This window comes from Equus caballus, chromosome 8 (genome assembly GCF_041296265.1).
Source record: "Equus caballus isolate H_3958 breed thoroughbred chromosome 8, TB-T2T, whole genome shotgun sequence".
Lineage (NCBI taxonomy): Eukaryota > Metazoa > Chordata > Mammalia > Perissodactyla > Equidae > Equus > Equus caballus.
The window spans coordinates 31,901,896-32,165,424 of NC_091691.1; the positions used below are offsets into that span (position 1 = coordinate 31,901,896).

At 47.5% G+C, this 263,529-nt stretch overlaps 8 protein-coding genes and 1 long non-coding RNA gene across 37 annotated transcripts; 4 read left to right on the forward strand and 5 right to left on the reverse strand.

Annotated features, from left to right (window-relative positions):
- Positions 1-2,694: 2,694 nt before the first annotated feature.
- On the reverse strand, positions 2,695-13,145 carry LRCOL1 (leucine rich colipase like 1). Of its 3 annotated transcripts, none has more exons than XM_014727602.3 (7): positions 12,969-13,140; positions 11,476-11,622; positions 6,903-7,010; positions 4,957-5,082; positions 4,699-4,824; positions 4,491-4,613; positions 2,695-2,966 (listed from the first exon to the last, which is right to left on the reverse strand). In XM_014727602.3, the coding sequence occupies exons 3-7, from the start codon at positions 6,996-6,998 to the stop codon at positions 2,964-2,966; spliced, it is 474 nt and encodes a 157-aa protein (XP_014583088.1). In that variant the 5' UTR covers positions 6,999-7,010; positions 11,476-11,622; positions 12,969-13,140; the 3' UTR covers positions 2,695-2,963. The 3 variants fall into 3 exon arrangements, with proteins under 3 accessions (XP_014583088.1, XP_070131651.1, XP_005612760.1); XM_070275550.1 differs by lacking the exon at positions 12,969-13,140 and adding an exon at positions 12,237-12,529; XM_005612703.4 differs by lacking the exon at positions 11,476-11,622 and having other exon boundaries at positions 12,969-13,145.
- Positions 13,146-22,626: 9,481 nt separating this feature from the next.
- On the forward strand, positions 22,627-26,163 carry P2RX2 (purinergic receptor P2X 2). Of its 5 annotated transcripts, none has more exons than XM_070220492.1 (12): positions 22,638-22,883; positions 23,130-23,265; positions 23,353-23,424; positions 23,541-23,616; positions 23,696-23,792; positions 23,974-24,054; positions 24,181-24,319; positions 24,702-24,832; positions 25,027-25,117; positions 25,218-25,316; positions 25,397-25,474; positions 25,667-26,163. In XM_070220492.1, exons 1-12 carry the CDS (start codon positions 22,714-22,716, stop codon positions 25,769-25,771), a joined length of 1,275 nt encoding a protein of 424 aa, XP_070076593.1. In that variant the 5' UTR covers positions 22,638-22,713; the 3' UTR covers positions 25,772-26,163. The 5 variants fall into 5 exon arrangements, with proteins under 5 accessions (XP_023503150.2, XP_070076592.1, XP_023503148.2 ...); XM_023647381.2 differs by having other exon boundaries at positions 22,639-22,883; positions 25,251-25,316; XM_070220491.1 differs by having other exon boundaries at positions 22,634-22,883; positions 25,397-26,163.
- Positions 26,164-27,696: 1,533 nt separating this feature from the next.
- POLE (DNA polymerase epsilon, catalytic subunit) lies at positions 27,697-89,078 on the reverse strand. 2 transcript variants are annotated; one of them, XM_023647376.2, is made up of 49 exons: positions 88,970-89,078; positions 82,819-82,960; positions 82,305-82,385; positions 81,836-81,880; positions 81,596-81,688; positions 81,163-81,317; positions 79,268-79,409; positions 79,058-79,138; positions 77,939-78,046; positions 77,487-77,597; positions 77,120-77,205; positions 76,701-76,820; positions 75,071-75,203; positions 74,867-74,980; positions 74,526-74,738; positions 74,139-74,246; positions 68,195-68,323; positions 68,016-68,118; positions 67,781-67,927; positions 67,205-67,350; positions 63,399-63,547; positions 62,177-62,269; positions 61,800-61,944; positions 59,256-59,413; positions 58,684-58,879; positions 56,840-57,054; positions 53,914-54,016; positions 53,381-53,461; positions 53,165-53,287; positions 47,836-48,048; positions 47,344-47,553; positions 46,943-47,086; positions 45,429-45,569; positions 45,050-45,203; positions 44,866-44,972; positions 44,451-44,627; positions 44,148-44,371; positions 43,768-43,988; positions 43,217-43,421; positions 41,540-41,713; positions 40,416-40,541; positions 39,201-39,333; positions 37,285-37,477; positions 35,880-36,011; positions 35,522-35,715; positions 30,816-31,016; positions 30,301-30,426; positions 29,551-29,640; positions 27,697-29,390 (listed from the first exon to the last, which is right to left on the reverse strand). In XM_023647376.2, the coding sequence occupies exons 1-49, from the start codon at positions 89,029-89,031 to the stop codon at positions 29,277-29,279; spliced, it is 6,861 nt and encodes a 2,286-aa protein (XP_023503144.2). In that variant the 5' UTR covers positions 89,032-89,078; the 3' UTR covers positions 27,697-29,276. The 2 variants fall into 2 exon arrangements, with proteins under 2 accessions (XP_023503144.2, XP_001915746.3); XM_001915711.5 differs by lacking the exon at positions 88,970-89,078 and adding an exon at positions 88,355-88,871.
- A 162-nt stretch (positions 89,079-89,240) lies between these two features.
- PXMP2 (peroxisomal membrane protein 2) lies at positions 89,241-99,317 on the forward strand. 4 transcript variants are annotated; one of them, XM_070220497.1, is made up of 6 exons: positions 89,298-89,556; positions 91,316-91,432; positions 92,108-92,363; positions 92,949-93,111; positions 96,155-96,274; positions 98,954-99,317. In XM_070220497.1, exons 1-5 carry the CDS (start codon positions 89,435-89,437, stop codon positions 96,250-96,252), a joined length of 756 nt encoding a protein of 251 aa, XP_070076598.1. In that variant the 5' UTR covers positions 89,298-89,434; the 3' UTR covers positions 96,253-96,274; positions 98,954-99,317. The 4 variants fall into 4 exon arrangements, with proteins under 4 accessions (XP_023503154.1, XP_070076599.1, XP_070076598.1 ...); XM_023647386.2 differs by lacking the exon at positions 92,108-92,363 and having other exon boundaries at positions 89,241-89,556; XM_070220498.1 differs by lacking the exons at positions 96,155-96,274; positions 98,954-99,317 and adding an exon at positions 94,368-95,094 and having other exon boundaries at positions 89,296-89,556.
- A 52-nt stretch (positions 99,318-99,369) lies between these two features.
- PGAM5 (PGAM family member 5, mitochondrial serine/threonine protein phosphatase) lies at positions 99,370-109,762 on the forward strand. 4 transcript variants are annotated; one of them, XM_070220495.1, is made up of 6 exons: positions 99,370-101,517; positions 104,373-104,551; positions 105,659-105,784; positions 105,858-105,946; positions 106,132-106,265; positions 108,652-109,762. In XM_070220495.1, exons 1-6 carry the CDS (start codon positions 101,171-101,173, stop codon positions 108,800-108,802), a joined length of 1,026 nt encoding a protein of 341 aa, XP_070076596.1. In that variant the 5' UTR covers positions 99,370-101,170; the 3' UTR covers positions 108,803-109,762. The 4 variants fall into 4 exon arrangements, with proteins under 4 accessions (XP_070076596.1, XP_070076597.1, XP_023503153.1 ...); XM_070220496.1 differs by having other exon boundaries at positions 106,135-106,265; XM_023647385.2 differs by having other exon boundaries at positions 101,482-101,745; positions 106,135-106,265.
- Positions 109,763-111,417: 1,655 nt separating this feature from the next.
- Positions 111,418-142,287, reverse strand: ANKLE2 (ankyrin repeat and LEM domain containing 2). Of its 4 annotated transcripts, none has more exons than XM_023647379.2 (13): positions 141,490-142,287; positions 129,076-129,549; positions 126,335-126,529; positions 124,723-124,916; positions 124,455-124,643; positions 121,109-121,231; positions 119,570-119,636; positions 117,776-117,948; positions 116,757-116,863; positions 115,692-115,879; positions 114,641-115,271; positions 113,594-113,725; positions 111,418-113,191 (listed from the first exon to the last, which is right to left on the reverse strand). In XM_023647379.2, exons 1-13 carry the CDS (start codon positions 141,674-141,676, stop codon positions 112,999-113,001), a joined length of 2,853 nt encoding a protein of 950 aa, XP_023503147.2. In that variant the 5' UTR covers positions 141,677-142,287; the 3' UTR covers positions 111,418-112,998. The 4 variants fall into 4 exon arrangements, with proteins under 4 accessions (XP_023503147.2, XP_023503146.2, XP_070076594.1 ...); XM_023647378.2 differs by having other exon boundaries at positions 126,323-126,529; positions 141,490-142,285; XM_070220493.1 differs by lacking the exon at positions 141,490-142,287 and adding an exon at positions 140,686-140,970 and having other exon boundaries at positions 126,323-126,529.
- A 6,387-nt stretch (positions 142,288-148,674) lies between these two features.
- On the reverse strand, positions 148,675-195,402 carry GOLGA3 (golgin A3). 7 transcript variants are annotated; one of them, XM_070220500.1, is made up of 25 exons: positions 195,017-195,340; positions 190,204-190,330; positions 189,541-189,856; positions 187,029-187,307; positions 184,298-184,410; positions 178,874-179,532; positions 178,303-178,414; positions 175,871-176,177; positions 172,780-172,982; positions 170,307-170,444; positions 168,513-168,674; positions 167,802-168,170; positions 166,575-166,652; positions 165,219-165,482; positions 164,380-164,474; positions 163,420-163,636; positions 160,915-161,058; positions 159,965-160,162; positions 158,942-159,058; positions 156,251-156,390; positions 155,450-155,582; positions 155,104-155,226; positions 154,160-154,324; positions 153,117-153,280; positions 148,675-152,232 (listed from the first exon to the last, which is right to left on the reverse strand). In XM_070220500.1, exons 3-25 carry the CDS (start codon positions 189,671-189,673, stop codon positions 152,013-152,015), a joined length of 4,533 nt encoding a protein of 1,510 aa, XP_070076601.1. In that variant the 5' UTR covers positions 189,674-189,856; positions 190,204-190,330; positions 195,017-195,340; the 3' UTR covers positions 148,675-152,012. The 7 variants fall into 7 exon arrangements, 6 of the variants coding, with proteins under 6 accessions (XP_070076601.1, XP_070076602.1, XP_001493460.2 ...); XM_070220501.1 differs by having other exon boundaries at positions 187,149-187,307; positions 195,017-195,335; XR_011420896.1 differs by lacking the exon at positions 190,204-190,330 and having other exon boundaries at positions 154,114-154,324; positions 195,017-195,402.
- An 8,921-nt stretch (positions 195,403-204,323) lies between these two features.
- CHFR (checkpoint with forkhead and ring finger domains) lies at positions 204,324-233,778 on the reverse strand. Of its 7 annotated transcripts, none has more exons than XR_011420898.1 (18): positions 233,319-233,778; positions 232,995-233,138; positions 229,272-229,371; positions 226,714-226,823; positions 225,814-225,873; positions 225,455-225,664; positions 220,390-220,557; positions 218,611-218,770; positions 217,553-217,707; positions 217,300-217,462; positions 214,911-215,053; positions 213,280-213,391; positions 212,438-212,521; positions 211,835-211,905; positions 210,666-210,753; positions 208,239-208,346; positions 207,632-207,704; positions 204,324-205,520 (listed from the first exon to the last, which is right to left on the reverse strand). XR_011420898.1 is itself a non-coding variant. In XM_023648160.2 (18 exons), exons 2-18 carry the CDS (start codon positions 233,125-233,127, stop codon positions 205,478-205,480), a joined length of 2,088 nt encoding a protein of 695 aa, XP_023503928.2. In that variant the 5' UTR covers positions 233,128-233,138; positions 233,319-233,778; the 3' UTR covers positions 204,324-205,477. The 7 variants fall into 7 exon arrangements, 5 of the variants coding, with proteins under 5 accessions (XP_023503928.2, XP_023503930.2, XP_070076605.1 ...); XR_011420897.1 differs by having other exon boundaries at positions 217,553-217,809; XM_023648160.2 differs by having other exon boundaries at positions 213,280-213,396; positions 217,553-217,809.
- On the forward strand, positions 233,479-234,320 carry LOC138915237 (uncharacterized). The gene is made up of 2 exons (XR_011420903.1): positions 233,479-233,611; positions 233,773-234,320. It is a non-coding gene; the product is annotated as an uncharacterized lncRNA (long non-coding RNA).
- The last annotated feature ends 29,209 nt before the right edge of the window (positions 234,321-263,529 follow it).

The following is a 263,529-nucleotide window of genomic DNA, read 5'->3' on the forward strand; positions in this document are numbered from 1 at the left end:
ACTGCCACTTGAATGGGACTCTGGTGTTGCATACTTTTCCACGTAGTGTGGCCTTTAAATGCAAGCCTGTGACTTCATCTGGCACTCAACTAAAGATAGAGGAGTCTGTTCCAAACCTTAAAGAAGGGGGAAACTGTGTTTTGGGTGATATGTTAGGAACTATGCTTAGCTGCTAGACATACAGACGTGAATAGTAGTGACTGAGGTCAGGGATTTAGGTTTTTCTCAGTATTTGGAGTCTGGTGTAAGCAGTCAGGGATTGTCGTTGTCACCTCACGTGTCATTGAGCAGGTGGGTTCATTCCATTTTTCTGCTCTTCCATCCTTAGCTCATGGCTCCCGTGTACCCAATGTTTCCTCAGGGTCATAAGATGACTGCTGTCGCTTCAGCCATCACCTCTGAGTTCCAGGCTGGAAGAAGGAGGAGGGGAGGACCCCCATCTTCCACAAAAGTCCCCCCAATACTCTTTACAGAAATCTTATCAGAAATGTGTCACAAGCCCACCTCTATCCGTAAAGGAGAGAAAAATTAGTTTTATAGTAGGTGCATTATAACCACAAATAAAATGGGTGTCCTGTTGATTAAGCAGAAGAGAAGAACGGATGCAGGGGAGGAGCCTGGAGTCTTGCCCAGACTCATTCAGGGCCGGCGTGCCGTGAGTCATGAGCCTTGCACACCCCTTCACTCGCCCAACCACCTCCAGAGGGTTGCCACCCCCTGCCCCCCACCCTGCTCAGGGAACCTTGACCCACAGGAGACAGGAGTCCAGAGGGGACACAGGGTGAAGCCTCACTCCCTGCCCCCAGGGACTGTCCGACGGCTTCTCCTTGCACATCTTCCTGAGGCCTCGCACGCCAAGGGAGCAGTGCCACTGAGGGCCCCGCTTGTGGCAACAGTAACGTGTCACCTGACTCCTCACGCCATCTTCACCTCAGCTCCTGCACACAGCACCAGAAATACCAACTTTCCCACAGTCAGACCTCATGAGGGACATTACAGCGGACGGACTTCCAACAGCAGGTCAGAGGTGAGGAAGGCCACAGCTGATGCAGCCCCCCACAGCGAGGGCACCAAAGACCCTCCTCACCCCACCTCCTGTGTGCTCACGTCCGTCCCCACCCAGCCCCTGGCAGCCCCTCATCAGCGCTTCCTTGCACAGTTGTGTCTTTCAAAAACATCATGTAAAAGGAATCCCACAGGCGTGACCTTTGAGGCTGGCTCCTTCACGCCGCATTGTGCCTTCGAGAGCCACTCAGGCTGCTGTGAGGATCAACGGCTCGCTCCTTTTTGTCGTTTGGTAGCTCCTGTCACGTGGACACGCCACATTTGTCGATCCATTCACTCCCCAAGGGACATCTGGGTTATTTCCAGTCATTAGTGATTGTGAATACATCTCCAGCAAATATCTGTGTACAGATTTCTGTGTGAACGTAAATTTCAATTCACTTGGGAGATGGGGGTGGCACTTCTGGGTCATGGGGTGACCGTGCACCTGTGAGAACTGGGCCACTGCTCCAGCGTGGAGTCCCTGCTTGTCCCCGCCCTCGGCGCCCTCGGGCCTCAGCGGGGTGTCGCCGTAGGTCTGACCAGCGCGGGGGCAGCCGCTCCGGTTTAATCAACGGCTACACTGCAAAGGTTCCCATGTGCCTGCCCACCGTAAGCGCCTCATCTTTGGTGAGGCGTCTGTTCAAGTGTTCCCTCTACTTTTTAACTGGGTTGTTTTCTGTTTGAGAGTTTTTTATATATTCTGGATTCAAGTCCCTTGTCAGATAAGCGATTTGCAAATACGTCTTCCAGTCTGTAGCCTGTCTTTCATTCTCTTAGTGTCTATCATAGAAAACAGTACTTAATTTTCATGAAATGCAATTTATCTAATTTTTTTTATGGGTGGCATGTGGTCATAGCTAAGAACTCTTTGTTTAGTCCAAGGTCATGAAAATATTCTACTTTTCTTCTAAGTGCTTTATAGTTTTACATTTTACATTTAGATCTATTCTGTTTTGTTTTTTTTAAACTATGCCTTGTGACTTACTTGTCCTGTTCTCATTATTAGGATGGGAGCGATGGTTTCTTGTGACTTTCTCTACAGGAATTGTCTGAGTCAACTCAGGCTAAGGAAGGCTGGGGGGAGGGGGGAGGAGCAGCCCGGGGTTGGAGGGTTGGGAACGCAGTAGCAGAGACAGCTCTCCTGGCGGGTGGCACTGGGCCCCCGCACCCCGGGAGCGCGGAGCAGCTGCAGCTGTGGTGTTTGCCCCCCGGAAGCCGCTGGCGGGAAGAGTTTCTAAGGAGCCAGGGAATCTCTTTAGGGGAACTCAGCACAGCCTGGGGGCACAAGGGGAAGGAGTGACCCAGCGGCAGCGGCCCCTGCGGGGTCTTCAGCCGGGGTCTGCTCGGACGGCCTGAATGGGGCCCTGTGTGTCGTGTCCTGTCAGCAATGTTCGCGGAGACTCTTCAGGGGAGTGACCACTGGTCCCTTTGACTGCAATGACAAGAGGCACAGATGCCTGCGGGGCCGGGCCACGTCTCTGCACCCCTCGGCCCCTTCTTCTCCACGGAAGACTGGGTCCCATCGGACACGGTTTCTTAGGGAAGCGCTGCTCAGCCTGAGCAGACTCCACTTTCCATGGCCCCCATGTTTTCTACAGATTGGTTTGCCTTTTTGTCTGAAGAAAATAGAAGTGACAAAACACACTCTCTTTCAATCAGTAGTGTTTATTGATACTAAGTCACTAAGTTTCAGGGTCCAGTAGCTGCGATTTGTTCTCATGGACGCCTTCAATGGTGGCCTCAAGGAGCTACCGTTAAGAGACAGAGACGGATGTGTCTGACACCTGGAGATTCTGCCAGCCCGGAAGGAGCAGTGTGAGCCTGAGTGGAGCTCCCGCCGACACCGAGGCACAACGGGATCCAGAGTGAGCATCTCTGAGGTCCGGGTCGGCTCCTCAGTGCAGAGTCGTGTCACGTCACTAAAGGACACATCAAAACTTAGCAAGTGCGCAGGGAGAGACAGCACCTCCAGGGCAGGAGCAGAAGGAAGTGGACTTTCGAAAGATCAGATATATCCCCACAGACACTAAGGGAACCAGGTCTTGTGGGGCGAGGGCGCCATTGGGAATCCTCTCACTCATTCATCACACATTTGACACATTTGTGAGCACCGGGTACGTCCAGGGCCACTCAGGTGCTGATGGTACCACAGCAAGCAAGATGAGGCCTGTGCTCCCCACATGTGCTGCTTAACCAGATGGAAGTTATGCCTCCTGGCATCAAATTTGTGCTGAATCACCGCCATGCATTTACACAGAGTGGCTTCTCACATCCAAGCCTGGCTCTAGGCGCCACGCCCCCTCAATCCATCCGCCCCTCCTCCCTCTGCCCCTCGTCCCATCTGCCCCTCCTCCCCTCCGCCCCTCCTCCCCTCCGCCCCTCCTCCCCTCCGCCCCTCCTCCCCATCCGCCCCTCCTCCCATCCGCCCCTCCTCCCCATCCGCCCCTCCTCCCATCCGCCCCTCCTCCCCATCCGCCCCTCCTCCCATCCGCCCCTCGTCCCATCCGCCCCTCCTCCCATCCGCCCCTCCTCCCCATCCGCCCCTCCTCCCCTCCCCCCCCTCCCCTCTGCCCCTCCTCCCATCCGTCCCTCCTCCCCTCTGCCCCTCCTCCCCTCCGCCCCTCCTCCCATCTGTCCCTCCTCCCCTCCGCCCCTCCTCCCATCCGCCCCTCCTCCCCTCCGCCCCTCGTCCCCATCCGCCCCTCGTCCCCATCCGCCCCTCGTCCCCATCTGCCCCTCGTCCCCATCTGCCCCTCGTCCCCTCTGACCCTCATTTCCGTCTGTCCCCTCATTTCCGTCTGTCCCCTCATTTCCCTCTGACCCTCATTTCCGTCTGTCCCCTCATTTCCATCTGTCCCCTGCCTCTCCTCCATGGCTCTCTGCATGTTCTGCCCCAGGAGGCAGACCCCTGGGCCACATCACTTGAGCTCTCTTTCTTTCTGGATTTCCCCTTTGGCTCAGCCAATGGAAGGCTCCGGAGGAGATGGGAGGGTGGGAGGAGAGAGAAGTCCTGAAGAGGGGTGTTCGCCAGCTCCCTCCCTCCCCCAGCCGTGGGGTGGCAGCAGCCCCACAGCTGCTAGTGCCCGGAGACTCCTGGTCCTGGGGGTCTGCCGCCCACTCTGCCTCTGCTGGCCCTCCAGGTGTGGCAGCACCTGTTTCCTGCTGGGCCCTGAGGGACTGCAAAGCCCACTCTGCCCAGGACCTGTGTCCCCCGGGGATGCCTCATCCCCATTTTCCCACTTTAGGAAATGGACACTGAGTCAGTCTGCAGAAGGCACATGGTGGCCTGTCCTGAAAGTTGACCCCCCAGGCTTCAGAGACACTGCCCCCTTTACTAGCTGCAGCGCCTCAGGCAGTTCATGGATTTTGTGAGACTCGCTCCTCCCTCGCGGCTGCGGAAGCGCCTCCAGCACAGCTGCGCCGGGACCCAGGGCCAGACTCACCAGGGGCAGGCACTGGACCAGGAGTCCGCTCTTGGGGATGCAGCGATGGGGGCTGACCTCGTTCAGCCTGATGCAGCACTGACTCTGGCACTCGCTGTGGTCGCTGCAGTACTCCCAGTTAGGCTGGGGAGACACGGAGGTCAGAGGTCGCCCCCAGCAGCCCGGAAGTCCTCCAGCAGAGCAGGCCCACCGCGCCCTCTGCCCTCACCTTGCGCAGCGGCAGGCACTGCAGGAAGACGGTCTTGGGCCTGCAGATCCTCTGCTTGTCCAGGCCGCCCATGAGGCAGCAGCTGCTCCGACACTCGTGGTAGTCCTTGCAGGTGTACCCGTTCGGCTGCCGGGAAAGGAGACCCCTGTCCTTTCTGCCCAGTCCCCCAGGGACCCGCCTGCCCAGAGGAGGTGGGAGCTCTGGCCAACAAGGCTGCCCTCCCTCCTCCTCACCCCTCACCCGCCCGTCACGGTGCACCTTTCTCCACGACAGGCACTGGAGGAAGATGGTCTGAGGGGTGCAGAAGCGCTGCGGGTTCAGGCTGTTCGTGGCGCAGCAGTGGCTCCGGCATTCCGAGTGCTGTTTGCAGGGCTCTCCGATCACCTGCAAAGTCAGGGCCTCGTCTGTGCCTCCGGGGTGGGGGCACTAAACCGAGCAGGTGCGGCTGCAGAACCAGCTTCCCTCGAGGGCTTCTCCCCTTCTCTGCTTCCCTGGGTCCTGCAAACTTCCCTTGCCTGGCAGGTTTTCTGCAACGTTCACAGACCACGGCGGGTCTGGAAGGCCAGGGGAGCCAGCAGAAAGGGAGCTAACAGTTGTCTGCGTCTGTTGTGAGACATGTCGACAGAAGGGTAAACTGAGGCACAGAGGATGAAGGAAGGTAGCAAGTGGCCAAGCAGAAGGACAGGAAGGAGAAGGCTGCATATGAAGCTTACAGACTCTCGCACGACATTTACACGTGAGAAACAGGCTCAGAGAGGGTGAGTAGCTTGCCTGGGGTCACAGATCCAACAAGGAGTCGGAACTGAGACTGAAGCTCTTCCACCGCCACCAGCCTCCCAGAGGCCACCAGAGTCACGTGACCTTTGAGCACGGTCCTCACACCTCTGGTCTCAGACTCCTTTACAAACTCACAAACCACCAAGGGCCTGGAAGAGCTGTTGCTGGTGTGGGTTATGGCTGACAACTTTCACCACAGTGGACACTAACGATGAGAGAGTTTTAAATATTTATGCGTTGATTTACTTAAAAATAATGAACCCATTCCATGTCAACATAAATAACAACTTTTCATGAAAAATAAGTACATTTTCCAAAACAAAAACGTGCTGAGCAGAGTAGCGCCATTTTGCATTTCTGGTGGCTCCTCCCACCTGGCCAGTTCACAGAGGCCGCCAGGTGTCCCTGCTCCCTGTGGAGGTGTCACATACCCTGTGGAGGTGTCCCTGCTCCCTGTGGAGGTGTCACAAACCCTGTGGGGGTGTCACATACCCTGTGGGGGTGTCACATACCCTACGGGCTCTGGGGAGAATGAGGGTGACCGGGCAAAACATGTCCCCTTGTTATTATGAAGACGTGTTGGTCTCAGGGACCCTCCAGAAGGGCTTGGGGACCCCGGTCCCAAGCATCCTGGGGGCTGCTGTTCAACAACAGAGACACACTGAAGGGTTTTCATCCAGGGAGACTTTTCATTCTGTTTGCTTTTTTTAAAGGTCTTGCTGGTAGACAGTGAAAGCTGAGACTGACGCTCGGAGGCTGGCGGCGGGAGCCTGGCTGGGCAGCTTGCAGGTGAGAGACAGGAGGACAGAGGAGGAGCTAACTTCTAGGGTGGGGCGCCGTCGGTCGTGGGAGCTTCGGGAGTGTCCCCTGGGTTCTGGGGGGACAGTTATGGAGAAAGGAAACAGGAGGGCCCTTGGGGGGCATAGGCCCAGGCAGCGCGTCTCCTGCGTCCTGGCTGTGTGCGCGCCACCGCCCCGGGGAGGAGTGGACGCGGTGGGACGTGCAGATTAGGGGTGCTGTGGGGACAGAAGGACAGACGCTCTCACGTTTTCACCGTCGCACTAGATCCGCTTGCGCACACCACTCCCTGTTGGACCCCTCGTGAGCCCTGCCCTGTCGCTCACCTCTGCCCTCTGTGCCCCGCCCCGGGGACCCTTGGCTCGCTGTGCCCCGTGCCGCAGGCCGGAGCCTGCTGCTGCCTGGCAACGTGGCCCACTGAGGCCTCGCTGGCCCGGCCTGTCTGGACCTGGACGTCAGTGTTTGGGTTCCAGGCGCGGGGACCCGCGTGTTTGGGGGAAACATGTGCTGCTCGCGGGCACCTCCTTTGTGGGGAGCCCGGGAGGAGCTGGGCACATGTAGGGGCAGCCAAGACAAGGGAGCCCAACTGAGGCTGAGGCAGGCCGAGCGCGGGGTGGCTGGGCACTTACCTTGTGCAACAGCAGCACGTTCTTCCTCTTGAACACCAAGAACTCGGCCAGCCCCAAGAGCAGCAGCAGCAGCAGCAGATGCTGGGAGCACGCCATCGGGTGGCAGGCCTGTCAATGCCCAGATGGCTGTGGAGCACCCTTTGCCCAGGGCGTCCCTGCCCCACGGCACCCATGTGGGTACCGCTCCCTTTCCCAATCTCTTTCTTCCAAAATGGATATTTTTAAAATTAATAATTATTTTAGAGAGCAGTTTTAGGTTTACAGAAAAGTTGTGCAGAAAGTACAGAGAGTTCCATATATCCCTTCTTCACCCACCTGCCTCAGTTTCCCCAGTTATTAACATCTTAGTTGGTGTGGGGCATTTGTTACAATTGATCAACTGATATTGATACATTGTCATAAACCAGAGTCCATGTTGATGCCAGGGCTCACTGTCGGTGTCGGACACTCTGTGGGTGTGGACAGTGGCCAGTGGCGTGTGTCCACCATGACAGCATTGTCCAGAGTGGCGTCACTGCGCTGGAAGCCCTCTCTGCTCCCCCTGCTCATCCCCACAAGCCCCGGCAACCACGGATCCCTTTCCTGCCCCCATAGCTGTGCTTTTCCGGAATGTCACAGAGCTGGAATGACACAGTCGGGGCCTCCCCAGCCTGGCTCTGTCACTGAGTCATCTGCACTTGAGGTTCCTCCGCGTCTCCTTGTGGCTTCGTAGCTCATTGCTTTCTAGTGCTGAGTGGAAAATGGATTTTCAACAACCCTGTCTCCAGGGAGCGATTGCCCTTTATTAGTTTAAAGAGGAGCGTGTCTGCCATGCGAGAGCGCCCACAGGGCAGAGATGACCACCCTTCCTGCGGCCTGCTTCTCCCACATCTGCCTCAGTACCCCTGCAGAGAGGCCTCCCTGACCAGCCTGGCTCCTGTCTCCACCTCCCCACAGGCTCGGCAGGGCCAGCTGGCCCCCGACCTCGGCCTGGTGGAGCTGGTGGGGGGCCCTGCCCCAAGGCTTGGGCGGTGGGTGTGGAAGCGCCCTACAGCCACGGCCCCAGGTGCGTGGGACTCCCTCATTGCACATCCGGATGGGACGCCAGGAGGCCCAGAGTTGCCCTCAGATCTAAGCCTGGCTGTTCATAAAGCTGACGATTTGGCCTCCAATTTAGACCCTAAGTCTTTTATTTTTTAAATGGAGGTGATAGTCACATAACATAAAATTAACCATTTGAAAGTGAACAATTCAGAGACATTTAGTGCATTCTTAATGTTGTGCAACCACCCCGCAGTTCTGATACCCACCCTGGTATCAGTTTCCCCACATTAAACCCAGCATATATGGGGTTAAAACCAAAACACTCATTCTCTGCTTACTCTCTGGCTTCCTGGCTCCAGAATCCACTATCCTCCATGGAGACAGACACCGTCAAGGACAAGCACCTGGACTATCTCCTCCCGCAAAGAGATACGGGCTGGTGGGAAAGCTGCTGACCAGCAAGGTCATGGGCTCCCTCCTCTCTGCAGTGTCTCAAGGCAAAACACAAGCTGGTGGGAAAGCTCCGACCAGCAAGGCCATATGCTCCCCCTCCCCTACATAAAACCCCAAATAAAAACCCTTCCTTTTAGCTTTTCGGGGAGTTTGGGATTTGAGCGTTAGCTGCCCTCTCTCCTTGCTCAGCACTGTGCAATAATAAAATTCCTACTTTCTTCCACCACCCCCGGTGTCAGAGATTGGCTTGCTGTGCAATGGGTGAGCGAACTCACTTCAGGTTCGGTAACAGTTCTGTCTAGTTCCAGAACATTCCGTCACCCCACAGTACAACCAGGTGCCCATCAGCAGTCGCTCCCCATTCTTTCTGATGTCTTCCATTGGCCAGACCTGCAGGGGGCAGGTGGGATCCCCACATGCTCTGCGGGGCAGCATGTGGGGGCCCCTGGGCCAGGAGAGGGCGAGGGGGTGTGAGCGGGTGCACCCTGCTGGGGTGGCCACACTCTGCGTCTCCAGCCCTGAGCCGTGAGCCCCGGCACCCTGCATTTCTTGCCCTGCTCCTTGGGGGTCCCCTGGCCACTCTCACTTGTCTCCCTCCCATGTTCCAGAATCTCTTCTCGCATTTGTCCCTCTGCCCGCCTTGGCAGTGTGCCCCCCGGGGCCCACCAGCTCTAGACCCCACAGTGTGAGGACGAGCGCTCAGGGCCCCCGGTCCTCGGGGCAAGCCCTTGCTGGGCTGGGCTGGGCTGCTCTGTTTGCTTGGCTGGGACGGGACAAGGCGGGGAGGCGGGGGAGATTTTCTGGGGACTGTTTCCCTGCCCGTGAGGTAGGGGGCTCCTGCCATTCCCCATCGACGTCCCCTTGGACCCTGGTTTTCAGACCATTCCAGTGAAGCCCTACTGGTCTTGTCCCCTTTGTTCTTTGTCGCGGTCATTTGTGTTGCGAAGCACAGTGGAGTCCTGTTTTTAAGCTCCCCAGACTGTTGAGGTCAGGGGCCCAGGAACAGGCTGACTCCCAAGACGAGTCCTCCCCGCCTTCTTGCTTCACCTTCCCCGCCTCTGGCTGCCTTCTCTGGGCTGGCCCATGCTGGGCCCAGAAACCCGAGTCTTCCCGAGGGAGGGAGACAGAAACACAGCGACCTGCGACCTGCGAGCTGGGAGGACGGGTCCCTCCTGGGAGCTAGGGGGGTTGGGGGGGGGGAAAGACCGAGGGGGCAGCACCGGCCAAGCTCTGGGGCAGAGCAGGCGCCTCTGCAGCTCAGACGCCGGGCCGTCTGAGAGACGGTGCCCTCTGCCCCAGGCCCACCTAGATGGGGGCAGATTTAGTCGTGGGGAGGCCCCTGAGCCAAAGTAGGGTCTGGGGAGAGGGAGGCACCGGCAGGGGGGCAGGAGGCAGGAGGACTCAGTTTATTTCCTGCACTTCTCTCCTCGCACAGGTGCACTTGCCTCTACATGACCAAGCCTGGCCTTTTCTCCAGAGCACCTACGGCATTTGTCAGCGTGGATTCATTTGGCTCCTGCACAAATATCCAGAAATTACCCCCTGCCAACATGAAATGCCTCCCATAAGGACAGAATTCAGCAACACAAAACATCTCAGAAAGGCAAAAGGAGGTCAGCATCGCTTATAGTTTTCTAAACAAAAACAGCAAGTTGCAGGACACCTTGCCCTTCCGAGCTTTGGGTTTTCTGTAATTTTAGACTTCTACTTTTCGACAACAAATTGCAGCTCATAAGCAACAAAAGCATTGCTAGAGCATTTCACTCTAAAGTTTTGCTAACTGATTTCAAAAGAGACACAATAACGGGAACTCAGAGCCCTGTTTTGATCTGCTGTCACCAAAAATGATACAGACATGGAGAAAAGAGAGTGATGGAAGCCTGCTGGACTCAGCAAAACAATGCCACGCCTCTTTAAAATTTTACCTTTGATAAAGCACTCCAAAGTCTACTTCAGTGTGTGTATAACAGTGTTTTAAGAGGCACCTTGCAAAGTTGGGACTCCCATTTAATGTGTGTGCGTGTCCCACGCTAGCAGACATCCACGCGTGAGTCTGTGGGTTTTTCTACACGCTGAGAGCAAAGCAGACGGTGACTGTGAACCAGGCCTTCTGGGGCAGCCTGGGGTCGGCCACTGGTCAGCGGTGCTGTTCCAGGGGCCTCACAGCAGGTGCCCACCTGGTGGTCCCTGGCCCGCACTTGGCAGGCCCCCGGCCTCGTGGCCAGGCTGCTGTCCGCAGCAGCCAGAAAGGCTCCTCGGAGGTCACCAAGTATCTCCATGGTGGAACCCAAGACACGCCTTTTAGTCTTGGGAGATGGAATATACAGACAACGGCCAGACCATCTGTAAAAGTGGAGCCCTGACCCACAGCTGGGAGCAGCCAACCCGGGAGGCCAAATGTGCCCCCTAAGAATCACATGGGACACCTGTGTCAGCCTGCCAGGGCTGTGTAACAAACACCACAGGCTGGGCAGCTTAAACAACAGACAACTATTCCTCACAGTCTGGAGGCCAGAAGTCTGAGACCCAGGTCTGGGGAGCTGGCTCCTCCTGAGGCCTCTCCCTTTGGTGTGTAGACGGCCGTCTCCTCCCTCTGTCTTCACATGGCCATCCCTTTGTGCATGTCTGTGTCCTCATCTCTTCTTTTTTTCTTTTTGCTTGAAGAAGATTCGGCCTGAGCTATCACCTGTGCCAGTCTTCCTCTATTTTGTATGTGGGTCACCACCACAGCATGGCCACTGATGGTGGCGTAGGTCCATGCCCTGGAACTGACCCTGGGCCAGCGAAACAGAGCATGCTGAACTCAACCACCAGGCCGTGGGGCCGGCCCCTCATGTCCTCTTCTTATAAGGCCACCAGTCAGATTAGATTAGTGAGCCTGTCTTACCCTAATTCCTTCTGCAAAGGCCTATCTCCAAATACAGTCACCTCCTGAGGCCCTGGGGGTAAGGACTTCCACGTAAGGATTTGAGGGGGACACAACTCAGCCCATAACAACACCCCATGTCTAGTTAGACGCCCCGCCTTGCCCGCCAAAACCTTTCCCTCGGGCCACTTGAGCCGACCTTTTCCACTGTTGGTATCCCCACCTGCCCACCTGTGGGTCTGAGTGCAGTGACGGGCCAACTCCTGAGCTGTGGAAAGTTCTGGAGAAGCCACTGCTTGTTGCGGGCTGGGCTTCCTCCTTCACGTTGTGCTGACCACTGCCCTTTCTAGTTTCCTGCTGATCTGCAAGCTCCACGAGCTAAGGAGGGAGGGAAGGAGGGCACAGGGTCTCAATTTTACTTCCTCACAGCAGGTCAAGGTCTCTGAGGCCCCAATCACATGATTTTAGAGAAATGACACCAGACAATCGAGTCACATAAACATTTTCCAAGACAAATGCACAAACCAATAGCCACTGTATGAACTTTGTAAGAACTGTTTCCATATCATATCAGGCCTGTCAAATATAATTATTATATTATAACTACGTAAAAGCTGAATTTGAATCACAAACTTCAAACTTGCAGTGTTCTTTTTGGACTTTAAACCAGGAAAAAATGTTTTCTGGTCTCAAACCTTTTCTTAGGCCCTTGAAAAGTTCACTGGCCCAGTTTACAAACTCGGACATGATGTGTCTGATCAGTCAGACAGCCCACACCACACAGGAACACACTGCACCCACACACAGAAAGTCCGGTTTATGAAAGGTCACAGCAACTGCTCACAGCGGCAGCATTCACAATAGCCAGGAGGTGGAAGCAACCCAAGTGTCTAACTGACGAGTGGATAAGCAAAATGTGGTCCATCTACACAATGGAATATGATTCACCTTAAAAAGGAAGGACATTTGACACATGCTACCACAGGACGGACCTTGAGGACATTATGCTGAGTGGAATAAGCCGGAAACGAAAGGACAAGTACTGTGTGATTCCACTTCTGTGAGGTCCAATGGGGACAGAGTGTCAGTTTGGGAAGATGAAGAGTTCTGGAGATGGATGGTGGTGATGGCTGCATGACAACGTGAATGTACCTAATGCCACTGAACTGGACGCATAAACACGTTTCGGGTGGTAAATTTCACGCTGGGTGCGTTTTACGCAGGCGCTTCTTGCAGGCCCTGGAGGCGGGGTTGTTTCTGAACCTGAAGAACAGCACGTCTCAGGCTAGTGATGTTGAAATAGTCCTCTGTACTTGAGCCTCTTTTCTTCCATATTTGTTTATAAATCTCTCAGATCAGACATCTTTCCAGAGTTTTTCCTTCTAAACATCAAGGTCAGGTATGATTCCACAGTATCTCAATCTGCCAAAAAGCTTGATGCCAAATCTTGCAAAAACATGACAAATTATTGTTATTCCCTACACCATAGCTACCACACTTTCAGCACAAACCCCTCATGTTGGTGCCACCCCCATCCTGCCTCCTTCATTGCCTACAGCACTGCCCCCTCAAGGGCGCACCCCTGTGGAGGGTGCTCCGTCCCGCAGGCAGCCTCTGCCTGACTCACAGAAAAACAAAACCTGTGAGTAAACGGGAGCCTGGACATTCCTTGCAGAAAAACTCCCCCAGTAGTTGATAATTGCTTAAGTGCTCAGAGGTCCTACCTTTTTATCCTGGGTCCCACCTGCTCCTCTGTAGACGTGAGACCAGCCAGGCTGTAATTCCAGAAGAGACTCCAACCCCCAAAGTGGAGGATCACACAGGAGCCAGGTTCCAGGGAGCCAGGTGAAGCTGCAGACTCACTGGAGCGTCTCCTGACTGCTCCTCCTCCTTCCTGCCCCAGCCTTCTGCCCTTGAGGAAGTCTGTCATCCTTCCGCGTGAGAGACTGAATGTACTGTGGGCAATGGCTGAGCCACATATGACAGTGGGACTCCCTCCAGCCCACATAAGAGCCCCGGGAGCCAGCCACAGCACTCGGCCCAGTGGTCAGTGACCACAGCCTCCCTGGATTGCCCCATTACAACCCAGGACCAGCCCGAGAGGCCACATATGCCCCCTGATCAATCACATGGGATCCCTCCACCTGGTTAGCAGACCCCGCTTCCCCCTCAACACCCCCCTCAGGCACCTGGAGCAGCCGCTTTCCACTATCCACGTCCGCTCCTGGCTGCCTGTGGGTCTGATCAAGTTTGGAGGCTGACTCCCTGGCTCTGGATAAATAGCCTATGTGTCCTCACTGCAGTGATCTGTTCTCCTTGAGGGGGTCTGTTCTCATTGAGGTGGTCTGTCCTCATTGAGGCAGCGTGTTCTCGTTGGGGGGATGTGTTCTCAATGGGGCAGCATGCTTTAATTGGAGTGATGTATTCTCATTAGGGTGGTCTTCGTTTACTTCTGCACAGCTTGTTCATTCAATAAACATTCACTGATTTATTTATCGTTGACTTTGTCCCAGGCATTGAGCTGGGCTCTGTGGAGGAAAAGATGGTGTGTCGCTTGTCACCTAGGAGTTCTTGGTCTAGGCTGGGAGATGGACCCATCAACAAGTAGATGGCGTAGAGTGTGGTAGACACCATGAGGACCGGGGTGGAGACCCTGGGAGGGAGGACCTGGATCAGCGAGGAGAGGACGTGCTGCACCGTGAAGAGGAGTCCGGGTTCTGCAGGTGAGGTGAGGGAGGAGAGATCTCCGGGCAGAGGGAGAGGGTGAAGTTGGGAGGAGGGCACCGACCGGGTGTTGGGGAGCTGGTGGGAGGGGTCAGAGCCTGGAGAGCTGGGAGCCAAATCCAAGCTCTCAGGGGCAGGAAGGGTTTTAGGCATGGGTAAGCCAAGCCCCGTGAGTGTTTGAGAATGCTCCGGGCACGAGGTGCGATGGGATGAGAGGCTGGAGCTGCTGAGTCAAGGTGTTGCAGGCGGGGATGGGAGCAGAGAAGCAGATGCCTGGGAGGAGAATGAGGTTCAGTGTTGACTGGATGTGGGAGGCCAGGGAGTGAAGACTCCAGAACGACTGCCAGGCTCTGGTGACTGGGGAGAGAGTGGTTTGGTTTAGCACAGCCTTTCAGTTGTCGGCCCCAAAACTCAGCAGCCTGAAAGGACATTTAGTTATGATCTCTCAGGTCCTGTGGTTTGACTGGGCTCAGAGGGGCAGTTTTCACTCAGAGTCACTCAGCAAGGGCTGTCAGATGGTGGTTGGGCTGCCGAAAGTTGCCATTAGGTGGGCTGTCAACTGGGCTGAGGGTCCAAGACAGCTCCTTCACCACGCATCCTCCGCCAGGGATGGCTGGGACGGCTGGAGCGCAGCCTCTCTCCCCACACGGCTTCCTCACAGCACAGCAGCCTTGGGGTGGCTGACGCCCCTCCTCAGGTCTGGCTGCCCCCACAGGTGTTCCAGAGTCCTGGGGGGTCTGAGAGGCTCTGTGGCCTAGCCCAGGAGTGGGGCAGCACCATTCCACTGCATCACCAGGGAGGAGTCTCTGAGGCAGCTGGGGTCAGTGTGCGGGGGGAGGAGGCGGAAGACCAAGAGTCATCTGAGCTGTGGCGTTGGGTTTGAGAGCCATCCACTGAAACCAGAGGAGCAGGACAGACGGATGCTTGTGCTCAGGGAGAGCAGGCAGGGGGAGGAGCGCCGGGGAGGCTGGGAGCACGTGTGGGGTTTCTTCTAGGGGTGATGAAAATGTTCTAAAATTAGACCGAGGTGATGTTTGCACAACCCTGTGAATATGCTAAAAACAATTAATTGCATGCTCTAAATGAGTGATTTGTATGGCATGTGAATTTTATCTCAATAAAGCTGTTTCAAACAGGAAACCTATTTGAACTTTTACTTGTAACTTGGTTGTTTTACATTGTTATTTATAGATACATTTTTTATTCTATTCTCAGCAGAGAGTAATATTTCCTTTGAACCAAAGGTTTTAGAATTCAGTTGAATAACTTAATTTTTTCACTTGTAAAATACCTTAAGTAAAAAACCATTATGAGATTCAGTCCTGCTAAGACTAATTTCCTTAACCTATTTAAATGTATTTACACAAATTTTACACAGATTTTAATTGACACTTTAGCTGTCAGCACAAATTCTGTGGCTGGGCACTCCCCTTCTCCCAGCCTAGAGAGTTCGCATCAGGAGCTTTCCCTTGATTCCTTCATTTTCCTTCCAGCAGGCTTCGAGACACCTTCTCTGACCTTCACAATAAGCGTTTGGGGTCTCCCAAACCAGTCAGACACACACTCCACACTGAATTTGAGAGATCCGGAGTCCCAGGATGGACCCCCATAATGCACGCTGCCTCCCCAGACACTCAAGATCCCCTTGGCATCCAACGTATACTCCCATGGACACAGGGCAGAAGACTCACCCCAAACAATAAAAGAAATAAAAGAGAAATAAATATAAAAATAATATGTATAAAAATACATAAAATATATATAATATTTTATATAAAATATAAAATATTCCATATAAATACATAAATATATATTATTTGTGTATAAAATATAAAACATATAAAAATAAAATAAAATAAAATAAATCATTAAATTCTTGGACAAACCTGAGACTACACGGCATACCTTTTCTTCTGAGAAAAGATAATGAAAACACTCCAAGTCTGCACAGACAACAGCCCTGCTCACAGGGCAGGGCTTCCCCACAGGAGGAAAGTAACCTGCAGTGTGGACAAATGCTCCCGGTTGGTGTGGGTTTCTCTTCACTGGAATTCAGATATTTCACCCAGACTTTTAGGTGTGTACCTTTCCTTTTCTTTTTTTTTTTTTTTTAAAGATTGGCACCTGAGCTAACAACTGTTGCCAATCTTCTTCTTCTTTTTTTTTCTTGTTTTTTCTCCCCAAATCCCACCAGCACACAGTTGTATATTTTTAGTTGTGGGTCCTTCTAGTTGTGGCATGTGGGACGCCACCTCAACATGGCTTGATGAGCAGTGCCACGTCGGCACCCAGGATCCAAACCAGCAAAACCCTGGGCCGCTGAAGTGGAGCGCGTGAACTTAACCACCCGGCCACGGGGCCAGCCCCCCGTGTGTACCTTTTCTTAAAGTCATCCTGCCAGGACCCCAACAAGTCACACCAACCTACAGATGCAAGTCTTGTTCAAATCAGACAATTTCTTCCAATTATTCCTCCCAGCTCCCCTGCTCACCTTCTTTGTTGACCCTGTGACTCAGGCCAGGGTCTGCCCTCTGCATCACTGCTTCTCCCTCACGCCCCCAGCTCTGTGTTCTGCTCTGAGTCGCACAGTGTTCCCTCCATTTGGTCTTACGGATGAGCACATTCCCTTCCAGTTTATCTAACAGAATCACAATTTGGGCCCCAGAAGATTTTTTAATGCTCTAACCACAACCCCTGCAAGTCCTCATTGCCTTTTTGCAAAACTGATCCTTTTGTTAATGTTGAGTATATTTCATGTACTTACTGGCCATTTGTATATCTTCTTTGAAAAAAATTCTATTCAGATCCTTTGCCCGTTTTTTAAATTGTTTTTTGGTCATTTTATTGTTGAGTTGTAAGAGTTTTTTAAATACAAGTCCCTTATCATATATACGATTTGCCAGTATTTTCTCCCATTCTGTGGGCTGTCTTTTCACTTCCTTGATGGTGACCTTTGACATGCAGAAGCTTTAAATTTTGGTGAAGTCCAATTTATCTATGTTTTCTTTTTTTGCTTATACTTTTGTTGTCATCTAAAAAAATCCATTGCCAGGGGCTGGCCCCGTGGCCGAGTGGTTAAGTTCGCGCGCTCCGCTGCAGGCGGCCCAGTGTTTCGTTAGTTCGAATCCTGGGCGCGGACATGGCACTGCTCATCAAACCACGCTGAGGCAGCGTCCCACCTGCCACAACTGGAAGGACCCACAACGAAGAATACACAACTATGTACCGGAGGGCTTTGGGGAGAAAAAGGAAAAAATAAAATCTTTAAAAAAAAAAAAAAAATCCATTGCCAAATCTAAGGCCACAAATATTTACTTCTATGTTTTATTCTACGAGTTTATGGTTTTAGCCGTTAGATTTAGGTCTTTGGTGCATTTCGAATTAATTTTTGTGTGTGGCGTGAAGTAGGGTCCAACTTCATCCTCTTGCATGTGGATGCACAGTCGTCCCAGCACCATTTGTTGAAATACTACTCTTTCCCCATTGAATCATTTTAGTACCATTCTCAAAAATCAATTACTTTTATTGTATTTTACATATTTATATTTTATTTCTATCCTTATGCCAGTAAATGGGAGCAGAATTACTGGGTCCTGCGGTAACTGTGTAGCTTTGTGGCAGGGCTCGAATTTGGGAAGTGTGAGTCCTCCAGATTTGCTTTTCTTTTTCAAGATTGTTTTGGCTACTCAGAGTCCCTTGCATTTCCGTATGAATTTTAGGATCAGCTTATCTATTTCTGCAAAGAAGCCACCTAAGATTTTGATAAGAGTTGTCCCGAGGCTGTAGATAAATTTGGAAAGGATTGCTATTTTAACAACGTTAAGCCTTCCAATCTATAAACACGGAATGTCTTCCCATTTACTAATATCTTCTTTAATTAAAAACATGCTTTATATATTTCAGAGTACAAGATGCACACTACTTTTGTTAAATTTATTCGTAAGTATTTTACTCTTTTGGATACTATTGTAAATGGAATTGTTTTCTTAATTTTTCAGATTGTTCATTGCAAGCCTTGTAAATATAACTGATTTTTGCATATTGATCTTGTATCCTACAAACTTGCTGAACTTGTTTACTAGTTCTAATAGTTTTTAATGGATTCCTTAGGATTTTCTATCTACAATATCCTTTTATCTGCAGACAGAGATAGTTTTATTTCTTTCTTTCCAATTTTTTCCAGTTTCCTGCTATTTTCCTTGGCTAGAACCTCCAGAACAATGTTGAAAAGAAGCGACAAGAGGCCATCCTTGTCTTATTCCTGATCTTAGGGAGAAAGCACTCATGTTTGTCACCATTAGGAATGATGTAAGCTGTGGGTGTTTCGTAGATGCTCTTTCCCAGGTTAAGAAAGTTCCTTTCTATTCCCAGTTTGTTGAGTGTTTTTATCATGAAAGGGTGTTGGATTTTGTCAAATTCTTTTTCTGAATCTACTGAGATGATCACGCAGTTTTTATCCTTTATTTTGTTAATATGGTATTTGACACTATTAATTTTGGGATATTAAATTAAGCTTTTGGTCTGCTAATATTTTGTTGAGAATTTTGGCATCTATGTTTATAGGGAATATTGGTCTGTTCTTGTGATGTCTTTGTTTTCTGTTTTCTCCCAGGGTAATACTAACTTCATAGAATGAGTTGGGATGTGTTCCCTCCTCTTCTAACTTTTAAAAGTTAACATTTAAAGAAGAATTAACACCAATCCTTCTCAAATTCTTCCAAAGAAATTGAGGAGGAAGGAACTCATTCTAACTCATTCTCTGAGGCCAGGATTCTCCTGATAGCAAAGCCAAACAAAGACCCCACAAGAAAAGAAAACTGCAGTCCAATATCCCTTATGAATATAGATGCAAAAATGCTCAATATTAGAAACTAAATCCAATAGCATATTAAAAACATCATACATCATGACCAAGTTGGAATTATTCCAAGAATGAAAGGGTGGTTCAATAATGAAAATCAAACAATGCAAGACACCACATTAATAGAATGAAGGTTAAAAAAATGCATGATTATCTCAACTGATGCAGACATTTTTTTTGACAAAATGCAAGACCCTTTCATGATAACACTTAGAAAAGTAGGAAAAGATAGGAACTTCTTCAACAAGATAAAGGAAATTTATAAAAAAGTCACAGCTAACATCATACTCAATGATGAAAGATTGAAAGCTTTCCCCTCAGATCAGAAATACGACAAAGATGACTGCTTTCCCCACTGCCATCCAACATCGTACTGAAATTTCTAGCCAGGACAATCAGGCAGAAAAAGAAGTAAAAGGCATCCAAATCAGAAAGTAAAAAATAAAATTGTTTCTGTTTGCAGATGACAGGATCTTAAATATAGAAAACCCCAAGGAATCCACAAGAAAACTACTAGCTAATAAATGAATTCAGCAAAGCAGTAGGGTGGAAGATCAATCCACAAAAATCAGTTGCAATTCTATACCCCTCAATGAACAATCAGAAAATGAAATTAAGAAAATAATTCTCTTGTGCCGGCCTGGTGGCGCAGTGCTTAAGTGCGCACGTTCCACTTCAGCGGCCTGGGGTTCATGGGTTCAGATCCCGGGTGCGGACGTGGCACCACTTGGCAATCCATGCTGTGGTAGGTGTCTCAAATATAAAGTGGAGGAAGATGGGCACGGATGTTAGCTCAGGGTCAGTCTTCCTTAGCAAAAAGAGGAGGATTGGCAGCAGATGTTAGCTCAGGGCTAATCTTCCTCAAAAAGAAAAAAAAATTAATTAATTAATTATTATTTTTAAAAAGGAAAAAAAAATAAAATAATTCTCTGTACGACAGTATCCAAAAGAATAAAATACCTAGGAACAGATTTAACTAAGGAGGAGAAAGAGTTGTATACTAAAAGTGACAAAACATTGCTGAAAGAAATTAAAGAAGATGTAAATAAACTGAATGGCATCCCATGTCCGTGGATTGGAAGCCTTAATATTGCTAAGATGGCAATTCCACCAAAGGAGACTACAGATTCAGTGCACTCTCCACCAAAATTCCAATGGCCTTTTCTGCAGAAATGATAATGCTGACCTTTAAATCCACTTGGAATTGCAGGGAGCACTGATTAACCAAAACAGTACTGAAAAAGAAGAACAAAGTTGGAAGACTCACATGTCCCAATTTCAAAGCTTTCTACAAATCTACAGTTACCAAAACAGTCATGCCGGCATAAGGGTATACACATAGAACAGTGGAATAGAACAGAAAGTCCAGAAATAAACTCTATGTCTATGGCCAATTAATTTTCAACATGGGTGACAGACGCTTCAATGGGTAAAGAATAGTTTCTTCAACAAATGGTGCTGGGACAACTGGATATTCTCATGCAAAAGAATAAAGTTGGACCCCTACCTCATACCACATGCAAAATTAACTCAAAATGGATCAACAATCTAAATATAACAGCTATGGGGCCGGCCCCATGGCTGAGTGGTTAAGTTCGTGCGCTCTGCGGCGGCGGCCCAGGGTTTCGCTGGTTTGGATCCTGGGCGCGGACATGGCACCACTCACCAGGCCACGCTGAGGTGGTGTCCTACATGCCACAACTAGAAGGACCCACCGCTTTGGGGAGAAAAAGGAAAAATAGAATCTTTAAATATAACAGCTAAAACCATTACTCTTAGAAGAACACAGGGGTAAATCTTCATGACCTTGAATTTGTCAATGGATTCTTAGAAATGACACCAAAAGCACAAACAACAAAAGAAAAAAATAAACTGAACTTCATCAAAATTAAAAACTTTTGTGCATCAAAAGATATTATTAAGAAAGTGAAAAGACAACCTACAATGGGAAAAATGTTTGCAAATCATATATCTGATAAGGGTCTAATATTCAAAATATATACAGAATTCTTACAACTGAACCACAAAAAGACAAATAACCTAATTTAAAAATGAGTGAATAGACATTTACCCAAAGAAATTATTTATTCTCTTACATCCACTAAGATGGCAATAACCAAATGAGTGGAAAATAACATGTGTTGCCAAGGATATATAGAAACTGGAACCCTTGTACGTTGCTGATTGGGATGTAAAATGGTTCAGCTGCTTGGAAAACAGTTGGGCAGTTCCTCAAACAGTTAAACAGAATTACCATACGACCCAGAAACTCCACTCCTAGGCATATACCCCAAAGGATTGAAACAGGTGTTCAAACAAATACTTGTACACAAATGTTTATAGCAGCACTAGTCAAATAGCCAATAGGCGGAAATAATCCAAATGTCTATCAACAATGAATAAATTGTGGAATATCTATACAATGGAATATTATTCTGCCATAAAAAGGAATAAAGTACTGACACATGCTACAACTGGGATGGACCTTGAAAACATTATGCAACTGAAAGAAGCCAGACACAAAATGACAAATATTGTATGATTCCATTATATGAAATATCCAAAATAGATACATCCATAGAGACAGAAAGTAGATTGGTGGTTGCCAGTGTATGAAAGGAAGGGGGATGGGGGAATGATGCTTATTGGGTATAGAGTTTTATTTGGGGATGATGAAAATGTTTTGGAAGTAGATAATGGTGGTTGCGCTACATTGTCAATGTACCAAATTTCACTGAATTGTTCACTCAACAATTGTTCGTTAAAATGGTTATTAGATGCTATGTGAATTTCACCTAAAAAAAGTCTAAAAAATTTATCGTTTTGTGAAATACTATGACGTCTGGGATTTGCTGCAAAATAATGAGGTGGGGCTGGAGATATAAAAAGTTTTTTTTTTAAAAAGCAATCTTCATGGGGCCGGTCCCATGGCCGAGAGGTTAAGTTTGCACGCTCTGCCTCGGTGGCCCAGGGTTTCGCTGGTTCGAATTCTGGGCGCGGACATGGCACCGCTCATCAAGCCACGCTGAGGCCACGTCCCACATGCCACAGCTGGAAGGACCCACAACTAAAAGTACATAACTATGTACTGGGGGCTTTGGGGAGAAAAAGGAAAAAATAAAATCTTTTAAAAAACAAAAAACAATCTTCAGGTGGCAAAGAAAAATGAAACAGGTGGAAGTGGATAAAAGCATAGAGCTGGGAGCCACTGCCGAAGTCCTGGGAGAGGAAGGCGCAGAGCCGAGCGGCTCCGACGTGTCTGGATGAAAACAGGAGGCCCGTCTGGGCAAAGAAAGGGTCCTGGGTTTTGTCGGAACCCGGGGCAGGGGTGCCTTTGCTGAGCTTTGGCGAACGGCGGGCAGGAGTCAAGGACGGCCCCTCGGAAGTCATCCCATACACTTTAAACTCACACAGTTACAAGTCGATTGTATCTCAACAAAGCTGGAAAAAACATCCAAATAGAATCGCCCTTCGGGTTAGCGCGCGCCGCCCATCAGACACCCGTAGCGACGCCGAGGTGGCCGGCGCTGGGCCGCGTCTTCCTCCCGCATTTTAAGGAAGCGCGCCCTCGCCGCACCTCGCCCGGACTCACGGTGTCCTCCCCCGGGGACGCGCGGGCCTCGGTCCCTCCTCACGCCCCCCGGAGCAGCATCCCGGCGCTCGGGGCCCCACCTGACGACACCTGCCAGGTGCGCTGGGTGTCCTCGCCTTGCACCCCCGCGCGCCGGGGACCCGACCTGGGGGGGACGCACTCGAGGCGGGGCGGGGCGGGGCGGGGCGCGCGAGGCCACGCCCGTGGAGGCGGCGCCCCGGAGCCCCCCGCCAGCCCCCAGGCCGTGGGTCCTGCCGCGGCCCGGCCCTCCCGAGTTCCGCGCGGCGGGGCCATGGCGGCCGCGCAGCCCAAGCCCACCGCGGGGACGGCCCGGCGCCTGGCCCGGGGCTGCTGGTCCGCGTTCTGGGACTACGAGACGCCCAAGGTGATCGTGGTGAAGAACCGGCGCCTCGGCGTCGTGTACCGCGCCGTGCAGCTGCTCATCCTGCTCTACTTCGTGTGGTGGGCGCGCGGGCCGGGGGTGCCGGGGGCCCCGCCGGAGGGGCGCGGGAGGGGCGCGCACGGTGCCCGCGGGGAGGGGGCGGCTCTGGGCTGGGGCCGAAAAGAATCTAGCGGCCGCCGGGGCTCAGGGGGCCGAGAACGCGGGGTCGCCCAGAGCCGCCCGGGCCGCCGAGAGGCGGTGACGCAGCCCCGGCCCCGCCGAGCCGTCCCGGGGTCTCCCCAGAGCCGGCGCTGCCCGCCCCACAGGTACGTGTTCATCGTGCAGAAGGGCTACCAGGACAGCGAGACGGGCCCCGAAAGCTCCGTCATCACCAAGGTGAAGGGCATCACCTCGTCCGAGCACAAAGTGTGGGACGTGGAGGAGTACGTGAAGCCCCCCGAGGTGCGCCCACGCCCCGCTCTCCCAGGGTGGGACGGAGGGGGGCCGAGCTGTCCCCGCCGGCCGACCGTCCCCTCTTTCTGGGCCCAGGGGGGCAGCGTGTTCAGCATCATCACCAGGATCGAGGTCACCCGCTTGCAGACGCTCGGAACCTGCCCGGAGGTGAGGCGGGTCCGAGGCAGAGCTGGGCTGGAGGGAGGGTCCTGCCTGGTGGGCTGCGCGGCCCGAGCTGTGCTTGGAGCAAAGTGTGGGCCCTGACCGAGCTCTCTCCTCCCTAGAGTATGAGAGTCAACAACGCCACCTGCGACTCGGATGAAGACTGCGTGGCTGGACAGCTGGACATGCTAGGAAATGGTCAGTGTATGCCAGCGGCGGGGGGTGGGGGGCCGAGCGAGCCCGGGGGTGCCTCACACCTGAGCGGTGTCCACTGCAGGCGTGCGGACTGGGCGCTGCGTCCCCTACTACCACGGGGCCTCCCAGACCTGTGAGGTGTCCGCCTGGTGCCCGGTGGAAGATGGGGCCTCTGTCAGGTGTGCGCGCCCAGTGCCCCCGACCCCACCTGGGACCCAGCTTCCACCCCAGCGCGAGTCTGCCTTGTTCCTTTCTGCTTATTGACCACAGCCGGCCGGGGCTGCTGGGAGTGGGGGTGGAGTGGGGATGGGAGCAGTGCAGGGCGAGGGGAGACTAAACACCCGGTCTGTGCCTCCTCAGCCAATTCCTCGGTAAGATGGCCCCAAATTTCACCATCCTCATCAAGAACAGCATCCACTACCCCAAATTCCAGTTCTCTAAGTAAGAGCCAGCAGGAGGTGGTGATGGGTCAGGCTGGGAATGGGAGCTCCTCCTGGGAATGCACTGTTGAGAGGGGATGCAGCTTCTGCCCCCTCCCCACCTGATGCTGCTGGGCCCTATCCTTAGGGGCAACATTGAGAACCGGAAGGATGGCTACCTGAAACGCTGCACATTCCATGAGGTCTCGGATCTCTACTGCCCCATTTTCAAGCTGGGCTTCATAGTGGAGCAGGCAGGGGAAAACTTCACGGAGCTGGCACACACGGTGAGGGGGCGGTGAGGGAGAGGGAGGGAGAGCTCTCCTTCCAGTCCTGGCTCCTACCTTCACACCCTACTTGCACAGCCGAGTCCCTTTGCAGTCTTGGCCAGCCCTGGACCTGCTTGGGCACAGGAAGAGAAACATGACCGGCCAACCCATGTGGGTGTGCATGGCTCCTACTAAATTATTGACTCCTGGTCACATGGCTGGCCACTAGCATCCCCTTATACTTTGGAAGGGGGACATTCACCAAGTCCCGCTGGCTCTCGGCCCTGAGCTGCCCCGGGTATCCTAACCACACCCCACGCACAGCCTCAGGGTGGCCCCAAAGGCTATTAAGGGTCTTCTGTGTGCCCTCCCTGACCAGTCTGTGTCCACTTCTGGGCAGGGTGGCGTCATTGGGGTCATTATCAACTGGGACTGTGACCTGGACCTTTCGCCACTGAAGTGCAACCCCAAGTACTCCTTTCGGAGGCTCGACCCCAAGCATATCCCAGCCTCATCTGGCTACAACTTCAGGTACCTTGGCCTTGGGACGCCTGAGTCCTTGTCTGCCGGGGTTGTGGCAGCTCCAGGAGCTCACAGGGCAGAAGGCCAAAGGCAAAGGTGCCAGCCGTCAGTGGAGTCTTGGAGCTGCCCCCCTTGGGCGACGGGTGGCCATACTCCTCAGGGTCGGGCAGCCAGGGCTCCGGCATCGGGTCATTCCGCCCCAGGTTTGCCAAGTATTACAAGGTAAACGGCAGCACTGCCCGCACACTCATCAAAGCCTATGGGATCCGCATCGACGTCATTGTGCACGGACAGGTAAGCCCGCCTGCCCTGCCCACCTGGGATTCAGCTGGCCAGGACTGAGCTGGCATGGCCTCCATCTCCCCACCCCTCCCTTGGGCCCCATTTCTCCCAGACCCAGCCGCCTAAGGCAGCGTCTTCTTCCCAGGCAGGGAAGTTCAGCCTGATTCCCACCATCATTAATCTGGCCACAGCACTGACCTCCATCGGGGTGGTAAGGAATGCTCAATGGGGTTTGGGGGTAGGAGCATGGGAGCCTGCCTGGCCCTTACGCATCGGTCTTGCTGGCCTCAGGGCTCTTTCCTGTGCGACTGGATCTTGCTAACATTCATGAACAAAAACAAGATCTACAGCCATAAGAAATTCGACAAGGTGTGTACACCAAGGCACTCCTCAGGTAGCCGGCCGGTGACCTTGGCCTTTGTTTTGGGCCAGGCCCCTCCTCCACCCTGTCCTGGCTCTGCAGAACCAGGCCGGGTGGGCAGACCGCAGGACAAGGGGCCAAGCCAGGCCCTGGCCGCCCTGCCCCCACAGCCTCGCCCCACATTTACCCCCTCCGAGCAGATGGTGGATGCTCCCGAGCAGAGTGCAGGACCAGAGCTTTGTGCCTCCAAGCATTCCCAACAGGACCCTGCACTCATGGACCCTCGAGGTTTGGCCCAGCTCTGAGCCAGACCTCCACCTTCCATCATGCTGCACTGAACACCTGGGCCTGGCAGGCCCCTGAAGTCTGCAGCTCCAAGACACAGCCCCCAGCTCAGACTCACACAGCAGACCTGGGGCCCTGCCTATGCACCCCATGTCTCCAGGAAACCGGGAACCAAGGATGCCCATGCAACCAGGCAGTGGGCTAACAGGAAGGGGGCAGTCAGGGGCCCCCAGCATTCCCAGCCTGCAGAGAGGGGCAAGTTCCTGCCTCCTCCTCCTGGCTGACCTTCCCGCAGGCTCCTGGCCCTTCCCCATCCACTCAGCCTGGGAACACTGGGAAGGGGCCCACCCACCCCTGCTCAGACCCTTTGCTAAAAAATCACGTCCAGAACCAAATAAACCTGTGACCAGAACCTTTGGCCTCATTTTTGGGGAAGAGCATCTTGAGGCCCTGAAGACAAATGTGCAGTTGTGGGTCCCCATCCTTGCTATCTCCCCTCTAACCAGCCTGGGTGCAAAAGGGGCAGGCATGCCTGCTGCCCCCCACACCTGGCCAGGTTACAGTCATGTCTGACAAGGGGGCCACTGGAAGTGGGGGACAGAGGCCAAGTACACGAGGAAGACCCCAGGACTCATCCCAGCATCCACCTGTTAGTGCATTTACCAGCTTCCTGCAGGGGTCATCCCAGACCCCAAAGCTCAAAACATGGGAAAAGGATAGTTGTGACTCTCGAGGAGGAAAACCAGGAGGGAGATGAGAGCTGTATTCAAAGAAAGCTTAGGTTTCACTGGCTCTTAAACCCGAACACCCATCCAGGTTCTGAGACCTAAAACGAGGGCACAGGCGGGAGCAGGAATCTGGTGCTGGGCAAAGGGTATGGACAGGGCAGGACAAGGTCAGAGGAGTGTGGGGTGCTGGCACCAGCCATGTCAGGCCTGCGGGTAATCTGGTTACTGCATCCTTGGATGCTACAATGGTGATTACATTTAGTGGCTCCACCTGGTGCCTGTCTGGCCAGGCCCTGCTCTGATGTGCACCAGAACTTGGCTGGACAGTGGTTTATCCCACAGCTATGGCAAGTGTGCAGGTCTGAGGCGGCACGCTCCCAGTACCTCACAAAGATCATCCACCCTGTGATCTCATCACTCCCAAGGTCAGGGGTAAGGAGGGTTCAGACCCCACACCAGCCCCGGGATCCCATCTGAATGTTGGCAGGTAGCCAGAGCTGGCCACCCCACTTGCTCACCCCCGCCAAGTGGGCTGGCACTACTGGCTGGAGCCAGCAAACACAAGGAAGCCCCCACCCAGCCACCCCTGCAGACCCTTCAGTCCTTGCGACACCGGCTGCATCTGTCACCTTCCTCAGGCTCTGGCTCAGAGACCCAGCTCTAGTTTTGAAGAAACTGGCTTTTCCAGTTGGGGCTGCACTGCAGCTCAAGAATCAGAGCCAGGGGCTCAGGTTTCCCATTCCTAAACATGAAAGTGACCCTGGGGCCCTCCACTGGCCCCAAATGCCCCCAGTCCCTAAACTGGCCTCTGAGGGAACAGCTGGGAGCTGCAGAGATGGCTGGGCGCCCGGCACCCCCCGGTCCTGCTGCAGGGACTGCAGTGCAGTGTTCAGGGGAGGTACACACCCGGCCCCATCTCTGTGCCCCTCCATACTCCCCTGGGACGTCAGCTTCACTTCCAGGAAGCCTCGTTTAAGTCCTCCTCCCCACCGGCCCTAATTTGATTTGACCTCCATCTGGGGGCTGAGGGCTCCGTCCACCTTCCAGGCAGCATCAGGTTTCTTGTGGCCACTGGGCCTGGATGCACCCGGCGAGCGGTGCCCAGGGACCAACGCACCCGGATGGGCAGACGTTAGCTATTTAGTCTTCCTTCCTTCCAGAGACCGAGGCGCCTTGCACAAACATGCACACAGTAAAAACCTCAAGAAACATAAAACTCGAAGTGTAACTGAGTGATGCTCAGAAAAATTAAACAGCAAGGATGAATTTAAACCAGGCTCAGAGCCAACAGTGTGGCTCCCCAGCATACCAGGGGCTTCCCGTGAGGTACCTGTTTGGGGTTTGAGTTTATGGTTCACATTTAACATTTGTTGCCTTGCCAATTTGGCCATTTTTCTTTTTCTGCTTCTAGTCGCAGTTAGTTAAAAGTGAGGTACACAGAGTTGGTCTTATGTCTTGGGGCTGACGACAGGATGGACGCTGAAGCGAGTGCTCAGCAAAGGCTTCCGAAGGTCTCGGGAAAGCAGACTCCCCAGCCTGCCCATTCCCCTCTCCCAGCCCCCACCAAAGGGAGAGCCAGGTGAGCATGTGGTCCCACGTTTCTGTGCAGCGACAGGGCTCTCTGAATAAGCTGCTGTATGTGTCCCATTTTAAAGGGGCCACAGCCCTAACAGACCCTCTTTGCCTCGGACTGCAAACCCTGAGCCTGGGTGCCCTGCTCAGCCGTTGGAGGTCGGGCAGGCTCATGGGGTCAGAGGTCTTGGACAGATCCCTGAGGCTGAGAAGCAAGAACAGAACTGCCTCAAACCTGACAAAGTTGCTGTTGCTGTTTTCCCCCTCCCACCCCAACCCCTCAGAGCTGAAGGAACGAACTTAAAATCTCGTTGGTAAAGAAATATTTTCCTAAAATCCAGGTGCTAACATATGATGTTAAAGTTCGTGATAACTGGTGTGCGTCTGCCTCCCCCTGGGCCCACAGGCTCCCTGCTGCAGTCAGAGAGCGGAGTGGGCCAGGGTGGGCCTTCCTCACAGCACACACAGGTTCCGAGGGCAGGGGTGCCACACCTGGGCCGGCCCACGGCTGTGGCCAAGCCCTGGTGTGAGAAGCCCAGGTCTGAGACCCTCCTCCTCCTGGGCCCCCCCAACCCATACCCAGATTCTGGGCCTCACTGCTGCAGACAAGGTAATTGCGCTGTGATGCAGACACCCTCACAGACTCTGCTCTGATTGGGAAGTCTCCACAAAGAAGCCCAAGTCCCAGAAACTTATAGGAAAGACACCCAGGTCCCCACAGGATCAGGTGTGGATTCCCTGGAACTGGCCCACATCCTGCTGGCGTGAGGCTGCAGGACAGCATTTCTCTGTGGTAAGAAGTGACTAGAGAGCAGGGGCTGCAGACTCCCACGTGGGTGTCACCTCACCCTGGTCTGGCCTCCAGCCACCCTCAGAGATTCGTCTCTAACAGACGACCCCCAAGGGCACCTTGGGGTCGCAGAGAAGAGGGTGGGAAGGGCAGGGGCTGCGGGGAGGGCTGTGCAGCAGCAGCAGAGGCCACACAGTTTACTTAGTGGGAAATAATCCCTCGCTGGAGACGTTTCTTGGGCCCACGGTGGCCTGCCCTGACCAAGCCTGGGGGACCCATGGAACTTGGAGGCAAAGCCACTTCCTGCTCTGGCTGGTCCGTGCTTCTTCTGGCCTGCATGACCCACTCCCCAAAAGCTCTCTGAGGATTGTTTTCCTTGGTGCCGGGTCCTAGATGTGGTGATGAGTTTGGGAAGTCAGGACACTGCTCGGCTTGCTAATGGCCCAGCTGGGGGTTCTTCTGCAGCAGCCACTCCAGAGACTCCATGAGATACGACATGCCATAGTGCTGGGCAATGTTCCGGAAGATTCCAATCTGCTCCATGAAGACCTGCAGACATGACCAGTTGCAGTGAGACCCAGTCCCAGAGGAGGTGCAAGGACGCAAGGCTGAGGCCTGGGCGTGTAGGGAGAGAAGCAGATATGGGCAAGGGTCAGACAGGGCAAATGGGAAAAGGGGCAGCAGGGTCACTGCCCATGGGAGCCCTCACCTTAGTGTGGATGGTGAGGGTGAAGCCCCCGGCACAGTCACAGTACACAGGCATGTTGGTCTCCTTCACACCCCGGCACTTCAGGCAGATCTGAAACAAGGAGCAGCCCTGGTCAGGAGCCTCCCCTACCCAGGCCAGTGCCAGCTAGTCACTCAGTGAACGCACCCGACGGGCCCTCCCTGGTCCCCATGGCCTTTACCTCAACTATGAATAAAATTCAAGACTTTGTAACAGGCTTCATCCAAACAAGCCGGCTGCTTCCCAGCACCCTCAGAGTGGGCACCTCACCCTTGACTCTGAGTCCCAGGGGCTCCCTCACCCCTACACACTCCCTGGGGCTCCCCGGTCCCACCGGGCACCGCTGTTCTCTGCCCAGACCCCAACACCTCCCTCAGGTCTTTGCTGAGATGTCCCCTCTCAGTGAGACTGCCCCTCCACCTAATGGTGAATACCTCCCTCTTTCTCACATACACACACACTCCCTGTTTGTTCTCTTTACACTTACCACCACTTACACACTATCCTCTTTACTGTCTATCTCCCTCCACTAGAATGAAAGGTCCATGAAGCCAGCACTTGGCCTCTGTAGGTGCCCAATAAATGCTGTAAGAATGAGTCAACTGGGCTTGTGGATGAGGCCTGACCCCTAACTGCCCATGGGTGCAAATCGCTTATCAAGAAACCCTCCGTCAAATGGAGGGGTAGGCTGGGGTGGAGCAAAGCCCCCCAGTACTGGGCCCTACTGCCCACCAGGTCCTGCAGAGTGAAGGCCATCAGCTTCTTCTGCAGGGCTTCTACCAGGGCCATCTCGATGACTGACGAGTCATAGGCGATCTGACAGTTGGAGCAGAGCCACTGAGGCAACACGGCCCCATCCTAGGCAAAGAAAAGAGATCAGGTCACCCCTCTGCTCAGCCTTCCTCAGCCACGTTTCCACACCAGCTGAGAAGACCCCAGCATTGAGAAGGGACTGGAGAGAGGAGGGGTCTCGGGTGAGAGGTGCGTTACCGCGTGTGGCTGCAGGCCCACAGCTCCACAGCACACTCACACCACCATTATCACCACTCACATGCCTTCAGGATAGTGTTCTGGTGTATGGCAGTTGAGTGGCTTAAAAAAAGGGTGCCTGTTTCTAATTCACATCAAAGCTGGCAGGGGCTCTCGAGGTGGGTCACTTGAGAGGAGGCGCTGCAGGACCTCTCTTTATCACCTGAGGCCTGGATGTTCAGAACCTACCAGTGAGGGGCCTGTGGGAAGTGGCCCACCTGAGAGAAAGAAGGGTCTTTGCACAAGTCCAAGTCTCGGCAGAAGTTACAGCTGTGGCAGATGACCTCAGGGAGCACGTAGGAGCGGCAGGGGTCTTGGAATTGGGCCTCCTCTGAGAACTCGCCGACGTCCACCAGGCGGAGCAGGTCCCGGTTCAGCTTGTTCACCTGGTTTGTGATGTTTGTGTCCAGAGACAGGACCTGCAGAGAACAGAGCCCACGTCAGGGCCAGCTCCTGGGCTGGCTCTGCTGTTCTGTCTGGACCGGAAAACCCTGCAGCTGACTCTTTAAGCTCCAGTTTCTCAGCATCATCTCATCACTTCCTTATCCCGTCAGAAGTGTCAGAGGGGAGAGCCGCCTCTTCTACATCAGCAGTCCCCCAACACTGGGCCACATGGGTGGAGGCCCTGCTCTGCGCCCTGGTCTCGGGTGGTCGTCTGCTCCAGGGGACTGAGACACACTTCAGTTTGCTCCACCTGTCATCCTAACTGTCTCCTTTGTCCTCACTAACAGGCAGCCCTAAGTCTCCTGGAGCTTTACAATCTCATTTGTAACGTGGATGATTTCCACCTTCCACAGAGGAGGGATTCCCAGACCAGCCTAGAAAAGTCTCAACGACACAAGTGTGTTAGAGCCTGCGGTGCCGGCACTGGAAGTCTGGCTCTCACGGTGGGGCCTAGAGAACCACAGGTGAGTCACCTAACCCTGCTGTCTGTTAAAGAGGAAAGAACAGGACTGACATCTTTTAGAGGGGCCTCTTCCACCCCTAAAGCTGCTGTCCTCACGCAATGCAAGAGCAGCACAGAACCACACACCACTTGGAAGGCTTCTGTGGGAGGGGTGTTGATGGTTGAATCTGAAGCCCACCCTAGCCAGTGAGACAAGTAAATTTGAGCAAGTAGGTGAATTTGCAAATACATATAATGAAGATTGACAGCCTGTTGGGCAGTATAATATGGTTTGTTTAAAAATATATACATCTCCTATGCAAATAGGAAAAAGATGGATTGAGTTAAAAGAGAGAGAAAAAAATGAAGAGAGGTTTCACTGGTAAATTTATCAAACATTGAGGCAGAAATAATACTGATTCTACACAGTATCTTCTAGAAAACACAAGAGGAACAACACTCCTAACTCATTTTATGAGGCTACCATCATCCTGATAACAACACCAGACAAAGACAGTACAAGAAAACAGACCAACAGCCATCATGCACGCAGACTAAAAAATTCTCAACAAAATACCGGCAAATTGAACCCATCAATACATAAAAAGGATAATACATCAAGACCAAGTGGGATTTACCTTAGGAATGCAAAGCTGGATCAACATTCAAAAACCAGTGTAAAACAGGGGCCAGCCCTGAGACGTAGTGGTTAAGTTAGGCACACTCTACTTTGGCGGCTCAGGTTTGCAGGTTCAGATCCCAGGCATGGACCTACACCACTCGTCAGCCACGCTGTGGCGGCGACCCACATATAAATAAAAAGTAGAGCAAGACTGGCACAGATGTTAGCTCAGGGCTAACCTTCCTCAGCAAAAAGAGAGGAAAGTTAGCAACAGATGTTAGCTTGGGCTAGTCTTCCTCAGCAAAAAACAAAAAGACCCAAAACAATGTAAAACAATATGATCATCTCAGTTGACACAGAAAAAGCATTTGACAAAATTTAACATCTATTCATGACTAAAACTCTCAGGAAACAAGAATTAGGAAGGAACTTCCTCAATGGGTTGGAGGCGTCCCCTCAACATCTACAGCTACTATCATACTTAATGCTTTCCCCCAAAGATCAGGAACAAGGCAAGGATGCCCACTCCGACCACTTATGTTTAACACTATATTGGAATTCCTATCCAGTGCTCTAAGGCAAGGAAAACAAATAAAAGGCATACAGATTGAAAAGGAGGAAAAAAACCATCTCTATTCACAGATACCTGTTTACATGGAAAATCCCAAACAATCTACAAAAAAGCTACTAGAACTAATAAGATTTGCAAGGTTGCAAGATACAAGGTCAGTATATGAAACCCATGTATTTTCTATACACTAGCAATGAACAATTGGAAATTGAAGTTTAAAAAAATCAATGCCATTACAATAGCACCAAAAAACATGAAAACCTTAGGTGCAAATATGCCTGACATTCAGATGCTGAAATCCTCAAAACACTGATGAAGGAAATTAAAGACCTAAATAAATGGCAAGAGATAGCAGTTCATGGGTTGGGAGCCCCAGCGTTGAGAGGTCCATTCTCCCTAAATTAATCTATAGATTCAAAACTATTCCAATCAGTACTCTGGAAGGATTTTTTTTTTCCGGAAACTGATATGCTGACTCAAAAGTTTATATGGAAAGGCAAAGGAACTAGAATAGCCAAAACAATTCTGAAAAAGAATAAAGTTGAAGCATTCACACTAGCTGGTTTCAAAACTCACTGATAGTTACAGAAATCAAGACTGTGTGGTTTTGGAGAACAGACACAGATCGATGGAGATGCAGAAACAGACCCACACACATCTACGGCCGGTTAAGTTTTGAAAAAGGTGCAAACATGATTCAATAGAGAAAAGATAATCTTTTCAACAAATAGTGCTGGAATAATTGGATATGCTGATGCAGAAATATGAACCTCAATCTATAACATGCACATTATACAAAAATTAACTCAATGGATCATAGACTAAATGTAAAACCTAAAACTATAAACTTGTAGAATAAAACATAAGAGAAAATCTTTGTGACCTTGGTTAAAGCAAAGATTTCTTTGCTATGACACCAAAAGCTCAACCCATAAAAAACTGATAAATCAGATCAAAGTTAAGATTTTCTGCTCAGTGAAGAATACTGGCAAGAGAATTTTGAAGACAAGCCAAAATTTGGGAGGAAATATTTGGAAATCACAAATCTTACAAAGGACTTGTATCCAGAATATATGAGGAACCTCCAACTCAAGAAAAATAACCCAATTTTTAAAAATGGGCAAAAGATTTGGACATTTCACCAAAGACGTATGGGCAGCAAACAAGCACATGGAAAAACGCTCAGCATCAACAGCATTAGGGGAATACAAGTTAAAAGATAATGAAACACCACAACACACCTATCTGAACAGCTAAAATCCTGAAAATATCAAGTGCTGGCGGGGATGGGGAGCGGCTGAACTCCAGTTACACCGTACACTACTGATGAGAATGCAAAACAGAGCAGCCACTTTAGAAACAGGCACTTGCCATATGACTTGGCAATTTCCCTCCTGGGTTTTTACCTAAGAGAAATGAAACCTAGGCTCACACAAACACCTACATGAGAATGTTTATAGCAGCTTTATTAGTAATCATCAAAAAGTGAAAACAGCCCAAATGTCCTTCAATCAGTGCACGAATAGAAAGCTGTGGTTCCTCCACACAATGGAGCACACTGCGCATTGGAAAGGAATGAAGCACTGAAACATGCAACAACACAGAGGAACCGCAGACGCATTCTGCCAAGGGAAAGAAGCCAGACCTAAAATGCTACACAATCCACGATTCCACACACATGATATTCTGTGACAGGTCGCAACGCAGGGACAGAGGACAAATCGGTGGCTCCAGGGCTGTGGGTGACACGAGGGGTAGAGCCACAAGGGGCAGCACAGGGAAATTCTCCTGGGTCGTGACTGCCTGTACCTTGCTGTTGGCGGCACAGCTCTACCCGTCTGTGAAAACTCGAACAACTGCACTCCAGAGAGTGACTCTTACTGCATGTAAATTTTAAAAAGTAAACAAACATAGGACAGGGACAGACAGGTCAGCATGTGCCAGGAGTGGGGGCGTTGGAGGGTGACAGAATGTTCCCTATCCTGACTCTGGTGGTGGATACACACCTGTGTGCCTTTGCTAAAGTCACGGAATGCATACTAAAAATGGTGAATTTTACTGTGTGTAAATTATACCTTAATAAAAGTAAATTAAAAAAATTCTGAAGTCCACTGAGCAATTAATATGGTAGAGCAAACCGCTTTTTCATCACAGTCAGAAGTCACTGGAGCCTGGAGCATCCCATCGCTGTGAGATGCAGTCTGCCGGGAGGTAACGTAATGGACAGTAAAGTGCTCTGGGAGGGATGACGCCTGCTAGGTCCTTATCTGGTAACATTATCCCACGGTTGATTCAGCCTGCCTTTCCCAGAAAGGCATTTAGCATCCGAGCAAGCTCTCCTCTTAGGTTCCACAGCAGCCTGGATGTTTGGGAGCTCTGTCTGGTTTCCACTAGCCCAAGATCCAGGAGCACCTGTCATTTCACTGCTCACCTGCTCAGCCTTTCACCAGCACCCCTAGATCATCCCATTCCAGGGCCTTTGCACCCCCTCTGCCTAGACGTCGTTCTTTCCTGGGATCCACACACGGTTAGACCCTCTCAGCCACTGGGGTCTCAGACTCAAGCCCCATCAGAGGGCCTTCCTCACCTGCCCTGCCCCTCCAAGCCCACCTCACAGTTCCCCTGTCCCTCACTGATTTGTTGTCTCCCTCACTGGAGTGCAGGCTCCACAAGGACAGGGGTCCTGCCTGTCTTGTCCACTCTGAGCCCCAGATGCCTCACACATTGGCTGTGTGGAACGGGGTGCAGCAAGGGCTCCTGGAAAATCGAGGGACTTACTCCTGGCACCCTTGCCACCACACATTAGTGTGAGTCTTCACCTCACACACGCGTGTAGCATCCTCACCTTGCACACATATTTGATGAACTCCAGAGCAGGGTTATTGAGCAGCAAGTGAGAACCAGGAAGGACAGGAAACATTTCTGAGAGTTCGGTCGAGTTCCGAGAGCCCATGACTTTCTTCTGAATCTTCTGAGTGATGGTGAAGAAGTTCTGAGTGAGTTCATTTGCCACATAATCTTGAGAGAAGGTGATCATTCCTGGGAACAGAAGGGATATGGTGCCTGCTCCCCATTTCACAGTGATAAGGATGCCAGGAGAAGTACTCGGGACCCTGCCCTGGAGTTGGGGATCCCCCGAGGACCACAGAAGGGTCAGGTCACAGGCACACAGCAGTGGCCTCATGCAACAAAGGAGTGCTCACCAGGAAGGGCTCCAGCTGCCCCCTGGGCCTCCTGGGAGAGCTGGCTGGGCCCCCTCCTCCTCACAGGGGTGCTCCCTGGGGCACTGCGCCTCAGCTCCTCCTTCATGCTGTGGTACACGGCCACAATATATGCTGCAGAGAGAAGACAGGCACAGGCCTTGAGAGTCAGCAATGCCTAGAACACCCCAGAATCTGGGGGGACCCTGTGGCTAGTCAGATTGCCGGCCAGAATGGGCTGAAATGTCATATTAGTGCTGATTCTATCTGCTGCATTTAGATGAGCCAAAGTCAATTAGAGAAATGGGAGTACGCAGGGCGCTTGCTGATGCCAAGTTCATACTTGGAGAGAGTGCCATACAATAAAGCAACATGAACCTCTACACTAGACAGTAACAAAAAATGGCTCAAAACCAAAACAACCCTAGACTCCCAGGGTCAGCACATCTCTTGAAAAACTCCACCAGGCCCACACATATCCAAAGAGAGCTTAAGGAAGCGAAAGACTCAAGGACAAGTAAACAAAAATATAAAATAATCATAAATGAAACCACCTGTCACTATACACGTGGGTGTAAGTATGTCTATCTACTGACGGTTTAATTTACATGCTCATCATTAACTGTTCTGTTCCAATGATTGGCTCTGAATTACAAGGGGTGTTTAATTTATAGGCTTCATTTGTGTATTACCCTAGACAACTTGGTTTGTAAAAACTAAACCTTCAGACCCAAATCAAATACAGTTTTCTTTTTTTCTTGCTGGGAAGATTAGCCCTGAGCTAACATCTGTTGCCAATTTCCCTCTTTGTTTTTTTTGCTGAGGAAGATTAGCACTGAGCTAACATCTGTGCCAGTCTTCCTCCACTTTTTATCTATACACGGGTTGCAGCCACAGCATGGATAACAAGTGGTGTAGGTCCGTGACTAGGATCTGAACCTGTGAACCCAGGCTGCTGAAGTGGAGCGTGCCAAACTTAATCACATGCCACAGGGCCGGCCCCAAATATAGCAGTTTCTTACACCGGAAGTTGGGCCTCAAAGACTAGCCAGTGGGCAGTTGATTCAGGACATGTCTAATCTTTTCTATTCGGGGTTTATCTTTAGTCCCTATATGTGCGCATGCACGAATCTTGGGGGCAAAACTATGAACCCTTTGGTGACACACCCAGGGAGAGCCATCCTCACTGGCTTCTGTGAGAGGTTGAGGGTCTAGGCAGAGGACAAGGCTCTCCTCTCTACCTTGCAGGGTGGTGTGCAGCCAGGTGTCTCTCAGGAACCCCAACGCTGGGCACATTCCCACTAGGCCTGATTTCCCAACTATTTACCTTCTTGCAATGCAAACGCACCAGGACCACATCATTCCCTCTGCATGACTCAGACACGATGGCTAGGCAGGGACAGCTCACCTGAAACGATCATGAGGAAGTAGCTCTGGCAGGAAGCTGCCTGCGGCAGAAACTGCAAGATGTTCCAGTTGTTTTCCAGCAAGTCCTCCACGTCTGGCTCTTGTGCACCTTCCTCCTCAGGTTCCTCCTCCTCAGGTTCTTCTTCCTCCTCCTCCTCCTCCCCCTCCACTCTGCCCACTTTTTGAGAGTCTGGCTATAATACAAAGACAATCTCAGCTCTGTTTTCACCCTAGCAGCATCACACCATGGGAAGTGCACCTGGGGAGTCATTTAAAACTGGGGTCTATCTGATTCCATTTGTCTAGTGAGACGCTCATCAGTCATTTCATTCCCAAGCCTGATTGAGATTCCTGAAGGACGGCTCTAAGAACGAGGTCCTTTATGCAGGATGCCTGGTGCACAGAAGCACTCAGTATATGGCAGACCGTCGTTCTCATCTTGCTTTTTCAGAGGACCTACTTTAAAAGCATTCGACTCCTGCCTCCCAGGAAGGTAGAATCAAGAGTGATTCCCAGGTGACGTTCGCCTGTCGGAGTCCTTGGATGTGACAGTTCTACTGCGGATCTGGCTCCACGGTGGACACCCCCTGCTTGACCAAGTTCCCCACTCTATGTCATCTTTTATTTCAACACGTGAACCCTGACGTCCGCCATCCTTAGAGCAGCAACCATCACTGCCTTCCCTGGATCCATCGACACTGCCTGCACTCCCTTCCTCCCACTGAGGTCTCTACAGACCTCCGAACCCCGGCACCCAAGGGCAGCCTTCGTCTCTGTCTCAGCAGCATGGCTCCTTCCTTCTGGAGGTGCTCTCCCTTTGATTCCTTAGGCCCCATCCCACAGCTCCCCCACTTGCTGGCAGCTTCCTCCATGGGGACCTGCCCCAGGGTGGGCTTAGTCCTCTCAACCCACACTCACCCTGAGGTGGTCTCACCAGCCCTAGCTGCCAGGCTCACAGACGACTCCAAGTGCCCACTCTCGCCCCTCCTCAGATGCCCCTGCCACCACCTGACCTTCCGAGTCTCCACCCTACACACCTTGAGCAAACGTCACGCGTGGCAAACGTCACACGGCCTGGCCGAGTATGGGTCCCTCACCCCAACACTTGCTCTCGTGTTCCACCCATCTTACAACAGACACCTGGGTTCACAAACCCGGGCATGGCCCATACACACAGCCTGCATGCCCAGGCATCACGCCCACGCTCCCGGGCATCACTCCACATTCATCCCACTGGCATGTCCACTCCACCTTTAATACCTACTTGCGTCCTCCTCCCTGACTCTGCCCTGTCCTGCATCCTCCCCTGGGCTGACACTAACTGGGCTCCTACTCAGGCCTTGACCTCCTATAGTTTTGTCCACATAGAGCCCAAGTGGAAGTCAGGCCCTGACATGGCCCTGCTCAGAATCTCTCCATCACTAAAAGCCAAGTCTCCATCATTGCCCTCAGCCCAAGTGGCCTGGCCCAGGCCAGCTCTCTGCCCCAGCTGTGACCACTGCCCCGCCCTGCCCTATAACTTACAGTTGCCTCACACTGCAACAGCTGGCACAGCCTGCTCGCTTGTTCCTTTCAGTCTCTACTTTCCCATCACCCGGTCAGAGGCCTCCTCAACCTCCCCAACTAGACCAGCTCCTGCCCCCATGGCTCACTCTCCGCCCTTACCCTGCTTTGTGTTTATTCTGAGCCCTTGTCATTGCTGACACTGTGTTGTACATCCGCTTGTTTGTTTGCTCACGACCTCCTCCCTCATAGACCCCATGAGAGCAGGGACTCTCTCGTTTGCTGCTGCATGGCCGGGGCCTAGAACTGCACTGGGCACTTGGTCTGTTCACCAGCATGTGCTCACGGGACGAATGCAGACCCTAAAGTCGTTCAGAGTCTAGGCTTAGCTCTCCAAGACTAGTTACCTCTTACCTGTCCACAGTGAATGCTAGATGGAACGTTTCCTTTGATTCCACCATAGTTACAGGGATCCATCCAGAGAAGAAATTCCCAGCATCGAGAGAAAGAAATCGTCAAGGAATGGAAAATCTCTTTAGAATGGATGCTAAAAAGAAGCAAAACAGAAACTGCTTAAATGAAATCAACAGTTTTTCCCTTTTTCTCCATTTTCCTTCTTTTACTTTTATGCCTATCTGCTTACCCTCCACTTATTTAAAAATGAATTTAAAGTAGATTCAGAGTATATCACCCCTCAAAGTTTCTAGGGAAAATGATAAACATTACACCAAGGAGACTTCTGCATTTGCTGGGAGCGGGTAACAGGGACTGGTGTTGAGCGAAGGAGAGGCGAGAGCTACAGAGGTAGAGAACCTGTAGACCTTCTGAGGCTCACCCTTAAACATCCAGCAGAGCATGGATCATGCGCGTGTGGGAAACCCACACAAGGCTGGGCAAAGGACCCCCAGAGTGCCTGCTCTCACCCTGTCAGACAGCCTCAAACTCTCGGGGCACTGGGGCTGTGCTCACAAAAGTCCTGCCTCAATGATGGGGATAGTGAGTTCCAGAGAAAATACTGCTCTGGCCCTGCCTGCAGATCTCAAAAAAGTGCCCAAAAGGTCAAACTGTTTCTACGTAACATAACATAAAGCGCAAACATCTACAGGAATGCAAAAGTATCCAACAGACAAGGCAAGATTCACAACATCTGGCATCCAATCCGCTATCACCAGGTTTGCAAAGAAGCAGAGAAACACAGCACACAAGGAGAAAAACCTATCAACTGAAAACAATTCAGGGCTGATACAGACATTAGAATGAGAAGAGGACATTAAAACAGTTATCATAACTGTATCCTATGTGTTCAAAAAGCTAGAGGAAAGATTCAACTTGTTAAGTAGACTCTAGAAATATATAAAAAGACCCAAACCACACTTCTAGAGATGAAAACTACCATCTTTGAAATGAAAAAAAGACACCGGAAAAAAAAGACTTTCAAAAAAAGATCCACCTACAATTCTATACCTAGCAAAAGTATCTTTCAAAGATTAAGGTGAAATAAAGGCTTTTTCCCAAATCCAAAGGCAGAAACAATTCGTTATGGGTAGAGCCACGCTATGAGAAATGTTACAGAAAGCAGAGGGGAAATGGCATCAGATAAGAACATAAAGGCATGATGAACGCTAACACCTGTTGGTGATGTAGTCCACGTAAGCAATGGCGTCGTCAATCCGCCGCTTCTTCGTGCAGAGGATGATGCGGTTGAAGTTGGCATAGACAACTGACGACCCCAGGCGCTTAAACTCAGCGATGAGCCTGTGGACCAAGTTCAGAATCAACGGTCAAGATGCTACAGAGAATACTAGAAAACACCATGAGAAAAAAGCTGATGGTCCTGAAGGGGAAAAGCCATTCTAAATATACTTAGAACCCAGACGCAACAAAAAAACGGTGAAGACTTCTGCATGGCAAAACCCACCATAAACAAAGCCAATGATAATCAAAGACTGAGGAAAAAATGTGCAACTCATAGTATACAGAAAAATGGATAATTTTTATATAGAAAGAATACATACAAAGTGATGAGAAAAAAACCAACAAAACTACAGAAAAATGGGCAAAGGATATGAAGAGAAAGTCAAACTTCCTTCATAAGGATTGCAAGTTAAGAGTACAATGAGGTAACAATTTATCTCATCAGATTGGCAATAATACTCGCCATGTTGGTGGGGCTGCAGGTGGGGACACACATTCCCAATACTGCTGGTAGTACCACCTCTAGGAAGAGCTCTTTGGCGATATCGATCCCATCAGCATTGACCTACCCAGTTATGGGATCTATCAGACCTGCAGCAGTGCTACTTCCTGGAGATTATTCTACAGATATAGTCACATGATCTTATGCACAAGGCTATTCCTTGGTTGGTTATTTGTAACAGCGTAAGTTCTGGAAGCAGCCTAAATGTCCTAAAAATTAACCTAAAAAATCAGCCCAAAAATCAGTATGGTACATCCACACGTAGATCTCCAAGATTTATTATTAACTAAGACAAGTGAGGTGCAAAACAATAAACACAGGGTACAACGACTTGTGCAAAAAGGGAACAGAAAGACTATACATCGCACAGCCTATCTCTGGGAGGACGCCGCCCAAAGCTGGAAGGGCAGCTAAGCTTTCCCTGGGACCGTTTTGATTGCTATGGACCATTGGCCCAGAAGTGGGTTCTGGATTTCAGAGGTGCTGACTAGCCATCTCTCTGTTTTTGGGGATGAGGAACCAGCCTAGCCCGGAGAAAGCCATCAGTGGCACTCACTGCAGGAAAAGTTTCTTCATCATGTTGTGGAGTGTGCGGTGCAGAGCAGGGTCATGGAGCAGTGAGGATGGGGACCGGAGCCAGCGGTAAAAGTGCACCACTTGGTTGTCAGCATAGATGTTGCGGTACTGGGTGATCTCCCTCACCCAGCCCACCACCATGCTCTTCAGGATCCTGGAAGAGAGCACAGAGGGCACCCCCACTGTTGCTGGCACCATCTTTTCTTCATTCTGCTCTCACCTTTTATTTTTTTTGTACTTTAGAGTTTTATCTTTTTTTTTTTAAGGAAGATTGGCCCTGAGCTAACATCTGTTGCCAATCTTCCTCTTTTTTTTCTTCCTCCCAAAGCCCCCCCGCACACAGTTGTACATCCTAGTCATAGGTCCTTCTAGTTCTTCTATGTGGGACGCCACCTTGGCTTGGCTTGATGAACAGTGCTAGGTCTATGCCCAGGATGTGAACCAGCGAACCCCAGGCCACCAAAGCGGAGCATGCGAACTTAACCACTATGCATGACACTGGGCCAGCCTCCTCTGCTGTCGCCTTTGCCCCTTCTCTCCTCCCCATCTGAATTCCATCACTCGGCCCTCTGCCACTCATCTGCATCCCTCAAGGTAGGTCAGGCCTCACCACCTCACTCAACACAACTTCTCAAACTCTCCCTACATGCTCAGTGCCCAGAGACAAGACGGCAGGTGCCCTTCAAGAGAAGCATGATGCACAGCAGCAGGTGTGCAACCTCACCCTGCTTGGAGAACCAGAAACAGACTCGAGATCTACAAGGCCTCCTCTCCTGCACACCAGCTACATCCTAACCATTTGCTTCACCACCACTGTCCCTGTTAAACTGCCCTGGATGACTCCACAAATGGCACCATGAAGCCGTTCCCTCAGGGGTCTCCATCTGCAGTCTAACTGAACTTTCAGGAGTGAACTGTCTGCTTCTCTGTCCAGACAGCCCCTGGCCCCGACCACACCATGCTACTTTGGCCCTCAGCCTCTCTTCAGCAGTCCCCGGCCTACAGCTCCTCTCTGCTGTTTCCCAGGTCCTCTCCTTTTGCGAGAAGGCAACAGGAGTGATGGTTGGAGAACACGGTTCTGGGATCACAAGACTCACTCTTGAATATCAACCCTTCCACTCAGAAGCCTGGTATCACCCTCTCTGCCTCAATTTCCCCCTCTCTGCAAAGGGGGTCAGCTGTACCACCTCGTGGGTTGTTGTGAGGCTGTGAAGAGTGCATATGTTCCCTAACAGTGTCACCTCATCCACAGCAATTCTCCTGATACCCAAACCCTGCAACTTGTACCACTTTCTGCCTGGCTTAACCCACGTTCATGTCCTGCTATCCGTTCCAAAGTAGATACTTGATAAACATCCACACCCCATGTTTACTGGAGATCTCCTACGGCCACGCCTCTGGCCACAGGAAAGGGGTCAGAACTGCCGCCCATTTCCAAGGAAGGAGCCTAGCGCCACACTGGTTCCTGCTCTGCCGACCAGGTGGAGGAAGCCCCGGTGACACTGTCCTCGCTCTCAGTTTCCCAAAACAAGGGCATAGGGTAAAGGATTGCCAATGCTCCTTGCAGATCCCAAACTCAGTTATTCTGCCTTTGGAGAAGGGAGGGCACAAGAACAAAAGGTCAGGGTGACAGTCTGAGAAATGAAGGCCCTGGCACCTGAAGGTGCTGGAGCAGAGGGCTGTCTCATCATAGCTGGCCGGGGTGATGGCGGCCTGATTGCCAGTGATCATGTCCTCCAGCGAGGCTTGCTGGATCACATCAAAGCTGACGCCCATGCTGTCGGCCCCTTCCATGTCGTTGACATGATGAGACTGCAGGATGGTGTTGACTGCCAGGTTCTGAATGTCCAGCTCCACGCACACTGCACACAAAGACACCACTACTTGTGACTCACTCTTCCTAGTTCTAGAGCCTGACCCAGCAAGCACCATCTCAGAAAAGTTACTACTTTCCAGGGTGGCCAGAGGCAGCCGATGAGCATCTCTGACTTGGGCTGATGGCAGAGCCCACTTCACTCTTGTCCCACCCTCACAGAGCCCGCCCCGCTCTCGTCCCACACCTGCAGAGGTCCCCCTGCTGCAGGCTGAGCTCCCACATTAGCACAGCCAAGCTCTGGGCATCAGCAGTGGGGCATTCTCACCACCAAAGAATGGCAACAAATGCAGAAACACCAGCTGCTGAGGTCTGCATGTGCCTCAGCCACCCACCTGTGGAGTAACAGCCTGAACTGTTGATCTCCACAGTGGCCTGGTCCTCAAACTCCATGATGAGGCGGTTGTCATCAGCCTCCTTCCCGCCCAGGTCAGGGCGTGATGTAGGAGACAGCCAGAGCAAGTGGTTGTGGCGCTGGAGATGGCGGGCAAAGAAGAGGTCGGAGCCAAAGGTGGAGATGTCCTCAGGCAGATTCCCAATGGGGATGTGGAAGTACCTGCACAAGGACACAGGGTCAGCTCCAAGGGGCACAGGGTCAGCCCCAGGAGGGGCAACTGGGGAAGGCTGACTTGCCACCAGAGACTAACAAGGCTGGCAACAACCAAGATGGCCAGAGCTGTAGAAATCCCAAGAAACACCCCTCTGCTCTGCTCACCTGCTCATCTCAAAGGCCTGTGATAGACAAGTGTCCAGGTTGAGGTAGTGGCGGATCATACGCTGGGCCCCATGGCGCTGCCAGTCCAGGACTCCATAGCTGACCTTATCGACCATGCGGACAGGCACCAGAGGGAATTCCTCCAAGATGGGAACCTCACTGGCCAGCCTCTTCAGCTCCCAGTTGGACTGAACAGCGATGAGCGTGGGCCCGCGGCGTTCCTCCTAGGTGCAGGGAAGAGAGTGGCTAGGTGGATCCAGCCTGGGGGAGGTGCTCACGTGGCAGGACCCCGACCACACTCACTTTGTAGGCCAGTAGGAAGCGCTGGATGGCTCTGCAGATGGTCTTCAAGTCGGTTTCCGCCCGAACTTCAAAAGTGTGTTTGGCGGGGGGCAGGAGCTCGGGGCCCACTTTCTCTAGCAGGAGACTGTGCTCAGCTGAGTACAGGGCGCTGAGGCTTGGCATCTGGTTGCTTCGCACCTGGACAAACAAGGAACACCTCAGTCCTCTCCCTGCCGGAAGGTGGCTGGGTGGCCCTGAGAGCGGGTAGCAGGGCCCGTCTTGCAATTCCACTACTAATGCAATCATCAGAGGGACTCATGAGCAAAGGCTTTTGGAAACAAGGCAGGGGCTTGCCATCCTCCCACCCAGCAATCTGCTCCTCCCCAGATCCTATCCCAGCAAGGCACCTTCCTCAGTCCCTTGCCCAGGAACTCACAGTGTCCAACACAAACACAGACGCCCTGCGCTGCGAGGGCACGAAGATGCCGAAGAGTGCTTTGTGGCCCTGCGCGTGATGATACAGGTAGATGTGGCGGATACTCCCTGCAGGAGGACATGGTCTGTCATCCCAAGATGTGCAAGAGGCAGGGCGAAGCAAGGGCAGTTGGCATGCACCATACCTGGTTCCAGGTAACTGAACTGGGCCAGAGAGCGCATCTCCAGGTGCTCAAGAGTGAAGGTTTCTGCTTCCCTGCCTGAAAGTTGCCTCACCAGCTGTTTATTGACCACACAGACACAACCCAGCTGCACCAGGGCCCGGAACAATAATGGAACCTGGAAAGGAGGCAGACAGGGCAGGGTGAGGGCTGTCTGGGGAGGGCCCACCGTTGGGGCACAGCCCACCACTCTCAGCCTTCTTTGCCAGACGTGTCGCTGAAATTCACTGTCTGTGGAATGGAGCCCACAGTCACTGCTCCTGGCCTGTGCATGCCCTGTGTGGGTTTTCTTTCTTCCATTCTGTCCAGTTGGATCCTGCACAGTTCAGCTGGGAAGAGTTACCTGAGTCTCGTACACACCCTCGATGTCTGGGGCCGACAGCTCAGTATTGATCTCGTTGATGTGTTCTTGGTACATGTCCTCCGACACCGAGTACTCATAGAGATTGTAGACCATGTTGGAGCGAGGAAGGACTCGATTCACCTGGGGACGATACAGCAATGACCTTGTCACACGGCTAAGTGATAACGTTTGTTGGATGCAGACATGCACACATACCTTCTTACACATGTCCACACACCACCTAAACAGTCCTGGGACTTCTGGAGCCCACACCATGGGATACCTCATATAGCCCACCTCTCCCAGTGAGTAAAACTAAAAGCTCTAACACAACCTCGAGAAGCCACCTGAGGCCCCTGAAAAGCAGACAAACTCTCAGACTAGTGGCGCAGGTGTTCCCAGCTTACTTTCCTCTGTTGTCTCCTGGGTTTAACCTGAGGGTATAGGCTGCAAAAACCCCAAGAAGCCACGTTTTCCTGGTCACAGGACTGGGAAAGGAGCACCCGAAGGAGCCAGAGTGGTGGGGCTCCTGGCTAGGGGCAGGCGGTTACCCAAAAGGACAAATACCCTACAAAGTTACACCACCATCTCACATCCAACAAAAACACAGCAACTCCAGAGCTTCTGTTCTCTGCCATCCTACACCCTCCCCGTCCTCCTTCTAGATCCACTTTCTGTTGAATCTTCTGGTCAGAATCTTCTCCAGAAAGCCTCCTCAGTCTAGCTCCCACTTACAAACAAGCAAATCTCATCTTCTCAACCAGATATTACCTTGTTATGAAATTCCTAGCACCCAACCAAGAGATGTGCACCAGACAGCCGCAATAAATGGGCTTAGGGAGGAGCAACTGGGAGCTCAGATGAGACACCAGGTGAGAGCCTACGAGGACACTACAACCAAGGCACAGAAGACCACCCACTGTAGGATTCCATTTATAGGAAATGTTTACAACAGGCTAATTTAGGGGCAGAACGTGGACCGGTAGTTACAGAGAGCTGGGGGAGGGGAGAGACTGCTAAGGGGTCTGGGGTTTCTTTCTGGGCAATGAAAATGTTCTAAGATTGACTGTGGTGAAGGTTGTATGACTGTGAATATACTAAAAGCCAATGAATTATACACTTTAAATGAGTGAACTGTGTACGGCACGTGAATTATATGCCAACAAAGCAGTTAACATCAGAAGGGTCTATGGAGACAGAACCTGCAGTCTCTGACAAAAGTCCAACCCAGTCCCTTCCCTGCTATGTGGACATCAGACACAAGAGGACAGCACACCCAGGGCAATGACAGCAGTAGCTCCCGTCAGTGAGCAGAGACATTGTTTCAATGAATTCTTGTAGCACCCCAAGAAGGTTCTCAGGAGATGGAGGCTCCAGAACACCTTGTTCAAGGTCACTAGGTCTTTGTATCTGCAAAGCCCGGTTCTTTTGGTGGCCTCCATCATTACAGACAACCTCAGAGGGTGAGCAGGCAGCTGACCACAGTGACCAGCAACAGCAGCTGCCTCCTGTACCTTGCGATATGAAGGTCCCTCCTCCGCTTTAGCCACTCGCTGGTTCACGTAGAACACGCGGGGGATGTTCAGCTTGATGCAGTACAAGTCACTGCTGATGACAGCCCACAGCCTGAACAGGCCAGGTTGGCTGGTCTCACTGATCTGAAAGGGAAACAGACTGTACAGCAGTGTGTGTCTCACCTTGTCACAGAAAGTGCTCCAAACCCGTGGACAAGCCACCTCCCAGGAGGCCTCCAGTACCAGCCATGAGCACAGTCACAAAGGTAAAGGCCTGCCCTTTCTCTTCCATCCCAGACTGTGGCATCACAGACCAGGATCATGAGCTGGCTAGACAGCCTTCCCATTGGCCATGCTGCTGCCGTTGGGTGTCCTGCCCTCCCATGGATAGCTGTCTGCACCTGCACAATCTGCCACGGAAGGTCCAGAATGCTGCGAGCGGTTCTTCGCAAGAAGCCCCCGAGTCCTGTGGTGGGCCTGTCTCGGATGGCCCCGGGCCGCGGTGCACCCTCTGCCACCTCCAGACGCCGCCTCTTCTTGCGAGCCAGGCGCTGTCGGGACTGCAGCTGCCACTTCTTCTTGTGGAACCGAAGCCAGACCAGCCACTCTTCCTGGGACAGATGGTGCAGCAGATCAAGAAGAGATGGTAAACACAATCAAGGAGCATGCAGTAAAGCAGAAATATCCTTCCACAGCAACTAAACCATGTAGGTCCCAAGCACTCTGTAAGGACTGGGCATCTCTCACCAACCATCTCAGGGGTCAAGACCCATCTTGGGGCCTTTGTGCTACTCAGCAGACCCTGAAGAGAGACAGCATGCCACTGCTCAGGCCCAACCGGCATCCTGCTCCCTCCTCCCACTGGCCACTCCAGATTGCCTGAGGCTTCTTACCTGGGTGGTTCCGAGGGCTGGAGGCTGCCCCAAGATCTCCTGCCAGGGCACCGTCAGCTCCAGGTCCTGCGATTCCTCCTGGCTCTCCCAGAGGACACGCTTCCTCTTAGTAGCGATGGGAACTGCTGAGGGGAGAGGCTTTGCAAGGCCAAAGTCTTCCATGTCAGGAGCGCCAAGGCTCTGGGTCCCTTCAGGAACCTGGGCCATGCCTATCTGCAAAGACCCAAAGGAGACTTAAAACACCAGATCTCTCCCAGCAAATTCCACTTTCAGAGATCTATCATAAGTACATCATTTGAAATGGATAAAATACTTGCACACAAAGACGTTCACTTACAGACTAATCTATTTTTAACTTTTAGTAGTGAAGAGGTCAAACAGAAAATGTCACTCAAGTACAGCCATGTGCCGCAAAAAGATGTCTGTCAACAGACTGCACATAAGACGGTGGTCCCATAAGATTAACACCATAGACCCTAGGTGTGCAGTAGGCTATGCCATCTAGATTTGTGTAAGTGTACTCTATGACACTCACACAACAATGAAATAGCCTAATAATGCATTTCTCAGAACATATCCCTGTTATTAAGCAATGCGTGACTGTACCACCATTATGAAGCAAATGTTTATTTTTCCATGTTTGCTCCAGAACTCTCTCCTTTTCATAATAAAATATTGCAGAGAATAGGTAAAACCCCCCTCTTCCTCCCTCCCAGCCCCCGAGTACAGTGTCTATGCCTCCCCATACATTCTCTACTTTTATCCATGTCCATAAACAACACACACCACTGCTTTAGGCTGCAGTTTTATGTAAATAGTTGCATAGTACACATCCTATTGCAACTTGTTTTTTCACTCAATGATCTATTTTTGAGACTGACTCCTACTGATACATCAAGACATGGTCCAGTCATTCTAACTGCAGGACATTCTATTATACAAATAAACCAGCTTGCCAATCCATGACATTCTAAATGAAGAACAGCTAGTTTCTACTCTTTCTGAACTACAAACTGGGATTCAGTGACCACCCTTCCACCTGCTGCCTGAAGAACTTGTGTTTGCTCTCCCACCAGAAATATGAACAGGTTCCTATTTCCCCACAAGTGTCAACACTTGATGTCACCATACTAACTCGTTTTTTGGTATGACATGGTATCCAAATATTTTGCATTTACCTGATAGTGAGGTTGACACTGTGGTAGGCAGCGTCTAAAATGGCCCCAATGACCCCACTTCCAGGTGTTCATGACCCTGTGTGACTCCCTCCTGAGTGTGGGCTGGACCCAGTGACTTGCCTCTAATGAACAGATTACAACAAAAGTAATGGGATGTCATTTCTGAGATCAGGTCATAAAATACTGTGACCTCTGCACTGCCGGCACTCTTCCTGGCTCTTATCCAGTGCTCACTCTGAAGAAGTCAGCTGCCATGCTGTGAGCTGTCCTATGGAGAGGTCCATGGAGCAAGGAACTGAGGACGGCATCCACAAATGGATGCTCCTGCCAGCCACCAGAGAGCTTGGAAGCAGATCCTTCCCCAGTTGCTGGGGGAAGCCTTCAGATGAGACCACAGTCCTGGCTGACACCTGACGGCGGCCTACGGGGAATCCTGAGCCAGTGGACCAGCTAAGCTGAGCCCAGATTCCCAATCTACAGACCACAGAAAGAGTGAGATAATAATACATGTGTGTTGTTTAAGTTGCTAAGTTCTGGGGTCATGTGCTACATAGCAATAGATAACTAATATACATGCTTATGGACCATTTCTAACTTTTGTACATTCCAAGTATCTTCTTCAAATTGTGACTTGTCTCTTCATTTTATGGGACTTCTGTGCTATAAAAAAGTTTCTGTGTTTTTTGTTTATTTTCTATTATAAAAATCATAAAAGTACAGTAATGAACTCCCATGTTCTTATTACCCAGATTCAATAATTATCAACATTCATTCTGCCATTCTTGTTTCAGACTATGGAAGACAAATTTTAATTAATTTATCAATCTTTCCCTTTATGATCTGTGTTTTTTATGTGCACCTTAAGATGCCCTTTCTATTCCAGCATCATCAGGACAGTCTCCTCTGTTTTTTCCTAAGGATTTTCATTTTATTTTTTCAATTTAGATCTTTATTCTAAATTTTTCAATTTAGATCTTTATTTGGAATTTGTTTTTATACTTAGTGTGAGATAGCAACTTACTTCTGAAGTATGAAAAACCGTTTCATATGAAATATGAAAAACGATTTCCCCTAGCGTCATTTATTGACTAAGAAGCCCTTTCTCTCCCTAATAATTTGTGATGCTACTTCTGCGATATACCAAGCTGCCATATATATTTGGATCTGCTTCTAGGCTCCCTATTAGTTCCATGCTCTACTGTCTTACCTTATTAAGATTTACAGTGAGTCTTGTCACATACTAAGATAAATTTCCCCTTTATTCTTTTTTTTTTAAAGATTGTATTTTTCCTCTTTCTCCCAAAGTCCATAATTGTGTATTTTTTTAGTTTGGGTCCTTCTAGTTGTGGCATGTAGGATGCCGCCTCAGCATGGCTTGATGAGCAGTGCCATGTCTGCACCCAGGATTCGAACTGGTGAAACCCTGGGCTGCTGAAGTGGAGCGCATGAACTCAACTGCTCGGCCACGGTGCCGGACCCCCCCTTTATTCTTCAAAATTGTTTTGGTTATTATTAACCTTGCTCTTCATATGAACTTTAGGATTCACTTGGCAAGTTTTATCAAAAAATTTTTTGCACATATTTTAATTGAATTTTACAGATTAACTTGGGGCAAATTGTTGTATTCTAACATTGAGTGCTTCCATCCATGAAGATGGTGTATCTCCCTACTTATTTAGGTGAATTCTTATATGCTTCAATAAAGTTGTATAATTTTTTTCCATACAAGTCTTGCACACATTTTGTTACCATGGCTTTATTCACTGGTATGTTATTTGCTGCTATTATAAATTGTATCTTTCAAAAAATATTTTCTGGTTTTAGTATAAAAGGAAGCTATAGATTTTTATACATTAGCCTTGCATCTAAGTCTTGATAAAATGTCTTATTAGTTAAAACAATTTCTGGATTTCCTTACAGTTTCCGTTAACAATTATATTGTCTGCAAATGATGAGTTTTACATCTCTCTTTCAATCCTTAAAATTTATTTTTCTTGTTTAATTATTCTGGCTAGGACCTCCAAACAATTCTGAATAGAAGTGGTGGTAACAGATATCCATTTCTTGTTTCTTATTTTAATGCTTCTAATGTTTTGCCATTAAGTATGATGTTTGCTATTGGGTTTTGATATAGAGAAACATCTCATCTTTTCTGATTTTAACTGCTCAAAGTTTTATCATAAACAGACATTAAAGTTTATCAAATGTTCTTTCCGTATGTATATGAGATAATCCTGTAAGTCTTCTCCTTTAATAAAGAATAAGTTAACAGATTTCTCCTAAGATTAAGTAAATTAGCACATTTCTAAAGTTACACACCTGCCATTCTTTGTATAAATCCTACTTGGACACAATGTTACTGTTTCTATACTCTGCAGAATTTAGTTTGTTGCTATTTTTGTATCTATTGTTCATAACTGACAATGGCCTGACTTCCCTTTCTTATCCTGCCCTATCAGTTTGTTACCAAGGTTACCAAATGAGCAAGGAGCCTTTTCCTCTTTTATTCTTCTCTGAAATAATTTGTTTATAATGTTTGGTAAAATTCCTCTGAAACATCATTTGGGTCCAGTGTTTGTTTCTTTTTAACTATGATCCAATTTTTTAATGGATAAAGTTCTACTCAGGTTTTGTATTTCTTCTTAGGTCAATTTGAATAATTCTTCTAGGATACTGTCCATTCCATCTAAGTTTTCCAATTGTTTAGCAGAGAAAGGTAATTGTTTTCATTTTTCAGGCTTTACTATATCCCCAATTATGTCTGTTTTCATTAAAATAAAACCCAAAAGATATATATCTTGACAAAGATTTGTCTATTTCCTAAGTCTTTTCAAAGGTCAAGGTTTGGTTTACTGTTGGTTTCATTCATTGCTTTCTTTCTACTTCCTGGGTTTATTGCGTTGTTCTCGAATTCTTCTGTTGGAAGTTTATTTAATTTTGTATTTGTTTTTCTTTTCTAATATACGCATTTAGATAGATAATGTGCATATAAGTACTCTTTAGCTGCACACTACAAATTTTGATAGTATTATTATTTTCATTCAGTAAGTATTTCTAATTTCCATTTTGACTTCTTTGACCCATGAGTTATTTATAAATGTGTTTTCTTTTTAAAATTCCAAAATAACATAGTCTATATATAAATTATTTGGAATCTGTTGCAACTTACTTTGTAGTATACGTATGGTCATTATTTTATGTGTTCCTGAAAAGAATGTGTATTCTCTAAATACTACTTGCAGGTTATCCTTCTTCACTAAATATAGTTAGTTAATTGTGACATTCCAACCTTACATATTTTCACTAGTTTTTGATCTGCTCAACCTATCAATTGAGAGATATGTTAAAATTTCCCACTGATTAGATGTCAATTTCTTCTAACTAGGTAAATTTTTACATTATTAATTGAAAGCTAAACTACTAGAATTATTATATATTTCTACTGAATTGTGACTTTATCATTTAATAACCATCCTTATCCCTACTAATATTTTCTGGCCTAAAGATTATTTTGTCTGGCATTAATTTAGCCATGTCAGCTTTGCTTTGTTTAACATTTACCTGGTATATATGTTTTTTCATCCTTTTAATCTTTCTGTGCCCTTATCTTTTAGGTATAGCTCTTATAAATAAGATCGAGTTAGATTTTAAAAATCCAATGTGAGAATCTTGTTTTTAGCAAGCACATTTGTATTCTGCTCTGGTCTAAGGCTCACTTTTCATTTTTAGCACCTGATAATTTTCTTTTTGCTCTTCTGATTTTAGCTATGCCTTTCATTATACTGTCTTTAGTATTTTTTTTACTGTTTCTAATAGATTTTATTTTATAGTTTAGAAAACCCAAGTCTCAAGGTACAGTGATTCACTCCAAGTATAATTAGTAAACCCTATATTTACATATAAGAAGATAGCTCTTCACCCTTAACTGATGATTCACAATGTGTTTCTATCACAAAAGAATGCCACTGGGAAGAATTAAAGGGTAAAAGTACCAAGGTATACATTTTTAGAAAGAAAAATTCTAGATGGTTGAATAAAAGCATCCAAAACCAGGACAGCAGCATGGGGACCCTGGTTCCCTGTGTGCGCCTACAGGAACCTGCCTAGCCCCGACCGTCACGGCCTCTGTTGTCCTGGCCTGGCCCCATTACCTGTCTCTTGCCTTCAAGGATGAAGAGCTCGCTGATTTTCTTCTGCTTGTAGATGTCATTCTTCTCCAACAGTTTTTTGTGCAGCCAGTCGGGGTGTTTGACACGCGGCACTGGGTTCTTCACCTACACGAAGGCGACACTGATCACTCGTCCGACTCTGCTAGTCTGGGGCTCTGAAGCCACCCTGGCCCTGTTTCCACTGGCTCTCAACCTCACCTGCTGTAGAGCCGCAGGAATCGTGATGATCTTCTGTATGGCACTCCCTAGCCGCTCGATGTAGTAGTCCCAATCCAGAATCTGAGCGTATAGGAAACGGACGACAGGGGCGCATAAGAGAACAATAGCAGCACTACACTCCACTCAGTGCTGAGCACTGTACTGAATGCTTCATGTGTCTTATTTAATCCACTAAGAAATTCTATGATGAAAGGTGCCCATTTCACAGAGGAAACTGAGGCGGAGAGCTTAAATGACTTTCCCAGGACCAGAGCAAGTAGGTGGCCGAGCCAGCACTAGAATCCTGAGCCAGAACCCTTGACCTTAGTCTAGCCAAGAGAACAAAGAGATTCCCTGCATCTGGCTTTTCCAATTTTTCCCTAAAGTGTAACTATTTTCTTACCCATCACATATCAGAAAGGAGGACGTCAAAACTGAAGACTTCAGACAAAAAAGTGACCTGAGTCAGGGACACCCTGCTCTGTCCAGCTCCTCTCCTAAACTTCTTAGAGCAGAAAAACATCAGCACTCACTGTCCGAATATCAAACTCTTGAAGAGAAGAACTCTTAAGCCACTTCCGGAGAAAGTGCTTCCTTACTGTGGGCTCTGCTTGGAAAATGGCGAGTGGGATGGCCCTGGGTGAGAAGAGATACAAAATGCACAAATGTGAAAATCTTCCTAAATCTGATCATGATGCTCATCAAGTGTACACGTATTTTACATGGAAATAGGACTTACAGTCTAGCTTGTAACCTATGTTTTCACTTAATGTTGTTATTTTCTATAAACTATGCCTTATATCTAATGCTTACTGTATTTAATAACTAAATACTACTTCATTTTATTAAAATACCATAGTTTAACACATAATCCCCCCACCGTTGGCCATTTGGTCTGTTCTGTTTGGTCACTGTTAACAGAGCTGTTTAACAAATGTCCTTACGTAAGTTATATATTATATATGTGCGTGCGTATAAACACTCCTAAAATGTTGTTTGTTGGGTAAAATATAGGAAGAGTCCATCTGCTTTTCTGACTGAATATGTCATTCACAAAGCAGCAAGGCAACTGTCAATGCCCCTCTTCCTTTCATTGGAGGAAATATTTGTTATTATCAAATCTTATAAACATAAAGAAACCTGGAAAGGACACACCTGTGTGTGCACCCACCTGGATAGCCACACCTAGCCCTAGCAAACTTCGAGCCCTGCCACTTTTCCTTCACATGCGAAAAGATAAGGATGAGGATGAAGCTCCCTGTGCAGCTCTCCTGAGCCTCCTCGTACGGAAGTAAACACAATCCTTATTGTGGTGTTCATCAATCCCAGGCAAGCTTCTATACTACTCCTATTTGTAGGTACCCGTGAAAAAAGAAAACTATTTCCCACATTCGTAAACTCTACATAGATGGAAGTATACTGTACGTATCATCCTGCAACTTGCTGTTTTTCATATCAGAGTTGTAACATGTAGCTGTGATTCAATCATTCCAAATCCTGTATTGCACTTCACTGCATAAAAAATACATTTACTCATTTTCTTCTGGTTGATGGACACTCACGGTGTTCCCAATTTTGCTATTAGACACAATGTAATCACACAGGGGCAGTTATGCAGGGCATGTCCCCAGAAGTGCTCAATTTTAGGGTGAATCAGCCATCTCCTACTTCATGCACTGCTCTTTTCTCTCCAAAGTGACTCATCCACTCTCCTGTCTCCACTATGACCGCTGGTCTACACGGTCCTTAACAAGTGGTTTCATCAGACTATTTCTAACCGATGGGTGCTTTTACATTCTGCATTTCCCGATTAGTGATCTTTGCATGTACTGTCCATCATTTTTCTTCATTTGTGAACTGCCTATTCATATCTGTTGCCTACTTCTTCTTTGGGTTGTTTGTCTTTTTCTTATTTATACATAAAAGTTCTTTACTTTATCCTATATATAATCTATTTTAGCCTTATATCAAATTCCTTTTCCTTTTGTTATGACTGTGGGGATTTCTTTTTAAGGAGATATTTGCTGTGTTTCGTTCATTTTCTTTTCCCTCCAGGCCTTTCTGGCATTGGTGAGAACACTGATTATTGAAGTTTCTATCTTTATCAGTTATCTGCTGCAGTATTACAGACCACCTCAAAACTCAGTGGATTGAAACAATAATCATTTTTTGCTTGTAAGTCTGTAATTTGCCTGGGGTTTGAAGTTTGTAGTCTTGCCTGGGGGAACTTGTGTATCTGCAGTGGCCTCCCTTGCAGGTGTGGCAGTTGGTGCTGTCAGCTGGGCCTCTCTCTGTACATGACCTCTCAGGTTCCACAGTCTGGGCCTCCCTCTGCACACAACCTCTTGGCCACACCAGGCAGCAAGAGGGTGAGAGGAACATAAGGCCTCTTACAACCAGAGTTCAGCAGTCACATGTCACTCCTGCCATATGCCATTAGTCATAGCATGTCATAGGGCTGCCTAGACTCTGGGCAAGGGGAGAAGACACACCCTGTTGGGGGAGGAGCAGCCAGCTCCATTATAAAGGGTCACGGAGGCACCGCTGTGGCGGTCTTTAAAACAGTTTCTCTTGACGGTGCTTAGCACTCTCCTGGGTCTGCCCACCTGTTCTCAAGGCTTGCCCATGGAGCCACGTCTAGTCCCTGAGCTCTTGGTAGGAAGCTCTGCCAAGGTCATGGGATGACAGGCAGGATGAGTTCTTTCTTTCATCTTATGCACTATCAACAGGAAAAACCAGGCCTTCAACATTCTGTATTTTCCTGTTTCATTCATGCAGTGCTTGCACAACTCAAACGGCCCAATGGCACTGGGTGACAGATCTGCCCTGTTGACCCTGAACCTTCCACAGTTGGGACTGGACACTGCTTGCTATCTGATAGAATCCTCTGCTGTTGCCCTTGACGTGTTCCAGAAGCTGGAGGACATTTCCTTCTGTCAGCAAAGAGGGTTAGGAGACACGGCCCTGGCAGTGCAATGGAGCCTTAGGTGCTGGAGCATTCTGTGAGGCAAGCCACTACAACCTCTCCAGCCAGGGCAGCATCAGTCTCCCTGAAGGTGTGAGTGACGCAGGGCCCTGTCCTAAACCTGAACTGGACCTTGTGACGGGGTCCATCATAGCTGACTCTCCAAGTCGCCCCCACACCTCTATGCCTGACTGAGAGGGTGCCCTTGGTCTGGCCTCCCAAGAAACTAAGCCCCAGCTTCTCAGGGGCTCCAGGTGGACGGGCTCACCACACCCTCTCAGGGGTCCTGCCAGGGACCCAGCAAGCCTTCCTGTCATCTGATTTGCAGGGAGTCGGAGGCCCAGTCCCTCCCTCTTCCAACACCTCACTGTCCCTGCTCTTCTTAAGGAGCTCACCTCTCTATCGAGGGACAGAGGTTCCACAAAAAACACAGGTTTTCAACGTGAGCATCCAAATCCTTAAAGAATCACTTCCTTAACCTTGGAAACCCCTACCTCTCTGTGACTGGAGACCCCTCAGGCTTCCGGGAGATGATGTAGCGGCAGCTCAGCCCTGCATCTTTCACCATCTGATCTCCCAGGAACTCAGCCAGGCGCTTAGCCGTGCTGATGGATGTAGACTTCTGCTCCCCATAATCTTCCAGCTTCCGAGACATGGAACGATTCTCAGAGATCAGCTCAAACAGCTCAGAATCAGGCATGTTGGCTGCCTGGAGAAAGAGGCAATGGGAAAAACATCATGCAGAGGTAGAGGAGCCTCACCCCAAGCTCAGCCTGGACTTTCCTCTCACGGAGTTGTGTGTTTCTCTAGCCTGATGAGCTGAAGGCAACAGTATAATGGGGTTGTCTCACCAGTGTACAGCAATACTTTAAAAAAACACACACAAAACTTTAACTTTTATTTTATTAAACTGTGCAGAAAATGTCAAGAAACATTTATTGAGCCATAAGCACTGAGACTGCAAAGAAAGGAGAAAGACAGGGCAAAAACTGGTGATTTTTCTCCTAAAAGGAAGAGAAAGACAGGGAAAAGCAGTCAGGAGGGAGGAAATAGAGAGACCCTGGCCAGGTGGAGAGCCGCTGGAGCAACTGAGGAGCCAGTGGCATTCTTGGTTGATGAAGAGTCTGAGGGGCCTGAGGACAGACAGCTACATCTGTTCCCATGCACACGCTCCTTTGCACACACATCCCTGACCTCCCACCCCTTCTCCTCTGCACACCCATCCCTGACCTCCCACCCCTGACCTTGTACACACCCATCCCTGACCTCCCACCCCTGACCTTGTACATAATCCCTGACCTCCCACTCCTGCCCTTGTGCACATGCATCCCTGACCTCCCATCCCTGCCCTTGTGCACATGCATCCATGACCTCCTGCCCCTGCTCCTGTGCACACCCATCCCTGACCTCCCACCCCTGACCTTTTGCACACCCATCCCTGACCTCTCGCCCTTGCCCTTGTATACATCCATCCCTGACCACCCATCCCTGCCCCTGTGCATACCCATCCCTGACTTCCCACCCCTACCCTTGTACACACACATCCCTCTCGCCCCAGCTCCTGTGCACACACATCCCTGAACTCCCACCCCTGCCCTTGTGCACACCCATCCCTGACCTCCCACCCCCAACATCCCATAAGATTTGCTCAGGTCACGAGAGTTTCAGGTGATCTTCCCCCTTGGTGCTTACTCTCATGTATGGGTCAACTCTATAAAGAATGAAACGACATGCCACAAAACACAGGAAGCCAGAAAAATGTTTCAGAATATTCTAGTATTCCTTTTACCCAGAAAGCCTCCTCCTAGCAAACAACGCAGGAGAGGAGGGACTGGCATCTACACAAAGATGTTCAATGCGACATTATTTACAACAGTGGAAACCTGAAGCCCATCTGACGCCCAACAGTAGCAGAGTGGTCCATAAATTAAGCCACGCAAACTTGATGAAATACAAAGACTACAGAGCAACATGCGGTAATGGTAAATTCTATGAGAAGGTGTATCTAAAGATAAGGCAACACAGTCGTTGAAGTTGTAGGAATTATGTGTGTGTTCATAGAGCCTACAAAGATTTAAACAATCAAAGAAGCTGATATGATCATTGGTAAATTTCTCTCTTACAATTCCTTTTACCATCACACTATTTGCTTCCTTCACAGAATCCTGTAACTGGATGCAGAAGCTGAGGGGGGATTCTGAGAGACACTGGAAGTCTTGAGATTTTGTCAGAATTAGCCTGAGTTCATCTGTCACTTGGCCCTCCAGGAGCCCAGGGAACACCAGGTCTCTCTGCCCACAGATGCCTCAGAGCCAGGTGAGGAGGAAGGCGGCCTTACCTTGCTATACAGCACGTCCAACCAGTAATCGGCCACCTTGGCAACAGAGCCATACACTTCTTCTAGGGTGCTGCCCTTGAGGAAGGCCTCGAACACTGAGGACTGGAAGATTTTAATCAGCTGCAGCTCCCCGCGACGTTTGACCTCGAAGCCCTTTAGCTCGGCCAGGGAACCATCCTCATTGAACACAGCATATCTAGAAACACAGGCAAGCACAGGAGTGAAACACAGCCTGGGATGCTGGCTGCTCTTCATTGCCTCTCTGCCTTTCTCCTTTTCTTTCTGAGCCTCCCCTCTAGCATCCATCAGGTAGCAAACATCTCTCCACCCTGAGGTTTATGCTTCTCCAACATAAAACTGACTTAGGGGCTTGCAGCCTGTAGAACCAGAATCTAACAGGTGAAGAAACAGCTGGTGGCATCATTGTCGACAACAGCTTTCCAAATTGAATCAAAAAGGCCAAAACCAGAACTGAGGTCTGTTCCCATCCTGGCTCCTGGTCCATTTCCTGGACGAGTTGCTAAGTCTCATCCTTCTTCCCTTCCCAACCACAAAGGCTGTGGGACTCCTACCTCTTCTTCAGTTTCTTGCCTTCTTCCTTGGAGGCTGGAAGAATCATGGCAAGGTACGGTCCATCGACCTCAAAAAAGATGCTATTCTCTGAGCGGGTGACATAGGTGAGCGAGGAAGGCTCAGCCAGTTCCTGGTACTGATCATTGGTGAAACCTTCCTACAAAACAAGAACACGAAGAGCAGGCAGCCTCACTCATAACTGTCCAGACCTGGAAACAACCGGCTACCCTCCAAAGAGTGGATGGATCAGCAAACCGGGGCTCTTCTCTATACTGGACACCACTTGGCAAGAGAAAAGGATCAAGTTCTGACACAAGTCCAATGTGGATGAACCAAAGTGCATTCTGCTCAGCCCACGAGGTTACACACCATGTTTCCATGCATAGGACATTCTGGAAAAGGCAAAATTATCACCCAAAGATCAATGGGGCAGCCAGGGTTTGGGGTTGTGGAGATGGGCTGACAACAAAGGGGCAGCACTCAGGAATCTATGGGGTGATGGAGCTGTCCTGTGTTGCTCTGTGGTGGTGATCACATGACTCTACATGTGGGTCAAAACCCACAGAACTGCACTCTATCAAGAGAGAATTTTACTGTATGCAAATTAAAAAACATTCAGCCAGGATATCAAGCGACCCCAAAAGGGACTGCAGACTGGGACAAATGACTCAACTGCATTATTGACCTATGACAGAACCCCGCCAAAGGGCTGGAGAAGAAAGGCTGACTTAAGTGACTTTGGCAAACCGTGTTTTGACTAGAGAGCATAAGACTAAGGATAAAAACACCTGTATGAAAACACTGCACTGCAGCTGTAGATTTACTGCTCACAGTGGCACATTCTGAACTATTTTACACACACTAGGGTTGAACAAATAAGTACATATACTGAGAAAATTAGAGATAGGTTTCTCACTGCAGGAGAAAGAAGATACTAATAAAGAAAGGAACAGTATATATCAATACAGACCCATGTCATATACTTAAAATATAGGTACAGATAGAGAAATAAACATAGATGTGGGGGGGGCAGTATACATACACATATTTCCTGTCTCATCCACTGTGAGCAGCTGGAAGCAGTGACACCCCAGCAGCAATGAGCACACCAGCACCTGATTTTGGTTTCTAACACCATTCTCCAATATAAAAGGAGTGTGGGCTCCTTGGAGAAAAGGTTGATTCCAGGGTTGGAATAGGGAAAATATAAGATGCAGCACCTTGTAGTACCAGGAAGTAAGAAACTGCTCCCAAAAAACCCAAACCCAAACCACAAAATGGGGGCATGTCTCAAGAACATGTGGGCAAATGTGAAGCACTCAGTGTCCAAAGGAGAACAAGCTGAGCAACAAAACACACTGCAACAGCACTGGGTTACAACCCAATATCACAGACATCCATGAACCCATTCTGATGTCACAAACAACTAAGCACATGGGTAAGTGAAGGAATAAATGGGAGAGCAGCAGACAATCCTTCCTTACAGAAGGAGTCCAGTTAATAAATGTACAAGGAATGAGAGAAATAGGGAATCCCCATAGAGGGAAACCACCCAGAAAACACCAGTGATGACTGCTGCAGTGAGAGCTGCTGATGGTGCTGAGGGCAGCGGGCCAGAGCTTAGGGAGAAACGGGACACTTGCATAGTCTCAGAATATCTCCTCCACAGTATTTACTAATTACTGTGGTGGCTTTAATAAACGGCCAGACTCTGACACTCCTCCTTCTGGGATGGGAAGCTTAATTCCTCTCCTGGGATGTGGACTCACTGACTCACCCCATAACACGACAGTGGGGAAGCCGGCAGGCAGCAAGTGCATCCAGTGACCAGAAGTGCAGATCCTGACACCAGGCACTGACAGAATGCCAACACACGGCACGTCACCTCTGCGGCCCTCCTCCAAAAAACCCAAATAACCTCAGTATAATAACAAGAAATAACAGACGAATCCAAATCGAGGGGCAGTCAACAAAACACCTGACCAGCACTCACTGAAGTGTCCTGGTCACGAGAGACAGGAAAGACCGAGGGGCTGGCAGACTGAAGGGGACTAAGAAGACAGGACGACTACAGGCAGCGTGGGGTCCTAGAAACACTCAGAAATCCAAATAAAGACTGTAGTTTAGTTAGTGTTGTGCCAACAGGAATTTCTTAGTTCTGGTAAGTGTAGCATGGTTGATAGAAGATGTTAACATTAGGGGAAGTGGGCTGAAGGGTATATAGGAATTCTCTGTTCTATCTTTGTAATTTTTCTGTAAGTCTAAAACCATTTCAAAATAAAAAGTTAAAAGCAAGACAGTCTGGGTGCTATGCTGAAGGAGAATGCAGACTCACTCAAGTAACTTTTAAGCACAGCATTTTCTGTACAGATCCTCAGGCTAAAGAAAAACAATCTGAATGGTGGAGGAAAGGTGGTCTGAAATTAGGAAGTGGAGTGTGCCAGTCAGAGAGCCCGCAGTCCCCTTTCCCAAAGCCCCATCAGAGTGGTGGCACTAGGAAACCAGGCCCAGATGGTAGTCCCTCCCTGGAGACCCAGGCTCACCTTGACCATGATGTTTAACATGGCCCCAGGGTAGGAGATGGTCACCTTGGGCTTTTTCACACTGGTTGTCTTGACGACAAAGTTTTCAGGAAAACTGTTGGGCAGGACGCACCATATTCCATCTGTGTCCAGCTCTAAGGGCCTCCTTCAGAGAAACAGAGAAATAAGGCCACATGGATGCTGGACCATGGCCCCCATAGTGAGAATTCAGTGTCAAGTCCTGACAGCAGACAAGGCCCTTCCTGGCCATGAACCCATGAAACGAAACGCCCACCCATTTCCAACTCCATCTGTGCTAACCTGCTGCTTCCTACTCCCAGCGCCCCTGGCCTTCCCTACTAGGCCACGTCGCCCCAGTGGCTGACCAAAGCGCTCACCCGATCTGCTCGATCAGCTCCCGTGCCTGGGTGATGATGTTGGCCCCCGTGAAGCAGACAATGCCGGCCATCTCCATGGAGTACCAGCGGGCCCTGTGAAGGACAGTTACAGCCTGGGGGTGAGCGGGGCTCTTTCCAGAGGGTCATGAGGTAGAGAGAGAGAAGGACGCCAAGAAGTGGACATCTGAAGCAGGGCAGGAGAACTAAGGTGGAATCTAGCACTGTGCTGAGGACACTTCTCTGTCCTTTCTTCAGGGTGCGAGGCTCAACTCAGGAAAGTTCTGGAAAGATGCAGCATGCTGCCACTGCAACAGCTTACGACCTCAGCCTTGGTAGGACTCAATATTAGCCCAGATGGTCACGTGTCCCCTGCGAGCCTTCTCCCACTCTGCCCAGCATCATCTCACACCTTCTCCATTCTCCCAAACCTGAGGCTCATCCTTCAACTTCTGGGGGAAAATATAACCCTGCAGACACCTTCAGCTTCCCACCAGGGCACCTGGCTCACTGTTCTCAAGCTAGAGGTGTCAGGTGACCCGAGGCCAGCCCTCCTGCCCCTGGATCTCTGCTCAGGTTCTATCTCTGCTCTCTGCCCCTCCTTCCCTGTCATTAAAAAGCAACAACAAATACACAAAGGACCCTCCCTCAAACCCAATCTCTGGCATCATCACCATGTTTCTCCTCCAAAGCCGCTCATGCTGACCCTCCTCATGTCCCCCACCCACAGTGGCCAGGCCTCACCTTCACTGACCTGCTCTCCCCGAGGCCCCCATCCACCATTGCATCCAATGGACAAACTCAGGTCCCACTTTGCCTCATCTCCCTGCATCACCCAACACCAGAAACACTCTCCACCTTGGCTTTAAGACCTCCTACTCCTGGCTTTCTTGACTTCTCAGGCAGCTTTACATCCCTCATTAGTCACACGATGTTGCTTAGCAACTGCCTAGACCCTCTCCACATCCCCAAATGATGACATTCATTAAGTCATAAACAAGCCAGAAACTACCAAATCGCTGCCTTTGTGTTCAAACACATCCAGCAATACCGATCCCCTCGGCACCCCAGACCCTCTGAGTTAGCGTGGCCCTACTCTTCAACCTCCCACTCCAGCCCTGCTTGCTCCTATATTCCCTGGAGAAAGCCTGCAGTCCTGACTCTCCCTCTTGTCTATCCATTCACTCGACCCGCAGGCGTCCAGAGCCCCCAGGCAGCAGCGCACCCTTTGCGCATAACGTAGCCGTAGAAGGAGTTGAGGATGCACTTGTGCGCCAGCTGCAGGGAGTCGTACAGCACCTCCATGTTCCTGCAGCGCTTCACTTCGGCCGCGTCACCCACCTCCACGGCTGCTGAGAGCTTCTTTTTCCACACCTGAGAACCATACAAAGACTGATCACCTCCTAGATTCTCCCAGCTCACATTCTCCAGTCAACGGCCCAAGGTTTCAATCATTTGAAAATTTCAAATCCATAGAAAACTAGAAAACACAATACTGTGAAGACCGTACATGCTTTTCCCGGAGGAACCACTGTCGATGTTTTGCTACATTTCCTTTATTCCATTCTCTCTATTGGCACAACCCATTGAAAGTTGTAGATATCGTGACCCAACCCCCCTAAATACTTCAGCACACAATTTCCAGGAACAAGGACATTCTCCTTCATAACCACAATACCATCACTACACCCAAGAAACTTAATGTGGATACAATACCGACTTGTCCCTTATAGGGTCTACACAATCCCCAACCCAGGCGCCAGGCCAGAACGACAGCCTTCTCATGTGTAGGAGTCACCTTTAATCTAGAAGTGTCCCATGTGAGGCAGATGTCCTGAAAAGAGTTCTGAACACAGAGGAACATGTCCATGTCACATTTTTGTTTCTCGTAAGACCAAGGACTAGGAGAAAATACTGTTACAGCAACAACCCACTTGGACACCTCAGACTTGGGGCAACTTTACTCTCCTGGGCCAGAACCCAGGACCTGACAGCTGGCTGGAGAAGCAAATGAAATCCATGTCTGAAGACCAGCAACACAGGCTTTGCTCCACCAGGTCCAGGGGCTCCCAATCCGAGTCCCGTTATTCAGTTTACTCTCTTACTCACTGCACTCGACAAGATGAGTTACAGGGTTTCTCAAACAAGAGAACTCAGAAACCGCTGACAGGCAGAGGGCAAAGCTAACATCATTAGAGATGACATCTTAGGATAACAGGTTACTCATTAGCCATCATACGGACCAACTGCTTATCAGATTCCATTTCAAGCACTGGAAGACGGACACAGCAAAGTTAACAAAGGACCGTGTGCTATTCTGAATGGTTGCAATGGAACCTTCTCTTCACTGTGGTGGTGGTTACACTGCTGTGTGTGTTTGTCAAAACCCACAGAACTGCCCACCTGAGAGGGAGAGATTCACCCCATGTCAATTTTACCTCAATAAAGTGGACACAACCACTAGGGAGGGTGATGGATACTGGTGCTTGGGGGCATCTGAACTCACTCCTGCCTGAGCTGCATTTCTTTCCCCATTTGCCGAGTTAGATGCTGTCACAGTGGTTGAACATTTACATTCTCCTCCCATCTCAGAACATTTCACCTTCACTCCCCAGCTGATGTATTCTCAGTACCTACAAGAGTGTCTGGCACGTAACAGGCACTCAACAAATGTCTCATATGAATGAAAGGCTCCAAAGAATTTTTTTATCAGACTGGAAGCCATCAGATCATGAACACCGGCCCTGGGGGGGTGCAGGACCCCAGTAACATCCGGTCCCAGCCATGGGGCACATGGTGACACTCAGCTCTCACATCCACAGACAGGCTGCACGCCCGGGATGCTGAGCCTCAGAGAAGAGGCCGAGGGACAGCTCTCCCATTGTGTTGGTGAGGGTCACTTTGGCAGATCAGCTCCCCCTGCTTCCCTGTGAGGAAGCGAGTCTTAAGCCAACAAGCACTGTGGGGTGGGCTTGGGACAATGCGTTGCCAGCTTCCGTGATGCAGCTGGCCATCCTGAGGCCACGGCATCCTAGGATGAGGAATCAGGCCTGCCTGTGTCTGCTTTAGGCAAATAAGAGCTACCCAGGAGGTCCCTGGCAAAAGCAACTGATAAAGAAATGCCAGAGAAGGCCATAAATATTTCAGCAAACTCCCCACCCAACATGAGAAGAAAATTTTTTTAAAGGTTTGGTATTTTAAAGAAAAACAAATTAAGATGTTTACTGATTGCCTACTATGTGCCAGGTACTGCATTAGACTCTGAAGGAGACAGTCACTACACTTTCAGTGCTTGTCTGATGAGGGAGATGGATGAACAAATAAGTTATTAAATTAAAATAAAGTGAGATGGTGTGGTAGTTCCTCAAAAGATTAAAAATACAGTTATTATATGATCCAACAATTTCACTTTTGGGTACATACCCAGAAGAATTGAAAGAAGGGACTTGAAGAGGTATTTGTTTAACCATGTTCACAGCAGCATTATGCACAAAAGCCAAAATGTGGAAGTAAGCCAAGTGTCCACGGATGAATGAACGGATAAACAAAATGTGGTATGTACATATGACAGGAATATCATTCAGCCTTAAAAAGGAAGGAAGTTCTGACACATACTACCACATGGATGAACCTTGAGGACATTATGCTAAGTGAAATAAGCCAATCCCAAAAAGACAAATACCATATGATTCCATCTATTCCAGATTCCTAGAGGAGTCAAACTCATAGAGACAGAAAGTAGAATGAGGGATTATTGTTAAATGGGTGCAGACTTTCAGTTTTGCAAAATGAAGAGTTCTGGAGATGCATGGTGGTGATGGTTGCACAACAATGTGAATGTACTTAATGCCACTGAACCGTACACTTAAAAATATGAAGTGTTGTAAGGACCAGCTCTGTGGCCAAGTGGTTAAGTTCGCACGCTCCAGCTTTGGCAGCCCAGGGTTTCACCGGTTCGTATCCTGGGCGCGGACATGGCTCCGCTCATTGGGCCATGCTGAGGCGGCATCCCACATGCCACAACTAGAAGGACCCACAACTAAAAAAATATATATATATATATATACAACTATGTACTGGGGGACTTTGGGGAGAAAAAGGGAAAATAAAATCTTTAAAAAAAAATTAAGTGTTGTATTATGTATATTTTACAATAAAAAAACAACAGGGCCAGCCCCGTGGCCAACTGGTTAAGTTCACGCACTCCAGTTTCGGCAGCCCAGGGTTTTGCCGGTTTGGATCCTGGGTGCAAACATGGCACCGCTCACCAGGCCATGCTGAGGCAGTGTCCCACACGCCACAACTAGAAGGACCCACAACTAAAATAGACAACTATGTACTTGGGGGATTTGGGGAGAAAAAGCAAAAAAAGCCATAACCAAAAAAACCCAAATAATAATAATAGTAGTAATGATAACAAAGCATGATGATGATCAGGACACGGCAGAAAGCGAGGGGATCGAGCAGCAGGGACCTTACCAAGTCTAGCAGTGAAGGAAGGTCTCTCAGAAGAAATAACTCATTTGCTTAAATATAAAACTATTACCTGTAATATTACAACTGAGGTGTTGCAATGTATTTTCCCTGATCCAACTGGATGAAACATGTCAGTAAAAACATTCCCCCAACTCTCCCCAGTCAGAGGTCAGCAAACTAAAGGGCCACACGGTGAATACCACAGATGTGTGGGCCTCAGTTTCTGTCGCAGCTGCTTACCTCCCCGCTGCAGGAGAGCATAGCTCAGTTCCAACAAAACTTTATAAAAATGGCCAGCCCACCATAGTTTGCTGATCACTGCTCTAAAAATAATTACTCCAAAAGCAGTAATTCAGAATAGTCGCGAGGCCTCAGGCCCTTAATTCTTCAACGTTAAAAACAGCTGGAATTTATTGTCTGAATGCCTGTGCCAGCCCAGAGGTCAGGGAGCAATCCATCCCAGTTGTGGGAGCCACAACTATCCAGACAGCACCAGGCAACGATTCTCATCTCAGAAACTAGACTGTGTTCCAACCTCACAAAGGTCAGACTTACCTTGTGGAGACCTTTGAACTCATAGCGCCTGTCCCGGAAGGCACGCACTGTGTCCACATAGAAAGAATTCTCTCGCTGGCAGATGGTGGTCAGGCGCTCCTCCACCTTGGTCACATGGATCTTCTTGTATGCCTTCCGGCAGTAATCTGAGGCACAATGGAGAGTGGGAAGCACATGAGACTCCACACAGGAGACAACTGGGCCTCCCAGACAGGCCCAAGAAAGCTGGGATGCAATGAACGCCAACGAACGTGGCTTTCTAGGTTAACACAAAGGAGCAGAAAAGTCAGAAAGACATGCCGCTAGTTTATTAGATCGGAGAGAGGGCAGCCTCAGCATGAACGGGCCAAATATGCCAAGACCACAGCAGGAAGAGGTCAGTATCTGAACACTCACCAAAAGAGAGATGAAGAAAGGAAGTCTAACAGGAAGAACTAGTTTATAGTGATCTGATCTAGTTCAACAACTAGTTTAAAAGACCTCAGGCAGTGACGTACCAACACAGCCCAACAAAGGCCCAAAAGTAGGAGGAGATGCACTTTTTGGAAAGCTAAAACTAAGCCCTGGGCTGCTCACCTGCCAGCCTTCTCTTCTCATATTTAGCCTGCTCCTCGCGGGACAGCTCATGGAAGGCCCGGGCTGGGCCCTCTGGGGTCAAAGGAGGGAACTTCTCTGACTCCAGCTGGTGCTGGATCCGATGGTACTCGCTGCGACTGGCTGGCACTAGGAGGGGTAACAGGAGAAGAGTCTGTGATAGAGAACCACCCACCTGCTTCCCACTGAGCAGCCCTCACCCAGGGCCGACACTCACTGAACTCGCCCCTCCACTGCCAAGCCATCTTCCTCTGGCAGTTTGCTCCAGGCTTATTGAAGTCACAGGCAGCACACGTAGCCTCGTCCACCATGGCAGAGGGCTGTGGAGAGGATAGGGAAGAAGCAATTAGGGTTCAGACAGAAAGAGCTTGATTCTGATGTAGGAATGTGTCTCACCTGCAGGCGGTTCGTCAGGATGATGTTGGGGTACATGGCCCCCACATCCAAGTGGTAGATAAGGGGACATTCAATTCGGTTAGGAACATCTTTCAGTGAGGTGAGCTTGGTCTTAATCTGATCACACACCTACAGAAAAAGGGGAAAGAAGTGGAGGCTAGCAACCAAGATAAAAACTGGAGACTGCACGGAGTGACAAAGAAAACACTGAGGGTTCCAGATGGATGACAGTGGCCCCCAACATCAGGTGCTGGAGGTGGAGGAGGCTTGCAAGAAGGGGCAGAAGAAGGACAACATTGTGGGAAACTGCAGCCTCTACCCCAGCACTTTTGGGGCTGGGAGGAAATTGCCTAAGATTGTCTGTGGCCTCGCACAGCAAGGCCCATCTGCCAGAGAGTACGGGACCCAGCTGGAGTATCCACAGCCACCCTTCTCGGGTGCCCCTGTGGTACAGGCACACGACACATCATCTCTGTCCCAGCAAGCCCTGACCTGACAGATGAGAAGGCTCTAGAGGTTAGTGTGAGCTCAAGTATAGGCCCTCTTGGACCAAACACCACACTCTGAATAGCATGATTCTAGACTGTCTCTGGCACTACTTTATAAACCAACGAATCAGATTTCTTCTTTTTTCTAAAAATTTTTTTTAAAGATTGGCACCTGAGCTAAAAACTGTTGCCAATCTTTTTTTTTCCTGCTTTTTCTCCCCAAACCTCCCCAGTACATAGTTGCATATTTTAGTTGTGGGTCCTTCTAGTTGTGGCATGTGGGATGCCGCCTCAGCATGGCCTAATAAGTGGTGCCATGTCCGCACCTAGGATCTGAACCGGTGAAACCCTGTGCCAGAGAAGCAGAGCATGCGAACTTAACCACTCAGCCACAGGGCCAGCCCCTCAGATTTCTGTTTCCAGTCAAGGGTTGAGCTATTAGCCTAAAAACTCTCCTGATACCAAACACTAGAAATCCTGCATGAAATATGAAAACTATCCCTGTAAATGCAGAACTGAGCTTCTAAGTTATCCCCAGAGTGCAAACATGAAGAACGAACTCAAAACCAGAGCAGTGAGCTGACTCAGTGGGTGTCTGGCAGAGGCTGGGCCCTGTGTTAGGGTCCCCAGGAATTGATGACTCACAGTGAAAGGACACAGAGCTAAATCAGCAAAGGGAAAAGGTGCATCAGGTGAAGTCAGGATGAGCCTGGGATGAGCATGATTCTTCCAGCACCAGACTGTGACAACATCTGTCGCCCAGGGAAGCTCCTAGAGACCCCACACTCAGGGTTTTTACTGGGGGCTGGTCACGTAGGCACCTCAGCCTGCACCTACCAAAACTATGGACTCCCAGCAGGAGAGCAGGTGCTCAGCATAAAACACAATGTTTGCACAAGCACCACAGGTATGTGAGGCGTTCCTATCAGAGAAGGGTGAGAAACCTCCTGAAATCCAAGCTCCCAGACACCAGCCAAGGGCCAGCCCAGCACGCAGGCCTTTCTAAGGATGGCCGTCTCAGGCCTGCAGGAGCTCCTCTGCATATTTCTCATGACTCCTCAGGGAGAGGCAAACTATGCACAACAGGGAGATGAAATGCAGAGCCCCAAATAAAAGCAGGACTCTCAAAGGCTACCTCTGTAAAAGGATAAACTAGAACAAATCTACTCACCAAAATCACCACTCTTCTGAGCCCTGGGTGAAGAAAGTATCTTCCCTGAGCACTTGTGACCACAGGCCGGTCCCTCTAACAGGTCTGTAGTTTACATACTCTCCACTTGGCCTGGGAACCCTCGAGCCAAGGAACCACATAAGAAGTAACTCCAGGCCAGCATCACTTCTGTGAAACTAGGCAGAAACAACCCTAAAACTACCTGATGGCCCTGGACAGGCTGCACAGGACTTTCTGCTGAAGTAATCCAAAATTGCAGAGCATGGGAAGAAATACCCAACAAGACTGAGAGCACACACAGTAGGAAGAGACCCCTGAAAATTTCAGAGAATAAATCTCCTGGAGTAAACGCTAAAATGAGCGTAATTAAAAATACTAAAGACCAAACATCTAAAACACAGGAAGAGAAAGAATCCACTTAAAAAAAAATACATAAGTAAAGCACATTTGAAAACGAACCGACAGAGCTTTCAGAGACAAAAACATTGTCCTAAAAAACAAAAATAGTCACTGAAACCATATAAGGCTAAAGCTTAACAGGCTTCTGATGGTCATATATTTTTGTTCACTTCCCACAACACCCAGTTAAATCAAAACATTAGGTATGTATTTATTTGATAAGTTCATTTCATACAAAATGTAAACAACACCAAAATTTGAGAACTAATATATTTAGGAGTTATTCTAATAATATTTATTAGATAATTTAATACATTGGCATTCTTAGACAAATTGGCTAAAAAAATCCTTTAGATGTAGAGTTGGCAAACCTCTGTACAGGACCAAATAATAAATACTTTAGGTTTTGTGGCCATACACAGTCTGTCATATATTCTTTTCTACAACATTTAAAAAATGTAAAAGCCATTCTTCGCTTGCTGGCTCTACAAAAACAGGCTTCATGGGCTGTGATTTGCCAACTTCTGCTTTAGACATTTGAGAGTAGAGAAGACTGAAAAACACCTAAATAGATGCAAAAATTAGCCAGAACAAAAAAATTAACCAGGAAGGTAGCCACCTTTTTTTATGAAATACATTAAGTTTGGTAAAGTCATATTAGAAAATCACTTTAATGCAAAATTGCCCTTAGTATTAAAAAAATTCCATAAAACTCTCCAAAGTAGTCAAAATAAAACACATACCCAAAATTATAAGGAAAAAATGATTAAAAGAAATACTGTCTATCATATAGAATAGGAAATACCAGAAACATAGTATTTATTGTTTCTAACTGAATTTTAGGGAAATGAAGCATTAAGAGAACAATCACTCCATCCTTCTCTGCTTTAAGGCATGTTCTGACATGCTACTTGGGGAAGGAAGTTCAGAAGGTCCAAATAAGAAAGGAGGAAGGCTACGGTCAGCTAATCATTGACAAAGGAGCCAAGAACATACAATGGAGAAAGGAAAGCCTCTTCAATAAATGGTGCTGGGAAAACTGGACAGCCACATGCAAAAGAATGAAAGTAGACCATTATCTTTCGCCATACACAAAAATAGGCTCAAAACGGATCAAAGACTTGAAGTAAGACCTGAAACCATAAAAATTCTAGAAGAGGGAGCCAGCCCGGTGGTGCAGTGGTTAAGTTTGCACATTCTGCTTGGATGGCCCAGGATTCTCAGTCCGGATCCCTGGTGCAGACCTACGCACTGCTTGTCAAGTCATGCTGGAGCAGGCATCCCACATATAAGGTGGAGGAAGATGGGCAGGGACGTTAGCTCAGGGCTGGTCTTCCTCAGCAAAAAGAGGAGGATTGGTAGCAGATATTAGCTTAGGGCTAATCTTTCCCAAAAAAACTCACCAAACTTCTAGAAGAAAATATAGGCAGTACAGTCTTTGACATGGATCTTTCCAAATACCATGTCCACTCGGTCAAGGGAAGCAAAAGAAAAGATAAACAAGTGGGACTTCATCAGACTAAAGAGCTTCTGCAAGGCAAAGGAAACCAGGATCAAAACAAAAAGACAATCCACCAACTTGGAGAAAATATTTGCAAATTATATGTCTGACAAGGGATTAATCTCCAAAATATATAAAGAACTCACAGAACTGAACAACAAGAAAACAAACAACCCAATCAAAAAATGGGCAGAAGATATGAATAGACATTTCTCCAAAGAAGATATACAGATGGCCAATAGTCACATGAAAAGATGCTCAACATCACTAATCATCAGGGAAATGCAAATCAAAACTACACTAAGACACCACCTTATACCTGTTAGAATGGCTATAATCACCAAGACAAAAAGTAACATATGTTGGAGAGGTTGTAGAGAAAAGGGAACTCCGATACACTGCTGGTGGGAATGCAAATCAGTGCAGCCACTATAGGAAACAGCACGGAGATTTCTCAAAAAACTGAAAATAGAACTACCATATGACCCAGCTATCCCACTACTGGGTATTTATCCAAAGAACTTGAAATCAACAATACAAAGAGACCTATGCACCCCTCTGTTCACTGCAGCATTATTCACAATAGCCAAGACATGGAAGCAACCCAAGTGCCCATGAACTAATGATTGGATAAAGAAGATGTGTATATATACAATGAAATACCACTCAGCCATAAAAAAAGACAAAATAGTCCCATTTGCAACAACATGGATGGACCTTGAGCGAAATAAGTCAGATAGAGAAAGACAAACTCTGTATGATATCATTCATATGTGGAAGATAAACAGATGGACAAAGAGAACAGTTCAGTGGTTACCAGGGGGACAGGGGTTGGGAGGCAGGCACAGGGGGTAAAGGGGCATATTTATATGGTAACTGACAAATAAGAGCGTACAAGTGAAATTTCACAATGTTACAAACTATTAGGACCTCACAAAAAAAAAAAAAAAAGAAGAGAGGAAGGCTGGGATGACTGAAAAGCTAAGTTCTGACGGGGGAACAACACCTGGACATGTCAGATGTTGCTGTGAGCCCCTAGCTGACACCTCCCACCAGCCATGCTCCACACCACTAACAGAATGATCACTCAGAACAGAAAGGTGAACCTGTGGCCCTTTTCCTAAAGATTCTGGGCTGCCCTTTAGAGAATACTTTCAGGGACTTTGGAAATAGCTAATAAGACATACTACCTGTCATCTGGAAAGAGTTCACTTCTGGATTCACTAAGTTGTCTGTAGCCCCCTGATTAGTATCAGTCTCACCCTCCTCACTCATTTCATTGTTTCTTAGACTTGAAAGTAGTATCTTTGTTCTTTTTAGGGAATTTGTTAACTCATATTTGCTCTTTAGCCTAGACTCTCTTCTCCCCAGGTTGGTTCATTAAGAGTATATGACAGCTGTAGCTGGCAACAGCTGCACAGCACTCCACAGTTTGCAGAGAATGTGCACATATTCTTGTTCGGATTTTGCCTCGTGAATCTGCTACAAGGTGTTTCTCTTTTTTCTTTTTTAAAGATTGGCACCTGAGCTAACAACTGTTGCCAATCTTCTTTTTTTTCTTCTTCTGCTCCCCAAAGCCCCCCGAGTACATAGCTGTACATTCTTGTTGTGAGTGCCTCTGGTTGTGCTATGTGGGACGCTGCCTCAGCATGGCCTGATAAGCAGTGCCATGTCTGCACCCAGGATCTGAACCAGAGAAACCTCGGGCCGCTGAAGAGGACTGCGTGAACTTAACCACTCGGCCACGGGGCTAGCCCCGATGTTTCTTGAAATCCATCCTAAAATTGGTAAAAACTCCAAACCACTAGAATCACTGAAAATGCTGTAGTATTGAGCAGTGCAAGACCTGAGGTGTGCCATGTTCAAAGGAACAGAACCAGCAAAGTGGGAGGTGCCTGGGGTCTCCAGTCATGGGACACACTTTGTAAATGGTGCTTTCTAACCATTACTTGATGGATTTTACAGTCACTAGATTCTACTCTGTAATTTGTAGAAATTTACTGTCACCATTTTTAAAGTCTCCTTAACAACAAAAAATAAATAAGAAGTCTCCAATGGCTCCTCACTGCCTACAAAATAAAGTCCAAGTGAACTGGGCATGAGATCCGTCGCCTGCCCTCTCCATCCCCATCAGCCTACCACGTTCCAAGAGCCAGCTCAGGAGCCCATTGCCTCCTCTGCGAAACTCTCTACTCACCAAGTTGGGTCATTCACCATGACCACGACACTGTCCTGTCCTGCCAGACCAGACGAGACCCTGTGTCTTCTGTCCCCATGCTCAAGCACCAGCACATAGTAAGCACATAATACACACTACTACAAGAAGCAGTCTATAAGGCAGGAAATGTGAACAGACCATTTCTCCCGCCTCCCCTTGACCGTTACCTCTTGAAAGTTGGTGACCTGCTCCACAGGCACCTTCTCCTCTTCCTCAATGGCGTGACGCAAGGTCTTCTCCACCCGCTGCAGCAGGAAGTCAAAGGCAGCCGGATTCTAGCACAAATGTTAGAGAGGACACAGGTGAGACAGGAAAATGCCCTTGTACCAACCAACCAACCGCAGGTGGGAGGCTGCAGAGAATGCTCCAGGAGGAGCCACGCACTCGCCCTGCAGTGCCCTCGACATGGGCAGGCCAGACAAAGGACGTCCAATGAGGGGCCCTTGAGGCGAGAAGGGAACAAAGGATCTACTTCAGCCCTTGTGGCTTTTGGGTCCCATCACAGCACTCAATGGGAAGAGGCCCAAGCCTTGGGAGAACTGGGAGGGGCGCACCATCCTGAACCGGCAGGGGATGTCACTGCGGAACACGCCCGACTCAAGGGCCTCCACGTGGCCGCCCACGTAGGTCTCGGCGTCCAACACGTGGCCGTCGTCTGTCAGCTTGTTGAACTCCTGCTCCTGCTTGTTGGGGAAGATGATGTTGGCGTGGAAGGCCTGCACCATCAGCAAGGCCTCGCATAGCGTCCCAGAGCCCTTCCGCAGCACCTACAGGGAAAAGCCAGGCTTTGAACCAAACACCAAAATCCCACAGCCACGTCTGCCTCAGCTGTGCAGGACCAGCCCCATCAGGTAGTGTGTTGAGAAACGTTTGAGGGACCAGGAGAGGCACTGACCTCATCAGGTTCCATGGGGATAATGGTGCACAGGGCGAATATAAAGGGGTGGACATACTTCATGTACAGGTAGTACGTGGCTACTGCGTCCGACACTGAGTATGTGGCCAGAGTCTGAGGAGAGAACACTTGAGTCAGGTCAACAACGCGCCCCGTTTTACCGCATCGGCACAGAAGATGAACGCAGCAAGGTAGTGCACATGCCTGGGGCTGCTCAGTGGCCATCCGGCACATGTCCTCAGGGTCCAGCTCCACAGGGTCGTAGCCCAGCTTGGCTTTGGCAGCTGCTTTGAGGTTATGGCTGCCCACGGGAAGGTAACTGTCCCTCTTCACCCACCTGGAAATGAGAATGAGAGCAAAGGCCAGAGGTGATTCCAAGATGAAGCCCAGGAACCCGTGGGAAAAGCAAAGCTGAACAAAACACAGGAAGATGCAGAGTCCTAACAGGTACCTCAAGGATCCCCACTGAGACCCTGCATGGTGCAGGCACCCCATGAAAACCTTTCACCCAGATCTAGTTAATTCCACAGATGTACCCTCAAAGACAAGGAGACACCAGAGCCAGCCCCGTGGCCTTCCCTCTCACCCTCAGAGAAATATAAACGCAAGCGTGCAGGAACCCACACCCTCCGGCCTCCCCCAGACTGCTCCACCACTTGTTCCATTGGTGTTGCTGGCCTCACCCTGCTCTCCCCTCAGGCCCAATATCAAACTCCCCTACTCTCCTTACACGGTCCTTTCAGCATGGAAACACTCAAGGTCACCCCATGACCCTCAACTCTATGCCCCTCTCCACTTCCTCCCTACCACTCACACCACTGTCTCCCTGAGACCTGTAGCTTCCTACTGGCCACGTCCAATTTCACCCTCCTCAACCTCCCTGCGCTATTGGCCATCCTCTCCCCCAGAAATGCCCCACTATGGCTTCCCTGGCCTCGCTGCCTCCCCTGAGGGGCCCCACCTCTCTCCTTTTACTCCTCTTCTTGAGTCCATCAGCTACCACAGTTCTTACAGCATCACTGTGCCTCATGGTCTCTGGACCATCCATGTGGATGGGGCTGCCAAGCCTGCTCCTACCTTGAACCTCAGCTCTGCCCTATCCCCCAGGAGCTCACCCCAAACCCTTAGAACAAGCATTCCCTGTGCCTCAGGCACCCCTCCCCATAAATCCTCAGATCCCCATTTCCAGCTCTCTCTTTACCCATTCACATTATGACTCAGCTTGCACCCTCCAACTCATGTGCCATAACACCAAGGCTAAAGAGAAAATGGATCAAGCTTTAAATGTGTCCATGGCTCTCCATGATGGCCAAGATAAAACCCCCCTCTTCACAGGACGAAGAAGGCCCATGAGACCTCCTTCCTCTGTAGTTTTCCCTTTGGGCACTCTGGGCTACCTCATATGGTTATCTTCAGCCTAGACACCTCAGCCTGTCTGTACAGCCTGCTTGTCCTTTGAGAGAGAGCCTGCCTGCTGCCTCCTAACCTCATGTGGAGAAGCTGAGTCCCCTCCAGGAGCTCCCAAAGCACCAGGACCTCACTCTACTGGGCCTTTCTTTCTGGCCTGGCTTACGCACCCCAAGGGCCGATGCTCAACATGTGTTTGTTGACTGAATGAATGATAAGCAAACGATGAAAGATAGCATGTCCCTAGATCTGGGCAGAGCTGGCAGCTGCTGTCCTCTCAAGGGACGGGAGCTGCTTCTCAGAGGCCATTTTCCTCCCTCGAGAGGGTGTGAAAGGACCAGCATGTGTGAGAGGGGAGCCTTGGATCTCCCTCACAGGAAGCCCTCAAGACACTATGACGAGCTGCTGGGTGAACCACAGGACCTACCTGAGACAGTCCATGTGGATGCACTGGGGTGCCTTATACTCCCCCTGGTTGTCCTTCTGGAATCCTATCTCCTGGTACATGCTCAGTCCATGGACCGCTGCTCTGGCCTCCACAAACGGCCTAGGGACAAGCACACAGGGGCAGCTGGTCTCTAATTCCTTCAAAGACAAGGAAGACTGCCGCTAGGGGACACTTGAGTAAACCCGGGAACTCCTCACATGGGTCTCTGCTCAAACAGACTGAGGACCCCACTTGTGCCACAAGCAGTGCTTCTCCCCCTCCCTCCCCATAAACACTTTTTCTTTCCATCTAAACTGCTTTAAGTGTACAGTTCAGTAGCGTTAAGTATATGCACACTATCGTGCAACATTCACTCTCAAACACTTTTTAGTTACTCACAAATTAGACAGTAGACTCACCAGTCAAAAAAGTCCCCATTGTAGGTGACCATAATGGTGGGTTTGGTCTCCTGAACATGTTCAAACCATCTTTGGATGAGATGAACCTGAATTCAACAAATCATAACAGTCAGATGGTTGCTTTTTCTCTTCCTCAAGCTATTTCCAAGTACCTCTCCCGAAGTCCAGGAAAAGCAACCTCACATCAGCCCTTTATTTCCACTCTCGACCCATGCCTCCACATGAACAAGGCTCACACGACTGACAACTGAGCCCAGTGAGCTACTGTTCTGATTAGATGAATGCCGAGGCCTTAAAAGGGTCAACATGCCTGTTCTTCCCATTTCATCCCAAATATCAGGCAATTTCCCAAGTGACACCTCTTTACCTCATCAGGTTCATTGAAGACACAAAAAGGCCCCTCATATTCCGGCTTGGGGGTGAACTCGAAATCTTCAATATCTTCTGAAACAATCTCCCTGTTGGTGATGAGGTAGCCCTGAGAAGTTCATTAGCAGTCAGTGTGAGTTAGACACAATGCTGAAGACACACCTCTCAACACTCAGCCCAGAAACCCTTACTACAAAAATCTCTGCAGCAACTTGAAGGTGCCCTAGGTTCCCAAGCAGACACACCACTTAAATCCCAAATGTCTCAGATTTCTATTGGAAGGCAGGAGCATTGCTGGATGACAAAATGGCTGCTTGTTTACTTTCTTGGCTTGCACTCACTCGTTACTTACCCAAAAAATACTAATTGTGGGGTGGACTCTGTTCTGGTTTGGGGATAAGACAAGGTCCCTGTTCCTAGGGAGCTTATATGCCAGAAGGCACTGCTCACCTGACCATCAATCATATAGGAAATCATCATAATCTGGTCAGTCTCAGCATCAGGAAACTTGAGGGGCAGTTTGGTTGTCTCAATGTCAAATGCCAAAACCACAGGGTCCTAGAGGGAGAAAATGTAGTGTTAAGTTGGCCACAAACCAAGCTAAGATCTGGAGACCTCAGTGGCCCTCTTGACACCCACTACCTCCACCTCTAATTGCCAAAAGCAAGAGTCAAGGTACCACGGGAAAAGGCTCCAAAAGAAGTGGGACAAGCATCCTGGGGTTGACAAACCTACATTAATACCATGATTCGCTGATGGTATGAAAATTAAAACAGATACGAGAAAAGGCTAGAGCAGTTGATCCTAGGACAAGCCTAGAATTACAAAACACCTGAGTCTCAAAGCTCTTTAAAATGCATTACCTCATTTTGACCTTTATGACAACCCTGACAGGAGACTGCTATAGAGCCGACATCATCATTTTAGGAATGAGAAAACGGAGTACAGACTTTCCCAAGATCACAAAGCTGTACCTGAACCAAGACCTTCCAGTCATGAACCCATTTTTCACCCTATCCCTTTGCTATCAACCACCCAAAATGGATGTCAGAGCTTTCCCTCAAACGTTCAGATCCTAGGGGATGGCCCAGTGGCGCACCAGTTAAGTTCGAATGTTCTGCTTCGGCAGCCTGGGGCTCGCCAGTTCAGATCCCAGGTGTGAACCTACACACCGCTTGTCAAGCCATGCTGTGGCAGGCATCCCACACATAAAGTAGAGGAAGAACGGCACAGATCTTAGCTCAGGGCCAGTCTTCCTCAGCAAAAAGAGGAGGATTGGTGGCAGATGTTAGCTCAGGGCTAATCTTCCTCAAAAAAAAAAAAAAACAGTTCAGATTCAGCCTAGCTCAAATACCGATGTCATGTGGTGATGCACAGATGCAAATTGAAATCATACTCTCAGATCAGAAACTGATGAAAAAACTGATTACTCCATAATTCTTTTAAGGAAGTATTTGAGGAAAGAGAAGCAAACAGATGTTTGAATCAAATTCACCTTTCAGCAGTGAATTACATCACTCCAGAAACAAGTGGAAAATTCAGGATGGAGGAAACGCAAGCAGTACTTACAGGTCGTTCAACAAGGTCATCTCGGCGGGCAATTTCCACTGGAAAGGCATTTCCTCGGTATCTGACGTTGTACCAATGAGCCTGCAGGACACACAGTACAATAACTAAAGAGCTCAACTTCTGTCCAAGGCAGTCTGTTTTTCTACTGATTTATCCTTCAGTATCACCTCCTGGCTGTTAGAAATCGCCCATAAACAAGGGTCCACTTACCACATGGATCTTCAAGTCAATGGAGAGGCGGATGTGGTACGGCACATCGTACTCTCGCATGTCCACAATATTGTCCAACTGGTCAGCCATCTTCTTCGAGGTTTCTTCCTCATCAATAATCACACTGCCCCCTTGCAGAACACTGCAAAATAAAGAGAGAAAGCAGCTTCTCAAGTACACTCTGCTCAGGCTGGAGGAGAGGAAGACTCGAGTTCACACAGAGTAAACACATAAAGGTAAATCAAGGTGGCCAAGATGACCAGGACAGGCCCTTCTTAAGGAATGACCTTGGATGACCCCCTGCTAGCCAAGCAGCTGACACAAGGAAATTCAGCATACACTTAGGACATGTGCATTTTCTAGGACGCAAGTTACACTCCAATTAAAAGAAGAAAGGAAACACTCTCTGTGACTTGGGAGGCACATCTACAAATGTGATCCATCATTGCTGAGCTTGTTTCTTCATCAAGAAGACGAAGATGATGGGGTTGGCCCCGTGGCCGAGTGGTTAAGTTCGCGCGCTCCACAGCAGGCGGCCCAGTGTTTCGTTGGTTCGAATCCTGGGCACGGACGTGGCACTGCTCATCAAACCATGCTGAGGCAGCGTCCCACATACCACAACTAGAAGGACCCACAACGAAAAATATACAACTATGTACCGGGGGGCTTTGGGGAGAAAAAGGAAAAAAAAATAAGAAAAAAAAAAAAGAAGACGAAGATGAGGGGCTGGCCCAGTGGCAGAGTGTTAAGTTCACGCGCTCCGCTTTGGCAGCCCAGGGTTCGCCAGTTTGGATCCCAGGTGTGGACCTACACACTGCTTATTGAGCCATGCTGTGGCAGGCGTCCCACATATAAAGTAGAGGAAGATGGGCACAAATGTTAGCTCAGGGCCAATCTTCCTCAGCAAAAAGAGGAGGATTGGGGGTGGATGTTAGCTCAGGGCTAATCTTCCTCAAAAAAAAAAGAAAGAAAGAAAGAAAACAAGGATGGTATCAACAGGCCTACCAGCAGGAGTGTCATGAAGTACCAGGCACAAAACTCTCGGCACAGTGAAGTGACTGGTAAACTATTTCTGTATCATAGTTATTCTTATCATACCCAAGTGGGAAATCACCGTCACTAGAATATTCACTCAAAATTAGCCCAATAAGCTTCCAAATACTGAATGGACTGTTAAAGGGAAAAAAGGACAATGAGGTTTAGGGAATGCTCAGGACCCTGGAGACTCAATCTCTGGTTATACCTTGCAATATATTCTGAAAAGTAATTTATGGGCCATGGATGGGAGGGAGGTGTGTGTGCAGAAATGTTAAGGATCACAAATTGATCTTTTGTCAGAGAATATGATAGTTCTTCTGAAGTCATCATAACTTTTAATTAGCCAAGACTCTCTCTTCTTAATCTCTTACTGTTTCCTACTAGTGTTGATGTCTAAATGTTTGATGAACAGTGTTTGGTGTCCTATATTTAAATTCCTCTGTATAAAACCCAAAGTTCTCTGGAGAAGATGTGCTATGTAAATCTAGGCATTTAATAAAATTAGTAGACAGTTTAATGCTTGCCGTAAAGCATGAAAACAGACTGTGTTAAGGTAGTGGGATCAGGAATCTAAAATGTCTTTACTGTGCCAGAAACTCAATTTGGAGCCACAAACCTATCCCCTCCATAAGAGAAGAGGGACAGCGAAAATATAAAACACAGACTGGGAAGCCACCATTTATTTAACACAAATGGAGCATATGAGAAATTCTACCTAATTGCTCAAAAGTATTTCCACGTCTAACAGAGCCGATCATTAAGGCGACTTTATTGATGAGTTTCCTGCCTCCTATCGATCTTGTCAACTTAGGAAAGGTGTGCGGCAGCCCTGCTCTGCTTATAAGAACGAAGCTGACCTGGAGAGCATGGCTGTATAAGCGTCGCTGGCACGGCCCTGCTCCCGGTTCTTCTTCACGGCCGGGGAGATCTCCTTCCTCACTCTGACAAGGTCCTCCACGGTGTTGAAGGACAGCTTAATGTAATTTCGCTTCAAACCCACCAAGTGATTTGGCTACAGTGAAGACATTGTGCTCATGAGTTCAAGAGAAAAAGCACTTTATTGGGAAATAAAGGGAGAGTGACTCAAAGGTAAATACGCAAGTCAGTCAGAACTCCAAAAGCACCTTGCCCATCACTGTGTGTTCTCTAAGAGCACATACAGACAGTCCCAAAGCCCCAGCATCTGTACCACCCAATACCCACAGTGCTGAACTTGGCCTCTTCTCAGCTTACCCCATGGGCAGGGTGGACTCAGCCTCAATCACCCTGGAAGGTCCAGGTGATACTCACCAAGTCCAGATCCTCTTTGGGGACAGTCTCTACTTTAGCAATTTTACCCTGAAACTTCTTGGAGAGAAAAGATGAAACTTCTCGCTCACAACCCTAGATCAGAATCAGAATGAAAGGACTTTACATCAGTAAAATCCATTTCCTTCCTTGCCTGTTTCTCTAGAAGTCTCTTGATCTCCAGTTCTGGAGCCCCCACAGGACGAGGCACAGGTCATCTGATTCCATGAACCACAGACTTACCTTTCTGGTTGCAATGTAGAAATACGGCTTGTAGGGCAAGGCCACCTGCAAGAGTCATCAACCCATTCAGGGGCAACAAGAAAGAAAAAGGGAAAAGAGTGAAGACAGGCTGTTTGCTGTTCTACCCGTAAGTGGCCTAGATCCAATACATCCTTGACCTTGACATCTCTTAAGGGAGATGGTGCAACAGGAAATTAGAACCAGCACATATTACAGCGGCAAGAGTCTAAGAAACACAACACTGCTCATCTTTCAGTCTTTCTGAGCTAGCTTCTCTTAGGACATCTTAAGTGGGGACTAATGGGACTTCAAGGGGTCCATGTTCCCGATGGTCTTTGGGCAGCTGCACACTAGAAGCCTCCCAGCTGCTCTCCTCACAGTGGGAGAGGTAAAGGAACAAGGATGATCTTGGGCCCAGCTGAGCCTCATCACTGGGTGGATTTTAGCTTCTTGGAGTTCAAGGGCTTACCTTAAATCTGCTCCCATCGTCTTGAATAAAGTAGTAATCCACTGCACTGACCAAGCGTTTATCTTCATCTAGAACCTCAGTCTATGAGAGAATTAGCCAACACAGCACAAAGTTATCCTCTACACAGTACAAGAGCCCTTTCCTCCGACTCTTTAGGAAATGGAACACTCTAAAAACAAAACCTTTCTCCATCCCTGCATAAACACTACCAGCTGCATTCACAAGAACCGTATCATAACAGCCTCCAAACAGGGCTTTCTCTCAATTTCTCCCCCATCCTTGAAAGGGTTATTCTTATGGGTAACAGGGACGCCCTTCAGCTTAGTCTTCCCAGTGGCCTCTTTATGGCCCAATGATGTTAAAGACAAAAGCTAGAGGGCTACAAACAATCCCATCTCCAACTGTATCGCCCAGACAACAGGTGTCCCCCACTCTCAGACAAAGGCTATGCCCAACAAGGGGTGCAGCCACCATCCTGAATGGGAGGAGGATGGAGGAAAAGCCAGGTGCTCACAGGGTGCATGTTGATGAGCCAGCCGGTCTTCTCACCAGGCTCCCTGAGTCTCTCAAAACCAAACCGCAAATCCATCTTATCCGTCCACTGACTGCGTTCCAGGCGCTTGAGTGCCGAGACAGAGGAAGAGGGGCCATCGTCCCTGAGTGAAGGAGGAAGGAAGTCCAGTCCTCACTGATCATGACGCCACCCATTCCCACAACCCTCAGTCCACCCAGTGTAAGCATTTCAGAGGTGACATGGTAGATGTATCTCTGAAAAGCCTCACATCTGGCAAAACAGCTCATTAAAATAAAAGGACTCATGGGAAAAATATAACTGGGGCAGGACCCTCAAAATCTGTTCAACTCTGTAACCAGAACACTAATAAAAACAACAATCATGCCTGGACACTGCTGCCTCATGGGATATTAAAAATGCACAAAAGTGGGGCCAGCCCTGTGGTGCAGCGGTTAAGTCTGGTGCACTCTACTTTGGCAGCCCAGGTTCATGGGTTCAGATCCCGGTGCAGACCTACACCACTCATCAAGCCATACTGTGGCGGTGACCCACATACAAAACAGAGGAAGACTGGCACAGATGTTAGCTCAGGGCTAATTTTCCTCATGTAAACAACAGAGGAAGACTGGCAACAGAAGTTAGCTTAAAGCAAATCTTCCTCACCAAAAAAAAAAAAAAAAGTACAAAGCACAGTATTTTACTCTTGGGCATTTATCCCAGAGAAATGAAAACTCACATTCACACACAAGCTTGTTTGTGAATGTTCATAGCAGCTTTATTCATTATAGACAAAAAGTGGAAATAGCCCAGATCTTCCTCAGCAGGTGAATAGTTAACCTGTGTTATATCCATCCCATAGAATACTATTTGCAAATAAAAAGCAACAAACTTACTAAATACATGCAATAACTTAGATGGATCTCAAGGGAATTATGCTGAGTGAAAAAAAACCCCTAAAATCACACACTTTATGATTCCACTTATATAGCATTCTTGAAATAAAATTAGAGATGAAGAACAGATTAGTGGCTGCCACGGATGAGGGGAAGGGAGGAATGGAGGTGGTTCTGGCTAGAAAAGAGCAGCATGAGGGGTCCTTGGGATGGAAGTGTTCTGCGTCTAGACTGTGGTACTGCTCACAAATATACAATCCGCACAGGACTAAATACACATACGTACGTGAGTGTCCGTGCATTGTATGCATCTCACTTTCCTGGTGGTGACACTGTTCTCTAGTTATGTAAGATATTACCACTGGGAGAAAGTGGGTTAAGGCTATATGGGGTTTCTTTGTATAATTTCTCACAACTGCACAAGAAGCTACAATTATCTCAAAACAAAAAGTTGTTTCTTTATTTTTTTTTAAATGTTAGTTTCCAAATTTATTAGTTTGTTTCTTGGTAAAATGGAATTAACACTGTCTACAAGATTTTGAAGCATATTATAATAGACAATGAATGTAAAAGCACTTTGAAAACTGCAAAGTTGGCAGCACAGTATAATGTATAAAAAAGCAAGAATACTGATGACCAAGTTGCACTGGATTCTAATTCTGCCAAAAACGAGCAGTCGTGATTAAATCACATGATGCATATGATATGCAGATAGGGTTCTTTGTATACAGTGAGTGCTCAGCAAATAGTATTTATGATATTTATTGAAGATCAATATAAAGGAATATCCACTTTTTGTTGTCTACATTACATTCTGTAATGACAGCTATTTGAAAGAAATGACTTGAACTATTCTACTCATCTGTGTTTTCAGTCATGTAATTTTAGTCAGAAAAATATTTACTGAACACTTCAGGTACGACTCTGTGCCAGGCCCACATAAACAATCCACAGTAGTGGCACAACCTCTAAGGTGCCACAGCACATTTGGGAAGGTGCATCTCACATGAGTCAGTAGGAAAGTGAAACAAGAATGTCTGCAATGCACTGGGCTGCATGGTTTGGCCTCAGTGTATGAGTGTTTAGAGATGGCAGCGATCCAAGCTAAGCCATTTTCTCCTTTACTGGTTGATAAACATTGAAAAGTGGCTTTAATTTCTATAGAGCAGAGTCATTAACCACATTTTTTACAGAGATGTTTTAAACACACAAAAACAAGAGAGTAGAGAGGCAGGTTTATGACTGCTGAGCACAGGTGAAAACTGCAGCCCGCCACCTGAGATTTGTGCAAGGCTGAGGTACACCTCACTTGGGAGGGAGGCCCTGGTGCAGGCACTCATAGGAAGTTCTTCATAGGAAATTTTCTTAAAATAGAGCTGACAGGGCACATATCTGTGCAACACTCCAGCTGAGAGCTTTTTCCTTTCTGACTGAAGATTGTAATTCTACTCCTCTATTCCAATCCCCTTACCTAGGGAAAACTAGAAATGAACCAATATAACCTCCACATTTTAGTGACATCATTCTCCTGTTTACCAATTGCATATGAGCTCACTGGGGTTAGGGAAACACCTGCTGCAGCAGAATAAACTATACCTTAAAAATGTGATATATCTTTCAGGATGCCTGGGTCTACATGTCCATACAACCACATATGGATAAAAATGGGGATATAATATTGTTCTGTGTGAGAGGAATTATCTCAAGTGACAAGGAAACTCACTTCTCAGCTCTATAGTACCAGTACATCTGCCTCAAACTTCCCAAGCCTCTCTCCGGAGAGGATCTTGTAAAAACTCTTCAAACAAATTTTATCATAAACCTTAAGACTTTCCACCACCAGAACTATCCAAACCTGTTCTGATTCCAGAGCTTAGGTTCATCCCAAATGGTTCAGGTTTTAACTCCACAGGTATGACTGAGACCAGCCCTGATATGGGCTTCCCTACATTAAACCCAGCATATATGGGGTTAAAACCAAAGCACTCTTTCCCTGCTTACTCCCTGGCTCTAGAATCCACTATCCTCCATGGAGACAGACACAGCCAAGGACAGCCACCTGGATTCCTCATCTCCTCCCCACAAGGAGCTACAGGCTGGTGGGAAAGCTGCTGACCAGCAAGGTCACGGGCTCCCTCCTCTCTGCAGTGTCTCAAGGCGAAACACAGGCTGGTGGGAAAGCTCCGACCAGCAAGGCCATATGCTCCCCCTCCCCTACCTAAAACCCCAAATAAAAACCCTTCCTTTTAGCTTTTCGGGGAGTTTGGGATTTCAGCGTTAGCTGCCCTTTCTCCTTGCTCAGCACTGTGCAATAATAAAACTCCTACTTTCTTCCACTACATCCGGTGTCAGAGATTGGCTTGTTGTGCAATGGGTGAGCAAACTCACTTCAGGTTCGATATCATGATCTCATCTAGATAGATCAGAATAATTATGGTTTACCTATCTTCAAAACAAAACAATCCTTTCATTTATTAGCAATCCAACTTAAAAAAAATTGCTAGTTTCTTCTTTAAACCACAGTTCTGAGATTCTAAACCTGTATATTTTTGGCAAGAAGGTCTATTTATTTGCTAAGCCAAGTATATTCTCCACTCCTCAAAAATGTATAGCTAAGAATCAATATCCCATGCCTTTTTGTCTTAATGTAAACAAATGAGCTACTTTGTAAAGCAATGAGCAGAGAAAATATGTACGTGGTTAGAGCAATGCTGACAAGCAGGTGGCAGGTGGTGAGTAGAGATGGTAAACATACATTCCCTGTGCAGAAACAACCAGATTCCCACCACTCTGCGTGCTCGGCCACAAAGGCGTATGTAGGTTCACTAGTTCCCATTCTTGCTAGACTGCTCTCCCTAAAAGTTTTTTTTTTTTTTTTTTTTTTTTGAGGAAGACTGGCCCTGAGCTAACATCCATACCCATCTTCCTCTACTTTATATGTGGGACACCTACCACAGCATGGCTTGCCAAGCAGTGCCATGTCAGCACCTGGGATCCAGGCCGGCGAACCCCGGGCTGCCCAAGTGGAAGGTATGAACTTAACTGCTGTGCCACCGGGCCAGCCCTCCCTAAAAGTTCTTCATATGCTCTTCCAAAAAATAGGGCAACGTGGGTTGTTGCACAGTAATCCAGGTCTCAAAGGCGTTCTCTCCCAACTATTCAGATATTCATTCCTTCCTTCCACCACCTCTCATTTCCAAGCCTCTGATTCTGGCCCCTTGCTAAGTGTCTCCAGGTTCTTAGGATACCACAGTTCTTGATGAAACTATACGACCACTCCATCTCTGACCACTACTAGATTTCTCCACAAAGTGAGTGTTTCTAAAACATTGCCCTATCATTTGACCTTGCAATTCCATTTCTAAGAATTTATGCCAAGGAGGGGCCGGCCTGGTGGCACAGTGGTTAAGTTTGCACGTTCCCTTCGGTGGCCTGGGGTTTGCCAGCCCAGATCCCGGGTGTGGACATGGCACCACTTGGCAAGCCATGCTGTGGTAGGCATCCCACATATAAAGTAGAGGAAGATGGGCACGGATGTCAGCTCAGGGCCAGTCTTCCCCAGCAAAAAGGAGGAGGATTGGCAGCAGTTAGCTCAGGGCTAACCTTCCTCAAAAAAAAAAAAAGAATTTATGCCAAGGAAACTGATGTGCAGGAAATAATTTTTTTCCATGCAGATGTTCATCACAGCTTTGTTTATGAGGGAAAAAAGGAAGCAGTCTAAATAAGCTAAATATACAAAACAATAGTTAAAGGGAATTTAAAAAAGATTTGAACCAAGGTTGTGCAGAATTCATGTCCTTAATTACCGTATTTCACCCACTGTTAATTTATAAACAGAAACAGACAGAGAATTGTTTCTTAAGAATCACTCTTCCTTTGCCTGAAGATATTCCCTGCGTCACCTTCACTTGAAGAACAGAATGACCTATTTCAAGAGATTATAACCACCTGTTGTAGGCAGCATACCGACTCCTCCTCAAAGAGGTCTCTGTCCTCATCCTGGGAACTTGTGTTACCTCGAATGACAAAGGGACTTTGCAGGCATGATTACGTCCAGGACTTTGAGACGGGGGTTATCCAGGTAGGCCCAACATAAGCACCAGGGTCCTTCTAAGAGGGAGACAGGAGGGCCAGCAGAATCAGAGGCAGACTGGAGGTGTGACACTTGGTTTCGAAGATGGAGGAAGGAGCCACAACACAAGGAATGCAGTGGCCGAAGGGGCCCCTAGAAGCTCCAGAGGCCGGGAAACAGATTCTCCCCTAGAGCCTTCAGCACGAAGGAAACCCTAACGACCTCCTGATTCTTAGGACTCCTGACCTTAGAAACGTAAGAGAGCAAACTTGCCTTAAGCCACTAAGTGGTAATTTGCTAACAGCAGCAACGGCAAAGCAACACACTGCCACACTGTATGACTGCTTAGCCTCTAAAACATCCGGATCCAGTTTAAATAAAAGCACAGAACTGGATTCCAGGCCTTGCTAGAGGGCAGAGACATTCAGCCCGAGGTCCAGAGCTTCATCAAAACCCAGGCTGAGCGAAGCGCTGCTCACGACTCTCTCCAGGCGTGCAGCGTCCACACTGCACCCCTCCAACCCGGGTCTATCCTCGCACGCGATCCGGAACCCGCGCCCTCGGAGCCCACCTCCTCCCCAGCTGCCCCGAGCTGCACGCCGCACTCTCTCCCGGGCCGGTGCGAAGTCCGGAAGACGGGACAGCTGCGACGACGACGACAGCGCCCTCCACTGGCCGCTCGCCGCACGACACACGCCGCCCGCGCGCTCGCACCCGCTCACTCGGTTCTCACGGCCACCGGAGGCGCGCGGGCGCGGACCAGAGGGGCCCGGCCTCTCGGGTCCTCACGCGGACTAAGGAGGCGCCGGACACGGCACTGAGCACGGTGACCGTCGCTGTCCCCACCGCCTCGCTCGGCCTCCGCTGCGACGGCTCGGCTGGGGCTGTATCGCCCCAGCTCCGCTCCGGCTCGAGGACGCGCCCAGCCCGGCTGCGCCCGTGCGGACACGGCCGCGGAACAGGGCGAGACGCGGCGCCGCCACGGCCCCCGGGGCGCGTCAGGACGCGGCGCTGGGCACGGTCGGCCGCCGCCCGCAGGGCCGCCGAGGCGCGCACGCCCCGCGCGGGGAGGAGCGGAGCCAGCCCGCGCGGGCTTCCTGCCGGCCTCGGGGGACGCCTCGGCCGTGAGCCCAGAGCCTCCGCAGGAGGGGAGGGCCAGCGCCCGCCCGCCCGGGGCGCCCCTCACCGGCTCGCCTCGCCGTCCGCGCCCGGCTCCGCGCGCCGCCGCCCGCTGTTCCTCAGAACCATCGCGCCGCCGCAGCTTCTCGGGAGAAATTTGGCGCGCTCCCACCAACTCTCGCGAGAGACCGGAAGCGCCCCACCGCCCAATCAGGATGCTCATCGTGCCCCGCCCCGCCGAGCTCCAATCGCCGCGGGCGCCCGAGGGGAGGTGGCCCGTCGGAACTCGGGTGAGATGTGCGCAGGCGCGCGGACCTCCAATCGCTGCCGGCGCCCGAGGGGCGGTGGCCCGTTAGGGACTCCAGGCAAAGTGTTCGGAGGCGCGCGCCCCGCACGGCGGCGTCTGCGGGCGGCGCTGCGGGCCACAGTGGGGTGGGAAATGTCAGGCCGTCCCCGCCCCGCGCCCCGCGCCCCGCGCCGGGCGGGCTGAGGTGGGGTCGGTGCCCCGGCGGGCGCGGCGTAGGGGGAGGCGATGGCGCCGGCGGCGTCGAAGCTGCGGGCCGAGGCCGGGCTCCAGGCGCTCCCGCGGCGGGCGCTCGCCCAGTACCTGCGCCTCCTGCAGCTCTACCCGGTGCTCACCAAGGCGGCCACCAGGTCGGCGCGGAGGGGACGGGACCGGGCGGGGGGCGGCCCGGAGCATGACCCCGCCTGGAGCTCAGACGGCCCGGAGCACCACCCGGCCGGGAGCTCGGACGGCCCGGAGCGTGACCCGGCCCGGAGCCGCGACCGCCCCAGTGACCCAGCTACATAGATACATCTTACATGGGGGGTTGAGTGTGAAAGGCAAAAATCCTTGTGTATCAAAATGACCCTCCAAAAACCTTAATTAACCAGAGAGCTTAGCATACGCGGTTTTGTGTATTCGGTTCCGGAAGGTAATTCGTAGGCATTCTAGAATGTGAACTCCAGGGAGCCAGACTAAAGGAATGCACGAAGGACTCCCTGCAGACCCCTGGGCCTTTGGTCCCTCTGCCCTAGAGGGACCGTCCCGAGGCAATGGGGCCCAGCTTCTCTGCGCTTGGCTGCCGCAACCGCACGGCTTGTTAGTGCCTGCATTCGTTCTGCCAGTTAGAATGGCGGTGGGTAGATGCCTTGAGGAAAGCACAGGAGCCTGGGCAGGGTGGGAGGTGTTCAGTTTATTTTGTTCTGCAGCTTTGCATTTGGGAGAAAACTGACAAAGCACTCTCTGTGCTGCTGACTAACGCCACCGTTTGATTTGGAGCACTAAACTTTTCACGAGACATCTCCCCTTCATTACTTAATTTCATAAGTTTGTCCTTTTTTATTAACTCAGTCTTTCATAAATATGTACGGAGTGCTTCTTGTGTGCTGGGCATCAGCAGTGATTAAGATAGGTGGGTAAGGTCCCTACCCTCGTGGAGCTGGCATTCTAGTGAAGAGCTAGACAAAAAGCAGATAAATATATAACACAGGTAAAGTGGTCAGGGACGTTTTATCTGAGGAGGTGACATTTGAAGGGAGGTAACAGGCCATGCAAAGAAGGGAAGCAAAAGCTCTCTGGGCAGAGGGCACAGCAGGTGCAAAGGTCTGGAGAGAGGAGCTAGCTAATGATGGAGGAGTGGAAAAAGGTCTGTGTCTCTGGAGAAAATGAGCAGTGAGCAAGGGAGAGAATAAGAAAGAAGTAACCAAGGATCAGATCAAGAAGGTCCTTATTGTCCATACTAAGAAGTTTGGATTTTATAGCTCAGAGAGCTTCTCAGAAGGCAGCTATAGACCAAGCCTTGGAGCAACTGGGCATTCTCCACCTTTTTATTGAAATTTTTATTGTGATACGTGTAGAGTCACATGCAGTTGCAAGAAATAATACAGGGAGATCCCTTACACACTTTGCCCAGTTTATCCCATTGAAAACATTTTGTAAAGCTGTAGTACGTATCACAACCAGGACACTGGCATGGATACAGTCACAGATCACATTCAGACTTCACACCCAGCTTTGCTTGTCCTCGAGTGTGTGCCTGTGTTTGTTCTATGCAGTTCATGCATGTATAGGTTAGTGTATCCACCACCACAGTCAAATACAGAAACGTTCACCGTAAGGATACTTCCTGTTGCCCTTTTATAACCACACACACCCCCACACACAGGATAACCTTTTGCCAAATTGTAGTATAATATCACAATCAGGAAACTGACATTGATACAGTCCACCAATTGGGAAGCTGTATGTGTGTGTGGATGTTAACTTCCACGGTCTCTACCTTTTGATGTACGGACCTTACACTGCGCTTGCTTTAGTAAGGATTCCTCTCCACCCCTCCCCAGCATGATCTCAGGAACAGATGCCCTCCTGCTGTTTGCTCCTGTTTTCTGATTACCTCTCTGTCCACAGTGCCATGTTGTCAGCACTTGGGAACTTCCTGGCCCAGATATTTGAGCAGCAGCAGAAAAAAGAAAACTGCTCTCAAAAGCTAGATGTCATTGGGCCTCTCAGATATGCCATTTATGGGTGAGTTCCATAAGGGGCTGGTTTACCCAATAGCAGACTAAGTGCTACAAAGGGAGGGGATCAAGCCCAGGTTTCTGAAATGAGCTAATCTGGAAAAATAATTTTTAAAAAGCATTGAAATAATCACGGGAAAAATCAGAACAGTGGATAATGTTAACTTCACTTTTTGTAGTTTTCATGTGGTTCTTCTTTTGAATTGTATGGGTGGGTGGCTGGCTTTTTTGGGCTGAGAGACCTGAGGGCAGATAAACTCACCTGAACCAGAAGTCAGACTTCAAGACTCAAAGTGTCTGAAAGAGGAAAACAGACTCAAATGTGGTCAGTTAGTTTCTGTTGTTATTTTCATAGGGGAAACATCCAGAAAAATACTTAGGTATCCTGAAAAATGTCAGTTTCTGAACCACTTTTTGAGTTGCAATAGCATGGAGATTCGGGAGTTTTACCACTTAAGTCCACCCTGAGTTCTCTGGCCAACATGGATTTGTATACATGGATTCTTTTGAAGTCTTTTGCAATGAGAGTGATTTTCTTTTCAATTCAAAATCCCCAAATATCATTTTTGTATCTGCGAGCATGCTAACTAGTCATCCCAGCTCTTTCCGTGGTGTATTTGGAGCCGTGATCCCGCAGACAGGGAGTGGACCAGACTCACCAGGAGGCTTTATCCAATCACAGCTTTCCATCCTCAAGACTTCCGTGCTCCTCCCACCAGAACTCCGGCTCTAGGCTGCTTCACATTCTCTGGCAGGGGGGGAAAAGGCAACTGAGAACCACTTGTTTAAAGACATCCGCGTCAGGTAGAAGACCCGTGGGTCCCTTCTTTTCATCGCTGAATTTTGTGGAGCTGCAGGTCTGTTGTCCCAAGGATACGGCGGCTTGCTTCAGTTCTCTCCCGAGCGCTCCACACTTTGGAAGAACACTAGCAACGCAGGCAAGCCAGTGTGCTCACCAGATTTCACTCTTGCTAATTACCTGAGAGGGTTTGATGGAAAGCTCTAACACCAGCGATGCGTCCAGTTATTTATTATCAAACACCTTCTCTGAGCCAGGTCATGTTCTGGGCACTGAACAGACAGGCGTGATCCTGTCTTGTGCTGTTTGCCTTGTGGGGGCGAAGAGAGAGCACTGTAACTAAACCAAGGAGCCTGTGACATGTACTGATAAATGCTTTGAAGAAAATGAACAGGGCCCAGAGTGGAGAGTGGCTGGGAGAGCAGTGGGTTCATTATGCAGGTGCAAGTGGGAAAGAACTCTCCGAGCTGACAGTGTTGAGGAGGAGCCGGCCCCTTGAAGGTTAGGGGGACCCAAGGTAGGAACAAGTCTGGTCTGTGAGAGACAGGAAAGAATGCTTGAAGTAGATTCAAAGAAAGCATGTTTTCCAGAAGGACCGCACAGACCAGTGCTGAGGGACCACAGGGAGGCAAGGTTTAGGAGCTGGGGTTTGGGGGTGAAGCTGGGCCCCGGAAGGGCACGTCTAGAGCGGCAGTCCAGCTCACCCGCCACCACGGGGCCGCAGGTTCTTCTTCACAGGGCCACTGAGTCACCACTTCTACCTCTTCCTGGAGCACTGGATCCCTCCCGAGGTCCCCTTGGCCGGGGTCAAGAGGCTCCTCCTGGACCGCCTCCTCTTTGCACCGGCCTTCCTGTTGGTGTTCTTCCTCGTCATGAACTTCCTGGAGGTTGGTCTGCCCTGTAACACTTACGACAGCTCTTCGTTTGCCACAGGGATTCTTAATCTGGCATCAGTGGGTGGAATTCAGAGGGTCTGTGACCTGTTCCCTGCACTCAGAGTTTCACATTTTCTTCTATGAATCTTGGAGGCCAGCCACCATCATGTTAACAGCACCTGTTGGTCCACAGGAGAAATCACAGATATTCTGATACCACACAGGAGTTGTTCATTCCTTACACCTGCTGTCAGTTCTTGTCACTAAATGTGTCAATAAATATGCACATATACTAGTTTATTATAAAATTCTTTCCTGAATATTTTGATAGCTGTATTTCAGTATAATTGGTTCCTTTGTAGTCCTATATATTTTATTTTATGCATTACAAAACACGATTCTCAGAAGGGGACCCATGGGCTTCATCAGACTGCCAAAGAGATCCTTGGTACAGAAGTTTCAGACCCCTCGTGATGTTGCAGAAGCCTGTGCTAATTCAGTGCCAGGACAGTATAAGTGCTTTGAAGAGGTTAACTTATCGGCATAAACTTAACATCAGAACCCACCACATGAGAGGTGTGTTCCCTTCAGCTGCTCACCACCTCCTCTGTGCACTGTGTGCCAAAGATGTGCCACATTCTGCCCTGGAAGTAATTTGTTTCAGCCAATCACAGCAGGTAAATGATTCTCACCCAGGTTTGATTTTGAAACGGCATCTTGGTTTCTTGTTACTAAGGAGAGCCCCTTGTTGTCTAAAGTGACCCTGGGGGAGTAGGAAAGATGTTTAAACTTAACTGTGATTGCTAGCTAGTCCATACTAGTAAACTAAGAAATGTTGGGAAGTCCTGAGGAAGTCTGGGGCAGGAGGAAGCAGAGGGTGCCTGCATTAGAAGTGAGGGGGCCACGGTGTTTTCTCCTTGTTTTCTTTCCAAATAGATAGGGAATGTATTTTCATCAAAAAACAAAAACCCTGTACGTATATGTCAAATGTTACCAACATGCATGGAGTACCCAACACATAAATGATACATGTGGGACCACACTATACCACACACACTACAGATGCTCCTGCTTCCAGCATTTTTGATCAGAGACACCGTGTTAGACTGCACAGCATTTCACCATCTGCCTGTCCCTTTTGTATAAGTGTTCCTGTTAGGTTAAACCCTAGAATTGTGTCCAGAAAGGCTGCTCCTGTCTGCCCTCCCTGTAGTAGTGCAGAATAATAGCAACAGCTGACATTTACTGAGTTCTTGCTTTGTTCCCAGCTCTGCATTGAGCGCTTCCTGTCCTATGAGCCTCACGTCAACTCCATTTGACAGCTGAAGAAGCTGACCCATGTGGGCAATTACTGGCTTGTGCATCCTTCAGTCAGGATTCAGACCTAAGCTTTGTGACTCCAGAACGCTTCCCTCATGGCTTTTCCCCTGTGTGAGGCTGCTTTTCCACACTCTTGACCACCGTGATGGGATTTTTCTTTTAAGTAGTTTGCAATCTGATAGATGAAAAATATTTTAATTTACTTATCTTTATGAGGTTGATCACCTTATTATAAGCTTATCTGCATTTCTTCTGTGACCTTTGCTTATTTTCTATTGCTTATTACTTTTCTATTACTTATTTGTAATAGAAATACTTATTACACTTATTATTTTCTGTTATTGCTTTTCTCTTACTTATTTGTATATTTGTATATATTAAGGTATCAATCTTTTGCCAAATACAAGTTGCAGATATTTTTCCATTTTTTAGGTGTCTTTTTAAACTTCATATAAAGTTAGAACATTTGTATAAAGTTAAAAATTTTGTTATATTAAATTTTTTATAGTGTCTCTATACTGAAGTTTAAAAACTTAATGTATTGAAATCTAGCATTCTTTTCTTTTGTGGTCTTCCTTAAAGGAAGATATTGGAAACATTCTTTTATGCTTTCTTCTAATCATTTTGTACATTTTGATAAACCCAAAGATAATAGAAATATTCTCCTATACTTTCCTCTAGTATTCTGGTTTTGTTTTTATTTATAGTGGGAGAAATACTTGTGTCTTGGTGTTTTCCGCTTAAATAGTAAATTTTCTCATTATCATTTATTGGAAAATCCTGGTATTTTGAAATGTTAACTTTATCTTAGTCTCATTCTCATATGTACAGTTCATTATCTGGACTCCGTTCCTTTGATGGGTTCTGTTCATTTCCATTGTATGTCTTTGTTTGTTTGTTTTTTTGGCTGCTGCTACCAGGCTCTGGTTTTTTTCTTTTTGGTGAGGAAGATTGGCCCTGAACTAACATCTGTTGCCAATCTTCCTGTTTTGCTTTTTTTCTCCCCAAAGCCCCAGTACATAGCTGTAGATCATAGTTGTAAGTCCTTCTAGTTCTTCCGTGTGGGGTGCTGCCACAGCATGGCTTGATGAGCACTTTATAGGTCTGTGCCCAGGATCCGAACCTGCGAATGCCAGGCTGCTGAAGGGGAGTGGGCGAACTTAACCACTACGCCACCAGGCTGGCCCCTCAGACCCTTTTAATTACCGTAATGTGATAGTATTTTTTAAATCTCGAGTAGAGTTTGCCTGCCTTCGTCATTCTTTTTCAAGATGGCTATTCTTATGCCTTTATCCTTCCAGATGACATTTAAAATCAATTTATTGGGGTCCGTTAAAAAAAAAAAAAAAACTCTTGACAAGGTTTGAATGGAAATGCATCAGCTTTGGAGATTATTTGGGAAGGAATTGACAGCTGAGCCATAAGTAGCAGTTCTGGTGCCCAGGGCCATGGCATGAATCACACCATCAGATGGGATGAGGGTCCTGGACCAGCGGCTCAAAGGTGTGAGCCTGGGCTGCTGCACTGTTCTGAAGATTTTCTAAGTGAGGGGTTAGCTCCTTAGAGCTGCTCTGCTGCTTAAGCACACGTGTGTGCTGTCTACATAGAAACGGGACAAACCTCACAGTTTAAAAACCACTGTGTTAGCGTTTGGGCCCCTGCAGACCCTGGTGCCCCAATTTCTGTCCGCCGGGTAGTGGTGATTGCTCAGCGCCTGCATTTCCCTCTTCTCCAGGGGAGGGACGCGGCCGCCTTCGCTGCCAAGATGAGAAGAGGATTCTGGCCGGCGCTGCAGATGAACTGGCGAGTCTGGACCCCGGTGCAGTTTATTAACATCAACTACGTCCCTTTGCAGGTGAGGCCAGCCCGGCATCGCGCAGAGCCCGAGGGGCTTCAGCCTCCACCAAAGGCCATTTCCCCCCAGCCTTTTTTCTTGCAACAGTCTGGTTTTCTCGAGCCTCCGTGTCGCCCACATTCGGGATTCCTTCCAGGGCGTTCCTGCCGCCTGGAATCCTTGAGTTTCGGATTCGGAGCCCTCTCCCAAGTGGTGCCCACGCTTTGTCCATGCATCCCGCAAGTGTTTACAAAAGCCCCCGTCCAGGGACAGCGTTCGGGGGTCTCTGGTGACGAAGGGTTCCCAGTGCCAAGGAGCGGCCGGTGCCACGAGGCGCAGGAGGCGGGCCGGGGCGGCCTCACCTGCAGTGACGTCAGAGCCACACCTGAGCGGCAGGGGGGCGGGGCCGGCCCGGGACAAAGTGCAGAGAGAACGCGCCACCTAGGCTACGAGTGACGGGCGCTTTGGGCTCCGGGGGCCGCCGTCGGAGGCTGGCGAGGAGGTTGGGGCCGCTCCGAGCGCGGTGGGAGCCGGGAGGGTCTGAGCAGGAAGCGGCCGCCGGGACCCCCGCAGAGCGGGCGCAGCTGGCCGGCCTTGGTGCCGCACAAATGCGGACCGCCCGCCACGCCACCTGGGGAGGCCAGCACTCCTTGGGTCGCCGGCCTCACCATTATCCAGTCTTTACACACCGAGCACGGCCCATCTATGTCGGGCGCCCAAGACCACTCCCAGGGTTGGAGATTTGCTGGAAGGGCTCATGGCCTAGATTTATGACAGCCACGCAGCAAGGATATACAACTGATTCCTAGGAATCCCGCGCTGGCTTCCTGTGCTCCCTCCCTCCATGAGGGTCACACAGAGCAAGCTCTGGACCACCAACAAAATGCGGCAACACATGCGCCGTGGTTCTGCCCAGGGTGGAGTTTATTGAGGGCTGGTCGCCTAGGCATCTCCGCCTGGCACATACCCACATTCCATATTCCCAGGAGAGCAGAAGTTCAGCATAAACCACCCTGTCTTTGCCAGCAGTCTAGGCACAGGGAGCCCTTCTTAGTTGGGGAAGATGGGAACACTACCGGGCCATTCCAAGGACAGTGGCCTCCATGTTAACCATTTTCTGCATACCATCTAAGTAACCTAGGAGACTAGCTCATAAAGCCTAGATCCACCCCTGCCCCAGAGAGAGGAGGGAAACAGACCCGGGGCAGGACCCCCTTGGGAAACAGCTACATGGAAAGGATGGGAAGGGGGAGGGATGTGCAGGCTCTGTAGACACACACACAGGAAGGAGCAGGAAGCCGGGAGAGGGCGTGACAGACACCTGCAGCACAGGTTGCAGGGGGTTAAAGCAAAACGAGAAGCAGCTTCCATCGGCTTTAACAATAACCCTTATCAGTGACCTTCCCAAGAGCTGCAAGTGGCTGAATGGGGCTGGAAGCCAGATTGCTGGGAATTGAGGAGAGGAGTGGGTGGGGAAGTAGAAAAGAAACCACAAGAGTAGAAAATTCTCTCCAGAAGTTTGTGAAAAGGTGGGGAGAAAGGACAGTGAGAAGAGAGCCAGGGAAGAGGGCTTTGAGCTGCGTTGTAGGCACAATGCAGATGCACACCTGCGCCCCTAAGGGGAGGGGATGGGATTTGGGGTAGGCAGAGAGAGGCTTTAGACAGAGGGCCCCTCTTCCCTGTGGCAAGAGAGAAGAGGTGACTGTTTACTGGGGACCTCCTGTTCACCCTTTCCCTTTCCTCTGGGAGGACGGAGGGCAGACCAGGCCGGACTGAGGGGAGAGGAGGTGGGATGGGTATTTTGAGGGGAATAAAGAAGGGGTAAATTTGTGGTGAACAGGAGAGGGAGCTGACTGGAGACCCTCATACACATGGGCCTGGGCTTGGGGGAGGCGAGAAGGCGGGGAGGAGCGAGGTTTTTTCCTGGGAGTACAGCCAAGGAACAGGAAGGTCAAGGAACCACAGCTGTGAGCTGTGGACTCTCAGGTCCATAGAGAAGGACTGACGACGCGAGGGAGCAGAATAGCTGAGGACGCCGAGAGACTGGAAAGTGGAACCCCTCCAAGTGGTTTAGGGACAGAGCTGCAAGGCTGTGGTCTGAATTTCCATTTTAGGTGGTTGCAGATGAGCACTTCAGGGGCAATGGAATTTATTCAACAAATCTTTACTGAGCAGCTACTGTGTGCCCCACTGCTCTGGGCTCTGGGGACACAGTGATTAACGAGATAGACCAGACTGCTACTTTCATGGAGCTTATGTGCTGAGACTCAGTGACTGACTAAAGGAGATCTCAGGTGGGAGTATGTCTGTCAGATCATCAAAGCAGGGTAATGGGACAGTGACGGGTTAGAGTGAAGAGCAGGCCATTGTGGGTGTCAGGGAGGGGCTGAGTGAAGCCACCCACATGATGGCCAGCCCTGGGGTGAGAGGCTAAACTGGGAGCTAATGTGCTCAGTGGAGGAGGTAAGGCACATTTGCTGTTTTCCCTAGTGGCCTGGAAACATCAGGCAGCGACTGTTTGTCCTCCTCACCCCTCTCTGCTGGGGGCCTAGCACAGTGCTTGTACAAATGTAAAGGCTCAGTGAGGACAACAGTGGGTGGGTGCACTGACCAATGAATGAACTCTGTCCTGGGAGACCGGCGCCTGAGAAGTACGGTCGGGGCCTCGCACTTATCTGCGGCCTCTGTTCTCTTCGGCAGTTCCGGGTGCTTTTCGCCAATCTGGTGGCTCTCTTCTGGTACACCTACCTGGCCTCTCTGAGGAAGTGAAGATGGCCTGGAGAGAACGTGAGACACACTGCCGACATGGGTCTGGGGGAAATGCTCACCTGCCAAGAACGGGAGCGGAAACAACCCAGTCAGGACTTCATTTGACTCTAGATCATGTGATTCAAGATGCTCTAAAATGATGGAGAAACAGAAACCTCTTAATGTCAGAATCTTGTGTTTTGAAAAGGCAATAGCTCTCTTCAGGTAGTGCTGCCCCAGAAACATAAAATACGGTAGAGATGATTTCACTTGTCACCTTGGGTTGAATTAGGATCACAATAAATTTTAAAGCAGCTTTTTCAGTGGTGATTTTCTCAGAACGATTACTGTTGCTTTGGAAGAAATGTATGGTCAGAGGGCCGCGCTCAGATTTTTTTTTCAGTTGTGGTAAAATATACAATACTACTGCTTAGCTACATGGAGGCATAGCAGAAAGGCCCTTCTAGACCAAGACTTGCCCCTGTGTTCTGAGAGGCCGGGTGATACATATATGCCACCCTTCCTGCTGATTTTTTCTGCTTCCTGTTGCTCCTTTACACGAACCCTGCCTACCCTGCTTTCTCACTCTTAAGCACGTTCCTTCCTCATAGTGTCCCATCCTTGCTTCATGGACGCAATATCCCTTGGGATCTCAATTATATATCTTTTGAAATTTTCCTCTGTCCCCATGTACTGTTTCTATTTTCTCAAGGTTCATTTGTTGTTTATTTTGTTCTTTTCTTTCAAGATGTCTTCAAATGTCTGTTGATCCTTGCTTGTGCATCATTGTTTGAGAGTCAAAGCCACTCCGGCATTCTCTGAAGCTTAGTGTGCATGGGCTACACTTATCAAATGGTATCCTTACTGTGGGCTGACCCAGTATTGTTGGGGATCACCCATTCTCAGTAACTGAGGCCTTTTCTCTTGGGCTTCAGTTTCCCCAGAGAAGAATCCTTTAATTTCTTGCCCAGGGAGAAGTATGGCAGTTGTAATGGAGCAAGCCTAGTGGCCAACATTCTTGTGACTGACTGGAGGAAAGGGGTTAGAGGTCCCACTATTAGCATATGAACTTCCCATCATCTCATCTTTATTACTGCATCCCAATCTCTGCTGTCTGGCGTTCCCAAATCCACAGTCCTTCTGGTTAAAATCCCCCAGAATGAAATCTGTCTAGTCTTCTGCCACGATGGAGATGAGGTGTTCGCCTGAATTACAGTAGATGGAGGGGTGTAGAGGGCAAGCTCTTCGAGATTTTTCAATCGGTCCTCCTGTGTTTAACTCCGCTCACCGACCTCAGAGGTGGGGCTAGTGCCTATAACTCCTCAGACTCTTCTAGACTCTCTGGATTAAATGAGCTTGTATCTTGGCTTCCCTCAGTGCAGGCAGCTGACGTTCCATCTTCCAGAATTTTGTCAAGTGTTCTCTTTGTTTCTTCTTGCAGATTCAAGTATGTCCTTGTGGATTTGTCTTTTTTTTCCTTTTAAAATCTTTTTACTATGGTTCTAGTAAGTGACCTTCTAGAAATAAATGTTTGGGTTCAAAACACCATGTTTAAGCAGAGTTCTGGGTATTTCTGTGGAATAGATTCATTCTCCAAAATATCGAGTGATTTTTAAAAAAATGTAAATCACATCATGTCAATTCCCAACTTAAAAACCTGCAAAGATGATCTAGTAATTACACTTCTGGATATACACCCAAAAGAACTGAAAGCAGGGATTTGAAAAGATACTTGCACACCCATGTTCAGGGCAGCATTATTCACTGGAGCAACCCAAGTGTCCATTGATGGATGAATGGTTAAACAAAGTGTTATATTCATGCGATGCAATATTTATCCAGTTTTTAAAAAGGAAATTAATTCTGACATATGCTACAAGATGGATGACCCTCGAGGACATTATGCTGAAACACACCAGTTCCCAAAGGACAAACACTGTATGACTCCACTCACGAAGTTCGACTCAACTCAGAGACAGAAAGCACAATGGTGGTCACCTGGCTTTGACCGCAGGGAAATGAGTTGTTTCACGGGGAGACACAGTTTCAGTGCGGGAAGATGAAAACGTTCTGGAGATGGATGGTGGGGATGGTTGCACAGCAACGCGGATGTACCTAATGCCATGAAACTGTACACTTAAAAGTGGTTAAGAAGGCACATTTTATGTTATGTGTACTACAGCAAAAACAGCAGCATGCCCTGCGGAGGTTCCCAGTTCACGCGAACAGAACCCCAAGTCCTTCTCCGCGAGGCCCCGCCCGCCTGTCCGGCGCGGCGCCCGCCCAGGCGCCCTCGAGCTCCGCGGGGGCAGCGCCGCGCGACCTCTCGCTGCTCGAAGGCCAGGACTCGCCCGGCCCTCTGCCCACGGCGGGGCAGACCTCCGAGAACCGCCGCCCGCCATGCCCCTGCGTCTTTCTCCTCGGAAGCACCGGCGGCGGCCGGGCGATCCCGACAGCCCCCGCGCCGCCCGCCGGCCGGAAGGAAACATGTCCCTTGCGGCGCGCCGTCCGCACCGGTGAGCGCATGCGCGGGGCCGGTGCGGGAGGGCCGGCATGGCGTTCCGGCAGGCCTTGCAGCTGGCAGCCTGCGGCCTGGCGGGGGGCTCGGCCGCCGTGCTCTTCTCGGCCGTGGCGGTGGGCAAGCCCCGCGCGGGCGGGGACGCGGAGCCGCGCGTGGTCGAGCCTCCAGCGTGGGCCGGGCCTGCGCGCCCGAGGCCCGGTGTCTGGGACCCCAACTGGGACAGGTGCGGGGCCGGTGGGTGGGGGCCGGTGGGTGGGGGCCGGGCCCCGTGCCGTGTGTTCGGGCCGACAAGGTCCGCGAAGCGGAGGGGCGGGCGAGGCAGGCTGCGGGCGGGTTTCTCTATCGGTTCTGGCTGCAAGTCTGGCTGCGATGTGGGCGTCCCTCGATCCCTGAGCCTCAGTTCCGGGTCTGTCCCACCCACCCCTCCTCCAAGCCTCGGCTCCTGGTCTGTCCCACCCACCCCTCCTCCAAGCCTCGGCTCCTGGTCTGTCCCACCCACCCCTCCTCGGAGCCTCGGCTCCCCGGGGTCTGTCCCACCCACACCTCCTCCGAGCCTCGTCTCTCAAGTCCCGAGGTGGTTCTGAGGAACGAGTCTAGCGATGTGGACAGTGCCTGGCACACAGAGTGGCCCAACGTGGTCATTTTCAGTCCTAGACGGAGGGCTTGGACCTCTCTGTAGGGCTGTCATCCTTGTTTCCCACTCTCAGTTTCTGAAGCGTTGAATTGGATGATGGAGTATTGATCCTGTTTTTGCCTAACAGCTGAGAGAGATGGATGTGGGTGCCTGAAGAATGATGGCCAAGTCCTTTAAAAGGGTCTCTTTGCAGGGAAGATGTGCAAGGACATGGTTAGCAGACGTCTTGAATAGTAACATGAGCCTCCAGGGGTCTTGGGTCAGTACCTGGTCACTAGCCACATGTCCTGTGGAGCACCTGAAATATGGCTTCTGTGATCAGGAAACAATTGTTAGTCTTACAAAGCAGTGCAGATATTTTGATTATTGTTTATTTGTTGAAATGATAGTATTTTTGGTACATTGGGTTAAATAAAGTAAGTAATTGAAATTTTCCCTGCTTCTTTTTACTTTTTAATTGTGGCTACTTGGAGATTTAAAAACACGTATGTTGCTGGTCTGTTTTTATTGCACAGCACTGCTCTGGAGTCTGGGAGTGGCCATTATGGATGGTTTACCCAGTCCCAGCTCCTTACTACTTGATACTTTGCTCTGAGTGAGGGGGAACAGAGCTAATATTTATTTTTAGCCCAGGTGTATCAGGAACTTCATAGTGATTCATTTCTTTCACCTTTCATTTTTAAAAAATAAACTTATTTTAGAATAGTTGGAGATTTACAGAAAGATTGCAGAGGTAATAGAGGTCCTGTGTATTCCACACCTAGGCTCCTCTGTTGTTAACATCTTATGCTAGTATGGTACGCTTGTCACAGTGAGTGAGCCAGTCAGTATAGATATGTTATTAACTGTCGTCCATACTTTACTGAGATTTCCTCAGTTTTCACCTATTGTCCATTGTCTCTTCCAGGATGCTACATGACAGTTGATCCTCACGTCTCCTCAGGCTCCTCTTGGCTTTGAGAGTTGCTCACACTTCCCTTATCTTGATGACCGTGACAGTTTTGAGGAGTGCTGGTCAGGGATCTTATAGATTGTCTCTCAATTTGGATGTGTCTGTTTTTCTCATGATTAAACCAGTTCATGTTCTCTTTTTTAAACATCAGTACGATCTTCCAAATTTCTTACATCTTTTTAAGGAAACAGATTCACTCTGAGGTTAAAGGATTTGCTTGAGGTAGAACTGGACTCCAGCTTTATTGGTTGAAGCTGTATTTAGTCACCAAGTGTAAATGCTGGAAAGTTCCAGAGCCTCATCCAGTGAAATCTCCAGCCTCTTCCTGGGGAACTTCATCCAGTCCAGGCTCCCTGTGTCTGTGCCTGTAGCTCCCAGATGTCTTCTCTGGCTCAGCCCTAGGCTCCCACATGTGTGCCAAGGCAGCATCTTGGCCTGGTTGTATTATGGGCACCCCAGGCTCACATGGCCCCAGCAGAACCCTTGAATTGGCACTACTCCCCTCAAAACTTTCCTTCCGCCACTCTGTCTCAGCCAAGTGCATTCTTTTCTCAGCTCTGCCTTTTATTAACTTCAGTTCCGTGAGCCACCAGATATGCCTGTCATCTTTGCTGTGGCTGTCCCCACCCCATCAGCTCTTCAACATTCCAGCAGCACCTCCAGTAGACTTTCTGTGATAAGAAGAAGGTTTTCTTCCTTACTGTCCAATGTGATAACCACTCTCCCATGTGCATTTAAAATGTGTTCACTGTGACTGGGGAAATAAAGTTTTAATTTTATTTAATTTTCATTGTTTTGAATTTAAGTAATCACATGGCTAGTCGCTACTAGTGGACAGCACAGTTGCCGACTCTGCTTCAGTGTCCCCTTCAGCAAGGCCATAGTGGCTGCCCTGTGGGCACGTCCTACCTGCCCTCCCACAGCCACGCCTTCCTGTTACCTGGTTCCACTTTCTCCACGTCACTGATCTCTGTGCTGTTATTGCCTCTCCTCACTAGAATGTAAGTTGCACAAGGGCTTCACTTGTCTGTCTTGTTCACCATCCAGTCGCCCAGAACAGGCCTGGCAGCGCTCAGCTCTGGTCTGAATGAGATGTGCTCCAAGAAGCTGGCCTCTCTAGGGCCGGTGGCAGAGAACAGAGTGCCGAGGGCACTGGCTTCTCCCCTGTGCTTTCCCAAGATGGAAAGACCATCTTGTCAGAAATATCCAGGGTGATTTGTAAACAGGAGTCGCAAGGACATACCGTCTCATATTTCAACATTAGGCGAGAACCACTGTCCCTGGTCAACCTGCGGAAGAGGAACCTGGAATCTGGAGAAGAGGAACTGGCATCCAGGCTGGACCACTACAAAGCCAAGGCCACGCGGCACATCTTCCTCATCAGGCACTCCCAGTACCATGTGGATGCCTCCCTGGAGAAGGACCGCACTCTGACGCCCCTGGGTATGTGCTGGGGGTTCCTTGGACCTGTGTCAGGGACTTGGCCCAGATTCGAGCACTGTCATTGTCAGTAGTTATCACCCTAACTCCGATACATCAGAGGCTTCAAAAATGTCCTCAGCTTAAAAAATATGATGGTGGATCTTGCTTGCAGGCAGTAGAATCCAAAGCACACAGCAGAGGCCTCTGTGGTCCCTGATGCTCTGCAAGGCAGCAGACCATGTGCACTGTTGTGCTTGAGTTAATTTTTTGCTGAAGATCCTTATACAGCACTTGCAGATGTCTATTTAGAGTCTGCTTCATAGAAATAAACAGGTGAGACTGAGTGATAGCAGCTGTCCCTGTGGCAGAGGTGTGTGTGGCTTTTGCAGTTTCTTGTTGTCATGAACAGTGCTGCTGGGCGTGTCCTTCAACCTTGGTCTCTGTGGCCGGGTGCAAGGGTTTCCACAGGAGAAATTCCTAGGAAAGGAAATGCAGGGTGGTCTGAGGTAGCATTTAAATTTTTAAAAGTTTCTTTGTTGAATGGGATATTACCCATTTGTGTGCACGTTAAAGAATTCAGATGGTACAAAGGGGATAGTGCCCCTCTTGTGGGTCCAGGTTCCTGGTACACAAATGGGAAGTGAAGCCCTGTCTGCAAGTGTCACCACATTCAGCTGAATCTGACTTTCTGAGGGCATTTTCAACTAGATTCTAAGACATATTTGAGAAAAGCCATTTGTATTTGTACCCAGTCTGTACTTGGTGACACGGAGGCCGTCAGGTCTCTGTGTGTTGATATCTACGATGGTTGTACAGCTGGTGGGTCACTGGCATGCTGAGACACAGTCATTGGACAAAGTTGAGTAAGAACGGTGTGAGGGACCCAGAAACAGCAACAGAAAGTAGTAAACAGGCCCCAGCCAAACTAGTAGTCCCCAGTCTTGGTCACTGTTTTGAATGTTTTTTCTAATGGGGCTGAAGGTAACTGGATTATCTCGATTTTACCTGTTGAATTCCTGGCCTCGTCTTGTCGCTACCCCTAATGCTACTTGGTAAGGACTGAAGCATTTGTAAGGTAAACAAAAGGACTCCAGTTTTTTGAATTCTCCAGTGTATTTCACCTCCCAGGTCGTGAACAGGCTGAACTAACTGGTCTCCGACTTGCAAGCTTGGGGTTGAAGTTTAATAAAATTGTCCATTCCTCCATGACCCGCGCAGTGGAAACCACTGACATCATCAGCAAACACCTGCCAGGTGAGTGCCTGTCTGGGTTCCTCTGCAGCAAAGGGAGGGAGCAGGCGCGCTGAGTCTCCCTGCTTCTCTGCAGGCGTCTGCAAGGTCAGCACAGACCTGCTCAGGGAAGGTGCCCCCATCGAGCCCGACCCGCCCGTGTCTCACTGGAAGCCAGAGGCTGTGGTAAAAACGTCCCCCCAACGGTGGTCTTCCTCCCTGGGGAGCAGCCTCCACTCTGTCCTCCTTGGCTCACTCTCCCCACCCCTTCCTCTCACTCCTGCTCCCGCAGTGGCGGGCCATCCTTTTCCTGACCTCGGCATGGCCTCTGTGCCGCCTCCATGCTCATCATTCTTTCCTTTACCCGCTAGCAGTATTACGAAGATGGAGCCCGGATTGAGGCCGCCTTCCGGAACTACATCCACCGGGCAGACGCCAAGCAGCAGGAGGACAGTTACGAGATCTTCATCTGCCACGCCAATGTCATCCGCTACATCGTATGCAGGTGAGGGGTCTTAGCCAGGCGCCCTGGCCAAGCTTCCTCCTGCCAGCCGGCCTGCTCCTCGTCTTTCCTCTGCTCGTGGCCTCGACGCTTTCCCCGGGGCCTAGTCACTCGTCAGGCAGAATCTCTGTTAGGAGTTTCTCAGGACTATTGCATTTGGGGAATAGCAGACATGGTCTGCTCATCCCAGTGCGTCCTGGCCACAGTCGATGGCCTTTCCCGGTGATGCTGAGGTGGTCCTTTGGTTAAGGCGCTGTGTGCACTGGACTTTTCACACTGTGAAGTCATTATTTTCCCCTTGGTGATTGATAAGCATCTTGGGAGCCAAGGCTCACATCCTGTTCCCCTCAGACATTCCAGTGGGTTTTAGCACCTGTTGGTAATCCTGCCACAACAGTCACTACAGTGGTGTTTGCCTAGTGGTGGTTTCGTGTTTCCTTTTGTTTATCAATTGGAATTCTTTTTAAGACCTGACTCTTACCCTCCATACATTTCTTAAATTTTTTTTTTTTTTAAAGATTTTATTTTTTTCCTTTTTCTCCTCAAAGCCCCCCGGTACATAGTTGTATATTCTTCGTTGTGGGTCCTTCTAGTTGTGGCATGTGGGACACTGCCTCAGCGTGGTTTGATGAGCAGTGCCATGTCCGCGCCCAGGATTCAAACCAATGAAACACTGGGCCGCCTGCAGTGGAGTGCGCAAACTTAACCACTCGGCCATGGGGCCAGCCCCTTACCCTCCATATATTTCTTTGTATGATTATGGACTCCTGGACCTTGATTTTGGGCTACGGGTTATAATCCGTTACCACATTAGTCACTTCACTGCTCCAGTTGCTGCAGCCTCGGCTGTTGGGAACTCCTTCTGGAGCTCCTGTGTCCTGTGGACCTGCCCCTGCTTCCTGGCACCACAGAAAGTTCCAGGGCCCTTTTAAGTGACGCCTGCCCTGAGTGGTAGCCACGTGTCACAGAGGGCCCTGTAGGGGGGAAGGCCAGCTGGGTGCATCTGTTTGACAAGATCCTACTTAGTGTAAAATTTGAAATAACTGGAACCCTGCCTCCCCTTGGATCCGTTAGAAAGCATTTGTTGGGAACTTCAGTAGCTGAGGGGTTCCTCTTGTGTGACGATGAGTTCGGCAGTGGCAAGACAGGATACAGCATAGCCAGCAGGCCTGTGGTGCTGTCTGAAGACAGGCCCAGGATCTCTGCTCACTGCGTTAGACCCTCGGGCCTGTCCCAGGGCTGTGGGGGGCCACGCTCACCACTCCCCCACCCCTCCACGAGAAGCCCAAGGCGGGGAATGGGGGGCAGTGCCTGTGTCAGGGGAGCCGGGGTTCTCAGCTCGCTTATGGGGCCTCCAAGCCAGATCGAGTGCTGCTGGGGAAGGGGGTGGGCATCGGATGGGCAGGCCCCTGGCTCCACGCCCTCAGCCACAATGCTCCTGGGAGGCAGTCCCAGGGCTCCTGGCTCGGCACCATCCTGTGTGCTGCCCTGGGCGCCCAAGAGCACCTGGGTGACTTCTGTGCTGTGTAAACACTGTGTTGCTCCTATCCTGGGAGAAGGCGACCTAAGCGGTCACTAGCAGGTGACCTCGGTGCTGAAAACACACCCAAAGTAACTGGGGACTTGGAGGGGAGGCTGCCTGTGTTGGGTGTGGGGCTCCGAGGAGCCAAAGCACTACCAAGACACGCGAGGCGCTCTGCTGCTGATTCAGGAGAGTGCTCTGGGAAGTGTGAGGCATGACACGGAGAAGACTGAGACAGCGTGAAGGCAGTTATTCCTCTGAGTCCACAAAACTCAGGGAAGATGTCAGCTGACGGCTGCAAGGTAAGCCACAGGGATGCCGCTGTCCGTGCCAACGCTCTGAGGCATAAGGGATGTCTGGTGACTCAGATGGAAGCGACAGCAATTCTGGGCTTTTCAGCAAATATTAACTGTGCCTAAAAAGCATTAAGAGTGTTAACATGCTGAGGGGTTGTGGATAACACCACCCTCCAGCCCTCCCTGGGGAGAATGGAGCAGGAAGGGCTCTGTCACTGTTGGCTGCCCCCACCCCTTTTGTTACATTGGAAAACCAGAAATTAAATCGTGCACAGTTGTACGAATTGGTGTATTTCTGACTCACATGCAAATCTTGAGTTGCGTTGATCTCCTGCCCCAGAGAGGGGCTGGGCTGCCACTTTACCCCATATTGGATGGGTTGGCATCGCCGGGCAGCTCCTTCCTGAGAAATCCCTTGCTTGAAATGGGAGGGACTTAGTGATGTTGGTCCCAGCCCTGAGGTCGGCTCTGAGACTTCTCACCTGGGGTCCGGTGGTGGTAGATTTGCCAAGACCTCGGCCCATTTCAAAAACAAGGCCCCCATTCTGGCATGTTCTTTCTTCTTCCCCAGGGCGCTGCAGTTCCCTCCAGAAGGCTGGCTCCGCCTTTCCCTCAACAACGGCAGCATTACTCACCTGGTGGTCCGGCCTGATGGCCGAGTGGCACTCAGGACCCTCGGGGACACGGGGTTCATGCCTCCTGATAAGATCTCCCGCTCCTGAGGGCTGCCTTGAGGCTCCGCTTTCCTCCTCAGCCCCCTGCCCGGCTCCAGTGTGGGTGCCGCCAAGAACACGGGCTCCTTCCCTCTGTCTTCCCTCCACAGGCTACTTTTCATTTCTCCAGGACGAGGTGGCAGAAAAGTAGAAATATGTAAAATGCAGCATTTTAGCACTCCTGGCCCAGCATGGACAAGGGAACGTTCAGATCAGCCTGATTTCTTGCACAGGGTTTTCTGCCTTTCTCTCATCTACCAGGACGAGCCTGTGCAGTTTAAGGAGGCCTGTTTCAGGGACTGGACAAGGCCTCACAGATGCCATCACTGCGGGCACCGCAGCAGATCCACACCAAGGGGTCTCTGGTCGTGACCACAGCTTGCCAGGTGACCCCCCCCTCGACACTCCATCAGCAAAGCCCAACAGGCACGAGGGACTCGGAGCAGGTGCCAGCGCTTCTCTTCCGCTTCATGCATTCTCTTCACTTCTTAAAACCCTTTTGTCAAATATTTATCAAAGATTTTCCTCATCTGGGTTCTTGCTTTGAAAACCAATCTCTCCCTCTAACGCCACACACCTGACACTGCTGGACGTGAGCTCCCTGTGCCTTAGGCTTTTCAGGCACGCAGAAGCACCTTGGCAGGTGATGGAGGTGACATGCCGGCTGGCCTCATGGGACAGAGGCTGGGTGGTGATGGCCCAGGAGAGGGTCCTGTTTCAGTAAAAGAGCCGACCGTTCAATCTTTGTTTTCCTCTGGCTGTTAATCTTTTATGCTTATGGATCAAACTATTTAGACATAGTATGTAAATCTCAAATGTTCTGTTAATTTAGGAAAAACTACAATTTCTATAAAGTGGTTATGAGCATTTTCTGTAATCACTGCAACTAATTGGGATATTTGATCCATTTCTGTGTCAACTTTGGAAATAAATAAAAAATAAATTTTATTTTACTGTTTTTTCCAAGTACTAACTGAATGTTTGTTTTAAAGAAAACAGGAAGCCCATGTAGTGCAACGAACAGCAGCCCCAAACTTGCTGAAACAGCTTCGGCAGAAAGCTCTTTCCGCACTATTTTGTGTCTCCAGGGCTGGTGGCTTTGCCCAGGTATGCGCCCCCCCAGGGTCCTCTGTGAGGCTCTGACCCAGGACAGTGAACTTGATAAATGGTTCTCTAGAACCAGCAACCACACACCATTTTCTAGAAATAGTTTTGACAAATAAGCCAGGGGCCGTGTCAACTTCTAAAACCACAAGGTGACGGGCACTCTCATTTCACTTCACGTGCAAATGAAGCCGGGGAAGGAAGGGCCTCACATCCCACATGGACTCTGAGCCTTGGACTCTCGGGCCTAGGACACCTCAAGGTAAGTGGTGGGTTCTCTTCCCTGTTCCCTCAAGGAGTCTACAAGGCCACCTCACTGTCCTTTCTGCAGACATGCCTTTTCAGTGACATTTCTGCCCTTTACACTTGACCTTTGAGAAACGGCAGCATTCTAAAAACCAGAAACAAGCCCACCTGGGGTGTGGAGCGGACAGACCACCCAGCCGAGAGCAGGAGAGGGGGTGCTTGGATGGGGTCAGGCACAGGGGCCTGGTGATGTCATCGTAGACACTGTTCCCTGAGATGGGACAGGTGACTGAAGACTTTGGAAATGTCCATAATGATACCTGCACACCACAAACCTGTGTAATACGAGGGAACCTGAACTGACATCTGGGAGTCCGTCCTACCTACCGTGTTGTGTTGCTGTTTGTTCCCCAATGTTTTCTTTTGAGACAGTCAGGAAAGGAACTTAACTGGAGAATACTACAGGTTTTTACACACAAATGCAAAATGTCTAAGATATAAGAAGAGAACGTGCCCTGAACAGCCCAGTGAGCAGAACCGGCGGAGGAAAACAGCACAGGGCCGCATCCGATGATGTTTGAAACCACTCTGACATGGCAGCTATCCCTCAACCTGTCAATTCCCCTGAAAGCTGTGAAAGTTTCTGGAAACATCCAAAAATGATTGCAGAGGATTTGTGTGTGGTCCTTGCCACGTGCGGCAGGCTCTCACTTCAGAAGACTGCGGCGCCCACGTCCCCCCCAGAAGTGAACTGGGGCTTCCCAGGGCCCTCTCGCACCGCAGCCCACAGCCTGGCACCCGCCCACCTCACCGCGGCCGAGGGCTCCCACCACCTCCTCCAAACAAGGAAATGACAGCCAAGTCTTCGCCCCACAGGAGAGGCTTCCCCTTTCCATGGGCAGTTAGGAAATCTGTGCTAGTTTAACTTACGCCAGAAAGTTTTCCACAACTGTGTTAGGAATCAAAGGGGCCAAAAAACAGCCAATAAACTACTCTCAGGTTAATATATTATTTCCTCAAAAAACACTACTTAAGATTTTACTAAAAAGCACATTTTGCCTGGCACAGGTGAAAGAGGTCTTTCTGAAAGCTTAGAATTATTACCACATGGTTTAAAAAATAATTTATTTCACTGAATAGCTCAAAAAAGAACACAAAAATCACCACAGCAGACACGACAATGCATTCACTGGAAGCAGGGCCACCTTCTATAAATGAATAAATAGTCAAAGAAATCCCAGAACTTCAGAAAACAGGAACAGCAGTCTGCAAAATTAGGGCAAAAACACCATTTTAATTTCCATCTGAATATTTACAACAATATACAGGACAGTATGGCAAGATCTTAGAGGAAACAGGTTATGACTGTGAATATAACATCTGTATTCCGATTTCTGTTGAGAACAAAGATGCCTTTTAAAAATGCCGTTGGTCTTTAGAAGAGAATGTGTTTTTCTGTCTTATATCTAGATTCCACTGCTACACAAGTGGAAACACCCTGTGTAACAACCTTTTGAATTTTAAAATCTAAATCTTGATTCCATATTCCTGACCTGTCTTGTTATCACGTGAAAGAAATAAGCTATTTTAAATACAAGTTTCAATGTAGAAGTTTTAAGAACAAAACTTAACGAGGAGAAAGAATCTCACTTACCTCCACTTAGCATCACTGCCTATTCCCAAAAAGCAAGTTGAGGAAAATCAAAAATGATTTACAAAAGGCACTGAAGTCAGCAAGAGCCCTAGTAGAGTTTTTATTTGGATAAAACACTGGAAACGCTCAGAGACGTCTGCTTGTGTGGTTTGTAACACCGGGAGGAAACCAGCCCTTGCTGTTGCTCGGTCTTGGGCATCCTCGTGGTGCTCAGTGCTGTGTGTGCCCCAGGGTCTGTGCACACACCCTCTGGAAGGTGACAGCCAAGGTGAAGACTAAACTAAACCGTGCTCAAGTCACTGAACTGGGTCTCAAAGCTGTCAAAGTCAACCTCTAGTTCCTGTACTAAAACATGACGCTCTTTTATAATCCAATTGAAATGAGTTCTAAAATAGGGAATAAATTTCAAACCTAGGGACCAACGTACAGCTCATTTTATTACCACTAAATTGACAACTCAATCAAGTCCACTGTGAAAGCTCAAGCACTGGTGAGAAGGAAGAACATCTAGTGACTGCTGCTGAGTTCCGTGTGACTACCTGCCCAACTCCCAGTGGCTACAAGACTTTTCCCAAGAGAAAAGGAAGTTTTATATTCTGGCCACTAATTAAAATGTTTTTAATGACCCAAATTATAAATATCATTGCAAGTGTAAGACACAGTCAAGGTTCATTTACTCCTGGACATCCATCCCCCTTACCAAGTCATCTAACCAAGTGGGATCGACTGGCAAAGCAAAGAGGATTTTCTATCATGAACTAGAAAGTCAAATACCCCAGAAAGGAGGAGGGCATAAAACTAATCTTGGCTTTAAGAAGTGAGGTGCAGGGAGGTGCTGCTGCCGCCACCGCGGCCAACCTCTCCTTTGGGCGCGCACTCGGATTTCCCGGCACAAACTGCGTTGGAACCCCTCCTCCGTTACACCCGCGACCAGGAACAGCACACTGAAGTCTGTATCGTGACCACATTGATGGTTTTCAGAAAATTTTTATCTGAGGTTGCTTTCATCAACTTTTCCCAAAATATCAAAAATCTAAATTTTTTACAGAATATTTGCATTTTCTAAAATTCTTTTACCCTCAAAATGAAGACTAATAAATTCATCAGACAAAAATTTTCTGTGAAATTTTAACAATAAACATAGTACCCTTCTTTCCTTAAAAATGACGACTGAAAGGAGAGCCCAACAGTGGCGGCGGCCCTACAAGGTGGCAAGCTGGGCCAAGCGAGCCATCCTGCGGAGGTGGCCCCCGTTTGCAGGGCTGTAGCGCCCAGGGCTGCCCAGCCCAGGGGAGAGGGGGAGGGGACCAGGCTTCCCGGGGCTGCAGCTGTGAGGGCCACCGAGCTCCGGCAGCTGAGACTTCACCTTCCCTTTCAGGGCGGGGCTTGGCCAGCTGAGGAAACAAGAAAGGTCTGTCATCAGGTGGGGAGAGCAGGGGCTATAGACAGGACCTGGGCCCCTGTGCCTGAGCCCGGGGACCACTGGGGCTCTGAGAAGAGGAGCTTCGCACCTCAGAACCACAGGCCCTGAAGATTAAAAGCTCACACAGTTTTCCATAAGAATCCCATGTGACCCTGACCAGGAATCCTGGCTGCTTCCACCCCTGACCCTGACACCTTGTGCCACCAGCCACAGCCACACATCAGGGGGGCTACACGTTAGCCTGGCTAACAGGCTGCCAGTGTTCTAGGTGAACCACTACATTCACATGAATTGGAATTGGAGCATTCCAGAAGCTAGCTACCAGCAACCCCCACATAACAGACAGACCGTCCTCTCCAGGGCCCGTCGGTACCTCTGTCTGTCAGAGGGTGAGAAGCACAGGACAGCACTCTTCCATCTGTGCACGGCTGGGTACTGGTGAGGGTCCACGTTTGCACACTCCAGAGCTGCCAAAACATCCCGATCCAGTTTTGATGGCTCCTCTCTAGAAGGCACAAAAAAAGAAGTGATAGAAAAAGTGGAAACACCTGTGATTAAAAACGCAGCCTTCCAACAGCAATGCTTTTTTTTTTTTTTGAGGAAGATTAGCCCTGAGCTAACTACCGCCAATCCTCCTCTTTTTGCTGAGGAAGACTGGCCCTGAGCTAACATCTGTGCTCATCTTCCTCTACTTTATATGTGAGACACCTGCCACACATGGCTTTTTGCCAAGCAGTGCCATGTCTGCACCAGGGATCGGAACCAGCGAACCCTGGGCTGCCGAGAAGAGGAACATGCGAACCTAACCGCTGCGCCACTGGGCCAGCCCCCTTGAAATGCATTCATAACTCAAAAACCTAGCATAGGAACAGAACAGCTGCAGGAACACGTCCGGTCCTCAGGAAGCAGCTGTCGGGGCTATGACCCAGGTTACAGAGGAGCCAAGGCTGGTTCCAGAGAGGATGTACCGTCCCACAGAAACGGTGGAGGTGGTGCCTGGGACCCACCCCTGCACATTTCACTCCCATAGACCGTCAACCAGAAGGCTGGGGACAGTCCACCATCTGGGAGACTGACCCCAAGACGGTCTTTCTTCCTAAACAAACTAAATACTTAGGAAGGTTCCAGTCATTCTGTGGGGGCGATGACTCCCCTGGGAAGTACAGCAGACATAAAGACGAGCATGAAAGGAGGACACTGTGTCTACCCACTTGGAAGACCACTGATGTGCACCAAGAAGCTACAAACTCACGAGAGAGGGGGGAACTACAAGTGCACATCCAATCAGGTTGTGGGCAGAGAGAAGGTTGAAGAGAATTACAACCATGTCACATGCGCTCGCACCTCCCTACTCCATGTGACACGTGCACAGATCCCACTCCTCCAGAATCACACACCAACACACATGCGCAACTCATACCCAGAAAGGAAGAGCCTCTGGATGGGCTCCTTTGTGGCGGGGACCCTTGACGGCTCCAAGGACACAGAACTGCAGCCATGCTGCACCTCGTGCCTGGGACTGTCGGGACCCAGGCACATCTTAGCAATCCCGGCTGACATTTCACCCTCTGTCCTTATTTGATTATTCCCAAGTTTGCCAGCAGCAGGAGGTTCTAACGAGTCACTTTCTACTGCGTCCATTCCTGATGTCAGGATCTTCTTATCTCTAGTTTCCATACTTTTATTTGGTGTCTTAGAAAAGCTACTTCCTAGATTCTGCAAATTCAGTTTATCGAACTCAACAGCCAAGCCAGAGACAGGTGACAGGAGGGCTTCCTCCTGGCTCGGGGCCTTTGGCATCTTGCCACCCAGGGGGCTACAAAGCCCATTTCTGCTGCTGTGGGGACTGGTCGGGGATGCAGCTCCTGCAAGGTCTGTCTTCTGCCCCAAGGAAAGGATTTCACACCCTGAGTCTCCAAAAGCACCGACTGTGGGCTGGGTGTTGCTTCGAGCTGTGTTTTGCCGATTTTTTATCTCTTCCAAGCTCATGTCGTCATCCTCATCTAGAAACGCCCTGACGGAGATGGAGTTGCTGCACTTCCTGCGACGGCCTGTGAGGGAGAGAGAGCAGCTGTGGATGACAGGAAACCGCGGGATGCCCGCTCAGCACCACCGCGAATCCCTGCAGCCCGCGGAAGCCCACTCTCTCGTTCAAAGCCTCCTCCTCAGACTCCAGACAGGAAACCACCTGTGCTGCCCCCTTGGAAAAGGTAAGCAGGACCTGCCAACAGAAATACAGCCTCCAGGCCGAGTTCTCCCCCTTCAAAAGCAGGAAAGTGAGGAGAAAGCCAAGTCGAGGGTACGCACTCATGGGGGACAGGAGAGCACTTGGCACCTCTCATCTGATCTGCTAGGACGTCAGGAGCACTCACAGCATGAGGAACAGAGAGGAGCAGCAGGGGTCACTCGTTCACACGGACTCACTTCTTGGTCCGAGTCCCAGAGCCCTGGGACGTGCTGTGTGTCCTTACCGAGGGCAGAGGCGTTCTGACACCAGGCTTCGTCTTCTCCTGTGTCCTGTTGGGGCTTTTTGCCCACTTCTTGCTGAGTAAGGTATTCTTCTAGTTTTTGCAGGCCCTCCTGGGAAGACAGATCAACAAAGCAGCCCAGAAAGTCCCAGTACTCGACCCAGGGATACCCCAGTTCATGAGCCAGCTCCCTGTAAGAATAAAGCACACACGTCACTTGTGAAACCAGAACAGAAGCTCACAGAACTGACTGCACAGAAAACGGCACTTTATGCTGGAAGTGCTGCACCAACAGCAGCAGACCTGGTTACGTTTTATCAGTTATCCTAAGTCGGGGTAAACTGGTGCTTGCGTTTTGAGGCAGCGCTCGCGACAGTCTCACCCATGGAGCTCTGCCAGGTTAGGAGCGAGCCAGGGTGACCGCGACCACAACTCCACTCACAAGCAAACCTGAGAGGAGGAGGGCTAAGCAGACTCCACAGGCAGATGGACCTTCGTGTTTTCATAAAACTACTGTATAAAGTTGGATACGATTATGGGTTTGGCCAGGCACATAAAAATAGAGAAGTCCTTCTCAGGTTCCAGTTGTAAACCTGAAACTAGGCACATATTTTGAGAACAAGTTCTAAAACAATTCACTGAAGTTTTATTTGATTACAGTATAATTTAGCTTCTTGACTGTGGAAAAAACACTTTCCAAGGACTTTTTTCCTAGTAGTTTCCAGCCTACCTCTTGTGTTTTACTTTCTCCTTCAGTGCCAAGGCAACACCCACTGTGGGCACCTCACACAAAGCACTGCCTCTGAACACCAACTCCCTGACAGACGCTGCGTGTGGGGCAGGGCTGTTCCAACAGAATCTCACGCTACACAAACGGCAGCATGTGCAACGTTTGCAAGGAGTGAGACCTCACGACAAGGCTCTAAAGTCTCCCAGTAAACACTTCCTGGGAACTGTTACTGTGAAGGCCATTGTAACAAGTTTCCTCTTCTATCCACAAGTAAGCAACAGCACACCAAACGACTCCACACCAGCTCTTTGTCACTTGGTGCCATGCCCTTGAAGTACCTTCCCACTCTCTCAATGCCTCTTTCTGGGTCCGATTTCCTGACATTGTGAAAGAAGCCTGCTTTCTCTCGAGGCGGGGTTTTCCAGAGTCTCCGAAAATCTTCTGCCTACGAAGAGAAAATGTGTTGAGCTATGCTACGTACCAAGTCACCAGGCAACGCGAAGAACCTCCAGCATCACAGAGCTATCTGGTGCCTTCCAGTGTCCCTCCTCCATCTCCTGACAGACCCTGGGCAACACGCCCACCTGTCTTGCTGTGTTCTGACGGAGGTGAGGAGGGACTCTGAACAAGGCTCCATAAAGCAGGGGCCCCTTTCTTCCTGTGGCCCGGGCTGGGGTCTGAGGGTCAGAGTTGCACCACGTGGCCCTGAGGATGACGCAAGGCCTTGAGGCAGACACTGCAAAGCTGCCACCCCAAGGGCCTCAAGTCATTTTCTCATTACACGAGAGGAAAACAAATGTTTATGCTTTTAAGTCATTCTTACTAGTTTTATGTTTTATGCAAGTGAATCTAACCCTAAGTGATATCACTGGTTTTTGGAGACATCTTCATAGTTGCGGGTAACTAATTATTTAGAACATTTTTAATGAGAAGATAGATTACATACAGATCAGTGTATGAGATATCTCAATCCAGAAGGTGAACTGCAGAGTTTGCAAATGGAAGTTTCTTAGTGACAATACAAGTCCAACAATACTGGAATGGACAGCCTAGTTGGACTGGCAATGAACTGTGAGAAGGGCCATCAACACACGGGAGAGCCAAGTGACAATGGTGTGGGGGAGGGTGAGCCCAGGGAAACATCGCTTCTATGAAGTGTGGGCTCACCACACCCACCCTGACAGGGTCAAGATACTCTTGTTTCTCCAGCAAATGTTCTGAAGCCTCAGTGCCAACTCACTGGGGTTCCATGGGACCTGGTCTCCAAGACCAAACACAGAGCGAAGAGGCGAGAACACCCAGCACTTCTGGCAGGGACTGGTAGGAGCTGGTTCCAGAAGCTTCCACAGCAGCTCACCTTGGATGGACTCAGGGGCCCTGCAAAAGCTCGCAGGGTCAAAATGGGGTCTCTGGGGCTGCTTCCACCATGGCCAACGTGCGGGGCCTCGGCCGTCTGGTCTGAAGACCACAGCTCCCCGATCACCGGAGAAGACGTGTCCTCTGCTCTCAGGAGCGGCACATAGTAGTGACCTAGGGGAGACACACCAGGGCTACACACATCGTGCAGGTGAGTCATCACCTGAGGGGGTGTGTCCAGCACTGGGTCAGCAGCCCAAGAAACAACACATTCGTTACACCACAGGCTTTGCAAGTGATTTCATGATAATAATAATAGTAAAAAGGCTACAAAAGCTCTGAAGCTGAAGAACCTGGGCAAGAGACCAGTTTGTCCCACACTCACTCACGGAGCCCTGCATTCTTCCTCTGCTGGGAAGAAAAAAGGAAAAAGGAAGTGGGAGCAAGGAACAAGTCCTCACCCCCAGATACTTAAAAGGATAGAGAGGCAGGACCTGTGTGAACAAGATTAGCCTAAGTGGGAGCTTGAGAGATGTTAAAAAGAAGTTACATTTTAACTCCTCTCCCTTCCCAATTCCCTACCCTTTTCTGTATGTTACAATTTTGTATCATCGAATACACATCTCTCAACAGACCAGAACATCAGGACTCTGATGTGAAATCAGGAAAGAACAAAGGTAGGGTGCAGTGAGATCACGCCGGAGGGAGCAGCAGGAAAGCACCCAGAGACAATGCGCAAACGCACAGCTGTGGCTGTCATGTGCCAGTAAAACTTTATTTACAAAAGCAGGCGGGCCGGATAGGCATGTGCCAACCTCTGCTTCAAATGGAGACCAACAGGGATTTGGATAGGAATGGAAACCAAGAGAGAAGGAAAGACAGGCAAACAGGAGAGGCCAAAGGGCATCAACTATCTGCTGCAATGTCGCTGGCGAGCAGACCACCAGACTTCTGGCTAGAGATGGCAGGGAAAGGCATTTCTGCCGCCATCTTCTCCAACTCACTGGAAACAACAGAGGAAGATGGTGGGAGCAACCCCTTTCTGAAACCAGCCATCTCCACACTCCTGAAGCCTGCAAGCTAGGAGGTACAGGTGCCAAGTCCTAGAAGCCATTGGCCAGAGGAGCAAGGCCCCAGGAAGTTGAGGCGAACCTCCAGACCTGAGCAGGAAGGACTGTCCCGACAGGTCACGGTCTTGAAAAGCTGAGCCAGTAATTCAACTCTAGGTCTAGAGTGATGAGATCCAGTGCCGGAGAGGCTGCAGGAGAGGTGAGGACTGTGGAGGGAACTGAGGGAGGAGCATCCCAGCTTTGCCAAGCAGGGGGCAGGGTTAGGCTGGGAGGCAGGCTTGCAGAGGGCGTGAGATGAAAGAGCTGACAGACAGCTACTGACAAACCAACCAACCCACCAGCCGAGCGAGGGGTTCTGGGCACAGCCGCGCTCACTCTCTTCTGTGCAGACTCGCAGGCTGTACCTGAGGAGGTGGGATTGGAGGCACCTGCTACATGAGGGGCCTGCAGAGACTAAGGCGTGAGACCATGAGCAACAGTCAAATGATAGACAACCTGGTCTCTCATAAAAGCTCAAGGCCTACAGGAGGGATTATATGAAAACAGAGGTGGAATGTGAGAGCTGGGAAGTTCAGGAAACAGAAGGAACCGTGAAAAGGGCTTCTGAAGGGAGTTCAGGGGCAACCCTTGGCTTTCCTGCCCAGGACACAAGGCCAGGCTTGGACACTGTCCAGGACATTCCCCGCAACGGGCCTCACATTCCAGGCACCAATTCCCCACCTTACCCTTTAAATATTCTCTGATCCGCTCCTTCAGTTCCACAGATTTATTTTTGCTTCTTTCACAAATAACCTATTTAAAAAAAACAGAGTTAACACTCTAAATCTTATCATAACATTTTCTTATCATTAGAAAGGAAATCTTAAAGTGCACTATCAAGTCAGAGCAGAGACATGCGGACACACTCACAATTTTCAGTTCTCTGAGTGCCCCTGTCTGAGGTCCTGTGTGGACTGGGTTGAAACAGAACTCCTATCTAGCACGGAACACAAATGTTTTATTTTCACAACTACAGGAATCAACTTTCTCAGCCCTTGGAGAATTGTAGTGGCAGGAACATTTTTTTGCTAGAAACAATTAAAAAACCAGTAACTTTGAAATAAGAAAGGAACCACAAAATTAGCATCTCTCCTGCCAGCCTGTGAGAAACAAACTACAATTGTATAGTGTACCCTGCAAGTAATGAAACTATTTTTTTTAAGTCTGTAACCGATTGTGAGAGATGTCAAATATTTTAAAAATATCAGTTACCAAATAGCATCTTATATGAAAAAATATACATATGTACACAAAAAATTGAGTAAGACATATGCAAAATAATGGTAATTTCTGAATTGTAGAATTATCTGCTGAATTTTACTCTTTTTGTTTATGTGTATTCTAAACTTTCTACAGAAAGCGGTCATTACTTATGTAACCATAGCAACTACAAAAGAGGCTTTACTACCAGAATAGGATCCTGACAGATCCTATTTCCAAAGGCTGGCAGGTCCAGTGTATGTAGACAGTGTAGCTGTCAGCTCCAGCTCCAGTGTATGGTATAATCAACCCAGCTTTCAATTCTCATCAGGTCCAGTTCCCTTTCCATCTCACAGGCAGAGAAGCACCTCTGCCCTAAGGCACATTTTGTTCAACTGCCAACACAGATCATGACAATGCCTACTTCACAAGGCTTGTATAGGTCAGGTGAGAGTACAGGAGGGGCTTAGGACTCTGCCTCGTGCACAGTGACCTGAACACACATCAGGTGCTTTCAGCGTCATCATCCTCACCACCATCAAGATAATCCTCACTATCACCACCATTACCATCAACATCATCCCCATCATGACCATCATCACCACCACCACCACTGTAATCATAACCAGCATCATCATCATGGCCATCAACACCACCATCATCACCGTAATCATCATAACCATCATCACCAGCATCACTACCACCTCTTCTGTTCTCTCTGACCCTGGTCAACTGAGGTGTGTACAGAGAGAACTTGATAAAAGACTGCTGAGCTGTTGAGAACCATCTGCCAGGTTCAGGAAAATAAACCCAGCAAACTGGGGCAATTCATTCCCTCCTGGCTCTACAGATGCATTTTCTTCACAGAGTGCCTTTTGCTCAGCAATCAGGGTGCTAATGTGCCCATAAGTCAAACACACTCACACAGAGTTACATGTGACTTAACAGTAGCTGTGAAATACACTGTATCTTATGGATTTTCATTGCTAATACTATACAGTAATGGCATTTCAATAGGTACTTACATCTTCAGGTGTTTTATCATATTTATTCCTCGGGTTCTTTACAATCAAAGGGTGTGAAGAAAGTACATTGACTACATCTGCATTCCCAAACTTACAAGCAAAATGCAACGGCGTGTCATAGCCCTGAGAGAGGTGCAGAGGAAGAACACTTATTTCTCATTTACACTTTGTTTCATAAGGTTGCTTTAAGATAAAAATAGGTATTTAGTAAGACAAACAAAACCCCCCAAAAGACTGTAAAAAGACACTTTTTATAACTGAAAAACAACTGGCATACTAGCACATATCCACGTTATAGCCGGGCTTGAGCCCAGCAGACTGCTCTGGCTGCTGTGGGTCTAGTGCCCAGGTGCTCGGGTCCAGTGGGAGCTTATAACCGAGCTGAGCATAACACCTGCTCAGTAAACAGTAGCTTTAACAGTTCAGGGCCTGGTACAAGGTCATAAAATCAATGCTCAAAATGTGAAATAAACAGATGAAGGCAACATCCAGAATAAAGCAAAGTCTATGCATTTGGTCTGTACTTAAAGAAAACTCTCTCTAGTGGCTAACACTGCAGTAAACGAAACGCTGCACTCTTGACTCCATGGTGCTTCTCAGTGCCCCGGCTTCCCCCAGTGGTGCCCTTCCCCGGCCCACAGCTGCACCTTCATCTGCTGCCTACAGACCAGTGGGCCTAAGGGTGACAGCGCCCCCTGAGCTTAAGAGCTCTTGGGCCCACTGCTTCTGGGCCCTTGGATGGCCGCAGGCTCAAATGCAGCATGTCCAAAGTGGAATCCACATGCCTCTACCAGAGCCAGAAAGACGGCCCTGCAGCCCACCTGTAATTAGCAAGGACAGCACATCCCAGCTCCGCAGTCCCCAGTGGTCACTCCTCCTTCCGTATGCCAAGGCTGCCCTCCCCTTAGCTTCTTGTCTAGGTTGCCAAGACACCTAATGGGCCTTCTGCCTGGGCTCACACTCCCAGCTCCAGCCCACCCTCCACTAGGTGACTCCAGTCATCTTGCGCAAGCAAATATCCTCAAGTCACCTCCTATGCCCTGCTCCACACCCTCTAGGACTGCCTCCCCACCTCATACATTCCAGAGAACCTGCAAAGGTCTGGGCATTTGCCCGCACCGCCGCTCTCCGCCGTGCCTGTCCTTTTGCCTGGGGTCGGCAAATTTTCTCAGCCAAGTAAACATTTTAGGCTCCGAGGCTACCCAGTCTCTGCCATAACTACCCTACTCTACCTTTCTCTGCAGCCGCAGACAACATATAAAGTATGAGCACAGCTGTGTTCCAACAAAGTTTTATTTGCAAAAACTGTACTTTGTGGGCCCGGCTTTAGTGTATTCTCTGGATTAGGTCTTTCTTGATTCACGTTCTCCCTGAGACAACTTCAGCTCTAACAGCCAGCCCTCCCTTGCCAGGCATGCAGAGGACAGAGGTCACTGCACATCAGGGCCTACTGTCTTCACTTGGCATTCGGAGCATCAGACCTCAGAGAGCCCTAGACACTCCTGTTTCCTTTTGGCCACTCATCTCCCTCACACCATGTAACGTCCATCTCTAACCTGCTCCAAGTTCCACAAACTTGACCCCAACCTGTCCCTTCATTCCTGCCAGGAACTTTTGTTCCTATGTAGACAGCAGGCTCTGGGTCCGGGACCAGGTGTAGTTCTCATTCATGCCACATTCTCTGGTGAGCCCCCAGGCTTTCTAGGATGCCCAAGTGTTGTGGTCAGTGCTTTAATTGATTCCTACTCTTAGTGGGTTATGATCAGACAATATGACCTGTAACATCACCTAATTTCAGGAATTTATTAAGTGTTCTTTGTGGACACGCATATGTACATTTTCTGTGAGTACCGCACAGTCATTAAGAAAAGAATGTGACTGGGGCCGGCCCCACGGCCGAGTGGCTAAGTTCGCGAGCTCTGCTTCAGCGGCCTGGGGTTTCGCCGGTTCGGATCCTGGGTGCAGACATGGCTTCGCTCATCAGGCCATGCTGAGGTGGCGTCCCACATAGTACAACCAGAGGCACTCACAACTAGAGTATACAACTACATACTGGGGAGCTTTGGGGGAAAAAAGGAAAAATAAAATCTTTAAAAATTAAAAAAAAAAAAGTGATGGTCAGCCCTGGTGGCCTAGTGGTTAAGTTCAGCATGCTCCACTTCAGCAGCCCGGGTTCAGTTCCTGGGCACACACCTACACCACTCTGTCAGCAGCCATGCTGTGCTGGTAGCCCACATACTGAAAAATCGAGGAAGACTGGCACAGATGTTAGCTCAGGGCAAACCTTCCACAAGCAAAAAAAAGAGGAAGACTGGCAACGGATGTTAGCTCAGGGCAAATTTTCCTCAGGAGAAAAAAGAAAAAAGAAAAACAGAAAGAACAGAATGTGTATTTTCTATAAGGTACACAGTTCTGTATCACAGCTATTAAGTCAGACTTCCTGATTATTCTAATCAAATCAGACATCCTTACTGATGCAGTTTGTTCACACTTAGTCTAACTGATTTTATTCCTTCTGTCCTACTCTACACTTACTATTGCTCATGTAATCACTGTATTTCTTTTACTCCCTTCTAAATTTGCAAGTTTGGCCAAATTTATCTCCATTCCCCCTTTTTTCTCTTATTAATTTAAAAGTCATTCTTACTTTCCAATTCTGCAGTTCAATGTATCATATTCGATATGTATTAGGAGATAATAAATTATGCTCCACTCCAATGTGCTTCTTTTATTCCCTCTCCTGCCAACTACACCTTTCCAAACTCCTAGGTTTTGCTGAGACTTTATAATTCTTGGCTCTATGCCATCATTGGGTTTTCTCTGATATATGTAAAATTCTTCTGTTTCAAGAATCCTTACTTAAGCCTGATGAGCCATTAAAAATCATCCCTTGGAAATTTTTAACCCCACAGGAAATAGTCCTAATGTAAACTGGAAAAAAAAAAAAAAAAAGATATACACAGAACACTAGAATAAAAGGTACCAAAACTTTTTTACTTTCTTCTCCCTTTAGCTTTTCAGCATTCACCTATCCTCCAAAGCCCAGCTTGGGCCTCTCTTGACAACGGCCAGGAGGGAAGTATCCTTGCAGCAGCTCTGTCCACAGCCAAGCCCCACATGCACCCTGCCCGGTGGGGCGGACTTCTCATGTGTGAGCAGAGCTTATTTTCCAACCATCTCTCTCTAAATTCTCTGAGCTCAATGAATGTGAGTCTCCTCTCTGATCCTCCACATGCACACTGATACAGTGCAGGGACACAGTAAATACTCACATACTAGGAACACTAACCGTGTTTTAAGACTGGCTGTAACTTCTACTAGAAAAGAGAGGAGGTGGCACACTCACCATTTTGTCAGGAGTGTTCAGGTACAGGTCCACGATGTAACAAATGCGATTCTGCAGCATGCTTGGGTTGTCATCGGGGTACATAAGCCGCATGAATTCAGGGTTTTCCAGAGTCTCTAGAGTCAGCTGGCAGATAGAAGCCTGATTCTCTTTGGCAGCAACATGCATGACGTTGTACCTACATCCTTCCTGAAAGAATACCGCAGATTTTGAGTTTTGTCTTTGTCAACAAGTCTTTTGACGCTAATGATGCTGCAAGCAGGATTACCTGTACGATGGTTGGGTTGTCCCCTGAACCAATGAGATATCGGGGATTACTCCAGATAAGATCAGCAAAGGTGTCATCTTCTCCCTTCTCCACAGCTTTTCGAAGTTTGGCAGTAAGATCTTGTGTACGGGGATTTTTATAACTGTTCGCTCGCTCTTTGTTTACTGTTTCTGACTCAGAGAGGTATAAACCATCTGTCATTAAGAAACCACATTTAAGAATATTTAATTTCACAAACATTTTTCTCATCACCCACTATGTGCTACATGGAGGGCAATAAAAATCTCTCCCTCAGGCGCCCCACATATACAGTAGAGGAAGATGGCATGGATGTTAGCTCAGGGACAGTCTTCCTCAGCAAAAAGAGGAGGATTAGTGGCAGATGTGAGCTCAGGGCTAATCTTCCTCAGGAAAAAAAAAAGAAAATCTCTCTCACACAGGCTTACGATCTAGTTGGGAGTAAGAGATAAGAAACAATTATAATAGGTAGCAGAAGGACCTATGTTCCAGCCTCCACAGTGGTACAAACACACTGCTATGGCACGTAAGTGAAAGGCCAACAAGACTCAACTGGACCCCAGCTAGAAAAGGCTTTGTGAAGGCAGCGTGGGTCTCATTAGGTGGAGGAAGGATGAGCGCACAGGGCCAAAGGAGCATGACCAGCGTTCGCATAAATCTGTGAGGTGCACAAAGCATTCCCATAAAGAAAGAGCGAGCAAAAGAGTGATTTCAGTTGGTTTAATTACAAAACCTGAGAATGTACGAAAGTGATCTTCTTGAAGTGAACTTTCACAAACTGGGAAGAGGGAAGCCTGTAACTGTTTTACATTCATTCTGGTTTCTAAGCAGCACCTGTGTGAGGCCAAGTGTGGGAACAAAAGAAAGGAGGCAGACGGGACTCTCAACTGGAGGCCAGATGTCTGCAAGGACAGGACACCTTCCTCCGGAACCCCGACAGCGTGGGCAGCAGGACAACCGTGAGCTCTGAGAGGCGATGAGACTGAGCCTGGGCCAAAGTTAAAGACCACCAGGGTTTTGCACAATGCTGACTGCAAAGGCCCCCTCTTAAGATCCTGGTTCTGAGCTGGGAGTGGGTATGTTCAGATTTCTGGCTGGATAGCTCCTGCAGACGAGCCCAGCTTTTGCAGGATCTTCTGGGTCAAAGCAGGTGCCACAGTCCTAAAATCAGGTGTAGCTTCAAGGGAGAAACAGACTGATCTTGGCATCCAAAAAATCCCCTGAATCTAAGAGGCAGCAGGAGAAAGCGAGACAAAGAGAACAGAACAGAAGGGGTGATGGTGATCCTTTCACTGCTTCTCCCATGGCCTCCCCAGCTTCAGGGCCTGGAGGAGTAGCTGCCTGGCCCACTCAGCCCCCCATCACCTCTACCTACATGGTCCCTGGTCCTTCCCAGAACAGCCAACTGACCCATTCTCCTTCAGCCGCTCTATGGCCTGGGCCTCAGCTCTCTGCTCCCTAGCAAAGTGGACTCCTCTCAAAGGTGGAAAAAACCAGTTACAATAAATCAGGAAAGAGGGCACAAAATACCTGGGGGTAAATTTGATAGTAATGCCAAGATGTGAACTGCTATACAATTTACCTTTTAACCCACCATTGCTAAAGAGTGGTGCTATTTTCACAGGAGAAAGTGGTAAAGAGGTTTTGCTTGGAGAAGGGAAATAATCACAAATTCCTCTAGCAAATTTCTCTGCATCTTCTCTGCTTGAAAAAGCTTTAAATCGGGATCCTTTGATCATTCTGACAGCTTGTAATGCTTCCTTTTTATCTTCATAAACATGAATCCTTTCTGCGTGGGAAAAGTAACAAAGGAAAATTAAAGATGAAGAACGGGAGCCATTATCACTTAATTCACACCTGAAGGTCCTGGGTTTATTTTTATTTTTATTTATTTATTTATTTTTTGAGGAAGATTAGCCCTGAGCTAACTGCCAATCTTTCTTTTTTTGCTGAGGAAGACTGGCCCTGAGCTAACATCTGTGCCCATCTTCCTCTACTTTATATGTGGGACACCCACCACAGCATGGCTTTTGCCAAGCAGTGCCATGTCCGCACCCAGGAACCCCGGGCAGTGGAGAAGTGGAACGTATGAACTTAACCACTGTGCCACCAGGCCAGCCCCAAGCCCTGGGTTTAATAACAAACGATTGCTACCCAGTTGTCTGACCTTTCTCTCATATTAATATTTCAATTTTAAATCTTGAAGAAAAAGGGCCTTAGCTAACCAAAAGAACAAAATTAATAAGCTTGGTTATATATATGTGTGTGGACATAAATGATACATATTTTATACATACATGAAATTTTGTATCCAAGGACACTTATTCCATACTAAAAAATAAAATTCATGGATTAACAATCTAAATAAAAGTAATAAAAAAAAACAAGTTAAAAAACTATGAATAGGGGGCTGGCCCTGTGGCCAAGTGGTTAAGTTCGCGCGCTCCGCTTCCACGGCCCAGGGTTTCACCAGTTCGAATCCTGGGGGTAGACATGGCACCACTCATCAGGCCATGCTGAGGTGGCGTCCCACGTACCACAACTAGAAGGACCCACAACTAAAATATATACAACTATGTACTGGGGGGCTTTGGGGAGAAAAAGGAAAAAAAAAACAACCCTATGAATATATTAGCAACAAACATAAGGGAATTTTAAACATAATTTTGGGCGGGGAATGTCTTTCTAAGCATGCCAAGAAACCCAGAATACATACAGGAAAAGAAAGTCCCAACTGCATAAAAATACTAAAGTTCTGTAGGGGAACTATCATAATTAAGTTCTGTATGAGACTCTCAAAATATATAAAATACAAACGACAGATCAGGAGAAAAAATTTTTAACTGAGAGAAGACTGGTAACGTCCACTGCCCACTAAAAATGGTCACTAGACATGACCAAGTGATTCATCAAATAAATACAAATAGACGATAACCACATAAAAAAGGTGATCGACCTCAAACAAAATAGAGGTTTACCTTATTCAAAAGACAAATAGGAAAGTTCAGTAACATGCAGTGTGGTTGACAGAATGGCAACAAGACACTCACCTTCCCTTTTTACAGACAGATGTGAGTTCAACATTGTGTTGTAGAGAGACTGGAAAAGTTACTCTCTCACACATCGTGAATGGTTATGCCTTTGGGAGGGCAGGAGCTTTCACGGTTTAAAAAATGTGTACCTTTTGACCCAAAACGTCTACTTACCATTTTTATAATAAAAACAATGTACATTTATATATATATGTTAAATTTAAATGAAAACATATCAAAAATAAAACAATCAGTTTATATATATAAACAAACATAGTAGGGTCAGAAATGATCACAAAAACAGTTACTAAGTGGTTACTTCTGGTGAGTAAGATTTGAGTGGGGAGGAGGAAAGAAAGAAACTACACTTTTATTTTCTACCCTGTATATAGAATACATACAGTACATATGCATATTTTTTTTGAGAAAAACAACTTTCATAATAATAAAGGATAAAGATAGAGGTTGGCCCCGTGGCCGAGGGATTAAGTTTGCACGCTCTGCTTCGGCAGCCCAGGGTTTCACTGGTTCGGATCCTGCGCGCGCGGACATGGCACCACTCACCAAGCCGTGCTGAGGCGGCGTCCCACATACCACAACTAGAAGGACCCACAACTAAAAATACACAACTATGTACCAGGGGACTTTGGGGAGAAAAAGGAAAAATAAAATCTTAAAAAAAAAAAAAAGATTAAAGATAAAGGGAAAATGCATCATGGGCATTTCCAACGTCTTTAAAAAATTCTTATGGTTGAGTATTATTCCATTCTACTCGTGGTACATAATATATGTCTAACTAATCTCCTGTTTTTAGGTCCCAGCACAAATGATACAACAACAATAATAATAATGACAGTACGCAACTTCTGACATTCTAATCAACATCAAGTTTTCATTAATTCTTTCCAATGCTATCTATTTTAGCCTTGTTTAAAATTGTAATTCTTTAATGTTGAAAATTACTTATACTTTCATGGCCATTTGCATTCATTAACATAAAAGGTATTCAGGTTATGTTGAATTAAAAAAAGGAGGGAGATGATTAATCAACCAATGGCAGCCAGCCACCAAATATTTGTAAAGTGAACTATATCTTAGAGAATCCAATTTTCTTAATTTTTGAAAATTCACGTATACATTTACAAAAACTTCAGGAGAGTTCTATATAAAAACGCTAACAGTGGTTGATTTAGGCTGATCAGATTACGGTGGTTAAATTCTTCTCTTCTCCTGTGTAGTCTGTGAGTCCCCCTGCTGTCCACGCACCACCTGTGTAAGAAACACCACACGCTTGTCACATTACCATTTCTCGGTGGGGCATCCTCGTATGCCGGGCACACACCGTAATACAGAGGTGGCTCTGTAGAGGCCCTCACCACAGCTTTGTGGCCATCGACCCCAGCCACAGCACTGAAGGGCACCGAGCAGGTCTGAGATGTCACAGCATCTTCCTCCGGAGGATTCAGGCCCACGCTATAACCAAAATCTCGGTCTTCAGAAAAGCTGACCTGCTCAGTCTGGCTCCCCACAACAGACTTGAAAATCCCTTGCGTGTTCCGGCTGAGAGCTGTGGCACCTGCGGAATCATGGCCGGGAGCGTGTGAAGGCAGTGTTCTTCCGTGCTCTAATAAAGCCTGAGCCAACTTCTTCTCAAAGATGAACCTTGTAGTTGATGTAATGGGTCCACACTTCAATCCAGCTTTGACAATTTCTTCTCTAAGGTCATCTGGATTCAACAGTTTCAATCGAGCCAAGATGGCATCCATTGTCATTTCACCTAGGCGCAGGACAACAAAAACCAATTCAATGACTGTAAGTACATCTTTTCTTATTAAAAAAAATAAAATAAAAGTGGCAAAAAAGCTGGCTTCAAAGTTTCATTTCAATCCAGTGTTTCTCAATATCCTTTATGAACTCTGAGGATTTCCATAAATTTTTTGTTTCCAAATCTACAATAATCTTAACACAATTCAGGTAAACAGCTTCTGGTTTATTTGGATAAGAGTCATATAACCTAGGACTCTTATGCAATAAGATCACACTAATACTCCACCCAGGGAAGTGCACTGTGGAAACAGGTGTACTCATACACTGCTACTTGGAGTGTAATTTGGAACAAATGCCAAAGAAGACAATTGGACAACATCCATCAAAACTCCAACTCCAGAAACTTATCCTACAGATCTATTCACACTTTATTCCGTAAGTGATGGGAAATCATGCAAAGATTTAAACAAGGAGCCACATAGATAGCTCTGGCACTCATTTTGTTAATACTAATAACAAATAGCTAATGTTTAATGTTTTGGGGAGCTTTTCTGTGTGCCCAGTTCTAGTCTAAGTACTCTGCAAACACTAAGGTATTTAACAGTCACAGTAACTCCGTGTGGTAGGTATCACCATTATTCACCCCCACTTTACAGACGAAGAACCTAAAGCACACAGAAGATGAGTAACTTGTTCAAGTTATACAGCTACAAACTGCATATCCGAACTGGAGCTGGAGCTTTAATCCCCGTATTTGGAGAAACAACAGTTAAATCTATGGAGTACGGGTCTCAGCACAGTCAGCTAGCATTAGGGGAGAAGGTAAGAAATGACCGGGCCAGACCGCCATTGCAGTCATGGGACTAGAGACGAGGGCTGAGACTAGAACAACGGGAGGTTTCAATGACAGTGGATTAGATGCTATGTGGAGGGTTTGAGGGATTAGCCGGCTTAGGACAACACCTACATTTCTGGTCCAAATGCCTAGGAAGAGATGCTACCTGACGCAGAGACTATAAGAGACAGAACAAATGGAGATTTGCGCATTGAGCATTAGAAACACCTACTGCACACCAAGTGGGCATTCTGATTTTCAAGTCTGAGACTTGGAAGATGAGAAGTTCAGTGTGGGAAACACAGACCTGGGAATCATTAGCAGACAGACGGTGGTTATAATACCGAGACGAAACCAGGGACAACAAGGAACATACAAAAAAACAGTAAGCCTGAAATGGAATCTGAGTAATACCAAGGATTAAGAGACAGGAGAAAAAGAAGAGAAACTCAGAGGAGACTCAAAAAGAACTGGACATACAGGGCGTGCTTACAGAAACCAAGATAGTACAGCCTCCTACACACCTAGGCTGCATGGTACCTATCTTATGGGACCACTGTCCTTGACTGAAAAGTTGTTATGCAGTGCCTGACTGGAGAGGGTTAAGAGATGTTTAAAGATGAAATGATACGATATCCAGGATTGGCTTTAAATTACTCCAACAGGAGAGCAAAACAGAGGGGGTAGTGACAGAAAAAAAAAAGATTCACAAAGTACTAATACCTTCTGTAGCTGGATGTTGGGTAGAAGGGGCTCATTATATCATCCTACCTGTTTTCGTGTATTTCTTTTTTTAAAACTTTTTATGAGACCACCTCCCCCACCCAACTCTAATCTTTCAAAAATGGCTGTTACTTATTTGCAAAGGGGATATCAGTCTTTTAACAATGAATGTATTGCACAGGCTCCTCTAAAGCTGCCAAAGAACTTGGAGGGGGAGGCCTGCTGATCACAGGACTCCACCCAGGAAGAGCACCTAAGTGGATGCTCCGTACACCGGGATCTAAGACAGAGAAGTGGCTCAGTGATAAGGAAGTGATACGAAACGCAGAGGGTAGGTCAAAGCCACAGGCAAGGCAAAGCTTGAAGGGAGGGGAATTTGGGGGCAGATGCTATGAATAAACAGAGAGGAGCTGCATCTGTTCCTGACAATATTCTTTTTTTCCCCCTTCTTCTTCTCCCCAAAGCCCCTCAGCACATAGTTGGATATTCTAGTTGTAGGTTCTTCTGGTTGTGCTGTGCTCAGCATGGCTTGATGAGCGGCACCTAAGATCCGTGCCCAGGATCCAAACTGGCGAACTCCTAGGCCACTGAGGCAGAGCCTGTGAACATAACCACTCAGGCACAGGGCCAGCTCACTGACAATATTCTATTTTTCATACCACCCCTGTGTCTTTACTCTAAAGCTACCTTTCTACCATGCGCTAGTTTGAAGGGGATTTCGGTTCTTGCAACCAAGCAAACCCTATAAAGGACAATTACATTACATTGTATCACTAACTGTGTGACCTTGGGCAAGTCATGCAAACTCTAAGCCTCAGTTTCCTCATCTATAAAATGGACATAATAACTGCTCTACTTCTTAGGCTGTAATGAGAATTAGATAAAATAACACGTGACCACCGTGTCTGGCAAATCCATAAACATCAGCTACAGCTGGTAGGCTATCAAGGAACACAGGTTTAAATCTTGCAGAATACACAATATGCTAGAAAGTCAATTTTAATAAAAGCAAAACACACACTCTGTGACTAATATTCTTAATACAAGTATTGGCTCATGTGTGCAAAAAACAAAGGATAAAGGAGAAACTAACGAGACTGCTTACCTGTGGGGGTGGGTGGGAAGTGGATAGGAAGAACAGACAGAGAGCCCAGGGCAGGGGACAGCAGTACTTCTGAATATAATTTTATATGTTCTGACTTTTAGAAACATGTTTGCGATTCACGTATTACACTACTCAAAAAATAAGTAAATAAACAAAAAGATAGGAAGAAACTCCTAAATGGAATACAAACCAAAACAAATGAGCTCAACTCATCGTTGAGGAGAACCAACCCCGAAACTATGAAAAACAGCAATGTGTGACTATATACTCCAAGGATGACAACCAAATGAAGGGTACACAACCACAGCACTCTGGCTGGTAGGTGTGTTCCACAGTGGTACAGGTTAGTGACCCTGAAGCTATTTTATGTGTCCTCAGCAAATAATTGGATATATTGTGGCTGATGAGAGCCAGGTTCCTCACTGACACAGAGGGGAGTTACAGATAAGGAGGAGGGGGAGGCTTGAGTAAGGGTCAGCACTCTTCTGTAAAGGGCCAGAGAGTAAATCTTGACGCTTTGTGAGCCATAAGGTCTCTCAAATGCTCAAGATCACCTACAGACAACAGAGTGTGACTGTGTTCCAATAAGACTTTATTTACAAAAATAGGTGAGGGCCGGCGCCTGGCCTGGTGGCTTAGTGGTTAAGTTCACATGCTCCATTGTAGGGGTCCAGGATTCGATGGTTCAGATCCCGGGCATGGACCTAAGCACTGCTTATCAAGACATGCTGTGGTGGCATCCCACATATAAAGTAGAGGAAGATGGACACAGATGTTAGCTCAGGGCCAATCTTCCTCACCAAAAAGAGGAGGATAATGGCCAGCCCCATGGCCGAGTGGCTGGGTTTACATGCTCTGCTTCAGTAGCCCAGGGTTTTGCCAGTTTGAATCCTGGGCGCAGACATGGCACCACTCATCAAGCCATGCTGGGGTGGCATCCCACATGCCACAACTAGAAGGACCCACAACTAAAAATACACAACTAGGTACTGGGGCGCTTTGGGAGAAAAAGGAAAAATAAAATCTTTCAAAAAAAAAGAGGACAGGCAGCAGATGTTAGCTCAGGGCTAATCTTCCTAAAATAAAAAAAAGTTAGGTGGGAGAGAGGGGGCGGAGCAAAATGGCGGGGTGAGCTGACCCGGGATTCTCTCCCCTCCAAAATACAACAAAAGATTGGAAGAACTGAATTTCAGAGAATAAACATAATGCCACCTCGTTAGAGACCTACAATACCAAGAAGGCGGAGATCATAAACCTTGCTTACACCCCCGGAGGCGCTGGAACGGTAGGAGAGAACATCGCTCCCTCCCCTAGAGTCTGCGATCGCTGAGGCGCGGGTCGGAAAGGAGCGGGGGAGGGGCCGCGCGGCCGGGTATCATCCAGGACTCCTGCCGCTGATTCAGTGGAGACCTGCTGACGGGGGTAAGCTTCCGTCCGCGGGGACCCCATAAATCAAGGGCCTTGGGAGACCAGAGAACAGAACTGATCTGAACCCAGACCGGCGCGTGTGAGTAACAGCCGCCCCTCCCCCCCAGCAAAGCCAGTGGGCGCAGCCATCTTGCCCCAAAGGCGGAGAGCTCAGAACACGCGGCTCTCGACCCCCATCTAGTGGCGACAGGCTGTAACTGCAACTGAATTCTACCACCATGAGAAAAAACCGCTCCTCTACCATCCAGCAATTTATAAAAGCCCCAGACCAGAAGGAAAACAATAAAAACACAGAATTAAGTCCTGAGGACTTGGAATTAGGTAAACTAAGTGATAATGAATTCAGAGCAGCTATAATCAAAAAACTCAATGAGGTAGAGAGAAAGAGAAACAAGCCGAGTTTTGGGGTTACTTCACAAAAGAGATTGAAATCATAAAGAAGAATCAAACAGAATTACTTGAGATGAAAAACACAATGGACCAGATAAAACAGAATACAGATTCCCTGAATGTCCGTGAAGACAACATAGAGGAGAAAATTAGCATAATCAAAGATAGGCTGAATGGTGCCAGACAGAGGGAGAAAGAGAACTAAGAATAAAAAAAAAATGAGGAAAACCTCTGAGAGATAATGGATTCAATGAGGAGTAAGAACATAAGGATCATAGGAATTCCCGAGAATATGGAAAAGGAAAATGGAGCAGAAAGTGTGCTTAACGAAATTATTGAAGAGAACTTCCCAAATCTAGGGATCAACGGAGAAATGTGTGTAGAGGAGGGTTTTAGATCTCCTAGATTTGTCAATGTAAAAAGACCTACTGCAAGGCACATAGTAGTAAAGTTGGCAAATAGGAAAGATAAGGAGAGAATACTCAGGGAAGTAAGGAAAAAAAAGAGAATAACCTATAAAGGAGCCCCTATCAGACTGTCAGCGGATTTCTCTACAGAAACCCTACAAGCTAGGAGAGAATGGAGTGATATATTCAAAGCTTTAAAGGATAAAAATCTTTAGCCAAGAATACTCTATCCAGCAAGAATTTCCTTCAGATATGAGGGAGAAATTAAATCTTTTCCAGACAAACAAAAGTTAAGGGAATTTGTAACTAAAAGCCCTCCATTACAAGAAATCCTCAAGAAGGCTCTCATACCTGAAAAAAGAACAAAGGGAGAAAGGGGACACAATCCACAGACTAGGGAGACCAATGGATAGAACCAGAACAGGATAGCAAATATTCAATTATAGCATTAGGGTAAAGGTAAGGAAACTACCAAAGCAAGGACGATCTTATCACTCTAAGTACAAATTAATAAGACGAGTTGGAATAAGAAATGAAAATAATTATTTAGGAGGGGAAGAGCAAAGGGTCTAAATCAGTATTGGTCAAGTAAGTAAGAGACCACCAGAGAATAGACTATATTATACACGAGATTCTAAATACAAACTTCAAGGTAGACACTAAAATAAAGTACAGAACAGAGTCACAAATCATAAATAAGGAAAAATCTAAGAAACCCAGCATAAGAAACTGCAGTATTAAATGGGTAGTCTAAAGCAAACAGGAAAAGAAACACAGGAAAACAAGATAATGAGCCACAGATTGACAGCACTAAGTCCACATGCATCAATAATCACTCTCAATGTGAATGGATTGAACTCTCCAATAAAAAGACACAGAGTGGCAAAATGGATTAAAGAACAAGATCCAACAATTTGTTGCCTCCAGGAAACACACCTCAGCCCCAAGGACAAACACAGGCTCAGGGTGAAGGGGTGGAGGACAATACTTCAAGCAAATAGCAAGGAAAAAAAGGCAGGTGTTGCAATTCTCATATCAGACCAAGTGGATTTCAAAATAAGACAGGTAAAGAGAGACACAGAGGGACAATATATAATGATCAAAGGGACACTTCATCAAGAAGAAATAACGCTTATAAATATCTATGCACCCAACACAGGAGCACCAAGATTCATAAAACAATTATTAACAGACGTAAAGGAAGATGTTAAAAACAACACAATAATAGTAGGGGACCTCAACACCCCACTCACATCAATGGACAGATCATCCAGACAGAAAATCAACAAGGAAATAGTGGAGCTAAATGAAAAACTAAAACAATTGGACTTAATAGACATATATAGATCACTCCACCCTGAAAGAGCTGAATACACATTTTTCTCAAGTGCACATGGAACATTCTCTAGGATAGACCATATGTTGGGAAACAAGGCAAGCCTCTACAAATTTAAAAAAATTGAAATAATAACAAACATCTTCTCAGATCATAGTGCTATAAGGCTAGAAATTAACTACAAGAAAAAAGCTGAGAAAGGCAAAAAGATGTGGAGACTAAACAACACACTACTGAACAAGCAATGGATCGTTGAAGAAATTAAAGAAGAAATAAAAAAAATACCTGGAAACAAATGAAAATGATAGCATGCCATACCAACTCATATGGGATACAGCAAAAGCTGTATTAAGAGGAAAATTCATCGCAATACAGGTACATCTTAACAAACAAGAAAAATCCCAAATAAGCAACCTTAAAGCACACCTAACTGAACTAGAGAAAAAAGAACAAATGAAGCCCAAAGTCAGCAGAAGGAGAGAAATAATAAAAATCAGAGCAGAAATAAATACTATTGAAACAAAAAAGGCAGTAGAAAGGATCAATGAGACAAAGAGCTGGTTTTTTGAGAAGATAAATAAAATTGACAAACCACTAGCCAGACTTACAAAGAAAAAAAAGGAGAAAGCTCAAATAAACAAAATCAGAAATGAGCGAGGAGAAATAACAACAGACTCTGCAGAAATACAACAGATTATAAGAGAATACTACAAAAAACTATATGCCAACAGAATGGATAACCTAGAGGAAATGGATAAATTCTTGGACTCCTACAATCTCCCAAAGCTCACTCAAGAAGAGGCAGACAATTTGAACAGACCAATCACAAGGAAAGAGATTGAAACAGCAATCAAAAACATCCCAAAGAATAAAACCCCAGGACCAGATGGCTTTCCTGGGGAATTCTACCAAACTTTCAGAAAGGATTTAATACCTATCCTTTTCAAGCTATTCCAAAAAATTAGGGAAGATGGAACACTTCCTAACACATTCTATGAGGCCAACATCACGCTGATACCAAAACCTGACAAGGACACCACGAAAAAAGAGAACTACAGGCCAATATCACTGATGAACATAGATGCAAAAATTCTCAACAAAATTTTGGCAACCAGAATTCAGCAATTCATCAAAAGAATCATACATCAGGATCAGGTGGGATTCATACCAGGGACACAGGGATGCTTCAACATCCGCAAATCAATCAACGTGATACACCACATCAACAAACTGAGGAATAAAAACCACACGATCATCTCAATAGATGCAGAGAAGGCATTTGACAAGATCCAACAGCCATTTATGATAAAAACTCTGAACAAAATGGGCATAGAAGGAAACTACCTCAACATAATAAAGGCCATGTACGACAAACCCATAGCCAACATCATACTCAATGAGCAAAAACTGAACCCCATCCCCCTGAAAACAGGAACGAGACAAGGATGCCCTCTATCACCACTCTTATTTAACATAGTACTGGAGGTCCTGGCCAGAGCAATCAGGCAAGAAAAAGGAATAAAAGGAATCCAAATAGGGAGGGAAGAAGTGAAACTCTTGCTGTTTGCAGACGACATGATCTTATATATAGAAAACCCCAAAGAATCCATTGGAAAACTGTTAGAAGTAATCAACAACTACAGCAAAGTTGCAGGGTATAAAATCAATTTGCATAAATCAGTAGCATTTCTATACTCCAGTAATGAACCAACAGAAAAAGAACTCAAGAATACAATACCATTCACAATCGCAACAAAAAGAATAAAATACCTTGGGGTAAATTTAACTAAGGAAGTGAAGGACCTATATAATGAAAATTACAAGGCCTTTGTGAGAGAATTGGATGACAATTCCATGGAGATGGAAAGACATTCCATGTACATGGATTGGAAGAATAAACATAGTTAAAGTGTCCGTTCTACCTAAAGCAATCTACAGATTCAACGCCATCCCAATCAGAATCCCAATGACATTCTTTACAGAATTAGAACAAAGAATCCTAAAATTCATATGGGGCAACAAAAGACCCCGAATTGCTAAAGCAATCCTAAGAAAAAAGAACAAAACGGGAGGCATCACAATCCCTGACTTCAAAACATACTACAAAGCTACAGTAATCAAAACAGCATGGTACTGGTACAAAAACACGTGCACAGATCAATGGAACAGAATTGAAAGCCCAGAAATAAAACCACACATCTATGGACAGCTTATCTTTGACAAAGGAGCTGAGGGCATACAATGGAGAACAGAAAGTCTTTTCAACAAATGGTGCTGGGAAAACTGGAAAGCCACATGTAAAAGAATGAAAATTGACCATTCTTTTTCACCATTCACCAAAATAAACTCAAAATGGATCAAAGACCTAAAGGTGAGACCTGAAACCATAAGGCTTCTGGAAGAAAACGTAGGCAGTACACTCTTTGACATCAGTATTAAAAGGATCTTTTCGGACACCATGCCTTCTCAGAGAAGGGAAACAATAGAAAGAATAAACAAATGGGACTTCATCAGATTAAAGAGCTTCTTCAAGGCAAATGAAAACAGGATTGAAACAAAAAAAACAACCCACTAACTGGGAAAAAATATTTGCAAGTCATATATCTGACAAAGGCTTAATATCCATAATATATAAAGAACTCTCGCAACTCAACCACAAAACATCAAACCACCCAATCAAAAAAATGGGCTGGAGACATGAACAGACATTTCTCCAAAGAAGATATACTGATGGCCAATAGGCACACGAAAAGATGCTCATCATCGCTGATCATCAGGGAAATGCAAATCAAAACTACACTAAGATATCACCTTATACCCGTTAGAATGACAAAAATATCTAAAACTAATAGCAACAAATGTTGTAGAGGTTGCGGAGAAAAAGGAACCCTCATACACTGCTGGTGGGAATGCAAACTGGTGCAGCCACTATGGAAAACAGTATGGAGATTCCTCAAAAAATTAAAAATAGAACTACCATACGATCCAGCCATCCCACTACTGGGTATTTATCCAAAGAGCTTGAAGTCAGCAATCCCAAAAGTCCTATGTACCCCAATGTTCACTGCAGCACTGTTTACAATAGCCAAGACGTGGAAGCAACCTAAGTGCCCGTCGACAGACGAATGGATAAAGATGTGGTACATAATACAATGGAATACTACTCAGCTGCAAAACAGAACAAAATCATTCCATTTGCAATAACATGGATGGACCTTGAGAGAATTATGTTAAGTGAAATAAGCCAGCGAGAGAAGGATAATCTGTGTATGACTCCACTCATATGAGGAATTTAAAATTATGGACCAAGAACAGTTTAGTGGATACCAGGGGAAAGGTGGGGTGGGGGGTGGGCACAAAGGGTGAAGTGGTGCACCTACAACATGACTGACAAACATTAATGTACAACTGAAATTTCACAAGATTGTAACCTATCAATAACTCAATAAAACAAACAAACAAAAAGGTGGGGGCCAGATATGACCTAGCAGGCCATAGTTTGCCAACCCCTGGATTAGAAATGGCAGTATTTGCAGGAACTCAATTGACTGATTGATAGAGACATAAAGATAAAGATACACGCAATTGAGTTAAGTCTGCAGACTGGATAATACTTGCTGGTTTTCCTCCTCGTAGTTTGATTATGTTAAGATACTAATGTTGGGGAATGTAAGCGAATGGTATACAGGATTTCTTTAACTTTTTCCTTTCTCCCCCGAGGAAGATTGGCCCTGAGCTAACATCGGCTGCCAATCTTCCTGTTTTTTGTATGTGAGCCAATGCCACAGCATGGCCACTGACAGACAAATGGTTTAAGTCCATGCCTGGGAACTGAACTCCAGCCACCGAACCAGAGCATGACGAACTTAACTACTAGGCCACTGGGGCTGGCCCATCTTTAACTCTTTATTTCGAACAATTATAAACACAAGACGTTGAAAATTAGTACTGAGACCTCAGTACTATTCCTGTGGACCCATTATCCAGCTTCCCCAGTGCAACCTCTTACACACTGCAGTGCGTTACCCAAACCAGAAACTGACACTGGCACAGCACATGAAGGAGACCACACCCCTCACCAGTTTCTGCAGTCACTCTTCTTGAGTGTCCTTGTCTATAGCTCCACAACTGTTTATCACACATACAGATTCACAGTCAATTACCGAACTGTTCCGTCACCACAAAGATCTCCCTGCTGCTGCCCCTTTATAATCACATTCGACCTCCTCCACTGACCTCAAGCCCTGGCAACCCCTGATTTGTCTTCTATTACTGTAACTTTTTTCATTTCAAGAATGTGATATAAATGGAATCATACAGACTTCTTGAGATTGGCTTGTTTCACTCAGCATAATATCGCTGAGATCCATCCAGGCTGTTGAGCGGATGGAAGTTCCTTCTGTGTCACTGCTGAGTAGCTTCCCAGGGTGTGAATGTGCCAGTCTGTTAAACCATTCACCCCTGAAGAGGTATCTGGGCTGCTTCCAGTTTTTGGCAGTTACAAATAAGGTTCTAAATGCTCATACACAGGCTTTTGTGTGAAAATAGGTTTTCATTTCTCAAGGATAAGTGCCCAGGAGTGCAGTGTGGGTTTAACTTTTTGAAAAACTGCCAGACTGATTTCAGAGTGGCTGAACCTTTAGCGGTTTCCCCAGTAGTAAAGAGGAGACCGACTCCTCAGCATTTGGCAATACTGGTACTTTTAATTTCAGCCATTCTCACAGGTGTGTAGTGACAGCTCACTGTAGGTTTAATTTGTATTTCGGTACTGGCTTGTCACATGGAACATCTTTTTACATGTTTGCTTTGTACTATTTCTATAATTTTTTATAAGTCTAAAACGATTCAAAAACGAAAAGCTAGAAATTAAAGACGAATTTTTATCAAAACGACATTCCCCACTGTCATCTCTTGCCCCACACCTAGTGGCCACAGCCACCCTTAGCTGGAGTGTCTGGGTGCTCTGAGTCTCCGTGTGCGGCGCGGGCTTCCCGGCACAGCGCTGGCAGCGCAACGACGCCTCGGCGCGCCGGGTCCTCTCGGGGCCGCTCACAACACTCCGGAGGGCACGGGAGCCAGCACAGCCAGCGGCAGCCCACGGGCCGGCCGGCCTCCGCCTCCCGCCCGTGGCCTCGCGCAGACCTCCCCGGGGCCGCCGCCTCAGCGGTAAACCAGGACGGGGAAGCAAGTGCCCCGAAGGACCCCGTGAGCCCCGAGATTCCAAGGTGGCGTCATCAATGTTGCCTTCCGCTACGGAAGATCTCCCTAACTATCCTGGTATTTGAGAAACTCGGATTCATCCCCCCCGGAAGAAACCGTATTTTCGGACGACAAGGTGAATGAAACGTGAACGAGGACGGTGCCGGACGCGCGCGGCGGGGCGAGCGCCTCGCAGGAGACAAGCACGGACCCGGGACAACGGAGCGGCTTCTCAGTCAAACAGGGAGTCAGGGAAAATCAAGCGAAACCGCCCGCAGACCCGGCACCGGGCGTCCAGCCTCACAGCCCCCACCGTCCGCCTGTCTACAACTCCCGAGTTGTACTCCCGGGCTTCCGCCGGATCGCCAGACTCGGGCCGGGAGGAAAGGGGCCGCAGAATGGCGAGAAGGACGGCCTGGGGAGGGGCAAGGGCGCCCGGGATGACGAGAGAAGCGGGTCGCGGAGAGGAAGGGGGAGCCCGGGAGGGAGCCGGATGGGGCGCGGGTCCACCGGCGGCCGGGCCTTACCTCGGTCGGGGGCCGGGGCCGCGGCCGCGCGGGGTGGCGGGTCGAGGGGCCCGCTCCGGCCCAGGCCCCGTGGCCGCTTCTCCAGCCGCCGCACCAGCCAGCGCACCGCGAACAGCAGCACCGAGGCGCCCAGCAGCTCCCAGGCCAACGCCGCCCACTCGGCCGCCGCCAGCCGCGGCCACAGCATCGCCGCCGCCGCCGCCGCCGCCCGGCCGCCGCCGCTGCCGCTGAGGAGGCCCGCGCCCCTCAGGACCCCGCGTCCTGGGCTGCCCGCGCCACTGCCTGACGGCGCCGCTCCGGGGGCCGGCGAGGGGGCGCGGCTGCGGCTCCTGGTGGCGCGGAGCGCAGCGTCAGGCACTGGCGCGGGCAGCGCGAGGGGCGCGGGGTTCTGAGGGCGCGAGGTCTCGGGGCGGGGGCTCCTGAGAGGCGCGGCGTCCAGAGGGGCGAGTGGTCCCGGGCTTGGGGTCGCTCGCCGCGCTTGGGCCGCCCCGGGGGCGGGGAGGACGGCAGGGCCGCAAACCGGCCCCGCGGCCCCCGACCCAGAGGCCCCTGCCCGCGTGTGCCCGCCGCCCCCCAGGCGAGGGCGGGGCCCCTGGCGACGCCGACGTGCCCCGTGGGCGGCGGGCAGCTGGGCCGCAGGGCCGCGAGGCGCCGCGCTGGCGGGCGGGTTTGCGCGGGTCAGGAGCTCCGCACACGGGCTTCGGCCAGCGGCCCGGCCCGCCCTGCCCTGCCGGGTGCGCGGCAGAGCGGCCGCTACAGCTGCGAGCCGCGCGTCTGCTCCTCCCGCCGCGCTTCCGAGCGGCGCGGCTTCCGACGGGGCGACTCCGGGGCGGGGTTTCTCGGAGGGAGGGGCGGCGGCCGCGCAGCCGCGGCGGGGGCGGGGGCGGGACGCAGCCTGTCGACTGCGGGGCCGCAGCTGCCCGGCCCTCTGGCCTGCCGGCTCGCGTTCTCTGAGTCTGGGCTGACTGGCTTTCTCACTGCCCTGGCCGCGGGGCGCGGAGGGCTTCCCGGCGGGACGGGGGACAGCGCCGTGCCGAGGGCTCCTCCGCTCCGTGCGGGGGACCCCGCTCCCCTGATCTCAGCGCCGTGGCCGCGCGGGCGGCGGGTGGACTGTGAAGGGCCGGGGAATTTGGGGACCGATGGGACCATTCTGCTCACACAACTGCGCATGCTTGTCATGACTCTCAGCTATGTACAATAAAAAGGGTGAGTTTTACGGTGCTTACTTTATAACTTTTAAAATGGAAAAAAAAAGATCTGAAGAAATATAAGTGACATCCTTGGTAAAAAGAAAAATCCATTGGATGGTCGATTAACAGTCGATTGGGCACAACAGAAGAGAGTGAATTTGAGGATGAGTGAAATGCAAACTAAACACACAATGAAATAACCGCTTTACACTCGCCAGACCCGCTAAATTAGAAGACTGACAATGTCGAATTTTGGTGAGGATGTGGAGCAGCTTGGGAACTCTCGTACGCTATTGGTAAGAGTGTAAAATGAGTTAACCACTTTGGCCAAGAGTGAGGCAGTGTCTTATAAAAGTAAACGTGCGCCTGCCTCTGCCTCGGCAGTGCAGCCCTGGGTATGAAAATGGAAGTCCACAGAGTGTTCATAGCCTTATTTGTAATAGCCCCAAATGAGGACACCCAGGTGTTTGGATGAACCCCGATGAGCAGATAAACAAATGTGGAATCGTCATATGATGGTGCTATGGTGGCATACTGTTCAGCAACTACACGGGTGAATCTGAAAAGTATCCTAAGCTAAACAACCCTCACACACAAGTGCGTACTATAAGATTCCGTTTGGGTGCCTGCCTGGTGGCCGAGTGGTTAAGTTCGAACGCTCTGCTTCGGAGGCCCAGGGTTTCACCGGTTCGAATCCTGGGCGCGGACACGCACCACTCCAGGCCATGCTGAGGACGCGTCCCACATGCCACAGCTAGAAGGACACACCACTGAAAATACACAACTATGTACTGGAGGGATTTGGAGAGAAAAGGGAAAAATAAAATCTTTAAAAAAAAAAAAGATTCCGTTTGTAAGAGTCTCAAGAACAGGCACAGCTTATGGTGATAGAAATCAGAACAGTGGTACTTCCCAGTGGGGTGGTTAACTGGGGAGGGCACGAGGGGACTTGTAGTGTGAAGGAGACGCTCTACATCTTGAGTTGATAGTAACACAGGTGCACACTGGGTGACATTTGTCAAAACTCATCAAACTACATGTAAAATCTATGCCTTTTTTGATGTAAGTTTTGTCTACATTTAAAAAGGAAGAAAGAGCGCCTTATTAGAATGAAATCTTAGTTTGTTTTTAATTACTAAGTACCCTGACAACAGATCTCTGTCTCCAGCCGCTCCTTAGTTTTGAACTTTTTATGAATATGTGCCATTGTGTAGTGATGAGAGCACCAGGCTTTGGGTCCATATCCTGTCTGCCTCCTACCTGCTAGGTAACTTGGGTGAATTAATTTCCCTGTACTTCAGTTTTCTCAGTGGTAAAATTGGGGATATTAATCGCACCTGTCTCAGAAGTGAGGATTAATATATGCCAAATCTTTGCTACAGAGCCACCAAACAGTAAGGGCTTAATAAATGTTAGCTGTTATTACTACTTTCATAGTTTAAAAAACAAAAAGTTATATACATACATGCCTTTAAGGGGTAGGAGGGTCCTCCCCCATCTTAAGGGATTTTGTTATATAGTCATAAACCCTGGTAGTTCAGAGAGGAGAGGACTGATTTGGGAGATTGTGAATTGTGGTAAAGGCTGTTGCCAGCAGCATCCATTCTCCATTCTTTAATAACAGAAATTCCCAGCTGTAGCTGGACACACTGCTGTCTAGCTAAAAGCCACATCCAGCGGCCCCATGATTACGTGAAGGCAGTGGACAGTGGTGTATACAGCTAGTAAATTGCACCCTTGAATGAGGGCCCGCAACGTGCCTTCCGTGTACTCTATCCTTTCCATTTGGGAAATACAGACAAGAAGGTGGGACCTGGAGCAGCCGTCCCAGGCCACAGATGGAAGCTGTAGATTACGCAGAGAGAGAAACCATTTTTGTCCTCAGCACCATGAAGCTGCCCTGATTGGTCTGTTTTTATGCTTGGGCTATAACTTGAAAGAGAAGCTTCTCTCATTTAAGCCACTTAAGTTTGGGGTCTCTTAGAGCAGCTTCGCTAGCCTAATCAGTATCTTAATAGCAGGATTTTCTGTGGAATCCAGCTAACAATAGGGATCCTATTATGGCTGGATCCTCCTTACCACTATCTAATGCTGTCTACACTCGATTAAACAAGACCAGAATAATCAAGGCGGGGGGGAAGGAAAACAATTTCACTGTTAAGAAGCCAACTCTATTATTGGCCACTATTTACCTTCAGGTAGAAATGACAGAATTTGAGACATAAACCTCTGCAAGGTAGAAATGGGTTTCCAGCAAATGAACAGAAATTAGGCTTAAAAGAACTGATGGTCTTTTCTGAGGAGGGCAGGTTTGGTCTAATTCCTAACTGTGGTTTGTCTAACTCCAACCCTAATCCCTAACTCCATTTATGACACCAGATCACAAGAGGGCCAGGGACCGAGTCAGCCCCCTCCCCATGATTGAGTGGGGAGGTCCAGTTTTCACATGGGTCTTGAATATCCTTTCAGTGAGAGAAGGAAAAGCGTGTGAAACAGCCGCATATGATGTTACACGAGGTGGGACTCTAGTCAGGAAAGCAACCAGGTGATTTAAGAGGGGAATGTAGTCCTGGGAGTGATAAGGGACAGCCATAGCAGGAAGCCCCTGGGACCCTCAGAGGAGGGCACTAGAGCCCAGAGATGAAGATGCAGCCACTGAGGAAGCCTCGCTGGGAGGGGAGCCTGGAAATTTCATTTGCAGATTAGCGAAGGGGTTATTCTACACAAAAGCATCAGGTTCTTGCAGAATTTTAAAAGGGCTTCAGTAAGGGTAGATATTTACTCCTAATTCATAAATCTGCTCTGCTAGCAGTGTTCTGTTTTGGTTGACTATATGTAGCCACCATTTCTACACCAAATTAGCAAGGAAGGAAATCCTCCAACTGGTATTTGTTTACGTCTCTAAAGTCACGTAAGTAGGCTAAGTGAGGCTCATCTGTTCCATGAAATCCACGTGCTGAGGGGGATAAGAGCCCCAAGTGCCCTATAATCTAGTAGGAGAAATAGGGACTCTCCAGAAATTATTATAATAAAAAGAAAGGTGATGCAAAATGCTATAGACTTAATTCCGTATATGTAAATGCACACAGGGAAGGGTCATGTTGAGTTGGGAACAACCAGGGAAGGACTTATAAAGGAGACAGCAGTTCAGCTAGGCCTGTTTTCTGCTCACTGTCGCATCTCTAGGGAACAGCAGTGTGCGGCAGTCCCACCTCTGCAATAGTCCACAGCCCTTCCTAGGTCCACTGACGTGCTGAGAGCGTCAGATCTGCCCTGGTATGGGTGTGTTCACAGCTCTGAACCATCAAATGCTACAGATCAGGTTTCTTCCCCAAGCAGAGCTGGTTTTTAAATAGCTCTGGGTATAGTGCTTGACATCCACAAGCACTCAGACATCTGCCTAGTGAGATACAGCATGGGAAGTAAGCGAAAACGTCCAGGCAAGGCATGGGGCCCTGCCGGCATGCAGCAGGTGCTGGTGCTGGTCAGGAGAGAGTATGTCATGTTGCAATAACAAATAACCTCCAAGTCTGAAGAGGTGTGGAGAACAAGATTATTTCTTGCTCTTACTTCCTGCTATTGCGGGTCAGCCGCTGCTGGGTGCTCTCACTGACAGGTACCACTCTAGTGATGCTGTGCATATGGCAGAGGGTTTTGCAGCAGCCAGTCAATGCTCTGGCCCAGAAGGGACACACCCCATATGCCATCTCATTGACTCAAGCCAGCCAAGCTTCCTACCCGAGTGTCCATCTGCAATCTCCCCAGAAGGCAGAGGAGGAAGACTATTTGATGGAGAGCACTAGTGATTACTGCAGAACTCAGTAACAGTTGAATGAACTAAGAAGAAAAGCTAGAGAGGTTGGTTTGGGCCAGATTATAGAGCATTTGAAAGCCAAGCTGTGTGCGCTGAACTTGATCCTGTGGGATCAGTGGATCATTAGAATGAATGAGCAAACATGTGCTTCAGACAGGAGTGGGAGGAAGAGGATTCTGAAGGCCGGGAGACTGTTACCGGCTGGCTCCATAACTAAGCCGGCTTCTAAGCCAGTGCAGAGGAAGAAGGGGCACAAAGCAGAGACACAGAAGGAGCTGTGGGCGTGGGCTGGGCTGGGCCAGTGACAGGAAGAACACCGAGGATGGCGAACCTTGAGGGTTAGGACACCAGAGTAACATAACAGCTTTCCACAGAGAGACTGAAGTACTGGGAATATCACTTTGAAATGTCCATCAAGTATTTAGAAATGCACATTTAAAACTCATTTAAAGCTCACATACAAATTGAAGTGTCCTGTGAAACCCTTTATAAGCAGAGTACTATCCCTCTGTGGAGTTCTGACCCAGATTATGTGTAAAAGGCCGACAAATCATTTCTTCCAGCGATTCTCAGAGAAGTGGAGGAGAGCTGAGTAGATGAGGACCTCTAGGTGCTTCCTGAAGCCACTGCCCTCCCTCCTCCAGGTGCTGCCATGAGCGACACTTCAGCCTGGCCCAGAAGCACGCTGTTCTGGAGGGACATCGCTGCCCTGCTTGAGGTGCTACCTCCAGCCCAGAGAGGAGCCTGGACATGAGAAAGACCTGTCACAGGAATTCTGTCCCACACGAAAGAGGCACACAAAGGGATCTTCAACACAGGTTAATATCTTCCCTTGTTCCCAGGAAAAAGGTGTTCGCAAACTATACTTTTTACCAGAATCTGCAACATTCATTGTCAAGTGAAAACATGCATCAAGGAAAGCAGAATTCCAATAAATGCTGCTCTGGTTTTACAAGTTACTGATGGCTGAGAATTCCTTCTTGTCTAGGTAAGGCTCAGACACTCTTCCAATAGCTATCATGTTTATCCATTACACTGGATGGCAGTGCCATAAATAACCCTAGTCATACTCCCGACATAATGTGTACGAGGTACGAGATTTCTGAGTGACCTGGTGATTTTTAAACACCGAGCCTCCCATCAGAGGTAAGTCCTTGGTCCTACACTCAACACACCTTTCTGCCAGGACTTGCCACCCCTCTGAGCCAGGGAGCAGCTGCGCCTGTAAAGCTGCGCCCACACTACTTTTGTAACACCCACTGTACAACACTATGAGGATGTAGCCCAGAATATCTATTTGATGAAGGAGATACAGCTTAAAAAATAACCCATTAACTAGTTAGTTCAGTGCCTGCAAATGTTTAGCAACTTTATAGGTAAAAGGAAAAGGTTCAGATACATATAACTGTTCACTTCATGATTACTCTAGGGAAAAAAATCATTGCATCCTCAGTATTTCAGGAAGTTAAGGTCACAAAAGGAGGTGGTCAGGGAATCGTCATTCAGATCTGACCCTTGGTTACAGAAGCTAATACAGTGGAGTCATGGGAAAAAAATGCGTAAATTCCACCACAAAATCAAATCTGTGATCACTGGCTCACTTTGCTTCTTCTGTATATTTTTTTTCCCATGCTGTGTAGTAATAACATTTAACTGAAGGCTCTCTACACCTGCTTACTTTTATTGATCAAAAACAAAGTCTGGATGAAAAAGTCAGGTGAAACTGGGGAGCCACAAAACAGAGACTTAGAGTCATGGTCCATTTGCTGTCAACGAATGACGATGAGTAGAGGCCTGTGGCTAGATGGCGGTGCCAAGGACAGGGAGCACGTGGGTGCACGTCTACAGCCTCAGGAGCAGCTGCCAGCCTTTTCTCAGTTTGCTCAGAGGGACGTCCCCTGTGGTTCCCATACACACTTCCCTCCTTTATACTTACTTGCATATGGTAACAAGTGAAGTGTGACTAACAGGGAAGAGACAGGGAGAGATGCTACTGTTCTGCTGTGGTCCAAAGCAACCACAACAAGTTAGATTTCACAGCCTGTCTAAAACTTTGGCAGAACAGTAAAATTCTCTTTTAAGACATGTATTTGAACAGAGTTTGTAACAACATGAGATAAAAGTTGCTCCAAAATATGACAATATAAATATTAAAATGAAGCCCCCAATGAAATATGAAAATCTTTAACAAAAAATAGTTTATTGCACAAAATTTAAGGAATTCCCAAGCACGCTTAAATTTATAAAAAATCAACATGCTTTTTAAAGTTACAATTTGTTTTGCATGGCGACACCTTTCCCTTGAACAGCCCCAACCTGAGGACTCCCTTTTATGAGGAAATTTTTAATAGAAATGAATAACTTAAAACCACCGAGTTTTCTAGACCCTCTAAAACATTACCCTCAAGGATCCTCTTATAACCTGAGACCACCATACAATGAGATTTGCCTGAAATGTGGATTCAATCAACTTGCTTGAATAAGGCTCAGAATGTCTCACACATCGCAGCATTATTCATGTCAAAGGGATCCTTGAGGAAGGCTCAAGGACATTTCTCTTTCAGATACACTGGTCCCTTTCACTACTAGAAATCTTTACACACGACACTGAATTTTTGTTTAAAAAAATACTCACGGAAGTAGGAATATATGTCATGGTGACTTTGCAGGCTGATGGCTTTTGTGATATCCCTATACCAAAAAGTCTTTAAACTGAGAAAGAGGTGAATGAGAATCTTCCTAATACAGAGTACCGCAGGCTGTCTTCCTGGCAGGCCCAGTCCCGTTACCTGGACCCCAGGCCAGTAAGAGCCATTTCATATCCTATCAAAAACACTCCCTGTTAGACCTTCCAAATAGTAGAACAAAGGTGTATAAATCTTTAAGATCCGTGGCATCTATCCGACGTGTACCGTGGAAAAATCAATGATAACCACACTGCAGTAAGGTTTTTTTGGAACATGACAAAAACAAGTAACAATACCACAAAGCGTCCGAGCCAACATTCTCTGCAGTGAAGACATGATGCACAGTGTTCATCGTACAAGAGGGATAATATACACCAATGAAATGCAGTGGCCAGCCTGTTTTTATAAATACTCCACACTTGACTGTTTTCCATGAGTAAATTCCTAATTCTCACTTCTGCCAATAGAAGAATATTTCAAACATTATTCACTGAAGAATCTAGCTCTGAGAGGTAGAAGTGCCAGTAAAATCCCTTGGAGATAGGAAAAAAAAAAAACCCTCAACAAATCAAAAGCAGGCAATTTAGAAATCCAGCTTCCTCTTTCGGGTGACTTGTTAAGGAAGCCCAAAGGCGATGTCAGCTTGAACACAAGGCCCCAGATGGGCAACAGCGGGCCATACGTGAAAGCCCCAGGAGCACAGTGGGCCAGGGGACAGCCAGAGAGCTCAGACCACAGACAGGCTGGGCACTTGTGGAACTGAAAGATGGGGACTGACAAAGTGGGTACAGGATGACGACAGAAAGCCAGAGGAGGTGTGGCTGCTGAAAGCGTGCACACACATGCACACACACACACATGCACACGGAGGGTAACTAAAGTACGGAAAAAGGGGTGAGGAACAGAGATTGGCTTTCACGTGATGGAAACATTCAAAATTAGCTTATCCCTTCCTAAGAACAATTATACACAGTGAACGGCATTCACTGGAAGACCTTCTGGAAGCAAGGAGAGAGAAAGCAGCTACAGGATGAGACTAAGTGTTATTTCTTGGTTTTAAAATTAAACCAGGATAATGCAGCCAAAGTAAATAAGAACGTAAATTACCATTTTTCTTTTCTAATGGTACAAAAACAATTTTGTCAAAACCGATTTCCAAGGTAAGATGAAAAGTAGGATGTAATTATAATGAAGTTTTCAAGTACTAATATTAACCCTGTACAAATGATACATGTATTTTAGAAGTTCCAAAACTTGCTAGGGAATTTTTTTTAAACACTAAACATCTTTGAGGTTAATGCTACTTTAACCTTACCAATTAACCCGCTAACAGCATATTATAAGAAAACACAAACAGCTTAAAAATACCATACTGTTTTCTCCACAAAAGAGACACAAGTAATATATCAACATGAGCATATCTGGCCTGATCAGTCACACTTCAAAACTTCATCTTCAGACCAGCAGATCTGCACAGGAGGCCATGTGGACCCATTCTCTCTCTTCTCTAACTTATAATAATAAATACTATTTTAGATTTTCTTAGCAAAATAGGAGGACAAACTTAGAAACCTCAAGTCTCACAGTCAGTTTCTGCAGTGTTTAAGTATTTCAGGTGGAAAAACGTATGCAATTAAATCTCACATACTTAGGGTGCCTGATTTCAAATAAGGCATTCTACTATGGAGAGCAGGGGACAGCTCAGTCACCTTTCCCCAGACTGCTGACTTGTCCCTTCTAGAAACCTCACTGCTCTCTAGACAAGGGTTTAAAGGACCTTCTAAGCCATCTGAAGTCACCACGGAGTCCAGCTTTTCTCTTGATGACCACACAGGCCCTGGTGGACATTTTCATGTGGGGTACAGAGTGCAAGGCCTGGAGGAGCCTTGTCACCTGGGTTGGAGCCCTGCAGAGAGCTCTACCCTCTCCTCTTCCTCCTCACCGTTCTCTCCTCTCCTGTGGCCTCTCCCCACACCTCACAGGTCAGTGTGTGGTGACCTCAGCGTCCATGTGGGCATCCTGGTGGCTGCCAGGAATGCCCAGGGGTCAGCAAAGGTGAGTGAGGCTGCGCGGGGCCAGGGGTCAGATGGGTGGGCATCGTGCGCTTGTGACAAGGAAAAGGCCCTCAAAAATAAAGTGAAACAAAAACAACAAAAAACCCTCTCTAAGAATATTTGGTTTTAGAAGGCAGAGTAAATAAGATAATTATATTTCTTAAAATATAATTTCTGACTGATATCCCTAAATCCTACATGTACATTATTTCCTGACAGCAGATTTTCAAAAGGCAATCAATCAAAAGACAATTCGAGTCATTCTTAAATAATGCGAGCATATACTTTTTAAAGATTAGATTATGATTTTCTGTATTTATATACACATCCTATGGTGGGATGGCTATTGAAAATAAAATAAAATAGAAACCAAAGGCGCAAATAAAGTTTCCTTTCTGCAGGGAGGTAAAGCTCTCACTGAACCAAAGAAGAATGTGAGAAACCAGACCCGGCCGTGTTTCCACCAGGGATGAGCTGGTTGGCGTTACCCTCAGAGAGCAGCGTCTACTGTCACTTGTAAGATTCTCCTTCTGCAAATAACCCTTCAGACACATTCAAAAATTTCTCACTGAGATCTGAACTAAGTTTTTAAGATTTGGTCATTTTGTGGGAAAAGCTAGTTGTGATCTGGAAACGACGATTTCTCTAATCTTTGCCTCTTGTTCTGTTATTTTACTCCTTGGAAAGGCAAACACAAAACTTAAATTTCACCTCTTAGAAAAACATAGAGGACATGGTCAAATAAATAATATTGATAAGAGAATATTCCTCTGGGTAGTTACAAACACTCGGGGTGGGGATGCTCGGCAGTCGCTGCTCCAAGCCCTTCTCTGGAGGTCCCCCTCTGGCTGTGTCGCTCTGTGTCTCCCCTGGGGTTGGCGTGATCCTCGGGGAGAGCGGGGCCAGCAGCAGGGTCCCCCTGAGTCCACGAGGACAGCGACTCATGCACAGTGACGGTATGAGCCTCCATCTGGCGCTGCAGGCTGTCCATCTCCTGCCTGGGGAGACAGGGGAGGCAAAGGAAGAAACACCAGTCAGAGGAGAATCAGGAAAGACACCGCTGCTTCTCCAAGACGCAGCGGCCATCACGGACACCAATCCTAACAAGCTTGAACTGGACAGCAGTTTGCTCATGCATCTGTGGTGACTTCAGGGACCAACAGAACTTCTCTACTTGGACCAGCAACACTGATGTAGTCACAGAACTTAAGGGACTATTGGGCATTTTTCTCTGTACCGTGCAGAGGCCAACAGGCTGCAAGCCTCCGCACACACAGGCTTCTGATCAGGGAAAATGTGGGAAAGACAGAGTCAAGGGTCACACATGGCTTCCACTCACAGGGTCAAAAAAGATGTCACCATGTGGCCACACCCTCCAAACATTGGCCTCACGCTGGCAGGTGCCAGATGTCCAGTTTTGGTGTTTCTTTTTTTTTTGAGGAAGATTAGCCCTGAGCTAACATCTGCCGCCAATCCTCCTCTTTTTGCTGAGGAAGACTGGCCCTGAGCTAACATCTGCCCATCTTCCTCTACTTTATATGTGGGATGCCTGCCACAGTATGGCTTGCCAAGTGGTGCCATGTCTGTACCCGGGATCCAAACCAGCAAACCCCGGGCCGCTGAAGTGGAACAACCGGGCTGGCCCCTAGTTTTGGTGTTTCTAAGGGCTCAGGTCCTGGTGACTTAAGGTCTTCTCAGGGTAATTTAGCTCTAGGCAATTCTCACCTTACAATATGGATGGAGAGGCTGAGTGGCCCCACTTAACACACTTAACAGCCTTTGCTGAGCATTCAATGCTGGCAACAAGGAAGATTCTTCCAAGTTAAACATGCAATTTATTTTTAAAGACTAAGCGAAACGGAGAACAGAACACAGATCATACTTCAGTTGCTGGAGACAGCTGTTGAGGTTCTTGAGGGGCTCCTTGCTCACGGCAGGTGGGGGCCTTAGCAGCTCCTCGAGCAGCGAGGCTGGAACGGGGCAGTCGGGAATCTTAACTGGCGTCACTGGGCTGGAAGAGCTGGCCTCGCCTTTCAGTTCCTTTCTCTGATTTTAAAAGCACAGTTAGCTCTCACTTGAGGCTGATACCACTGCCCCCTCCCCTACTTGGTCTGTGACATCACAAGAACTTTCAGAATTGCCTCCCCAGCTCCACACATGTCTTCCAGGAAGGCACGTCCCCCTCATCCTGTACCAGCAGAGCTGGCAGGCATGGGAGTTGAGGAAATGCCGGCTGAATAAAAGGCCATCTTCCTAAGGCACGTAACAGAGCACAAACAATGCAGTCCACTCCTGAGGAGGACAGAGCTGAATCCCAAAGGAGAACTCCCATGTGGGGCTTCCAAGAAAGACCATGTCCTTAACTCTGAGTTACCCTAAGAAATTAAGTCAATTTTCCAACTCCATAAGACTCCCCTGTCTAGGACTTCAAACTTTTTCCAGGGACAGGGAAATGATGCTAAATAAACCTCTGAGTCTGAGCAACTTCATTGGACCTGGAATATATTTGTATAGACTGAGTAGAGAAACAAATGCCAGGTAGGCAGAGTCTGAGCAGAGCTCGTGATGGCAGCTTCAGGGGTCCCTGGGCCCCCAAGTCCATTCTGACAGCTGCTGTGTGCCTGCTGGGCTCGCCTAGTGGGCTGGGTGCTCTTGTTAACACATGCAAAGAATCCCCTCATTTGGTTTATAAAGCATATTATAATAAAATGGCATCTGAATTCATAAAAAGCAAACATTCTGTTGGAAAAGACACCAAAATAACATCATTTGACCTACTGTCTGAGCAGAATACTCCACCATCATTTATTTTCACTCAATAGTTGCTCAATGATGGTTAAATATAAGTTTATGTCTGAATGACTAGAAAATCCACCAACCTCTTGCCCAAACAAATTGACCTGAAAGGGGTGGGGAGCCTGATACCGTCTTTGCTGTACCACGTCGCAGGTCTAGCTTGAGCTGCTGGTTTTGCTGGAGTAGAGTCTTCATGTTGTTCTTCAGTTCAGACACTTTAGCTTGAAGCATGAATTTATCTTTCTGGGTCATGGACAGATCTTCCCGCACCATCTCCAACTCAGATTTTATATTCTAAAGTGAAGTCATAGATTTTTAAAAGCAAAAAGATCTTAAACACACTGCTAACATCTTAGTTTGTACGTCACAATTCTAAGAGGCTAAAAATAGAACTCTGATTTTTATGTGATGAAGCACATGATGTCCCATCTCAGCACAACTTCCTCTCCAGCAGGCTAGCCTGTGAAACATCCAGTTATATTCATGTCCTCAATGTTCTCATCCAAATTTCAGAGCCTCTGCTGAGGAACCAGTAGTATTCCTATGTCCACGTTCTACAATGAACTCCAAGAGTCATCTGTTTAAATTTCGAGGTCAGCTACTAGAATAAGCCTAACCATTACTAAGAAACAACATAAATCAATTCTAATTGTTACTCAAGCCATCCACTTACAAAGAGGAATCTTAGCAAGAGAGATGTTCCTGATCCTTTCCTCAAATAGTCAAGACTACACATATATTTCTTCACAGAGAAGTTTATCATAGGTTGGTGAACTTTTCACATGTACTCTCATTTATTGGACTTAATGAGATCCTATTCCTGACATATTTCACACAGCTCAGCCCAGGGCATGGTCTCCGGTCAGCCTCCTTCAGCTAGGTGACCTGGTCTTCTTTCTGAAATGGGATAACGTCTACAGAATGGTTTGGTGGGAGCATTCAATTTATTGAGAACTCCTGCTACATACTTAGCATGCTGCCTGGCACAGTAGGTGGACTCATGTTAGGATTATCAACTACCTTATGAAATGCTGCCTCTGATTTCTGCCCCATGGCCTTTCTACAACAGATACCTGTAACAGCTGCTGTATTCCATCCACTTCTTTTTTATTCTGCTGTTCAGTCAAGTCCAGCTGCTGCTTCAAGGATTGGATTTCTCTCTCTTTCTGATCCACCTCCCATTTGAGATTTTCCATCTAGAGGGAAAAAGCCACATGACCAAAAGAATTTTAAAGTAGCTTTCTTGCACTATAAAATTGCTCTAACTAGATCTCTGTGTATCGTTTAATATCATACTTAGAAAAAATAAATATCCCTTTCCAAGTAGACAGGGAATGAAGGAATTGAATCTGTCAACCAGCAGAGTCTAGCTCTGTAAGTCCTGTTAACTGCAGGTGTAAAGCTGCCCGGGCTGGTCACCTCTTGGTTTCCTACAGGCTGCTTGCTCAGCTGCTCATCCAGCTGCTTCTGCAGGAGCTGAAGCTGGGTCCGGGCTTCTGCCAGCTCCACCTGGAACTGTGCTATTTCCTGGGAATGTTTCCCCTCCTGAATCCTAGGATAAAAACAAGGAAGAACGAAATTACAGCCTTCTTCTAACTTACCCTCCCACTCTGAGAATCTTGTCAGTTGAATGCTATCCGTCCTGGCTAAGGCTCATGATGACAAAAACTCACATACTGCTTGCCTTGGGCAGAGACTGTTTTAGGAGCTTTGCGATGCACTGTCTTGACTAACCTTCACAAAACCCCCTGAGAGGGATGCTTTGTTAGCTCATTTTACAGATCTCGGTGGGAGGGAAAGGGCCACAGGGATCAGTGCATGTGCAGTGCCTAACATGCATCCCTGCACGTGAGTAAGTGGAGGCTGCCCTAAGCGGAGCCTACAGTGAGCCTCGGTGGGGGGGACAGCCCTTGGGGAAAGTGTTCCTCACACTGGGGCTCTCTCTGTTGTCAACTAGGACAAGCAAGGTGCAGAGTAGGGACAGCAGTGTCAGGAAGGAAATTTTCAAGTTAAGCTACAGGCTTCTTGAGACAGGAATCAGATATATTCTCCTTCTTAGATGTGCCTCCAGAGTACTCAGCGACTTGCTAAAACATACATGACTTTAACGTGAATGTCCTGGTTACAGACGGCGGAGAAGAATCCTCATGAGGACATCTGGTGGTGGCGCTCCCGCCCACCCCAGAACAAAGCTGACCCTCTGCCTGCCCGGACACTCACTGCAGACCATCGGCCTCTGCCTGCAGCTTCTGCACCAGGTGTTCCTTGGCCTGCAGCTCCTTTTTCACCTCGCTCAGCTCTAAGGTGGCGGCCTTAAAATGGCGGCGGTTATGCCCTGCTTCTGCCTTGGCAGCAGCAACCTAGAGGAAAGGGACCAGCACCATCAGAAAAAGGGCAAGACCAACGCAGAGTGCCGAGTGTGGCATTCGCACCAGGGAGCCCGCCCAGCCCCACTCATGTCCCAGCGCTCTTGCAGGTTTCTCTTCCAAAGCTTTTCAAGTTCCCCACGAAGAGTCAAAGTACCTAACACATGCTTGCAAGGGAATACAGCTGCTACCTCCTGTTGAATGAACAAACATGCTCAAGGTTTTCTTGGTGTAAACAGTTTTTATAGTCTTATTCAAGTATATCTACATATTTCTCTCTTTTTTGGGGGCGGGGGGGTGGTGGTGAGGAAGATTGGCCCTGAGCTAGTATCTGTGCCCATCTTCCTCTATTTTGTAGGTGGGACACTGCCACAGCGTGCCTTGATGAGTGCTGTGTAGGTCAGAGCCTGGGATCCAAACCACAAACCCTGGGCCACCAAAGCAAAACACGAACTTAACCACTACGCCACTGAGCTGGCCCTTGCTTATTTCTTATTAAATTTATTTATAGCTCATGTATTTTGGGAGAAATCTACTTTTCCATCATACCATCTAACTGTAATTAAGTTATTGATTATTACCCATTTATGATATACCTAGACTTTTCCTAGATGACAATAGTTTCTCTCAAGGTTTCCAAGGAGACAAGCAAATTCTCAAAAACAAAATTTTCCATTTTCTTTTCCAATAATTTAGTTTTCTAGTTTAATCCCACTAGCAAGCACTTCATTTAAAAAAGTTTTAATGAAAATAAGTGACAGAGGAATATAGAAAGAACTCTTATAAACAAGTTTAAAAAAAAACTCCAATAGAAGATATTAACAGTGATTGTCACTGGGTAGAGATTCAAAATAACCTGTACTTCAATCTTCTTTCACTTTTTTTTTTTACTACCATGTACTATTTTTACAACCAGGACAACCAGACTAACTGTATTTAGAGAAATAAATAAGCATCGTTCACAATTAGTGCCTTTAAAAAAGAGACATCAAGTCACATATACATCATCTTCCCGTAGCACTTTTAGTTATGAGTTTCCTAGCTATGACTTCTTTAGGGTGAGAATAAAATTAGTAAGTGATACCTGAGCACAGAGCAAAAGCTAAGGCAGGGAACAGAGAAGCAGAGCTCAGAGCTGTCAGACCCACAGCTGCTCCTCGCGAGGATTCAACACTGACTGCAGATGAGGCAGATGTGAGCCAAGAACAAGCCAATAATTATTCACATTAAAATATTCTTATCAGGGGCTGGCCCCGTGGCCAAGTGGTTAAGTTCGCGCGCTCTGCTGCAGGCAGCCCAGTGTTTCGTTGGTTCGAATCCTGGGCGTGGACATGGCACTGCTCATTAAACCACGCTGAGGCAGCGTCCCACATGCCGCAACTAGAAGGACCCACAACGAAGAATACACAACTATGTACTGGGGGGCTTTGGGGAGAAAAAAGAAAAAAATAAAATCTCTAAAAAAAAAAAAAATTCTTATCGTATCCTAAAACTAGTAGTACTGTCTCATCCAAAAAATAAAGATCAATTTTTCTATCTCTATTATATCATCATGAAGAAATTTCTAAAGGACATGATATAACCCAGGTCACGCTCACTCTTGCACACACGTGCACACGGCAAACATGTTCTGAGCATGTGCTCAGTTCAGGCAATGGGGACATGAGGGTAAATAAGCCAAAGCCCTCATCCCAGGAGGCTTACATTCTAACCAGGAAAAAGGCCTCCAGCAGCAGCAGACAGGGCTGGTGATGGGCACATGCAGAGGCTGAGGTCTACTCTAGCTTGCAGTGGGGGCAGGGCAGGCCTCTCTGCTGGATGGCAAGAGGAGGAGCCCATGAAGAAAACTGCTCCCTATGCAGAAAACGGCAAAGGGCCTATACAACCATCTCTCCTGGTGGCTTTTTAACACAAATGGGGTCATAATTGTTCTGCAGTTTGCTTTTTTCTTTTTTTTTTTTTGAGGACGATTAGCCCTGAGCTAACATCTCCTGTCAATCCTCCTCTTTTTGCTGAGGAAGACAGACCATGAGCTAACATCCGTGTCCATCTTTCTCTGCTTTATATGTGGGACACCTACCCCAGCATGGCTTGATGAGTGGTGCCATGTCTGCACCCAGGATACAAACCGGCGAACTCTGGGCCACCAAAGTGGAACGTACGTACTGAACCGCTGTGCCACCGGGCTGGCCCTGCAGTTTGCTTTTCTAAGTCAACACTACATGCGAGATATCTTTCTCTGGCAAAACACGTATCTATGGAGCTCCATGCACATGTCTTAGACACACACACCCAGGTCTCAGTTTAATCTAAGCCCACCCTTCTACTTATGAACATCAGGGCTCTCTCTAGGCTCTCACTGTCACCAACACTGTGATGACACCTTTGTTCTTGGACACGTTAGCAAACGTATTCAAACAGTAATCTCCCGGAAGGGAACTGATGTGTCGAGGGTACCCATATTCAGTTTTTAGATATTGAAAAATTGCATTCCAAAGGGTGTATGAAGTTACAATTTAAAACCAGTTGGAAGTTGGTCACACACCTGTTCCTTGAGGTTGTGCACTTTCACCTTTTCTTTGTCTAACGCGGCTTGTAAGGCTTGGACAAGCTGCTTCATCTGGCGGTCCTCCTCCTCTTTGCGCTGCAAAACTGCCTGCACCTACAGCACATTGCAGGAGAGATAAGCAAGGAAGGACATCAAATTTCAAAATCCTGCAGAGCCACAGGAGAAAGCACGGGCCACTCTGATCAGCACTATGCGGGGAATCTAGCAAGACAGTGGCACACATCACATTACGATACCAACTAGTGTACAATTCAGGAAAGTAGGGAGAATTCCATTGCTGGAGAATATTGTTATAAGAAATCTGAGATAGCAGGAGCATGATCACATGATCGTACACAAGTATATGGCCAGGAACCCAAAAGATTCATATAAATTAGGGTTTCTAAATGCAAATGCCTCCGTGGTGAGACAGGCAATGCAGGGTGGTGAGGCAGCAGGTATGAGAATGGCGGGTAAGCTCTCTAACGGGTGGATAATTCAAGGCAGAGGGCATTTGGCCGCTGACCATTTGAAGAGTTCCCTGAACACCTAGCCTTCTCCTCAGTCCCCAGAGAGGCTGCAGAGCCTGAGGAGCTGAGAATAGGGTCTGAAGCGAGAGCCCTGCCAGGGTTCAAACCCCAGTTCTGAATCACACGAGGCCCTCAGGTAAGTGTCCCTTAGGTACAGTGCTATTGCCTTAAGCTGGGAAATGGTCCCATCTGCAGCACTGGGAGTCACCCACCCACAGGGAGACTAATGGACTGAGCACAGTACTTCCACAACTTAGTTATGGGGGAGTTAGAATCTCCCCAGCTCTACTGCCCACCTGAGGGCTGGGAGATGGGGCTTGGGACTTCCCCAGACTCTCTGAGCCTCTGTTTCCACAGCTCTAAGGTGAGGGTGTAACACTTCCTTGCAGGTGACCGTCACGATGAAATACAGACAATACAGGCTGACATTCAGAGTGCTACCTAGCCTATAGCAAGTCTCCTCCTGCTTCTGGTAAATGAGTTTCAATACCTGAAGATTCAACTGAACTAGGTCTGCTTCCCTCTTGGCCAGCGCTGTTTCTAAGATGCTGTTGTGTTCCCGCAAAGCTGCGTTAGACTGTCCGAGGCCTGTAAGCTTCCCTCTTTCATGCTCTAATTCAAGAGCCAACTTCTTATTCGACTCCTCAAGGCGCTTTATCTTCCTCCTAAAGCCTCTGGATTCTTGAAGCTGAAACAAATCAAAGTCACTGTGAAGTTATGCAATTATGTGTTCTGGGTAATGGAGCTATCACACACCAGAAACAAAACTGCTTAACTAAAACACAACGACAAACAACCCGCAAACCACACAGGATGCAGCACACCCTCACTTCATGGCTGGGAGGCCTGCAGCGGCCACAGTCAGTTCCTTCCCTCACCCCCACAGCCAAGAGCCCAGCTTTCTCCTGGGGACCACATGCTTCTGGAGCACATTCAAGGTCAGAGCCCAGGTGGGCATGGAACTGAGTGTGACACAGAGATGGTGAACAATGCACGTGGCCCTGCAGTTCCTGACAGAACATCTTGGGACCTCAGGACCCTGTGGAGAGCCCTTGGTGACATCTGCTGCGTGGCGCATAACGTGAAGCCACAACTGTCTCTGGGTCTGAGAGTTCTGTGGAGTTCTTTTAAAAGTTTATGCCAGTCTGAGCTGCGTTTCTTGCATTCTAACCAGGAGCAGGACTGCCACTAAGAACTCTGACAACCACCACACTGGAGAGGCAGTGAGCACAATCGTCCTTGCCAGAGTTGGTGTCACCACGCATGTGGGCTGGTCAGAGATCCAGAGAAGCAGTCAGACTGTGCATGGAAATGCAGGGTGGTGATGCCGAGCATGCAGGCTGGTTCTGACTCTCCAGGGCCCCTTTCTCTCTGCACCAGAGCTGCACCTGGGGCAGCATGGCTTGTCCACTCACTGTGCGACAATGGAGCTCAGCCTACCTCGTCCTCCAGTTCCAGCACCTTCTCCCGGTACTCCTCCAACTCTTGGCTGGTCATGGCGATGACCTCCTGGAGCTCCTTCTCCAGCATCATCTTGCTGTGGCCGACTGTCTGCAGCTCCACCTCCAGGGCCTGGATTCTCTCCTGACAGCCAGGACAGGAAGGTGGATTTGGTCATGGGTTTCCACACGGCTGCGTGACAGGTGCTGACCTCCCTCCCTGCGTAGCCCTGCATCGTACCTATACGAGGCTGCTGACCACACTCGACAGGTGACGTGCTCCTGACAGCACTTCCCTTCCCTTTAATGGACTTAACTAACCAACTAGAGCATGCACATAGTAAGGACTCACAAACAAAATAACTTTTTCAGTTAAATGCTTTGAAAATACAAAAACATTTTGACTTACAGATGAGAGCTATAAATTAGTATCTGTGACAAGTAAGGCCCACCAGGTAACACTACACGTGTCTGCATGCACATGCATATGTGCACACACGTGGACACATACACGCACAGGTGTGCAACACATGTGTGAACATGCATGTACATGGATACACATGCTTGCTACTGCTATGGTGCAGGCACTTTTGTGAAGTGAAGTGTCTCTTCACTTAGCCATCCTAAGGAGGAGGTTCTGTAATTTACCTCATTTTGGTCTCATTTTACTGAGGATCAAAAAGGTGAGTAAACTGCCAAAGGTCCCCACCTTACAAGTAGTGAAGTGCAGACTGAACCAGGGTTTTGGCTCTTGGGCTGTGCTGCTCAGTTGCCACAGGTCGCGCAACAAGGAGGGGGATGACAGATCCTACAAGGCATTTACATCCTACCACTGGGACCGTGTAAGCCAAAGAATTAAGAACACAAACAGAAATACTCTAAAGTAGAAGAGAAACTACATTTGAATAAATTCTCCCCTCTCAACATTTTATCAAGTCAGCAGGTGAGAAGGAGTATTTAATTTATTCACTTTGGTAAGAAAACACCATGCTATGAAATAATCTCTTCCTACTCGTAAATTCTTAAATGGAGAAGACATAGAAACAAACTTCATGTAAGAAGAAATAGAACTGCCAAACGTAAGTAAAATGACTCAAACTGGAGAGTTAACAAATGAAATGCAAATTAATTTACTCAGGAAGAATTTCACACCTACTGGCAAAGTGAAAGGAAACAGTGGTTAGATCCAAAGCTGGCAGGGATGTGGGGAGACCAGGACACTCATTTCCTAGGGACAGAGTGACACTGGGAGGCTCTGAGCAAGTCTGAGAGGGTTTATCACATGAACACAAACCCCCTGACAAGCTAAGAGCTCCTGCCCTGCTTCCCCGTCCTCCACCCTTCTCATGGATGCCATCCACTCCTGTTTATCCTAACAATAATCCAAAAGCAAACGGATTTTTGCCTCGGGATGCCAACAGAGGAAGAGCGCTCCCTCCCCCCTGTCCAGGGTCCCTCTTCCTTCCGAACTTGAGCATCTTACAGCCAATTCTATCCTGCTATGACCTCCTTCCCTGATTCTTCCAGAATGATGCCACGGTGTCTGTCAGCAGAGCCACCTGCAATACACCCTCAACCTGGATGCTGGGGGCCACCTGCCCACTCCGCAGCTCCTGGCCCACCCTGCGCTCACACATACAGCTTTCCCTCTAGGTGACCACCCAGTGCCACTGGTTGCTGCCACCTCAGAGATGCCTCCCCATCCGCCCCTCCTGTTTCCTATTTTGCTGCCTTTGTTTAGTTCTCGTCACTGCTCAGCTGCTGCAGGAGAGTCCAGCTGGTCTCCCTGTCACAGCCTCTCCTGGCCTCAGCCGTCCTTCAACCACTGCCCATCAGTGTCCTACCGACAGGAGAGTGAGCATCTCTCTCTGTCACATGCAGTCTGTTCTCTGTAACATGCAAGATCAAGTCCAAACTCCCCACCCAGCCCCTTCGCCCTCCCCAGCTATGCAGACGCACCACACAGCATCTCGCTGCATGCCTTGCACAGAAGCACTCCTCTGCTGAGATGCCCCCTGTCCACTCCAATGCCTCCTGCTTATTCAAGACCAGTTCAAATGTCGCCTCCTCCAAAAAGCTTTTCTGGGCTCTCCAAATGCCCTGAACCCTCTCAGGCCCCTCTCACGCTGCTCACAGTACTTCATCGGCTCACAGAAATTCCTCCCCATACACTGAAGGGGCAGAGAAGGACAGGAGCGAGCAAGGAGACCACCTGCGGACCCTGCCTTACTTCCTCATGGCGAGGACCCAGGTGCCTGAGCCAAGGAAAAAGAGGTGACATCACACACATCACAGGTTTGCAGAGATTGAAGTGAGAACGTATGTGCATTGTGGAGTCCCTAGGCACGTTGATACCATGCAGGGTATTAAAGAAAAGCTGCCCACTTGCTACTTTTGCTTCTCTTTTCTAGACTCTTCCATGACAGTTTCAAATAGGAAATGTCTGTAAATGTCACGTCCCTACACTGAGTCCCCTTGACTGGCCAGGAACAGATGGGTTACCCACGTGCAGAGTGAGGTCACTGCCACTGACGGCTGCCTGGGCTCTCAGCTGGCTCAGCTCTGCCTCTGCGGACTCCTTGGCCGTGAGGGCCTCCTGTAGGCGGCGGCTGAGGATGCCCACGGCGTTCTCGTAAGCCTTGTGTTTGCTCTTCATCTCCTTCTGAGCACTGGTCAGGTCCGAGCCTAGCCGCTTCATCTTCTGTTTCTGTTCGGTGATGGCCCTAGTGCACGACAGAGGAGACAGAGAAGGAAGTCTGAACTCACCTCCAAGGCAATAGCCCCAGCTTTCTAGCACAGAACACCAAGGAAAGGTGAAGTGCGCCTTGGAAGTCCATCCTTATCTGCCCCCAGCTCCCCTCTCTCCAGCGACCGCACTGCCCAGAACCCAATTCCCCAGGACAGGTCCGTGTTAAGTCACCCTGCTCCCCCCTTGGAGCTGTTTAAATGATGTCGTGAGGGAGGGAACAGTCCTCTCCTACCAAATAGAAACGCTTCCAGTGTTCTCGAACAGCAGCAATAAATGCAACCAACAGGTTCACGAGTAAATCACCAGGTGATAAAGCAAAGCAGGGCAGGATGCACATGGGGATGAAAAGGCCCCAGGGCCCCCCTCTGTGTGTGCGTGTGGGGTGGGAAGGACGAATGCAAACGCTGGTCTGTCGGGAGCAGGAGGGGGATGGATACTGCAACAAGCGCACAACACGAAAAATCACACAAAAACACACAAAAGGGGAGGACACTAACACATCCACGTATCTCCGCCAAATCACTAAGGAATCAATCTTCCAGCAGGACACCCTAGGTCTCCCATAAGCAGACCCTGAGCTGCTTCTCCTTGGCAAGGGTTTAATGAACAGTGTCCTCAGGAGTCTCCCTGGCCCCCGGTGGGTGCCACACCCCCAGCAGAGCTCACTGCCCCCTGCGCCTGTGCCCCCAGCCAGCACATATCACACGGCCCACTCACTTTGTGGCTTCTTGCTGCAGCTCTTCTATTTGTTTCTTGAGCACCTCATTGGCCTCTGTAAGAGCAATCATCTGCTCTTTATCAAACTGCAAAGACTTCAAAAGAAGGGAGGAAAAAGACAACATGAGGAACAAAAGCCCTCCCTCTGCAGCTGATTCTCGGACAGCTTCCTGGTGGGTAAACACGCCACTTCAGGACCACCCTTGAGGACATGGGCTTTGAAGAAAATCCTGACAGAGAGGTTTGCCCTTTTTATAAATGATCACTTTATAGAGGTCAAAAGTGTCCTGAGCTGTCTGTGACCGGAGCTTTGGAGGGAATAACTGGGAAGGACCAGCTAAGGGGAAAGCTGCTGGGTTATGTCTCTCACAGGCTCCCACCTTCACACTCGCCCGCCCTCAACCATGGGGACCTTCACACGTGCACATCAAGTCCTGTCGCTGGCTCCCGGCCCGTTGCTGGCTCCCACTGCACTTAAAGCCCAGAGCCTGAACCAGCTGCTGCAGTGCAACCACGGCTGGCCCAGGGCCTTCCTCATGCACCAGGTCACCTGTCTGGGACTTTGTGTGGTCCCCTCAGACTCAGGAGACTCCCTGGCTTTCTGCATGGTGGCTGAACTCTGAACTCAAATGCCAGCTCCCAGAACCCGTCCCTCTAACAGCTGTGCCCACCTCACAGGTGTATCCTGCCCGGACTCACCTGTCTACTCCACTTGGACAAGAGCTCCAGGAGGGCCTTGTTCTAGGCTGTCTGCTCAAACCCTCTCCCCATGCCCCCACCCACAGTAAGCCCCCAGGCATATTTGGCTGTACCTTCACAAATCTAACACATGCCCAAACCTGTAAGTGCGTCTCCATCTCGTCCCGCTCCCTCTGCACGGACTGGAGATGCCCTTCGAGATCCGCCATCTGCTGATGGACCTGGGACACTTCCTTCTGCAAGCGTGAATGTTCCATCTCCACGGACTTTTTTTCCCCTTGAAGTTTAATTAACTCTTGCCTCAGCTCCTTCACCTCCGAGTCCAGCCTCTTCTTCGTGGCCTTCAGCTCGCTGATGAGCTGGTCTTTGGAGGTAGCATCCCGCCGGTAGGCCTCCACCATCACCTGCCCAACAAGACAGACGCTTCAGCCAGAGTGGGGTGAGGTCTTTCAAAGGGTCAAATGGCTTAAACAAAAATGCTCACTACTTATCCAGGGCATAACTTTTTGGGGGCTAGAGATAATATATTTCACCAAAACCCAGACACCATCAACTGAGATACAACATTATGCACCTGAACAAGCCTGGGTGATGCAAGGAGCAGTCACGTCAGCTGCTGGGTGCCTGAACTATTGCATCGTCTCCAAGGAATCTGACAATTCCTCTCCCTTCAGTTTCACTGCCTGGCGTCTAACAGTTACTGCCCTTGCTTGTATCTCACTAATAAAATTCAACACCACTTACAACGTTCCCTCAGGGGGTTGTCCCTCCTTAGACCCTTGGCATTTGGCGCCACCTGACACTCATTCCTCCAACAGCAGATGAAAGCTTCATTAACAGAAAATGTACATCACGCCCTTGTGCATACACCATGGCTTATTTCAATGATGGATTATGCTGCAATTTCTTCAAAGACATGTTAAACATAAAACTCAGGGGCCGGCCAGTGGCTGAGTGGTTAAGTTCGCACGTTCCACTTTGGCAGCCCAGGGTTCGCTGGTTTGGATCCTGGATGTGGACCTACACACTGCTCATCAAGCCATGCTGCGGCAGCATTTCACACAGAGGAACCAGAATGTCCTACAACTAGGATATATAACTATGTACTGGGGCTTTGGGGAGAAAAAAAAAAGAGGAAGATTGGCAAGAGATGTTAGCTCAGGGTGAATCTTCCTCACTAAAAAGCATAAAAAAAGAAAAAACAACAGAAAATTCGGCCTACGTGCCAGTGATGCACACTCTCTCTGACATGACAATAGGGCATGATCCTCGCAATCACAGATATCAACCCCACTATGAAAGTGCATCCTGACTTTAGAGATATTAAAATAGGGAGGGATGAGGTGCATATTTTAATCTCTGTGAAGTGCCTTTAAAAATGGAAAGAATCTAGATGTTACCTTCCTCTTACTTTTGTTCCAGTGAAGTGATTAAACCATACAGGATTTTTTTCACACACTTGTTTTACATAAAGAAAACCAACACCACACTTTTACCTTTTGTTGAAGAAACTGTTCCTTTATTTTCTGCGTCTGTTTTTTCAGAGTGGTAGTCTCTTGCTGTAGCTGCTCCACCTACAAAAGACGTGTTTGCAGACATTTCACTGATGGCTCCAGGAGTGCCCTGTGCCTATGAAGGACACACGTGTACAGATGTTAAGCTGATGGCTCAGTTCTACTTCCCAGGGTTAGGTTGACCCTCGGTCCCTGAGTCAGGAAAACAGCCTCCAGGGTTGGAAAGACAGCTTTCCAGTGAGACTGAAATGGCACCACCACTAGACCCTGCTCTGTTTTTAGGATAATAATCTTAATCCAAAGTGTAGCACCAGTGACTTCGTTAATAACAATATAGGCAAAATTCAAATATGATAAATAATGCCTAGTACCACCAAATATCTGTCAGAGTCTTCCAAGTGTCATGGGATGTCCCACTTACTGAACTAATAGGAAAGAATTCCCACAATTCCTCTGAACTACCTCCCCTACTGCATCAATGACCAGCCTCAGTGCATCTACCCGAGAAAGTAACTTACCATGGACAATCTTTACAGAGAAAACGCAGCCTCCTTTAATTTTACCTTCCAAAGACAACATGTTATTGATTTCCTCTTGTACTCAATGCTTATGAAATGGGATTTGCAGACAAAATTATTCCTTGACACTAACTCTACTTCCTGAACACCCTGTAGCTTTCTTCTTCTGTCTGTATTTTTAAACATTCACCTATGTCAAGTCACGTCACAGTGTTAGCACAAGAGCTCCCAACCGTGATGTGCAAGGTCATGTCCACACACATCCGGACCCTCAGGCCATCTCCCTGTCCGCACCACTCACATACTACAACTGTCCTGCCAATGTGACCAGTGGGTCCCACCACAGTCAGGAGCACAGGAAGGAAAAGCCAAAAGTCCATGAAGCTTTTCCCAAGTCTGAGCTCCAAGTCATCTTTGGATAGAAACTTGTTTCTTGGTAGATTACTTTCAAAGCCTCAAACACAACTCGGTTTCCTTGTTCCCGGCATCTATACACCTAGCTCCGAACACAGGACCAGAAGCACACCACCAGCTGGTGCGGGTCCCTTCCCCAAACGAGCCCTGGGCCCTGGCCTGGAAGTATTCTTCCACATTTATAAAACAAGGTGCTCAACAAAAGGAACAAACAATCTGCATTAATTCTTACATGGATAATTTCGATTCATAACAAAATGAGAGCAAACTGCATTACCTGGCTGGTCTTAACGGCTAATTCTTGTCTCAATTGCTCTAAAATTTCCGACGTTTCCTCGGTACCTTCCTCCAAGCGTTTTGCTCCTCTATCAAATTCCTCCCTGGTGCTCTTGGCCGTTTGCAAAGCCACCTCCAAGACAATCTTCTCGTTTTGTAGAAAGCGAATCGTGTCGTCCCTGGAAGCAGCCTCCCCTTGCAATTCCTCCAGCCTGGCCTGCAGCTCGTCATAGTGCGTCTGCAGGTCACCCAGGGACTGCTCCCTGGTGTGCAAGGTCTCCTGTGTCGAGGTGAACTGCTTCAGCAGGTCCAGGTGCTCCTGCTGCAAGGCCTCAAGCTGCTGGTCTCGCTGATGCAAAATCAACTTCACCTGGAAAGAAAGGAACTAGATTCAATATGACTGCTCTTGAATTAAGAGTTTATATTTTTTCCCTGTGTATATTTTAAATAATTTGGATGGACATTCTAGAGGCAGTCTTTTGTATGTCAAGTTCTGGTGCAGAAGAATGCCAATAGAAGCAAACCCCTAGTAGGTCTACAATAGCAGCTGAGTCTGATGAGGTGACATTAAGATGATCCTGACGGACAGACCAATGGACAGCCATGCGAGGACAGCCACGTGTGGCACTGGGGTGTCTATACGAGCCCAGCCACTCAAGGACAGCCACGTGCGGCACTGGGGCATCTATACAAGGCCACAGCAGGTGCTTGCCTGCTCTAACTGCTGCTCTAGGGTAGCTGCCGAGGCCGCCATCTTCTGCAGCTGCTCCTTCTCATCTTCGAACTCTTCCAGCCTCCTCTGCAGATCCTCCTCCACCATCGTTTTTGCCTCTTGAATCTGCACAAACGCGGCTTCCTGGTCCAACATGTCAGCCTGGGCCGAGAAGACAGAGTATTTTTTAAAAAGCAGGATAATCTGACAGCTACAGCAGACTAAGCAGAGAAACCCGTCACTCCAGTGAGAGGCACTCATCCATATCAGCTTCCTCTCCACAACCTGCAAATGGAGGGCCAGGGGCAACAGGGGGCAAAAGGTTGGTGATCTGCTGCCCAAAAGACAGGCCACCTCCACCTACTCCACTGTCCATGGTTCCGTCTGCTGACCCTCGGGTCTGGCCGAAGGAAGAAGAAAGGAGACAACCCAGTTTTAAGAACTGGGATAAAGTGACGGATGAAATCTCCATTTTTGCCGCTTACGTGAAGACAGGTTGTAGCGTGACCCTACTTGTGGGGTGTGATAAATGAACATTCCCTTTCACAGGATTCTCTCTTGGTACCACTTGGTAAAACCAGAGACCTAGAGCCCTGGGACAAATGTGGTTTTCCTTACATTTGACCATGTAGCTAAGACCCAACAGCTAGGTGTTTCTTAGGGAAAAAATGTTAGTTTATAACTTTAGAAGTCTTTTTAGGTCTTTGACATTGAGCCCTTGAAGTATATACTTGACATAACATGATTCTATTCCATCATCCATGTCATTCATGAGGACAAAGACGCACGAAGCAGAGAGATGGGAGACCACACGAGTCACAGGATGCTGACCTTCCAAAGGACGGTGAAAGGTCAGCAACGTTCTCAGCACAAAATTGCCATGGTGTACACCCCTGAGGGCGTATATCTTTTTTATCTTTACTTTTCCCAACAAGTCTACTAAGTAGGTTTTATTATCCTCATTTTACAAAACAGGGAACAAGGCTCTGAGAGGTTAAGAAATCATCTGGGGTCTCACAATTATAAAAGAGAACAGGTCAGAGCTACTGCTCCCCACTACCTTGGAAATACTCTGCGGAAGCAGCTGGCCAAAATCATAACTACTTCATACGGTTGTTGGAGGATTAAATAGTAACGCAGGTTGAGTGCTCAAGAAAATGCTGGGTACCAGCTCCATGGCCAAGTGATTAAGTTCGCACGCTCTGATTCGGGGGCCCAGGGTTTCCCAGTTGGGATCCTGGGTGTGGACATGGCACCGTTCATTGGGCCATGCTGAGGCAGCATCCCACATGCCACAACTAGAAGGACCCACAACTAAAAACATGCAACTATGTACTGGGGGACTTTTGGGAGAAAAAGGAAAAAAATAAAATCTTAAAAAAAAGAAAAAGAGAAAATGCTTATTACCACTAGGCTCTCAAATGCTCTCAGATGTACAAGATACTAAACTCCTTCCTCCTACCTGCTCTCTGGCCCGCACCACCCCAACCGCCTGGACGAGCACTGCAACCCAGGCCCATGGCAGCTCAGAGGAGAAGAGCTCCAGGTTACCACTGACAATTCAGAGAGATGAGCTTACAGTGAAGGTGAGGAACAGAATCCCAAAACCTTAAATCACTGCAAGTTGTTCAAAATAATATTTTAAAGACATACATACGTATGTCTAAGTAGAATGTTAATGTTCATGTATACATATTTGCATAGTTTCTCAACCTTGACCAGTGTCAAAAAAAGGCCCAAACCTCCCCAAAAAATATGAGGACGCAACAGCCCCAAAAGGGGCACGGCCCTCACCTCAATGCCCTGGAGCTGGACAGCAATGCGCTCCTTCTCCTTGATGGACCTGTGCTGGGTTTCCGTCAGCTGGTGGGACAGGGACACATTCTCAAGTTTCAGGTGCTCCAGGAGGCCCGCCTGGGTCATCTGTCCAACCTTCAAAGAGAAAGACTACAGGGTAGAAAGTTGCTAGATTTCAAGCCCAAGTGCAGACTGGCCAGACCCTGAGGCCACCAGGGTGAGGGTCTCTGTCCAGCAACAGCCCCGGGAGGACAGCTCCCCAGGACCCCACCACGCTGGGCCTCCCTGCCCACCCTCCTGCCAGCCACCTTGACATTCAGGCCGTCTTGGTTGTGTGTACCTAGGAGGGGTGAACTGGCAGTTCAGAAGTCAGTGGTCATCACCCCCAAGACTGAGCAGTTTGTGGCAAGACCTACATGGAAATTCCCATTGAAGGAGCATCTGCGAGTCCCAAGGTGAGAGGTCTGACCTGGACAACAGGGACAGCCAGGGCTGGAATCTGCCCATTAAACGAACAGACCAACTATGCCCAGACACATTCCAGGCCCTGCCCTGCCAGTGTCTGACTGTCCTGGACACTTGACAGCTGATCGTGGCCATTCCCAGGAAGCAGCATTGGCAATGCAGCCCAGGGTCTGACCCAAGCCATCACAGATAGTCAGCCCCCTCTGACTGACCGTCTCCTCAAGAAAAAGGAGCCCAAGTTTACACCACTCCAACACGCAGGCCCCCAGAGGAGGAGTCAGTAAAGAGAAGTCCGGGAGCACATGGCTCTGGGACTGGACCTTTGAGCACATCCCTTTCAGATCCAACCTGAACACTCCTAGACTTGAAAGATGCCAGAAGTGGATAGAAGTTGTGAGTTTCAGGGTCTAAATGGTAGCTGCCCAGAGCAAGGGAGACGCCATCTGCTGGGATTGTGTTTCAAGGCAATGAAAGAATAAATACTACCCTGCATGCTCCTCCCTCCTGAATGTTCCTGGGAACACTTCTATGTTTCCGGGAAAAGAGGGAGAAAATCTATCAAACACCCTACTCAAGGAATGCTGAACCCGGGTGCCAAAGGCCTGTGAAAAAAGCAGTCACAATACTCAAACTACCACTCCCTGGGACTCTTCCTCTTATTTTTGTCTTCCGAATTCCATTTCTGATTTATGTTAAGACATAAAAATCTGGCCTCTTTGGGGCTGGCCCCGTGGCTGAGTGGTTAAGTTCGCGCACTCCGCTGCAGGTGGGCCAGTGTTTCACTGGTTCGAATCCTGGGTGCGGACATGGCACTGCTCATCAAACCACACTGAGGCAGCGTCCCACATGCCACAACTAGAAGGACCCACAACAAAGAATACACAACTATGTACTGGGGGACTTTAGGGAGAAAAAGGAACAAAATAAAATCTTTAAAAAAAGAAAAAAAATCTGGCCTCTTTAAATATTTTATGCCTCAAAGAAATGCACTGTAGCTTCAAAATTGCATTAACTTGTTCAATGATTTATTTCTAAGTATGTTCTAAGTAGAACAAATACTTGTCTGCATGGTTCTTTAGCTTAAAAAATATGTAATATAAATTTAGGAACACTTCTATTTTGTCTATTTCTAGACTTTAGATTTTAAAAAAGGGAGCATTTGGTGGAATTAGCATTTTACATCCCCTACTTGAAAAACAGTTTCAATTAATCTACAATTTTCTCTATACAAAAAAAAAAAAAGAAAGGAGAGAACAAAGCCCACAGGTAAATTCAAAAAGAAGACTCAGCTGATCAGGCCCCATCCAGCACCCTCAGATCAATCTAACGAGTACGGGCAAAGTGCCTTTCAGCAACTTGCCTACTGTCCTGAGTGCCTCCAGAACCGCCACAGCACACTAAGCCCAGAGGGAGCGGCCTCACAACGAAGCACAGCACTCCCAAGTTCCTCTGCACACCTGGAACAACACACTCTCCCACCTTGCAGAACCAGAGGTGACATGCCTGCACCCTAACAAAATGGAAACAAAGAGAGTGGAAAGACCTGGGGATCAAGCAGCTGGAGAAAGGAGAGGCTCTGACCAGGAAGGTAACATGTGCCGTGCTCTGTGCACATTAGAAACCACGTCACAGGAGGGCAGTGACCAGGGCAGGGGAGCTGGGTACGAGAGTCCTCAGGCCCAGACAGACATGGATTTGAGAGCTAGGTTCAAACCTGAAAGGAATCCTCCAGAGGGGATGAGACTCACTGGTCAGAACACAAGAAGTTCCAGAGAGGAGGACTTTAGAACTAAAAATGCTCACGCAGAAACTGTGAGACTCCCTGTGTCAGAAGGTTATGGAAGGCAGTTACTGTACAGGATGGCTAATTGAGCGGTTAGTAGATTTTTTAAAAATATATCTGTGAAATCCAAAAAAAAAAGTCTTTTTAATTTAGGAAAAATCCAATTGTTCCACATGAGACATGAGGTATGACCTGCCAGGCCATGTCAGGGGCCATACGTACCTGGATGTGGGCCATCTCGCCCTGCAGTCTGACCCGGGCCTCCTGGGCCAGGGCAAGCTGCTGTTGGTACCACTGCCGGACATTCTGCAGAGACGCAATTTCTGCCTGGGATGCCTTCAGCTTGCTGGTCAGTGTTGTGCGCTCCAGCTGCACTTGTTGTAGTTGGCTCTGCAAGGCTGTCATCTGTTGTCGCAGGTCATGCACTGAAAGCAAGCAAGCACAGCAGCTCAGACTACCTGCTGCAAATGGAGAGCCTGCAGCTCTGCACAGACATTCAAACCAAAGTCAGTCTCTCTGCAGAGAGCAAGAAACCCAGCCAGTTCTTGTTAATCATAGTCGTGCTGTTCCATAAAGTCACGTGAACACTGCAATCGAGGACACGGAACCATGGCTCCTGGGGGAAATACAGGGTCAGGTTCTGGTCAACTCATGAGGACTCCACCTTGTTTTACATGTTTCGGTTTAAAGACACTCACTCTACACTGTGGATTCATTAACACTGAACTCCCAGCCATGAGCACCATATGTCATGCCTGAATGGAGCTCATCTAACATACATGTTCTCTCCATAAAATACATCATAGCCTTCTTGCACTTAAGAACACCAGACAGTGTTGGGGGCTGACTTTAAATAGCAAAACCACCCCAAAAAAGCAAAAAGATGCAAAAAATATGGCAGTAAACAGACCATCAGAGACTATCTGCAGTAGGAGAGCTGAAACAAGAAGGCTGAGTGTCACGCTGTTCATCTAAGCTGGGAGCAATTACTTCCCGTGACTCCCATCTTTACCAGCCTGCACCTGTCTGCAATGACCGTGAAAGTGGTGTGAGCACTGACTTTGGGGTTACAGATAAATTTAAGTGAGTAGGGGCCAGCCTGGTGGCGCAGTGGTTAAGTGCGCACGTTACGCTTTGGCGGCCCAGGGTTTGCTGGTTCGGATCCCGGGTGTGGACATGGCACCACTTGGCAAGCCATGCTGTGGTGGGCATCCCATGTATAAACTGGAGGAAGATGGGCACGGATGTTAGCTCAGGGCCAGTCTTTCTCAGCAAAAAAGAGGAGGATTGGCAGCAGTTAGCTCAGGGCTAATCTTCCTCAAAAAAAAAAATTAAAGCGAGTAAGTGAATTAGGGGATCTGCAAATACTGAGGATCGACTGTGTGTTTGCAAAATCACTACGGGTGCTGTGGCTCTAGTCCCTGAACAGCCCGATGACGTCTGTGAGCCATCAATAAACTGAGGAATGGTATTGTGTTGCTAATTCCACACTAAAACCCACTCACTTGCTGATATGGTCAACTCTTCACATTGATGAGAGCAGAGTGGGAGAAAGGAGGAGACAGAAAGTCACAGACAACCCAAATCATAGTACAAACAAAACTAGTCAAATATTTTAAAATTAAAATTATACCCAATATTGAAGAAAACATTTACCATTTTAAAGAGAGTTTCAAAAAAGAAAGAAAAGAAAAACAACAAACATGGTACTTTAAGAGGATCCTCAACCCCTTATCTGAAATTCTTGGGGCCAGATGTGTTTCAGAGTTCAGAGTGGTGAGATTTTAGAAAGGCAATAGAAGCCATCACTTCATACCCCAAATCCACTGCCTGTACCCCAATTCTACCACTCAGCACCCCTAATCCAACACAGGGCAGAGATATCTTCAGCTCAGCATGTGGAGGTTTGCACTGCGCTGTGAAATCAGCCTGAGGCTTTGTGTGAGTGTAGGTCAGATGAGCTCTGGTCAGGTCAGGCCTTGCAACCAGAGTTACAAAATTACCTTGGTGTTCACAACTTTTTGGGTTTTATAATTTTCTTAAGAGACTGGGCATCATAAAATTTTCAAAGAGTAAAAACCATCTATTTTGTTTCTCAGCTGGCACTTTCTTTTTTCTAATATCAGGATAAAACCTCTGTGACAGCAGTTTGTCACTTTTTCTTTTATGTCATCAGATCTGAAACCCAGTCTCACAAGCCTCCGGCCAAGACACCACCCTGGCAGATGTGATCCTTCACAGCAGCCCCACTAGCCACTGTCGTCACTCAGAGGGCCCAGAGCTCTGCCAGAAGAACCTTATCTGTCCAGCCTGCACTGGAGGATCTGAGATCTGGGCCAACTGATCATCCCTCGGGCTCTGATCTTCAGTCTCCCCATCCCTGCTTCCTTGTCTTTCCTCCTCCTGGCAGCCGACCCGAAATGTGAGCAGGCAGACTAGTCTTTCTGGCACCTGGCTGGGCATGGAGCATGAACTCGGAGGATAGAGCACACACCCCCAGGATGAGGAGACAGCACATGAGGAGAGGACCACACAGGTTTTCCATACATGGCCTGCCACCAAGGTCTCCTTGACTCCATTATTCCATTTGTCCATCATTCCATAGGTGATTCCCACAGGGATCCAGCTAGACCAAAAAGCTGAACTCAGGGTAGGAAAAATAAAGGTTTCCTAATCAACAACCTAAAAGTTGCTTTTAAATATTTTAAATAAAACGTGAAATTCAGTGGAATAAGCAGGCAGCTGTAGCCCCCTGAACAACACTGGACTTTGAAGGCAGGATGAATGGGAATGAACTACTGACTATTAAGGTCCCAAGTCCATTTCTCTTTTTTTTTTTTTCTGCTTTCTCACCCCAAGTCCCCCCAGTACATACTTGAATATTTTAGTTATGGGTCCTTCTAGTTGTGGCATGTGGGACGCCACCTCAGCATAGCCTGATGAGGTGCCATGTCCGCGCCCAGGATCCGAACCAGCGAAACCCTGGGCCGCCAAGGTGGAGGGCGTGAACTTAACCACTTGGCCATGGGGCCATCCCCGCAAGTCCATTTCTAAGACCTAAGCTGCTCCCCTTGATGTGCATGCAAAAATGTACAGGAGTCCATGAGCTCAACCAAAGACAACACCTACTTCAGGAAAAGTAGACACCTCACATATAAATAAGAAGGAACACAACCCTACAACCCCCAGCACATCAATATGACAAAAGTCAGTCCCCAGAGCAGGTAAGAGGAACTCCACCACAGGGACCCAACTCCCTGGGCACTTCCACAGGACTAAGGCACAGAAACACAGACCACCAGGAGCCACTCACCTGTGTTGTCCTTACTGAGGATGCTTCTCTGCATCTCTTCTACTTTGGCCATGAGTCTTTGGTACTGCTCCTCTGCCACCTGCAGATCGCTATTGGAGGACGCCAGGCTGGCATTCTTGGCTTCCAGCATGTTCTGCAAGTCGGTCATTGCTCGCTCTAGGTCCCAGCAGGACTGCTTCAAGGTGTCCACCTCCGAACTGAGCGAGTCCTGCTTCTGCTGGCTGCTGTGGCTGTGCTCCACCTGCGCCTGGAGCTTTGTGTTCAGGGCAGCCAGCTGCGCCTGCAGCTCTGCCTTTTCTTTAAGTGCCTGAAAAGATCCCCAAACAGCCACACTGACTTTCAGAAAAATAAGTCACTTCCATCCTGTGTATTAAGAGGGCTGCCAAAACAAACCAGGAGACAAAGAAAGGTGTCCGAAGGTGAACTTTACAGAAAAGCACCACATTTTCCAGACTACTCAGTCACTCTTACACAATGGTTATCCCAAAAGAAGGCAGATTCGCCAAACGGGCCCAAGAGGCAGGAGGGGGAACTAGAATCTGTTTTCCGCAAGCCAACACCTGAGCAGGGCAACAATTGTGGAGAGCTGTGCAGGCACCCATTCACCCACGAGGATGTTGGAAAGCATAGTTGTTAAAAAAACAAAAAAGCACACAAGTATGCACATGCAAGAGTGGTAAGGGACCCCTCAAAGATGGAGAGCAGTCCGAGACAGATCTAGGAAACAGAAGTGGCAGAACATCTCTGCAGAGAGAGGCTGCTGCTACCCCGGAGGGACTCTGAGGCTCCTCCAGGGCTGCTGGGCACAGAGCAGCCAGAGGCACCGTCCAGGGCTGGGTGGCAGGACCACAGGGACCACTGCCTGCAGGATAAAGCAGCCGTGAGAGGAAAGGTGGGGCCTCAAGAAGCCCCAGGGCAGCAGAGAACGTCCACAAAAAGAGGAGCAAAGGGCACGTGCCTGTCCACCAGTCAGCTTTTCACACCCATCCTACAGTCAGTCTGTCAGGGGTATGCAAGGAAATTCCAAAATACAAAGATGAGCAGACAGAGGCACATCTACACACATTAGGAGAAAACCAAAATCATGAGGACAAACAACAAATTCAACAAATAGAAGAACAAATGCCCAAGAAACAGAGTTAACTGAGCAAATGCAATGAAATTTCACAATAAGTGTAATTAGTATCTTATACAGAGATGCCAGAAAGTATCATACCCATAACAGCCCACCAAGATCTTGGTTTGTACACAAGTGAAGAGCAGATCAGCATCCCCCGAGGATAAGGAGGTAAAGTCAGGTAAAAGCTAAGGTTCTAGGATTCTTATGGGGTGAAAGTGCACATGAAATGAAAACACACTGGATGAGGTGACCTTCTAAAGTGGGATGGAAAGTGATAATCAGGTACAACCAAAATTAACCTTGAAACCTCTGCAATCACCTCTTCTTCTTTTTTTTTTTGAAGATCGGCCCTGAGCTAACATCTGCCAATCCTCCTCTTTTTGCTGAGCTAACATCCGTGCCCATCTTCCTCTACTTTATATGTGGGACGGCTGCCACAGCATGGCTTGCCAAGTGGTGCCATGTCCACATCCGGGATCTGAACTGGCGAACCCCGGGCCGCTGAAGCAGAAGGTGCACACTTAACCACTGCGCCACCAGGCTGGCCCCTGCAATCACCTCTTCAATCAACAGTTTTATGTACACAAAGTGGTGGGTCTGTGTCCCAGGACCACATCGAACAAAAAAGCCACAACAAATATGAGAAATGCATTTAGCTGAGTGAGCTATTCTCGGTGCGAGTAGTTTCCTGCCACCACCCCCACCGCCCCCGCCCCAATCTGAGTGTGCGCTCCTGAAAGAAACCCTCTCCTGCTGCAACATCACACCTCTCTGTGACTGTGTGCACGTCTCCGACTCTCCATGCCAAATGTACACAGTCCAATTCAACCGAACTGACCAACTGTGTTGACATAAAGCTGAAAATACAGGGCTTGAAAATTATCTTTCAGGCATATACTAACCAGATAAAGCAAAATTCCCATCAGAAAAAGCAGAACCCACAGCAAAAAGTATTAAAGGGGCAAAGACGACAATTTTACCATGCGAGAAAAAGGTGAAATCCACCAAAAGAATTTAAGTATTATGGATTGTTAGGTATCTACCAACAGAGCTAGGAAATATTCCAGGCAGATCCCTTTGGTGACACACGGAGAAAGTGAGCCATGCACAGTCAAGAGCAGGAAACACACACACACCTCTTTCTGAGGCTGACAAATCAAGTAGAAAAATGTGAGGATACAGAAAACTTGGCTGATGGTGACAATGATGACGATATTCTCAAAGACATCTAAAACTTTGTACCCAAAGAACAGGAATTGCACATTCTTTTCAAAGACACAGCACATTAATACATCCACCAAACATCCCTTACCTGACTAGCCTCCAATGATAAAGCTTCCAACTGCCCTTCAAGTCTCATTTTTTCTTTAAGAACCTGCAACATTTCATCATGAGTTTCAGCAACAGAGCTTTCCACGGACACGCTGGAGGACAAAGGCACAAAGGATGAGGCAGTGGGAATATGAGGAATCATCATCCCCCGAAACCTGTCCATGTTCTCCAAATTCCACACACTCCTGCTACTCTCCCCAACATTCTAAAAACTAAATAAAAAGATTAAAGTAGAGAACTAAAGCTCCTATGAATGCTAATAAACACCCCCACCCAGTGGGCATTTTCAGCCACGATGGGGCTGGAACATCCTTACTGAAATGTCAGCTCAGGTTAAGTATCCGTACGGATTGAGAGACAGGTCTATATAAATACTGGAAGACAGGATACCTTAATATTACAGACAATTACTGATTAGATCTAATTCCATTTCTTACAAAGCAAGAGAGTTGTGTACAAATAAAATGCTAAAGACTAAGGATGGAATTAAGGGAGAAAAACAGTGTATCGCCAGCTCCAGCGACAGAGCAGGGTCTGTAGACATCACCCACCTGCTACAGATGCTGTCTGTCCGGCTCCGCATCTCCCCGTTGACCTCCTGCCCCTGGTCTTGGTGTTCAGCTGCTGCAGCCTGGAGGACATCTGTGATGGAGGGAAAATGGCCCAGGGCACCAGCTGCAATCTCCTGGCCGTTGACCACATAGGAGGCTTCTCGTGTACCCACAGTGTTCGCCAGAAGGCCGAGTGTCCCACGGGTGGAGACGCTGCTGTAGGAGGAACTGTCACTCTCGTTCCCATCAGCCTCAGATGCATTGTCTCCTGGCAGAGAAGTGTTCTCCAGGCGGTCGTCTGCCTCAGGACACAGGCTGATCTCAGACACCACTGATGTAGCGCTGCTTCGGTTCTGCTTCAGGGAACCCCTGGCAGAGTCCACAGCCGGAACATTTCCACCAGAATTCCCAGTATCTGAGTCTTCAGTTCTGTAATCAGCCAGAGACCGAATTTTGCCTGATTTTGAACTTTTTTTCTCCTTAGGATGTGCCAGGAGCCCTAAGCTGCCCACCTTTGGCCCCCGAGGGACACTGGTGCGCAGGAAGGAATATTCTTTTGTCATAGCCACAGCACTGGCCCTTGGTAAGGTTTCTGGGTTCAACATAAGTTCAGGATCAAGTGTGCTAAAAAGTCTCATTTTAGTTGCAGGTTGACTGGACTGAGAAGAAAACAAAAGCACAAAAATTGTGTTTATAATTGACAAGGAGCCTTCAAAAACTGCCAATTCAGAAAGGCTGCACCAATTATCTTCCCTCTGTGGATAAAGAGAGCACCCTTCCACGACATCTCTCCCCACCCCGGCTCCACCCAGGCCGTCTACCCTCTGCAGTCTCACTGCCTCCACGTCACATCCCAGTGACCAGCCCAGGCACAGGCCTTTAACAACTGTGACCTGATAACACTGTCAAATATCTATCAGAGCAAGCCGTTCCTCATCATACCTCCTTTACAAAATTTTCCTGGCTGTTCTCCCATGTTTATTCTTTTAGATAAACTTGAAAATTTTCTTCAAGTTAAAAAAAAAAGTCCTGTTGAATTAGAACTACCTTAAATTTATAATTACCTAGGGGACAATGAGCTGCTTTCCTCCATTTATTCATATCTGCTTGCATGTCCCTCACCAAAGGAAGTTATGTAGTGTTCACCTAGATTCTAAGCCATTTTTACTGCCATTTTAATTTCTTAGATATTTTATCATTTTGTTATTATAAATATTATCTTTTCCTGTTACATAACTGGTCATGTTAGGATAACACGATTTTTCAAATTCGCATTTTTAAACTGACAATTTTCGGAACCCTAATTATTTTAATAACTTTATAATATTTTTATAAATTTATAATAGTAATTTTTTCAGTTGGTTCTCTAGAGTTTTTCAGGGTGTTTCCAACACTTGCAAACAACAATAATATTCTCCTCTTTTTCAACATTTATGTCTCTTACTTCTTCTTCTATTATCATGTTAGCTAGAAATTCTCAACTGGCCCTGAATGAGGGTGGGCACGAAGGAAGACAGTGCTCCTTGCTGCTATTTCAACATGACTCTCACAGAGAAATAGTCAATCTTATGTTATTCTACAAAGTCAATGCAATCCCAGCAGGGCAGGGGGACAAAGGGGAGGATGAGAAACATCTCAAAATGATACTAGGATGCAACTGGAAGAACAAATAAGCAAGAATACAGGCATACCTTGGACATATTGTGGGTTCAGTTCCAGACCACCACAATAAAGCAAATATCACAATAAAGCGAGTCACATGAATTTTTTGGTTTCCCATACTATACTGTAGTCTATTAAGCATGCAATAGCATTATGTCTAAGAAAACAATGCACATACCTTAATTTAAATAATACTTTATTGCTAAAAAATGCCATCACCATCATCTGAGCCTTCAGCAAGTAGTAATCATTTTTGCTGGTGAATGGTCTTCTAAAAAATGCAATAAAGTAAGGTATGCCTCTAGCTAGAAGAGCAAGGGTGTGGGGCTGTGGGTAGACTGGACCACCAACGTTAACATCACTTTAAAGCTACCACTAGACTCACTGAGAGCTAGGAAGGCAGCAGACAGGCCAATGACACAAAACGCAGCCCAGAAGTCAGCCCAAGTATAGGTGTGGTTTGTAGACATCCCAGAAGAACCACAATACGGTAGAGCTTTGGAACAAGCAATTCACGGTAACTGACCAGCTATCCAAAAAAGGCTAATTCCCACCTCTTGCTTTCATCCAAAACATGTCAAACGGATTAAAGAGCAAAAAAAACCCCAACTTTTTAATACTTTTTATACCATCTTATATTATTATGTCTTTATTTCCTTAGTATAAGAAGCAAACATTAGTGAATTTTTTTATAGTCTTCAAACGGGGATATCCTTTTGAAATATGACATAAATCCCAAAAGAAGTAACAGCAAAGATTGAAAAATTTAACTGTAAATATTTAAAACTGATGTGCAGCAAAAAAATTATACCAGAAGTCAAAAGACGTAGCAAACCGGGAAAAAATTATTTGCAATAAATACTAAAAAGGGATGATTTCCTTGGATGTGGCTCCTACATAGCAAAAAGATAACCAATAGAAAAATGGACAGAGACTGACAAAGACACACAGCCAGCCACTACATGAAAAAGACGTTCACTGTTAGGAGATACTATTTTTTTTGCCTTTTGAGGACAAAAATTCAATTTTTGTTATTTCTAAAGCTGTCAAAGATGAGAAAGCTGGCATTCTTATAGGCTCCTAACTGGAGTGTAAACTGGTCCAGCCTATTCAGAGGGCAATAAATATCAAATAACATATATATAAAACTTTTTACCCAATAACTTGACAGTTAAAGATTTACCCACAAGGGCCGACCGGGTGGTGCAGCGGTTAAGTTCACACTTTCCGCTTCTCAGTGGCCCGGGGTTTGCCGGTTTGGATCCTGCGTGCAGACATGGCATCACTTGGCAAGCCATGCTGTGGTAGGTGTCCCATATAAAGTAGGGGAAGATGGGCATGGATCTTAGCTCAGGGCCAGTCTTCCTCAGCAAAAAGAGGAGGTTTGGCAGTAGTTAGCTCAGGGCTAATCTTTCTCAAAAAAAAAAAAAAAAAGAAAAGAAAAAGATTTACCTACAAAAGCATCCCAAGACACAAAACCTTCACTGAAGCATTGTTTGCAATTTAAAAAATTAGAAACCACCTAAATATTAATCACTATGGGTTGGTTAATGAAATGCTATTACGTACACAGAAAGCAGGTCTCCACTGTGCCCATGGAGAGGCACTCAGGACACGGTTAGTGAGAGAGGGTGTCCTACTACATAAAACCAAGCATCATCTGTGTGCGAAGGTATACACATGAAGATGCTCTCAAAGTATCTATCAGACTATAAATAAGAGAGGACTTTTACACATCATCTATGCCATTTAAATATGAGGTCTGAACAACATTCCTCACATTAAGGAAATAGTCCTAAAGAAGTAACCTCCTACTCCTAGTTTAGCAGTTTTTGCTTGTTTTGTGTGGCTTTTTTGTTTTGTTTTTGGTGAGGAAGATTGGCCCTGAACTAACATCCGTTGCCAATCTTCCTTTATTTTGTTGTGGGACGCTGCCACAGCACGGCTTGGTGAGCAGTGTGCAGGTCTGTGCCAGGGAAGCAAACCCACAAACCCCAGGTTGCCAAAGCAGACCACAGGAACTTAGGCACTACATCACCAGGCCAGCCCGTTTTGCATTTTTTGAATCAAGAGTTCTGAATTTTTATCAAATACCTTTTCAGCACCTGCTGAGATGATCCTAAGTCATTTCACGTGGACCTACTACTATAACGAGTTCTGTCGACAGATTCTCCCATCTTAAACTAACCTGGACTTACAGAAAACCTCACTAGGCAATCCTGTGTTATTCTAAAACTGACAGACAGTGCTGACTGGTGACGAGCATTGTGCACTCCATTCACAAGCGCAGCAGAGCTCTGTGCTCAGATAGGCAGGTTCAAACCCCAGCTCAGCTGGTGGCACCTCTGACTCTGGTGGTCACTTCAGCTCTGAGCTTCAGTGAAGAACATTCCTCACTAGGTCGTGGGGAGCAGGGCGGCACCTCCCAGCTGCACTCTGCCTCAGTGGCCCTGCCCTGAAGGTCTCTAGGGGAGGGCACAGGTGATGGCTCACTTACCTGGCACCTTGCTGCCTGCCTCCCTCAGTGGGGACGGCTGAGGGTGAGGGGACTGTAAAGTCAGTCAGACCAGTTTGTGATGAACATGGCATTTCCGTCAGTTTGAGAGAGGTTATCTCACCAAGGACTAAGAAAGGATCCTTCCATTTAAACTACCAGTTTTTTATATTTATACATATATATAATTTTTTAAGATGAGGAAATGATTTCACATTTGTAATTTTACATTGAACTCTTGACACACTGACTGCCTAACGTTGGACCACCCAGGCAAAGCCTGGGACTCGCCATGCAGGCCTCTGAGAGGCAGAGCGTGGACAGGCCCTGGCACACAGACGCTGTCTAGTCCGCATATCCCTCTGCCACTTTACCACTGACTGACCTCCAGCAAGATCCTTACCCATCCGAGCCTCAGTCTCCTCTTCCAAAATGTCACTTGTTTCACGTGATTGTTGTTAACATTTGTATTATATAAAGTCCATGGGGAATTTAACACAGTGCCTGGCAAATAATAATTACTATCATTATAACTTGTCGTGGGCCACTAAGCAGGTCCCTGGATGCCCGTGACCAGGCAGGAGCCTCTGTCGGTTCAGAGCCTGTGCTGGCTCCTCCAGTCTGTTTACACCAGCTTCGAAGCAGAGACATCCACAAAGCCATGGTTCCCTCTTGGAAAAACAAACGGCCAACCCTGACAGGGACTCATCACTACTAAATCATTCACTGAAAGCATTTTTAAACGTTATTTTAATTTTAAATTCTTTTAACTTGAAATTTTTCAAATCCACAGAAAAGCTGGAGGAAGTGTGAAATGAATATTGATACCCCTCCTTATTTAGAGTCACTCGATGGGATTAAAGAGACTGCTTTCACTAGCATCCTAAAAAGCTTTACACCTGAGTAAAACTGACGTTAGCCTATCATACGGATGTGGCAAATTTCAGTGGAAACTGTATCACTCACACAGTAACAAGTGAAACCTAGGACTGGCTGCTCAAGTACAGGGAGCAACAATACCCAAGTACTTGTTGTCTCCGCTTTTCCAACGGCAGATTTAGGAGAAAACATGCTTGTTCCAAGGGAAGGACCAGAAGGGGCAGGAACCAGAGCCCTGCTGGAATCTCCCAAAGGGTGGGAACTACACAAGAGAAATGATCTTTCCAGAGAAGCAGAGCATTAAACAGCAGATCCTAGAATCACATCTGACTAATTATTGTTTTCACACATGAAGTTTTCCATTAGCTTGTGCAGAGAGGGAGACTCACTCTTTCCTGCTGGCGCTTCACCCTGTACTGTTTGAGCTGTTCTTCCAGTCGTTTCCGAGCCTGAAGTCGGACCTGCTCCTCCTTCTCGAGGGGCAGTGAAGACTCTGTTGAGCCTGCAATGGGGAAATGGCCATTTAGAAACACATAAAGCTCTGGGCACAGAGGACCAATCAGAATAGCAGCTTGGCTGTTTTCTGTATAATTACTAATATGATTCAGCTTCTAAACAACACACGGCTGTCTAGTTTGAAAAGACTATTTCCAGATGGAAAGAAAACTTTGAGCCTCAGACACTGGCTACAGACAGGACCCATCTGGTAGAAGACACACTGGCCAAGCACAGGGTCTGTGCTCAGCCACAAGTGCATCGCTCCCTAGGGCATCCAGCTGGTAAAACAGGACAAGGGCAACTTGTGCCTTTTAGTAACAAAAGAACTGAATTTTAAGTCAGTGCCAGTGTTGACCGCTCTGAGGCTCAGGGTCCTTGGCGCTCGCCAAGCTCTACTCTGCTCTCTGATGTTACAGAGGAACACGTGAAGGGCAGTCTTGATGGAATTACACCCAGTGATGGGGAACAAGAACATGCCTATCATACAGTCAGACGATACCAAACAGGCTTTCTTTATGCAGTTGCAATGAGGGACATAATTTGATCCACAAATTATATTTGAACTCCTGCAATAAAGAGTCATGTTATAGTAAGGTGTGCAAAATCACAAGAGTACTCAGACATTATTTATTAAGGAAAAAGCTGCTCACAGTTACCCCCTCAGGATCACAGAGTAAAGGCTGAGCAGTCATCCCCCCAGGGCCTGGGGCTGTTACCCGTTTCCTGATAGAGGCGATTCCAGTCCAGAGGCCTCACTCAAGAACAGGAGGGGAAAGGAAAATTTTTGGCTTATAACAGATTTTGAAATATCTAAAACGCAAATCTTCTATTTTGGGTAATAAAAGGGCTGAACAGTGAGTGAAAGGGTCCTTTCACCTACAGCAAATGTGTGTACGGAACCCTGCTGAGGGCTGAGGTGGGTCAGCTAATACGCTGATGAGAAGAGACAAATGTCATAATTTAACCACTTTATAGATGGCACCATCTTCAGATGTGGTTTCTGAGGAAATAAGCAGCTGTTGTTTTAAATAATCCCTAAAACCCAAACAGCTGCCAAGAATTTCACCGGGAATTCATCAATGTCTTCACTAATTTGTGTCTATCATGGAAAAGGCCTCTAGTTCTTTTCACAAGGCTAAGAAACCCAGACAGCAGAAACCCAGTGGCCTATGGCCTCAGGCAGGGAACCCAAATCAGCAAAGTCAACACCAGAGACACAGCCCCAGGGCTGGGTGATGGGTGAACACCCGTCAGGATGGGCAGGGCCAGGTGATGGGAAAACACCCACCAGGACGGCCGCTGGCAGCTGAGGCTGCTGCCGTGTGGGCACCTGGGGCTAAGCTCACGAATCCCTCAGATCAGGAATCCAGACTCTTATATGACGTCTCTTGACTTAAATGTTGACAGTTAGTTTACAGAAATGTTTAAAATGCACTGCAGCTCTAACAAAATAATGCCTGTGGAAAAAAAGTTAAATAGTCCAAAAGAAACATGGGCCAAACATATGAACAGACAATTCACAGAAAAGAACAGCCAAATGAGCATCTCATGATCCTGAGATCACGAGAGGCTCAAACACTCTGGTAACCAGGGGAGGGTAGGCAGCAAATTAAAGTAACAAGGAAGCACCTCCCACACCCACCAGAATGGTAAAAACAGAAAAGGAAGGATGTCTGTGCTGTAGGGGTGGGAGACAGTGTCCTCTCACGGGTTGTTAGGGGGGCAATCTGGCCACACGTGATGGAAATAAACATGCCCATTGCTTCTGACCAAAAGTTCGGCATCTGGAATGAAGCCCACAGAGATAAGGCTCTGGTGCTGCAGACAGGTGCTCACTAACACTCAGTGAGGTGCTCACTGCAGCACCAGCATCGTGGCCAACGCAATGGCTGCAGAGACTTGGCCAGCCACGCTTGGGGCTCCTGACCAGCCTTCAAAGAAGGAATTTGGAGCTGCATCAGTGAGAAAAACATGTAATAATATGATCAATATAATCCCATTTTAAAAAACAATGACCAAAAACCTAGCTGTTTAGAGAGGCCTGTAAAGAATCATGTGAGAATGCGGCTGACCCGGATGGGTGGGGAGGAGGTACCGAAGGGGGATGGAGGGATAACAACAGCATGGGTGAGGTGATCCCCTTATGTAAAATCATGTATGTCTCTGTATGAAAACACAAGTGTTAGAGAAAGGCCTAGAGGGTTCCAGGGCTCACAAGCTGCCAGTCTGCAACTTGTTCACCCCTGAGTCCCCAGGGAGCAGCACAAAATAAACATCAATATAATTCATAAGAGAAAGCCTTCAAAGTTTAACTGTCGAGACTAACTTCCCACTGACTGCCTGCTCACCATCCAGGGTGACAAGAGACATGCACATACAGGCCCTTTAAATCTGGACCTTGAGCACCACTGTCAATATCGGACCATGAAGAAGTATATTTTCTCTCTAAAATGGAGCTGTTTGTTAAATGCACAACCCACCACCGTGATAAAACACTGAATGGCAGGGAGACAAGCAGCGAGCCAGTCAGGGCATGTACCTCTGAAGGGTGGTGAGTGACAAGGGACACAGGAGGAGGGTTGGGAGAGAGCAAGGAAAAGCCCGGAGGGAACAGATGCTTACACAGTTGCGTTTCTTGCATAGGAAGACTGAGTCTGAGAGACTGCAAGGCTTCTTTTCTAACATTGCCCTCAGCACTAGTCCCCTGAGACTTCCTTAGGTTGTCATGGAAACCAGCCACACCTGGAGAGGCATCAGGACCCAATGGGCTTGTGGTGGGACCGGGAGATGACAGAGGGTCTGGGAACTGTCGCGGTGGCCCGTTCTGACAGACGTCCCCCTTGCTAGGTACATCCAGGCTCTCTCCTTCATCTGAAGCTCTGCTGACCTCGACAATGGCACCTGGAAAAGAGGGCATGCTGGGCCATCACAGTTTTAACAACTAGATCATGTTGTTTTTCAGACACACAACTAAAATAGGACAAAAGAGAATCGTGAGCATGAACCATCTCCCCATCCTATAAATCTGTTCACTCTGAGAGGAGAGCAGGTCCTGGTTCTTCTCCTGTGGGCAGGTGACGTGGGACAAGTCATCCTTATCTGTGGAATACCTGCACTCCCACACTATGGTCGTAGAATTTAACTAGTAATATTTCCTTTTCATTTAAATAAGATCAATGAGAAATCTTATCAAAGTCTTTTTAAAAATATCAAAAGAAAACAAATGCTTAATACATAGTGGACAACGTTCCTAACACGCATTGGTAACAGCAGCCAGTGCTAATCACAGTCACAGACTCACATTTATGAAGGGATGATTCCAAAGTGATTTCAAAGCATATGTTTATCCTCCAAAATGAGAAATATAAGGCAAAGAGGTTAGATTTGCAGATTTGCTGATCAGAACAACTATGGCAAAGTTGAGTACAGAACCCCGAGTCTGTGCTTCCGCTCGATGAACACTTATTAGATAAAACCCAAGTTTAACCAATGATGACTATGCACTCATGCATCAAGCTCAGTTTCACCCACTGACATTACTATACACAGACTTGTTTATACAATAACTAAAACCTATTTCCTTATCAAAAAGAAAGAAGGAAGAAAGACTTCTTACAATTAAATAATTTTTAGTCTTTTCCCTGCTCCCTCACCCTGCTGGGCCAGTCAGTCCGCAGTCGAAGAAACAAGACAGATGTGGAGGGAGGGAGGAGGCGTGCGGGGGTTTCCCAAGAGCAGCAGTGCCCAGTCTCTCACAGGAATCAGCATCACTGGGATCCCATGATGTACCTGGTATGCACCCAGGAAATTCCCCTTTTGCCCAAGCAAATTCAAAATGTGTTTCCATCACTTGATATGTGAGTCCCAACTAATACAGCTACCCTCTCTCACACTTCCCTGGAAAGAAAACCAGAATACAAACAGGGCGCCACAGACACTAAGCAGAGCGAGGAGACCCAACCACAGCCCTGACACAAGTGTCTGCACTTACACAAACGACCCCTTCAGCTCCCCTGCTGGTTGAGGGGGGATGCTGCAGTTCAGATACAAATTAATCAGGTCAATACCACTTTCTGATGGGTTTATACATCTGGGGAGAGTCTCTACACCTTTCCATTTACATAAAAAAGTACATTTTCGAGCATCATATTGCACTTTAAAAAAACCTAAAAGTAAGAAGAAGAATTGTTTCCAAACATATACCTAATTATGGATAAACAAATAACAATGATGACAATGATGTCAGGACAATAACAAAAACGGCCACTACCACTTCCTGGACGGTTCCTGAGTGCGTGCCTTTTACGTGTGCCATTTCTTTTAGCCTCACAACTACCCTAAGATGCAGGTGCCATTAATCTTCCATTTTAGACATGAAGAGAGTGAGGCTGAGATAAACTAAGGATCTCGCTGGAGGGCATAGTGGCAGGTCTAAGCACTGGCTCCCTGTCTGTCCCACTGTAGAATCCTTGGTCTGGGACTCTTACTGGGCTCACCTGGCATTTAAGGACAGAAATCAGCAAAACCGTTTTAGATGCCTGAACATCGTTTTCCAAGAATTAGAATGTAATTTCTGCTAGTAAATCAGTTCGTACATATGCTTCGATTTTCAAGCAGACACTGCACTGACCCTCCTAACAAGGAAGAGGTATGAGAACTGAGTGAACGATTCACCCTCTACTTCTGATGCACAAATAACCCATCAACTAATGTGCAAATGTAATCCGATAACCCTTAAATCACAACTGGACCATTTCCGGATCCCAGTTAATAAAATTCTGGCAACCAATCAACCCAAAAGGTAGACTGTTAGGCAGGGAACAATAACGTATCAGTGAAGACCCATAGAAGGCTTAAGAGCAAACACTGCTGCTCCATCCTGCTGGAGCAGAGAGTGGGACAGCTCCTCTTCTACTGAACACACATGATGCTTGATTTAAAGTTGGCATCAGCTAGGAAAAACACTTGTCTGTGTACTAAAAACACTTGTCTGTGTACTAAAAACACACTTTGAATGAACGAAAAGTTCATTATGATCTTAAACACCACAGTCTTCCTCCAAAATGCAAGCTGGCCCATGTCCTCCTGTTTAAAGGCAAAATGTCAGCAGCACACAGAGTAACTGGCAACTTACGCTGTGCTTCATCATGTTGGTCAGGCGGCGCCAGCAAGCCCGGGGACTTTGGGAGGGCCTCAGCATGAGCTGAGGCACCAGTGCTGGATCCATCCTCCAAGAGGCCATCCTGCACAGCAGACGCACCATCCATGGTCAGGACGACACAGGCTGCGCTGACACTTAGGGGCTGCAAGTGAACTGCTAGCAAGCTTGGTTTCTGCCATTAGCAACAGCCAAGAGCTTCTGGGGAGGACTGCACTAGGTTTTCCATTCTCAGGAGAAGATTTAAAGTCTCAAAAGTGGCTTGAAATCAAACCAAGTAAAATCATGATACCTGACAGGAGGGGAAAGAGAAAGGTTTTATCAATCTTCATTTGTCAGACTGAAAGTAACAATCCCAAGATTAACATTTGATTCCTAAATTGCATCATATAGTAAACAAATACATATTTACTGATTCAACAAATAATCCTAATCACCTACAAGATCCTAGGTTCTGAGTATAAAAAGCTGATCAGCCACACCTGGGCCCATTCCTGAAGGCACTCGTGTCTGTATCAGTGCCGGCTAAAGACCAAGCTGCAGGCACAGAAGCTCCATAATTGGCTCCGTAACCATCACAGGTGGCCACTGACCCAGGGGTGGGGCTTGGGAGACTGAGGAACTGAGTTTTTACTTAACTAATTTGAGTGTAAACAGCACATGTGGCCAGCAGAGTCTGTACTGGACACGCAGGCCCAAGTGCTCACAGGGCAAGCTCCCCTCCCAGGAGACCTGGTGTGACGGTGCCCAAGGCCACAGCTTGGATCTAGAGGGGCAAAACAAAAGCAGCACTGTGTGAGACATGGTGACTGTGCACTGTATGGGGGAAGCACGGGGACGAGGATGCACGGAAAGGCAGCCACTTTGGACCAGGGGCAGAGAAAACATCTCACAGAGGTGACTGGTCCCATCTTTCATTTCTAGCAGGATTAACTATGTTTTAGATCATCCTGGGTTCTAAGTTTAAGGGAGGAAAGCTTTGCCCAAAGTTTGGCAGTTAGTTATCCCTTCTAAAGTGTACTGAGGATGTTATCAATTTGCTTCCTCATCAACAGATAAGGTGCAAGCCATCATTCATTCTGCAGAAATGCTGGCATTTACTTTACTTAAAATAAGTTTCATATTATCCTACATACTGTTCTGTGTTTCACATGTTTCAGGACAAAAATGTACATGACTTTCCTCTCCAGCTTACAAAACCCACAGACATTTCATGTAAGACCCTAAGCAGTGGCCCTCACAAGGAGGGGCTGACACTGACTCAACAGCAGTAGGACATAGGTGCACTTGTTTTTCCAGAAGCATTTACTCTGATAATCCTCTCTCACCCTTTCACCGTCAACAGGCACCCACTGGTGGCTGGCATAACCTGGTCTACCTATGCAGCCAGTGACAAGTGACGGGAGTGTCCTTCTGTGCAAACCCAGGAATGTTTAGCTCACAACTCTAACAATCCACATGTTCTTCTCTGCCGTCTGGCACCCTACAGGCCAAACACACTATGTGTTAACAAAAGTACTGTGAAGAATATAAAAAGGTTAGGTCTACTAAGAAGTGTAAAACTAGCAGTAAAGGTTTGTACTACAAAAGACTGTTGATTGAAATATGTGAAAACGTGGATAATTACTATCCAGCGTAGCTAACCAAAAAGCACTGGGTGCGGGGCTGGCGCAGTGGCACAGCGGTTAAGTGCGCACGTTCTGTTTCTGGCGGCCCAGGGTTCTCCAGTTCGGATCCCAGGTGCAGACATGGGCACTGCTTGGCACACCATGCTGTGGTAGGCATCCCACATACAAAGTAGAGGAAGATGGGCACAGATATTAGCTCAGGGCCAGTCTTCCTCAGCAAAAAGAGGAGGATTGGCAGCAGTTAGCTCAGGGCTAATCTTTCTCAAAAAAAAAAAAAAGCACTGGGTGCCAGTCTGGCTCATGGTGCCTGCTTCATAGAAGTATTTGAAGACTGAAAGGACATCTGAGTCAGAGAAATGGAGGGAGTTACTGAGGCTGGCCAAAACGTGATCCTGTGTGCAAGTTCTCAATCTTGTTTCATCTCTGCAACAACCAGTAACCTCCTTCATCCCTGGAGAGACTTTCCAGGTGCGGGGGTAGACAAACGGGCCCTTGGAGGCTCCACACCTCCTTGCACATCCCACAGGCCCCAGCTCCATGGAAAACCACCAAAACTCCTAGCAAGCCTGCCCCTCTACTACAATCCCAGACACCCCACTCCCTAAGAAGCAGCTGGGGTAAGCCTGCCAGGCCAGAAGAGAAGGCTGTAAAAAAGCAGCCCATAAAGCAAGGTGAGGCACTTCAGCCAAAGAATGGCCAGGCTGCCCCTCCATCACCGGCTTGCTACTTCAAGGACACATGACAACAGATAGATGTGTAGGAACAAACATGGCGGAATGCGGAATCAAACTGTCACTGCACACAGCCTACTGTACGTGCTGGTCATCCTAACAAGTTCCTCGACAAAAGAAAACATTTGCATTTTGCTTTGAAATGTCTTTATTTCTGCCTTGTGGGGAGCAGGGGTGAAGATGTCTAAATCACCACTGTATTGTCCACGATGCCCGGAAGGGTAACAATGATAGACGAATAATTTTCAGGCAGAAGCTGGTCCCTCTGCTGTGGACGCCCTTCTCCCCTTGACCAGCAGGCAAATTCCCATGGATCCTTCCACATCTACCATTAGGTGCTGCTCTGAAGTCTCTCCTGGGCCTCAGGTAAAGCACTTGGCCCACCGCCTTCTGCCATCACATTACCCTCTGCATGCACACCACACTGCAATGTGTGTCTGTCCATCTCCTCCATCACGTTGTATGATCCTTGGAAGCAGAAACCACTACCCCAAGACTGCCCCTACCACTTCCAACATCCCCCAATCAGAGCAGTGCTCGACGCAGGCTACTGACTTAATTCCTTGGCTTTCACTTCTTAGTGACCAAGATAGTGTTCCCAAACAAAATGATACAGTATTTGCATCCTTGAGCATCAACACTGCCTTTTCAAATACAGAAAAATTCTATTTCTACTAAAAATACTTGGGAGCTACAGATTCAGTGGAGGCAAAGAAAGCCCCTGAGAATTAAAAACTGAGAGAGCAGCTTGTAATGGCCACAGCCCAGATAAGCAATGTCACTGGTATGAGAAGGAGGAGCAGGACAGCCAGCAGGGGTGGACTTATCTACTAAAGACAGACATGCCAACCAGAGAAGTGGGGGCAGAGGGGCAGCCAAGGAGCCACAGAGGAGAATGTGCCACCACAGAGGAGTGGCACATGGTGACAATGTCTGACGCTGACGCTGTCCAGAAAGAGGAACAAAGGCCGAGCCGTCTGAGGCCCACTGATGAAGGCACATCAAACACGGAGACAAATGCATCAGCCCATCTGAGCCCAATGCCATCACAGACTACATTCACTCAATTCCTTTTGGATTTGTTGCTAAACAAGAAACCTTCTAATTCCCAAGTAGTCCTACCCCCTCCAGAGATGCACGGTACAGCTCTCCAGAATAGAGAACCCGTGACTGTGACTGGTCATGAAAGTGGCTCCTGTTCACATGCAGCTCCTCCCGAAGCCAGACAAGACACAGAATTCACTGACTGCCCAAAGCGGCCTCTGGCAGAGTGGCACTTCTGTGGGTACTAAGCCGGCATTCCCTGTCTATCCTCAGTCTCACATGAATTTTACTTAGTATAACTCAGTTGTTCAGGGCCTCATTACCTCAGACTGCTGACAAAAACAAACGAGGAGGAGGGTCAGACAGCAGAAGCACATCACCAGGAAGCTGTTATTAGTAGCACTGCATTTTGTGATTTAAAAAAATAATAATAAATAAAGAGGTCAGTCTTATCATAGTACCATTCTGACCACCTGCATTCCACTGTGTTTCCTGGAGGGAAGAGACCGGACAAAGCCACGACTGTGAACTTCACAGAGAGTTCACACCTCTGGGCTCACCCCTGTCTGACATCAAGGGACTTCATGCTGAGAACCACCGTCAGGCACCTGTGCGACTCCCAGCTTCCCCCATACAGCAGATTACACGAATTCGGTATAGACACATCAACAGCTCCATCCCCCCACCTTAAGTTGTTCCTATGGGCAATTAGAAACAACAGAGTATGGCCAAAGATAAAACAGGCTTCCCTTAAGAAGATAATACCTAGTTGAGGCCACACCAGTAACCAAAAGTGACCAGAGACACACAAAGTGAAAGCCCTGAGAAACCCCGTGTCACTGTACAGCAGCGCCAGGTAAAGGGTGGCCCCGGGGGCAGGAATCCCGGCTCCCAGTCCCGACGCCTCTACCCTCAGCAGGAGATCCTGGGCAGACTTCTAAACCACAATCAGCCAGTTTCCTCATTAGCAAGATGAGAAAAAAGACACAAAATCTTTGCCAGTACTGAATGCAACAAGGCACAGGGTCTGTCCTAGGCCCTCAATAAATGGTAGTTATTACTATTAGTGTAATTTTCCTTTCAATTGCTTGTCAAAATTAATAGGGAAAAGCCAACTAAAGATATTCTCACTTAAGAAGGTATACTGCTGCTTAAGGGAACTGGCCCAAAAAAGAGCTACTTTTGAATGTGAGTAATGTCAGACGCTTTTTCTTTTCTTTTCTTGCTATTCAAGGTACACTGTAACTGAAAGCCATCATTCCAGTAAAGGGTTATGTTTGCAATTAAAGGGATAATTTAAAATTTTTTAAAGTCCATGAGTCACCTGCGAATGGCTCACGCGGACCCAGCGGTTTTCAATCACACTGACAACAAAATCCGAGCCTCTTACTCCGCGCGGCCCCGCCCACACTGCAGCCTGGTCCTCGTCACACCCTTATGACACTCCTCTGCCCAGGAACACCGACTCGGGTCCTCCCTCAGGGTCCTCACACTCGCTGCTCTTTCTGCCCGAAGCCCTCCTACCCCGCAATTCGGCACGGCCAGCCTCTTGTCCGAGGCCCCGGCCCCAACGTCACCTCCCTCCAGACCCCCGCGCACCACCCGACACGCTCGGCAAGCGCCTCTGTATCAGTCGGCATCCCCGACGCAGCGCGCGCAGCGACGGGGGACGCGGCGCGACTTCCCCTGCACCCAGGACCCAGGGCGACGCGCCCGTCGCACGACTGACACAGCGGACGTGGGCTCCACCAAGGCCAAGCCGCAGGTCCGTTCCCTGGGCAAGTGTGCCCGCGCCGCTCGGGCACCCCGGGCACCCAGACCGAGACGCGCCGAGAGAGGGAGAGGAACCGCCACCCGACCCTCGGACCCCGGCTCCACGACGGCTGCCGTCCTGACAGGACTCCGAGGGGGCCGAGCGCGCGTGACGGGAGAGGCGCTGCGCGGGCCCGAGGGGAAGGCGTTCGTGGAGCCGGCCCGGGCCCCCCGCGAGCAGCGGCACCAGCACCCGGCCCTCGCGTCCCCGACCCCCCGCCGCCCCTCGACCCTCACCGGCGCTGCGGAGGCCGCGACAGGCCAGCCCGACTGCTCCGGCGGAGACGTGGCCGTGCGAGGGGCGGGACGCGGTGCAGCGCCGCCTCGAGCCCCCCGGACACCGCCAGCGCGCGCCGCCTCCGTTCCGGAAAAAGAACGTCCTCCTCTGCCCGCCGGCAGCCGTCCTCGGGCAGGGCTGCTCTGGACGAGGGCCAGGGTGACCCCACTCGCAACTAGCCCGACGCAGATTTCAGAAAGTGAGTCTGCGCCTCTTTTCCCGGTAGAAACGTAGCTCGCAAGACTTGCAGGACCAACTCCGACAGGAAGCCGGACAATTGAGCTTCCGGCGGAAGTGGCGTGGCCGGCGCGCCGGTCCCTGCCCCACCCCGCCCATCCCCTGAGATTATGGGCGTGACCACTCTGGCCCCGCCCCGGCCCCGTTTGGGGCGTGGCTAGTAAACGCGGGGGCGGGGTCATGTGGCAAGGAGGTGGGGGCGCGCTGGGTCCTCCCCACCGCCCCTCAGCACCCTGAACCCCGAACCTTTTATCCCGCCCATCGTTATTCATCTTTCCATCTTTTCATGGTTTCATCTTTGCGTTACAGCAAGCCCTAATATGGAGTAGTGGATTCCTATCACTTTCTTCTTTTTCAGGATTGTTCTAGCTATTTGGGGGCCCACGTCCTACCATATAACTTTTAGAATAAACTTGTCTATGTCTACAAAAATCCTTCCTGGGATTCTGATAGGAATTGCATTAAAACTATAGATGGATTTGCGGAGAACTGACATTTTTACTATGTGGAACATGAACATGTATGTCTCTCCTTTTTTTAGGTCTTCTTTGATTTCTTTCATCAGCATTTTGTAATTTTAAGCATGCAGATCCTGTACATGTTTTGTGAAGTTTGCGCCTAAGTATTTCATTGTGTTTGGAGTGATTGTAAGTGGTATTCTGTCTTAAATGTTGGTTTCCACATATTCATTGCTAATATATGGAAATGTGATGAAATTCTGTGTGTTGTGCTTGTATCCTGAGACCTTGCTGAATTCACTTATTAGTTCTAGGAACTTTTTTGTTGTAAATTCCTTGGAATTTTCTATGTAGACCATCGTGTCATCTGCAAGTGCAAAATTTAACTCAAAATAATTATGGATTTACATGTCAAAATATATGAATCAATAAAACTTTTACAAGAAAAATAGGAGAAAATTTTAAGGTCTGAGGACTTGGCGAAGAGTTCTTAGACATGACATGAAAAGCACAATCCACAAAAGAAAGAGATAGATTGGATTTTATCAAAATTAAAAACGTTTGTTTTGAGAAAGACTCCATTAAGAGAATAAAAAGACAAACTACGGACTGAGAAAAATTTGCAAACCACAAATTTGATGGACTAGTACCTAGAATATATTAAGAACTCTCAAAACTAACGGTAAAAAAATACTGGGCCGGCGGGTGGCACAGCGGTTAAGCATTTATGTTCCGCTTTGGTGGCCTGGGGTTTGCCAGTTCGGATCCCAGGTGTGGACATGGCACTGCTTGGCAAGCCATGCTGTGGCAGGCGTCCTACATATAAAGCGGAGGAAGATGGGCACGGATGCTAGCTCAGGGCCAGTCTTCCTCAGCAAAAAGAGGAGGATAGGCAGATGTTAGCTCAGGGCTGATCTTCCTCAAAAAAAAAAAAAAGAAGAAAAGAAAAGAAAAATATGATTAGGGGGCCTGCCCGGTGGTGCAGTGGTTAAGTTCACATGTTCCACTTCAGCGGCTTGGGGTTCGCCAGTTCAGATCCCAGCTGCGCACATGGCATCACTTGTCAAGCCATACTGTGGTAGGCATCCCACATATAAACTAGAGGAAGATGGGCATGGATGTTAGCTCAGGGCCAGTCTTCCTCAGCAAAAAGAGGAGGATTAGCAGCGGATGTTGGCTCAGGGCTAATCTTCCTCCAAAAAAAAATACAATTAGAAGATAAGCAAATATGTGAAGAGATGTTTCATTGAACAGGATATACGGATGGCAAATAAGCTTGTGAAATGTGTTCAACATCACTGGCCATTACAGAGATGCAAATTAAGACCATCAGGGAAGCTAAAATAAAATAGTGGCAATACCAAATGCTGGCAATGATGTGGAGAAACTAGAGCTCTCATACTTTGCTGGTGGGAATGTAAAATGGTGCAGTCACTCTGGAATATAGTTTGGCAATTTCTTTAAAAATTAAACATATGCTTAATTATATGACCCAGCAACTGCACTGCTGGACATTTAACTCAGAGAAATGAAACTTATGTCCAGACAAAGGCCTGTACACTATTGTTCATAGTAGCTTTATTTGTAATAGTTCAAAACTGGAAACAACCAAAATTTAACCAATCCTACAGTGGATGAATGGTTATACAAACCACGGTACATCCACACCGCGGAATTCTACTAAGCGATGAGAAGAAATATTGATATGCGCAACAACTTGGATGAATCTCAAGGGCATTAGGCTGAGGGGGAAAAATATCAAAAAGACTATACTGTTATGATTATGCTGATATGATGCCACGTATGTAACATTCCTGAAATAACAAAATTATAGATATGGGAAAAAATTAATGGTTGCCAAGGGTTATGAATGATGGGGGTGGCTATGACTGAAACAGGACAGGACGAAGCAGGTCTTTGTGGTGATGGGCAGTTCTGCATCTTGATTGCAGTGGTGGTTCCGTGAATCTGTACATGGGCTAAAATGACATGGAACTGTGCACACACTTCAGACCAATGTGAGTTTCCTGGTTTTGATATTGTACTGCAGCTATGTAAGATACAACTAATGGGGGAAACTGGGGAATAATTAAATTAGCAAGAAAAGTGTGACAAACACTAAATCTAAATACAAACAGAAGCAAATGAGCCTAATTATATATTAAATTGATGGCATATCCATGCAGAAGAAAAACACTAAGTAAAATTTTTAACAGTTTTATAAGGTATTATTTACATACAATATAATTTACCCATTTCATGTGTACAATTCAATGATTTTTAAAGTAAATTTACAGTTACATTTACTACATTTTAGTAAAAAAACTGGATTTACTATGTTTAGTAAATAAAACTGAATTTACTACAATTCAGTTTTGAACATTTCATAACCCCAAATGATCCCTCTTGTCTATATGCATACAGTCACTGCCCATTCCCCCTTCTCTCAGCTCCTACCAACCACTAATCTATTCTCTATCTCTATGGATTAATCTATTACAGACATTTTGTACGAATAGGATCACACAATATGTGGCCTTTTGTGATTGCCTTCTTATTTACTTAGCATAATGTTTTGAGATTCATCCATGTCTTAGCATGTATCAGAATGCAGTTCCTTTTTATGGCTGAATAATAGTCCACTGTCTGGATATACCACATTTTGTTATCCATTAATTTGTTGACGGACACAATCCAGTGCCTCGAATGGCCTGGGCAATGTTCTGTGTGTAGGGGGTTAGATGGAGGAAGAGGAGAGACGAGATCCCCCACTCCAGTCTAGCTTCGTTTGTGTGGGAAATACCAGACATTCAGAGCAATGACTTACGTGTGTTGGAGTCAGAGGGCTGCCAGTTACATGGGGTCGTCATTCATTCAGAAAGTATTCATTGTGGGCAACTGTATACAAAGTGGTATTTTAGATGCTGTACACAATCGCTGCTGTCGTGAGGTTACACTCTGTCAGAGAACTAGGCGACAAACACAGACAGGCAAGACAGGAAGTGATGAGTGAAGAGAAGGACCGGGTAAGGAGGGGTGAGGAGGCATGCAGCTATTTCAGACGGATGGTATGGGGTGGCCCTCTGCCATGAGTGTGAGCAGACACATGAATAAAGTAAGAAAAGGAGTCATGGAGGGAACTGTGGGATCAGGGTTGCAGGATCGGGAACAGCAAGGGAAACCATGTATTCAAAGGTTTCTCGACGAAGTCATCCTTTAGCTGAACTCACATGGCGAGGAGGCATGTGAAGCTCTGGGAGAAGAGCTTTACAAGGAGAGGGACGTGCACGTCCAGAGGGTCTGCAACGAGGCTGAGGGGGCAAGCCGCTACGGTCCGTCAGAGCGCTGGGAAGCCGTCTGATGTGTTTGAAGAGATCACTCAGGTGCCTTCCAGATGTGAGTTGTGGGGCAGCTTGAGCCTTGGGCTCTGCTGGCCATGGGCCTGAGGCTAAGGGATGGAGCACAGCGGGAGGGCTGAGGCCGAGTTCTGGAAGTAGTGCTCAGTGGACTTGCTGATTGGGGGCGGGTGGCACTGAGGAAAAGAGAGACTGAGGACAACTCCTTGGGGATCCAAGCCACAGGTGGGGGCTGAGCCATTTTCTGAGATGGGGGAGACTGCGAGGACAGGCATGGAGGGACAGGGCAGGGCTCTGTGCGGGAAACAGAGTTCTTTTTGCCAAGTGGAGTCTGCAGGCCGGCACCTAGAGATGAGTATTTGCAGTTCAAGGGATAGGCATCTCCTACATAGATCCAAAAGCCACAGGGTGGAGGAGCATCACTGGGGAGCAGGTGTTGCTGGAGCAGGAGGGCTGTCTCATTCATCAGAGTGACCCCAGCCCAGGGTACATACTCAGCCACATCCCATCAACAAGCTAAGGTGCCCACGGGAGCTCAGGTGAGCATAGAATTCTCTACCTCTTACTGCAAAGCCTCAGAAAACACTGGACCCCTCCTGAACACTGAAAACCAAAGGAGAAGCGTGTGGCGGGGGGTGGGGGTGGGGGGCGTATTAGCTTCCTGCAGCCGTGTAACAAATCACCAGAAACTTAGTGGCTTAAAACACATGAATTCATTCTCTCACAGTTCTGGAGGTCAGACATCCAAAATCAGGGTGTCTCAGGGCCGTGTTCCTTCCGGAGGCTCTGGGGAGTGTTTGTTTCCTTTGCCTTTTCCAGTTTCTAGGGCATCTCTGGGCTACTGGCCCCTTCCTCCATCTTCCAGAGCCTCACTCCAACCTCTGCTCTGTCACTGCATCTCCCACCTCTGACTTTCTTGCCTGCTTTATCAGGAACTTGCAATTACATTGAGGACCCACAGGATAATGCAGCATGATCTCCTCATCTCAAGGCCCTTAATGTAGTCAGCAAGGTCCCTTTTACTAGATAAAGTGACATATTCACAGGTCCCAGGGATTAGGACGTGGGCGTCTTTGGTGGCAGAGAGCATTGTTCAACCTTCCATAAGGTGTTAATAGTATGTAGGTTTTGCCAAGAAAAACCATGTGATTTTTATAAAACCCTGTGGAGTTGCACGTTTGATGATAAGTGTTATGGGCTGAATTGTGTCCCCTAAATGTTGAATGCTCTAACCCCCAGGACCTTAGGATGTAACTGTATGTGGACACAGGGCCTTCAAGAGGTGATTAAGGCAAAATGAGGCCATATGGGTGGGCCCAATCCAGTGACTGGTGTCCTAATAAGGGGAGATCAGGACACAGACACGCACAGAGGGACGACCACATGAGGACACAGGGAGGAGATGGCGTCTACACGCCAAGGAGAGAGGCCTCAGGGGAACCAGCCTGCCCTCACGTGGACTGGATGTCCAGCCTCCAGACTGTGAGGGATAATTGTCTGCTGTTTAACCCCCTGGCTGTGGCGTTTCTTATGGCGCCAAGGAAAACACACAGAACTACTACCGAGAGGAACACCGCTCACAAGCCCACGCTCGCACACATGGCAGATGGCCATAACTCCTGGTCTGATTGACTTCCAACATTTCATTCCCACACTCGTTCGAGAGACGTGGACTACTGCCAGTCTGCTGCTCTAAGACACAGTCCAGGCTCACTGTCTTTAGAAGGAGACAAAAACGTCAAACAAAAATGAGAGCACGCATTAGGTTTAGCAGAGGCAAAGGAAAGAGCCGCCACCTGTGCCTCGGGGAGGACTCCCACTCAGTGGCGTCTAAGCTGGCCTTCACTGGATCTGCTCACTTGACCATCCGCGATCATCATATGCTGGCCACATCAGGCGTTCTGGCCGAGTATACAACAATGAGCAAGAGAGGAAGTCCCTGCTCTGGAGTTTTGAAGGGGGAGAAAAACAGTAAGTAAATGTTTACTTTCCAAAAATGACAGGCATCAGGAAGAAAACCAAACAGGTTGACACTAGAGTGGCTGGGTGGGGACCCATGTGGTGGAGTGGCCAGGGGTCCCCTCTGAGGAGCACATCTGAGCTGACCCTGAGTGATGATCCGGTGTCACCATCTGGTGCTCTGTAGGAGGAGCAGTAAGGAGGAACCGGCACACGCCAGGGCCCAGAGGCAGAAACACAGTGGAAGACTCTGCAGGTGGGGTGGGTAGAAGGGGAGGTTTCCTGGGGGAGGGCAGGGGCAACCCCATGCTGGGCCTTCAGAGGCCATGATATTGTCATTGGTTGCTATGTAACAAGCCACCCCAAACGTAGTGGCTTCAAAAAACTCTCTTATTTCTCATGATTATATTGGTTGAGTGCAGTGGTGTACTGGTGTTTAACAACCTTCTCGCCAGAAAAGACAAAAACAAAATGACCCTGATCTGTAGCATTTACCCATTTCTGTGGTGTGAACACTCCCAGCAGGGCCGGTTTCAAGCTCCCAACGTAAGGTCCACAAATGGGTGGGTGGGAAGGGCTGTGCACCATCGTAGAGAACCTACACCAGACAGATGCACAGACGCAAGTGCCCACGAGAGCACAGGTGATGGTCACATGGAGTCAGTTCATTAGGAAGGAAGGAGTCCTGAGGGCTTATTACCTTTGTTTTTAATATGAGTTATGAAATCCAACTGTATATGACTTTTTAAATGGCTGTGTTTAGGTCATCAGCTCATGACATTCCTGAGACCCTAACAATTATCTCCTGGGAGCTGGCAGGTGGCTCTTCTGCAGGTCACCAGGACTTGTGGTGCACTGGCCTCCTTCAGCTGGCAGCTTTGTGGACTGGCCTCCCTCCCACTTCTCTGTGCAGCTGAGACAGCAACGGAGAGCAGGAAGGAAGATGCATGGCCTAGCACTGCTCCATTCACTTTTGCTGACATCACAAGAGACAGGATAGAAAAGAGGACATTTGAAGCAAGGGGCACACTTGGAACAAAGACACGAACAGCATGTGGCATGCCCAAGGACATGCCGGAAGATTCTGCCAGGAGATAGGGTAATTGAGACGCAGGCTGAGAGTTGCCTCTGTGCCAGGCTAGTCTGAGCCCTTCACTTCTCAACACCACCTGCGGTAAAAACTGTATTGCTTCTGTCTCATAGAAGAGGACACAGGCTGAGAGAGGCTGAGAAGCAGTGGGAGTGAGGAGACGAGAGTGACAGAGGCCAGATGGGGCCACACTCCAAGGGCACCCAGGACTTTGGAGTTAACTCTGCAGGGAGCTCCGAATCCCGCCCCAAAAGTGTCTGGCTTCCTCCACATCCCCACCTACAGGCGGCCTGGCGTTTCCAAGGGGAGTACCTGACCTGGCTGGTGCTCCCTCCAGACCACCACCTGCACAGTCCCCATTTGGGTCAGGCCTGGGCGGGCTCTCTGGCCTGCCGGGTGTAAGCCCCGGCCCTGCTGACCCAGAGCCAGTCTGCTTTCTTCATGGAGACATTGCCCCTTCCTCTTCCTCTTCCTGGGCTGCCCCTGCCGTGCCCCACCTCCCTGGGGGTGCTAGTGCCCAGGGAGGCAGTGAGAGGCTCAGGTCTGGCCCATCAGTGATGGGGTCTGAGATGAACTTCCCTTGGAACCAGTGGGGAGGCTGCCAGCTAACCGCTTCTGCCTGACGGAAGCTGAGGTCTGGGGAGCAGCCATTACAAACAGAGGGAGAGGGGGGTCCCAGGACAGCATCCAGCCTTCTTGGTCCAGTCACACTTGGTCAGGTCTGCCCTGGGCTTTTCGATTAATTCCCCCTTTTTGCTTTTTTCCTCCAGAGAAGAGGTTAGTTTGCTAGTGCGGGCTGCTGATGTCCACTGCAGTGACGAGCCCACCTGATTCAGAACCCAGCTACTCGGGGCCTCTGTGCTGCATGAGGGCCTGTCTAGCTGCAGGGCCCCAGCTGGTAGAGGCCCGCCTCAGACTCCACCTCCTCTCCCAGTTTGGGTACTTCCTGATGGCAAAATCCACGATGCCCCCTGCTGCTCTCGGCTCTGGGCTTGCAACCTGATCCTGCTATCTCCGCAGCATTCAAGATGACTTGTTGGGTGCCAGGTTGCAGCTCTGACAGATGCTGGCCCAGTGAGGCCTCCATGGCATCAACCGTGCACCTCAGAGCTCGGACCCACACGCCAGGAAGGCCTAGTGTGCAGCCCTTTGGAGGGTACATGGCAAATGGGAAGTGTGGGTAGGGATGGCCCCTGTTCTGTCATGGGGCACCAGGAGCCCAAGAGGGATGAGGGCCTGGGGACGGGCTGAGCAAGGCTGTGGAAGGACATGGGGGGCAGGAACCAAGCAGTGGAGACCCAGCTGGGCCTGCTCTGGGGCTTGTCCCAAGAAGCCGGAGATAAGTAGGTGGGTGTCTCCCTCTGCACAAGCCAGCCACACACCCCAAGGGAGCCTGTGCCACCAGGAGAGACACACACATCAGGGCTCCAACCCAACTGTGGGCTGGCTGTGGGGTGGGGTGGGAGGGTGCTGAGGAGCAGGAAGTACAGAAAGTCATAAAAGCATTGCGTGAGAGCACACTCATTCAGCTCTGTGGAACAGCTTGTCGTCATCAAGCCTGGAGATCAACCGCCCTAGTCTCAAGGCTCCTCAGCGTGGGTTAGAGCCAACCAGCTCTGTGCTGACCCCACGTGCTCATTAGAAATGGGGTCCCCAAGCTCTAGCAGAGTCAGCTCCACACCATGGACCCTGAGTCTGATGAGCCATGTGCCCTTCCCTGCAGGGACAAACCCAGCACAGCCTGAGGAGAGGCGCACGTTCTGTTTAAACCTAGGCAAAAAAAGGCGGGTCTATCCTCTAAGGGGCCAAGACTTGGTTCTTACTTTTCAGGAGGGGGAGGAGGAGGGAGTGAAAGGGGTGATGAGGAGCGGAGGGCAGGCCTCACTCTGCACAAGCTGAGCCTGGGGCTTAGACACAGAGCCAAGGCTTCGACTCGACCAAGAGGCTGTGGCTCCCTTGGGGTGGGTGGACCTGAGACCCCAGGCCTGTCCCCAGGGCTCAGACCTGGGCCCCGACCCCGAGGCATGCCTGCCTGCAGGGCCCACTCATTCAGTGTGGCAGCCCTGCCAAGTGGCCTCTGGTGGCAGTAAGTAACTAGCGCCATCTGCAGCCTGTCGCACGGTGATGGGAAGGGGTACACTGCAGCCCGCACACAAACACACACACGTTCGGGGAGAGAGACAGACACGGCTTGTTTATTAGGACGCGGAAGGGGGCTTCTTCCACAAACAGCGCTGCTTCTCAGAGTCTGATCAAGAGCAAGTCAACAGTGGAAAATTGTATTCCTGAGGAGAAGCAAAAGTTACAATTTTGCAAACAAGCTTAACAGGTGATTTCAACAGAAGATAAAAACTTTTTTCCTTTTTACAAAGAATAAAATTTCAAGTATTATTCCAGATGACACGGCAAACCCCACGCAGGAGGAAAAGGCAAGGACTAGCAGAAGCAAGGCCCCTGGCCGTCTGCATGGGAAGGGGCGCTGTGGGCAGGCGGTGCCGCCAGGGCTGGCCTGCGCATGGCCCACGGCTGCACAGGCCCAGAGGGAACACGGCACCGCTCAGCGGCCTGCAGCAAGCACCAGCGCTTTGCTCCTCCGCAGGCTCGAGATGGTGGCGACCCACCTATGCCTGCCGGGAGGGGCCACACTCTTAACGTCGGAGGTCTAGCGTTAGCAGTTCTGGACATCTGATGATTTTTTTTAATAAACGCAAACATACATTCTTTCAAAAACCATACAATCCCCAATTTTAGTCAATTTGAAAATTATAAATTACGTTATTTGTGCTACAGTTTGTGATATTTAAATCTTATTAGAAGATAAGCACCAAACCTATTAAAATAAAAAACTATGAGACGCTGTGGCTGTCCCGCGGCAGGGCACTCCGCACGGCCCGTGGGCTGTAAACTGCTGCTCCCTTTCCTTAAACGGCAGAATGCTTCTGACAAACTTTCCTTCTCCCAGGAAGCTTTTCTTGAAGAGAGACATCCGCTGTAACCACAGCTGTGGGGAAGGTACAAAGAGCACACCTGCATGTCGCCATCTTGACAGGAAGGGACGGCTGAGGGCTGCTCTTCCAGCCGAAGCGCCCTGAGTGGCCCAGGGCTCAGAGGAAGTTGTGCCGCCCAGGCTGCGGGGGGTCTCACTGAGAGGGTCTCACTCCACAAAAGAAAGTCACACCAGAGGGTAGGACACAGAGACCCCCAGTGTCCCCTGAGGGGGACTGTGAAATATAAACATTTTAGTTTATATTCGGTATTTTCTGAAACACGCCATCAGTGACCTCCGATGCTGCCAAGCCATCTCGATGCCTCCCTGGATGCTCAGTTCTTGAACCTGGTCTGTTCACAGATGTGATTGAATTTCCTGCAGGGAGAAAAGAGTCACATTATACAATGGGGCATCAGAGAAGCCTTCAAATAAACCAATTCTGAAATTGCATACTGAAGGAACTACACGGACAATCAACTATGCACGCACATAGGGGCTGCAGAGGCCTATTTTTAATAACATCAAAGAAACTAACCCCCAAAGGCAGCCTTCCTCTTTCCTTTTTAAATTTAAAGTAAAAGTCAAACATCTTAGGTAATTTTCTAGAGAAGACTTGAAGCTGCACCTCCCCAGCACCTCACGGTGCCACGAACCACCCGTGAGGCTGACGGGCGTGCCCACTGGGTGACAGTACTGTCACCTTCCTGTCCATGAAGAGCAGGGCACCCCCGTGGGAGACGGCACGCCTCTGCTGCCCCTGCCCGAGTTTTTATTGACAGAGGCTGGTGGGTCAGCAGTGAAGTCTCCTTTCTCACAATGAATGGCCTCTCCCACGCACTGTGCAGCTCAAACAGGAAGCAGAGCCATGCCTTGGAAGGAGCTGCCTCTCCAGTCCTCACTGTGTCTCCTGCACTAAGGGCACTCTGTCAGTTACTTTAATTAGACGACACATGACGGGGATTACAGTTGCTTCAAACAGCATCAACACACGACACTGACTGATATGATCACTTCTCCTACGGTTTAAAAGCGGAGGTGAGCTTACTCCAGCAGACGACCCATGGCTGTCACCAGGAAGAGGCCTTTTATTAAAGACTCCGTGGGAAACACCTGGTGAGAGTGACCCACTCAGAGCCATCACAGACACCCACTCGTAGCACCAAACACAGACAAACACATGTGCACAGCGACATGTGCACGGGGCCCATGGCTCCGGAAGGACGTTCTCATTGACCACAGTCACTGATTTGGAAAGTGCTAAATGTCAAATGTGTCAGCTGGGAATGACAGGCTGTACTCTGGAGACCTGGAGGTGGAAGACGCAGGTGAACGTTGGCATGCAAACATCTCATGAAGCAAGGTAACAGAAAAAGAGCAGAATTTCTAAATGATAATGCTATTCTATACACTACGTGACTTTATAGATGCACAACCACTAAATTAATATGTTTTTAAGCAGATCATTGAACAGTTCATGGACATTCCTAAAAACTGAGATATCAACTTGGTGAAAACACTTAAACAAAAAAAAATCACTTTCCTGTTGATAAAAATGGCAAGCAATAGGATATATTGGAGTATATGAGGAAGCCATTTGGTGTAAAGCTGATTTGGCCTAACTTTATTTTTTTTCCCAAAAGGGTGTTGAGCACACATTGTATATCTGCTTTAAGCCTTTGCTGTCTCCCAAAGGCAAGAACAAATGCCCTTAAGATAAAGTTGAACTTCCCCCACACTGGCATTTCCTTAAGGATAAGCATCTCTCTCTAGGCTAGGAACTGATTGCTGTGCTCACCTGTGACCACCCAGCTCGAGACAACAGACCTGCCACGCTGCTGTGCCCACCGAGACAGCAAACCTACTACCTGCTGTGTCCATCAACGGCTGTGCCAACAGGGCAATCTTGTGACTATTATAAAAGAATCGTTTCAATCATGTGTGACACGTGCTCTTGGACAGTACATAACCACTCCATACACCCCACTTCTTTGGAGTGCTTCGTTCCTTTTTGGAAGGATTCTCCCAGGCTATACGGTCCTCATGTCTGGCTCATAATAAACTCACGCCAATTTTGATGTATAGATTGGTTATGGATTATTTGCGTCGACACTGTTAGGAAAAGTAGGGATTGGGGCCAGCCTGGTGGTGCAGCAGTTAAGTGCGCACGTTTGGCTTCAGTGGCCCGGGGTTCACGGGTTCAGATCCCATGTGTGGACATGGCACCACTTGGCAAGCCATACTGTGGTAGGTGTCCCACATATAAAGTAGAGGAAGATGGGCATGAATGTTAGCTCAGGGCCAGTCTTTCTCAGCAAAAAGAGGAGGATTGGCAGCAGACGTTAGCACAGGGCTAATCTTCCTCAAAAATAAATAAATAAATAAAAGGAGGGATTGATTCCTGTAGGACTGTTTCAGCTCCCCATCTAGCATGAGGACCCGTGCTGACACTCCTGTGCCCAGCCCAGCAGAGCACGTGTCTGACTCACATTGCATGGTGGGCCTTCACCTGGGTACGGCAGTTGCGGCCCCAGTAGCAATCAGGACGGGACGTTACAGCCACTAGGAAGAGAAAAAATTACATATGTGTAATAATACATTTCACACTTACACACTCAGCTAAGTGAATTTAAGTAGAGACCCGAAGAGAAACAGCAGCTGAAACGCACAGCATTTTGTCATGCTTTATATCTAGTTTCCTTGGACTGCTCCAAGATTTTAGGAAAGGAAAGAAATGTTTAAATAAAAACGAATTTCGGAGTAAGACTACTCCAGTAGTCTATAGGATGTTTTTGAGCATCTTGTTTTAGAAACTCATGTCACAGCAGACAGGCCCAGAGCCTGAGCTGACACCAGGTAGAGGACGGAACCCACGTTACGGCAGATGGGCCCAAAGTTGAGCTAACATCAGACAGACCATGGTCCGGAAATAAGCGCAGCCCTCACACAGCCTCTCTGCCCAGTTTCCTCCTCGCTGACGCAGACATCAACTAAGGACGCAGAGCAAAGGCCCACGTCAAGTATCCATCCAACATGAAGGAGAGCAGGAGCCAATCCCAACAGAACACAGTTGGGGGCAGGGGGGGTGCTGCTTACCTGGCAACTCAGATGGAGGAATGTTCTGCCGATACTGGTAGGTCAGCTCGCGGAAGCTTCGCAGTCCGCAGCAGTAGCACAGCACGGTGTTCCCGGTGACCCTGTAGTCTGGAAGGGACACCCACGGGTGCGGCCAGCCATCAGGCAGTGCCACACTTCCAGAACAGCAGAACACACATGGCCTTGCAAACTAGTGGGAAACTAACATACTGATTCATAAATGGGTGAGAGACAATGCACTAGAGGCTTGAAAAACAAGAAGAAAACCAATTGAGATCTCAATTTATTTCCTTACAACAAAATAATTCCACTTGGAGAAAAAATTCAAATATTTTTAAAAATCCAAAAAAGTACTCAGAAAGATGAGTATTATTCTTCTCTTCAGCTATTTCTAAGCATGTCACGAAAACCAAATGGCACATAGGAAAGGATCTGTAAAATTAACTGCCTACAGCTTAAGCTTCACAATGGAAACACACACAGCAAAGGTGAACTACTGATGAAGTGGTGCAAAATGTATCTGCAACACAAATGACAAGTGTTGTGCCCTTAATTAACAAACACACCACCAAATCCATCCTCCCAAATCCAAATGGTCTAATATAAACATGGGCCAAGGTCACACATAAGCAAATGACCCATAAGACAACATCTTCAATTTTGTTAATAATCAAACATGGGCAGATAAAACAATGCTTTAGCACTGTCTCCCTGTTTCATACAGACAAGGCCTGAAAGGCAAACGCAGGGCTGATGGGCTCAGGGGGCCGGCCCTCACACGCCGAGGCACATCCTTAGGGAGGACAGTTCACATGACAAAGTCTCAGCTGTGTGTACCACTCTCCAATAACCCTATTTATTCACCCTAAGGAGACAACTCTTCAAATCTCCAGTACTGCAAGCTCAGCAGCTACAGTGTTGTCTCATATAGTGAAAAGCTGGAAGGGACTTAAAGACCCTTAACTAATGAACTGGCTGAATAAACTACGTTAGTGTACTGAACAACAATTAAAATCAAGGTATAGAGGGGGCTGGCCCCATGGCCGAGTGGTAAAGTTTGTGTGCTCCGCTGCAGGCGGCCCAGTGTTTCGTTGGTTCGAATCCTGGGCGCGGACATGGCACTGCTCATCAAACCACGCTGAGGCAGCGTCCCACATGCCACAACTAGAAGGACCCACAACGAAGAATATACAACTATGTACTGGCGGGCTTTGGGGAGAAAAAGGAAAAAAACAAAATCTTCAAAAAAAAAAATCAAGGTATAGACCTTTATTGACACAGAAAGGGTCCCAGATATACTGTTGAGTCAACAGTAGGTTATAAAACAGCACATACGGTAGGATTTCACTTATGAAAATTGTGTACACGCATGAGCATATGTACTCAGAAGGGTCATCACAAAAACATAATCACTGGGTATATCTTTAGGTGGTGGGATTTCCGATGACTTTTACTTTATCCTTCATACTTCCCTGTACCACTCACATTTTCTTTGTGAGCCATGTCATTCTTATAAAAACAATGAGCCATTAAAAAGCAAAAAGAGGGGCTGGCCCAGTGGTGCAGCAGTTAAGTGTGCACGTTTCGCTTCAGCAGCCCAAGGTTCACCAGTTTGGATCCTGGGTGCGGACCTATGCACCACTCGTCAAGCCAAGCTGTCGCAGGCGTCCCACATATAAAGTGAAGGAAGATAGGCATGGATGTTAGCTCAGGGCCAGTCTTCCTCAGCAAGAAGAGGAGGGTTGGTGGCAGATGTTAGCTCAGGGCTAATCTTCCTCAAACAAATAAACGAAAAAAGCAAAAAGAGTTAAGACCCAGCTGATAGATTTAGGCAACCCCACAGAGCTGCCCCAGCATCCGAGATACTCACTAGAATGTGTCCATGAGACAGAAACACCTTAGAAGATTGTAAGTATTCCCTGGAAACCTCTCAAGTCTTTTGTAATAATTTATGTCTTTGAGAAAAAGTCACTTGCTGGCTTTTCTGCAGCTTCCATCAGTGACAAAAATCACATTTGACAACGCACTGGGTGTCCCTGGGAGAGGACGTGAGCCTTCACCAAGTCACCGACACAGAGCAACAGGCCAATGAGGACCCTAAGGGTGTGGGAACAGCTAGCCCCCAGATCTCGGCGCTGAGCAGAGGTGGAGCCAAGGTCTCTCCAGAGTGCCCTCTCCTCCCTCATGGAGAAAAGATCCTAGAATGCATCATGTGGGCTCAAACCCAACTTTCAAAAAAATTCTGAAAATATGAGGACCTTTCTGTCTGTCTCTGCCAGGGTAGACAGAAGCTAAAGTTGTGAATGTGGGAAAGCAGACAGCAGTACTACCAAGGTGTGGCCTGGCAGGTGTTCCTGTATTATAGGAGCAAAGGCACCCCGGAAGTGCACATCACCCCAGAGGGGGAGCAAGCACGATGCAGCTCACCAGACAGTAAGAAGAGTCCCCTCTGCAGGGCCACGAGGCTTTCAGCTAGCACGTTCTTCCACGTCAAACCCCTGGTTGCCAGGTAGTTCTGCGATGGGGAAACAAGGGTGACAGAAGAAATACTATCTCGGAGAAAGAAATACTCAAATGACAAGAGGGTGAACATTCCAGAAAAGGCCCTTGAGGTTGGGTGAAGCCAAAGCATAACCAGCCTAAATGTGGCAGGCATTTGCAGAGGGTGGCAAGGCCGTGTACCACGTGCAGCTATGGGGGCCTCCTTCCAAGACCATGGCTGAGGACACCCGGGACAGCCCAAGGACCAGGACGCTTGGAAGAGGCCCAGGATGCCCGGGACTGATGTGGTAGCACATTCACAAACTGGTGCACAAGGATTCTTGTCTGAGATGCTTCTTTGGAGCCTCAAAAGGCAGGCCAGCTTTAGAACCTTGAGCGTAGGAGTTACCACTCTCTCTAAAATTCTGCAAAGACATTCCTGCACAGGAGTGGTGAGATATCCAGCCTTGGCCGGAGTGGCCACAGTGCAGCAACAGGCCCATGACCACGTGACAAGGGAGCTGAGGGTCCAGATCTGTGCTCTGCCCTTCAGACACACGGAGAGGCCTGGCTCCTTTTGTGCAAACCTACAACAAGTGCCCCTTGGACACCTAGCCAGAGTGTGGTAGTGCTGAGGAGCATGCCACGCAGGTGAAGAGGCCCTCAGTCCTGTGTGTGATGCTGGATGTAAACGGGGGTAAGGAAGCTTCTCAGCAAGAGACTGACATGCACATTACACACTGACATTCTAGGAGCCAGGCTAGTTTCCTGAACATGGGAAGGAAAACGGTCAGAAAGGAAGAGTCAGAGAGAGGCCCTGGTTCCACCCAAGAGCCAGCCTGCCCCCTGCCCTGACCCCAGAAAACCTCTGCGTGGGGCAGGGCAGGAGTCGGAGCCATGGGAAGCAGTTCCTGTGGATTCATGATGTGATGGGCATAAAGCAAGTACTGATTTTTTGGAGTATGGGGAAAACAGACATACATCAATGGGGTGCAGAAACTCAGTGGCAGCACTAGCCAGAAAATGCAAAAAGAATCATTCACGGAACTGACGAGTTCTGAGGAGGCCTCTTCTTGGCCTTCGTCTAACACACATCTGCATGCAAAGCCTGGTACCTTCAGGATGTCCGACTCATAGTTGTTGTTGCTCAGCACCCCGTCCAGACACCTGTCGCCCAGGTTGAGTTCTGTCAGGATGGAGGAAGGAACATTATCTGTTTTATAGACACTTGACAAAAGCATGGTTCACCCAACAGTTAACTAAATTTCCTTCATTATAGAGTTCAGAAAGAATAAAAAGTTCCATGATAAAATACTACTTTAAAGAGAGAACAAGTAAAATGACTTCTGTTCCACTGCCTCCTGAAACAGACAGCTCTCCAAGTCTCCTTAGCACCTGGTCTGTTGTCATGGAGTCTGAACACTGAGCCAGACTGTGTGTTTTCAGTGGTGGTGTTCCTTGTGCATAACCCTCCTGACTGTGAAGTCAGTGTCCCCCTAACTGTTCTGTTATTGCTTGGTTTTGAGCTAACATGGACTGACGCTTCTAAATGGCAAAACCTACGCAAAATGTCACGAAAAGCTAATTAATTTGTGGTGACCAACGGTAGCCTCCCCTTCCTCGGGCACACGGAAGACCACACCACCCTGTCACTGCCCTCAGGTGCACCAAGGAAATTCGCAAAGGCCAAAGTGACTCAGCTGAAGAGCCGACATTACCACAGAATGGTGCCAGGCAGCCAAGGCAGCCGGTCCGGGCGCAGCCCCAGTACAGGTGGCAGAAGGGCTGCAGGCAGACAGCACCTGTGGAAACAGAGCACAGCCACCAGGCGGGCATCTCAGGGAGGAAGAAATTCAAATAACAGGGGCCAGCCCAGTAGCACAGAGGTTAAGTTCTCACACTCCGCTTGGGTAGCCCAGGGTTTGTGGGTTTGGATCCCAGGCATGGACCTACACACCACTCATCAAGCCACACTGCAGCAGCGTCCCACATACAAAACAGAGAAAGATTGGCACAGATGTTAGCTGACACAGATGTTCCTCTTTTTGGTGAGGAAGATTGGCAACAGATGTTAGCTCAGGGCCAATCTTCCTCACCTAAATAAATAAATAAATAAACAAATAAAAGTAGGATTAAAAAAGAAATTCAAATAACCATGAAGTAAACGACAGGCTCGCTCTCAGCACTAATCCAGGAACTGTAAACTACACCATTGTAGTCCACCTACTAGATTTAAAAGCGACACAGAGAACTACCGTGGCCCTGATGTGGGGACAGATGTCAGAAGTGGACTCCAGAAGGAGAACCACCCATTATGGAAACTCGGTGTGTGATGGGGGCAGCGTTACCAATTGGTGGAAAAAGATGGATAAGATGGATTACTCAATACAGTCACGTGGGGAAAATTATTACGCAGATGAAAAAACAGAACTGCATCCGCACTTCAAACCATAGACAAAAGTGGACAGCACTGTGGAACCTGAGCCCGGAGGGACACGGGCAATGCTCTGTGGTGCGGAGGTTGCTCAGGCAGGCAGCGTGCACCCACACCCTTACTCACACTGCTGGGGGGCGATGCGGGGGTCCTGCTCGCGCTCGGCCCTTCGGTCGGGCATGGGCTGGAAGCAGCAGGTACATATGGCGTGGCTTCCCTGCAGGGTGCACACGTAATCCTGGGCTGCGGAACAGACAGGATGTCCCGGAGGTGCAAGTCAGGACACAGGCAGAAAGAGAGCAGGTTAGGCCCATATCTAGAGGACACCCACAAAGTATACATGAGGAGAGACAGACCTACGAGAAAACCCAGAGAGAACTCAGTCCTATTCTCCTAAATGGCCAAATGACAGTCTACCATTTAAACTAAGGAGTTGCTTTTTTTTTTAAGATTTCATTTTTTTCCTTTTTCTCCCCAAAGCCCCCTGGTACATAGTCGCATATTTTTAGTTGTGGGTCCTTCATGTTGTGGCATGTGGGACGCCGCCTCAGCATGGCTTGATGAGCAGTGCCAGGTCCATGCTCAGGATCCAAACCGGCGAAACCCTGGGCCACCAAAGTAGAGTGTGCGAACTTAACCACTTGGCCATGGGGCTAGCCCCTAAACTAAGGAGTTTAAATAGACCGAAAAATAGCCAAAGATATCTTTTGGTATAGTGGTTGTATCAAGATTTCAAAGATTCCTTAAAGGTTTTCTACCATTTCCTATAAGGGAAGGGCAGGCCATAAAGCACATACCATAAAACAATAAAGCAAATTCTATATTTAATCTCTGCATCCTCCAAATAAGTAAGTGACAGACCTGGAGGGCAAGACTGGTGGACCCCGCCCCGGGAGCCACGTCCAGGTGGTCCAGCCCCGAGACACTCGTCCACCACCAGGAGGCTCTATCTCTGCATGCACACTGGCTACAGGCCCCATCTCAAAGGGACTTTAGTCTGCACTCTGCAAGTAATAGAGCCCACCTGTGAGTGGCAGAACCAGGAGCTGGCCAAGCACTGCACTGCCTGTCCCCATCCACTGGGCCTATAGGAAGCCACCGAGAAAGCCACGGCACACTGTCATGGCAGATGGTTAAGAATGTGGCTCTGGGTCACAATCCTGGGTCGGTGGCCTTGTGACAGGCTCAGGCCAACAGTGGCTAAGAGGCTGGGCCCTTGTGGGGCCACTAACCACAGAATGGCCAAGGCTGAAAGCACAGATTGCACATACCCACTTTCCCTTTCTTGATGGCACCTGAGGACTCGCCCATTGGAAACAGGCAGTGACAGAGCTCAGGGAGGCTCTGTTAACACCACAACCTGCTGCTGGAAAGTGGCCAGTCTCTCATTCGAGCAGCCCATGTGTGCTGGTCATTTGCTTCGGCAAGCACCACTGGTGATGCCATCACCAGTGATTTGGCATCACCAGTGGTGTCTGCCGAATGCCCTGAAGCAGAGGGCTGGGGCTGCCAAGTGACAGAATCAAGACTGAATCCCCAGGGGTGTCCAGGAGCGGAGGCCCACAAGTGAACAAGTTAATTATCTGGCTTAAGAGCCCAAAACAGATTATGAGAAGCAACAAGCTACAAGAGGTAGTGGGATTACTTGAGGCAGGACAGGAGAGCAGGGGGAAGCCAGAGAGAGGCCAGCAGAAATGCCAGCCAGCATCCCAAATGGCGACAGCAGAGCAACAGCACGGAAGGCGCGGCTGTCTCACCTGTTGTGACACTGGCAGATGTTGACGGTGCGTCCCCCGGGGCCTGGGGTGCCCCTGGCTCGCTGCCGGGTCCTGGGCAGGGAAGGGGCTGCCCCGCTTGCCTTCGGTACTCGGGGCACTGTCTGCACACAACGTATGGCTGGCTGCAGGGAAAGAAGAGGCAGACCTGGAGTGTGCAGGAGTGGCGTGACAGCCGCTCTTGTGGGTGTGGGTGGTGGCGACCATGCCCCAGCCCTGACGAGAGCAGACCCAGACCCCCAGGCCCACTGGCCCCTCCTCACGCCTCAGCTCTGCACCATCTGCTGCCACGCAGTGTGTGCAGAGGGAAGGACAGAGCGTCCCCGCCTGGCACCCCGTCAGCGCTCCCTCCACAACAGCAGCTGAGGGCTCTGCTCTCTGCCACCTCCCGGCTCCCCTCCCCTGTGCTTTCCAGAGCCCTCACTCTCTTCAGCTATGCTGGGGTACTGAGACATCTCCTGCCTGCCCTCACTGCGGCACGGCATCTCCTGGGGCTGTGCACTCAGTCCCCACATGGGGCAGGATGCACTCTCACAGGTTCGATGCTGGGGGAGCTACGAACCATGTCCAGAGGTGCACTCAGCCTGCCCAGTGCACTCAGTACTTGTCACCCTGGGCACCGACGGAGTGTCTGCACATCCTTCCCTTTGTTAGAGTCAGAGCACAGTGAGCACAGTTGAATGCTGCTGTCCTCAGTGAGCCTGCCAGCCGGCGGCAGAAGCCCTGCACCACGCCGAGCTTTAGGCACTTCAGCTGAGCTATCACAGTCTGCAGACGGTAAAAAAGAGCCCACAGGGAGGACGAACACAGACGCTTCCCCTCATCTCAGCCAGGGAACACCTTCCTGGGCCTGCCACCAATAGCAGGACCCAGGGAGGGAAGAGTAGGGAAGACCTGACTAGAAAAAGCAAAAACAGTGAAAAGACGTTCAGCCTCATTTGTAAGAAAAACATTCTGTAAATGGGCACGAGGCCACCTTCCTCTCCTGCTACACCATGTCAGCAGGAATGACAGAAATCCCTCCACGCACCCCTCAGAGAGCCAGTGAGCGCCTTTTTGATGCACATTTGATGACACAAGTGTCAGAAGTCCAGCAAGGCATTCTCCAGTAAGACTTCGACCTGAGGCTTCCACCGGCATCTACTCATCTCCACGAAATAACTGGCCACGTGCACGAAACTATAAACGAAGGCCATGCACTGCAGCCCTGCTTCTCAATTAAAATTATCGGAAATAGTACAAAATCTTATGTACGGTATAATCCCATCTTCATAAAAATATTTATATTACATTCTACCTTGTTTAAAAAAAGTATGTATGACTATGTATATGAATGGCCAGATTGATATAAAATAAGGTGTTCACAGTGATTTTCGGTTTCCTTCTTCGTTTTTTTTGGTGAGGAAGATTGTCCCTGAGCTAATATCTGTGCCAATGTTCCCCTATTTTATGTGGGACACCACCACAGCATGGCTTGATGAGCGGTGTGTAGGTCCACACCTGGGGTCCAAGCCCACAAGCCCTAGGCCACCAAAGCAGAGAATGTGAACCCAACTACTATGCCACTGGGCTGGCCCCTTGGTTTCTGTTCTTTTTGCTTGACCATTACTTGCTAAATTTTGTGAAAAGAAACAAGGTTTTGTTTTTTTGTCTGTTTAAATATCATGGCCTCGACTCAAAATCCTTGATTTCTGAGTCAGGAAACATCAGCGTTCCACAGCAGATGAACCAAGGTCTCCTAGGATCACATCCTCTCAGCCAGGTGACGGTGGCTCTTCTGTAATGACATCCTGACAAATGATAAACATTGCAACTTAAATGGCAGAACCTGATGGCCACTAGATAAGCTACAGAGAGTAAGGGTGCTCATGTGGGACAAGAACATATTAAATCATAATCATGACATTTGTCATAGCCCATGAGTCAGGGAGCTGGATGAAGAGTCCGCAAATAAAAGGGTATCAGCTATGTGGTCATCATTTCTTAACAGATGTAAGTCAACCCATTATGGTGTCCACCTAAAACCTACATAGTGCTATATTTCAATTATATCTCAATAAAACTGGGAGAAAAGTGCAGATAAGCAGCAAAAAAAAAGAATAAATGTTCCATGTATATCTGGGGAAAACAAGGGTATTGGAGGAGGCAGGGCAGCAAATACCTTCAGTCACCTGGTCAGTGGCTGTCCTCAGCACCTGCCCCACTCTTGCCACACTCAAGGCAGGTGACGTCACTACCCAACATCACACGTCAGAAGTGAGTCCAGACCACCAGCTGGGAGGCAGGTGGGCTGCTCAGTGCAGAACCCAGACTCAGACACCATGCTGCCTGCCCAGCTCCTGACTCCACTCGGAGCCAGGTGCAGGCTCACCTAACATCCGAGGATTCACTGTCCACATCCGACAGCTCCAGCAGGTCCTCCGAACTCCCCTCCTCATCAGAGAAAGACCTCCTGACTTTGGGCTGCAACATGTCTTGAGTGATCTTGTTCCTGGCAGCCATGCTCCGCACATCTTCCTCACTGCGACTCTTGTCTGCAATTCAAAGAACACAGCTCTGCTGGCTGGGGGCTCCTGGGGAGAGACGCCTCGGGCTCCTGGAGCTGGGCAGGCTGTCCCACTTGCCTGGGTGCTGGAGAAGGTATGCCTCCACCAGGTTGTTGAGAATGTGGTTTTTACAGATCCGCTCAACCGGACAGCGGCAGGTGGGACACAGGGCAGAGCGCTCCATCCAGCCGGAGTAGCAGGCCGCGCAGAAGGTGTGCATGCAGGGCTGCAGGCTGAGGGCACACGGACAGGTGTCAGACACCCCCTGGGGCACTCGAGGGTAGAGGATCGGGCCACCGGCTGCAGCATGCTGGGGCACGAGGGGCACGGCCTGCCTAGAGGTGAGAAGCAGGGACTCCAGGTCACGCTGCTTCTTTCCCCAGAGGAGGATGTGGCCTTGCTCAGGCTGAGGGTTGGTTACAAAACAGAAAAGAGAGCGAACTCCCTGCCCAACAAGCCCTCTTAACTCAGCGGAACCTCAAGCCCGTGCTCCTCGTGCGGCACCCACTGCAGGCAGCATGTGTGTCCTCAGCTAACAGATGGGAGACGCCACCTGCCTTTCACAACCCACCTGAGAAATGGTCCCCGCACAAAAACACCGCATTCCACCTAAACTGCTTTAACTCAGTCCTTGTTAATTTAAAGAAGCCAGAGGCACGAGGCAATCCGTATTCCAGGAGGGATAGGAGAGGAGACTGTGACTTAGGAATACGAGGCACAGAGACACTGAGTGTAGGAAAGATCTGAATCTCCGCTAAAATTCGGACAGGCACTAACTCTTAAGTTCCCACAGACAAGCACGGAGGGCTCTCCCCAGGCACTCCTAGGCTCTTCACTCTGGGACACTTGCTGTACACTGACTGTCACACTTCCTCTGCTCGGTTAGTTCACCTGATCCATGCCTGAGGTGGCTCAGGCCACACAGGTTAGACGTGACCCATGTCTACCACAGCCACCCCCACATCAGCCTTGGTCCCGGGGCTAGGTTTCTGGCTAGTTGGCCACCCAAGTCAAATGACAATGGTAACCTCAGCAGACTCAACCCCAAACATGACTCAGAATTTGCTTCACCCATGGCCTCTGCTCCAGAGCCCACAGCCCTCCCTGGACGAGGTCCTGCGGCCATGGTGCACTACCTCACACAGTCGTGCAGCAGGTCCTGGCAGATGATGCACGTGAGCGTCTCCTCCATCTTGTCCGGCTTCACGGCCACAGTGCTGACATCCTCGAGGGCTGTGTGGGTGTCTCTACTCTGGTCCGCGACCAACATCTGCAGCTCCAGGTTGGGCTCCCCGTCTGCAAGAGAAAGGGACACGTTCTGACCGTCATGACCAGGGAGGAAACAGACTCTTGGTCTTTTGTTTTACGAACCTCTGAACCTGTGGGCAGAAGACAAAAGTTCTCACTGGTGCTCGCATTTTAAACGGCATTTTTAAGGCCCAAAATCAGCCTCATATTCCAATATGCTTAAATTCTGTTTTAGAATAGTTAACGACACAAAGGACATTTAGGACACATGGTTAAGAGATAAAGGCCAGCTGTCAAAGAGTATCTGTGTATAATGTCACTTTCGTTTAAACAAACAACATGATTCTCGATTCATGGACACGCAGGAAGGCACAGGCCACAGACTCACCAGGAGCTTTAACAACTTGCTTCTTTTCTTCTGCTAATGTGTTTTAATTTTCCTACAATGCTCATGTGTTGTTGATGACAGATTTTTATCTTTAATTAAAGAAATATTTGCACACAATTTAAAAAGTCAAATATTTAAAAGAAAACGGAAGCAGCAGTCGTCTGTCACAGCCTCTCCCCACCTCCAAGCTCCCTCTCAGGAAGCCACTCTCACACCTTTCCAGTTTCTCCTGCATGCACTGCCGTGCCCTGACCTCTAACGCTGCACCTAGGTTGACCGACATCATCTCCCAGCCTCTATTATGGTGGAGAAGGATTTTGCCCCCAGGCCCCCTTCCTAGTACTGCTGTAACACGACTGCTGGCTCAGGATATGGTACTGCTGTTTATCATGCTTAAGTATTCACTGCCGAGACAAATAGAACACTAGAGCTAAGTTTTCTTTCTTATACAATTTTTCATTCTTGCTGGAGTTAAAAATGGCTTCAATTTTATACTTGCTTACCTTTTTCTGTACCTGTTGATGAGTCTTCCCACACCCTCCCCAAGCTGATAATTCAATTTCCCACTCATCACATCAGATAATCTCATTTTTGTCCCCCAGGCCCCTCCTGGAGCCATCCTGTCACACCGCTCCAATCTGAGAGCTGCTCGCAGGCCTGTCAACCAGCTACTATCTTACCACAACATTCCCAAATATTTTTTACAATCTTTTAACTTTAGCTTTTAAAGTGTAGGTTATTCTCTAAATCATCTTTAATGTGAAAGTTCAAACTATCACTTAAAGATAACTTAGTGTTAAAAACTAGTTGTCAGGGGCTGGCCCTGTGGTGCACTGGTTAAGTATGGTGCATTCTGCTTTGGCGGCCAGGGTTTGCAGGTTCTGATCCTGGGCGCAGACCTATACCACTTGTCGGCGGCCATGCTGTGGCGGCAACACACATATAAAGTGGAGAAAGACTGGCAGTAGATGTTAGGTCAGGGCTAACCTTTCTCAGCAAAAAAGAAAAATTGGTTGTCTTATCAGGATAGAGTGGCATTGTTTCCAGACTAGGAGTTTATCCTGATAGTAGACAATTTGATCCCAATGATGCAAACAGGAAAGAAAAGGCCCAGATTTCCATTTGGAAAATGTTGAAGTACCAAAGATGTCAGCCTGAGACAATGTCCTCATGCTTTTGCAGAAGATGAGGCCCCATCGGGAATGGACCAGACAGTCCCATTGGGGCCCCAAGGCACTCACAAGAGGGTGAAGGATACACAGAAACACGAGACTCTGACCTCCTTTCATTCTCTTCTTAATGGGTTCCAAATCTTCCTGATCCTGGGGTTCCAACAGAGAAAAGGATGCTCCCTCTCTGTCTGGGAAAGCTGAAGGGAGGCTGGAGATCTCATCACTTGCCTTGGAGGGACCACACCCTTTTGGGGAGACATCTGCATCTCTGGAGCCTGAGAAAGGGAAGGGACAAACAAGAGAGGTTCTGATTTATCTGCCTTGGAAGGAGAGAGCGTTTGGGGTAACGCACCACTGATTCAAACCAGGTGCAGGTAATCCACAATGCCTTATTTTGAAAATAAATGCTTACTAAAAATACTTGTTTACTCAACTCACATTTCTTAAATGCATTTGTGCCCAACGTTGTGCTCGGTAGAGCTGGGGGCAGGTAGCATCTTCACAGTGAAAAAAATGCAGAGATGTTTGTGATGGGGATCAGCCCTTGCACAGTGTAACATGGGGCCAGTCCACATGCTGGTAATCACGTCACACACACTATGCTCTAGACAGTGTTAACACAGAGGTACAAGTGAAGTCGAGAGCTTCCAGAAGAGGGATGCAGCAGGCTGCAGACTGCAAGGAGATGAAGACGAGAGAGGAGATGGCAATGATGAGTGCGAACTGTTTTCCAGACAGTGTGATAAAGGGAAGGAAGGGAGAGAGTGACTCGCAGGGAAAGTACTGATCTACATAAGCAAGAAACTCAAGTCACACTGAAATGAACTGGGCACAAAGCTATGGAAACTTTCCAATAACTTTTATCTTAGCAAAGACCTAGTTTATAATATGACAGTATAATACATATCTAGTCTATAATATTCATATGGTGTTACTATTTTGAAAAAGCTAGAAACTGGCCTACAGCAGCTGAAAAAAAAAAGTGAGAATTGTTTGGGAACAAATGAACTCGGACACTAAGGGAGGAAAACAGGCAGCTTCCTGGGCAGGTTCTTGGTGCTGGTTTTCACTCCTGCTGTGGTCTCGAGGGCCTTCTGCGCTCAGGAGGGCTTCTCACTCCAGGAGAAGATTATGATGATGGTACCTCCCTGACAGGCACGTGGTGAGAAGTAACTTCACACTTATCAAAAGCCCTTGGTGCCCTACCTCACATTTAGCAGCTAAGTATTAGTAAGTATTAACTATGGTTGTTTTGTTAGTATGCATACACTTAGGCACTCAGATAGAAACATTTCCCCAAGTTGTCATAATTGGAGCTAACCTTTCCATTTGAACAATTTGCCTACAGCAGTATTTTTTTCTGATCATGCTTTTATTCTTTTAAATTACACAAGTAATATACGAATGCATTGCCCTTTTACGGCAGAATATTCCATCGTGTGTGTAGGTATATGTGTGTATATAATACATATACATACTATACAACATATATATAATATACACACACATTTTCTTCACCCATTCATTCATCCATGGACACTTACGTTGTCTCCATATCTTGACTATTGTGAACAATGTTGCAGTGAACATGGGAGTGTAGATTTCTTTCAAGACAGTGATTTCACTTCCTTTGGATATATGTCAAGAAATGGGATTGCTAAATCACATGGCAGTTCTATTTTTAACTTTTTGAAGATCCTCCATACTATGTTCCATAGTGGTTGCCCCAATTTACATTGCCAGCAAGGGCACACAAAGGTTCCCTTTTCTCCACATCCTCACCAGCATTTCTTACCTTTTGACTTTTTGACAATAGTCATCTAGCAGGTGTGAGGTGGTACCTCACTGTGGTTTTGATTTGCATTTCCCTGATGATTAGTGGCATCTTTGCATTGAGCATCTTTTCATGTACTTGTAGGCCATCTGTATGTCTTCTTTGGAAAAAGGTCTATTCAGCTCTTCTGCCCATTCTTTAATCAAACTGTGTTTTTTGCTATTCAGTTGTATGAGTTCTTCATAAAGTTTGGATATCAACCTTTTATCAGATACATGATTTGCAAATATTATCTCCCATTCCACAGGCTGCCTTTTCATGTTATTGATGGTTTTCTTTGCTGTGCAGAAGCCTTTAAGCTTGATGTAGTCCCATTTGTTTATTTTCAGTTTTGTTGCCTTTGCTTGTGGAGTCAAAGCACTGCCCTTTTTTTTTTTTGAGGAAGATGAGCCCTGAGCTAACTGCTGCCAATCCTCCTCTTTTTTCTGAGGAAGACTGGCCCTGAGCTAACATCCATGTCCATCTTCCTCTACTTTATATGTAGGACGCCTACCACAGCACGGCGTGCCAAACGGTGCCATGTCCACACCTGGGATCTGAACCGGTGAACCCTGGGCTGCCGAAGTGGAATGTGCAAACTTAACCACTGTGCCACCAGGCCAGCCCCAAAGCACTGCCCTTTTAAAGAAATTAGAACATCATCAAAAAATTATCAAAAAAAAAATTATCAAAACCTGACCATTCACACTTACATTGTGCTATACATAAAAAGAGAATAGAAAAAACTCTACTGCTAAAATAGGTTTTCTTTATAGGCCAGAGCTGTTTTGTGCTTCACTTCTGAAGAGTTACAATAACCACAAAACGCTCAGCTTAGGACCAGAGACAAGGCACATTTGGTCTGGTTGGAGATTTGTACTCAATCCCAAATGCCCATAACCTTCCATCTTATCTGAGCTTGTATGTGACACGCTCTGGGGCCACACTCAGGTATGCTGAATACTTCTCTCGGGGCTGCCATTACGTGGGGGGAGACTTCAGGTGAGCGGAACCAGCAGTGGAGCAGCACCCACCCCAGCTGTGTGTGCCTCTGCAATTGAAGGATCCCGGACAATGCTGTGAACGGCGTGTGGGCCTCTAGAACCTGTAGAACTTCAGCCATCCGTGTAGTTTTTCCATTTCTGGCATGTTTTCATCTTGAGAGTGTGATTGCCTTTTCTTTCACTCAAGACTTTGAGGTAATGATGCTAAAACAGAGGAAAATCAAAAGGCCTCTGAGAAACTGGGATTACAGTTTAGGAGTTACCAGGAGACAGGCCAGTGGGCCTCTTTTTGTCACTGGTTTGGTCTACATAGCCCCTCTTCTCTCTGACGTGCTGGGTGAGACTCACAAGGCACTCACTGTCCACAGCCTTTCTTGCTACTAAGCATGGCTAATGAGCATCTAAGAAGCCCTGAAAAGTCACAACCACACACCACAATGGTGTTCCTCAGACAGCAGGGGTGTCACAGATCTGGGAAAAGAGTGAACTATGCTTCTTGGAGCGTGTTGCTGCTGAGGATTTAGGCACAGGTGGGCACAGGGGCCTCTGGACAAAGAAGGTGGGGGGTGCTACAAAGCCATAAGGAGGATAACAAACAGGAAGTGGAGCTGCATGCCTCAAAAAAGAGGAACAGTATTGGCAAGTAAAAAGCCAAATTCACAAAAAATCGATACAGGTTCAAACGATGTGGGAGAAGACCTTCACTCAAGGAGGCATACTGAGTCCTGCGTTTCCTGCCTCTCCTTCCCCACGTCCCACCAGAACAGATGTAAAACTAAGGACTATTCTGCAGCAGAGCAGCCAGATTGGCAAATGGGATGGATTTCTCCAGAAATCTTCTGGGAGAGAGTTCTTTGCTGCTGCTGAGCAGTCGACAGAGCCACTTGAAACAAAAGCCCTTTTCACAGAGGCTCCCCTGTCCTGCTTTTGAATGTGGTTGTGATGGCTAGAGCCCTGGCAGCCATCTTGCAACCACAAGATGAAAAGTAAGAGGACAAAGAGGCAACATGCGATGGACAGAAAGTGTCTGGTGACATCCTGAGCTGATGAGCCAGGGCTAAGCTGTGTATCTCCAGACTGTGTCTGGGAGCCAGGTTTTCTGTTACTCACATCCAATCACACCCTCACTGAAATTTAAGAGGGTCTTCTCTCCATAAAAAGTCTGTAGACGGGCCAGCCCCGTGGCCTAGTGGTTAAGTTCAGCAGACTCTGCTTCGGAAGCCTGGGTTCAGATTCTGGGTGCAGACCTACACCACTCATTGGTGGCCATGCTATGGCAGTGACACACACATGAAATAGCGGAAGACTGGCACAGATGTTAGCTCAGGGCAAATCTTCCTCCAGCAAAAAGAGGAAGATTGGCAACAGATTTTAGCTCAGGGTAAATCTTCCTCAGCCAAAAAAGAATCTGTAGAGTGCTCCACAATGTAAAAATGAGAGAGCAAGCATTCTAGGGATAAATAAGAATTATCCCAAAACTAGCTGAAGAAGGCTATAAAACTTCACTGAAGAACATCAAAGAGCTCAATAAATAGGGAAAAATACCATTTTCCTGGGTATTGTAAAAATGTCCGTTCTCCCCAAATCAAAATCTCAACACTTTTTAAACTTGAAAAGTTAATTCTAAAGATAATCCAGAAGGAAAATAGCTAAGAGAGTAAACTAAAACAATTAATACATAGAGTGTGATCCAATTTAGGAAATATATGTATACATCTATTCTACATTCTAACCCTACAAGGAAACATTCGCGTCACGCTGCACCAAGATGGTCTGAACTTCTTCTAGTGACCGGGGAGGAAAGTAAAGAATTCATGCTGTAAGGACCAGTATATGTAAAACTGGTTAAATCATATGCTCCTCTGGGTGAGTCTTGAAAACATGGTGCCGAGTAAAAGCAGCCAGATATAAGAGGCCACATAGTGTGTGATTCCATTTATACGCAGTGTCCAGAACAGGCACAGCCAGAGGGACGGGACGCAGATTACTGGCTGCCAGGGGAGGATGAGCAGTGACTGCTGGTGGGTACAGGGTCTCCTTTTGGGATGATGAAAATGTTCTGGAATTAGATAGTGGTGATAGCTGCACAACACTGTGAAGACAGCAAAACTAACTGAAGTGTACTTTGGGTGATTTTTATGGTATGTGAATTACATCCCAATAAAACTGTAAAAAATACCACAGAACTATGGGCCCTCACCTTCAGCATTTCTCTTGGGGATGGAAGATGAAGACAATATTTACTACCACTGAGAGCCCGACGCCACCTCTGAATTCCTTAGTGGCTTATCCATTTCTGCGACAACACGGCTCAGGATTAGTGAATGCAGCTCCCACCCAAGATCCCCATCTCACCAGAGCTGGAGGGAGGCACTCGCCCTGCAGAGGTGGGCTCTGTGGAAGAGGTAGAGGCCGTGGGGAAGAGGGCCGACATTGACGTTGATGGCTGTGGTTCCTCAAAGCACACCTGAGTGGTGGGCGACGATGGCAGGACCTGGGGCTCGTCACCTCGCCCGGCCCCTGAGGTATCTTTGGTGACGTGGAACACGTTTTCTTTATTAGCTTCTGTAAGCACAAAAGGAGTAGGAGGAGCGCACTGAAGGCTCAGGTGGAGCACCGCTGCTCCTGGGAGGGCACCCCAGCAGATCAAGAGGTGCCTCAAACAATCGACAGCCCTTCACACGCACCCACTGCTTGGCTACGATCTCACTTACCAAAGCAGTCCTGTGTCATGCTTTGCTTCTCATGCAAAGATTCGTAGAGGTATGCCACATCTAAAAGGAAATTGACCACCTCAGTGCAGGGTCAGCCCACGTACCAGCGAGAACTCATTTTTTTCTTCTGTTGCCTCCAGTTACTTCGCAGTCACTCTGTCCCTGTTGACTATTTTGACTTATCAGCTAGTAACATTCACCAGTTTAAGGGATTTTAAAACCAGTGATCCAGATGACTTAACCAACATTAAAATAATTAAGCCTCAGGAGAAAACGTCTGGAACCAGGAGGCAGACTGAGGGAAGGTGAAGCGACAGCTGGGTGATGAATCTCTGCCTTGCTCATCCTTTCGAACGACCAGAATGAGCAGACATAAGGCCCGTCCGTGTGGCCAGGGGCTGGCTTTGACTGTGCCTGCGACAACCTCAGGAATATTGGTGCCTTCTTCCTGTTTCGGGGGTGGCCTTCAAAAGACTCCCCTAACTCTCCTTCTTCCACAAACAGACACTCACAGCTGCAACAGCCCTAATGGAAGCCAGTCTAACCTCTGCAGTCTCCTTAACGTCTCCAAAAGCGGAATGTCAATGCTTTCAGAGCCTAGAATAGGTCTTATCCCCATAACACAGACTCCTCTATGTCACCGAACCATCCTCATTCACGGCCCCTTGGCTGCCATTCCGAGAGCACGGCTCCTGACCACGTGTCATTTCTGACTGCAAAGCCAACGCTCCCATTCCTCAGCAGACAACACTCACACCCAGAAGCTCTGCCAACAATAAAGGAACGTAGCTAACACTGACCTTCCTACAGGCACTCTCCTTCCACGAGGCCAGCTGGCTGTGGCAGGACTTCCCCACCATACGCCACCCACATGTCCACCCCAGCAGGTCCCCTTCTTACTGTGTTCTGGCTCATTCTTCCTGTACACCAAGTAGATGACATCCCCGGTCTGTAAAGGGCAAATCTGCTTCTTAACAACCTTCAGCTTGTTAATTACCGTTCCATTTGTGCTGGAAAGACAACAAAAATGCAATTTATCCTACTTAAAATAACTTGGAGTTAAAAATGTCTTTTTCTAACACCGCTAGTGAAGCAGTTCAATACCACCACTTTGAAAATGATAAACACTCACAGGAATGACGTCACTACTTAATGAGGCACACACACAAGTGCTGCCATACAATTCTCTTGAGAACAGCCTGCCTGTGGCCCTTACTGACAGCCCGACAGTCTCATCAAGTGTTGAACACCTCCATGCTCCGACGCCACACTCTCCGCCCTCCGCCTCCTGGGGTCGCGGCACTGCTAAGTGCCACGCTCTGATTGCCAGCTTCTCTCCTGCTCCTGCACTCAGCTCTGCGCACTGCTCTAGCCCTCCCTCCCGCAGTCAGACGTGGGTCAGTTTACTCCTCACACACTGATCATGCCTATGAGATGGCTCCAGCAGAAGCAAACAAATGCTGGGCTTCTGATGGGAAGATGGCATGGTCCCTGCAGTTGGAAGGTCGCTCCCGTCAGTCAGGGACCCACTGCGTGTGGGACAGGCGCAGGGTGTCGCGGGATAGACAGAAGCCTGAGTCAGCAGGGCTGGGAAGTACTTCCCTGGGGAGGGCCTCCTGAGTGGACACCCGACACAACTTCAGAGGTGGGTGAGCACAGCCTGGGCAAGGGGACAGCGGGCAGGACAAAAGCACAACTCGGCAAGTGGGCAAACTGACGCAGTATCAGGCACTCAAACCACCCCTGCCTGAACCCTACGGATTCTCTCCTGAGGCCTCTGTGCTGAAGAGGCTTCACTTCTACGTCTGAGCACATGTCACCGCTTTCATTTTCTGTAAAGGGCCAGACAGTAAACAGCTCAGGCTGGGCAGTTACACAAGCTCTGGCCCAACTACTCAGCTCTGCCACTGTCGCATGAAAGCAGCCAGACTACGAACTGCAGGGCCGTGGCCACATCCCAGTAAAACTGCACTTACAAAAGACACAGGGCTGCCACCATACTGCCTGGCTTCCCCTCACAAGCCATCCTCACCCTCTTTCAAACCAAAAGTCTGATTTCACCCTTCTGCTTAAACCCCTCTGATAACTTCTCACTCTCCCAGGTTGAAGTCCAGACTCCCTAGCGTGGACACTGGGGCCTTCCTGCTCGAGTCTACTGCCCAGCTTTGCAATCACCACTCACTCTGACCACGCAGGGCCTGCTCATGCCCCTGGGCCTCTGCACCTGCGGCTCCTTCTGTCTGGAACAGCCCCTTCCCTCCAGCCACCTCAGCCAAGGCATGCAGCAGCCTCCAGCAGCGGGAAAAGGCATGGAGGGGATTCTCTCCCAGAGCCCCCAGAAGGAGCTCACCCTGCCAACACCTTGAACTTAGGCCAATGAAACCTGGGTTGGATTTGGGACCTCCAGAACCATAAGATCATAGATTTGTATTGTTTTAAGCCACTAAATTTGTGGTAGTTTGTTACAACAGCCACAGGAAGCTAATACCGCTGTAGAGGCAGTGTGGGGAAAGCCAGGACCTGACACAGGAGGATGGCTCTAGAACCAGCAGTTACTGTCCATTGCGCTGAGAAATAAAGAACTCCATCTGCCATCTACTAGAAGAGGGGGAGGAGCATCTGTTCTTCCTAATAAAACCTAATTCCTAGTCTTCCAAGAGCGCCCGACCTCTACAGAAATAAAAAAATCATTTGGTGGGAAAGGCACACTCTCAACGTACTGCGGGAAGGGCACCTGCCACCTGTACCAGGTTTAACGCAGGCACATTTGGACCCAGCACTCCTTCCCACAAACATATTCCAAGAAAATGATCAGACATAAATGCAAAGAGCCTTGGAGGAGAGTCACTGCAGTGTCATTTATAACAAGAAAAAGCCAAAACAATAAATTTCCATCAGTAAGGGAGCTGACAAATAAGTTGCTATATAACAATAACGAAAAAGACACGAGAGATCTAGACGTACTGACATGTCAAGCACTCCATAAACATGAGTGACAAAAGCAGAAACGACAATATAAATAGCATAACCTCACTAATACAAAATAAACGTGTATGTATTTTTAATGGGTGAGTGGGATTTTGGAAAGCTTTTCACTTTTGTGTATTACTTATGTTGTACAAGAACTAAGGAAAAAAAGAAAGATTTTTTTGATCAGGGGAAATACGTCTAACTTGAATAGATTTGAATGAACCAAAAGTTTATTACTGCCTTTTAAGTCGTATTTCTGAGATATTTTTGCTTAAATCTAAATACATTCAGGAAGTGTCACAGACACCGAAGCATCACTGAGCTTCCCATCCTGGAAACCAGAGAATCCATTTCCTCACACCTCGAGAGCCCAGCAAACCACGGTGGCACAGAAAACGAGCCCTCGCTTCTTCCCCACAGTTACCAGCTTCAAGTCAGCTTCCTGAAGCAACACGAGAAAGCAGAAAAGAACTTCAGAAAGAGCTTACCTGGTATCCTCCAGTGATACCTGACCAGATTTTTCATCCACTGTAATTTTACAGTGATCTCCAGAGACCAGCTTATTGCCAGGGAACGAAAGGTCACAACCTTAAACAGACAGGGGACAGGCTGGTTACGACCGTGAGGAACATGCACAACCCGGCCCCTTGCTTAACCAAAGCACATGACTGGAAACCAGGACCCATACTGCACACACACAAGGAGACAAAACTTAATCAAATAAGGTACAAAGAAATTTTTTAAAAAGCATTTAAGTGTTAATCCAAAACAAAGGGATAGGGACTGCGTCTTGAACCTTCCTGACTCTCATTACCTAGAGGATACCCCATCAACACCTCCAGCTACACATCAAGAGCTTCTTGGTGACAATTTTACAATATGCACACATATGCAGCTAGCCTGGTAAATATTACAGAACTTTAAAAAAACTAAGGGGCTTAATTAAATAATCCTTCAGTATCTTAACTCAATCCTTAATTTCTTCTCTGTGTAATCTAAGGTTTCATAAATCATCACAAAATTGAAGCAATGACAGAGAGTCATAGAAAATATGACTGAGCAAATTATCATAGGCATACGCATGTTTAATAAAATTTAAAACAGAAGGGGGATGCGCCTACAGCTGAATACAATCACTCCATCTGCCTTAAATGCAAGGGACAAATTCTCAAATACTTTGCTCTCTCCTTATCAAAAAAATAAAGCTTTCAGGAGCTTTTTAATATCCCATATACAATATACAATAGGTTTATACTATATCTGCTAAGATTTACAGTAGCTTTATTTTTAATAACCTACAGTGGGAAGCAATATAAGTGTCCATCAACTGGTCGTCAATTAACAAACTGTGACACATCCAAACAATAGACCACTACTGATACACACAACAGCAAGGATGAACCTCAAAAGCATTACGCCAAGGGAAGGAAGCCAGACACAAAAGCCTGGTGGAATACTGTGAGTCCACTTAGATGACATTCTGGAAAAGGCAGAACTATAGGGATAGAGATCAGATTGGTGGATGCCAGGAGCTAGGGGTGAGGCAAGGGGACTGACTCCAAAGGGCCAGCAGTGAACTTTCTGGAGTGATGAAATGTTCTACATCTTGACTGTAGTGGTGGTTTCATTTCTCAAAACTCACTGAACACCTAAAAGAGGAGAATTTTAGGGGTTGGCCTGGTGGCACAGTGGTGGTTAAGTTCACGCACCACACTTCAGCAGCCCAGGTTTTGCAGGTTCGGATCCCAGGTGTGGACCTACACACCACTTATCAAGCCATGCTGTGGCGGCATCCCACATACAAAGTAGAGGAAGATTGGCACAGATGTTAGCTCAGGGCCAGTCTTCCTTACACACCAAAAAAGGGTGTGTGTGTGAATTTTACTATATGTGAACTATACTTCCACGGACCTTAAGTATTAGAAATCTTATTTGCACAAACACTTTAAATTATGAGAAGTACTTTGTTACGTTTATCTAAGGCGAATTTCATTTGTGCTCAACATCATCCCAGTACACTGAGCATAACCACCAGGATAGTCTCCTTGCAGCCCCAAACCCAAGACTAGTCACTGTGTCACTGGAGTGGGTTTTCAACAGGCTTCTTCACACTGGAACATCAGCATTCTAATTTGGAACTGAGATACTTTGTGCTAAAGCTCTATTCTTGGCATTTGCCCTGCTTGTCATTCAGTTGGTTCAATCTCTCACATGCTTAGTACACATTTCTGCCACTCCCCTAGAGTGGGGACCTCTTTGGGAAGGCGAAGCCCTCATTTCCCTTCCCACATATCAGTTCAGCTCTCTTTTTTCCTCAAAATAATACCCTGTATATAGCAAGAGTGTAATCATTTTAAAATAAATATAATCAAGTTCTACAACTCTTACAGAATGTTTGTGTGCCACCAAAATTTCTATGTTGGAGCCCCAACCCCCAATGTCACTGGATATAGAGATATGGCCTGTGACGAGGTGACAAAGGGTAAATGAGATCATTAAGATGGGGCCTTAATCTGACAGGGCTGTGCCATTACAAGAGGAGGAGACACCAAGGCTCTCTCTCCCCACAGTAGACACAGCAAGAAGGCAGCCGGCTGCAATCCAGGAAGAGGCTCTCACCAGGAAACAAATCCACTGGCACCTTGATCTTGGACTTCCCAGACTCCAAAATTGTGAGAAATAAATTTCTGTTGTTTAAGCTTCCTGGTCTGTGGTATTTTGTTATGGCAGCCTGAGCAGACTAATAAAGCAACCTTTACATTTTGCTGGAAAGGTTAATACATTCACTGGAAGCACTTCTATTAAGAAATAGACTAACTCAACAACACAGTTTTGCTCCTTGTATCAATGCGTAAAATGATGTTATTACAATGTTGTGTTATAGCAACAATGGCTAACATTAAGTGCTAACTCTAAGCCAGGCTCCTTCTAAGCACTTCACATGTACAATCTCATTTAATCCTCAGTGATTCTATAAAGTAGGTAGAAAGACACAGAAAGGTAAGTTGTTAGCCCAAAGCAAGTTACGTGGCGGTGCCAGGTTGGAAACACAGGCAGTTTGTCTCCAGGGCTTCTGCTCTTCACCAAACTTCCTATTACATCAATGAAAGACAATTAATGCATTTTTCAAGAGTTTCTAATGATATGCAGGTATATTTTCAAATTTGTAAAGAAAGATTTTTTTTAACTTGATATGGGGATTTAAGACCGCCAAAAAAACCCTCCCCAGACAAAAACAGGTGCAGGTACATGATAAGGGGTAAAATAGAACCAAAAAACATTTACTTTTAAACAGGAATCTTTCGAATTCTTTCTTCTTTAAAGTATAACATCAGAGAGATAATTAATTTTCAGACAAACAATATTTTTCTTGGCCTGACCAGTGCACTTTTCTCCCTGCAGGAAGGCTCCAAGCGAGGCCAAAGTACCAGATGGCTGTTCAGGAGTTTAGAGCAGTAAGTGTGAGAGTGAGGGCACGTTTCTCACTAGCTGTGTGACTTTGTTCCAGTCTTTAGATTCCCAGATTCACTAAATCAACAAACATTTGAGCAGCTCTACTCTAAGAGCTGAGACTTGAGATGTTTTTAATGTAGCCATCTACAGCTACAAATTTCCATCCGAGCACTGCTTTAGCTGCATCCCATAAGTTTGGGCACATTATATTTTCATTTATCTGAAGGTATTTTCTAATTTCCCTTGTGACTACTTCTTTGACCTATTGGTTGTTTAAGTGTGTTACTTAATTTCCACATATCTGTGAATTTTCCAGTGTTCCTTGTAACTGATTTCTAATTTCATTCCATCAAGATCAAAAAAGATGCTCTGTGTAGTAATGAACTTAAAAAGATTGCATTCTGGGGAAAAAATGCACCTACTGCAGAAAGTTGTAATGAGGATTAAATAATTTGCACGAAGCACTCAGAACTGACCGGGCAAACCCATAAGTGAATAAATGGCAGCTCTTACAGGACAGCCCACTCCACTGGAAAAACTGGATAGCACAGCGCGCCCTGCCCAGGGGCCTCCCACAGCCTGGTGGGCCCTGTCTCGCCCAGCCACCGTCCCCAGGGCCCAGGTCCCCGCCCCTCAGCCCCTGTCCCACGTCCTCCGCCCCCGGTCCCCGATCTCCGTCCTCCAGCCCCTGTCCCACGTGCCCCACCCCACGTCCCCCGATCCCCGCCCCCAGCCCTCGGCCCAGTCCCGCCCCGCACCTCTCCTCCGCCCGATGGTCCACTCGCGTTTCCTCAGGAGGACGTGCGGCTCGCCCTCCTCGGCGCCCAGGCGGAGGAGCCTTCCCCACGGCTGCTGCTGCGGCGGCTGCTCGCCCTCCGCCGGCCGCTCCATCGGATTCACATCTGACGAAACCCGGAAACATCTGTGAGACTCGGGACCGCAGAGGGAGACGCTGGGCCCGCCTCCCCCCGCCCCGCGACCCTCCGGCCTCGGCGCCCACGCCACGCCGCGGCGGGCCGGGCCGCACGCCTCAGGCCTCCCGGGTCCCGCCCGCCGGCCCGCAGCCCGCGCCGTCCGCTTACCCCCCGCCCCGCGCCGAACCCGGAACCGGCTGCGTGGCCGCTGTCAACAGACATTGCGGATCCCTCAGCTGATCCGCGGGGCGGGGCCAGCGGCGTCCGCGCCCTGCGATTGGCTGGCGGTGGCGCCCACCGAGCGCGGCGGCTAGAGCGGAGCCGGGAACGACCATGGAGAGGGGAATGTGGGGGCTAGCGGAGCGTGCGCAGAGGGGAGGATGCGGTCTAGACGCCATCTTTGGTGCTGGTCGGGAGACTTCGTCTTAGCGGATCTCGGAAGTAGTTGCTGGCGGCGCCACGTTAAGTCGGGGCAAAGGGGACCGAGTAATTGGGAGGTTGGGCACCGAGACAAATGCTCAAAGCCGCGTTGCAAGTGCAGATGGCGCTTCGTTTTGCGAAGCGACGGTCTGCCTTACATAGACGAGATAAAATGCACATCGAAACATTCGGATTTCCACAGGTCGGGGGGCGAAGATCGGAAAGTTTGAGGACGCCCTGCAGAGCTCTGGCGAGTGAGGGCAGCCCGGCCGTCGGCGGCCGGAGCGCGAGGCGGACACCTCCGGGCGTGTGCCGTGCCTCCACGTGGAACGCACGCCTCCTTCGACTCGGCTGGAACCCAGCGGCATTCCCGCTGCGCTCCGGAGAGGGAGGCACCGGGTGGTCCCTGCCGGCGTGGAGGCGAACGTGGCTGGACACGGGCGGCCAGCCCGCGGCGGCTGCGGTCAGAGGGCGGGCAGGCGTCGGCGCTGGCAGGGCTCCGGAAGGGGCTTCTGAAAATGGGAAGTGGACGCCCGTGGTGTAAAAAGAACAAGCATATTCAGACTTTCCTGAAAAGATAGGACCTGCCAGTGGGTGCCTTGGGAAGAGAGTCTAGAAGTCAAGGGAGGGAGGGAGACGTCTTTCACTATATTCTCCTTGTGTAGTTTAAATTTTACACCATTTTTTATTTTTACCTTGTTCACTTACTACTGTGTTTTTCTCTAAATAAAAAAAAATGTGAACCTTCTATCCCTGACTGTTACTCAGTATTATTTTGTGGGGGACTGAGGTCTCTGTGCTTGCTCTCTGAACCAGGGCCTGTCTCAGTCCACATGAGGCACACCGTTCACTGAAGCTGACCCAAAGGAGCAGCCCCAGGCTTCTTGGGTGGGAGGCTTCTGTACCACCTGGACAGTGAGCGAGCTCAGGCCTAAGACGCCTGGCAACTTAGCCTTGGTAAAGGGCGTCTCTCCTGGCCGTCTCAGATTCAGGACATAGGAAAGACCAGAATTTAAGATTCCTCTGAAGAAGTTTGGTTTAGAGGGAAAAAAACCAAGTCATAGCACCTAGTTGGACTCTGGGTGTTGGAGACGATATGTGCCTGGCTAATCAGGCCTTTTTGGTCAGATGGAAATAGTATATTCAAGAACACAGCTGGTTCAGCCCCAGCAACATCTCAGATTTACATGAAGAATTGGCAACTACTCCCTGGTTGAAACCTTATCCTCTCTGTCCCTCCCCGTCACCTGAAGCAAATCCACTGGCTCAACAGGGCCCTTGATTCACCTACATTCCCCTAAAGTCTGGGCTTGATTCACTCACGGTTTGGTTTTGGTGTCCAACCAGTTGCAGTGGTTCTCCAACTGTGCAGACATAAAAACAGACATAGTCGCTCTACTCTGGACAGAACTGACGGCCATTCTCACAGCTCTGGCCAATACCTTGATTTTTTGACCCTTGAATTGTTGCCAGTGGTCTAGCTGTCTGTTCTGTCACTTTGAAAAATACTCTGACAGATTAAAGACATTACTCTTTGGGGCTACAGAATATAAAAACAATTTGTGGCTGCCTGTCAGACTGTCCAGGTCAGTCATATAGATGCCGTGGTTCTTTGACGAAAGCAAATAGAACTAAGCTATCAAGCCTACCCCTCCCAGATCACCAACTGCCACCTGCAACAATCATCACACTGGAAATTCCACTGTATCCTCTGTCACAAACTGGCAAAAGTAAAGGATTCTATGTCCCTGACATAGAAGCTAGCAAGTACCTTGCCAGATGGCAAACCTTATACCTTGTTCCATTGGAGGAGATTTGTGACTCCTGCCAAAAGTTGGCTCATTGCTTTCGTATTAATGGATGACACATTTCTCGGGGCATTGACCTCCCTGCTGCTGGAAAACTGACTATATCAGCCCTTTGATGCCTTCTCAGGGCTACCAGTGATGCCTCACCACTCTTGACACTTTTTCAGGATAGAGTATTGTTATTTCATCTGATCAGCCAACTCTGCACACATTGATTTGGCCCTTGAAATTAAACTAAACTCTTTCACGTTTTCGACTGTCTGGACCATCTGCCATCTCACAGGGGTGCATCTTTTGTTACCAAGCCCATTTAATAATGACTTATAGTCAGGGTATTCCAGGGATCTGCCAAGATCCCTCATCGTTTCCTGTTCTACTCACCTGAGTTGGGTTGTTTGGTTACTGTATTAATTTCCCATTACTGCTGTAACTAATTGCCACAAAGTTAGTGGCTTAACACAAACTTGTTATCGAATAGTTCTGGAGGTCAGAAGTTCAAAATGATTCTCACTGGGCTAAAATTCAGGTGTTGGCAGAATGCGTTCCTTCTGAAGATTCTAGGGGAGAACCTGCTTCCTTGTCTTTTCCAGCATTGTTTAGCTCATGGCTTCTTCCTCTTTCTGCAAAGGCAGCAGTGGCGGGTTCAGTCTTTCTCACCATGCTATATCTCTGTTTCCAACTCTTGTGCCTACATCTTTCACTTATAAAGACCCTTGTAATTAAATTGTGCCCACCTGGATAATCCAGGGTAATTTTTCTATCTAAAGATTCATAATTTAGTAACATATGAAAAATCACTTTTGCCATATAAAGCAACATATTCATAGGTTCCAGAGAATAGGAAGTGGACATATTTGGAGGTCACTATTCTGCCTACCACACAGTTAGTAAACTCTGTTGTCCCCAAATAGGGATCATCTCTTGTATGTTTCCTGGACAATGTTCAAGAAAGAGTGGTAGGAAGATATGTGAGATTATATAGACATATTTTAACACTTTAGGTTTCCACTCTGACCATTCCTGGGCATGATGCTTCCGTGTTTCACCCACGAGCAACAACAGACCAGCCTGATTGTAATCTCCTCCAGGTGGCTGTCCAGATGGCTGTCCAAAAAGAATCCTAAGGGATGGAAATAAAGTCAATTCTGGTTCATTCACCTGAATTTTCTTGTTGGGGTGACACAGTCTTGAATCACAAGACTGATAATCACTTGGTTAAGTATACTGCTTGCTGATTTCCCCTACAGTGGCCCACACAGACCAAAGTGGGAGATATCGTGAGTCTCTGAAATTTTTGTAAAAACACTTTTGTCACAATCCACAACTTCCAGATGAAAAGTCTGGGTGTGAATTTGGATTAATTGTTGAAAAGATGAAGGTAAAACTCCTGAGATAAGACATACTGATTCTGTAGCAGTGAAGAGTAAGCAACAATTGTGGCAATTCAGAGCAGGGTGAGGTAAATGGGACAGCTAACACACTCTTTGCCCCCCTCCGTCCAGCACTGCACGCTGATTCAACAGCTGCAGCTGACAATCTGGCCTGCTGCCAAATTTGTCATGCCCACCCACATCCTAGAAAAACCAAACCAAATCTGACTTCCAGATTCCAGTCCAACATGTAAGTAGCTTGGAAGTATCACTCCCAGCCTCACAACGAGAAAAAAGCTGAAGAAACTGGAAATCAACAACTCTTCTTAGATTCATCAGATAACTGAGGTCACAGGGCAAATACCAGCCCCCCAAATTGTAGAAACAGGCAAATAGAGGGAATCACAGCTTACTGGAGCAGAAGCCACTGCTGGAGCCAGTACCAGGACATTAAAATGTAAACTGGATTGGTAAATTGCTGGAGGCTCCATGTGGACAAACTTGAAAGCTAAAAACTTCAGGGGGGCCCAGCATTAGAGGACTTCCTACAATTTGTTGAGTTTCACCACCAGCAACCAGGCTAGGTTTTTAGGGTGTAGATCAAAGACAAATCACCCTGTACTTCTGGCAGGGAGTGGGGAAAAGTAACCATTCTGAAAACACCTGGAGCATTCTGCCCTCCAGGGAAACTCCCTACCAGAACCTAACCTACTGGCTTTTGTGGGAGCGTGATGCTGGGGAGAGATGAACCCAACTCCAGCCTCCTCCGCCTTCCTGTCTCACCTAAGGTGGGGCAGCAAAGAACCAAACAACCTGAGAAGCACCTGTGAAGGTCACAGCCCAGGGACACAAGCTCAGTGTATGCTGAGACCTAACCCTAAGTCTGTAGAATGCTTCCCCAGCCCCCCACACTAAGGACACACCAGTAGAGCCCTGTGTAAAAAGGGGCGGTGGCTGAAAGAACTGCACAGCTCAGACTTTACTCAAGAAGGGGTCTCCAGGGAAACCCAAGACAACAGGGGACAAAGACAAGGACACCAGAGAGGAAATCTTAGCCTCTATCACCTGCACCTACGGCAAACAATGAGCAGTGTGACTCTTGGCCAGATACACATAAAATCTCACTCTAAAGGCCTAGTTACCTCAATTCCTTTTACCTAATACATCATGTTGCACTTTCAATCAAAAAACTACAAGGAAGGCCAGCCCTGGTTGCCTAGTGGTTAAGTTCAGCACACTCCACTTCAATCACCTGGGTTCAGTTCCCACGGGCAGATCTACACGACTCATCTGTCAGTGGCCATGCTGTGGCAGCAGCTCACATGCAAAAAAGAGGAGGATTGGCAGTGGATGTTAGCTCAGGGTAAATCTTCCTTAGGGGAAAAATAAAAACAACTACAAAGAGTACTAAAAGACAAAAACACGGTTGGAAGAGACAGAGCAAGCATCAGAATCAGACTCAGATATGGCAGAGATTTGGGAATTATCAAGAATTTAAAAAAACTATGATTAATATGTTAAGGGCTCTAATGGAAAAAGTGGACAACATGTAATAACAAATGGGTAATATGGACAGAGAAATGGAAATTCCAAGAAAAAATCAAAATGAAATTCTAGAGGTAAAAAACATTAACAGAAATGAAGAATGCTTTTGATAGGCTCATCAATAGACTGGACACGCCAAGGAGAGGACCAGTGAGCTGGAGGATGTGCCCACAGAAACTTCTAAACTGACCTGCAAAGAGAAATTTTTTTAAAATTACACAGAATATCAAAGAACTGAGGTACAATTACAAAACGTGTAACACACATGTAAAATGAATACCAACAGGAGGAGAAAGACAGAAAGGAAGGAGAGAAGAAATATTTGAAATAATAATGCCTGAGAATTTCCCAAAATAATGACACCAAATCACAGATGCAGGAATCTCAATACCAAGCAGGATAAGAACCACAAAAACCTACACCAAGGTATATCATCTACACAGAAACTCAAAGACAAGAGATAATCCTGAAAGAAGTCAGAGGAAAAAACACCTTACCTTTTGAGGATTAAGGATAAGAATTCCATTCGATTTCTCCTCTGAAACCATACAAAGAAGAAGAGAGTAGAATGTAATATTTAAAGTGTTGAAAGAAAACACCCACCAAACTAGAATTCTGTATCCTGCAAGATTATCCTTCAAAAGTGGAGGAGAAATAAAGACCTTTTCAGAAAAACAAAAATTGACTTTGTTGGCCTGCCTTGCAAGAAATGTTGAAAGAAGCTCTTCAGAGAGAAGGAAAATTATAAAGGTCACAATCTCAGATCTACATAAAGAGAGAAAGAGTGTCAGAGAAGCAAAAGATGAAGGTAAAACAAAAACTTTTATTCTTCTACTCTTAATTGATCTAAGAGATAACAGTTTGTTCAAAATAATAGGAACAATGTCATCAGCAATTATAGCTGTTAGAAGGGCCGGGGAGAAGGAACTGGGGATATACTCTGAGATTCTTGTGTCACCCATGAAGCAGTATAGTGTTATTTGACAATGAACTTAGGGAGGCCTGCCCGGTGGCGCAGCGGTTAAGTGCGCACATTCTGTTTTGGCGGCCTGGGGTGCAAGCCGTGCTGTGGTAGGCATCCCACATATAAAGTAGAGGAAGATGGGCATGAATGTTAGCTCAGGGCCAGTCTTCCTCAGCAAAAAGAGGAGGATTAGCAGCAGATGTTGGCTCAGGGCTAATCCTCCTCAAAACAAAACAAAACAAAACAAAACAAAAGAAAGAAAGAAAGAAAGAAAATGGGTTAGTTGTAAATGTATTTTGCAAACTCTATGCACCCACTGCAGAAAGTTAAAAAAAAAAAAAGTATAATTGACATGCTAAGAAAGGAGAGAAAATACAATCATATAAAACGCTCTATTAAAACCAAAAAAAAGGTAGAAAAAGAGAATAAGATTTTTAAAAAGAAACAACAAAAGCAATGAATAGAAAGCAGGAACAAATATGGTCAATATTAATCTAACTCTATCAATAATCACTCTGAATGTCAATGGTCTACATATACCGATTATAAGACAGACTCTCCATGCAGGTAAAAAAAGCAAAAAACCAGACCTAACTATATGTTGTCCACAAGAAACCCTCTTTTAATATAAACACATAGATACAGTAAAACTAAATGAATGGAGAAAGCTATACTATGCTAACACTAATCAAAAGAAACTGGGAGCAGCTGTATTAATTTCAGACAAAGCAGACTTCAGAGCAAGGAAAATTATCAGGGATAATGAGAAGCACTGCATGATGATAAAGGGAAGATCCTGCAAGAAGGCATAAGACTCCTTAACGAATATGCACCAACAACACAGCATCAAACAGGTGAGGGAAAAATGGAGAGAACTTCAAGGAGAAATTGACTGATCCTCTATTATATTTGGAGATTTCAACACTCTGTATTGTAACTGACAGATCTAGTAAGGACATGGTTGAGCTTAATAGCACCACCAAGCAGCTGGATATAATAGACATTTATAAACCACTTCATCCAAAAAGAGCAGAAAACACATTCTTCTCCAGCTTATGTAGAACATTCACCAAGACAGACCACATTATGAACAAAACACACTCAAACACATTTTTTTTTAAGATTAGCACCTGAGCTACCAACTGTTGCCAATCTTCTTCTTTTTTTTTGCTTTTTCTCCCCAAATCCCCCCAGTACATAGTTACATATTTTAGTTGTGGGTCCTTCTAGTTGTGTCATGTGGGACACCACCTCTACATGGCAGAATGAGCTGTGCCATGTCCGTGCCCAGGATCCAAACTGGTGAGAACCTGGGCCACTGAAGTGGAGTGTGCAAACTTAACCACTCAGCCACAGAGCCAGCCCCTGAACACATTTTTTAAAGAAAATGATACAGAGTATGCTCTCAGACCACATTGGAATTAAACTAGAAATCAACAGATAGCTGGAAAATTCCCAAACACTTGGAAACTAAACAACACACTTCTAAATAACACGATGGTCAAAGAAGAACTCTCTCAAGAGAAATTTTAAAATATTTCAAACTAAATGAAATTGAAAACACAACTTGTCAAATATGTGAGATGCAGCGAAAGCAGTGCTTAGAGGGAAATTATAGCATTGAATGAATATATTAGAAAAGAAGAAAGACCTAAAATCACTAATCTAAGATTTCACCTTAGGTAACTAGAAAATGAAAAGCACATTAAACACAAAGAAAGCAGAAGGAAAGAAATAATAAACATTAGAGCAGAAATCAGTGAAATTGAAAACAGGAAAACAATTGAGAAAATCAATGGAACCAACAACTCGTGCTTTGAAAAGACAAAAAAAAACCCAGATAAATCTCTAAACAGGCTAAGAAAAAACAGAGAGGGTGGAAATTGCTGATATCAGAAAAGAAAGAGGAGCCATCACTATTGATCCCATGGATACCACAAGGATAATAAAAGTATATCATGAACAACTCTATACCTACAAATTTGGTGACCCAGATGAAATAGACCAATTCCTTGAAAGACAAAATCTACCAAAACTCACACAGGGAGAAATAGATGACTTGAACAAGCTGTGTGTATTGAAGACTGAACTGGGAGAGCCCCTCGGGAGGGAAGTCTGTCTGCTGCTGGGGCGTGAGTTCTGTTCCGCAGGGGAGACTTCCAATCAGCCAGGTGAGTACCCGCAGGGAACACTCCTTCAAACATCCTTCTTCCCCTGGACCTGGGGGGATATGAAGGTGCTGAGACAGGTCTGTGTGGGCCATAGTAATTACTAGATGACCTTAATAAATCCATTGTTATAACCAATAATAGCATTCATTGATTGGGACCTTGTTAATGGTGTTTTGATTTAGTTCAAGTGTTTACTACACGAGAAATGAAATTTGACCATCCTATGCTCATGACACCTCCATACTGTATGCTTCTTATAGAGGAGTCCATTTTATCTCAATCGTATGACTTAATGCAGTGGTACACCTAATGCATATAACAGTGCGTATAAAGTATATTTTGTGGGGTTTTTTGCAACCAACCTGGTGTAATCTTGAATGTGTTGTCACCAGTGGCAGAATTTCTTTCTTTTTAAAGGCTGAATAACATTCATTGTATGTATATACCACATTTTCTTTATCCATTCATCTGTCCATGGACACTTCCATGTCTTGGCTACTGTGAATAACACTTCAAGGAACGTGGAAGTGCTTTTGGAAGGAGCGTGGCCCTGCTGACACCTTGAATTTGGACTTCCAGCCACTGTGTCACACTGCATTGTATAGGGAATAAAAGTTCAGGAAAAATCATTTGGCTGGTGTCTCTCCCTTGAGGTTCTAAAAATTCTCTCTTTGTGATGCAAAAATAAAGGATGTGAGACAATCCTGGGAAGAGAGGAAGCACCTAATTTCATCAGTAAATGTACAGTAAAATAATTAAAATAGCATTTAAATATCATTTCCTGTTTAATAGAATGAGAAAAATCAACAAGGGAGATAATATCTAATAATGACAAGAATTGGGAGGAAAGGTCATTGCACACATTTAAATGACAATGTGAATTACACAGACCTGTGGAAAATAATCTGAATACTTCTACTCAAATTCCCTTTTTTTTTTAAAGAGTGGCACCTCAGCTAACAACTGTTGCCAATCTTCTTTCTTTTTTTTCTGCTTTTTTTCCCCAGATCCCTTCAGTACGTAGTTGTATATTTTAGCTGTGTGTCCTTCTAATTGTTGCTTGAATTCCTTTTGACAAACATATTCCACAACTGGAAATGCACCTCCTAGAAATAAGAGCACTATCAGGTACAGGTATATGAAGGAAATTACTCATTTTTATAGCAGCTGCTTGTAGTAGCAAAAACTGGAAAACCTACAAGTTTCTGAGAATATGGGAATGTGATTCATTCAGTTCTCAGAATATTATTGTTCTACTAAAAAGGATGAGAGAGCTAAACAAGATGACTTGGCAAGGGGCCACCCCGGTGGCGTAGGGGTTAAGCTCACACGCTCCACTTGGGTGGCTCAGGGTTCACCAGTTTGGATCCTGGCCGTGGACCTACACGCCCCTGGTCAACTCATGCTATGGCAGCATCCCACATAGAAGAACTAGAAGGACTTACAACTAGGATATACAACTACTTACTGGGGCTTTGAGGAGGTGGAAAAAAAAAAAGACGAAGATTGGCAACAATGTTACCTCAGAGCCAATCTTAAAAAAATAAAAAGATCACCGCAGGATTTTCATGAGTTCTCAGGTTAGAGAATCAACACACACTATATATATATATATATATATATATATATATATGCACCATCTTAGAATAAAAAATGAAAAAATTATACGTGTATATTTATTTATGTTTTATTGTATAAGGCCAGAAACTGATGTGGCAGAATAAGATCAGGCTGCTAAAAGTGACTACCAAGGATGAAAAGGGAAAAGGTGCACAGAGATGTAAGCAAAAATTTTAAGAAGAAAATTAAATAGTTTATGATAAATACAACATGGGTAATATATCATATGAAATGCAATCAGATTAAATGAGTATCTACAGAATATCATCTGTGGTGCCCCCTTTGTGCAGGATGTTGGGAAGTTTTTTTATTGTCTGACCAATACTTTTCTGTATTGTTTGAATTTTAAACTATTAGGACATATTCTTTTTTTAGGATACAAAACGATGATTTAATATACATATACAGTCATGCGCTGCATAATAACGTTTTGGTCATCAATGGAACACATATGCAATGGTGGTCCCATAAGATTAGTACCACACAGCCTTGGTGTGTAGTAGGCTATATCATCTAGGTTTGTGTAAGTGCACTCTATGATGTTCACACAACAACGAAATCACCCAAGGACACATTTCTAAGTACGCATCCCTGTTGTTATGTAATACATGACTGTACATTGTGAAATGATTACCACAGTCAAGTTAATTAACATATCCATCACTTCACATTTTTACCATTTTTGTGTGTGGTGAGAACACTTAAGATCTACTCTCTTAGCAGATTTCAAGTATACAATACAGTATTATTAGCTGTCGTCACCATGCTGTACATTAGATCCCCAGAATTTATTCATTTTATAATTGAAAATTTGTACCCTTTGAACAACATCTCCTCTTTTCTTCCAGCTCCCAGTCCCTGGCAACCACTACTCTACTCTCTTGTTCTATGAGTTCAACTTTTTTAGATTCCACATATAAGTGAGATCATGCAGTATTTGTCTTTCTCTATCTGACTTATTTCACTTAGCATAATGTCCTCAAGTTCCATCCATATTTTCACAAATGGCAAGATTTCATTCCTTTTTATGACTGAATAATATTCCATTGTATATATATATTATATATATATACCACATTTATATACTGTTACTCTTAAAACTCTACTCACAAGTCATTCAAATAATAACTCAGTGTATGTAACTGAATATTTAATTTAGGAATCCTGAGAGAGCACACTATAGGAGTCAATGAAAGCAAGGTCAGTGCCACACTAGATGACCTTAAAAGAGGCTAGCTCACCAGACACACACTGAGAAGAACTCAAAGGATCTGGCCATTATCCAAAGGCAAAGATAATCAAATGATGGCACCCTCTTTGTGACGCTCAATTCTTTGAGATGTAGGTCTGTTACTGCACAAAAGGGCATGATCTACTCTCAGCAAGACAAAAGCCAATTGTCAAGAGGCAAGATGGCGGCAGAGAAAAGGCATTTTATTACAGCTTACTAGCAAGAGGGAAGATGGCTGACTAACATCCAAAAGAACCATCTTAAGGGGGCACAGAATCTTAAAGCAGTTATACAGGCCAGTGGGTTATAGGGGAGGGGGTAGGAACATTGACCCTCTGGTGCTACAGACTGGGAGTTGCCACACTAGATCTTTCAGTTGTCATTGATGATGGCTATCAGCATAGACTCTCTGTTTGGGGGTCATCACATTCCTAAGGAACTCAAAAGAATGAAGTTATCGTCTTATCGCAGCTGGGAGGTATATGCACTAGCAGGGGTCATAAATTCTACGAGCAGGTGGATCTCCTGGAGGGTGCAAATCCAGCTGGGTTAGTCAGTCAGAGGTCATTCAAAGCTACGACATGGTGTCTTTTCTGCAATATGGCTTCTCTTATGCCAACCTTGAGTTGAGCCGGTTTCAGGTCCTGATCAAGACCCTGCCCCACCTCCCTAAGCCAGGGAGACAGAGACCAGGATTAGGGGAGAGGGACTGAGGATAAGGCACAGGAGCAGTTTACAGCTTTGAATTAAATAAGCCAGTAGGAAATTAACAGGGAAAAGGAACAAATGTGGGGCATGTGAGGCCGTGAGGACCAGCACAGTTCAGGTTTCCCAAGTGTAAATTTCCACATGTCCCCTAAGCACCTTCCATCAACCAGTCTCCTGAAACTCCTTCATGCCCTGGGCTTTCCACCTGACACCTGTGTCCAGGTGAGAAAACAAAGCAAGTGAAGTAAGTTGGACTTCCCTTGTAGACCCCAAGACCTTCAGCATTCAGTCTGTTCTAAGAGGAGCAATTATCAGGAGCAGCCCCTCCGGATCCCAGATCTCCCAACCTGTGGCAAGAAGCCAAGAACAACCAAACACTGTGGTGTCAAAGGAGCCTGTGTGGGTGACGGTGAGGAAGCATCACTCCCGAGTAGGGGTTCAGCAGAGGGGCCCCAGCCCCATGCTGAGATGGGGAGCAGCCCTGTGGGCCCCCTCAGGGGTCCTCATCACACATGTCCCAGCATCTCCCACCAGGCCGGCTGGGGGAAGTGGCAGGCACAAACAATGAAGGATGCAGGCATTGAATAGCCCTTAAAAACCATACCCAAGTTCAAGTGGGAAGAGAAGTAAACAGTTCCTATCTAATCTGAGGACAGTGACCTCAACTCTTATCTGGTACACAGGATACAAGACTACAAGCCAGGTCCTTTTCTTGATGCTAGGGATAAAACCATTAGGAGTACACGGCATCCAGTTGGGAGGGGGCCATTTAGGTGGGCGCTTCTGTCTGCTCTGCCTCCTAATTTCTCTCCCACATTCCCCAGACTTGCAGCTCCCAGTGTCAGCCTCCTCGCTGCCACAGAGACCTGGGAGGTGAGAGCATTGTCAGGGACTCTTCCCCGTGATCCCATTTCAGTGATGTAACGTTCCCAGGTCCTTGAGAAACACGTTCCTGGGTCCTAAAGCTGGCAAGAGGCTTATTTAGCTTTTAAAAAAGACTTACATACATTTCAAAGAGACAAAGAATTTACAATTACAAATTTTCTAAAGTAAATACTCTGAAAGAAAAGGGAGTCTCTGCCTGCACCAAGGCAAGTCCCCCCTCCCACCTTGCGTTTACTCTGGGGCAGGATGCTCCCCCTTCGCTGCCTGCAGTGGGCTTTTCCCTTGTCATTGACTCCTAAAAGAACTGCAAACTCTCCGACAATAACAGTTGTTCCATGTTTCTTCTTGATCTCAAGCTAAGCATCTTCCTTCTACATCTGAGGTTCTGCTGGCCTCATCGTTGCTCCAGTAACTTGAGCTTCATTAAGGGCAATTGGAACCGAAAGCAAAACATTCCCATTAATTAACTAATTTCCAAAAAAAGGAAAAAAAAGGTTACACCATTGCAAGTAGACATCTATCATTTTAAACTTCTGAGGTATGAAATATTTACTCTTTAACAAAGCTAAGGTATATAATGAAAATCCTGCAACAAATGTAGGCAGCTTCACCTCAGAAATTTTTGAGGCATTCATTGAAATAACACATTTTAAGTTCTCTGTAGATTTTTCTTCTTCCAACATCTGCATGTAGGAAAAAAAAACAAGTGTTTCAGTATTTCAACGGAAACCCTATGCAATACACAAAGAAAAAGAAAAAATATCAACAAAACATATTCTATAGCTAGCCACAATATTCAGATAAAAAGAGTTGCTCCACTGGGGGCCTAGAAGAAAATTCAGGTGCATAATGAAATGAGGAATGGGGGGGCCAGCCCAGTGGCGCAGCGGTTAAGTTCGCACATTCCACTTCAGTGGCCTGGTGTTTACCAGTTCGGATCCTGGGTGCAGGACATACGCACCGCTCACCCAGCTGATGTGGGCTCAGTGAGCTGAGGAGTTGAAAGAAAGATTTCTTGGACTCTCAAGGTCTGGTGGTAGTGCTCCTTTATTCAGAGAATAGCATGGAGTAGCATGGGGACAGGACCCATGGCAGCATAGGGGCAGGAGTTGTGGGCAGTGAAGAGCTGCAGCACAGGGACAGGACCTGTGGGTGGTGAAGAGCTGCAAACATTGGGACAGGACCCATGGGTGGTGTAGAGCTGCCCTCAAACATGGGTTGAGGGTAGGGCTAAATTTACAAGACATAGGTATGTGAGTGATTTCTTTACAGGACAAAGGAAAGATCATGTAAAAAAGTTGTTAAAATGGTATCAGTACAGGTGGGGTCTGGTTCGCAGGTGGTCCTATAACTTTGGATACAAATCAGGTTTAACCAGGTCGAATCAGGTCAGGACATCCTATACTTCCCAGAGGATGATACAGATCAGTACGTAGGGCAGGACAGCTTGGGCCTCTCCCTGGGACAGGCTTGACCTGTATTAAAGTCATGCTGTGGCAGGTGTCCCACATATAAAGTAGAGGAAGATGAGCATGGATGTTAGCTCAGGGCCAGTCTTCCTCAGCAAAAAAGAGGAGGATTGGCAGCAGATGTTAGCTCAGGGCTAATCTTCCTCAAAAAAACAAAAACAAAAAAAGAAATGAAAAATGGGGCCAGCCCTGTGGCAAGCGGTTAAGCTCGCCTGCTCCACTTTGGTGGTCCAGGGTTTCTCTGGTGAGGATCCTGGACGCAGACCTAGCACCGTTCATCAGGCCATGCTGAGGCAGCGTCCCACATAGCACAACCAGAAGGACCTATAACTAGAATATACAACTATGTACTGGGGGGTTTTGGGGAGAAGAAAAAGAAAAATGAAAAAAAAATAAGATTGGCCACAGATGTTAACTCAGGGCCAATCTTTAAAAAAACAAAACAAAACAAATGAAGAATGAACAAAATCCTTGAAAGCATAAATATTTTGTGTCAACCACCTCTTTCCTGCTTACAAGAGAACGAGGTAGATACTGGATGACAAGGGGAAACCTCTCAGGTCAAAAAGCTCAAATCAATGGTTTTTCTTAATGATGGAGGAAAAAATCCAAAGTTCACTCTGAAAATTCTCTCTTCTCAAATCCCAGTTCTCCCACTTCCTACATGGGTAAACTGAGGCCGGTTATTTAACCTGTTTCTCCGTAAAACAGTGACGAGAACCACAATGTGACTATGAGACTAGCCTCAGCCCAGCTCTGTGCCCCAGGAAGCTGATACAAAAAAGAAAGAAAGGAAAAAAAAAAGCAAAATTCTCCCTTCTCCCTTAAGAAGGTCAGGCTGCTCAACTTAGCTAGAAATTTCACCAGTCATCTCTGTTCCACATTTCTCCAAGCACAGTGCCATGTGATGTGAAAATTACCTACTGTTGTGGGGTAAAAAAATATTTTCTAGGCTCTTAAAAATAATAATCCATTGTGGTATTAACACCTGAAATTTCAGATAATTTTTCTGAAGAAAGTACAGATTCTTAGACTCCCACTCTTAACTGTTGTTGACAGCATGAAAAATTGTAGGGCTAAACTTACCCAATGTACAAAATTCCCCCAATGTATAAAAGAAGCTCAGAGGCAACTCTGGCAACAGTCAGTAGTGAACCTGAAACGAGTAAACAGCTGGCCATTGACGATTAGGTAGCTAGTGAGACAGGAACCAGCCTATGAGACAGGGCCATCTGTAAGGCCCCCGGCCCAACAAGATAAGGCCGCTAACCGATCAGCAAGCTAGGAGAATCAGATAGACGCCACCAAGATCCACATTCCACAGTTCAGGGCTTTCCCCCGCTCACGCATGCGCCCTAGTACCCAGGAGTCCCCTGAAGGTGACCCTAGCCCCATCAGCATAGTAAACATCCACCCAGGGGTGGGGAGCTAGCATGCTAATGATACATCCGTCACATGTACTAGCATGCTATGTGACAGTGCAGGTGCAGGCACAGCGCCACCTCTCCATGCTGTGACAAGGCCCTCCTCCCCAGCCCTTGCCTAACAAAAGCCCCACAACCCTGCTCCCTAACGAGCCGGTCACCTGCTCCTCTCCTTTCCACACTGGCTCCCTTGTCCCTGTGTTGTGCACAAGCTAATCAACTTTTACTTTTCTACTTCTGTTTGTTGTCTCTCTTGATTTCCATCCTGGGGGACAATAAGAAGCCAATGTGCCAGTAACAGTAGTGACTACAGTTTTTCTGCAATTACTGATTATAGCTTTTAGTTGTTCACCTGCCCGTTGTTGGCTGTGCTGTGTAGGGGAAGAGGGAGAATTCCACACCACCCCCCCCCGGCCCGCCCTCTTCCCTAACCTTCTTACGGCTGGTCAAATAATTCAAAAGGCAGGTTAGCGGGAGAAAATCAAACAGAGTTTAATAACATGTATACTTGGGAGAAACCCAGGGAAGCTGAGTAACTCGCCAGAATGGCAGAAGCTGCCACCTTAAATACCATCTTCAGCTAAAGACAAAGGAGGATGTTGGGGGTAGTGGTTTGGGATTTCAGAGGGGAGGAAGACAATATACATGAAAATGAAAATGAAAATGAAAATGTTTGGGCTTTTTGGTGAGGAAGATTGGCCCTGCGCAGACATCTGTGCCAATCTTCCTCTACTTTATATGTGAGTTGCCACCACAGCACGGCTGGTGAGTGGTGTGGGTCCATGCCCAGGATCTGAACCCATGGACCCTTGGCTGCTGAAGTGGAGCATGTGAACTTAACCACTGTGCCACCTGGCTGGCCCCACAAATGTTTGTTAAACAAGTTTTTGCTGGGCGAAAAATGGGCTTCTTGGTGCCTTTCTATTCCACATACTTTACCTTATAGTATAGCACGTTATCTTGTGGCATTAGCTCCTTCCTGGAACAGGCCTTCTATGTTAAATTCTTTTAGGCAGTTTGGGGGAAGGTCAAATGTTCTTTCTTAGCCTTTATCGTCTTCAGCTGGAAATAATCTGCATGCCAGGATGGCACGTCTTGGGGTTGCCTGCCTTGAACCCCGTCAGGAGCTTGGGCAATATGCTATCTGACTCCCACTAGGTTCCTACAGATAACATCTCCCTGGCACCTGGGTCATCATGGTAATGGGGGTTTGAGCTGTTTTTCAGGAATTATGACCCTTTGTCCAGTTCAGGCCGGTTGAAACCACCAACCTATCAACCAGCCCACGCAAATGCTTGAAAAGTGACCTTTTGATGTAAAGAGGCTAAAAACTCCACCCTCAGATCATGCTAATGCCCCATTTGTGAACATGGGTCCCATGAAGAGGTATGCAGTCTGACTACGCTTGCGCAAATCATCAATTACCTCATCTCTCCTCACCTCCAATCATCTGTCTCTGTTACCGGCTCTTGATTAACACCAGCTCTGATATCGGTTCCCCTACACTGAGCCCCAAAGCACTCACCCCTTCCCCTGCTGTTTTAGTTATGCTCACATGTAAATATCTGTTTCTTTAACCTTTGACTCCCTGAGCTTTACAAGTGAGTAGAAGTTACAAATTGTTAAGGCCCAGATGGCCTTGCACTCACACGAATGTTTTGGCTAATCACAGGTCCTTGAAGTTTATCACAGAGAAGCTGATGTCCAGAGAATATTACGAAACTGAAGCTTCCCAGAGCCCAACTCCTTAGCTTCCTGGCACCAGAATCCACCACCCACCAGGGAGACAGGCAGCCAAGGCCAGCCACCTGCGGAATCCATCCTCTCCCTGCTCCCTGCAAGCAGCCGAAGGCTGGTGGGAAAATGCAGGCCAGCAAGGCCACAGGCTTTGCCCTGCCCACATTCCTTGCAAACCTTTAAAACCCTTCACCCAATTCTTAAGGCAGTAGCCATTGCTTTGCTCCCTCTGCCTGGCAAGAAAGTAAAGTTGTCTTTCCTTTTTACCCAAGACTCTGTCCTTATTATTTGCATTGGCACCGGGTTCAGAGACGAACGTTACACCTCCACACTTTAGATCACCTTGTCCCCACCCCATAAATACCCCTGAGTCCCCATTTCTGGGAGACAGATCTGAGATTAAGCCTCCTGCCTCCTGGCTTTACTGCCTTGTGATTAAACCCTTTCTCTCTGCAAACTCCTCATCTTGGCGATGGGTTTAATTGTGCAGCAGCCAAAACGAACCTGGTTCAGTAATAAAACTCTTACCAAAGCCTAATTCTTGACATTCTAATCTCCTCAGTTCCAACAGACCACACACACTTTCAGTGCTGTCACCAGGACTTGGCTACCGCCTTCAAGTGTTCTGACGTTATCTCACAGAAAGTATACGGAGGTCAGTAATGATTACTCAGTACTTTTACTTCTCTGGTGAGGATATAATCCAGGAAAATAAAGGAGCTTTTGTCTTAAATTTACTTGCTTCATCAAAGAAACTCTTATTGACTTATACAGCATGTTTATTTGCTTCATTGATATACACAAATGTGTAAAAAAGGATTCAGAGTTCAAAATTAAAAATTACAGTGGGCATCAAAACCTACCCAGGGGCCGGCCTGGTGGTGCAGCGGTTAAGTTCGTGGGTTCTGCTTTGGCGGCCCGGAGTTTGCTGGTTCGGATTCCGGGTGCGGACATGGCACCGCTTATCAAGCCATGCTGTGGTAGGTGTCCCACATATAAAGTGAAGGAAGATGGGCATAGATGTTAACTCAGGGCCAGTCTTCCTCAGCAAAAAGAGGAGGATTGGCAGATGTTACCTCAGGGCTAATCTTCCTAAAAAAAAAAAAACCTACCCAAAGTGGGTGGATCCTTTCCAGACTAAAGCTTGTGGGTCTGCTACATAAAATGCACAGCAACAGCAGATGTGTCAGCTAACATCTTCTGGAGAGGGCGAAACCCCAATCATCCCCAGAAGACATCCTTAATTACAGGATAACATCATTCAGGCAGAACCATATTTAAGCACCATGTACAGTAAAAGTTTCTTGCCACCTAGAACATATTTTTCCCTTCAAATACTATAAGTAATGTTGAGGTTACCTGAAAAATTTGTCATCACAATGGAATATAATTGTAGTGGGGAAACACCTCTTATAATGTTACAGGAAAATGCACCCAGAAAGGCCCAACCAGGAAAATCATGGATATTCCTCAAACTTTGCATCCTTGCTCATGAGACAGCGAGTTTCCTCTGCCCCATGGCATCCAACCCAAAAAGCAGGGGCGACCGGGGGAGCGATGGGCAGGTGAGTGGAAGTAAGCACAGGTTCCGAGCGGAGTGCTGAGGCTGAGGGGCACGCGCAGAGCCTGCAAAGCCAGAGCTGGGGCCAGACGCCTGAGACCAGTGAGCCAAGGTGGAAATGCTTCCCCTGCCTCATCTGCCTCCACACTTTGTGCTGACCCTTCATCTGCAGGAGTCTCCACGGGAGCTGTGGGGAGGTGAGGGCAGGCGCAAGATGCTGAGCAGAAGACACTGCCTTTGCCTGTGTTTGGGAGGAAGAACTATTCCTGTACCCTTCTAGGTTCTTCTGGCTGGTCTACGAATTAAATCGACTTGAGACAGGCTAACAGGAGAAAACAAAGTTTAACAACATGGATTCATGGAAGAGACCCAGGAAAACCAAGTTACTCCCCCAAATGGCTGAAGTCATCTCCTTGAATACCATCTTCAGCTAAAGACAGAAGAGGATGTTGGGGGTGGTGTTTGGGACTTCAAAGGGGAGGAAGGCAATGCCCATGGAGATGGAAAAGCAAATGTTTGTTTGGTAAACAAATGTTTGCATGCTTTGCAGAGACAACGGTTCAGGGAGAGGACTCTGCTCTCCAGGCCCTGTGCAGTCTCCCGCACTACACTCAGCCCATATTCTGTGTAGGTATCTCTGGCGATAGCTGTTCCTACTACAGGCATTTATCTAAATTCTTTTACGCAGTTAAGGGGGAGGTAAAAGAAAAGCTTCCTGAGTCTTCTATTTCTTAAATATAATCAACCTAAAATAATCAATACCCCATAGAGGCATATTTTGGGGTGGCATACTCTTTCTTTTGGATTCAATTAATTGCTTCATGAACTACAAGCTTTTGTTGTCCTTTATTGGGGCTTTGAGGTAATGACCTATTTTGATCATTTTGTCTGAAGATGCCTTTATTTCACTCATTATTTGAACAACTTTTACTGAAGTACACGTGCAGAAAAGTGCACATTGAGTACAGAGCATGGACGCCTACACTGAACACATCCATGTAACCAGCACTGCCACCACCCCTTGACCCCATTCCAGACTCAAGCTCCTCTCCTAACAGTAATCACTATCCTGAGCGGACTAGTTTGGCCTGTTTTCAAACTTGTTATGAGTGGAATTATACATGTGTCCTCTTTTGGGTACGGTCTCTTTCCTCAGCATTACGTTTATTAGATTCATCCGTCTTGTGCACATAGTTGTATTTGCAGCTGTGAATTCTCATCTATTTATTCCTCCATTTTACTGCTGGTGGATATCTGAGTCATTGCAAGTTTTGGCTACCACTAACAGTGTTGCCATGAACATTTTTGTCTAAGTATTTTGGTCAGCACATGTATGCATTTCTGCTGGGAGTACGATTGCTGTCTCTTTGGAAAAGCATATGTTACATTTCACTAAATATTGCCAAATAATTTTCCAAACTGGTTGTACTAATTTATACTCCTCTGGAAAGGAGGATACACACACACACACATGCACATACACTACAGAGCAATAGACACAGGAGAGAGAAAGATGAAGAAGGCAACCACCATTTTTTTCATTAGAAATCTTACTATATTTTATCCATTGGTTTAGGCTTGGTAGTATATACCAGGGGGAAAAAGGTGATCTAAACAATATGGAAATTTCTTTCTCATGAAAAGAAGTCCATAGGCAGGCTGGTGTGCTGGCCCCATGAAATCATTAGACATTTCCCTACATTTCTATTCCACCACCCTAGTTAGTGGCTTTCATCTCATGGTCAACTTATAGTTCAGGATGGCTCCTTGAGTGCCAGATACTAATTCCAAAGTGTAGGAAGAAAAGAAGGACAAACAGGTCCTCTTATTAGCTGAGTCAATCTTCAGACCATTTTTATTGGGCAATTCACTTTGTATTGATTTATAAGACACATACGCATATACACACATATAGTATTAACCCTGTCATATATGCGTGAGAAACATATTTTATAACTAATTATTTGCCTTTTAACTTGTAATTCAGAAATCAGAAGTGTTTACAGTAAAATCTGATAGTATTTCATTTAGAATTTTTGCCTTTTGTATCATTCTTAGGCCTTTCCACTCAAGATTGTAAAAATATTCATCTATATTTTTTCTGACTGGCTTTATAGGATTATATATATATTAAAATTCAAATCCTTTTGCAATCAGTTTGTTGTCATATGTGAGAAAGTACTCAAATAATTTCCTAATGGTTAACAATTTGGACTAATGTCACTGATCCACAAATTTATTCATTCCCCACCTTCAGCATATGAAAAAATCATATAAATGTTTTATCTGCATGTATCTTTTAAAATATTATTGAGGTCATATTGGCTTATAACACTGTGTAAGTTTCAGATGTACATTATATTTCAGTTTCTGTATAGACTGCATCGTGTTCACCACCAATAGTCCAGTTTTTATCCATCACCAGACACATGTGCCCCTTTACCCCTTTCACCCTCCCCTGCCCCCCACTCCTCTGGTAACCACTAATCTGTTCTCCTTATCTATGTGTTTGTTTATCTTCCAAATGTGAGTGAAATCATATGGTATTTGTCTTTCTCTGTCTTATTCCACTTAGAATAATTCCCTCAAAATCCATCCATGTTGTCGAAAATGGCACAATTTTGTCTTTTTATGGCTGAGTAGTATTCCATTGTGTATATATACCATCTTCTTTATCCAATCATTAGTTGATGGGCACTTGAGTTGCTTCCATGTCTTGGCTACTGTGAATAATGCTGCAATGAGCATAGGGCTGCATAAGTCTCTTTGTATTGTTGATTTCAAGTTCTTTGGATAAATACTCAGTAGTGGGACAGTTGGATCATATGGTATTTCTATTTTTAGTTTTTTGAGGAATCTCCATACTGTTTTCCACAGTGGCTGCACCTGTTTGCATTCCCACCAGCAGTGTATGAGGGTTCCCTTTTCTCCCCACCATCTCCAATATTTATTTCCTGCCTTGTTAATTACAGCCATTCTGATGGGTATGAGGTGATATTTCATTGTATTTGCATTTTGATTTGGATTTTCCTGATAATTAGTGATGCTGAACATCTTTTCATGTGCCTGACAGCCATCTGTATACCGTCTTTGGAAAAATGTCTGTTCATATCCTCTGCCCATTTTTTGATTGGGTTGTTCATTTTTTTTGTTGTTGAGTTGTACGAGTTCTTCACATATTTTGGAAATTAGCCCCTTGTTGGATATATGATTTGCAAATATTTTCTCCCAGTCAGTGGGTTGTCTTTTCGTTTTGTTGATGGCTTCCTTTGCTGTGCAGAAGCTGTTTAGTCTGATGTATCTGCATGTATTTCCTAGCGATGCTCACACTATCCATTCTTGCATCTTTATAACAAGTATAAGTGGCTCTCAGGAGCTTTTTCCTCAATTTACTGCTTTAAAAAACCTCCAGGCTTTTCTCACAGTTATCACGTAGTTGTTATTTTTACAGAAAAACTTTAGAAAATTTTGGACAAGTAAAAATCATGTTCATGACAGTGGCTTATGGGAAATGAGTCTTGTGGTTGGCAAGAGGCTCCTCTGACACTGTGGAGCTGGGTAAAGCGCGAGCAGGTAGAAAAGGCACTTTCCCTACATAGAAATGACAGCAGGTTTGAGAACAGAACCTGGGCCTGGAGACACTGCTGAGGTAGAGGAGCTGAACCCCAGACCACACATCCGGCCAGGATGTGGAGACGGGCCAGAGGGCTCTCAGGGGGGCAGCCCCCCAGACTTCAGCAGAATCAACAAAAATTGTCTCTGGAGGAAAACGTCCTCCAATTGATTCACCCAAGATGCCTACAGATTAAAGTAAACAAATAATGGTTCACCAAGATCACCAAACCCACAAGGAAACAAGCCATTATGAGGGAAAAGGTCATCCAATGAAAAGCAACTGATTTAGGCCCAAAAGATATCAGACATTAGAATGATCAGATACAGGCTATAAAATGATGATTTAAATAAATCAATTAGGAAATCACAAAGATAAATAAGCAACAGGAGACTATAAAAATGACCAGGCAGATTTTTAAAAGTTTACTTTTATTTATCTTAAATATGCATATAGCAAATTCACTCCAGTTGACGTGAAGTGCTACGAGTATTGACAAATGCATAGTCATGTGATTGTCACCACAATCAAGATACAAACGCTTCCCTCATCCCCCCAAAATTCTCCCCAAACCCTCTCCTGCTGCCCCTTTGAAGCCACTTTCCTTCCTCACCTCCAACCCCTGGCTATCACTGATCTCCCTCTCTGTAATTAAAGCCGTTTCCAGGATGTCACATAAATGGAGCATTTTGAGCACAGCTTCTCTCTTAGCACAATGCGTACGACCCAGCCATGCTGTGCATATACTGGTGGGCTGCTCCTTTCTATCGCTGAGCAGTGTTCCATGATACGTGGCACAGGACATTTACCTATTCTGTTGGTTACAGTATGTTTATCCATTCACCAGTTGGACATTTGGTTTGAATCCAGTTTTTGGTGAATATACAAAAATGGCTATAAACATCTCAATACAGGTTTTTATGTGAAAATAAGTTTTCCTTTCTTTTGGGCAAAAATCGGCAATATGGTAAATGTATACTTAACTTTATAAGGAACTGCCAAGTTGCTTTCCAGACTGTATTATCTTGCATTCCCACTGTTCCAGTGGCTCCACGTCCTCACCAGCATTTAATATTCAGTTGTTTGTCCGTTGTGAGCCTAAAAGATGTGTAGTGACATCTCACTGTAATAGTAGTTTCCCTAATAATTAACGATGTTGATCATATTTTCATGTGCTTATTTAAAATCCACATATTTTCTTGGAAGTTTTCAAGTATTTTGCCCACTTAAAAAATTGAGTTGTGTCCTTATTTTGAGTTTTGAGAGTTCTTTGTATATTCTGGATAAAAGATCTTTCTTAGATAAGTAATTTGCAAATATTTTCTCCCACTCCTGACTTTAATTTTTAACAGATATTTCAATCGAACTGACTTTAAATTCATTAATCCTGTCTTCTGCTATATCTTCTCTGCTGTCAATCCCACTCAATGAGCTCATAATCTCAGACATCATATTTTTAGTTTTAGAATATCCCTTTTTCTACACATTCAGTTTATTACAATTCTACATCTTTTCATTCACTATGTCTACCTCTTCCTGTCTTCTTCTACTTATTAATGATAGTTATCTCAAGGTCCTTTTCTGCCAGTTCCAATTTCTGAAGCAAGTGTGGATCTGCTTCTTTCTCTTTTTTTTTTTAAAGATTGGCACCCAAGTTAACACCTGGTGCTAATCTTCTCTTTTTATTTCTTCTCCCCCAAATCCCCCAGTAGATAGTTGTATATTCTAATTGTAGGTCCTTCTAGTTGTGGCATGTGGGATGCCGCCTCAGCGTGGCTTGATGAGTGGTGTCACATCTGCACCCAGGATCCAAACCGGTGAAACCCTGGGCCACTGCAGTGGAGTATGCAAACTTAACCACTTGGCCATGGTACCAGCCTGTGTGGGTCTGTTTCTATTGACTGTTTTTTTCCTTTGATTATCAGTAACATTTTCTTGAGTTTTGGCATATTTAGCCATTTTAAATTTTATATTAAATATTCTATAAATAAGAAATGTAAAGGCTCTCCAGATGATACTCTCTTAGATCAAAGAGGATTACCCCTTTACCAATTCAGGAAAGTAATATAGGTTCTGTGCACTTCGATCAGAGATTGAGCTGTGTGGGGGCTGAGTTGAGGGTTTATCATTGAGGCATAATTTACATACAACAAAATGCATGTATTTTAATTGTGTGGTTTAATGAGTTATGATAAATATAGACCTGTCTCCAACACCCCAAGAGACAAACTATTTCCAAATCCCTCAAAATGTTCCCATTTGAGTTTTGTCAAAAATTTTTTTGCATATACTGAGATGATTTTTCTTTAGTTAATGTTGTGAATTACATCAATTGGTTCTCAAATATTCATTAAAATTTGCATCCTGGGTTAAATGCCACTTGGTCATGATGTAGTATCACTTTCCTATGTTGCTATTATTTGTTAATTATGATATGCTAATATTTTGTTCAGGATTTTTGCATCTGTATTCATGAATTGGTCTGTAATTTTACTTTTCTTATAGTATCTTTGGCAGGTTTTGGTATGAGGGCTATGCTGGCCTTACGAAATGAGTTGGGAAGTATTTCTTACTCCTCTTCATTTGTGTAGGATTCGTATTGTTTTAATAAATTATTTCATAGAATTCCCATCAGTGAATTTTCTTTTGTGCTGAGGTGAATTTAATACATGCAATAGATATAGAGCCATATATTTTACCTTGTGTCAGTTTCATCTAAGTGTCCATTTCATCTAAGCTGTAAAATACATTAGGAAAAAATCTGTTTGTAAATTCTCCTATTTTTCTTTTAACATCTACAGGATCTGTAATGACAACTCTTCTTTTGTCCCTCCCAGGAGTAATTTGACTCTTCTGTTCTCTTCATTGGTCTAGCTGGGGTTTATCCATTCTATATTTTCAAAGAATCAATTACATTTTTGTTAATTTTCTCAATTTTTTGTTTTCTAGGTTACTGATTTCCTCTTTTGTCTTTATTGTTTCCCACCTTCTACTTTGGATTTAGTTTGCTCTTTTTCAATCTCTGGAAGGCTGAGGCTTAAATCACTGATATTAGACTTTTCTTCTTTTCTGACAGGTTAAAGCTGTAATTTCCTTTAATGCACAGCTTCAGCCGCAACTCTTTAAGTCTGGTGTGTTGTTTTCCCTATCGTTTAATTCAAACTATGTTTTTAAGTTCTCCTTTGATTTCTTCCTTATTTTATGTGTTACTTAGGAGTGTATTGCCTAATTTTCAACTATATGGGCATTTTCTACATGGCTTACTATTATATTTGTTTTAATTCTATTGTTATTATGGAATATATCCTATGATTTTTATCTATGGAGACCTGATTTATGGCTTCACATATGGTCTATATTAGTCAATGTTCCATGTCCAATGTTCCTTGAAAAAAATGTACATTCTGCAGGTTTTATGTGCAGAGGTCTGTAAATGTCAAAAGGTCAGGTTCGTTCATAAAATTTCCCAAATACTTTATATCCTTCTAGATTTTTTGCGTGCACTTGTTCTATTAGTAAGAAGGAAGTAAAAAAATCTCCAATTACAATTGTGCATTTTCCTACTTTTACCTTTAGCTCTACCCATTTTTAAACACCTTTATTGAGGTGTAATTCACCCATTATAAGTGTCCAATTCAAAGGCTTTCAGTAAATAGGTAGAGTTCTGCACCATCACCATAATCCAGTTTTATCACCCCTACAAGTACCCCCATTCCCATTTGCAGTTCACCCCCAGCCTAAGGCAATCACATATCTGCATCTCTTTTGATTTGCCTTTTCTGGATATTTTCACACAAACAGAATATCTAGTCTTTTGTGTCTGGTTCCTTTCTTGCTGCAACTATGTCATAACTTTTTATTGCTGAAAAGTATTTTACTGTATGGGTATACCACATTTCCTTTATCCACCCAAAAGCTGTTTTGAATTGTTTCCAGGATTTGGCTGTTATGAATAATTTTGCTAGGAACTCATATACTCTGCAAGGTTGAGGTGCTGGCTCTGAACCTGCTCTGAACCTGCAACCACTATCTACTGTTTCTCCCACAGCTGTAACGCACAGGGTCCAATCTTGAAAATAAGAACTAGTCTAAGTAAAACAGAGGGAATTCAAGATGAGAAGTTGGTTACACAGGGATAGTGCTACAGGCTCCTAATTAACACCAGCCCTGCTATTGGTGGTTCCCCTACACTGAGCCCAGCATATACCAGGTTAAAACCAAAAGCACTCACCCCTTCCCCTGCTGCTTTAGCTACACTCACATGTAACTATCTGTTTCTTTAACCTTGATTCCCTGAGCTTCACAACCAAATAGAAGTTACACAATGTTAAAGCCCACATGGCCTCATGCTGGGCTCCCACTAAAGTTGTGGCTCATCACAGGTCCTTGAAGTTTAGGACAAAGAAACTGATGTTCAGAGAAGATCAAGAAGCTGAAGCTTCCCAGGCCCCAGCTCCTTGGCTTCCTGGCACCGGAATCCACCATCCACCATGGAGGCAGACAGCAAAGGACATCCCTCTGCAGATTCCCTTCTCTCACCACCGCCTCCCTGCAAACAGCCTCCCAAGGCCAAATGCAGGAAAGTGCAGAACCGGCAGGGCCACAGGCTCCCCCTCCCTACAAGAAGCCACATTCCTTGCAAATCTTTAAAATCCCTCACCCACTTCTTAAAAGAGAGCCAGCAGCTCCTAAGGCACCAGCTTGTTGTCAGCTCCCTTTACCTGGTAAAGAAAAAAAAAGCTGATTTTCCTATTCACCTAAAACTCTGTTCTCGTTATTTGGATTGGGACCCAGTTCAGAGACTGAACTCTTGGTAACAATAAGACAGATGGGAAGCCAACGAGGGTGGCAAGACATCAGGAATTCAACAGAAGCAAGAATTCATTACCAAGACTAGGCTGGAGGGGTCAGAGGAGGTAGAGGTATTACCGGAGCCCAGAGGCCAGGGTCATCCAGCGGTGCTGTAACCATGGTAGGCCATTTAGGAGGAGCTGGGGCTAAAGAGGGGACACGGCCTTTGCTGGAGAGAATGCCTGGGGCACAGACGGGAAGAAATACCCTAGTTTTTACTAATCTCACACCCTCCAATCTCCCATTAATACCTTCCACTAACCAAACTCTTCTAGAAGCACCTGACACAGGAGACTGGAACACATCCCATGAGGCAGACTTGCCCTGCCTGAGAGCAGAGCAGGCTGGGGGAGGACAGGGGATGGATCTGAGGACCAAGCAGGCCCAGGATCAGCACAGCCCACCATTTTGTTATTCAGCATCCTTTCTTCTCACACTTCTGTGATACACATGTGACACTTCTGCCTATTGTGAATCAACAAATCACACAATGACAGTCACTCTCTCCCCCAGCAAGAGGAATACAAAGTTCTATAAGTTACTGTTCACATCTCAAGTCTAGGATGTCTAGACACAACATAACTTTTCTTGATCTCATGGTCTATGAACTAAATTATAAAACAAAATGTCACCAATGCTCCATATCAAAACAAAACATAGGAAAAATGTGTTGAAACATAAGAAAAATATGCATAGCAGGTACATTCATTTCTGTACTTATCATACAACTCTGGTTATTATTATGATTTTTTTGGTGAGGAAGATTGGCTCTGAGCTAACATCTGTGCCAATCTTCCTCTGTTTTACATGTGGGATGCTGCCACAGCATGGCATGATGAGTGGTGTGTAAGTCCACACCTGGGATCTGAACCTGTGAATCCCAGGCCATCAAAGCGGAGCACGTGAACTTAACCACTACACGACTGTGCTGGCTCCTGGTTGATTTTTTTTTTATAACTTTCTTCTGCCACCTGTTCCATGTTATGCTTGCCATTAGCCAGCTATCAGCAAGTCAAGGTTCTTTACCTGGTGAGGAAACCCAAATCTTCATTACTGAAGAATCTGAATTCCTAGTAATCCTATCCTCACTGAGGGGCTTTAGATTCCCACTGAAACTTACTATCTTACACGGAAACAGTAAAAGGCTCAGCAGCGAATCTGTTGGTTCCATATATGGTCCACCTGGCCCCAGCTGTGCAGCAGCAACGCCTAAACTCCACGGATTAAAAACTTCAGCAGTAATAGTAACCTCCTCTTCTGACTGTTGATTCACTTGCACAAGAAGCTGAAAACTTTTAACTTCCAGTGTCACAGAACTATTTTTGTGCCATTTGGTAGAAGTCTTCTTTCCTTGAGAATTAAGACCTCTAACCCAGAGGAATCCAAGCTTGTAGGGATGGAGAGCAAAAACTGTGAACGAATAATTACTCATTTGTCCATCTCACCGCCCTCTCTGGCTTCTCACTTCTCCCATCACCTGTGTCATCAACTTCCTGTTGTAAAGTCCTTCTGTTTTACTTAGAGTAGTTGTTATTTTCAAGGTTGGGCCCTGACTGGTAAACCAGCCACCAATGTTCTCATGACACTTCAGAGTAATGGAGACCTCCTCATACAGGCAGCGTAAGAAATCTGGGGTCAAACCATACCCTACAGCGATACTTTGCCAACCTAGATCCTAACTTTAACTTTGAATACAACCCCATATGCACTTAATGTCTGCTCTTGGATATACAATCTAAAGAGTCTTCCTTTCGCTAATGAAAACAGTTGGTTTTCTGTAATTCTGAATGTTACAATCATTCAAGAAAGGATTTGGCCATTGTCAAGCGATACCAAGGAGAGGAATTACTAAGAATTCTAAACAGAGGTAGGCACAACTTGCATAATAGACAGTTTCAACAAAGACAAATTTTTGTGTTGGCAATACAAGAAAAATCACACGTTTAGGGAATAGTGCAAATCTCTAAATTTCACCAACCATCAAAAAGGTTTTTGGCATTTTCAAGGCCCATTATTAATAATTTTAACTTAAATAAAAGTTGGTGCATTGAAAAGCAAGATAACATCTTGCACATTGCAAGGTTTCTTGTAATTAAATAATTAAACAAAGATCTTTTACAAATAAAATAACTCAATTTCTAAAGCCTCATCTGTATGAGATCTCTGAATCAACCTGTCAAAAATCCTAATTCTCCTAGCAAAGTCTCTGCATGTAACCTTAAAGAATTACATGGCCCTTTAAAAATAAAGTGGGTTTCTTTTTCTAATTATCTGCAAAGGACTTAAGGAAAACATTAAAAGATTGGCAGAGAACAGATAACATGATGTCTTATCATATTAACATAAAATACAGATAGTTTCTTGGCCATATTATATTTGATCGATGTACAACTGAACTTGCACAGAAATCCCACTGGAAAAACAGAAGGATATGCTTTGTGGGCCTTTTGTTTTTACTGCCTCCATTTTTCACATATTTAGATTGATGAGCAATACAAATCAGAGCTTCTCTTTTGCTCAGTCAGCCATGTTAACTTGCATTCTTGCCTTTTACGTATCTAATATGAACAGCAATTCTGTATATAAACTGGCGACTCAGAGGAAGCTGGAGATTTTATTTAAAAAATCCCAGCTCCTGTTATTGAAGACAGAGCATGGTAGAAGTTCTCAAACTCATTTACCTGTGCCAAGAAAGTATCTGGTAATACAATTTAGACTATTTTTTAAATAATAAGTCAATAACTTGACCTAGTTTACCTTCTATTGTTGTAGGACAAGGTAAATGATATTCTGTGTAGAACTCTTGACAGATGCCATGCTATGTACATGACACATAGCATGTTCATGGTTATATTCATTTCACATATGCTCTGAAAATATATAAATTTCATATTATGTAGCCATAATCAGGAATATAAGCCGCATATACCTCTGAAAGAATATGCTTCTTGTTCTGCTGTCATGACTATCGAACATACATATATAGACAAATACATAAATAT

Coding starts and splice junctions, on each gene's coding strand:
- LRCOL1 (XM_070275550.1), bottom strand. CDS start 12,380: ATGCAGCCATCACCACCATCCATCTCCAGAACTCTTCATCTTCCCAAA. Junction 11,623..12,236: donor CTCAGCATAATGTCCTCAAG/GTCCGTCCTGTG, acceptor CTCCCTCCTTAG/CTCGTGGAGCTTGCAGATCA. Junction 7,011..11,475: donor CACTGCACTCAGACCCACAG/GTGGGCAGGTGG, acceptor GGGCATTGACAG/GCCTGCCACCCGATGGCGTG.
- P2RX2 (XM_070220491.1), top strand. CDS start 22,714: ATGGCGGCCGCGCAGCCCAAGCCCACCGCGGGGACGGCCCGGCGCCTG. Junction 23,793..23,973: donor GAAGATGGGGCCTCTGTCAG/GTGTGCGCGCCC, acceptor GTGCCTCCTCAG/CCAATTCCTCGGTAAGATGG. Junction 25,118..25,217: donor ACGTCATTGTGCACGGACAG/GTAAGCCCGCCT, acceptor CATTTCTCCCAG/ACCCAGCCGCCTAAGGCAGC.
- POLE (XM_023647376.2), bottom strand. CDS start 89,031: ATGGTTCTGAGGAACAGCGGGCGGCGGCGCGCGGAGCCGGGCGCGGAC. Junction 45,204..45,428: donor AGGGTGTGTACGAGACTCAG/GTAACTCTTCCC, acceptor CCTCCTTTCCAG/GTTCCATTATTGTTCCGGGC. Junction 41,714..43,216: donor CTCTGCTCCAGCACCTTCAG/GTGCCAGGGCCT, acceptor GCTCTCTTCCAG/GATCCTGAAGAGCATGGTGG.
- PXMP2 (XM_070220497.1), top strand. CDS start 89,435: ATGGCGCCGGCGGCGTCGAAGCTGCGGGCCGAGGCCGGGCTCCAGGCG. Junction 89,557..91,315: donor CTCACCAAGGCGGCCACCAG/GTCGGCGCGGAG, acceptor CTCTGTCCACAG/TGCCATGTTGTCAGCACTTG. Junction 92,364..92,948: donor GAAGAACACTAGCAACGCAG/GCAAGCCAGTGT, acceptor ACGGGGCCGCAG/GTTCTTCTTCACAGGGCCAC.
- PGAM5 (XM_070220495.1), top strand. CDS start 101,171: ATGTGTACTACAGCAAAAACAGCAGCATGCCCTGCGGAGGTTCCCAGT. Junction 101,518..104,372: donor GCGGCGCGCCGTCCGCACCG/GTGAGCGCATGC, acceptor TTTCAACATTAG/GCGAGAACCACTGTCCCTGG. Junction 106,266..108,651: donor ATCCGCTACATCGTATGCAG/GTGAGGGGTCTT, acceptor CTTCTTCCCCAG/GGCGCTGCAGTTCCCTCCAG.
- ANKLE2 (XM_023647378.2), bottom strand. CDS start 141,676: ATGCTGTGGCCGCGGCTGGCGGCGGCCGAGTGGGCGGCGTTGGCCTGG. Junction 129,550..141,489: donor GGCCCCGGCCCCCGACCGAG/GTAAGGCCCGGC, acceptor TCCTGCGCCTAG/GTGAAATGACAATGGATGCC. Junction 117,949..119,569: donor GATCAGAGAATATTTAAAGG/GTAAGGTGGGGA, acceptor TGTCTCCCCTAG/GTCACTACTATGTGCCGCTC.
- GOLGA3 (XM_001493410.5), bottom strand. CDS start 189,673: ATGGATGGTGCGTCTGCTGTGCAGGATGGCCTCTTGGAGGATGGATCC. Junction 172,983..175,870: donor CCTCAGTAAGGACAACACAG/GTGAGTGGCTCC, acceptor GCTTGCTTTCAG/TGCATGACCTGCGACAACAG. Junction 165,483..166,574: donor AACAGTTTCTTCAACAAAAG/GTAAAAGTGTGG, acceptor CTTGTTGGGCAG/GTGATGGTGGAGGCCTACCG.
- CHFR (XM_023648160.2), bottom strand. CDS start 233,127: ATGGAGCGGCCGGCGGAGGGCGAGCAGCCGCCGCAGCAGCAGCCGTGG. Junction 229,372..232,994: donor GACCATCGGGCGGAGGAGAG/GTGCGGGGCGGG, acceptor TGTCTGTTTAAG/GTTGTGACCTTTCGTTCCCT. Junction 213,397..214,910: donor ATCTGCCAGTGTCACAACAG/GTGAGACAGCCG, acceptor TCTGTTCCGCAG/CCCAGGATTACGTGTGCACC.